This window comes from Anomaloglossus baeobatrachus, chromosome 1, assembly GCF_048569485.1.
Source record: "Anomaloglossus baeobatrachus isolate aAnoBae1 chromosome 1, aAnoBae1.hap1, whole genome shotgun sequence".
Taxonomy (NCBI): Eukaryota; Metazoa; Chordata; class Amphibia; order Anura; family Aromobatidae; genus Anomaloglossus; species Anomaloglossus baeobatrachus.
The window spans coordinates 725,863,341-726,151,698 of record NC_134353.1 but is presented as its reverse complement, the minus strand read 5'-3'; the positions used below and the strand labels follow the sequence as shown (position 1 = coordinate 726,151,698).

At 48.2% G+C, this 288,358-nt stretch overlaps 1 protein-coding gene across 1 annotated transcript; it reads left to right on the top strand.

Annotated features, from left to right (window-relative positions):
* Positions 1-53,566: 53,566 nt before the first annotated feature.
* On the top strand, positions 53,567-285,461 carry PIWIL1 (piwi like RNA-mediated gene silencing 1). The gene is made up of 14 exons (XM_075323064.1): positions 53,567-53,586; positions 53,787-53,898; positions 58,042-58,168; positions 91,343-91,460; positions 117,456-117,570; positions 153,374-153,561; positions 163,673-163,745; positions 195,908-196,108; positions 233,910-234,013; positions 242,026-242,096; positions 248,746-248,899; positions 277,680-277,805; positions 282,816-282,963; positions 284,966-285,461. The coding sequence occupies exons 1-14, from the start codon at positions 53,567-53,569 to the stop codon at positions 285,080-285,082; spliced, it is 1,674 nt and encodes a 557-aa protein (XP_075179179.1). The 3' UTR covers positions 285,083-285,461.
* The last annotated feature ends 2,897 nt before the right edge of the window (positions 285,462-288,358 follow it).

Below are 288,358 nucleotides of genomic sequence, written 5' to 3'. Positions count from 1 at the left end.
GGAAGAACAGAAGCACGGAGCCAGACAGGAGATAAGGAAAGAGGGTTTTATTTTACTTTGGGCAGCAGCCTAGGGGCCATATCTGACACAGGGGGACTTGTGCGATCTATATAGGGGCCATGGGCAGCACTATGGGGGCGATATCTGACACAGGGGGACTTGTGCGATCTATATAGGGGCCATGGGCAGCACTATGGGGGCGATATCTGACACAGGGGGACTTGTGCGATCTATATAGGGGCCATGGGCAGCACTATGGGGGAGATATCTAACACAGGGGGACTTGTGCCCATTATGGGCCCCAGTGAGCTGCTTCTAACCCCCCAGATGTATGCCCTGCCAATCCCCCCCCCCCGCCGATGCCGCGGGTGCTGTACCCGCCGAGCCGCGGGTGCAGGCCCCACAGAGCAGCAGAGTTGTGTGTATTTGTCTGTATGTAGCAGAGTTGTATGTGTTTGTCTGTATGTAGCAGAGTTGTACGTGTTTGTCTGTATGTAGCAGAGTTGTACGTGTTTGTCTGTATATAGCAGAGTTGTATGTGTTTGTCTGTATGTAGCAGAGTTGTATGTGTTTGTCTGTATGTAGCAGAGTTGTATGTGTTTGTCTGTATGTAGCAGAGTTGTGTGTATTTGTCTGTATGTAGCAGAGTTGTACGTGTTTGTATGTAGCAGAGTTGTATGTGTTTGTCTGTATGTAGCAGAGTTGTATGTGTTTGTCTGTATGTAGCAGAGTTGTATGTGTTTGTCTGTATGTAGCAGAGTTGTACGTGTTTGTCTGTATGTAGCAGAGTTGTATGTGTTTGTCTGTATGTAGCAGAGTTGTATGTGTTTGTCTGTATGTAGCAGAGTTGTACGTGTTTGTCTGTATGTAGCAGAGTTGTGTGTATTTGTCTGTATGTAGCAGAGTTGTATGTGTTTGTCTGTATGTAGCAGAGTTGTATGTGTTTGTCTGTATGTAGCAGAGTTGTGTGTGTTTGTCTGTATGTAGCAGAGTTGTGTGTGTTTGTCTGTATGTAGCAGAGTTGTGTGTGTTTGTCTGTATGTAGCAGAGTTGTGTGTGTTTGTCTGTTTGTAGCAGAGTTGTGTGTGTCTGTTTGTAGCAGAGTGTAGTACCATTGTTTCAGTCCAGTTGTGGCTTTATACAGCAGGGAGGAGCATTCCTTGCTGTACTAAGTGAACATTGGAGCGATTGATCTGTCAATGGCCCTTTAAAAACATATTGTACGGCTCTCGCGGAATTAAAATTAACATGTTGCAATCAAAGCAGACTTTTTTTCATTTGGGAGCGGGGTAGTCTTATACAGTGAGTATATCCCAAATTCTATATTTTTAGGGCAGAAGTTGGGGGTCGTCTTATACGCCCAGTCGTCTTATACGCCGGCATATACGGTATATCTGAGACGACGGGTGGTAAAAGTACCATTCTACCACAAAAGCGGTCTGTATGGATCCGGTCCCTCAAGGGACTCTTCCTGGCGTTCCCACTCCAGGCAATCTAAACCCAAGGGACCTCGCCCCGCGAAGGCCCCTTCAGCATGACGCCGGGTACACTTCAGAACCGACTCCTTTCGGGCTATCTGGCTAGACCATACTCACGATGCTTGGGTTCGAGAAATCATCACCTCAGATTACAAGATCGATTTCCATTCCCTGCCGGCCAACAGGTTTCTGCGTTCTCGGCTTCCAAAGTCCACAACACAAAGCCAGGCCTTATGTCAGGCCATAGCCTCTGTGCAAAAAGCAAACGTTATCATTCCAGTGCCCCTGGAACAGCGCGGCAAAGGTTTCTATTCAAACCTCTTTGTCGTCCCCAAAAAGATGGCTCTGTCCGTCCTATCCTGGACCTCCAAAAGGCTAAACAGGTCCGTACGGATTCGGACCTTCCGAATGGAATCATTGCGAGCCGTAGTAGCTGCTATGGAACCGGGAGAATTCCTAGCTTCCATAGACATTCAAGATGCTTATTTACACATTCCCATATGTGTATTGCATCAACGGTTCCTTCGCTTTGCCGTAGGACACCGTCATTTCCAATTCAGGGCCCTTCCATTTGGACTGGCTACTGCGCCTCGGGTCTTCACAAAGTTCATGGCAGCCGTCATGTCCATTTTACACTCCAGAGGCGTCCTGGTCGTTTCCTATTTGGACGATTTACTTATCAAAGGGAGCTCTCTTCAAGTTTGCTCAGAAAGCGTGCAAATTTGCCCAGACACGCTCTCAAGGCTAGGGTGGCTTCTGAACTTCCACAAGTCATCCCTCATTCCTCATCAGCGCATCACCTTTTTAGGTATGCTGATAGACACGGTTCAGGCCCGGGGTTTTTCTTCCAGAAGACAAGAGGTCTTCCCTGATCCGGGCCGCCCAATCCCTCCGCTCCCGCCGTTACACATCCCTCCGGAGTGGGATGAGAGCGTTAGGCAAGATGGTGGCAGTCATGGAAGCCGCGTCGTTTGCCCAATTCCAGAATCCAGCCTCTCTAGACTCGTCACGGACTGTCCTCAGCTCCCTCATCTGGTGGACTCAGGTCTCATCCCTATCTCAGGGGAAGTCCTTCCGCCCTGTCCACTGGCACGTAGTCACGACAGACGCCAGCCTGTTAGGCTGGGGGGCGGTGTTTCTCCACCACACTGCTCACGGACGCTGGTCTCACCCCGAGCGATCCCTTCATATCAACGTTCTGGAGATCAGGGCCATATTTCTGGCCCTTCAGACCTTTCAACCCTTGCTTCTGGGCCTCCCGGTTCGGATCCAGTCAGACAATGCCACGGCTGTGGCTTACGTCATCCGTCTTGGAGGAACTCAGCTGTCCATATTCCGGGGATAGACAACTGGGCCGCAGACTTTCTCCGCAGGCAAGGTCTAGCGGCAGGGGAATGGTCCCTCCACGATGAGGTGTTCCATCAGATCACTCTTCGTTGGGGGCTCCCAGATGTGGACCTCATGGCGTCTCGGCTAAACGCCAAAGTACATCCCTTCGTATCCCGGTCGAGAGACCCGCTAGCGCTCGGCTTCGACGCTCTAGTCCTCCCGTGGTCGCAGTTTCACCTGCCATACCTTTTCCTTCCGTTCCCTCTCCTTCCGAGAGAAATCAAGAAAATCAAAGCGGAGGGAATCCCGGTGATCCTCGTGGCCCCGGACTGGCCCAGAACAGCTTGGTTTCCAGAGCTCCTCCACCTTCTCGGCAATATTCCCTGGCGTCTTCCCGACCGCCCGGATCTTCTGTCGCAAGGTCCAATATTCCACCAAAATACAGCACAGCTGCATTTGACGGCGTGGCGCTTGAATCCTTGATTCTAGCCAAGTCGCGTCTTTCTTCCAGGGTAGTTCATACCATGCATAATGCTCTCAAGCCTTCCTCCGCCAGCATTTATCATAGGACCTGGAAGACCTATCTGTCCTGGTGTGACCGTCATAATCGGTCGCCCCTTACCTTTTCAATCCCTAATGTTCTTGCCTTTTTGCAAGACGGTATGGACTCGAGTCTTGCTCTCAATACCCTTAAAGGACAAGTTTCTGCCTTGTCATTTTTTTTCTAGAAGCAGCTGGCTTCTCGCCCTTAGGTCCGTACCTTTCTTCAAGGGGTGGCGCATTTGGTCCCCCCTTATCGTCACCCCTTAGATCCCTGGGATTTGAATTTGGTTCTCTGAGCTCTTGAGCTTCCTCCTTTCGAACCCTTGAGAGAAATCTCTCTTCAACGGCTGTCCTGGAATGTTGCCTTTTTAGTTGCTATTACCTCTATCATGCGAGTGTCCGAACTGGCAGCTCTGTCCTGTCGCTCACCTTACCTGATATTCCATCATGATAAGGTGGTCCTTCGGCCTTCCCCCGCCTTCCTTCCGAAGGTCGTATCCTCTTTCCACCTGAACGAGGACATTGTGTTGCCGTCATTCTGCCCTGCCCCGGTCCACTCCTTTGAGAAAGCCCTTCACACTCTCGATCTTGTCAGGGCTCTGCGGATCTACATCTCCAGAACAGCGCCGTTGCACAAGTCCGATGCCCTTTTCGCCCTCTCAGAAGGACACAAAAAGGGCGACCGGGCTTCCAAATCCACGATTTCTCGATGGATCAGGACTGACATCTGTGAAACTTACAAAGCATGAGGTGTCGTTCCCCCTCAATCTGTGCAGGCCCACTCTACGCGAGCAGTGGGTGCGTCCTGGGCTATCCGCCATCAGGCTTCGGCGGCCCAACTTTGCAAGGCCGCTACCTGGTCCAGTGTGCACACGTTTACAAAATTCTACAGAGTGCATACGCATGCCTCCGCGGATGCTGCTCTTGGAAGACAAGTCCTTCAGGCGGCAGTGGCCCATTTATAAGTGGCCACTGCTCGTTTTTTTTTACAGTGTTTGTTATGTGTTCCCTGCAGTTGCAGTTGTTAGTCAGCTCGTAGGCTGATGTTATACACTGTTAATAGTTCAGTTCCCACCCAGGGACTGCTGTGGGACGTCCCACTGTCTGTATCCCCCAATGAAAAGGCGAGAAAGGAAAGGACATTTTTGTGTACTCACCGTAAAATGTCTTTCTTGGAGCCTTTCATTGGGGGACACAGCTCCCACCCTTGTGGTTTTGGTTGTCCTTCTCCTACTGCTTTTACAACAAACTGAGCTAGTTCCCGCCTAGCTGGGGTTATATGCTGTGGGAGGAGGAGCTAACACTTTTTTCAAACCTAGTGTCACGCCTCCCCTGGAGACACCATATAACCCACTGTCTGTGTCCCCCAATGAAAGGCTCCAAGAAAGACATTTTACGGTGAGTACACAAAAATGTCCTTTTTTCCTTTCATGCTACATTTTTCCCTCAGTTAGGCTGGTTTCACATCAGCAAATGGATTTTTTTTGCCGCAAAGCCGCTCCCTTTACAAATGCGTTGTCATTTCAATGCATTTGCAATGGAATCACGGCAATATGCGGTCACATGCGGTTGCGTGCGGCACACACTGGATCTGTTGCTTTGCGGTATTTTACTTTTTTCAAACGCTGCTTCCAGCTTTTTGTCCTCGGGCAAAATACCGCATGTCAATGGATCTGTTAGATTGCAGCGGTACTTGCAATGTATTTCAATGGGAGCCAGGTCCTGCTGCATCGGAAGTCGCCGTATCCTGATAGCCAGGATCCTGTTATCTGTACTGAGCATGCCCAGAAAGCAGCCTGGCATGGTCAGTACAGAAATCTCTCTCCCCCTCTCCTCTCTCTCAAGATCAGGATCATGGACAGGTGAGAGGGAGTAATAAAGACGGAGTCCCTTTATTTGTAATAAAACATTTGTTTTTTTTTTCTCAGTGTGATGTCTTTTTCTTTGTCGCTCCATTGGGAGACCCAGACAATTGGGGTGTATAGCTATGCCTCCGGAGGCCACACAAAGTATTACACTAAAAGTGTAAAGCCCCTCCCCTTCTGCCTATACACCCCCCGTGCTCCCACGGGCTCCTCAGTTTTCATGCTTTGTGCGAAGGAGGCAGACATGCACGCATAGCTCCACAGCTTAGTCAGCAGCAGCTGCTGACTATGTCGGATGGAAGAAAAGAGGGCCCATAACAGGGCCCCCAGCATGCTCCCTTCTCACCCCACTCTTGTCGGCGGTGTTGTTAAGGTTGAGGTATCCATTGCGGGTACGGAGGCTGGAGCCCACATGCTGTTTTCCTTCCCCATCCCCTTTAGGGCTCTGGGTGAAGTGGGATCCTAATCGGTCTCCAGGCACTGAGACCGTGCTCCATCCACAGCTCCTGGGGACTCTGCTGGATAAGGAGCCGAGTATCGTCAGGGACAAGGCCCTGCTACTTTAAGGTACTCTGTGTCCCCGTGGGGACCGCGCACAGAAACACTCCAGCATTGCTGGGTGTGTTAGTGCGCCGGGGACCGCAGCGCTGACCGCGCTTGTGCCATCACACACTGCAGCGTGGCTGGGTGTGTTAGTTTATGGGGACTACCGCGCTGACCGCCGCTGCCATTTTTACACTGCGGCGCGGCTGGGACTGTTAGTGCGTCGGGGACTACCGCGCCGACCGGGCTTATACGCCGGCCGCGCTTATAACTTTAGTCCCCGGCTTTTGCGGCCTAGTCTCACTTTTTTCCCGCCCCCAGGCCTGCCAGTCAGGGGAAGGGCGGGACGCTGTACGAGAAGTCAGCACTGAGGGCTGGAACATGCTTTGCATACTCCACCCCCCTCACTGTGCACAGTGGGGCACCAGATTCCCGCACTTTCTAGGGCACGCCCACGGCCCCCTCCTCTCCTCAGGACGCCGGCAGCCATTCCTGTCAGCTCTTCTGACGCTGGAGAGGGGAGACAAGCTCGGGGAGACCCAGGCAGGGATTCTGGTGACCACACAACCGCTTTGAGCGGGCGGTAAGCAGCACCTGAGGTGCTGGCCCCACTTGTGCAGAAGTGTACTTATAGATTATATGATTATAGGCTATACTTTACACTGTATGGTGCACGGTTGATTTTTGGCTATATACCCTCCTGGATTGCTCAGGGGAGACAACAGCATGGCGTCCACAAGAAGCAAGGGTGCCAAAGCACAGGCTTACTATGCTACCTGCGCCGCATGTACGGCTATACTACCGGCAGGTTCCACTGACCCTCATTGTGTGCAATGCTCGGCCCCTGTAGCACTTACTCAGCCGGAGCCTCTGCTAAGGGTGGCCCAGGAGGAACCACCTGCTAACACTGTCCAGGTGACAGGGACGGAGTTTGCAGTTTTTACTGAAAGACTTTCTGAGACTATGGCTAAGATACTAGAAGCTTTGCAGTCCAGACCGGTATCTCAGACCATGGGCACTGTGGAATCATTGCTCCCTGGTTCCCCTCAGTTGGAACAACAATGTCCTCCCGGGGTGTCTCATAGATCCCAGGGTGAGGTCTCTGACACGGACCGCAGCCCCAGACCGCCTAAGCGAGCTCACTGGGAAATTCCCTCGACATCATCACATTGTTCAGGGTCTCAGCGGGAGGACTCTCTGTATGATGAAGCGGAGGTAGCTGATCAGGATTCTGATCCTGAGGCCGCTCTCAATCTTGATACTCCGGATGGGGACGCCATAGTGAATGATCTTATCGCGTCCATCAATCAAATGTTGGATATTTCTCCCTCAGCTCCTCCAGTGGAGGAGATAGCTTCTCAGCAGGAGAAATTCCGTTTCCGGTTTCCCAAGCGTACGAGTATGTTTCTGGACCACTCTGACTTCAGAGAGGCAGTCCAGAAACACCGAGCTTGTCCAGATAAGCGTTTTTCCAAGCGCCTTAAGGATACACGTTATCCCTTCCCCCCCTGACGTGGTCAAGGGCTGGACTCAGTGTCCCAAGGTGGATCCTCCAATCTCCAGACTGGCGGCTAGATCCATAGTTGCAGTTGAAGATGGGGCTTCACTCAAGGATGCCACTGACAGACAGATGGAGCTCTGGTTGAAATCCATCTATGAAGCTATCGGCGCGTCTTTTGCTCCAGCATTCGCAGCCGTATGGGCACTCCAAGCTATCTCAGCGGGTCAAGCGCAAATTGACGCACTCACACGTACGTCTGCGCCGCAAGTGGCGTCCATAACCTCTCAAACGTCGGCATTTGCGTCCTACGCTATTAATGCTGTCCTGGACTCTGCGAGCCGTACGGCGGTTGCAGCCGACAATTCGGTGGCAATACGCAGGGCCTTGTGGCTACGGGAATGGAAGGCAGATTCGGCTTCCAAAAAGTGCTTAACCGGTTTGCCATTTTCTGGCGACCGTTTGTTTGGTGAGAGATTGGATGAAATCATCAAACAATCCAAGGGAAAGGAAACATCCTTACCCCAGGCCAAACCAAACATACCCCAACAGAGGAGGGGACAGTCGAGGTTTCGGTCCTTTCGGGGTGCGGGCAGGTCCCAATTCTCCTCGTCCAAAAGGCCTCAGAAGGATCAGAGGAACTCCGATTCATGGCGGTCTAAGTCACGCCCTAAAAAGACCGCCGGAGGTGCCGCTACCAAGGCGGCTTCCTCATGACTTACGGCCTCCTCACACCGCATCCTCGGTCGGTGGCAGGCTCTCCCGCTTTTGCGACACCTGGCTGCCACAGGTAAAAGACCGTTGGGTGAGAGACATTCTGTCTCACGGTTACAGGATAGAGTTCAGCTCTCGTCCTCCGACTCGATTCTTCAGAACATCTCCGCCTCCCGAGCGAGCCGATGCTCTTCTGCAGGGCACTCTGAAGGCAGAAGGAGTGGTGGTCCCGGTTCCTCTTCAGCAACAGGGTCACGGTTTTTACTCCAACCTGTTTGTGGTTCCAAAGAAGGACGGGTCTTTCCGTCCTGTCCTGGACCTAAAACTGCTCAACAAACACGTAAAGACCAGGCGGTTCCGGATGGAATCCCTCCGCTCCGTCATCGCCTCAATGTCCCAAGGAGATTTCCTTGCATCGATCGATATCAAAGATGCTTATCTCCACGTACCGATTGCTCCAGAGCATCAGCGCTTCCTGCGCTTCGCCATCGGAGACGAACACCTTCAGTTCGCGGCACTGCCGTTCGGCCTGGCGACAGCCCCACGGGTTTTCACCAAGGTCATGGCTACAGTAGTTGCGGTCCTCCACTCTCAGGGTCACTCGGTGATCCCTTACTTAGACGATCTGCTGGTCAAGGCACCCTCTCAAGAGGCATGCCAACACAGCCTCAACGCTACTCTGGAGACTCTCCAGAGTTTCGGGTGGATCATCAATTTTCCAAAGTCAAATCTGACACCGGTCCAATCGCTGACATATCTTGGCATGGAGTTTCATACCCTCTCAGCGATGGTGATGCTTCCGCTGAACAAACAGCGGTCACTGCAGACAGGGTTGCAATCTCTCCTTCAAGGTCAGTCACACCCCTTGAGGCGCCTCATGCACTTCCTGGGGAAGATGGTGGCAGCAATGGAGGCAGTCCCTTTTGCGCAGTTTCACCTGCGTCCTCTTCAATGGGACATCCTACGCAAATGGGACAGGAAGCCGATGTCTCTCGACAGGAACGTCTCCCTCTCTCAGGCAACCAAAGCTTCCCTTCGGTGGTGGCTTCTTCCCACTTCTTTATCGAAGGGGAAATCCTTCCTACCCCCATCCTGGGCGGTGGTCACGACGGACGCGAGTCTGTCAGGGTGGGGAGCAGTCTTTCTCCACCACAGGGCTCAGGGTACGTGGACTCAGCAAGAGTCCTCACTTCAGATCAATGTTCTGGAGATAAGGGCAGTGTATCTTGCCCTAAAAGCGTTCCAGCAGTGACTGGAAGGCAAGCAGATCCGAATTCAGTCGGACAACTCCACAGCGGTGGCTTACATCAACCACCAAGGCGGAACACGCAGTCGGCAAGCCTTCCAGGAAGTCCGGCGGATTTTGATGTGGGTGGAAGCCACGGCCTCCACCATCTCCGCAGTTCACATCCCGGGCGTGGAAAACTGGGAAGCAGACTTTCTCAGTCGCCAGGGCATGGACGCAGGGGAATGGTCCCTTCACCCGGACGTGTTTCAGGAGATCTGTTGCCGCTGGGGGATGCCGGACGTCAACAACAAGGTCACGGCATTCATGGCACGATCTCACGATCACAGAGCTCTGGCGGCAGACGCCTTAGTTCAGGATTGGTCGCAGTTTCAACTCCCTTATGTGTTTCCTCCTCTGGCACTGTTGCCCAGAGTGTTACGCAAGATCAGGGCCGACTGCCGCCGCGCCATCCTCGTCGCTCCAGACTGGCCGAGGAGGTCGTGGTACCCGGATCTTTGGCATCTCACGGTGGGCCAACCGTGGGCACTACCAGACCGACCAGACTTGCTGTCTCAAGGGCCGTTTTTCCATCTGAATTCTGCGGCCCTCAACCTGACTGTGTGGCCATTGAGTCCTGGATCTTAGCGTCTTCGGGATTATCTCAAGAGGTCATTGCCACTATGAGACAGGCTAGGAAACCAACGTCCGCCAAGATCTACCACAGGACGTGGAAAATATTCCTGTCGTGGTGCTCTGCTCAGGGTTTTTCTCCCTGGCCATTTGCCTTGCCCACTTTTCTGTCCTTTCTTCAATCCGGATTGGAAAAGGGTTTGTCGCTCGGCTCCCTTAAGGGACAAGTCTCTGCGCTCTCTGTGTTTTTTCAGAAGCGCCTGACCAGACTTCCACAGGTACGCACGTTCCTGCAGGGGGTTTGTCACATCGTCCCTCCTTACAAGCGTCCGTTAGAACCCTGGGATCTGAACAGGGTGCTGATGGTTCTTCAGAAACCACCGTTCGAGCCAATGAGGGATATTTCTCTCGCACGCCTTTCGCAGAAAGTGGTTTTCCTAGTAGCAGTCACTTCACTTCGGAGAGTGTCTGAGCTAGCAGCGTTGTCATGCAAAGCCCCTTTCCTGGTGTTTCACCAGGACAAGGTGGTTCTGCGTCCGGTTCCGGAATTTCTCCCTAAGGTGGTATCCCCCTTTCATCTCAATCAGGATATCTCCTTACCCTCTTTTTGTCCTCATCCAGTTCACCAATGTGAAAAGGATTTGCACTTGTTAGATCTGGTGAGAGCACTCAGATTCTACATTTCTCGTACGGCGCCCCTGCGCCGCTCGGATGCACTCTTTGTCCTTGTCGCTGGCCAGCGTAAAGGGACACAAGCTTCCAAATCAACCCTGGCTGGGTGGATCAAGGAACCAATTCTCGAAGCTTATCGTTCCTCGGGGCTTCCGGTTCCCTCAGGGCTGAAGGCCCATTCTACCAGGGCCGTGGGAGCGTCCTGGGCCTTGCGGCACCAGGCTACGGCTCAGCAGGTGTGTCAGGCAGCTACCTGGTCGAGCCTGCACACTTTCACGAAACACTATCAGGTGCATACCTATGCTTCGGCAGATGCCAGCCTAGGTAGGCGAGTCCTTCAGGCGGCGGTTGCCCACCTGTAGGACGGAGCCGTTACGGCTCTATTATGAGGTATTATTTACCCACCCAGGGACTGCTTTTGGACGTCCCAATTGTCTGGGTCTCCCAATGGAGCGACAAAGAAGAAGGGAATTTTGTTTACTTACCGTAAATTCCTTTTCTTCTAGCTCCAATTGGGAGACCCAGCACCCGCCCCTGTTTTTTTGTGTACACATGTTGTTCATGTTGAATGGTTTCAGTTCTCCGATATTCCTTCGGATTGAATTTACTTTAAACCAGTTTATAATTTTTTCCTCCTTCTTGCTTTTGCACCAAAACTGAGGAGCCCGTGAGAGCACGGGGGGTGTATAGGCAGAAGGGGAGGGGCTTTACACTTTTAGTGTAATACTTTGTGTGGCCTCCGGAGGCATAGCCTATACACCCAATTGTCTGGGTCTCCGAATTGGAGCTAGAAGAAAAGGAATTTACGGTAAGTAAACAAAATTCCCTTCTTTTCAGTCAATGTGGTCATGTTAGGGCTCATTTTTTGCGGAACAAGCTGTACTTTAAATTAAACCATTAGTTTTACCATATAGTGTACTGGAAAACAGCAAACAAAATTTCAAATGCGAAAAAATAGCAAAAAAGTGCGATAGTTTTTGATATATTTTATTCACTGTGTTCACTATATGGTAAAACTGATGTGTTGGTGAGATGCCTGAGGTCGGTGCAAGTTTTTAGACACCAAAAATTAATAGGTTTACTTTTATCTAAGGGGTTAAAAAAAAAATCAGAAGTTTGTCCGGAAAAAGTGGCGTACGTTTTACGCCATCTTCTGTGACCCGTAGCGTTCTCAATTTTCTTGTTTTTGCACCAAAACTGAGGAGCCCGTGGGAGCACGGGGGGTGTATAGGCAGAAGGGGAGGGGCTTTACACTTTTAGTGTAATACTTTGTGTGGCCTCCGGAGGCATAGCTATACACCCCAATTGTCTGGGTCTCCCAATTGGAGCTAGAAGAAAAGGAATTTACGGTAAGTAAACAAAATTCCCTTCTTTAACCCTTTATTGGAAATTCTTAATGGCCGGTTCAATCTTTACCCGACATTAAAAATCTCGGGCTTTATACCAGCTGGTAAAACAAAGCTGGTATTAACCCCTTACTACCCAGCGTGCCACCTGGCACCAGGGCCGCGGGAAGAGTTAGGTACAGTGCCAGAAGATGGTGCTTCTATGAAAACACCATTTTCCAGGACCACATGACAGCACCATAGGAGTTGCTTCCTCCGCCCTCTACAGGGACAGGAACACAAGAGGTTAAAAACCCCTCCCCTGTCCAACCTCTCCAGTGTCTTTCCTGTCCCTGTGCAGGACAGACGTAGGAACTTACAGGGATGTATGGGGTCCAGGTGGATCGGGGGGGGGGGGGGGCATCGCTCTCTCTCCTTCCAGCCTGTCAAGACGCCCCAGGCCGACACCTCTCAGCAAGAGGTCCCTCAGCCGCGCCGGTCGAGTTGGAGCTCCCGGCGCCTGCCGCTTCCCTCCGAGGAGGGCTCTCGTCCTCCTGCCACAGCCACGCGATACTTCCGGGAGGAGCGGTATGTAGAACGCACGCCGGCGCATGTGCGGATGCCGCACTTCCGGTTTCCGGATAGTATGGACCCAGGAGATTGGCGTGAATTTCAAATTCCAGAATTCGGGAGGCAGGACTGTGATCTGGAGGCACCTTCACTCAGGTAATAAAAACCTGGAAGGGTAGGGGGGTACATTGCTTTCCGTTAGGCTCCTCACACCAGGCGCTGTTCGGATATGGATGAGAGTGAGTGTTCAGACACAAAAAACCCCAAGGATGCCCAGATCTCTGTAAGTGTCAACCCGTCAGGGTCTCCTTGCCCTCTAGATAGAAGACGTGTATTGCTTGTCTGAGCCTTGTTTTTTTTTTTTTTTTTTTTTTTTTTTTAAACCATAAATTTTTTATTAGCAAAATGTGTCAAATATTACATCATATTGACAATAAATTCTCAACAGTCAACACAATAATAAGGGGGTTGGGGAAGGGAGAAGGCAGGGGAAATGGTGACTTTACATTAATTTTCCAATTACATTCTTTATATATGAATCTACAAAGTTAAAAATAATTGCTTCATCTAATAATAACATATCGCAATTTCATAAAAAAATGGAACGATTGGTTGTCTTTCCGTTTAAATACTGTTACTGAGCCTTGTTTTTTTTACAGGGTGGAGGTTCTTCTGTGGGTTCTGGCACCATCCCCAAAAAGAAATGTACCACTAGTTTAAACGCTGTGCGGTGTGTGATACAAAACTCCCAGACGCCTATACTAAAAAGCTCTGTGAGACCTGCCATTACTAAGCTGATCTCTGAGGAACAAACTACCTTCCTGTCGGACATGTGGTCCCTGATACGGGAGGAAGTTCAGGCTGTCATAACTAGCAAGGTTTCTCAGCCGGATCCACCAGCGCCTCCTAAAAAGCGTCATCGCCATATGTTAGATTCCTCGGAGGAAGATGAGATGTCCGGGAACTCCGAGGGGAGCATGAGGTCCTGGGTTCGTTACCGGAGGAGGGGAGGCGTTACTTGTTTTCGGTGGGTGACACGGATGATTTACTCCGAGCCGTACGGAAAACTATGATGGTGGAGGATACGGAGAAACCTAGAGCTGTACAGGACGAGATGTTTGGGGGACTCAGGTCTCAGCGCCACAGGGTCTTTCCAGTCAATCACCATGTGCGTGCGATGATACTGGACGAATGGGAAGAGGCGGAGAAGAGATTGATAATTCCTCGATACTTCAAGGCCCGGCTGCCATTTGAACCTGACGACATCAAAGAATGGGAGGATGTTCCTAAGATTGATGTCCAAGTGGCGAAATTCACACGGAAAATGTCAATCCCATTTGAAGACTCCTCGGGTCTACGGGACCACATGGATAGGAAGGCTGATGGCCTTCTTAAAAAAGCTTGGGAGGCTTCATCAGCCACCATTAAGGCCAACATAGCCGCTACATCTGTGGCCAGGTCTATGTCTCGCTGGTTGTCGGACCTGGAACTTCAGGTTCGGGATAACGTCCCTAGGGACATCATCTTAGACTCCCTTCCTATGCTGAAATTAGCGACTGGATTCATGGCATATGCTTCCACTGAATCAGTGCGGTTTTCTGCCAGGAGTGAGGCCCTTACTAATTCTGCCCGCAGGGCCATATGATTGAAAACTTGGTCAGGTGACGGAGCATCTAAAAATAAGCTGTGCTCCATCCCCTTTTCAGGTGCCCGTGTGTTTGGTCCTGCTCTAGACGAAATTCTAGAAAAGTCTTCCGATAAAAAGGGCGGTTTCCCGGAGGTTAGGCCTCCGCGTTCTCTTTCCTCCCGGAGGTTTCGTCCTGCTAGGCAGGATAATAAAGGCAGGGGTAAAGCAGGAAGATGGGGTTTCCATAAGGGAGGAACGGCTAGGCAGACCCACTTCGACCCCAGAAAGAAGCAGGATAGATCCTGACGCCATTGTCGGGGGGAGACTCGGCAATTTTTTGGAAGATTGGCAACAGATAACCTCCAATCCATGGGTCCTTCAGGTGGTGGGGGAGGGTCTACAGATAGAATTTTCAGGGACCCCCCCAAACAGGTTCATCCTGACGAAACCTCAGTCGCGGTCCCTTACCAACCGCCTGTGGTCGGATGTGGATGCCTTACTGCACACCGGGGCAATCCTCCCGGTTCCAGTCTCAGAACAGTTCCTGGGCCATTATTTTTCCTTATTCTCTGTTGCCAAACCCGGAGAATTACGGACAATAATAAATTTAAAGCCCCTCAATCTGTGGGTCCGGTACAAAAGATTCTGGATGGAGTCAATAAAATCTACCATCCCTCTCCTCAACACGCATACAGTCATGGCCACAGTAGATCTGAAAGACGCATACTACCACATAGCCATTCACCCGTGATATCAGAAGTACCTGAGGTTTGCGTTAGAGAAGGATGGGATATTGTATCATTTCCACTTCCGGTGCCTTCCATTCAGCCTCTCTTCTGCTTCCAGGGTGTTCACGAAGGTAATGACGGAAGTAGTGGCACACCTCAGAAGATCCAACGTTTCCATCATTCCTTACTTGGACGACCTTCTGCTGTGGCAGATTCCCCGGAGGAGCTCTCCCAGACATTCACCACCACCTTGACTTTGTTTATGATCCAGCCGAGGGAATTTAGCAAACGAAAGTCCAATCTCACAGCGGAGACAAGGAAGGTATTTCTGGACATCCTTCTGGACTCCGATGCACGCACATCCTTTTTGCCATTTCAAAAAGTGAAAGACATCAGGTCCAAAATCCAAGCCTTCAGATGGATGAAACAGTGTTCCATCAGAGAGACCATCAGTGTCCTGGGCATGATGACTTCCTGCATCCAATATGTTCTATGGAGTCAATTCCACTCCAGGCCTCTCCAGAAACTTGTCCTGTCTTACACTGTGGGATCCTGCTGGTCCCTCCATTATAAGATCTCCCTGACTCCTCAGGTCCTTCAAGATCTGGGATGGTGGATGTGCAGGAAAAATCTTCGGTTGGGCGTTCTGTGGGACTGTTCGCCTTCTGTCACGCTCACGACCGATGAAAGTCAGACGGGCTGGGGCGCCCATGTGAACTCCTTTTACTTTCAGGGCAGATGGCCTCCAGAAGTGTCGAACAAATCGTCAAATTTCAGAGAGCTGAAAGCAGTCTTGCAGGCTTTAAAGACAGCTCCTCCTTTATTCCTGGGTCAAGATGTCCGGGTACTGTCGGACAATGTTACGACAGTGGCCTTCCTTTGACATCAGGGGGGCTCTCGCCACCCTCCTTTGCAAACCCTGGTATCAAAAATCTTTCAGTGGGCAGAGAAATCGGTTCTCTCCCTGTCGGCGGTTCATCTCAAAGGCTCGGAAAACCATCTTGCAGACTTCCTCAGCAGGTACACGATAGACCCCTCAGAATGGGAACTGAAGGACAGTGTCTTTCGGGATCTGGTCAGATGATGGGGCAGACCCCAGGTAGACTTGTTCGCGTCCAGAACAAATGCAAAGCTGGAGGTTTTCTTCTTCCTGAATCCACGGGATACTACCGATCGACGCCATGACCCAGCCCTGGAATGTTGGTCTAATGTACGCCTTTCCACCCCTGCCGCTAATCCCCAGAGTACTCCGGAAGATTCAACAAGATGATAATCCAATGTGCCAATGTGATCTTCATAGCCCCCTTTTGGCCCAAGAGAAGCTGGTTCTCTTTGCTCAGAAACCTGGCGATTGCAGATCCGGTCCTGCTTCCCCTGACGGGCGATCTCCTCAGCCAGGGTCCGGTTCTTCACCAAGACCTAGATCACCTGCAACTGTCGGCTTGCCTGGATGTTGAAGGGAGGTTCCTGATAAAGAAAGGCTTGTCACTCGATGTCATCTCTACACTCCAGGCAAGTAGAAAGCAGATTACCCGGACAATATATGGGAAAATCTGGAAGAAATTCTGCTTGTTTTTAGGTGAAGAACCTGATGACAGTTCTCATCCTAATATTCCAAAAATCTTGGACTTCCTGCAACTGGGATTCCGCAAGGGTCTAAAGCCTAGCACTTTAAAGGTCCAGATCTCGGCACTCAGCGTCTTCTTTAACATACCACTGGCTTCCAATCCCTGTGTTGCCCGATTCGTGAAGGGCATACAGCGGCTTCAGCCTACCATTTGGTCCACAGTGCCTCCCTGGGATCTAACATTGGTACTCAATGGCTTTTGTGATCCTCCATTTGAGCCCTTGTCTGCCATTTAAATGGAACATTTGTCCTTCAAGACAATGTTTTTAGTGGCCGTCACCACTGCTAAAAGAATCGGTGAATTGCAGGCTTTATCAGGGAGCCATATCTTCAGATTTTGGATGACAGAATTGTTCTGAAGCTCGATCCGACCTTTCGTCCCAAAGTGGTGTCATCTGCTAACCTGGAACAGGAAGTAGTTTTACCATCCTTTTGCCACAACTACACAAACAAGAAGGAAGGAACAGCGTCTGCATTCTTTGGATGTGAAATGAACAGTACTGAGCTATTTGGAGGCAACCCGGAACTGGAGATTGGACTCAACCTTATTCCTTCAGTTCAGGGGTAAAAATCGGGGTAAATCGGCATCTAAGGTTGGCATTTCACGCTGCGACATCGCTAGCCGATGCTAGCAATGGCGAGCGTGATAGCACCCGCCCCTATCGTTATGGCGATATGTGAAGATCGCTGCCGTAGCGAACATTATCGCTACGGCAGCGTCACAGGTACTTAACTGCTCGGCGACGTCGCTGTGACTGTCGAATCGCCTCCTTTCTAAGCGGGCGGTTCGCTTGGCGTCACAGCGACGTCACTAAGTGACCGCCCAATCAAAGTGGAGGGGCGGAGATGAGCGGGACGAACATCCTGCCCACCTTCTTCTTTCCTTATTGCTGGCGTGTGGCAGGTAAGGAGAGGTTCCTCATTCCTGCGGTGTCACACTTAGCGATGTGTGCTGCCGCAGGGACGAGGATCAACTTCGCCCACGCGACAGCAGCGATAATTGAGAATGGACCCCCATGTCAATGAGGAGCGATTTTGGACGTTTTTGCAAAGATCTAAAATCGCTCCTAGGAGTCACACACAACGAGATCGCTACAGCGGCCGGATGTGCGTCACAAATTCCGTGACCCCAACGAGATCGCTGTAGCGAAATCGTAGCGTGTAAAGCCCGCTTAAGGCTATGCTATCTCAATGGGTTAAGTCAGCCATATCCTCGACCTATTAGTTGGCAGGAAAAACCCTTCCTGATCACCTTAGAGCCCACTCCACTAGGTCACTGTCTACCACATGGACGGAAAGGGCAGGGGCCTCTCTAGACCAGATTTGCAAAACAGCCACTTGGTCAGGTCCAAATACTTTTTGTAGGCACTACAAGTTGGATATACTGTCTTCCCATCAGACCTCGTTCGGTAGGAAGGTGCTCCAACTCGTGGTCCCCCCTGTGGATAGATTAATTTGGCACTCATCTATGGTACTGTCATGTCGTCCTGGAAAATAGGAATTACAACCTACCGGTAATGATGTTTCCAGGATCCATCATGACGGCACCCTTATTTCCCTCCCTTTTGTTTTCTACTTCGTGTGCATTAACATTGTATGTAGCTCTCAAGCACAAATAAACTTGGTGTTATACTCATCCTGGTGTGGTACTTGAAAAGCCACTGGAGAGGTTGGGAAGGGGAGGGGTTTTTAACATCTTGTGTTCCTGTCCCCGTAGATGGCGCAGGAAGCGACTCCTATGGTGCTGTCATGATGGATCCTGGAAACATCATTACCGTTAGGTTGTAATTCCTATTTTCTGGGGAGGCTGCGGACTGCAATTCGCAGCAAGGGACCCAGAAAGCTTGGGCCACCCTGCGTTGCGGATTCCAATACCCAGCTGCCTAGATGTACCCGGGTGGACACAAAAATTGTGCGAAGCCCACGTCGTTTTTTTTTTTTGTTTTTTTTTTAAATATTTCATGAAATTCATGAAATAATTAAAAAAAGGGCTTCCCTATATTTGTGGTCCCCAGCCGAGTAAAAATAAGCAGCTGGGGGTTGGGGGCAGCCCGTACCTGCCTGCTGTACCTGGGTAGCATACAAAAATATGGCGAAGCCCACATAATTTTTTTTTTTTTCTAGATTTCCAATTGCCAGTAAAAGTAACACCAAGCATTGGGGGTTAGCAGTAGCTGCTTGGGTTACTCTTAGTAAAAGAAAATGCAGCGTTATCCCACGCATTTTTTTTTTGTTTGAGGTTTTGTTTTTTATTTTTTAATGAATCTTAAAAAAAAAAAAAAGAAATAGACACGGGCTTCGCCCATCGAGCACCCGAGCATTTTAATGCTCATTCATCCCTAATCCTGACCACACAGCCAGCAGAGCAAGTAATCAGATAACTCCAGTGTCGGCCGATTACTTGTTCTGTCTCCCCCTGTCTCTGCATCCATCGCAGCGTGTGCAGGCAGTGATGTCAGCTGAGTTCGGCCGGCATTGGAGTCAGCTGATCTGAACTCAGCTGAACTCCAGCCTGCACACTGCGATGGATGCAGTGGGACACAGAACAAGTAATCGTCTGACACTGGAGTCAGCTGATCTGAACTCAGCTGACCTTACAGACCGCACACACTGATCTGATTACTTGTTCTGCTGGCTTGGAGTTCAGCTGAGTTCAGATCACCTGACTCCAGTGCCAGCCGATCTCAGCTGACCTCACAGTCCGCGCACGCTGCGATGGATGCAGCGGGACACTGGAGTCAGCTGATCTGAACTCACAGCCCGCATACGGTCACACGTGATTGGCAGCAGGCAGTGACTGCTCTTAACCTGCATCCATCGTAGCGTGTGTGGGCTGTGAAATCAGGAGTTCAGCTGACTCCAGTATATTTTTGATTGAAATGTAAATTGTTCTTTTCTCTGACGCCTCATTGGGGGACACAGGACCATGGGGTGTTATGCTGCCTATCCATAGGAGGACCCTAAGTAGATGCAAAGATGTTAGCTCCTCCCCTGCAGTATACACCCCCTGGCCCAGCCAGGCTACTTCAGTTTTAGCTTAGTGTCTATAGGAGGCACATATCTGCAGACTACTGCAGCAAGAATTTTTTGTTTTTAGAGGGTGACGGTTTCCTTCGGGGACCGATTTCCCAAAACCATCAACAGGCGGGAACGCGGAGTGTCGCCTCCCGGTACCCCCTCCTGCAACGATGGATCCTGGGCTGTTACTCACTGGACAACGGGTCTCATGGCATCGATTTTCCAGAGCCGATGACAAACTTCCTCAGTCCGTCTGGCAGGTTCTGAGTTGATACACGCTCTGCACCAGCGTGACCAGGCAGAAAACATCAGACTGCCATCTCCACAGGAGCTGAGGTGAGATCCTCCCTGACTGGATTCACATGGGCTGTTACTCACTGGACGACGGTTCTCACAGGCACTGATTTTCCAGAGCCCAGAGCAGATGAAAAACTTCCTCAGTCCCTCTGGCAGGCTCTGTGTTGATACACGCTCTGCACCAAGTGTGACCAGGCACAGCAGGCGTCAGAATCTCCACAATGGAGCTGAGATCCTCCCTGACAGGAATCCTCCCTGACAGGAATTGGACCTGAGGTAAAATCCTCCCTGACTGGATTCACATGGGCTGTGTTACGGGGGGACCGGCAGATTAGGACCAGGGGGTATATATCCTAATCGCCAGTCGGGGCCCACCGTGCTCCAGATGACAAAGGAGCTGCTGGCACCTGAGGGTTAGGCGGAGACTATAGAGCTGGATGGCTCTGAGATAACCCAGAAACTCTGGGAACCGGTCACGTGTGTTGGGACACGTCAGACCAGACGACAACCCGATTAGCGTTTTGGTGCACCTAGCGCTACACCAACCACGTGTAGGGAAACACGTCAGGCCGGGTGGTAACCAGGTAGCATTGACCGGAAGACCGCCACGAAAGCGCCCTGTCGGCCACGTGTGTAGGACACGTCAGGCCGAGCGGTCCTCCGATTAGCGTTTCTGGCCACCTCTCGCCTGGCCACGTGTGTGTAGGACACGTCAGGCCAGATGAGTACACCAGTAGCGTTGACCGGGAAGCCGAGGAGGATAAGGAACACCCTGTTAACTCCACAGAGGTCCTGGGGTACGCTGTCCGTGCGCGTAGGGGGCACAACCGGACAGGTGGCGCAGCAGGTGCGTTGTCCGTGTGCGTAGGGGGCACAATCGGACAGGTGGCGCAGCAGGTGCGTTGTCCGTGTGCGTAGGGGGCACAATCGGACAGGAAGCACAGCAGGTGCGTTGTCCGTGTGCATAGGGAGCACAATCGGACAGGTGGCGCAGCAGGTGCGTTGTCTGTGTGCGTAGGGGGCACAATCGGACAGGAAGCACAGCAGCCGCAGCCCAGTTAACGCCACTGGGCTGCTATAGCAAGACTGTAACGGCAGGAGGGAAGCACGGCGCCTGACCCTGATGTGCCGAGCCACGAATCTTGGCGTGACAGGCACCGTTCGCCTAACCCTACCTACCGCTTCCCAACATAGGCTTATGCCGCAATGAGGCTCTAACATGGAGGTGTGCTCTGACTGAGCAAAAGTGAAGACTGCGCACCTCCATGTTGTCTCCAGCCCCTTTTATAACCTGGGTCCGCCTCAAACCCAGGGTGGAACCACCAAGGTCCAATAGCAGAGTGCCATGTCATCAGTGACGTCACATGCGACCTATCCGGAACCGCCACGTCATTGATGACCTCATGGCTGCCACGCCCCAAACACTTCACCAGTCATCGTCTGACGACCAATACTGAGGTGCCAGATCATAGGGGCGGGCCTCTGCGAGCCAGTCCGGAGTTGCCACGTCATCAGGACACCTGACACCCTCTGCCCTATCAGGACCTGCCACCTCACGGACATGCTCAGTGAGGTCCTTACCGGACCTAGCCTCTGATGCACTAAGTGCCTGAGAATGCTCAGTAGCCTGAGCAACAGGCTTAGAAAGCAGACTATCAGTTTGAGCATGCTCAGTAGCCTGAACTGAGGACTTAGTCTCAGACATAACACAAACAGGCTGAGCATGCTCACTATGCAAAACACCGGGCTTAAACTCTGGCTGGGGTAAATCGGCGCACGCATGCGCACTAGCCGCCTCTCCACACTTAGACGTGGTGGAAGGAACAGCCAACTGGACGACCCGAGGCACGGCCAAGAATGGCAGCCGGCGCCTCGGCGCAACAGGAACCGCAGCAGGCTGCTTGCGGCTATGGCGGCGCCGGTTCGTAACAGTACCCCCCCCCTCTAGCGGCCCTCCCACTCGAATGGTCTATAGTCGCCACAGATACCACTGAGAGACGGGCGGAAGATGGAGACATGCAGTGGGAGCTACAAGACTCACTCCACCGCGTAATCACCCCAGACGACCAGTCGATATGTGGGGAATGCCGCTTCAACCAAGGAATACCCAGCAGAATATCATCTGCACCCTTAGGGAGAACCAGAAATGAAATGGTCTCCCTATGCCCAGATGACATGGCAAGGGTAATGGGCACTGTCCGCTGGTGAATTACCTTGGGCAACAAGGACCCATCCACCACACGGACTCTCACTGGCCTTGGCATTTGCACCAGCGGGATGGCATGCCGCCGGGCAAAAGAGGAGGAGCTGAAACTATCCCCAGCACCTGTGTCCACACTTGCCCTTGTGGACCATGTTGACCCCTTAAAGGAAATGGACGCGGGAAACGTCACCCTAATTGAAGACGCATAGTCCAGTCTACTTCCAGCTATGGTCACCAATCGTGGTCGCTTATCCTGACGCTTTGGGCAACGGTTGGCATAATGACCATACTGCCCACAAGCGAAACAGGAAATGCCCTTGCGACTCGAAGACCTAGCAACACCAACCCTAGCGATGTCCATAGGGACAGAGATGTCCTCTAAGGGAGGTGCAGTAGGAGAGACCACTACAGTGGCTGAACGACCCTCTGACCTGCGCTCCAGCTGACGTTCGGAGGTCCGCAGGTCAATGCGGGTAGCCAGAGTCATGAGGCCCTCAAGGGTAGTTGGTACCTCACGCGACGCTAATGCGTCCTCCACATGCGAGGCTAATCCCCTCCAGAACAGTGGAATGAGAGTCCTCTCTGACCACCCCAGTTCTGCAGCAAGTATCCTGAAACTCACAGCATATTGACTTGAGGAGGTACGCCCCTGCTCCAAAGTCAGTAGCTGTAGGGCCGAGTCGTGAGTGACCTGAGGCCCCAGGAACACTTGTCGCAAGGACTCCAAAAACTCCTTAGAGTCCTGTACTACGGGGTCATTCCTCTCCCACAATGGTGTAGCCCACTCCAGTGCTCTATCAGAGAGCAAGGAGATGATAAACCCCACCTTCGACCTCTCTGTAGGAAACAGTGCAGCCAACAGCTCTAGATGGACTGAGCACTGGTTCACGAATCCCCTACATGCCTTGCTGTTCCCTGTAAACCTGTTGGGCAGCGAGAGGTGAGGGAGGGTTGGAGTAGGCTTGGTGACTGACACCATTGCAGCCGCTTGAGCCGCCACATCATCCATATCAGCAGCAAGAGCAGACTTCTCCAGAGACCTCACTCTGGCATCAAGCTGCAGCATGAACTGACGTAGCTGCTCCATCTCCGCCATGCCAGCCAGGCCCTGGCGCAGTCTTACTGTCACGGGGGGACCGGCAGATTAGGACCAGGGGGTATATATCCTAATCGCCAGTCGGGGCCCACCGTGCTCCAGATGACAAAGGAGCTGCTGGCACCTGAGGGTTAGGCGGAGACTATAGAGCTGGATGGCTCTGAGATAACCCAGGAACTCTGGGAACCGGTCACGTGTGTTGGGACACGTCAGACCAGACGACAACCCGATTAGCGTTTTGGTGCACCTAGCGCTACACCAACCACGTGTGCAGGAAACACGTCAGGCCGGGTGGTAACCAGGTAGCATTGACCGGAAGACCGCCACGAAAGCGCCCTGTCGGCCACGTGTGTAGGACACGTCAGGCCGAGCGGTCCTCCGATTAGCGTTTCTGGCCACCTCTCGCCTGGCCACGTGTGTGTAGGACACGTCAGGCCAGATGAGTACACCAGTAGCGTTGACCGGGAAGCCGAGGAGGATAAGGAACACCCTGTTAACTCCACAGAGGTCCTGGGGTACGCTGTCCGTGCGCGTAGGGGGCACAACCGGACAGGTGGCGCAGCAGGTGCGTTGTCCGTGTGCGTAGGGGGCACAATCGGACAGGTGGCGCAGCAGGTGCGTTGTCCGTGTGCGTAGGGGGCACAATCGGACAGGAAGCACAGCAGGTGCGTTGTCCGTGTGCATAGGGAGCACAATCGGACAGGTGGCGCAGCAGGTGCGTTGTCTGTGTGCGTAGGGGGCACAATCGGACAGGAAGCACAGCAGCCGCAGCCCAGTTAACGCCACTGGGCTGCTATAGCAAGACTGTAACGGCAGGAGGGAAGCACGGCGCCTGACCCTGATGTGCCGAGCCACGAATCTTGGCGTGACAGGCACCGTTCGCCTAACCCTACCTACCGCTTCCCAACATAGGCTTATGCCGCAATGAGGCTCTAACATGGAGGTGTGCTCTGACTGAGCAAAAGTGAAGACTGCGCACCTCCATGTTGTCTCCAGCCCCTTTTATAACCTGGGTCCGCCTCAAACCCAGGGTGGAACCACCAAGGTCCAATAGCAGAGTGCCATGTCATCAGTGACGTCACATGCGACCTATCCGGAACCGCCACGTCATTGATGACCTCATGGCAGCCACGCCCCAAACACTTCACCAGTCATCGTCTGACGACCAATACTGAGGTGCCAGATCATAGGGGCGGGCCTCTGCGAGCCAGTCCGGAGTTGCCACGTCATCAGGACACCTGACACCCTCTGCCCTATCAGGACCTGCCACCTCACGGACATGCTCAGTGAGGTCCTTACCGGACCTAGCCTCTGATGCACTAAGTGCCTGAGAATGCTCAGTAGCCTGAGCCACAGGCTTAGAAAGCAGACTATCAGTTTGAGCATGCTCAGTAGCCTGAACTGAGGACTTAGTCTCAGACATAACACAAACAGGCTGAGCATGCTCACTATGCAAAACACCGGGCTTAAACTCTGGCTGGGGTAAATCGGCGCACGCATGCGCACTAGCCGCCTCTCCACACTTAGACGTGGTGGAAGGAACAGCCAACTGGACGACCCGAGGCACGGCCAAGAATGGCAGCCGGCGCCTCGGCGCAACAGGAACCGCAGCAGGCTGCTTGCGGCTATGGCGGCGCCGGTTCGTAACAGGCCGATTGCAGACTCCTGCATAGCATTCCAACCGGGGGGAGGGGGGTAGCTCCCAGGACTCAGTGCACCCGCATCTGCAGTACACTTATAGAGTTTTCTTCTGTCCACCATTGTTGTGCAGGGCTGGAGGGGGAAAGGAGAGTCCCTTCCCACCATTTTATTATATTTTCTCATGTCGGCGTTCTTGTGGAGCTAAGCCTCGCCCCCTCCGACACGCGATAAGCCACGCCCCCTCACAAAAGTGCGCGCAGCTTTCCTCACACAGGAGCTCTGCAGAGCATCGCTCCCTCTCGTGATCAGAGCCTGTGGGCGTCTCTCAGAGCTGGCTTCCTCCTTCCCACAGGAACTGGGACACAGGAGGGGGGGAGGGGCCATCATCGTTCTGGGTGAGTTATATCCTCACTTGTTTTCTCACATTAGCTCTGCAGAGCATTGCTTCCTCGTTACAATCAGAGTTTGTGGCTCATCAAACAATTGGTTGTCTTTCCGTTTAAATACTGTTATTAAATAACTTTGTAGATTCATATATAAAGAATGATTGGAAAATTAATGTAAAGTTACCATTTCCCCTACCCTTTCCCTTCCCCAACCCAACCCCCTAAAGCCAGCTTTACACCTTACAATTAGGTCTGCGATCTCGTATGCGATGTGACACGCCCAGGTCGCATATGCGATTGAATGAGATTGCACGTAGGTCGTTCATTTGCTGTCACACGAGCGTTAGTAGTCTATGTTAAATTGATCAATTTTGTGTGCGATCCTTTAGATCACGTGTTCTGTGACGTATGCATTGGGCACCTTTTTTTTTTTATTTATTGACTTGCCAAGCGTGTGTAATGTAGGGATGCGTTTTTACTATGTCATCTGCCATTCAGCTCTGCTACATGGCCGCTGACAGCCGACACAGACAGCCATGCAGTACAGCTGAATGGCAGATGACAGCAGACACAGAGCCGCACTGTCAGAATGAACTAGGGTGAACCTCACCCGACTTCATTGTCATGCTGCGGCTCGGTCTGTGTCTCGTCCTGATTAGCGGTCACCAGTGAAGGACTCACCGGTGACCGCTAATCCCCTGAGTAAGTGAAATGAGCAGCCCTCTCTCATACTCACCGATCCCCGGCGCTGCACGGCATTCACACTGCTCCGGCGGCTTTTACTGTTTTGAAAAAGCCGGCCGCCCATTAAACAATCTCGTATTCCCTGCTTACCCCGCCCACCGGCGCCTATGATTGGTTACAGTGAGACACGCCCCCCACGCTGAGTGACAGGTGTCACACTGCACCCAATCACAGCAGCCGGTGGGCGTGTCTATACTGTGTAGTGAAATAAATAATTAAATAATTTAAAAAAACGGCGTGCGGTCCCCCCAATTTTAAAACCAGCCAGATAAAGCCATACGGCTGAAGGCTGGTATTCTCAGGATGGGGAGCTCCACGGTATGGGGAGCCCCCCAGCCTAACAATATCAGCCAACAGCCGCCCAGAATTGCCGCATACATTATATGCGACAGTTCTGGGACTGTACCCGACTCTTCCCGATTTGCCCTGGTGCGTTGGCAAATCGGGGTAATAAGGAGTTATTGGCAGCCCATAGCTGCCAATAAGTCCTAGATTAATCATGTCAGGCGTCTATGAGACACCTTCCATGATTAATCTGTAAATTACAGTAAATAAACACACACACACACGAAAAAATCCTTTATTAGAAATAAAACACACAAACACATTCCCTGGTTCACCACTTTAATCAGCCCCAAAAAGCCCTCCATGTCCGGCGGAATCCAGGATGGTCCAGCGTCGCATCCAGCGCTGCTGCATGGAGGTGCCCGGAGCTGCAGAATACACAGCCGCTCCGGTCACCTCCACACAGCAAATGAAGACAGCCGCGCTATCGGCTGAGCTGTCAGTGAGGTTAACCGCTGTCACTGGATCCAGCGGTGGATGCAGCGGTGGCCGCGGGTAACCTCAGTGACAGCAGCTGATCGCGCTACTCACCTCAGTTGCTGACTGGAGCTGACCGGAGCAGCGGTGAGTAGCGCGATCAGCTGAGCTGTCACTGAGGTTACCCGCGGCCACCGCTGCATCCACCGCTGGATCCAGTGACAGCGGGTCACCTCAGTGACAGCTCAGCTGATCGCGCGGCTGTCTTCATTTGCTGTATGGAGGTGACCGGAGCGGCGGTGTCTGCTGCAGCTCCGGTCACCTCCATGCAGCAGCGCTGGATGCGACGCTGGATCATCCTGGATTCCGCCGGACATGGAGGGCTTTTTGGGGCTGATTAAAGTGGTTAACCAGGGAATGTGTTTGTGTGTTTTATTTCTAATAAAGGATTTTTTCGGGCGTGTGTTTATTTACTGTAATTTACAGATTAATCATGGAAGGTGTCTCATAGACGCCTGACATGATTAATCTAGGACTTATTGGCAGCTATGGGCTGCCAATAACTCCTTATTACCCCGATTTGCCAACGCACCAGGGCAAATCGGGAAGAGCCGGGTACAGTCCCAGAACTGTCGCATATAATGTATGCGGCAATTCTGGGCGGCTGTTGGCTGATATTGTTAGGCTGGGGGGCTCCCCATACCGTGGAGCTCCCCATCCTGAGAATACCAGCCTTCAGCCGTATGGCTTTATCTGGCTGGTTTTAAAATTAGGGGGGACCGCACGCCGTTTTTTTTAATTATTTAATTATTTATTTCACTACACAGTATAGACACACCCACCGGCTGCTGTGATTGGGTGCAGTGTGACACCTGTCACTCAGCGTGGGGGGCGTGTCTCACTGTAACCAATCATAGGCGCCGGTGGGCGGGGTAAGCAGGGAATATGAGATTGTTTAATGGGCGGCCGGCTTTTTCAAAACAGTAAAAGCCGCCGGAGCAGTGTGAACGCCGTGCAGCGCCGGGGATCGGTGAGTATGAGAGAGGGGGTAAGAAGGATAGACTGACATGTACAGAGAGAGGGACAGAGATAGTGACGGACTGACAGAGATTAGTGCATGACAGACATTGTGAGGCGCTTCAGAACGCAGCTTTTCAGCTGCGCTCTGAAACAGACCTTTTTTAAGCTGCGGTGCAGAGCGCACACCTGCGCACATAGCCTCAGACATCAAAATCGTATGAGGGATGTCACACGTTACAATTCACTAGTTTCGTACTACCAAACGTCCAATGTATGAGGAATAAACGACGTGTATGCGATCACCGTATTTTCATTCAATCTTGATCGCATGTAGGTTTCACACGCAAATACGTCACGAACGATGCCGGATGTGCGTCACTTACAACTTGACCCCGACGACGGATTGAAAGATCTATTGAAGTGTGTAAAGCAGGCTTTATTGTGTTGACTGTTGAGAATTTATTGTCAATATGATGTAATATTTGACACATTTTGCTAATAAAAATGTTATGGTTTAAAAAAAAGAGTTTGCTGGCCAATCAAGCACAGTGATACTGTGGTTATTAAACCAGGTATTTGTAATTTTGACAGTGTAGACAGGTGCAAAGTCCTGCTGGAAAATTAAATTTCCATCTCCAAAAAGCTCTAAAATTTCCTGGCAGACGGCTGCACTGACTTTGGTCTTGATAATACACAGTGGACCTACACCAGCAGATGACATGGCTCCCCAAACCATCATTGATTGTGGAAACCTCACACTAGACCTCAAGCAGCTTGGATTGTGGCCTCTCCACTCTTCCTCCAGACTCTGGGACCTTGATTTCCAAATGAAATTCAAACATTTACTTTCATTTGAAAACAACACCTTGGACCACTGAGCAACAGTCCAGTTCTTTTTCTCCTTGGCCCAGGTAAGATACTTCTGGCGTTGTCTATTGGTCACGAGTGGCTAGACACAAGGAATACGACAGATATAGCCCATGTCCTGGATACGTCTGTGTGTTGTGGCTCTTGAAGCACTGACTCCAGCAGCAGTCTACTTCTTGTGAATCTCCCCCAAATTTTTGAATGGCCTTTTCTTTTTCGCTCCTAATTGGGAGACCCAGACAATTGGGTGTATAGCTACTGCCTCCGGAGGCCGCACAAAGTACTACACTTAAAAGTGTAAGGCCCCTCCCCTTCTGGCTATACACCCCCCCGTGGGAGCACGGGTCCCTCAGTTTTTGCTTTGTGCGAAGGAGGTCAGACACGCACGCATAGCTCCACTATTTAGTCAGCAGCAGCTGCTGACTATGTCGGATGGAAGAAAAGAGGGCCCATACAGGGCCCCCAGCATGCTCCCTTCTCACCCCACTTTCTGTCGGTGGTGCTTGTTAAGGTTGAGGTACCCATGGCGGGTACGGAGGCTGGAGCCCACATGCTGATTCCTTCCCCATCCCCATTAGGGCTCTGGGCGAAGTGGGATTTTACCGGTCTCCAGGCACTGAGACCGTGCTCCATCCACAGCCCCTGGAGAAGCCGCTGGATATGGAGCTGAGTATCGTCAGGGACATGGCCCTGCTCCGTCAAGGTACTCTGTGTCCCCGTGCATACGCGCGCACACCGCAGCATTGCTGGGTGTGTTAGTGCGCCGGGGACAACAGCGCTGCTGCGCTTGTGCCATTTCCTCACTTCAGCTTAGCTGAGTGGGTAGACTCAGGGAGAACGGTCGCGCCGGCCGCTGGGACTGCGACGCGGCTGGGACTTGTGGTGCGCCGGGGACTTCCGCGCTGACCGTGCATATATCACGGCCGCGCTTATTACTACAGTCCCCGGCTTTTGCGGCCTAGTTCGTTCGTTCCCGCCTCCGCACCTGCCAGTCAGGAGGAGGGCGGGACGCTGTACAGAGCATCAGCGCTGAGGGCTGGAGTCTTTTTTACATACTCCAGCCCTCACACCAGGCACAGTAGGACGCAGTTTCCCGCACTTTGTTTGTGGCACGCCCACGGTCCCCCCTCTTCACTGAACGCCGGCAGCCATTCCTGCCTGCACGCTGAGCTGCAGAGGGGAGACGGGGAGACCCAGACACGGGATTCTACGGCCTCATACCCGCTGTTCAGCGGGCGGTAAGCAGCCCTCAAGGGCTCACCCCCACTTGTGCCGTTTGTATACTGAGTATTTTGTGTTTGCAAATACTTTGTACTGTACGGTCGCTGGTGATTCTCGGCTATACTCCCTCCTAGATTACAAGGAGGCAACAGCATGTCGTCCGCAAAACGCAAGGGTGCTAAGGCACAGACATTATATGCTGCCTGTACCGCATGTGGGGCTGCTCTACCGGCAGGTTCCACTGACCCCCATTGTGTGCAGTGCTCGGCCCCTGTGCAACTTGCACAGCCGGGGCCTCTGTTGGACGTGACCCAGAGTGTACCACCTGTGAATGCTGTCCAGGTGACAGGAACGGAGTTTGCAGCTTTTGCTGACAGATTGTCTATGACCATGTCAAAGATTCTTGAAACATTGCAGTCTAGACCAGTAACTCAGACCATGTACACTGTGGCATCATTGCTCCCTGGTCCCCCTCAGCTGGAACACTTCCAAGCTCCGGGGGTGTCACATGCACCCCAGGGTGACGATTCTGACTCAGACAACAGTCCCAGACAACCTAAGCGGGCTCGTTATGAGGGGCCCTCAACTTCGTCTCACTGGTCAGGATCCCAGCGGGACTAATCTATGGGTGATGAGGCGGATGTAACTGATCAAGATTCTGATCCTGGGACCGCTCTCAATCTGGATACACCGGATGGTGACGCCATAGTGAATGATCTTATAGCGTCCATCAATAGGATGTTAGATATTTCCCCGCCAGCTCTTCCTGCGGAGGAGGCAGCTTCACAGCAGGAGAAATTCCATTTCAGATATCCCAAGCGTAAATTAAGCACTTTTCTGGACCACTCTGACTTTAGAGATGCAATCCAGAAACACCACGCTTATCCTGAGAAGCGGTTTTCTAATCGGCTTAAAGATACACGCTATCCTTTTCCCCCTGACGTGGTCAAGGGTTGGACCCAGTGTCCCAAGGTGGACCCTCCAATCTCCAGGCTTGCAGCTAGATCTTTAGTTGCAGTAGAAGATGGAGCGGCACTTAAAGATGCCACTGACAGGCAGATGGAGCTCTGGCTGAAATCCATCTATGAAGCTATTGGAGCGTCGTTGGCGCCAGCTTTTGCAGCCGTATGGGCACTCCAAGCCATTTCAGCTGGGCTTATACAAGTCGACTCGGTCACACGTACATCTGCCCCGCTGGTGGCACCATTGACCTCTCAAATGTCTGCATTCGCGTCTTACGCGATTAATGCTGTCCTGGACTCTACGAGCCGTACGGCGGTGGCGTCAGCCAACTCCGTGGTTTTGCGCAGAGCCCTGTGGTTGAGAGAATGGAAGGCAGATTCTGCTTCCAAGAAGTGCTTAACCAGTTTGCCTTTTTCTCGCGACCGATTGTTTGGGGAGCGTTTGGATGAAATCATTAAACACTCCAAGGGTAAGGACTCATCCTTACCTCAACACAGACAAAACAAGCCCCAACAAAGGAGGGGTCAGTCTGGTTTTCGGTCCTTTCGAGGCTCAGGCAGGTCCCAATTCTCCTCGTCCAAAAGGACTCAAAAGGATCAGAGAGGCTCAGATTCTTGGCGGACTCAGTCACGCCCAAAAAAGACAGCAAGAACCGTTACCAAGACGGCTTCCTCATGACTTTCAGCCTCCTCTCTCCGCATCCTCGGTCGGTGGCAGGCTCTCCCGCTTTGGCGACATTTGGCTGTCACAGGTCAAAGACCGTTGGGTGAAGGACATTCTGTCTCACGAGTACAGGATAGAGTTCAGCTCTCGTCCTCCAACTCGTTTCTTCAGGACTTCCCCACCGCCCGACCGAGCCGATGCTCTGCTGCAGGCGGTGGCCGCTCTAAAGGCGGAAGGAGTGGTGACTTCCGTTCCTCTTCAGGAACAAGGTCACGGTTTTTACTCCAATCTGTTTGTGGTGCCAAAGAAGGACGGGTCCTTTCGGCCCGTCCTGGATCTAAAGTTGCTCAACAAACACGTAAAAACCAGGAGGTTCCGGATGGAATCTCTACGCTCCGTCATAGCCTCAATATCTCAAGGAGATTTCTTAGCATCAATAGACATCAAAGATGCTTATCTTCACGTGCCGATTGCGCCAGAGCATCAGCGTTTTCTACGCTTCGTTATAGAAAGCGAACACCTGCAGTTCGTAGCGTTACCTTTCGGGCTGGCAACAGCCCCTCGGGTCTTCACCAAGGTCATGGCAGCAGTAGTAGCTGTCCTGCACTCGCAGGGTCACTCCGTGATCCCGTATTTGGACGATCTACTTATAAAGGCACCCTCTCAAGGGGCATGCCAACACAGTCTGGACGTGGCACTGAAGACTCTCCAGAGTTTCGGGTGGATTATCAACTTTTCAAAGTCAAATCTAACCCCGACCCAATCACTAACATATCTTGGCATGGAGTTTCATACTCTATCAGCGATAGTGAAGCTTCCACTGGACAAGCAGTGCTCTCTGCAGACAGGGGTGCAATCTCTCCTGCAGAACCAGTCCCACTCCTTGAGGCGCCTCATGCATTTCCTAGGGAAGATGGTGGCAGCAATGGAAGCAGTCCCTTTCGCGCAATTTCATCTGCGCCCTCTACAATGGGACATTCTCCGCCAATGGGACGGGAAGTCGACGTCCCTCGACAGGGATGTCTCCCTCTCTCAGGCAGCCAAGGACTCTCTCCGATGGTGGCTTCTTCCCACCTCATTGTCAAAAGGAAAGTCGTTCCTACCCCCATCCTGGGCGGTGGTCACGACAGATGCGAGCCTATCAGGGTGGGGAGCAGTGTTTCTTCACCACAGGGCTCAGGGTACGTGGACTCAGAGAGAGTCCACCCTTCAGATCAATGTTCTGGAAATCAGAGCAGTCTATCTTGCTCTGCGAGCCTTCCAACAGTGGCTGGAGGGCAAGCAGATCCGGATTCAGTCGGACAATTCCACAGCGGTGGCGTACATCAACCACCAAGGGGGAACACGCAGTCGGCAAGCCTTTCAAGAAGTCCGGCGGATTCTGACGTGGGTGGAAAACACAGCATCCACCATATCCGCAGTTCACATCCCAGGCGTGGAAAACTGGGAAGCAGACTTTCTCAGTCGCCAGGGCATGGACGCAGGGGAATGGTCCCTTCACCCGGACGTGTTTCAGGAGATCTGTCGCCGCTGGGGGATGCCGGACGTCGACCTGATGGCGTCACGGCACAACAACAAGGTCCCGGTTTTCATGGCACGGTCTCACGATCACCGAGCTCTGGCGGCAGACGCCTTAGTTCAGGATTGGTCGCAGTTCCGACTACCTTATGTGTTTCCACCTCTGGCATTGTTGCCCAGAGTGCTCCGCAAAATCAGGTCCGACTGCCGTTGCGCCATTCTCGTCGCTCCAGACTGGCCAAGGAGGTCGTGGTACCCGGATCTGTGGCATCTTACGGTAGGACAACCGTGGGCGCTACCAGGCCGTCCAGACTTGCTGTCTCAAGGGCCGTTTTTCCATCTGAATTCTGCGGCCCTGAACCTGACTGTGTGGCCATTGAGTCCTGGATCCTAGGGACCTCAGGTTTATCTCATGATGTTGTTGCCACCATGAGACAGGCTAGGAAACCATCCTCCGCCAAGATCTACCACAGAACGTGGAAGATATTTTTATCTTGGTGCTCCGCTCAGGGAGTTTCTCCCTGGCCATTTGCATTGCCTATTTTTCTTTCCTTCCTGCAGTCTGGGTTGGAAAAAGGTTTGTCGCTTAGCTCCCTTAAAGGACAAGTCTCTGCGCTATCCGTATTCTTTCAGAAGCGCCTGGCGCGACTTCCTCAGGTACGCACGTTCCTGCAAGGGGTTTGTCATATCGTTCCCCCTTACAAGCGGCCATTGGAACCCTGGGATCTGAACAAGGTTCTAATTGCTCTCCAGAAGCCACCTTTCGAGCCTATGAAGGAGATTTCCTTTTCTCGGCTTTCACAGAAAGTGGCTTTTCTGGTGGCGGTCACGTCTCTTCGGAGAGTGTCAGAGCTGGCGGCGTTATCTTGCAAATCTCCCTTCCTGGTGTTTCACCAAGACAAGGTAGTACTGCGTCCAATTCCAGAGTTTCTTCCCAAGGTGGTATCTTCCTTTCATCTCGATCAGGATATCACTTTACCATCTTTGTGTCCGCATCCAGTTCACCAATTTGAAAAGGGTTTGCATCTGTTGGACCTGGTGAGAGCACTCAGGATCTACATTTCCCACACGGCGCCTCTGCGCCGTTCGGATGCACTCTTTATCCTGGTCGCTGGTCAGCATAAAGGGTCGCAAGCTTCCAAATCCACCCTTGCGCGGTGGATCAAGGAACCAATTCTTCACGCCTACCGTTCTGCTGGGCTTCCGACTCCTTCTGGACTGAAGGCCCATTCTACCAGAGCCGTGGGTGCGTCCTGGGCATTACGGCATCAGGCTACGGCTCAGCAGGTGTGCCAGGCGGCTACCTGGTCGAGTCTGCACACTTTTACCAAGCATTATCAGGTGCATACCTACGCTTCGGCGGATGCCAGCCTAGGTAGACAAGTCCTGCAGGCGGCGGTGGCCCACCTGTAAGAAAGCCCGATCACGAGGTATTCTTTTACCCACCCAGGGACTGCTTTTGGACGTCCCAATTGTCTGGGTCTCCCAATTAGGAGCGAAAAAGAAGAAGGGAATTTTGTTTACTTACCGTAAATTCCTTTTCTTCTAGCTCCAATTGGGAGACCCAGCACCTGCCCTGTTTTTTCTTAGGGTATTTGTTTTTCGGGTGCACATGTTGTTCATGTTGATAAGTTACGTTCTCCGATATTGTTATCGGATTGAATTTGTTTTTGAAACAGTTATTGGCTTTCCTCCTTCTTGCTTTTGCACTAAAACTGAGGGACCCGTGCTCCCACGGGGGGGTGTATAGCCAGAAGGGGAGGGGCCTTACACTTTTAAGTGTAGTACTTTGTGCGGCCTCCGGAGGCAGTAGCTATACACCCAATTGTCTGGGTCTCCCAATTGGAGCTAGAAGAAAAGGAATTTACGGTAAGTAAACAAAATTCCCTTCTTTTTAACAATCCTGTCAAGGCTGCGGTTATCCCAGTTGCTTGTGCACCTTTTTCTACCACACTTTTCTTCGGCGCTCCATTGGGAGACCCAGACGATTGGGTGTATAGCACTGCCTCCGGAGGCCACACAAAGCATTACACTAAAAAGTGTAAGGCCCCTCCCCTTCTGGCTATACACCCCCAGTGGGATCACTGGCTCACCAGTTTTCTGCTTTGTGCGAAGGAGGTCAGACATCCACGCATAGCTCCACTGTTTAGTCAGCAGTAGCTGCTGACTCTATCGGATGGAAGAAAAGAGGGCCCATATAGGGCCCCCAGCATGCTCCCTTCTCACCCCACTTGCGGTTTGTAAGGTTGAGGTACCCATTGCGGGTACGGAGGCTGGAGCCCACATGCTGCTTTCCTTCCCCATCCCCCTGAGGGGCTCTGTGGAAGTGGGATCTTACCGGCCCCCAAACCCTGAGGCCGAGCTCCATCCACAGACCCAGAGACCCTGCTGGAGGAGCTGAGTACAGTCAGGGACAAGGCCCTGCAACGTTCAGGTACTCTGTGTCCCCGCACAGACAGGCCACGCACACTCCAGGCTTGCTGGGTGTGCTAGTGCGCCGGGGGCACTAGCGCTGCGCGCTCGGGTTAGAGTCACTGCAGCTTAGCTGAGTGATTTTATGTCTTGGGAACTACCGCGCCGGCCGCTCCGGGAGCGGCGGCGCGGCTGGGACTTGTAGTGCGCCGGGGACTCGCGCTGCCCGCGCTTTTACGGCGGCAGCGCTCATAAATCTAGTCCCCGGCTTTTGCGGCCTAGCTCTGCTTCGTTCCCGCCCCCACCCTGTCAATCAGGGAAAGGGAGAGACGCTGTTCTATAGTCAGCGCCGAGGGCTGGAGTCTTATTTACATACTCCAGCCCTCTCACTGGGCACAGTGGGGACGCAAGTTTCCCGCTCTTGGTCTCAACACGCCCAGGGCCCGCCCCTCTCCACAGGACGCCGGCAGCCATTCCTGCATGCAGTCTGGCTGGAGAACGGACACAGGCTCTGGGGGACTCAGACAAGGGACTCTGGCGACCACACACCCGCGTTTATGCGGGCGGTAAGCTGCACATAAGTGCTGGCCCCACTAGTGCCACAGTGTTATTTGGTGCATTTTTTCCCTGTACCATATATATTTATACTGTACAGTCGCTTCTTGGCTTATACCCTACATTGCTCTGAGGAGACAACAACATGTCATCCGCAAAACGCAAGGGTGCCAAGGCACAGGCGGTATGCACTGCTTGTGCCGCATGTGGGGCTAATCTACCGGCAGGTTCCAATGACCCCCATTGTGTGCAATGTTCAATCCCTGTGCCACTTCGGCAGCCAGAGTCTATGGTAGTAGTGGCCCAGGCAGAGACGCCTGTGAACCCTGCCCCGGTTACGGGGACAGAATTTGCAGTTTTTGCTGATAAGATGTCTGTGACTATGACAAAAATCCTGGAAACCTTGCAGTCCAGGCCAGTTTCTCAGACCATGGACACTGCTGTGTCTATGCTCCCCGGTCCCCCTCAGTTGGAACTAATCCGTACTTCAAGGGGGTCCCAGGCATCACAGGCTGAAGACTCTGACTCGGATGACAGTCCCAGGCAGCCTAAGCGGGCTCGCTGGGAAAGACCCTCGCCGTCATCACACTGGTCAGGGTCTCAGCGAGACGAGGCTCTGTATGAGGAGACAGAGGTGGGTGATCAGGAATCTAATCCTGACACCGCTCTCAATCTAGATACCCCTGATGGTGACGCTATGGTAAATGACCTTATAGCGGCCATCAATAGACTGTTGGATATTTCTCCCCCAGCCCCTTCAGCAGAGGAGGCAGCTGCACAGCAGGAGAAGTTCCATTTCCGGTATCCTAAGCGTAAATTGAGTACTTTTCTGGACCACTCTGACTTCAGAGAATCAGTCCAGAAACATCATGCTTATCCAGATAAGCGTTTCTCCAAACGTCTTAAGGATACACGTTATCCCTTTCCCCCTGACGTGGTCAAACGCTGGACCCAGTGTCCAAAGGTGGACCCCCCAATCTCCAGGCTAGATCCATAGTTGCAGTGGAAGATGGGGCTTCACTTAACGATGCCAATGACAGACAGATGGACCTTTGGTTAAAGTCTGTCTATGAAGCTATCGGCGCGTCGTTTGCTCCAGCATTCGCAGCCGTGTGGGCACTCCAAGCTATTTCAGCTGGCCTGGCACAGGTGGACTCTATCATACGTCCAGCAGTGCCGCGAGTAGCGTCCCTAACCTCGCAAATGTCTGCGTTTGCGACTTATGCTATCAACGCTGTCCTGGACTCTACGAGCCGTACCTCAATGGCGTCTGCCAACTCTGTGGTTTTGCGCAGAGCCTTGTGGTTAAAGGAATGGAAAGCAGATTCTGCTTCCAAGAAATGTTTAACCAGCTTGCCACTATCTGGAGACAGACTGTTTGGTGAGCAATTGGCTGAGATCATTAAACAGTCCAAGGGTAAGGACTCCTCCTTACCCCAGCCCAGATCGAGCAAACCTCAACAGAGGAAGTGGCAGTCGAGGTTTCGGTCCTTTCGAGGCTCCAGCAAGACCCAATTCTCCTCGTCCAAAGGGACTCAGAAGGAGCAAAGGAGCTCAGATTCCTGGCGGGCTCATTCACGCCCCAAGAAAGCAACCGGAGGAACCGCTTCCAAGGCGGCTGCCTCATGACTTTCGGCCTCATCCCTCCGCATCCTCGGTCGGTGGCATGCTCTCCCGCTTTTGCGACATTTGGCTGCCACAGGTCAAAGACCGGTGGGTAGCAGACATTTTGTCTCACGGGTACAGGATAGAATTCAGTTCTCATCCTCCGCCTCGGTTCTTCAGAACCTCCCCACATCCCGACCGAGCAAATGCCCTTCTGCAGGCGGTGTGCTCACTAAGAGCAGAAGGAGTGGTGATCCCTGTTCCTCTGCAGGAACAAGGACAAGGTTTTTACTCCAATCTCTTCGTGGTTCCAAAAAAGGACGGCTCGTTCCGTCCTGTTCTGGACCTAAAGCTGCTCAACAAGCATGTGAACGCCAGGCGGTTCCGGATGGAATCCCTCCGCTCCGTCATTGCCTCAATGTCTCAAGGAGATTTCCTTGCATCAATAGACATCAAAGATGCTTATCTCCACGTGCCGATTGCTACAGAGCACCAACGTTTTTTACGTTTCGTGATAGGAGACGACCATCTCCAGTTCGTAGCTCTGCCATTTGGTCTGGCGACAGCCCCACGGGTTTTCACCAAGGTCATGGCGGCAGTGGTAGCAGTCCTGCATTCTCAGGGACATTCGGTGATTCCTTACTTAGACGATCTACTTGTCAAAGCACCCTCTGAAGAGGCATGCCAACACAGCCTGAATGTTGCGCTGGAGACTCTCCAGACTTTCGGGTGGATCATCAACTTTTCAAAGTCAAACCTGGCACCGACTCAATCACTAACGTATCTTGGCATGGAGTTTCATACTCTCTCAGCGAGAGTGAAGCTTCCGCTGGACAAGCAGCGGTCACTACAGACAGGGGTGCAGTCTCTCCTTCAGGGTCAGTCGCACCCCTTAAGGCGCCTCATGCACTTCCTAGGGAAGATGGTGGCAGCAATGGAGGCAGTCCCGTTCGCGCAGTTTCATCTGCGCCCACTTCAATGGGACATTCTCCGCCAATGGGACGGGAAGACAACTTCCCTAGACAGGACAGTCTCCCTTTCTCAGATGACCAAGGACTCTCTGCAATGGTGGCTTCTTCCCACCTCATTATCACAGGGAAGATCATTCCTGCCCCCATCCTGGGCAGTGGTCACGACAGACGCGAGTCTGTCAGGGTGGGGAGCAGTTTTTCTCCACCACAGGGCTCAAGGGACGTGGACTCAGCAGGAGTCCACCCTTCAGATCAATGTTCTGGAAATCAGGGCAGTGTATCTTGCCCTATTAGCCTTCCAGCAGTGGCTGGAAGGAAAGCAGATCCGAATTCAGTCGGACAACTCCACAGCGGTGGCATACATCAACCACCAAGGAGGGACACGCAGTCGGCAAGCCTTCCAGGAAGTCAGGCGGATTCTGATGTGGGTGGAGGAAAGAGCATCCACCATATCCGCAGTTCACATCCCGGGCGTAGAAAACTGGGAAGCAGACTTCCTCAGTCGCCAGGGCATGGACGCAGGGGAATGGTCCCTTCACCCGGACGTGTTTCAGGAAATCTGCCGCCGCTGGGGGGTGCCGGACGTCGACCTAATGGCGTCTCGGCACAACAACAAGGTCCCGACCTTCATAGCGCGGTCTCGCGATCAAAGAGCTCTAGCGGCAGACGCCTTAGTGCAAGATTGGTCGCAGTTCCGGCTCCCTTATGTGTTTCCACCTCTGGCACTCTTGCCCAGAGTGTTACGCAAGATCAGATCCGATTGCGGCCGCGTCATACTCGTCGCCCCAGACTGGCCGAGGAGGTCGTGGTACCCGGATCTGTGGCATCTCACGGTCGGCCAACCGTGGGCACTACCAGACCGACCAGACTTACTGTCCCAAGGGCCGTTTTTCCATCGGAATTCTGCGGCCCTGAACCTGACTGTGTGGCCATTGAGTCCTGGATCCTAGCGTCTTCAGGATTATCCCAAGGGGTCGTTGCCACCATGAGACAGGCTAGGAAGCCCACGTCTGCTAAGATCTACCACAGAACGTGGAAGATATTCTTATCCTGGTGCTCTGCACAAGGAGTATCCCCCTAGCCATTCGCGTTACCTGTCTTTCTTTCCTTCCTGCAATCTGGGTTGGAAAAGGGCTACAGGAGGCCGTTAGATCCGTGGGATCTAAACAAGGTCCTTGTTGCTCTCCAGAAGCCGCCTTTCGAGCCCCTGAGGGATGTGTCACTTTCTCGACTCTCACAGAAAGTGGCATTTCTGGTAGCGGTCACGTCTCTTCGGAGAGTGTCTGAACTAGCAGCGCTGTCATCCAAAGCTCCTTTCCTGGTGTTCCACCAGGACAAGGTAGTGCTGCGCCCCATTCAGGAGTTTCTCCCTAAGGTGGTATCCTCTTTTCACCTTAATCAGGATATCTCCTTGCCTTCCTTTTATCCGCATGCAGTTCATCGGTATGAAAAGGATCTACATTTGTTGGATCTGGTGAGAGCACTCAGAATCTACATTTCCCGCACGGCGCCCCTGCGCCGCTCGGATGCACTCTTTGTCCTTGTCGCTGGTAAGCGCAAAGGGTCGCAGGCTTCAAAAGCCACCCTGGCTCGATGGATCAAAGAACCAATTCTTGAAGCCTACCGTTCTGCTGGGCTTCCGGTTCCATCAGGGCTGAAGGCCCATTCTGCCAGAGCCGTGGGTGCGTCCTGGGCATTACGACACCAGGCTACGGCTCAACAGGTGTGCCAGGCAGCTACCTGGTCGAGTCTGCACACTTTCACCAAACATTATCAGGTGCATACCTATGCTTCGGCGGACGCCAGCCTAGGTAGAAGAGTCCTGCAGGCGGCAGTTGCCTCCCCAGAGGGGAGGGCTGTCTTTGCAGCTCTAACATGAGGTATTTCTTTACCCACCCAGGGACAGCTTTTGGACGTCCCAATCGTCTGGGTCTCCCAATGGAGCGCCGAAGAAGAAGGGAATTTTGTTACTTACCGTAAATTCCTTTTCTTCTAGCTCCTATTGGGAGACCCAGCACCCGCCCTGTTGTCCTTCGGGATTTTTGGTTGTTTTTCGGGTACACATGTTGTTCATGTTGAACGGTTTTCAGTTCTCCGACGTTACTTCGGAGTGAATTTGTTTAAACCAGTTATTGGCTTTCCTCCTTCTTGCTTTTGCACTAAAACTGGTGAGCCAGTGATCCCACTGGGGGTGTATAGCCAGAAGGGGAGGGGCCTTACACTTTTTAGTGTAATGCTTTGTGTGGCCTCCGGAGGCAGTGCTATACACCCAATCGTCTGGGTCTCCCAATAGGAGCTAGAAGAAAAGGAATTTACGGTAAGTAACAAAATTCCCTTCTTTCTTTACACCTAACTGTTCATTAATATGCCTGGATACAGCACTCCGTGAACATCCAGCTTCTTTAGCAATGAGCATTTGTGGCTTACCCTCCTTGTGGAGTGTGTCAATAACTGCCTTCTGGACATTTGTCAAGTCAGCACTCTTCCCCATGAAGGTACAATTTTAAGGAAGCCTTTGCAGGAGTTTTGTTGTACTTATTCTAATTTTCTGAGATAATGACTTGGGTTTTCATTGGCTGTAAGCCATAATCATCAACTGAAATAAACACTTGACATAGACCACTCTGTAATGACTCTATAGTATGTGTTTCCCTTTTTGTATTGAATCACTGAAATAAATTAACTTTTTGATGATATTCTAATTTATTGAGCTGCACCTGTATATAAAGCTGAGTGTATGCGTATTTATGTATGTGTGTATGTCCGCTAAAAGGATCTTCACCGTTGCATTTACAATCATAAAATTTTGCACAACCACCTCATTTGGCTCACAGAATGTCAGACTATATTTTGAGGGGAAAATTTAACCCTGCGTTTTATAGTTATTCGCCCAAAAACCTGCTTACATTAAAGTTAATGGAACTGAGAGGTACAGGTCATTAATAGGAGCTCTGATTGGTTGCATTAGGCAACAAAGGACATTCTTAGTATAAGAAGCCTATGTGTCAGTTAATATATCAGTAGAGACAGACACACACAGAGACAGACACACACACAGAGACAGACACACACACAGAGACAGACACACACACACACACAGAGATACAGACACACACAGAGACAGACACACACACAGAGACAGACACACACACACATATACAGACACACACAGAGAGACAGACAGACACACACAGAGACACACACACACACACACACAGGGACATGCAGACACAAACACACACACACACACACAAACACATACAGTCCAGAGAGGGAGGCAGACAGACAGAGGTAGCGTGAGAGTGACATTTACTTACTACCGTGTTTCCCCGATAGTAAGACACCCCCGATAGTAAGACGTAGTGGGGGTTTTGGGGGGGTCGGCTAATGTAAGACGTACCCCGAAAGTAAGACGTAGTAAAAATTTATTTATTTATTTATTTTCTTCTTTACAGTACAGTTACAGCGGCCAAGCGCTCAGCTGAGCGCCCTGACATGCCGCCGGCATGTGACAGCTCTCAGCTGAGCGCCCTGACTTGCCGGCGGCAAAGCGCTCAGCTGAGCGCCCTAACATGCCGGCGGCCGAGCACTCAGCTGAGCGCCCTGACATGCCGCCGGCATGTGACAGCTCTCAGCTGAGCGCCCTGACTTGCTGGCGGTAAAGCGCTCAGCTGAGCGCCCTGACATGCCAGCGGCCGAGCGCTCAGCTGAGCGCCCTGACATGCCGGCGGCAGAGCGCTCAGCTGAGAGCTGACACATGCCGGCGGTCGGGCGCTCAGCTGAGCGCCCTGACATGCCGGCGGCTTAGCGCTCAGCTGAGAGCTGACACATGCCGGCGGTCGGGCGCTCAGCTGAACGCTCGGCTACCGAGAAATGTTGAAATGTTGCAGTAATGTTGTCCGTGGTCCATCAGGACCATGGACAACATACAAAATCACGCAACCTCAGTGCCCTCATGTGCAGCCGCTGGTGGTTAAGTTTCCTTAACTTGCGGTACACTTAGGGCGCAATCGCGGCAAGTCCCCATACGGTACATTGCATGGAGACTTGCTGCGATTGCTGTGGTCTTTTTTCCAATATAAGACATACCCCGAAAGTAAGACATAGTGGCACTTTTGGGGGTAAAAAGAATGTAAGACACTGTCTTACATTCGGGGAAACACGGTATCCCGGGCAACACCTGCTAGGAGAACCGTTGATCTGCAGAATTAATGAAACAGATTAAGCATGTGCAACTCTGCTCCTTTCATTCTCTATGGAACAGCCAGAAATAGCCAAGAATTGTACTTTGCTACTTCTGACATATCTTGTATATAGTTAGGTCCAGAAATATTTGGGCAGTGACTGATTCTTGTGATTTGGGCTCTGCATGCCACTATTTTTTATTTAAAATGAAAACTGAGATGCAGTTGTTGAAATGCAGACGGTCAGGTTTATTTATCCTGTGAAACTTTTCGGAATTGCAACCATAATTATACAATGCCGCCTCATTTTAGGGGCACGAACGTAATTGAAGAAATTAACTTTACCATAAAAATGTTAATTTTTAATATTTTGTAGAGAATTCTTTTCAGGCAATGATTGCCTGGTAGTCCAAACTCTGGGTTTTCTACTTTGTGATGCTTTGCAAGGCCTTTACTGCAGTTGACTTCAGTTGTTGCTCATTTGTGGGTCTTAAGCCCGCTACACACGCTTCAATATATCTCACAATCCGTTGTTGGGGTCAAGTTGTAAGTGACGCACATCCGGCATCGTTTGTGAGGTATCTGCGTGTGACATCTAAGTGCGATCAGGATTGAACGCAAAACCGTTGATCGCAAACACATCGTATCTTTGTCTAGAATTGAGCGTTTTGTTGCACGAACCTAGTCAATTGTAACGTGTGACATCCCTCATACGATTTTGGTGTCTGATGCTATGTGCGCAGGTGTGCGCTCTGCACCGCAGCTTAAAAAAGGTCCGCTTCAGAGCGCAGCTGAAAAGCTGCGTTCTGAAGCGCCTCACAATGTCTGTCAGTCACTAATCTCTGTCAGTCGGTCACTATCTCTGTCCTTCACTCTCTGTCCGTGTCAGTCTATCCCCCTCTCTCATATACTCTCTTATATACTCAGCGCGGCTGTCTTCAGTTGTTGTGTGGAGGTGACCGGAGCGGCGGTGTCTTCTGCTGCTCCGGTCACCTCCATGCATCAGCGCTAGATGCGACGCTGGAGGTCCGTGGATTACCCGGACATGGAGGGCTTTTTGGGGCTGATTAAAGTGGTTAACCAGGGTATATGTTTGTGTTTTTTATTTCTAATAAAGGATTTTTCTTTGTCGCTCCATTGGGAGACCCAGACAATTGGGTGTATAGGCTATGCCTCCGGAGGCCGCACAAAGTATTACACTAAAAGTGTAAAGCCCCTCCCCTTCTGCCTATACACCCCCCGTGCTCCCACGGGCTCCTCAGTTTTTATGCTTTGTGCGAAGGAGGCAGACATGCACGCACAGCTCCATAGATGGGTCAGCAGCAGCTGCTGACTATGTCGGATGGAAGAAAAGTGGGCCCATATAGGGCCCCAGCATGCTCCCTTCTCACCCCACTCTTGTCGGCGGTGTTGTTAAGGTTGAGGTATCCATTGCTGGTACGGAGGCTGGAGCCCACATGCTGTTTTCCTTCCCCATCCCCCTTAGGGCTCTGGGTGAAGTGGGATCCTATCGGTCTCCAGGCACTGAGACCATGCTTCATCCACAACTCCTGGGAGCCTGCTGGATAGGAGCCGGGTATCGTTCAGGGACATGGCCCTGCTACTTGGAGGTACTCTGTGTCCCTGTGGGGACCGCGCACAGCAACACTCCAGCATTGCTGGGTGTGCTAGTGCACCGGGGACCGCGGCGCTGACCGGGTTAAATGTGCCATTACACACTCAGCGTCGCTGAGTGTGTTTATGTAGGGGGAATACCGCACTGACCGCCGCCGCCATGTTTTAACACTGAGGCGCGGCTGGGACTTGTAGTGCGCCGGGGACTTCCGCGCGGCCGCGCTTTTATGGCAGCCGCGCTTATTACTCGAGTCCCCGGCTTGTACGGCCTAGTGTTTCCTCCTCCCGCCCACAGCCCTGACAGGCAGGGGAAGGGCGGGACGCTGTACAGACGAGCATCAGTGAGGGCTGGAGCATGCTTTGCATACTCCACCCCCCTCACTGTGCACTGTGAGGCACCAGTTCCCGCACTTTCTGGGTCACGCCCACGGCTCCCTCCTCTCCTCAGGACGCCGGCAGCCATTCCTGTCAGCTCCTCGGACGCTGCAGAGGGGGACAAATTCTGGGAGACCCAGGCAGGGATTCTGGTGGCCTCACAACCGCTTAAGCGGGTGGTAAGCAGCACCTGTGGTGCTAGCCCCATTGTGCAGAAGTGTAATTATATGTTTATGGTATATATTTTACACTGTATAGTGCACAGTTGATTTCTGGCTATATTCCCTATTGTGTTACTCAGGGAAGACAATAGCATGGCGCCCACAAAAGGCAGGGGTGCCAAAACACAGGCTTACTATGCTGCCTGCGCCGCATGTACGACGCCGCTACCGGCAGGTTCCACTGACCCCCACTGTGTGCACTGCTCGGCCCCTGCTGCACTTACTCAGCCGGAGCCTCTGCTAGGGGGGGCCCAGGGGGCTCCACCTGCTGACACTGTCCAGGTGACAGGGACGGAGTTTGCAGTCTTTAAGGATAAACTCTCTGAGACTTTGGCTAAGATACTAGAAGCCTTGCAGTCCAGACCGGTATCTCAGCACAGGGACTCTGTTGAATCATTGTTCCCTGGCCCCCCTCAGTTGGACCAACAATGTCCCCCCGGGGATTCTCATAGATACCTGGCTGAGGGCTCTGACACAGACCCCAGTCCCAGATCGACTAAGCGAGCTCGCTTGGCAATTCCCTCGACATCATCATATTGTTCAGGGTCTCAGCGGGGGGAATCTCTGGTTGATGATGCGGAGACAGCTGATCAGGATTCTGATCCTGAGGCCGCTCTCAATCTTGATACTCCGGACGGGGACGCCATAGTGAACGACCTTATTGCGTCCATCAATCGTATGTTGGATATTTCTCCCTCAGCTCCTCCGGTGGAGGAGTCAGCTTCTCAGCAGGAGAAATTCCGTTTCAGGTTTCCCAAGCGTACACCGAGTATGTTTCTGGACCACTCTGATTTCAGAGAGGCAGTCCAGAATCACCATGATTGTCCAGATAAGCGTTTTTCTAAGCGCCTTAAGGATACACGTTATCCCTTTCCCCCTGACGTGGTCAAAGGTTGGACTCAGTGTCCCAAGGTGGATCCTCCAATCTCCAGACTGGCGGCTAGATCCATTCTTGCAGTGGAAGATGGGGCTTCACTCAAAGATGCCACTGACAGGCAGATGGGGCTCTGGTTGAAATCCATCTATGAAGCTATCGGCGCTTCTTTTGCCCCAGCATTCGCAGCCGTATGGGCGCTACAGGCTATATCAGCAGGTCAAGCGCAAATTGACGCAGCCACACGCACTTCCGCGCCGCAGGTGGCGTCCATAACCGCTCAGACGTCGGCAATGGCGTCTTACGCTATTAATGCTGTCCTGGACTCTGCGAGCCGTACGGCGGTTGCATCCGCCAATTCGGTGGTACTCCGCAGGGCCTTGTGGCTACGGGAATGGAAGGCAGATTCTGCTTCCAAAAAGCGCTTAACTAGTTTGCCAATTTCTGGCGACCGATTGTTTGGCGAGCGTTTGGATGAAATCATCAAACAATCCAAGGGAAAGGATACATCCTTACCCCAGCCCAAACCGAACATACCCCAACAGAGGAGGGGGCAGTCGAGGTTTCGGTCCTTTCGGGGCGCGGGCAGGTCCCAATTCTCCTCGTCCAAAAGGCCTCAGAAAGGTCAAAGGAACTCTGATTCATGGCGGTCTAAGTCACGTCCTAAAAAGACCACTGGAGGTGCCGCTACCAAAGCGGCTTCCTCATGACTTTCGGCCTCCTCAATCCGCATCCTCGGTCGGTGGCAGGCTCTCCCGCTTTTGCGACACCTGGCTGCCACGGGTAAAAGACCGCTGGGTGAGAGACATTCTGTCTCACGGTTACAAGATAGAGTTCACCTCTCGTCCCCCGACTCGATTCTTCAGGTCATCCCCGCCTCCCGAGCGAGCCGAGGCTCTTCTGCAGGCGCTGGGCACTCTGAAGGCAGAGGGAGTGGTGGTCCCTGTTCCTCTTCAGCAACAGGGTCACGGTTTTTACTCCAACCTGTTTGTGGTCCCAAAGAAGGACGGGTCTTTCCGTCCTGTCCTGGACCTGAAACTTCTCAACAAACACGTAAAGACCAGGCGGTTCCGGATGGAATCCCTCCGCTCCGTCATAGCCTCAATGTCCCAAGGAGATTTCCTTGCATCGATCGATATCAAAGATGCTTATCTCCACGTACCGATTGCTCCAGAGCACCAGCGCTTCTTGCGCTTCGCCATAGAAAACGAACACCTGCAGTTTGTGGCACTGCCGTTCGGCCTGGCAACAGCCCCACGGGTTTTCACCAAGGTTATGGCTACTGTAGTAGCGGTCCTCCACTCTCAGGGTCACTCGGTGATCCCGTACTTGGACGATCTGTTGATCAAGGCACCCTCTCTAGAGGCATGCCAACACAGCCTCGACGCTACCCTGGAGACTCTCCAGAGTTTCGGGTGGATCATCAATTTTCCAAAGTCAAATCTGACACCGGCCCAATCGCTGACATACCTTGGCATGGAGTTTCATACCCTCTCAGCGATAGTGAAGCTTCCGCTGATCAAGCAGCGGTCACTACAGACAGAGGGGTGCAATCTCTCCTTCAAGGCCAGTCACACCCCTTGAGGCGCCTCATGCACTTCCTGGGGAAGATGGTGGCAGCAATGGAGGCAGTTCCTTTCGCGCAGTTTCACCTGCGTCCTCTTCAATGGGACATTCTACGCAAATGGGACAGGAAGCCGACGTCCCTCGACAGGAATGTCTCCCTCTCTCAGGCGACCAAAGCTTCCCTTCGGTGGTGGCTTCTTCCCACTTCATTATCGAAGGTGAAATCCTTCCTACCCCCATCCTGGGAGGTGGTCACGACGGACGCGAGTCTGTCAGGGTGGGGAGCGGTTTTTCTCCACCACAGGGCTCAGGGTACGTGGACCCAGCAAGAGTCCTCGCTTCAGATCAATGTTCTGGAAATTCGGGCAGTGTATCTTGCCCTGAAAGCGTTCCAGCAGTGGCTGGAAGGCAAGCAGATCAGAATTCAGTCGGACAATTCCACAGCGGTGGCATACATCAACCACCAAGGCGGCACACGCAGTCGGCAAGCCTTCCAGGAAGTCCGGCGGATTTTGATGTGGGTGGAAGCCACGGCCTCCACCATCTCTGCAGTTCACATTCCAGGCGTGGAAAACTGGGAAGCAGATTATCTCAGTCGCCAGGGCATGGACGCAGGGGAATGGTCCCTTCACCCGGACGTGTTTCAGGAGATCTGTTGCCGCTGGGGGGTGCCGGACGTCGACCTCATGGCGTCCCGGCACAACAACAAGGTACCGACGTTCATGGCACGGTCTCAAGATCCCAGAGCTCTGGCGGCAGACGCCTTAGTTCAGGATTGGTCGCAGTTTCAGCTCCCTTATGTGTTTCCTCCGCTGGCACTGTTGCCCAGAGTGTTACGCAAGATCAGGGCCGACTGCCGCCGCGTCATCCTCGTCGCTCCAGACTGGCCGAGGCGGTCGTGGTACCCGGATCTGTGGCATCTCACGGTCGGCCAACCGTGGGCACTACCAGACCGACCAGACTTGCTATCTCAAGGGCCGTTTTTCCATCTGAATTCTGCGGCCCTTAACCTGACTGTGTGGCCATTGAGTCCTGGATCCTAGCGTCTTCAGGGTTATCTCAAGACGTCATTGCCACTATGAGACAGGCTAGGAAACCAACGTTCGCCAAGATCTACCACAGGACGTGGAAAATTTTCCTGTCATGGTGCTCGGCTCAAGGTTTTTCTCCCTGGCCTTTTGCCTTGTCCACTTTTCTGTCCTTCCTTCAATCTGGACTGGAAAAGGGTTTGTCACTCGGCTCCCTTAAGGGACAAGTCTCAGCGCTCTCTGTGTTTTTCCAGAAGCGCCTAGCCAGGCTTCCACAGGTACGCACGTTCCTGCAGGGGGTTTGTCACATCGTTCCTCCTTACAAGCGGCCGTTAGAACCCTGGGACCTGAACATGGTGCTGATGGTTCTTCAGAAACCACCATTCGAGCCAATGAGGGATATCTCTCTATCACGCCTTTCGCAGAAAGTGGTTTTCCTAGTAGCAGTCACCTCTCTTCGGAGAGTGTCTGAGCTAGCAGCGTTGTCGTGCAAAGCCCCTTTCCTGGTTTTTCACCAGGACAAGGTGGTTCTGCGTCCGGTTCCGGAATTTCTCCCTAAGGTGGTATCCCCCTTTCATCTCAATCAGGATATCTCCTTACCTTCTTTTTGTCCTCATCCAGTTCACCAATGTGAAAAGGATTTGCACTTGTTAGATCTGGTGAGAGCACTCAGACTCTACATTTCTCGTACGGCGCCCCTGCGCCGCTCGGATGCACTCTTTGTCCTTGTCGCTGGCCAGCGTAAAGGGTCACAGGCTTCCAAATCAACCCTGGCTCGGTGGATCAAGGAGCCAATTCTCGAAGCTTACCGTTCGGCTGGGCTTCCGGTTCCCTCAGGGCTGAAGGCCCATTCTACCAGAGCCGTGGGTGCGTCCTGGGCTTTGAGGCACCAGGCTACGGCTCAGCAGGTGTGTCAGGCGGCTACCTGGTCGAGCCTGCACACTTTCACGAAACACTATCAGGTGCATACCTATGCTTCGGCGGATGCCAGCCTAGGTAGACGAGTCCTTCAGGCGGCGGTTGCCCACCTGTAGGAAGAGGCCGTTTTACGGCTCTCTTACGAGGTATTATTTTACCCACCCAGGGACTGCTTTTGGACGTCCCAATTGTCTGGGTCTCCCAATGGAGCGACAAAGAAGAAGGGAATTTTGTTTACTTACCGTAAATTCCTTTTCTTCTAGCTCCAATTGGGAGACCCAGCACCCGCCCCTGTTTTTTTGTGTACACATGTTGTTCATGTTGAATGGTTTCAGTTCTCCGATATTCCTTCGGATTGAAGTTACTTTAAACCAGTTTATAATTCTTTTTCCTCCTTCTTGCTTTTGCACCAAAACTGAGGAGCCCGTGATGCACGGGGGGTGTATAGGCAGAAGGGGAGGGGCTTAACACTTTTAAGTGTAATACTTTGTGCGGCCTCCGGAGGCATAGCCTATACACCCCAATTGTCTGGGTCTCCCAATTGGAGCTAGAAGAAAAGGAATTTACGGTAAGTAAACAAAATTCCCTTCTTCTCTCCGCCGCCTGTATGGTCAATCTATTAACCATCTTTTGAGCTGCCTTCATCCTAGCGTTTGCAGCCGGTGTGGGGTTTGATATTAAAGCATCTTCCTCCTCCCCCAATTCCTGAAAAGCAAGCTGATTCTGCCTTCTTGCCTCCGACTTTACCTTAGATATACCACTTATATACAATCCCCTCAAGTACGCCTTCATTGCCTCCCAAACCATTCCAATAGACGCCGATCATTCATTGAACCTAAGGTATTCTCTTAATACCACCCCCTTCTTCCACTAATTGTAACCAAAAGGGATTTAATTTCCACAAAGGTCTATTTTGGTATTGTTGTTCCCCCAGGTGTATTTCTACACACAGGGGCGAATGATCTGATACCGTCCTGGGGAAGTATTTAGTACCCACTACCAAACCTTGCATTGCTTCATTGCCAAAGGCCAGATTAATGCGCGAAAGGGATGAGAATGTAGCCAAATAACAGGAATATTGATACACCTCCGGATGCCGAGTCTGCCACAGGTCAATTAGCGCCGTTTCTTTAAGCAAATTACCGAATGGTGTATAGTTACCCCGCATTTTTCGAACATCATGTCTCCCTTTGTCCCAATGTGAATTCGTAATATTATTAAAATCTCCCATTATCATAAAGGGAACCCCCGGAAAGTCTGCCATTAAATTTATCAGACTGTGAAGTAGTTTGCTGCAATATGGCGGAGGTATGTATAGGGATATAATTACTACGGCTCTTCTCCCCAGCCTACATGAAAGACATACATACCGCCCATCTTTATCCACGATGACCTTTAGAAATTCAAACTGTGCGCCTGAGCGTACTGGTATACTGGCCCCACTGGAGTATTCAGAATACGTATAATGATACCCCACCCTGAGCCACCTTCTATCCAGTAGATGCAGCTTCTCCGGTATCATGTGTGTTTCCTGCAAGCAAATTAGGTCAGGTTTTTCTGTGTGTAAAAATTGAAATACTGCTTGCCTTTTGATGCTAGAGGCTAAGCCTCTAACATTCCAACTAATTAAATTAATGCGTCCCGCCATATGATTAACTGAAAAATTCTTGCTTTCCCAGAGCTCTTTAATAGGCCACATGAGACTGTCGACCGGCCCACCCTCCCCCTCCCCCCCAATACAAACACCGCCCCCAACAATAAACATAGTAACACATCGTTGCCACCTTTGTAGCAGAGACGGAGGGCATATGTTTGCCTTGGCAAGTCTGCCAGATACTGTGTCCATCTTTTGTCGCGTTTCCTCTTTTAGGGCTCATGCGCACGTTGCCGTATTTAATGCATTTACGCTGCGTAGTGCACCGCAGTGTAAATGCATGTGACCTGCGTCCCCTGCACAATCTATGAAGATTGTGCATGAGACGTGCGCACGTTGCGTTTGAGAGCGCAGCGATTTGGATGCCAAAATTTGGTTCCAAATCGCTGTGTTCTAAAAAGCAACATGTCAATTCCGTGCGCTTTGGATGCAGGTCCTGCTCTGTCTATGGGAGAGGCTGCATCCAGAGCGCATGAAATCGGCTTTTTTTCTGCAGAAACACTGCATTCATTATGCAGTGTTTCTGCAGCGATTTGACACGCACAGGTGCTGTCAAATCCCTGCAGAAATTTCTGCAGAGACAAGACGCAACATGCGCACATAGCCTTACGACAGACAGGGCCCAATCAACCATCAATAACACCAGAACCAGGACCCCCAGAAGGAGGGGTGGACCCCGCCTCTTTGTCGTGCACGGTATCCGGCTGTCCATGTGATCAGTATTGCAGTCCTGCCATATTCTCGCAATGCCCCTTTTTTTAATATTAAGGGGAAAAGAATGAAAGCAAGCTATGGGAAAGAAAAAAAAAAGGGAAAGAAACGGGGAGGGGAAATGGGTAAACAAGAGAAAAAGAGAAAAGTAGCATAAGAAGAAGAAAGAGGGTGGAATAAGAGGAGAGAGAGGGGAGAAAAACAAAAACGAAAAAATGGGGGGGGAATAAAAATTAATTCAGTATTTATGCATTGCGAGTCCAGTATGAGTTGGAAATTCCCTTTCCATAGCCAGGATTCCATTTCCTCCCATCCTCAGTGGTGTTTGCAGACCCTTTTCCTCTAGAGTCCATTAAATGTAGATTTAAATTTAAATTGCCGGGGTAAACAAAAAAAAAAATATTTTTTTTTTCCCCCTTTTAAAAATTTTCATACAGGAATTCCTACTTGGCAACCATAACATATTAATATTCCTCTAAACCACTACATGCGATGAGGGGTAGGGTGTCCCCAAAAGTCAGTCTCCAGCTTCCCCTTCACGACCTTCCCGCCACAAGCGCTGTTCATTGCCATCCAGCCATCTTAGCGCTTCCTTAGGATCCAGGAAAAAGTGCACTGATCTTCCCGCTACCACTCTTGAGTTTCGCCGGGTACATCATGGAGTATACCAGATTTAGTTGTCTCAGCCTTCTCTTGATGTCAATGAACTTGGCTCTTTGCTTTTGCACTTCTATGGAGTAGTCTGGAAAAATGGATATCTTGGAGCCATTGATGATCAAGTCTGAGTGTCCTCTGGCATGCTTCAGGATATTATCCCTGTCTCTGTAGTGCAGTATTTTGGCCAGGACAGGTCGCTGCGGGTGTCCAGGGGGTGGGTGGGAACCCTATGGGCTGTTTCCACCGCATATAGAGGGGTGAGATGCTCGGATCCAATTTTACTTTTCAGCCATTCCTCAAAAAATTCAGTTGGGGATGTACCTTCCACTTTCTCTGGGACGACAATCTCAGGTTATTAAGTCTCGATCTAGTTTCAAGGTCATCCGTTTTTGCTAGGAGTGCTGCTATTTGCTGTGATGCACGCTGCCCATCTCTGTCAGATCCTCCCATGAGGTCCTCCATGATACTGACTCTCTGCTCAACTTTTCCTGTTCTCTCTTTCACTTCATGAAGCTTGTGCCGCATGGATCCCATGTCTTCTCTGAGACTCCCCAGCTGCTGGGTCACCTCAGTAATAGATGCCCTGCATAGCATTACTGCTGTGAGGATGTCTCTCAGTGTGGGCTCTTCAGGGATATTCTGTGTGCCTGTCAGCTCCCCTAGCTGTGCTGCTTGAGATCTGGGATCTGTCTCTCCCATGCAGGCCTGAGCTCCATCAGCTCCTTCGCTGTTCTCCCCCCTCCCCCCTACTTCACTCAGCACCATGCGGTCTGTAAGTCTCGGATTCATCTCCAGCTCACCTCTCCCTGTCTCTCCGTGATGGCCACCGCTCTCCTGCCTGGCAAAACGCTCCAGCCGTGTTGCAGCCTGTCTTCTGATCTCCTCAGCGTCTGCACCATTATCTTTTCTCTGCTCCATGCTGCCCACGGCGCCATCTTGATTCTGCTTCTCCACCTCTCCCACCGGCTTTTTCGGCCCCCTCCTTGTCATATCGGTGCCAGTAAGCACTGCAATCAGGTCAGGGGGGGTCAGACGGTCGTCCAGCTGCAGCCTGTGACTTCTGAGAGTGTTTTCGGGCTTCTTCCCTAGGGATTTCCTAGATGCTTGGCAAGAGCTACAGGATCACTCACATACCGAGCTAGGCCACACCCCCGTGAACACTCCTTTTTAGATGAAGACTAACGAGCAGATCTTATTTGATGCAGGTGTTAGTTTTGGGAATGAAAATTTACAGGGTGATTCCATATTTTTTTCCTCATAATTGAGTGATTCCATAATTTATCCCCCTGTTTGGTTTTGAAAGTAACCGTTACTGGCTAGTACATTATGTTTTTATGATTTTTGTTAGTGTTTCTTAAAGCTAGAAGTTGACATTTGAAATTACTTTAGTTTTGTGCCATGTCTGTGATCTGCTTTTTTTTTTTTATACAAAAGTAAACAACTGAATGAACATCCTCAGAGCCAGGTAAGTCCATAACTTTTGCCTGGGGTTGTATAATGACACTGGGATCACACTTGCAGAAGAGTTTGAGATGAGTGTCATTAGCATATAATATACACTAGTGTGACACTGGCCTTTTATGAATGTCTTTATTCTGAATATTATGTCTCCTTAATGTCATATAACCATTAAACATGTTTATTTTTTTTTTCTTACTATTTTAGATACAACAATCGCACCTATCGCGTTGATGACATCAACTGGGATTTCACTCCGGAGTCTACTTTCAAGAAATCAGATGGAAGTGAAATCAATTTCATTGATTATTACAAAAATGTATGATTTTACTTTGTATCGTAAATTGTATAGAATACCTATTATTTTTATTGATTTTTAATATTGGGTACTAATGTTCTAATAAACACTGCTCGGTAGGCAAAAGCTTTCAGCTTCTTTTTAGTCACCCGCTTAGTGAGGCATACGTGTACAATAGAACGTCTTTAACCTCTTGGCGACCCCACATAATTCACTGTGCATGTGTAAAAAATTGTTTAAAAGAACTGAGAGTCTTCAGTGGTTGATACTTTTTAATGGCTAACTGAAAAGATGGTAATAATTGCAAGCTTTCGAGACTACTCAGGTCTCTTCATCAGGCATGGTATAACACAAAATCTGAAGAGTCACATATTTATACACAACAGGACATAGAAAAGTGCAGTAAAAAAAAAAAAAGTTATATAAAACAGAACTATCTCTATGGCAGGGGGGCAAACTGTCGTGGCCATAAATTTTGCTGCAGTTCAGTGTGAAAGTTTTATTGTCCTTTGATAAGGGTCTGGTCCAGGCTGTGACACGCTCGGATGGTCAGAGGAGCACATCTTTTAACTGATGTAAAAAGACATGAATCCATGAGACACATTCATTCCTTCTCTGAATGTGTCAAAGGTCATCATAAGTTTGTACTCCCATAGTCTCCTATCTTTCTGGGACTTGAAATTTCCTTTCAATACCAGCAATTTAATGTCCATGATGTTGTGGTCTGAGTTACAAAAGTGTTTGGCCACAGGTAGATCCATCCTTTTTTCTCTAATTGTGTGGCGGTGAGAATTCATCCTTGTCCTGAGCTGTTGTTTTGTCTCCCCTACATACAGACCCCCAGTTGGACATTTGGTGCATATAATTAAGTACACCACATTGGTTGTGGTGCAGCTGAAGGTACCTGGGATCTTGTAGTCCTGATGTGATCTGGGGATCTTTATCTTGTCCGTTGTCAATATTAATGGACAGGTCTTACATTTTTTCTGGTTGCAGGGAAATGTTCCCGTTGGTGTTGGAGAGGACAGGGAGCTTCTGACAATGATGCTTCTTAGATTTGGGGGCTGTCTAAAACACAGAAGTGGGGGGTCTGGAAAAATAGATTTTAACCGGGCATCTTTTTGCAGTAATGGTTGTAGTTTCCGTGCAGCTCCTCTAAACACCTCCAGATGTGGATTGTAGGTGAGGGACCCGGTTGTTTTCTTCTTTAGTTTTATAATGTAGGAGATAGTTTCTTGATATTCTGGTGGCTCTTGTAATCTGGTTTTCAATTGTTCTTGGGTGGTAGCCTTGATTCAGAAAGGTCTTTCTGAGGCCCTCAAGGTGATTGTCTCTATCTGTACTGTTGGAACATATCCGATTGTACCTGATAGCCTGGCTGTATACAATAGAGTTTTTTATGTGTTTTGGATGAAAACTGTCCCATTTCAGGATGTTGGACGGTCAATTGGCTTCTTGTACAGGGATGTCTCTATTTCATTGTTCCGTAGTTTAATGATGGTGTCCAAGAAGTTGATTTCCGTGCAGGAGTAGCTGAATGTTAAGTTGATGGTGGGATGAAACTGATTAAAGTGTTCATGGAAGGTCTTCAGCTGCTCCTCAGACTCGGTCCAGATGATTAAAATATCATCAATGTAACGGTAGTAGGCTAGAGGCCTGATAGGACAAGGGGATAAAAAGTCACTCTCAAGCTTGGCCATGAAAAGATTTGCATATTGTGGTGCCATTTTGCTTCCCATTGCAGTCCCAGTCTCCTGTAGATATATGTCATTGTCAAATGCAAAGTAATTATGGGTGAGGATGAATTTTGTAAGCTTCACCACAGAATTGGCATCAGTTCCTGTATTTTCTAGGAAAATTTTGCAAGCATTTAATCCATCCTGGTGTGGAATATTCGAGTACAAGGATTCCACATCCATGGTAGCAAGAATAGTTCCCTCTGGAAGAGGACCTATTGCTGATAGTTTTTTCAATAGGTCAGTAGTGTCCTGGATGTAGCTGGTTGTATCCCTTACCAAGGGTTCAAGGATACCCTCTACCCATCCAGAGACTTGTTCAGTGAGGGTGCCCACACATGAAATGATGGGTCTTCCTGGGTTTCCAGATTTGTGAATTTTGGGAAGCAGGTAGAATGTGCCTATTCTTGGACTCACCGGTATCAGTTCATCAGTTCTTATGGATATGTCAGGCAGACAAGAGACCAACTTGTTAAGTTCCTTGTAATAGTCCTGTGTAGGGTCAGACTCCAATTTCTTATTGTAGCGTGTGTCCATCAGTTGTCTGTGTGCTTCCTTCATGTAGTCTGATTTGTTCATCATGACTATTGCACCCCCCTTGTCTGCAGGTTTAATGATGATTTCTTTGTTGGTTTTCAAAGATTTTATGGCCCTTCTCTCCTGGGCACTGATGTTGGATGGTTGCCTCCTGTGTGTGTCTAGGAAAGTGGATTTTACCAAATGTCTGAAAGTGTCTATATAGTTATCCAGATGAGGGTTGCGTCCTGGTGGAGGTGTCCAATCTGATCTTTTCCTGGCTGTCAAGATCCGTCTTCCTTCAGTCTGGGTGGATTCTGAAACATCTGCATCGCTAAAATATTCCCTCAGACGTAGTCTCCTGAAGTAATCTTCCATGTCGCTGCAGAGTTCAATTTTGTCTAGAGCTTTAGTAGGACAAAATGAGAGTTCTCTAGAAAGCACATTAAGTTCCACTTTGTTAGGTTTGTAATCCGAGAGATTGATAACACAGTTAGATGCTTTTGTGCCTTGAATGGAGTGGTTGTCCAAGTTGTCAAGTTTTGGCTTTGTTCTCCACCTGTTTGTATTAAGTCCTGAATTGAGGAGCAGTCTATGTAGCTTCTTTTCCTTGTTGTGGATCAGAAGGGTTCGTAGTCTGTAATAGTATTGTTGTTCTTTTTGTTCTGTGCTTTCTGGTAGTGTCTTCCTTTGTGTTTCAAATTCTCTCTGGATTTTACTCTTGATGCTGTAGAAGACATGCAAAAGGTGGTTCCTTAGTCTCTCAGAAGTCCTGTGACAAAGGTTTTGTGCATAATGGGTATTGTAGGTATGTAGAATTGGGTTTGTAATCCAGAGTCCTTTGGGGATCAGATTCTCCTTTTTGCATTTGGATAAGAAAAATATGTCGCTGTCCAGTTGTGCGCGTGTGCATGTGTACTAATTTGATCAACTAACAGGCATGGGTGGATCGCATGGTAACTAGTTAAATCAGTCTGTGAAACTGACAAAAGCGATGCAAGAAGTGTCGCTTTTTTGGTGCAGTTTTTGTTCATAAACTTCATGCAGTCCTTACCCAGCAAAGTCTGAGAAATCTGAAATGATGTGCGCACGTTGCTTCTTTATTCCTTACAGGTTTTGCTGCAGTTTTTCTGCAGCAAAAAGAAGCAGCATGTTACTTCGTTTCTGCAAATCCCTGCATTTTTCCCTGCAATTTGCCATTGATAATGTTAAAAAAAACGCATACTTTTTTGTATGTGTTTTTTTGGTGAGAGGTACCTTTTTCTGCCAGATGGTGCGTTTTTCACTGAAGAAACAAAAGTTGTGTCCACATATGAGATATTGGCATACTAAAGGCCCTGTCACACACAGAGATAAATCTGCGGCAGACCTGTGGTTGCAGTGAAATTGTGGACAATCAGTGCCAGGTTTGTGGCTGTGTACAAATGGAACAATATGTCCATGATTTCACTGCAACCACAGATCTGCCAAAGATTTATCTCTGTGTGTGACGGGGCCTTAAGAACAGTTTTTTCCCAAAATTGTGGTATTCATTTTGTTTTGTCACATTTATGAAATTTGGGGCTTGATTAAGTTTTATGGAAAAAGAAAAATTAAAAATGTTCCTCTTTCCTCTGTTTTAAACTTTTGTAATGAACCTGTGAGTCCAAAATGGTCACTATACACATAGATCATTTCCTTGATATGTGTAGTTTCTAAAGGGGGAGGTAATTTTTGCACCATTAGGGCTCTTCAAATGGGCAAGTTTTCCAGACTCCTTTTTATTTGGCTACAGATAAACAACATAGCTGATGGATATACACCAACTGTACTTACAAAGTCTTCTATTATGTTTGAACGTTTTTGTTTTGCCTAATAAACACCTATAAGGGCTTCTGATAAAATATTTAAAATGTTAATGCTTACTTTGTAGCAATATAACAAAGAGATCACTGATTTGAAGCAGCCTGCTATTATCCACAATCCCAAAAAAACAAAAGGCGCAGAAAAAATGCCAACAGGGCCTGTTATTTTGATTCCAGAATTCTGCAGTTTAACAGGTAACTTACATTTTCATTTTATATAGGTTTTAACCACAAATTTTGTTTAAATAAATTTTCACTTGTTTAAACATAATGAGCTGTTGCAATAACTGCATAAATGTGAATGTATCCATTTCTAATCAATATGTTTATTCATGTCAGTACGATTGCAGTGATACCAAAGATAGTTTGTTGTTGGGTTTTTTTTGTTTTGGTTTTGTTTTTTTTTGGTCACCATTTTCCGACACGTTAATTTCTCACATTTCAATCGATGGAGATCTGTGAGGTCTTGTGTTGTTTTTTTGGGGTTTATTTGCGGTCTAAGCTGACATTTGTTTAAAGAAAAAGGTTTTGGTACCGTGTTAGCCATTTGTTTAGTGACATCATTTTAGGGTAGATATGTTGCAGTGTTTTGGTGGCTTATAAAATGCAATTATAACATGTAGCATTATATGCTCATTACAGTGTTTATCAATCGTTTTAATTATTTGTATATTTAAATATTTTGTACGTTTATACACTTGTAATGCACCTTGATTATATTCTCCTTTGTTGTTATCTTACAACCGTTTCTTTGTATATTCCATATTATTTAATTTACGACTACATGCTGTGCTGTATTAGGCTACTTTCACACTTGCGTCATTTGGCATTCGTCACAATGCGTTGTGTGACGCATGTGACGGATGCGTTGTAAATAGTGTGATAATAAAGGCAACGGATTCCTGTGAAATAACGCATTGCATTTTTCTTAAGCCGAGAGAGAGAGCCCCTATCATCACTGCACACACCGGCACTACAGCCACCATCATCACCGCACACACCCCAGCACTACCGCACCCATCATCACCGCACACACCCCGGCACTTACGCCCCCATCATCACCGCACACACCGGCACTACCGCATCCATCATCACTGCACACACCCTGGCACTACCGGCCCCATCATCACCGCACACACCCCGGCACAACCGCCTCCATCATCACCGCACCCAACATCACCGCACACACCATGGCACTACCGCACCCATCATCACTGCACACACCCAGGCACTACCGCCCCCATTATCACCGCCACCGCACACCCCGGCACTAGCGCCCCCATTATCACCGCACACACCCCGGCACTACCGCACCCGTCATCACTGCACACACACCGGCACTACCGCCCCCATGACTGCACACACCCCGGCACTACCGCACCCCTCACCACTGCACACACACCGGCACTACCGCCCCCATCATCACCGCATACATACTGGCATTACCGCACCTATCATCACCGCACACACCAGCACTACCGCACCCATTATCACCGCTCACACCCCGGCACTACCGCACCCATCATCACCGTACACACGCAGGCACTACCTAAGTGACGTCCCCACTGACAGCGCGACTCACTTCAGTTGCTCTGTGGAGCTCACAGGAGTGACGATGTTCTACTGCTGCTCCTGTCAGCTCCCGATGTAGCAGAGCTGAAAGCATCGTGAGACGTCGTGTGGATTACGTCGGACCTAGAGGGGTATTTGGGGCATAATAAAGTGGTGAAAGAGGGTGTTTTTTTTGTCTTTTATTCCAAATAAAGTATTTTCTTTATTGTTCCTATGGGAGACCCAGACATTGGGTGTATAGCTTCTGCCTCCGGAGGACACACAAAGTACTACACACAAAAGTGTAGCTCCTCCCTCTGAGCTTATACACCCCCTGGAGAACCAGATCTAGCCAGTTTATCGCTTTGTGTTCAGGAGGCATACATCCACACATGCATTCTCATCTGATTTTTGATTTTTGGAAAGAGTTTGAAGAAAAGCGGGTCCAAGCCTGGACCCCCGGCATGTCCCTTCTCACCCCACTGTGTCGGCGGTGCTGTTAAGGTTGATTCCAAGGCTGGAGCCTTACATGCCGTGCTCCTTCACCATCCCTCCTGGGCTCTGGCTTGAAGTGGGAGCCAGCACGGTTCTCCATGCTTGGCAGGAGACCGGTCTCCATCCGCAGCCCTTCAGGATCCTGCTGGACCGGAGCACTCATCCCCAGGGACTTGGAACCCTGCGTCTCAGCAAGCTAAGTACCTGAGACGTTTATATATTGGGGGTCCCTGTACTTTATTGTTATGGGAGAGTGTGCTGAGTGAGTTTTATGACATTTCCGGCGGGTTCTCTGGCTGTCGCCTGAGAACCGCGCCGATGGTGCCTGCGCGCCGGCCGCACCGCTCAAATTTAGGCCCCGGCTTCGCCGGAGGCCTACTTTCGGTTTCACTGCCCTCGCATGTCATTCATGCAGAGGGACAGCGCGGCTCCGCCCAGCGGCCGTTCTGCACAGGGGAGGGACACTCCTCACTGGGTACATGTCTCCTCCCCTGTAAGTCTCTATGACCCTCCAGATCCCGCTCCCAGAGTGAGTCCCGCCCCCTCTCTCCGCTCCGGCGGCCATTTTCTCAGCGTTGTTCCCTGCGATCAGCACTGGTCTGCAGCATCCCTGCTGAGGTGCTTGGGGGTCCGGGCTTCGGGATCTGGAGGGCACACAACACCGCTCCAGCGGTCTGGTAAGCCACAACCTTTGGTTGTGGACCTCTGTATATACTCTCTGGGGGTCATTCTCTGGCAGAGCCCCCACTCCAGCAGCATGTCTCACACGAGGAGCAAGGCTCCAAAGCTGTATTCAGTATGCACAGCATGTAAGCTCCTACTGCCTGAACCGAGCACCTATCCACATTGTGATGCCTGCTCTAACCTGACGATGCCTCAGCCTGGAATCGCACCCCCAGTGGTCTCTCCGGCTGCTCCGGCTCCTGTGGCTGAACCCCCGGCTTGGGTAGAATCCTTATCTAGGTCTATCTCCCAGTCTTTTGCCGACTCCATGGGACATCTGTCCAGGACTTTGCTGAACATGCATCAGCCCCCTTCACAGGGTGCCTCTGCTGCTAGGGCTTTCTCAGGACCGGAGCTCACAGAGGATTCATCATCTGGTCCCAGACCCCGTCCTCCTAAGAGGAGACGCAGGGCTCCCTCTCCTTCCTCGTCCCGCGTCTCTTTTTCAGAAGCTGACTCGCAGGACGAGGAGGATGCCTTTACAGGGGGCTCGGAAGCTAACTCCATGTGCCCCATTGATCTGTCCGAAAGTGACTCAGATGTTAGTGAATTGATTGCCTCCATTAATTCAGTACTGGATCTCAATCCGCCAGTATCAGAGGAGCAACCCTCTCTGGCAGAAAAACACCAGTTTACCTCGCCTAAGAGGACAAAGAGTGTGTTTTTTAACCACTCCAGTTTTCAGGCCGCTGTGACCAAGCCTAGGGCCTGTCCTGACAAACGCTTCCCAAAGCGTGGTTCTGATGACCGTTTTCCCTTTCCACCTGAGGTGGTCAAGGAGTGGGCTCATTCACCAAAGGTAGACCCCCCGGTGTCTAGACTCTCAGCCCGGACCGTTGTATCAGTGGCTGATGGCACCTCTCTTAAGGAGTCCACTGACCGCCAGGTTGACCTTCTGGCCAAATCTGTATATGAGGCGGCAGGGGCTTCGTTCTCCCCAACTTTTGCAGCAGTGTGGGCTCTCAAAGCCATCTCTGCTTCTCTAGAGGAGATGCATTCCCTTACCAGGGAATCTATGCCCGAAATGGTTACCTCAACTTCCCAAGCTTCAGCTTTTTCATCCTATGCCATGTCTGCCATGCTGGAGGCTTCTCACCGCACTGCGGTGGCTTCGGCTAATTTCCTCGCTATCCGCAGGATCTTGTGGCTTCGAGAGTGGAAGGCAGATGCTTCTTTAAAGAAGTACCTTGCTGGACTCCCTTTTGCTGGGTCCAGGCTGTTCGGTGAACAGCTGGATGAAATTATTAAGGAAGCTACTGGCGGGAAGAGTACTTCCATGCCACAAACCAAAACCAGGAAACCTGTCCAGGGTAGGAATCAGTCGAGGTTTTGTTCCTTTCGTTCCTCCAACTGGTCGTCCTCTAAGCCCTCGGCCTCATCCACTAACTCAGCCAAGGACCAAAAATCCAGCTGGCGCACAAAAGCGCGTCCACAGAAGACCGCAGGAGCTGCTGCCACTAAGGCAGCCTCCTCTTGACTATCTGTCCGCGCCAGCAACGTCCTTAGTCGGTGGCAGGCTCTCCCACTTTGGCGACGCGTGGTTTCAACACGTCTCCGATCAGTGGGTGCGGGATATCATCTCCCACGGCTACAGGATGGAATTCTCCGCTGTTGGGACAAGCGGCCTTCCTCCTTGCACAGGTTAGTGGCTCTGTCGCCACAGACCAGGAGCTCTCTTCAGTGGTGGCTTCGGCCCCTCTCTCTGTTTCAGGGCCGCTCCTTCCTGGCTCCGTCCTGGGTGATTCTCACCACGGATGCCAGTCTATCCGGCTGGGGAGCGGTATGTCTCCACCACCGAGCACAGGGCACTTGGACTCCGTCCGAGTCAGCCCTCTCGATCAATGTGCTGGAAACCAGAGCCGTGCTTCTGGCTCTCCTAGCTTTTCACCACCTATTGGCGGGCAAGCACATCCGAGTCCAGTCAGACAACGCGACAGCGGTTGCCTACATCAATCACCAAGGCGGGACACGCAGCCGCCTGGCAATGTTGGAGGTGCAACGCATCCTTCAATGGACGGAGGACTCCAAGTCCACCATATCCGCAGTCCACATCCCAGGCGTGGAAAACTGGGAGGCAGATTATCTTAGCCGTCAAACCGTGGACAGTGGCGAGTGGTCCCTGCATCCGGCAGTGTTTCAGTCAATCTGCCGCAAGTGGGGCACTCCGGACGTGGACCTAATGGCATCCCGTCACAACAACAAGGTTCCGGTTTACGTGGCTCGCTCCCACGATCCTCAGGCATTCGCCGCGGACGCTCTGGTTCAAGACTGGTCCCAGTTTCGTCTGTCCTACGTGTTTTCCCCTCTAGCTCTCTTGCCCAGAGTTCTGCGCAAGATCAGAATGGAGGGCCGTCGAGTCATCCTCATTGCTCCGGACTGGCCCAGGAGAGCTTGGTACCCAGACCTGCTCCATCTGTTCGTAGAGGTGCCGTGGCATCTTACGGACCGTCCAGACCTTCTCTCACAAGGTCCGTTTTTCCGCCAGAATTCTGCGGCTCTCAGATTGACGGCGTGGCTCTTGAGTCCTGGATCTTGACGGCTTCTGGTATCCCCCCTGAAGTCATCTCCACTATGACTGGGGCCCGTAAGTCTTCCTCTGCCAAGATCTATCACAGGGCTTGGAAAATTTTCCTGTCCTGGTGTCGCTCTTCCGGCCATCCTCCTTGGCCTTTTTCCTTGCCGACCCTTCTGTTCTTTCTACAGTCCGGTCTGCAGCTGGGACTGTCCCTCAACTCTCTCAAGGGACAAGTCTCGGCTCTGTCAGTGCTGTTCCAGCGGCGTATCGCCCGGCTGGCTCAGGTCCGCACCTTCATGCAGGGCGCGTCTCACATCATTCCACCTTACCGGCGGCCCTTGGATCCCTGGGACCTCAATTTGGTTCTCACGGTTTTGCAGAAACCCCCCTTTGAGCCTCTTAGGGAGGTTTCTTTGTTTCGTCTTTCACAGAAAGTGGTCTTTCTAGTGGCCATAACTTCCCTCAGGAGAGTCTCTGATTTGGCTGCGCTCTCCTCGGAGTCACCTTTTTTGGTTTTTCATCAAGACAAGGTGGTTCTCCGTCCGACTCCGGATTTTCTCCCTAAGGTGGTTTCTCCTTTCCACCTTAACCAGGACATTACCCTACCTTCCTTTTGTCCGGCTCCTGTTCATCGCTTTGAAAAGCGTTGCATACTCTGGATCTGGTGCGTGCTCTCCGGATCTATGTGTCTCGCACCGCTGCTCTTAGGCGGTGCACCTCTCTTTTTGTGCTAACCACAGGTCGGCGTAAGGGCCTCTCTGCTTCTAAGCCGACCTTAGCCCGTTGGATTAGGTCGACCATTTCGGATGCCTACCAGTGTTCTCAGGTGCCTCCCCCGCCGGGGATCAAAGCACACTCGACCAGAGCTGTCGGTGCCTCTTGGGCTTTCAGGCACCAGGCTACGGCTCAGCAAGTCTGTCAGGCTGCCACTTGGACTAGCCTGCATACCTTTTCAAAGCACTACCAAGTGCATGCTCATGCTTCTGCAGATGCGAGCTTGGGCAGACGCATCCTTCAGGCGGCTGTTGCCCATTTGTGAAGTTAGGCTCCGCCTACTTCTTAGTTTTTCTGTTTATTCCCACCCATGGACTGCTTTGAGAAGTCCCAATGTCTGGGTCTCCCATAGGAACGATAAAGAAAAAGAGAATTTTGTTTACTTACCGTAAATTCTTTTTCTTATAGTTCCGTATTGGGAGACCCAGCACCCTCCCTGTTGCCTGTTGGCAGTTTCTTGTTCCGCGTGTTATCACCGGCTGTTGTCGTGGACAGAGTCTCTGGTTGTTCCGGTTCTTGCTCTGTTTTACTTGTGGGTGGCTATTCTCCTTCAGCTTTTGCACTAAACTGGCTAGATCTGGTTCTCCAGGGGGTGTATAAGCTCAGAGGGAGTAGATACACTTTTGAGTGTAGTACTTTGTGTGTCCTCCGGAGGCAGAAGCTATACACCCAATGTCTGGGTCTCCCAATACGGAACTATAAGAAAAAGAATTTACGGTAAGTGAACAAAATTCTCTTTTTTTCGCTTGTATGTGTTTATTTATTTTCACTTACAGGTTAAGGCTATGTGCACACTAGAAAAAGGAAATTTCTTAAGAAAATTTCTTGAGAGTGAAGGATTAGCGCACCTGAGTTAAAAAACGCACCAAAAATGCACCTGCGTTTTTACTGCGATTTTGTGCGTTTTCGGTGCGTTTTTACCGCTGGTTGCTCCCTGCGTTAGGCTATGTGCGCACGTTGCGCAACAAATACATGCAGTTACGCTGCGCTTTGTAGCGCAGCGTAACTACATGCGTCCTGCGTCCCCTGCACAGTCTATGGAGATTGTGCAGGGGCCGTGCGCACGTGGCGTTTTAGAGCGCAGCGCTTCGGCTACTGCCGAAGCGCTGCGTTCTAAGAAGTGACATGTCACTTCTTCCGTCCGCTTTGCCGGCAGCCCCTGCTCTGTCTATGGCAGGAGCTGCAGGCAGAGCGCTTGGAATCGGCTTCACTACGGACATTTCTGCAGCGATTTAAAGCGCACATGTGCTCTTCAGATCGCTGCAGAAATTTCTGCAGTGAACTGTACGCAACGTGCGCACATAGCCTTATTGTGCCATTATCTATCGTAACTAACGCAGTTAGCTGCAGAAAAGAAGTGACATGCTCATTCTTTTTCTTAAGAAAATCTACTGAAAGAAATTTCTTAAGAAAAAAATGCAGTGTGCGCACAGCTAATTTTTTTTGCCATAGGTTTGGCTGGGGAATGTGGGCAGAAAGGTTACAAGAATTTCTCAAGAAATTTCTGCAGCAAAAAACGCACCAAAAATGCAGGTAAAAAACGCAGTGTGTGAACACAGCCTAATCATCGGGGGTGTCTCATAGACACCTGCCATGATTAACCTAGGAAGGACTTAGTGGCAGCTATGGGCTGCCATTAACTCCTCATTACCCCGATTGCTACCGCACCAGGTCAATTCGGATGAGCCGGGTAAATTCCCGAGACTGTCGCATCTAATGGATGCGGCAATTCTGGGCGGCTGCTGGCTGATATTTTTAGGCTTGGGGGTTCCCCATAACGTGGGGCTCCCCATCCTGAGAATACCTTCAAAACAAAATGAAAAAACAGGGGCACAAAATGAGAAGCACCAGTGGGATTAGTGATATTTTCCTTATTATATTGCTCACCTTAAAGGATTGTGTGCCCCTGCACAACCCCAGTATTAGGCTGGATATTAATAGCGGAGTTCTTCCTTGGACCGCACGTTAGTATTATATCTGTAGTGTGTTAACATCCAGACTCCATGTAACCAAACGCAGTGTGATCCTCTGGTCTCGTAGAATATGTCTGGTGTCCAGCGTGTATAGTGCTGGTTAGATTTACGATCTCCCTTAACCCCTTAACGACCGGCGATCGGCGCACATATCAGCTGTTATCAACAGCTGACATGTGTGCCTGCTAGCCGCGGGTGGAATCGCTTCCACCCGCGGCCATTAACCCCTTACATTTCGCTGCCAAAGTCTTGGCAGCGATATGTATATGGGCGCCACCATGACAGTGACTTACCCCGCCCCCACCGGAAGTCACGTGACATGATCACGTGACTTTCGGCGGTTGCCATGGTAGCACAGGGTCATGTGATGACGCCTGCAGCTAACATGAGTCACTTCCTCTCAATGCCGGAATACAGCCGGCATTGAAAGTGAAGCAGCAAATCTGCAGTTCCCAGCTCTGTAGCTGAGATCTGCAGATAGTGCAAAGCGATCGGATTGCTGATCGCAATAGCCCCCTAGGGGGACTAGTAAAATAAAAAAAAAAAAGTAAAAACAAAAGTTTTAAAAAATTAAAAAAAAATAAAAAAACCTAAAAGTTCAAATCACCCCCCTTTCACCCCATTGAAAATTAAAGGGTTAAAAAAATAAAAAATACACACTTATTTGGTATCGCCACGTTCAGAAATGCCCGATCTATCAAAATATAAAATCAATGAATCTGATCAGTAAACGGCGTAGCGGCAAAAAAATTCCAAACGCCAAAATTACGTTTTTTGGTCGCCGCAAATTTTGCGCAAAATGCAATAACAGGCGATCAAAACGTAGCATGTGCGCAAAAATGGTACCGTTAAGAACGTCAGGTCGAGACGCAAAAATAAGCCATCACTGAGCCTCAGATCCTGAAAAATGAGAACGCTACGGGTTTTGGAAAATGGCGCAAAACGTGCGCCACGTTTTTTGGACAAGCTTGTGAATTTTTTTTAACCCCTTAGATACAAGTAAACCTATACATGTTTGGTGTCTACAAACTCGCACCGACCTGAGGCATCATACCCACACATCAGTTTTACCATATAGTGAACACGGTGAATAAAATATCCCAAAAACTATTGTACAATCCCACTTTTTTTGCAATTTTTCTGCACTTGGAATCTTTTTGCCGTTTTCCAGTACACTATATGGTAAAACTTATGGTTTCATTTAAAAGTACAACTCGTCCCGCAAAAAACAAGCCCTCATATGGCAAGATTGATGGAAAAATAAAAAAGTTACGCCTCTCGGAAGAAGGGGAGCAAAAAAACAAAAACGCAAAAACGGAAAGTGCCCGGGGGCTGAAGGGGTTAATCGAAGCTGCTCCTGCCAGGCTTCCCACATGGGAATAGTTATATGCAAGGAAAAAAGACGCCGGTCTGATGGAGCACTATTTCTGATTAAAGGAAACCAGGGAATGTTTTTTTTAGAGATATATTAAAAAATAATCATTTTATTAGTAGTCCCTTATAGTCACAATGCGTTTTAACAACAATGTTGTCTTCCTCAGGTGAATAAGGAGACTTTAAAGTAACAATATATATATATATATATATATATATATATATATATATATAGTTATATATAAAAAAACTTTAAAACAATTGGGTGTAGTAATGATTAATACTTAATTGTTTAAATTCAGTCTTAAATTAACCCTATATTATCCTGATTACTAAGAAGTAATGATAAATATGTGTACACATGTGTATTTATCATTACTTATTAATCAGGATAGTATAGGGTTAATTTTAGACTGAATTTAAACAATTAAGTATTAATCATTAACACGCAATTGTTTTAAAGTTTTTTTATATATACTAGAAGGTGGCCCGATTCTACGCATCGGGTATTCTAGAATTTACGTATTGTGTAGTTCATGTATGATTTTTGTTATATATATATATATATAGATGTTGTTGTGTGTAGTTACCAAGTGTTTGTGTAGGGCGCTGTACATGTTCTGGGTGTTGTCTGGGTGTGGCGGGGGGTGAGCGGTGTTGTATGTGTGTTATGTGTGTTGCGTTGTTTGTGGAGCGCTGTGTGTCTGTAGCGTTGTGTGTGTGTGTGTTGCGCGGTTTGTGTGGGTGTGGTGTGTTTTGGGGGAGGTATGTTTTGTGCAATGTGTGTGTTGTGCAGTATGTGCGTATATTTATGTATGCCGCGGTGTTTGTGTGTTGGGTGTTGTGTGTGTGCAGTGTTGTCTGTGTGTGTGGGTGTCTGTGTAGGGTGGTGTTTGTGGTTCCCAGTGTGTGTGTGGTGAGTTGTGCAGTGCGCGTGTGTGTGTGTGTGTTGGGGGGAGGTGTGCACCTCCCATCGTGCTCCGTCCCCCAGGCTGCGCACTCCCAAACGTGCTCCATCCGTCATGCTGCGCATTCCCCATCGTGCTCCATCTCCCATGCTGCGCACTCCCAAACGTGCTCCATCCGTCATGCTGCGCACTCCCAAACGTGCTCCATCCGCCATGCTGCGTACTCCCAAACGTGGTCCATCCGCCATGCTGCGCACTCCCAAACGTGCTCCATCCGCCATACTGCGCACTCCCCATCGTGCTGCATCCCCCATGCTGCGCACTCCCAAACGTGCTCCATCCGCCATGCTGCGCACTCCCAAACGTGCTCCATCCGCCATGCTGCGCACTCCCAAACGTGCTCCATCCGCCATGCTGCGCACTCCCAAACGTGGTCCATCCGCCATGCTGCGCACTCCCAAACGTGCTCCATCCGCCATGCTGCGCACTCCAAAACGTGCTCCATCCGCCATGCTGCGCACTCCCAAACGTGCTCCATCCGCCATGCTGCGCACTCCCAAACGTGCTCCATCCGCCATGCTGCGCACTCCCAAACGTGCTCCATCCGCCATGCTGCGCACTTCCAAACGTGGTCCATCCGCCATGCTGCGCACTCTCAAACGTGCTCCATCCGCCATGCTGCGCACTCCAAAACGTGCTCCATCCGCCATGCTGCGCACTCCCAAACGTGCTCCATCCGCCATGCTGCGCACTCCCAAACGTGCTCCATCCGCCATGCTGCGCACTCCCAAACGTGCTCCATCCGCCATACTGCGCACTCCCAAACGTGCTCCATCCGCCATACTGCGCACTCCCCATCGTGCTGCGCACTCCCAAACGGGCTCCATCCGTCATGCTGCGCACTCCCAAACGTGCTCCATCCGCCATGCTGCGCACTCCCAAACGTGCTCCATCCGCCATGCTGCGCACTCCCAAACGTGCTCCATCCGCCATGCTGCGCACTTCCAAACGTGGTCCATCCGCCATGCTGCGCACTCTCAAACGTGCTCCATCCGCCATGCTGCGCACTCCCAAACGTGCTCCATCCGCCATGCTGCACACTCCCAAACGTGCTCCATCCGCCATGCTGCGCACTCCCAAACGTGGTCCATCCGCCATGCTGCACACTCCCAAACGTGGTCCATCCGCCATGCTGCGCACTCCCAAACGTGGTCCATCGGCCATGCTGCGCACTCCCAAACGTGCTCCATCCCCCATGCTGCGCACTCCCCATCGTGCTCCACCCCCCATGCTGCGCACCCCCCATCGTGCTCCATCCCCCATGCTGCACCAGCATCAGCCTCTCTGCCCCCAGCATCAGCCTCTCTCCTCCCAGCATCAGCCTCTCTCCTCCCAGCATCAGCCATTTCTGTCCCCAGCATCAGTCTCTCTCCTCCCAGCATCAGCCTCTGCCTCCCCCAGTATCAGCCTCTCTTCTCTCAGCCTCCCCCTCCCAGCCTTCCCCAGGATCAGCCTCTCTCCTCCCAGCCTCCTCCAGCACGCCGTGCTCCTCTGCCGACACACACCCGATCGTATACACTCACACACACCCGATCGCATACACTCACACACACCCGATCGCATACACTCACACACACCCGATCGCATACACTCACGCAGACACACATTGACGATATTACACATATGCACTCACACGCACAACATCCGGAGATACCACATGCTTCTGGCCATGTGATCCTCCAGCAGGTCCTTGAAGGTCACTCCACAGTATCGCCGCCGAGAAGCAAGCGATATCCCAGGATGTTGTGAGTGTGTGGATGCGATGTGATGTGTGTGTGAGAGTGAGCGTGATCTGATGTGTGTGTGCGTGTGTGTCTGTTGTTATGTGTGTGCGTGTGTGTATATTCCGCCGCTGCAGGACCTTGATGCGCTGGTAACTATGCTACCATGGTTACCAGCGTATCCCGCTCGCACGGGAGCCCACACCAGCATACGCCGGCAGCCCCAGCAATGCAAGGGTATTATGTGTCGGCTGGGTTGGCGGCGCACGTTGATGTGGGCTCCCGGGAGTACAGTACTCACCTGGGAGTCGTGGCTCCATGTCGGTTCGGGGAATGCGTGTGGGGCCAGAGCGAGCGTGCATTGCGTGAGGGGGGGGGGGGGGGGCGTGGCGTGGCCGAGTTGCCAATGCCTGTAGGGTGCCGGGGCGTGAGGCCAATCCGTGTGGGGGGCGGAGCCTGGGTGAGCGGCCGGCCAATCCGTGTGGGGGCAGAGCCTGGGCGAGCGGCCAATCCGGGCGGGGGGGCGAGGCCATGGCGAGCCCAGCGGCCAATCAGCTTTGTGTCACCGTAAGGACACAATTTTGGAGCAAGACAGACAGACAGACAGACAGAATAAGGGAATTATATATATAGATGTTGTTACTTTAAAGTCTCCTTATCACCTGAGGAAGACATCATTTTTGTTGAAACGCGTTGTGACTATAAGGGACTACTATAAAAACGATTGTTTTTTAAAATATCTATTAAAAAAACATTCCCTGGTTTTCTTTAATCAGAAATAGCGCTCCATCAGACCGGCGTCTTTTTTCCTTGCATCCTGAGAATACCAGCCTTCAGCCATGTGGCTTTACCTTGGTTGGTATCAAAATTGGGGGGGACCGCATGCCATTTTTTTAAAAATTATTATTTATTTTACTGCACTACATAGACCCGCCCACCGGCGGTTGGGATTAGTTGCAATGAGACAGCTGTCACTCAGCATGGGGGCACGTCTAACTGCAACCAATCATAGGCGCCGGTGGGCGGAGGAAGCAGGGAATACGAGATGGAATAATGAGCGGTTGGCGTTTTCTAAAGAGGAGAAGCAGCCAGAGCAGTGTAACAGCCGCGCCGGTGATCGGTGAGTATGAGAGAGGGGGGGGGAGGGAGAGACCGACCGACAGAGAGAGAGAGAGACCGACAGAGAGAGAGAGACCAGGAGTGATTTTAAACGATTCAGAACGTTCTGCTGGACATCCTGAGCATGCTCAGTAGAACGTGATGGAATCCTGCACTGGAATCCGTTGCCAAATGCATGGCGACAGAATCCAGCACCATAGAAATTCATTATGCCTCTTAACGGATTCCGACGGAATCTTGCGGAGTGCTTTTTTTTTTACAATAACAGAAAACGCTACATTCAGAGTCCTTCCGCCCGACGGGCACTGACAGTCACCGACAAAAGAACTGATGCGCTGCGGGGCGGATGCAACGCAAGACCATCCGTTGCAATCTGCCCTTAATAGAAGCCTATTAGGAATAAACGGCTTCCTGCAACGGTTACCGTAAATTCCTCAAGGCGGCGGATTGCAACGGATGCCGCACAACGCAAGTGTGAAAGTACCCTTTGGCTATTACCGCACTTTGCGTTGTGCCACTTGCAGTTCTAAACGCACGTTTTTGCCTTAATTGATTTTGCCAAATTTGTCTTTTCCAGAAATTTAGCGCTAAAAACGCATGCGTATTTACCGCGTTTTAGATGCGTTTTCAGCGCTATTTACATGCTTTTTCCCTTGCGTTTTGACAGATGCGTTTTGAACATCAAGACACTGCTAAATAAAGATTAAATAGTCAAACAGAATGAAAAAATTGAAAAAGAAAACAACATATAATTTTTGAATTATTGAAAATAATACATACATATATACAGTGCCTACAAGTAGTATTCAACCCCCTGCAGATTTAGCAGGTTTGATAAGAGGCAAATAAGTTAGAGCCTGCAAACTTCAAACAAGAGCAGGATTTATTAACAGATGCATAAATCTTACAAACCAACAAGTTATGTTGCTCAGTTAAATTTTAATAAATTTTCAACATAAAAGTGTGGGTCAATTATTATTCAACCCCTAGGTTTAATATTTTGTGGAATAACCCTTGTTTGCAATTACAGCTAATAATCGTCTTTTATGAGACCTGATCAGGCCGACACAGGTCTTTGGAGTTATCTTGGCCCACTCCTCCATGCAGATCTCCAAGTTATCTAGGTTCTTTGGGTGTCTCATGTGGACTTTAATCTTGAGCTCCTTCCACAAGTTTTCAATTGGGTTAAGGTCAGGAGACTGACTAGGCTACTGCAACACCTTGATTTTTTCCCTCTTGAACCAGGCCTTGGTTTTCTTGGCTGTGTGCTTTGGGTCGTTGTCTTGTTGGAAGATGAAATGATGACCCATCTTAAGATCCTTGATGGAGGAGCGGAGGTTCTTGGCCAAAATCTCCAGGTAAGCCGTGCTATTCATCTTCCCATGGATGCGGACCAGATGGCCAGGCCCCTTGGCTGAGAAACAGCCCCACAGCATGATGCTGCCACCACCATGCTTGACTGTAGGGATGGTATTCTTGGGGTCGTATGCAGTGCCATCCAGTCTCCAAACGTCACGTGTGTGGTTGGCACCAAAGATCTCGATCTTGGTCTCATCAGACCAGAGACCCTTGAACCAGTCTGTCTCAGAGTCCTCCAAGTGATCATGAGCAAACTGTAGACGAGCCTTGACATGATGCTTTGAAAGTAAAGGTACCTTACGGGCTCGTCTGGAACGGAGACCATTGCGGTAGAGTACGTTACTTATGGTATTGACTGAAACCAATGTCCCCACTGCCATGAGATCTTCCCGGAGCTCCTTCCTTGTTGTCCTTGGGTTAGCCTTGACTCTTCGGACAAGCCTGGCCTCGGCACGGGTGGAAACTTTCAAAGGCTGTCCAGGCCGTGGAAGGCTAACAGTAGTTCCATAAGCCTTCCACTTCCGGATGATACTCCCAACAGTGGAGACAGGTAGGCCCAACTCCTTGGAAAGGGTTTTGTACCCCTTGCCAGCCTTGTGACCCTCCACGATCTTGTCTCTGATGGCCTTGGAATGCTCCTTTGTCTTTCCCATGTTGACCAAGTATGAGTGCTGTTCACAAGTTTGGGGAGGGTCTTAATTAGTCAGAAAAGGCTGGAAAAAGAGCTAATTAATCCAAACATGTGAAGCTCATTGTTCTTTTGTGCCTGAAATACTTCTTAATACTTTAGGGGAACCAAACAGAATTCTTGTTGTTTGAGGGGTTGAATAATAAATGACCCTCTGAATAAACTTTTCACAATTTAAAAAAAAAAAAGAAAAAAAGAAATAACATTCTTTTTTGCTGCAGTGCATTTCACTCTTCCAGGCTGATCTAATTCCGAATGTGTAAACCTGCTAAATCTGCAGGGGGTTGAATACTACTTGTAGGCACTGTGTATACATACATACATACATACACACACATACATACACACACATATATACAGAAAGTATTCAGCCCCTTTAAGTATATATTTATCTCTGGCAAAAATTAAGGGAGGGGCGTGAAGTATCTAAGTCTACGTCTAGGGGTTAATGGAGCCTGACCCTTGTATGATTAATGTTAATGGGGGGACTGATATACCTTGTGGGTTGGAGGATGTCCCATTTATGGGTATTTTAGCAGCCAAATGAAAATATCAAAAATATCAAAAATATCAAAAATTATCTTTAATTGCATTATATTGTTCGAAAGGCCACCTGCATCGGTATGGACATCTAGGGGCCGCTATTTATTATTTATTTTTTTTTGGCTGATTAGTTGGGGACAGACCCCTTACTGATATACCTGTTCCCCCCACACATAATCAAATAGTCCCTGCTATAAAATGGAGAGATCTATAATTGATACATCAATGCATAATCATACCAGGAATAATCTGAGGGTATACTGCGTTTATTCATATAGGGGTTAATGGGTGGCGTTTTGCACCCTGTTTAACATGTCCCCTTTTTCCACCAGGCATCTTTAGGGGCACTGTTTTACTATCAGGAACGCTATGCCCAGATAGGAGCGATTTTCATCATGGATTGATTGCTGCTGCACATGTGGGATATTCCCTATGGCTTGATTTGTCATTTTGCCTATGAGCAGGCGCATAAGTCCAACCAGGGGTGGAGGATTTCATCTCCTTGGTTGTGATGATGCTGTTCCATGGTTGGACGCTGAGCAAGCCCTCCCTGTGCTGGAATGTATGGCCTTTAACCTGTTATGTGAGGCATTCAGTCCTATGTGAGGGCGATGCATTTCTGATAGGTTACTAGGGAGGAGCGTCATGACCATGGGCGTTCCTTAGCAACGGCGATGCAGTGGGCTGATTGGCTGACAGAGCTGTAGTGTCAGAGACTGTCTCCGTGCTAGAATGTATGGCCTTGTATCAGTAACATGAGGCATTCTGTCCCATGTGACGGAGATGCCTCACAGTGATTGGATGTTAGAGATTCCTTGATGAATCACTTCCTTAATATCGATGATACAGATGGCTGATAGGAGACCAGAGCTGCAGCGTCAGAGACATGCGCAGTAGCGCTCCTCAGGAGATTTATGTGCTCTAGTGTCTGGTGGAAACGGACATGCGCAGTGATGACCTGAGGACAGTAGTCTGGTATGTTGATTCTCCATAGTGGACCTCTAGTGTCAAGGTCTGGCTTATTTAAACCAATGATTCAATGGCGCCGGCCACTACCACACATGATGCTGGGATTTATATTCTCTTATCATTACCCTTGGGCTTCCTGATGATCCGATGACGGGCGGGGAAACGCGTTGAGGCCATGTAAACAGCATCAAACTGAGGGAAGTACATTTTTGTCCCCATTATATATTGATAGACATGCTGTAAGCCGATTGAGGCAGCAGATGTCCTTTGTTTGTGTTCTGTACCTAGAAGTTTGTCTATTGAGGTATTAATCCCTTAATTGGACTCTAAATGGAGTATTATACTACATGTTGATAACTGAGATTATCGGGCACAGGCACTATCCTTGTATTGGCAGGGTCAACTAGGGAGAGTGAGGGTCAGCCGTCGAGGAACGGGGGCGCCCAGTAACGTTAGGGCGTCATACCCTCCGTTGGTAGGCAGAGCCAGATATAGTGATATATTAGGGGCACTTTAGCTCAAATAAGCTTGGGACTGCCTTGTTCATTATATCTGCCTCTGTAATGTTATTATTGCTGTACCCGTTTTTACAGTAGCTCCCCTGGTTCCCTGCTCTGTGCCTGCAAAATTGTTATTGGAGATATTTATCCTCTTACTGAGTTTAATATGGAGTATTGCACCATATGTTATTGAAAGTTTTGGGTACAGAAACTATCATCATATTGGTAGGGTTTTAGTAGGGAGAGTGAGGGTCAGCCGTCGAGGAACGGGGGCGTCCAGCTAAGTTAGGGCGTCACACCCTCCGTTGTTAGGCAGGGCCAGATATAGTGACATATTAGGGTCACAATAGCATAAATAAATTCTGGTCTGACATTTTATTGCCTATGAAACCTGAGGGTATATGGCTGTACCTGATCCATAGTAGCTCCCTTTTTATTGGTTGAGTTTTTGGGATTTTTTCACCTGGGCGATTTTTTTTATATGAAATAATAAAATTGATTTTTTAAAGGGAATTGTATTGCACACTGGTTAAACATATTTTGAACATTCCCATCAGTATCTATAATTGTTAAACTACTCACATATGGCGGGCTTTCTTTCTGGTCCTGTTAATTCCAATAATTGGCTGGAGGACGCAGAGGAGGTCTTTGCAATCGATGGTGTACAAGTAGGGAATACTACCAATACCTCTCTTAAAACTATATTCAAGGACCTACAGGACGAATATTATGAGAATCAAAGGGCATGGTGGGAAGTGAAGACCATTGAAAATTATATCAAACATAACATAGTGCCTAGAGGCCTACGTATTTATATTCCCCCAGCCCCGAGATTGAGAGACCCTGACTTTTTGTTGGAGTGGGAAAAAGAGTCTGTAGCTTCGTCTATCCGCTTGATGACTCTAGTGCTAGAAAAGGAGAGGAAAAATCTCAGTGAGTCTACTAATAAGTTGGACATCCTGAGACAGAAGGCCCTAGAACATAAAATAGAATCGGATTTTGCAAAAAAAGAGGCAACCCTGCAGAATAATATTGAAAAACACCAGATTACCCTAAAGAGAAGAAAACAAAAACAATTCTCTAGGGACTTTGGTGATTTTAGGGATAAAAGGGCCTATAATTTCAACTCTGTGTATACGGCACCTGAGTACACTGACGTCTCCTCTTCTGAACAAGAAACTTCTGACTCAGAGAGAACTGAGTCAAGAAATAGACAGAGAGGAAGAGGCAGGGGGAGCGGTAATAGGAGATCACAGAGGGGAAGATGGATGAACTGGTGGGGGAACCGTTATCAACCCACAAACATGGGGGGTCCAGGAGAACATGGGACCACAGGAGGTCAGGAACCGGGACATACTTTGGTGCCCGCTTCTTCTGGTCCACCTGGATCCTCAGCCTCATCATCCTCGTCCTCTTTTTTAGAGAAAGGAGTACTCGACCGTTACGAATTGCGGAAACGGCCGTAAGGGAAAAGAATCTCGAGTCAGGCCAGATTATAAACTTGTCATCTTGTCAACTTACAGCAGACATGACATCCTTATTACAGAAAGGTCTCTCTTATGTACCACGGGTTACATTTGATAAGTTTAGTTGGACAAAGGACATCCATCTGTTCGGCCGAAAATTGAAATGGCACAAATTTTTTAAGAATAACGATCGCGAGAAATGTCATGAGCTCGGTATAGACATGGAAGATCTGGGAGTGGTTAACACTTTGACGGAGTTGCTAGAAGAAGGGGAGACTGCTAGAGGCCTAGGTCCCTTTACCGACCTTAAGAAAAAGAGTCGAAGACAACCACCAACCGGTGATCTGAGTAGCATAGACATTTTCATCAGGGTGGTGGAGGAGGATTTGAGCAGGGTTCGGTATATTGAGGGCCCAGATAACTTGACTGAGGGGGAAAGGGAGGCGTTACAGCAATTGGGAAAAGATCAAAGTATCATACTGAAACCATCTGACAAAGGTGGGAACCTGGTCCTTATGGACCATGGACCATATAGGGAGATGTGTTACTATATGCTAAGAGATAAAAATACCTACAGGGTTCTCGAGAAGGATCCAACGGAGGCCTTTTGTCAGGAATTAACATGGAGCCTGGATGTGGCCCTTGATAGGTTATTAATTTCTAAAAATGAGTATGAATTTATGATACCGGGGAACCCTATGATACCCACCTTTTATGCGATCCCCAAGGTCCACAAGGGCTTGACCCCCCTCAGAGGTCGTCCGATAGTTTCGGGAGTGGGGTCAGTGACTCAGAACACAAGTATCTACCTGGATAGGGTGTTGAGACCCTTTGTGACGTCCCTCCCATCCTATATCAGGGATACTTCTGACCTACTCCTAAAGATCCAGGATATCGCCTTTGAGGGGGACTTCTACCTGGCATCAATAGATGTCGAGTCTTTATATAGCTCAATTCCTCACTCGGAGGGTCTCAAGGCGGTGCATTACTTTCTCCGTTCGAGAGCAACTTTTTTGCAAGATCATAACAAGCTGATTTTGGAACTGCTAGACTTTGTGTTAACACACAACTATTTTTTGTTTGATGGTAAGTACTTCCACCAGCTTAGGGGCACAGCAATGGGGAGCTCTTGTGCTCCCTCGTATGCTAACTTGTTCCTAGGCTGGTGGGAGGAAACAACCATTTTTAACGTCGATACCCCATGGTGGGCTCCCCTGATACTATACTGGGGGAGATTTATAGACGATGTTTTTATTATTTGGGCAGGTACCACACAAGAGTTCCATCAGTTTGTTGAATGCATTAACCATAATGAAATCAATCTCAAATTTACCTGTGAGATCCATGAATCACAACTTCCATTCCTAGATGTTTTTATCACAAAAAATGAGGAAGGCCTCTTATCGACTAAAACCTATCGTAAGCCCACTTCAACCAACAATTTATTACGCTGGGATAGTTTCCACCCTTTGCCTTTGAAGAAAGGCATACCAAAAGGCCAATATCTCAGGGCACGGAGAAACTGTTCGGGGAGTCCTGAGTTCTTCGAGCAGACCAATGACCTGAGGAGGAGGTTTAGGGATAGAGGTTATCCCCAACATGTCCTACATGGGGCTTTTCAACATGCATTAGGCAGGGACCGTAGCTCCTTGTTACAGACTGGTAAGAAAAAGGAGGAGGAGGGTGGCCCATTTAGGGTCATTGGAACCTTTGATAACCAGTCTGAAAGGGTTTCCCAGATCTTACGTAAGCACTGGGGGATCCTTAGAGCTGATCCAGACCTTGTTGATGTGATACCACCTTACCCCATGATAACGTATAGGAAAGGGGGTTCGATAGGTGATCAATTGGTGCATAGTCACTATAGTCGACCGTTATCGGGGGGGGACATGGTTGGATAGGAGACCCCTGGGCACCTTTCGGTGTGGGGGATGTAAATATTGTGATTGGATTGTACAGGGCAAATTCTGTACTAGTGCTAGCACAGGTCGACGGTACTATATGAGGGACTTTGCCAATTGTAAGAGTGAGGGCCTGGTTTATTTGGCAAGTTGCAGCTGTCCCCGTAATTACGTGGGAAAGACAACTAGGGAATTGAGGAGGCGAATAGGGGAACACGTGGGAGACATCAGGCATAAAAGAGACACCCCTATTGCCAGGCACGTCTGGGAGCACCATCAGGGTGACCCTAAATCGATTCGCTTTTGTGTCCTTGAGGTTGTTAGACGGAATTTGAGGGGTGGGGATTGGGATAACAGAATTTTACGGAAGGAGTGTCAATGGATCTTTCGTCTCAAGTCCCAGACCCCTATTGGCCTGAATGAGAGGTTGAATTATACACCATTCATTGCTTAGGGGGCCTTACCTCTGTAGTTCAGAGTATTGGATATTTAGGTTCTGGTTAGTTAGGACCCTTTATCGGCCCGAAAATGGGGCCCCCTTTTTTTCACGCAGGGGCGTGAAGTATCTAAGTCTACGTCTAGGGGTTAATGGAGCCTGACCCTTGTATGATTAATGTTAATGGGGGGACTGATATACCTTGTGGGTTGGAGGATGTCCCATTTATGGGTATTTTAGCAGCCAAATGAAAATATCAAAAATATCAAAAATATCAAAAATTATCTTTAATTGCATTATATTGTTCGAAAGGCCACCTGCATCGGTATGGACATCTAGGGGCCGCTATTTATTATTTATTTTTTTTTGGCTGATTAGTTGGGGACAGACCCCTTACTGATATACCTGTTCCCCCCACACATAATCAAATAGTCCCTGCTATAAAATGGAGAGATCTATAATTGATACATCAATGCATAATCATACCAGGAATAATCTGAGGGTATACTGCGTTTATTCATATAGGGGTTAATGGGTGGCGTTTTGCACCCTGTTTAACATGTCCCCTTTTTCCACCAGGCATCTTTAGGGGCACTGTTTTACTATCAGGAACGCTATGCCCAGATAGGAGCGATTTTCATCATGGATTGATTGCTGCTGCACATGTGGGATATTCCCTATGGCTTGATTTGTCATTTTGCCTATGAGCAGGCGCATAAGTCCAACCAGGGGTGGAGGATTTCATCTCCTTGGTTGTGATGATGCTGTTCCATGGTTGGACGCTGAGCAAGCCCTCCCTGTGCTGGAATGTATGGCCTTTAACCTGTTATGTGAGGCATTCAGTCCTATGTGAGGGCGATGCATTTCTGATAGGTTACTAGGGAGGAGCGTCATGACCATGGGCGTTCCTTAGCAACGGCGATGTAGTCGGCTGATAGGCTGACAGAGCTGTAGCGTCAGAGACTGTCTCTGTGCTAGAATGTATGGCCTTGTATCAGTAACATACTTTTCTGTTAGGTTACTAGGGAGGAGCGTCATGACTATGGGCGTTCCTTAGCAACGGCGATGCAGTGGGCTGATTGGCTGACAGAGCTGTAGTGTCAGAGACTGTCTCCGTGCTAGAATGTATGGCCTTGTATCAGTAACATGAGGCATTCTGTCCCATGTGACGGAGATGCCTCACAGTGATTGGATGTTAGAGATTCCTTGATGAATCACTTCCTTAATATCGATGATACAGATGGCTGATAGGAGACCAGAGCTGCAGCGTCAGAGACATGCGCAGTAGCGCTCCTCAGGAGATTTATGTGCTCTAGTGTCTGGTGGAAACGGACATGCGCAGTGATGACCTGAGGACAGTAGTCTGGTATGTTGATTCTCCATAGTGGACCTCTAGTGTCAAGGTCTGGCTTATTTAAACCAATGATTCAATGGCGCCGGCCACTACCACACATGATGCTGGGATTTATATTCTCTTATCATTACCCTTGGGCTTCCTGATGATCCGATGACGGGCGGGGAAACGCGTTGAGGCCATGTAAACAGCATCAAACTGAGGGAAGTACATTTTTGTCCCCATTATATATTGATAGACATGCTGTAAGCCGATTGAGGCAGCAGATGTCCTTTGTTTGTGTTCTGTACCTAGAAGTTTGTCTATTGAGGTATTAATCCCTTAATTGGACTCTAAATGGAGTATTATACTACATGTTGATAACTGAGATTATCGGGCACAGGCACTATCCTTGTATTGGCAGGGTCAACTAGGGAGAGTGAGGGTCAGCCGTCGAGGAACGGGGGCGCCCAGTAACGTTAGGGCGTCATACCCTCCGTTGGTAGGCAGAGCCAGATATAGTGATATATTAGGGGCACTTTAGCTCAAATAAGCTTGGGACTGCCTTGTTCATTATATCTGCCTCTGTAATGTTATTATTGCTGTACCCGTTTTTACAGTAGCTCCCCTGGTTCCCTGCTCTGTGCCTGCAAAATTGTTATTGGAGATATTTATCCTCTTACTGAGTTTAATATGGAGTATTGCACCATATGTTATTGAAAGTTTTGGGTACAGAAACTATCATCATATTGGTAGGGTTTTAGTAGGGAGAGTGAGGGTCAGCCGTCGAGGAACGGGGGCGTCCAGCTAAGTTAGGGCGTCACACCCTCCGTTGTTAGGCAGGGCCAGATATAGTGACATATTAGGGTCACAATAGCATAAATAAATTCTGGTCTGACATTTTATTGCCTATGAAACCTGAGGGTATATGGCTGTACCTGATCCATAGTAGCTCCCTTTTTATTGGTTGAGTTTTTGGGATTTTTTCACCTGGGCGATTTTTTTTATATGAAATAATAAAATTGATTTTTTAAAGGGAATTGTATTGCACACTGGTTAAACATATTTTGAACATTCCCATCAGTATCTATAATTGTTAAACTATATATTTATCTCTGGCAAAAATTAAGGGACCACTGCAACATTTTCAGTTTTCTGATTTTTCTCTTTATAGGTATATTTTTTGAGTAAAATGTAAATTGTTCTTTTATTCTATAAACTACTGACAACATGTCTCCGGATTTCCAAGCAATAAATTTACTATTTTCTAAAAATAAGAAATGGTCAAAATAAAAAAAATGCATTGCTTTCAGATCTAAAATAATGGAAAGAAAACAAGTTCGTATTCATTTAGAAACAGCCATACTAATGTTTTAACTCAGGAATAGTTCAGAAAGCAATGTTTTGTGGAATAACCATGATTTTTAATCACAGCTTTCATGCGTCTTAGCATGTTTTCCACCAGTCTTTCACACTGCTTTTGGGTGTATGCCACTCTTGGTGCAAAAATATAAGCAGTTTTTCTTTGATGGCTTGTGACTATCCATTTTCCTCTTGATTACATTCCAGAGGTTTTCAATGGGGTTCAGGTCTGGAGATTGGGATGGCCATGACAGGGTTTTGATGTGGTGGTCCTTCATCCACACATTGATTGACCTAGCTGTGTGGCATGGCGCATTGTCCTGCTGAAACAGCAGTCCTCAGAGTTGGGGAACATTGTTTGAGCAGAAGGAAGCAACTGCTTTTCCAGGATAACCTTGTATGCGGATTGATTCATGCATCCTTTGCAAAGTTTAATCTGCCCCATTGGACCATAGAAGACTGGAGTGAGGAAATCTTCTCTGGTGAGTCTAATTTTCAGCTTTGCCCAACACTTGGTCATCTAATGGTTAGACGGAGACCTGGAGAGGCGTACAAGCCAGAGTGTCTTGCACCCACTGTGATATTTGGTGGAGAATCGGTGATGATCTCGGGATGCTTCAGCAAGGCTGAAAGTGGGCAAATTAAACTTTGCGAAGGACAAAATTCAAATGGCGCTTTTTGCCTTGCAAACCCGCTTTGCACCTAAACAGTGGTTTCCCCCCACATATGGGGTATCAGAATACTCAGAAGAAATGTTCCAACGCATTTTGAGGTCCATTTTATCCTGTTGCCCTTGTGAAAATGAAAAAATAGAAACTAAGAGAACATTTTTGTGAAATAATTTTTTTTATTTTCGCGGTGCAACTTTATAAAATTCACTGAAGCACCTGGAAGTTCTCAGTGCTCAGTACACGTAGGTTCCTTGGGGGGATCTAGTTTCCAAATTGGGGTCACTTGTGGGAGATTTCCACTGTTTAGATACCTCAGGGGGTCTCCAAACGCGACATGGCAGCTGCTAATGATTGCAACTAATTTTGCTTTCAAAAATTTAAATGGCACTCCTTCCCTTCTGAGCCCTGTTGTGTGCCCATACATTTGATTTCCACCACATATGAGTTATCTGCATACTCATGAGAGATGCTCAGTGAATTTTATGGTGCGTTTTTTTCCTGATACCCTTGTGTAAAAAAGAAAAGCTACCTGGTTGAAGTAAGTTTTCTGGTAAATAATGTTATATTTTATTTTCACGGCTCAAGGTTATAAATTTACTGTGAAGCTCCCGGGGGTCCAAGATGCTCAACAAACATCTAGATAAATTCCTTGAGGGGTCTAGTTTCCAAAATGAGGTCATTTGTGGGGAGCTTCACCGTTTAGGCACCTCAGGGGGTCTCCAAACGCAACATAATACCTCAATTTTGCAGTCAAGTGGCGCTCCTTCTCTTATGGGCCCTGCCGTGTGCCCAAACAATTGATTTCCACCACATGTGAGGTATCTACGTACTAAGGAGAAATTGCACAATAAGTTTTATGCTGCATTTTTTCCTGATATCCTTGTAAAAAAAAAAAGCTACCTGGTTGAAGTAACATTTTTGTGGTCATTCTTTTTTTTTTTTTTTTTTTTTTTTTTTATTTTCACGCCTCAATTTTTTAAACTACTGTGATACCCCCGGGGGTCCAATCGGCTCACCAAACATCTAGATAAATTCCTTGAGGGATCTAGTTTCCAAAATGGGGTCACCTGTGGGGGAGCTCCATTGTTTAGGCACCTCAGGATGTCTCCAAACCTGGCATGGCATCCACTAATGAGTCCAGTTAATTTTGCTTTCAAATATTCGAATGCCGCTCTTTCCTTTCTGAGGCCTGCCTTGCATCCAAACAATTGCTTTCCACCACACATGAGGTATCAGCGTACTCAGGAGAAATTGGACAATAAATGTTATGGTGCAGTTTTTCCAGATACCCTTGTGAAAATGTAAACTTTTATGGCTAAAGTAACATTTTTGTGTAAAAAAAAAAAAAGGAAAATTTTCATTTTTTTTTACGTCTATATTGCTTTGGTTTCTGTGAAGCACCGAAAGGATTAATAAACCTCCTGGATGTGGATTTGAACAGTTTGAGGTCTGCAGTTTTTACAATGGTGTCACTTTTGGATATTTTCTGTTACCTAGGCCTCTCAAAGTCACTTCAAATGTGATGTGGTCCCTAATAAAATGGTTTTGTAAATTTCTTTGTCGCTCCATTGGGAGACCCAGACAATTGGGTGTATAGCTTCTGCCTCCGGAGGCCACACAAAGTATTACACTTAAAAGTGTAAAGCCCCTCCCCTTCTGCCTATACACCCCCCGTGCATCACGGGTTCCTCAGTTTACATGCTTTGTGCGAAGGAGGCTGACATCCACGCATAGCTCCACATCTTAGTCAGCAGCAGCTGCTGACTATGTCGGATGGAAGAAAAGAGGGCCCATAACAGGGCCCCCAGCATGCTCCCTTCTCACCCCACTCTTGTCGGCGGTGTTGTTAAGGTTGAGGTATCCATTGCGGGTACGGAGGCTGGAGCCCACATGCTGTTTTCCTTCCCCATCCCTTTAGGGCTCTGGGTGAAGTGGGATCCTAATCGGTCTCCAGGCACTGAGACCGTGCTCCATCCACAGCTCCTGGGGACTCTGCTGGACAAGGAGCCGAGTATCGTCAGGGACAAGGCCCTGCTACTTTGAGGTACTCTGTGTCCCCGTGGGGACCGCGCACAGAAACACTGCAGCATTGCTGGGTTTGTTAGTGCGCCGGGGACCGCAGCGCTGACCGCGCTTGTGCCATCACACACTGCAGCGTGGCTGGGTGTGTTAGTTTACTGGGGACTACCGCGCTGACCGCGCGCTGCCATTTCACACTGCAGCGTGGCTGGGAGTGTTAGTGCGCCGGGGACTACCGCACCGACCGCGCTTATACGCCGGCCGCGCGTATAACTTTAGTCCCCGGCTTTTGCGGCCTAGTCTCACTTTTTTCCCGCCCCCAGGCCTGCCAGTCAGGGGAAGGGCGGGACGCTGCACAGGATGTCAGCGCTGAGGGCTGGAACATGCTTTGCATACTCCACCCCCCTCACTGAGCACAGTGGGACGCCAGATTCCCGCACTTTCTAGGGCACGCCCACGGCCCCCTCCTCTCCACAGGACGCCGGCAGCCATTCCTGTCAGCTCTTCTGACGCTGGAGAGGGGAGACAAGCTCTGGGAGACCCAGGCAGGGATTCTGGTGATCACACAACCGCTTTGAGCGGGCGGTAAGCAGCACCTGAGGTGCTGGCCCCACTAGTGCAGTAGTGTACATATAGATTTATATGCTTATAGGCTATACTTTACACTGTATGGTCGCACGGTTGATTTTTGGCTATATACCCTCCTGGATTGCTCAGAGGAGACAACATGTCGTCCGCAAAAAGCAAGGGTGCCAAAGCACAGGCTTACTATGCTGCCTGCGCCGCATGTACGGCTATACTACCGGCAGGTTCCACCGACCCTCATTGTGTGCAATGCTCGGCCCCTGTGGCACTTTCTCAGCCGGAGCCTCTGCTAAGGGTGGCCCAGGGGGAACCACCTGTTAACACTGTCCAGGTGACGGGGACGGAGTTTGCAGTTTTTACTGATAAACTTTCTGAGACTATGGCTAGGATACTAGAAGCCTTGCAGTCCAGACCGGTATCTCAGACCATGGGCACTGTTGAATCATTGCACCCTGGTCCCCTTCAGTTGGAACAACAATGTGCTCCCGGGGTGTCTCATAGATCCCAGGGTGAGGTCTCTGACACGGACCGCAGCCCCAGACCGCCTAAGCGAGCTCGCTGGGAAATTCCCTCGACATCATCACATTGTTCAGGGTCTCAGCGGGAGGACTCTCTGTATGATGAAGCGGAGGTAGCTGATCAGGATTCTGATCCTGAGGCCGCTCTCAACCTAGATACTCCTGATGGGGACGCCATAGTGAATGATCTTATCGCGTCCATCAATCAAATATTGGATATTTCTCCCTCAGCTCCTCCAGGGGAGGAGTCAGCTTCTCAGCAGGAGAAATTCCGTTTCAGGTTCCCCAAGCGTACAACGAGTATGTTTCTGGACCACTCTGACTTCAGAGAGGCAGTCCAGAAACACCGAGCTTGTCCAGATAAGCGTTTTTCCAAGCGCCTTAAGGATACACGTTATCCCTTCCCCCCTGACGTGGTCAAGGGCTGGGCTCAGTGTCCCAAGGTGGATCCTCCAATCTCCAGACTGGCGGCTAGATCCATAGTTGCAGTGGAAGATGGGGCTTCACTCAAAGATGCCACTGACAGACAGATGGAGCTCTGGTTGAAATCCATCTATGAAGCTATCGGCGCGTCTTTTGCTCCAGCATTCGCAGCCGTATGGGCACTCCAAGCTATCTCAGCGGGTCAAACGCAAATTGACGCAGTCACACGTACGTCTGCGCCGCAAGTGGCGTCCTTAACCTCTCAGACGTCGGCATTTGCGTCCTACGCTATTAATGCTGTCCTGGACTCTGCGAGCCGTACGGCGGTTGCATCCGCCAATTCGGTGGCAATACGCAGGGCCTTGTGGCTACGGGAATGGAAGGCAGATTCGGCTTCCAAAAAGTGCTTAACCAGTTTGCCATTTTCTGGCGACCGCTTGTTTGGTGAGCGATTGGATGAAATCATCAAACAATCCAAGGGTAAGGATACATCCTTACCCCAGGCCAAACCAAACATACCCCAACAGAGGGGGGGTCAGTCGAGGTTTCGGTCCTTTCGGGGCGCGGGCAGGTCCCAATTCTCCTCGTCCAAAAGGCCTCAGAAGGATCAGAGGAACTCCGATTCATGGCGGTCTAAGTCACGTCCTAAAAAGACCGCCGGAGGTACCGCTACCAAGGCGGCTTCCTCATGACTCTCGGCCTCCTCACACCGCATCCTCGGTCGGTGGCAGGCTCTCCCGCTTTGGCGACACCTGGCTGCCACAGGTAAAAGACCGTTGGGTGAGAGACATTCTGTCTCACGGTTACAGGATAGAGTTCAGCTCTCGTCCTCCGACTCGATTCTTCAGAACATCTCCGCCTCCCGAGCGAGCCGATGCTCTTCTGCAGGCGGTAGGCACTCTGAAGGCAGAAGGAGTGGTGGTCCCGGTTCCTCTTCAGCAACAGGGTCACGGTTTTTACTCCAACTTGTTTGTGGTTCCAAAGAAGGACGGGTCTTTCCGTCCTGTCCTGGACCTAAAACTGCTCAACAAACACGTAAAGACCAGGCGGTTCCGGATGGAATCCCTCCGCTCCGTCATCGCCTCAATGTCCCAAGGAGATTTCCTTGCATCGATCGATATCAAAGATGCTTATCTCCACGTACCGATTGCTCCAGAGCATCAGTGCTTCCTGCGCTTCGCCATAGGAGACGAACACCTTCAGTTCGTGGCACTGCCTTTCGGCCTGGCGACAGCCCCACGGGTTTTCACCAAGGTCATGGCTACAGTAGTAGCGGTCCTCCACTCTCAGGGACACTCGGTGATCCCTTACTTAGACGATCTGCTTGTCAAGGCACCCTCTCAAGAGGCATGCCAACACAGCCTCAACGCTACTCTGGAGACTCTCCAGAGTTTCGGGTGGATCATCAATTTTCCAAAGTCAAATCTGACACCGGCCCAATCGCTGACATATCTTGGCATGGAGTTTCATACCCTCTCAGCGATGGTGATGCTTCCGCTGAACAAACAGCGGTCACTGCAGACAGGGTTGCAATCTCTCCTTCAAGGTCAGTCACACCCCTTGAGGCGCCTCATGCACTTCCTAGGGAAGATGGTCGCAGCAATGGAGGCAGTCCCTTTCGCGCAGTTTCACCTGCGTCCTCTTCAATGGGACATCCTACGCAAATGGGACAGGAAGTCGACGTCCCTCGACAGGAACGTCTCCCTCTCTCAGGCAGCCAAAGCTTCCCTTCGGTGGTGGCTTCTTCCCACTTCATTGTCGAAGGGGAAATCCTTCCTACCCCCATCCTGGGCGGTGGTCACGACGGACGCGAGTCTGTCAGGGTGGGGAGCAGTCTTTCTCCACCACAGGGCTCAGGGTACGTGGACTCAGCAAGAGTCCTCCCTTCAGATCAATGTTCTGGAGATCAGGGCAGTGTATCTTGCCCTAAAAGCGTTCCAGCAGTGGCTGGAAGGCAAGCAGATCCGAATTCAGTCGGACAACTCCACAGCGGTGGCTTACATCAACCACCAAGGCGGAACACGCAGTCGGCAAGCCTTCCAGGAAGTCCGGCGGATTTTGATGTGGGTGGAAGCCACGGCCTCCACCATATCCGCAGTTCACATCCCGGGCGTAGAAAACTGGGAAGCAGACTTTCTCAGTCGCCAGGGCATGGACGCAGGGGAATGGTCCCTTCACCCGGACGTGTTTCAGGAGATCTGTTGCCGCTGGGGGATGCCGGACGTCGACCTAATGGCGTCCCGGCACAACAACAAGGTCCCGGCATTCATGGCACGATCTCACGATCACAGAGCTCTGGCGGCAGACGCCTTAGTTCAGGATTGGTCGCAGTTTCATCTCCCTTATGTGTTTCCACCTCTGGCACTGTTGCCCAGAGTGTTACGCCAAATCAGGTCAGACTGCCGCCGCGCCATTCTCGTCGCTCCAGACTGGCCGAGGAGGTCGTGGTACCCGGATCTGTGGCATCTCACGGTGGGCCAACCGTGGGCACTACCAGACCGACCAGACTTGTTGTCTCAAGGGCCGTTTTTCCATCTGAATTCTGCGGCCCTCAACCTGACTGTGTGGCCATTGAGTCCTGGATCCTAGCGTCTTCAGGGTTATCTCAAGAGGTCATTGCCACTATGAGACAGGCCAGGAAACCAACGTCTGCCAAGATCTACCACAGGACGTGGAAGATATTCTTATCTTGGTGCTCTGATCAGGGGTTTTCTCCCTGGCCATTTGCCTTGCCCACTTTTCTTTCCTTTCTTCAATCAGGATTGGAAAAAGGTTTGTCGCTCGGCTCCCTTAAGGGACAAGTCTCAGCGCTCTCTGTGTTCTTTCAGAAGCGTCTTGCCAGGCTTTCTCAGGTACGCACGTTCCTGCAGGGGGTTTGTCACATAGTCCCTCCTTACAGGCGGCCGTTAGAACCCTGGGATCTGAACAAGGTTCTGATGGCCCTTCAGAAGCCACCTTTCGAGCCTTTGAAGGATATTTCTCTTTCTCACCTTTCGCAGAAGGTGGTCTTCCTAGTAGCAGTCACATCACTTCGGAGAGTGTCTGAGCTAGCAGCGCTGTCATGCAAGGCTCCTTTTCTGGTGTTTCACCAGGACAAGGTGGTGCTGCGCCCGGTTCCGGAATTTCTTCCTAAGGTGGTATCCACCTTTCATCTCAATCAGGATATCTCCTTACCCTCTTTTTGTCCTCATCCAGTTCATCAATGTGAAAGGGATTTGCATTTGTTAGATCTGGTGAGAGCGCTCAGAATCTACATTTCCTGTACGGCGCCCCTGCGCCGCTCGGAGGCACTCTTTGTCCTTGTCGCTGGTCAGCGTAAGGTGTCACAGGCTTCCAAATCAACCCTGGCTCGGTGGATCAAGGAACCAATTCTCGAAGCCTACCGTTCTTCTGGACTTCCGGTTCCCTCAGTGCTGAAGACCCATTCTACCAGAGCCGTGGGTGCGTCCTGGGCTTTGCGGCACCAGGCTACGGCTCAGCAGGTGTGCCAGGCGGCTACCTGGTCGAGCCTGCACACTTTCACCAAACACTATCAGGTGCATACCTATGCTTCGGCGGATGCCAGCCTAGGTAGACGAGTCCTTCAGGCGGCGGTTGTCCACCTGTAGGAAAGGGCCGTTTTACGGCTCTATTACGAGGTATTATTTTACCCACCCAGGGACAGCTTTTGGACGTCCCAATTGTCTGGGTCTCCCAATGGAGCGACAAAGAAGAAGGGAATTTTGTTTACTTACCGTAAATTCCTTTTCTTCTAGCTCCAATTGGGAGACCCAGCACCCGCCCTGTTCCCTTCGGGCTGTTGTTTTTTCGTGTACACATGTTGTTCATTTTGAATGGTTTCAGTTCTCCGAAATTTATTCGGATTGAAGTTTCTTTAAACCACTTTATTAGCTTTCCTCCTTCTTGCTTTTGCACTAAAACTGAGGAACCCGTGATGCACGGGGGGTGTATAGGCAGAGGGGAGGGGTTTACACTTTTAAGTGTAATACTTTGTGTGGCCTCCGGAGGCAGAAGCTATACACCCAATTGTCTGGGTCTCCCAATTGGAGCTAGAAGAAAAGGAATTTACGGTAAGTAAACAAAATTCCCTTCTTTGTTGAATAAATTAGAAATTTATCCAACAATAAAATTTTGTTTTGACAATTTCTCTGGTGTAAAGTAGAGATGTGGGAAATGTTATTTACTAACTATTTTGTGTGCCATCTCTTGGATTTACGGGCATAAAATTTCAAAGGTGAAAAAGGTGAAATTCAAAATTTATGCCAATTTTTTTACAAATAAACGCAAAAAAATATTGGCTCTGAAAACGCAACATGGAGTCCGCTATCTGTTCCCACTAATTTTGCATTCCAAAATTTAAATGGTGCTGCTTCCTGGCCCTGCTATGCCCACAAACAGTGGTTTTCCACTACATATCGAGTATCCCTGTACTCAGTAGAATTTGCACAACAAATTGTATGGTCTATTTTCTCCTGTTACCCTTGTAAAAATGAAAACTTTTGTGCTAAAGCAATATTTTTTTGTTGGGAAAAAGTTAAATTTTTATATTTTTTCCTTCCACATTGCTTTAGTTCCTGTGAAGCACCTAAAAAGTTAAAAAACATCCTGGATGTGGTGTTGAGCACTATGAGGGGTGCACTTTTTAGAATGGTGTCACTTTTGGGTATTTTCTGTATCATACAACCTATAAAGTCACTTCAAATGTGATTTGGTCTCTAAAAAAAAAAAATTATTTTGTGGGGAAAAATAAATTGCTGATAAACTTTTAATTCTTTTAACTTTTTAAAGTTAAAAAATGGTGTTTCTGTAAAGTAGACATGTGCCAAATGTTATTTGAAAATGATTATGTGTGATTTAACTATCTGGTTTGAAGACACAAAAATTCAACATTTAAAAATTGTGATATGGTCCCTTTTTTTTTTTTTTTTGGAGGGGGGCACATTTTCATTTTCCTAAATTAGTGCAAGCACGCACTTTGCTTTTTACCTGCTTTTTTTCTGCTTGTCAGTTGTTTTTGCCATTTGAGTTTTGAACTGCAAAGCTGAGTTTTTGCCCAAATTTCTGCCACAAAAAGGCACCTTTTTGAACTGCAAAGTGCGTTCAAGAAAACCAAATTCCCATAGACTTTGCTTGAAAAGCAGAACACATCCATTTTGACATTAAACCCCGCAGTCGAAAAAGCAGGTACAAAGTAAGTGCGTGCTTGCCCTAAAGGTAAGTGATATCCACCATTTACCGCTAACATAAAGTATAATGTTGAAGCGTTCCTGAGATATTACCACATAAAATGACACTTGTCAGAATTGTATTGGCCTACTTAGGGAGGTGAAAACAGACATGGGGTAAAAGTAATGTTGCTTTGTTTTTTTTTGTTTTGTTTTAGGTTTAACTGATAGAATGAGAAATGATTTCACTGTAATGAGGGATCTATCTAGTCACACAAGACTAGTACCAGAAGAGAGAGAAAGAGAGGTGGGAAAATTTTTGGAGCGTATTCACAAGTAAGTCTTTGTTTTAACCTGCTAAATAACTTAAAAGCATATAATGAATATACCAGAAAGCTTTTTCACAATTTCAATTTATGATAATTATACATTATTACAGATTTTTGGCACATTTAATAATAACACAGTTATCAAAACTCTCAGTTTTTACAATTAGTGTACTGCTTATTAACCCCATAACAACATATGATATATTGGTACATCCTATGCTCGCTCCCCAACTTTGATGCCTCTCGCATGCTGATCTCGCATCTTTCCCTGCACATGACTACTGATTTAATTAACTATTATGTGTCTCTAATAGCCATTGGTGGAGCGGAGCTCGACCTGCGGCTTTTCACTTGGTAAATCCCTCTGTTAATCTCTGACAGCGGTATTTAACACACACCAGCAGGGGGAGTATCATTATGCATGCTCGTCTAACTGCAGAATTGTAGGGGTTTATGGCCGAAATGCAACATTCATTTTTTTTTTCCCCTTACAAATTTCTGAACTATTTTCCACCACGTGAATAAAAATATATTTGGTATCTGCGTACTGACCTGGCGAATTACATGGTCAAGTTTACTGTATTGTGAACAAAGGTAAATAAAATCGTTAAATTGCACTTTTTTTTTGCAAGTTCAACACTTGGAATATTTTTCCCATTCTCCGATACACTATGTAATAGAATGAATGGTGTCATTCAAAAGTTCAACTTGTCTATCGAAAATCAAGCCCTCATACATTTATATTGATATTATTTATTCTTCACTGCCCGATAGCATAACATTTTTGACACACCTGTGATGTCAATATTATGAATGCACCCCTGGATGAATTCATTGAGGGATGCAGTTTGTAAAATGGGGTCACTTGGGGGGAGAGGTTTCTGCTGTTCTGCCACCTCAAGTGCTCTGCCAATGTGACATGGCACCCGCAAACCATTCCAACTAAACCTGAACTCAGATATGGCGCTCCTTCACAACAAACTGCATGGTCCATTTTGTCGTGTTCCCCTTGTGAAAAGGAAACATTTTGAGTTAAGCAACATTTTTGTGTTTGAAAATGTATGTTTTGATTTTCATGGCTCACCTTTATAAAATTCTGTGACGCACCTGAGGGTTCATGGTGCTCTCCAAACATCTAGATAAAGTCCTTAAGGGGTGTAGTTTCCAAAATGGGGTCACTTATTGGAGAGTTCCACTATTTAGGCACTTCAGGGGGTCTCCAAACGGGACATGGCGTCCACTTATGATTCCAACTAATTTTGCAGTCAAAAATTCTAATATGGGATGCATGTAGGGCAGACGTGCTGAGGGAGAGTTCCCACTTTAGATCCTGCTATTATCCGGATTTACCAGCTGTTTTTGCAGTTACACTGATCCTGGTGGAGTACAAAATTTCCCAGGAGAGCTCTGAGCCCTGACACCAGCATGACCCGCTTTAAAAAGAGTGAGAAAGCTTCCCAGGACTGTGACTGCTGTTTCCAAGATGGCACCGGCCCTGGAAACCCTGCCTGCAGCAGAGTATCGGAGGTGGCAAGCAAACTGGAGTACTCCGCTAGGAGCATGCCAGGGACAGCCCTACCCCTGGAGACACTTCCGATAACAAATCTACTTACAGCGTGGAGCAGGAGGAGAGGTCGGAGGGACTGTGATTAACCTGATACTTGCCTTTCCAGCACCCAAGAAACCGCACGCTGTGCAGCTTATGGAAGAGAGTGGGGGAGGGGGAGACACGGAGGAGCTGAGCCCTGTTATCTCTGAACCCATGCTGCGAGATGTCCTGACAGCAATTTATGTGTGTAACAGCACACTAGCAACCCTGAACATACAGATGGGGACTGTCACATCAGATGTCGCCTGCATTGAGCTGCGGCGGGTGATGGCTAGAGCGGAGGAAGTAGAGACACGTTTGAGCACATCAGAAGACAAATTACCACCAATAGCCCGGGATATGGGGAGAGCCACACAGAATGTCACCATGCTATTAAATAAAGTGGATGATTTGGAAAATCGTTCCTGCAGGACCAACCTGCAGCTGGAGGGAGTCCCAGAGAAACCAGAAGGCAGTGACCCCTTGACATATTTTGAAAGATGGCTGATGGAAACCATAGGCAAGTAGGCACTTTCCCCCTTCTTTACTATTGAAAGGACACACAGAGTACCTGCTAAGGACAGGGACTCCATCTTGTGCAGAACCAGGGACATTAAAGATCTTGAGATCAATGGGAGCAGGGTCTCGATCTTTCCATATTTCTCCATGGAGGTGCAACGCAAAAGGGCACAATTCATTGATGTTAAAAAACGTCTACGTAACCTGCAAGTGCCATACTCTATGATGTACCCCGCTAACTTTCTCATTGCTTTAAATGGAGAGACTCACTTTTTGGATACAGTACGCTCCAGCCGTGTCGCTTTATCCACTAACAATAGGCAAAGGCAGAACCCACCTTTCTACCACAGTCAGGGCCGTATTTACCATTAGGCACCGGAGGTCCAGTGCCTGGGGTGGTGGATTGCGGGGGGGCGGTGCCAAACGCGAGAGTAAAAAACAATATATTTATTTTAAATTTCCCCAGATTTATTACTGAAACCGGAGTCTTTGCGGGAGGGGGGGGGGGGGAGAGATAGTCGGTACCGTGATTAATTTGTATTAGCGTCTTATACGCTAATACAAACAATCCTCCATACCTGCTCCCTGCGCGTCGGCACTTCCGGTATCAGGAGCTGCAATCAGCTCCCTGACCTGGCGCGCTCACTGATGACGTCACGGGCAGCGCGTGAGTCACCGCTGCCGGCGTCTCTGCAGACTGAGTGCCGCTGAGGTGAAGTCACCGGAGCCGGGAGGTAGGCGCTGTAGAGCTGAAGATAGTGGCGGTAGCCGGCGGGGTGTAATCTGCATGGGACAGGGGCAGCCATAGGGAGCGCTCACTATGGGAAAAGGAGTTGCATGGGGTGTAATCTCTGTGGGGCAGAGTGCAGCAGCCATAGGGGACGCTCGCTATGGGAAAAGGAGGTGCATGGAGTGTAATCTGAATGGGACAGGGGCCGCCATAGGGGGCGCTCACTATGGGAAAAGGAGGTGCAAGGGGTGTAAACTGCATGGGACAGGGGCCGCCATAGGGGGCGCTCACTATGGGAAAAGGAGGTGCAAGGGGTGTAAACTCTGGGGCAGGGGGCAGCAGCCATAGGGGGTGCGCTGTATAGGAAAGGGGGTGCATGGATGGGGATCTCTATGGGGCAGGGGACAGCAGCCATAGGGGGCGCGCTGTATAGGAAAGGGGGTGCATGGAGGAGGATCGCTATGGGGCAGGAGCAGCAGCCATAGGGATTACGCTGTTTAGGAAAGGGGGTGCATGGAGGGGGATCTCTATGGGGCAAGAGCAGCAGCCATAGGGGGTGCGCTGTATAGGAAAGGGGGTGCATGGAGGGGGATCTCTATGGGGCAGGGGCAGCAGCCATAGGTGGCGCGCTGTATAGGAAAGGGGGTGCATGGAGGAGGATCTCTATGGGGCAGGGGACAGCAGCCATAGGGGGTGCGCTGTATAGGAAAGGAGGTGCATGGAGGGGGATCTCTATGGGGCAGAGGCAGCAGCCATAGGGGGTATGCTGTATAGGAAAGGGGGTTCATGGAGGGGGATCTCTATGGGGGCAGGGGGCAGCAGCTATAGGGGCGCTCGCTATGGGAAAAGGAGGTGAATGGGGTGTAATCTGCATGGGACAGGGGCCGCCATAGGGGGCGCTCACTATGGGAAAAGGAGGTGCAAGGGGTGTAATCTGCATGGGACAGGGGCCGCCATAGGGGGCGCTCACTATGGGAAAAGGATGTGCAAGGGGTGTAAACTCTGTGGGGCAGGGGGCAGCGACCATAGGGGGTGCACTGTATAGGAAAGGGGGTGCATGGAGGGGGATCTCTATGGGGCAGGAGCAGCAGCCATAGGGGGTATGCTGTATAGGAAAGGGGGTTCATGGAGGAGGATCTCTATGGGGCAGGAGCAGCAGCCATAGGGGGCACGCTGTATAGGAAAGGGGGTGCATGGAGGGGGATCTCTATGGCGCAGGGGCAGCAGCCATAGGGGGCGCGCTGTATAGGAAAGGGGGTGCATGGAGGGGGATCTCTATGGGGCAGGGGACAGCAGCCATAGGGGGTGCGCTGTATAGGAAAGGGGGTGCATGGAGGGGGATCTCTATGGGGCAGAGGCAGCAGCCATAGGGGGGTATGCTGTATAGGAAAGGGGGTTCATGGAAGGGGATCTCTATGGGGCAGGGGGCAGCAGCCATAGGAGGCGCGCTGTATAGGGAAGGGGGTGCATGGAGGGGGACCTCTATGGGGCAGCAGCCATAGGGGGTGCGCTGTATAGGAAAGGGAAAGAAGCGTTATCGTGGGGCGGAGGCTGCAGTCACTACCACAGCCTCTGCCCCTCCCTGAAATATAGCGTCATCAAGGGATAGGATAGCAAATTATTAATGCAAGTATATTAAAAAAATATATATTTTGGCACTAGATAGGGATTTAGAATGAAAATTACTTTGCCTTCGGACTAAACCTTTAAGTTACTCTTTAAATGTTTACTAGTGCAGCTACTAGCAACTAATCAGTACTGTAGTGCCTAGTTTGATGATAGTTGGTAACAAGAATTTCAATCATCTCCTTTCCATTGTTAAGGTATACAAGTTTATAATGATAGGGGCTAACCTGACATTGAAAGTGATCGCTGTATAACGTTGGTGATGTGTCATGCATTGATGGTTGTTCTCAGGCTGTATTTCTGTACTGGCAATTGTTCTGGTGATGCAGTCATGTACTGACAGTGGTTCTGGGGCTGTATTTCTGTACTGATGATTGTTCTGGTGATGTAGGCATGTACTGACTGTGGTTCTGGTGATGTATTCATGTACTGATGGTTGTTCTTGTGATGTAGTTATGTACGAACGTAGGAGTGCAGCATGTAGCGTTTTTTGAGCGTCGGAATCTTTTTTTCTCTATCGCCTTCATTGGGGGACACAGGACCATGGGTGTATGCTGCTGTGACTAGGAGGCTGACACTAAGTGAACATAAAAAGAGTTAGCTCCTCCCTGGCAGTGTACACCCTGAGCCGGAAGCGGTACTATGCCAGTTTTTTGCTTAGTGTCGTAGGAGGCTGATGTGGTCCCATATCTCTGTGGGCCAACCTCAGCCTAGGCTATTTCTTTTTTTCCGTTTTTTTCAACTATACGGCGCCGCTCAGCGTTCTCATCCTTTTTACGTTTTTTTATCTCTTCTGCAGGATTAAAGATCCCGCATCAGATAGTATCCTCGCCTGCTTTTTCCATACAGAGCCAGGAATGCCAGGGTATCGTTCCCAGCCCTTATCCCCCTCCGGCCCCATGGTACCACCCCAGGGGCTGATTGGGGTCCCACGCATCTACGTTTTTTATGGGCTCACTCCCCGTCGACCCCTATGGTACCGTCCCAAGGGGTGTTTCGGATGGAGACAGCGAGGAAACATCGCAAGTGCAGGAGCGCTTACAGCACCAGGCCTCCCCCAGCGTTCTCCCCTGTTTTCACTGGGCCCAGGCAAAGGAGCACACACTGCAGCGCAGGAGCGCTCTGCAGTCTCCCACACAGCCCCCCAGCAGCCTCCCCTGGCACTTGCCAGCACAAGTCTGCACTCACCGGGGGCCTCCAGCAGCCAGAATAAGACCTGCTCCGCGCGCAGCGCTGCGCTCCCGGCGGCCGCCGCTCTCAAATTGAGTCCCCGGCTTCGGGCCTACATTAGGTCGGAGCTCTCCGCCCCCCCGCGTCTTCCGGGCCCGCCCCTCGCTTTTTCTGCCCAGCAATAGCAGATATCATCCCTAGCACGCCCCCTCAGTAAAAAAAAAAAAAGAGGCAAAAGCCCGCGTTTTCTAGCAAACGGCCCACCACAGCACAGGCAGACCACTGAGCAGCAGCATCTCTTGTCCGGTGGCTGCCCCCAGCTACTCTGAGCCTACTGCTGACCCGGGGAGGACACAGGCCCGGGTGAGTGCTGGTTCTGATTAGGACCAGCAACGTTTCTTACATTTTTTTCTCCTCATTTTTTTCCTCCTATCTCCTGTCTCCTGCCTAGTGTCTCTAGTAGGAGCCCTGAGCAGCCATGCCTAACTCTTAAGTCCTCCCGTTCCAAACAGGTCCCGTTCATAATGCATTTTGCGTGCTCGTCCTGCAACGAAAAGTTCTCCCAAGGCCAGGCTACCCCCCTCTGCGCAGCTTGCGTCCCTGACCCACAGCCCACGCAGATTGCCCCAGACGCCGCCGACACCCCCATCCCACTCGCTACTGCAGCAGTACAGGATGCACCGAGCCCCAATGCGCTCCCTCCCCCGGAGTGGCTGACTTCTCTCTCCCAGTCGGTGGATTCCCTGTCGAGGGCGTCTCAGACCATCGCGCAGGCTTTGCAGTCACTCCCTACGCTCAGCCATGCCCCGCAGGTCCAGCCGTCGCAGGATGACAGCCGGTCTGACCCAGAACCGACTACGGGAGCGCGGAAGCGGACCCGCACGGTCTCGTCTTCCGATTCCTCCCAGAGGTCTCTCCCCTCCAAGGCCCGAGAGCCACTCATCTCCGAGACCGTGTGATGATTCAGGGGAAGAGTCGGATGCAGCCTCCCTTATGGACTCGGATCAGGCAGCCGACGTCAGGCGTATGGTGGACAGCCTGGTCGACGCGGTGAATACGACGCTGAAGCTACAGCCTGACTCTGCCACCACCCAGAGCTCACAGGTATCTTTCAAACGACTTAAGCGTGTTCACAGGTATTTCTGCGATCATCCGGAGTTCGCTGAGATCTTACGCAAGCACAGACAGCAACCGGACAAGACGTTCAACAACGGTAAGTCGATTGATTTACACTATCCCTTCCCCGAAGATCTCAGGAAGGAATGGGCGGGCTCACCGGTGGTCGACCCTCCGGTCTCCCGTCTGGCCTCGCATACAGTTCTATTTCTGCCGCAGGGAACATCGCTCCGTGACGCCACGGACCGTAACATCGAGAGATTCGCCCATTCGGCTTTTGAGGCGGCAGGCGCGGCACTGTCTCCGGCCTTCGCCGCCGTCTGGGTAGCTAAGGCCATGGTGACCTGGGCCGACACCCTCCGCAGAGGGCTTCGCTCGCAGTCGGGCGATCCCGAGCTTGTCAACATGGCTGCACAGATTGCCCTGGCGGGTGAGTACATCATTAACGCATCTCTGTCTACAGCCAATTGCGCAGCACAAGCGGCCAGCAACACGGTGGCAATCCGCCGGGCAGTCTGGCTCAGAGCCTGGAATGCAGACGCGGCTTCAAAAAAAATCACTTACCGCCCTCCCGTTTGCAGGAGGCCGACTGTTTGGGGACAGGCTCGATCAGATTATCGCCAAGGCTACGGGAGGAAAGAGCACCTCCCTTCCACAGCTGAGACCAAGGCGTTTCCAACGCCGCCAGCCGACCTCGGGTGTTCGCCCTTTTCGCAGCTTCAGTTCCCCGGCACAGCCTAGGAGGAACAGATCCCCGCAGAGAAGCAGGAAGAACCCGTCTTTCAAAACAAATCCCTCCTGGCGTTCCAGACCACGCCAGCCTGCCAAACCAGCATCTAGATCTCAGCGATACTCCTCCAAATGACTCCTGGTCTTCGTGCGTCAGCGGAGACCAGGTGGGGGGGCGCCTTTCTCTGTTCCAACACGTCTGGCTCCCTTTGATCACAGACGCTTGGGTCAGAGAAATCCTAGTCTCGGGTTACAAGATAGAATTTACGTCAATTCCTCCAAGCCGCTTCTTTCTTTCCCATCCTCCCGAGTCGGACGCGCGAGCTCGCCCCTTTTTTCGCGCCATCAAATCTCTGCACCTCTCAGGGGTCGTGATTCCGGTTCCAGATTCGGAGTGGTTCAGAGGAGTTTACTCCAACCTCTTCGTTGTCCCCAAGAAGGATGGCACTGTGCGCCCTGTTCTCGACCTCAAGATCCTCAACAGGTACGTCAGAACCAGAAGATTTCGCATGGAGTCCCTCCGATCGGTGATTGCCTCCATGGAGGTCGGCGAATTCCTCGCCTCTCTGGACATACAGGACGCATATCTGCATATCCCAATTGCACACCAGCACCAAAGATTCCTACGCTTTGCCGTTGCACATGATCATTATCAGTTCACTGCCCTACCGTTTGGTCTTGCTTCCGCGCCTCGAGTGTTCACGAAAGTCATGGCCGCTGCCATGTCGATCCTGCACTCCAGAGGTGTTTTGGTAATTCCATACCTGGACGACTTACTGATCAAAGGGTCCTCTTTCAACGACTGTCGTCTAAGTGTACAGATCACCATCGACACTCTATCCCGTCTCGGTTGGCTCATCAATCGGAAGAAGTCCTCGTTGACCCCGGCTCGCCGGATTACCTTCCTAGGCATGGAGTTTAATACCATCCAAGGACGCATGTTCCTTCCACAGGAAAAGATTGTCTCCCTCCGGAAAGACGTCCAGACCCTCCTCCACTCCAGGGCGGTGTCCATACGATTTGGTTTGAGGGCCCTAGGTCGGATGATGGCGGCAATAGAGACGGTTCCGTTTGCCCGCTTCCACCTTCGCCCTCTTCAGCTATTCCTGCTGCACAATTGGGATAAGTCTCTATTCACCTTGGATCGCAAGATACGTTTGTCCCCGAAAGTCCCTCGCTGCGCTGGTGGACCAACAGGCAGAATCTCGTCAAAGGAACGTCGTTCTTACCAGTGCACTGGAAGACGGTCACCACCGATGCCAGCCTTCTGGGCTGGGGAGCGGTCTTCCAGCACCACACGGCTCACGGTCAGTGGTCCTACCAGGAAAGCCGGCTCCCGATCAATGTTTTGGAGATCAGAGCAGTCATACGAGCCCTGCAAGCTTTTCAACACCTTCTCCAAGGGTCTCTAATCAGGATACAATCGGACAACGCCACGGCGGTGGCATACATCAATCATCAGGGCGGCACGAGGAGCGTCATGGCGATGAGAGAGGTGAAGAGGATCATACAGTGGACAGAGTCTCACAATGCCAGGATCTCCGCGGTACATATCCCCGGCGCGGAAAATTGGGCGGCCGACTACCTCAGCAGACAGGGTCTGGCGTCGGGCGAATGGTCTCTAAACAGAGAAGTTTTCGAGCAGATTTGCCACAGGTGGGGGACTCCGGATGTGGACCTGATGGCCTCGCGGTTCAACAATCAAGTTCCACAGTTCATATCCCGCTACCACGACCAGCAGGCGCTAGGAGTCGACGCCCTCATTCTTCCGTGGAAACAGTTCAGACTACCGTTCATTTTTCCGCCGCTGCCACTGATCCCAAGAGTCCTCAAGAAAATCAAGGCAGAGGGCATTCCGGTGATTCTCATTGCTCCAGAATGGCCCAGGCGAGCATGGTTCGCAGAACTCGCACAGCTCGTCGCAGACACCCCATGGCGGCTTCCAGATCGGCCGGACCTGCTGTCTCAGGGTCCGCTCTTCCATCAAAGTTCAGGGGTTCTCAATTTGACGGCATGGCTCTTGAATCCTGGCTGTTAGCCCAGTCAGGGTTTGCCCCAGAAGTGATTCAGACTATGATTAGGGCTCGAAAGCCCTCATCGTCAAAGATCTACTACCGCACCTGGAAGGCATTTTTTCAGTGGTGCGAGGTCAACGGCAATCTCTCCCCGCTAGTTCTTTCACTACCGACGCTTCTAGCGTTCCTTCAGGCAGGGTTGCAAGCGGGTCTCTCGCTGGCAACCATCAAGGGGCAGGTTTCGGCTTTGTCTGTTCCTTTCCAAAGAAACCTAGCATCACGTCCGCAGGTCAAGACGTTCATCCAAGGAGTCGCTCATCTGAATCCGCCTGAATCGGGCTCCACTAGAACCATGGGATCTTAATCTGGTTTTAGGATCCCTCCAACTGGCTCCATTTGAACCACTCAGAGAATCTTCATTCTCACACTTATCCTGGAAAGTGTTTTTTTTGGTGGCGGTCACTTCAATCAGGAGAACGTCCGAACTGGCAGCTCTGTCGTGCCGCTCACCTTTTATGGTTTTTCACCAGGACAAGGTTGTCCTGCGCCCGTCTCCGGAGTTTCTGCCGAAGGTGGTGTCTCCTTTTCACCTGAATGAGGAGATCGTGCTTCCATCTTTTTGCCCGGCTCCCAGTCACTCCTTGGAAAGGTCACTACACACTCTGGACTTAGTACGAGCGCTCAGGACTTACGTCTCGAGAACTGCGCCTTTCCGCAAATCAGACAATCTGTTCGTCCTGCCTGCTGGTTCCAAGAAGGGTATGCCGGCGTCCAAGGCTACCATTGCCAGATGGATCAGATCAGCCATTGCGGAGTCCTACCGAATCAGGGACAAGTCCCCTCCGAGGGGAGTAAGAGCCCATTCCACCTGGGCAGTTGGGGCGTCTTGGGCAATCAGACACCAGGCTTCAGCCGAGCAAGTCTGCAAAGCCGCAACGTGGTCCAGTCTTCATACCTTCACCAGGTTTTACAGGGTCCACACCCAGGCATCAGCAGATGCCTGCCTTGGGAGAAAGGTGTTGCAGACGGCCGTCGCACACTTCTAAAAAGGTAGTAAACATTTGTACAGAGCGTTCCCACAGAATTTGTTGTTTGCTTTGGTTCTGTAGGACGGCATATGTACCCACCCAGGGACTGCTTTTCGACATCCCATGGTCCTGTGTTCCCCAATGAAGGCGATAGAGAAAGAAGGATTTTTGTGTACTCACCGTAAAATCTCTTTCTCTGAGTCTTCATTGGGGGACACAGCACCCACCCTGTTTGGATTGTGAGGTCTTCCTTTACCGGATGTTTCCCGATGTTGTTTACGGGTCACCTTTGTTTCCATCCGGCTACTGTATATTTACGTGCCCATAAGGCACTGTGTTTGTTTCAACACACATTTTTTCTCTTGTATTACATTGTTTAGTTATGGTTGTTCAAGGCTCTCCTACTACTGCTTTTACACAAAACTGGCATAGTACCGCCTCCGGCTCAGGGTGTACACTGTCAGGGAGGAGCTAACTCTTTTTAGGTTCACTTAGTGTCAGCCTCCTAGTCACAGCAGCATACACCCATGGTCCTGTGTCCTCCAATTAAGACTCAGAGAAAGAGATTTTACGGTGAGTACACAAAAATCCTTCTTTTTTTCTACTGCACATGCTCAGCTCTTGTGTTTAATAATTGAAATCAATGTTTCTCTCGGCAGCCGAACAATCAGCTGATTGCCCGGCGGTTGGATTTTGAGAGGGATCAGCTGGCTTTTGAGAACGATCATTTGATCGCTCGGCAACTATGAACAATCAGGTGATCGCCCAGTGGCCGGCCGCCTGGTGATCAGCTGATCGTTCACAATAGCCAGCTGCTGGTAAAACAGTTAAAAAAAACAAACAATCAACGGATCGTTGTTTTGCAGCATCAGTCACATCAGTTGTGCCACTATCTGCAACACATCCGTTGTATCAGTCACACAACTGATTGTGACGGATGCAAAACAACGCAAGTGTGAAAGCAGCCTTACCAGTAGGGGGCGTTACAACGTAAAGTGCCTAGGGCAGCATGAATGCCAAATACGGCTCTGACCACAGTAGATAGCGATATCTTTTCGGTAGATTTTATAGTTCACACTTATGGCGATACTAATAAACAGTGTGGCATGGAATGTTAGGGGGTTTGGGGATGCAAATAAGAGATGCGCGTTTTTTACCCATTATCAAAAATGTATTCCGGCTATTTTGTGTCTGTCTGAGACCCCACATAGTGAAAGATAACATTCATTAGCTGAGAAGAAGATGAATTGTGCACAAATATCATTCCACGTATTCGACCCACGCAAGGGGTGTGAGTATATTGGTGCACGAATCCATTCCATTCTCCTGTATCAAATCAGTATTTGACCCGGGGGGGTAGATTTGTTTGTCTATTTTGTACAGTATATAATATACAGCTCATCCTGGTAGCAGTATATGTCCCTCCGCCATACTCGGGAGAGCCAATAAAAAAGATACTTAATGTCCTTGACTCTCTCCACACTGTACCAACCCTTTTGATAGGGGATTTCAACACCTATCTGCCTCCCAATCTAGACAAGCTCCACGCAGGAAATATATTGGAGAACGCTGCCCCAACTTCCATTGCTAGGACATTGGAGGAGCTAGGTATGGTAGATCTTTGGCCTATGAAGAACCCCACAACTAAGCAATTTTCCTGTTATTCTAGCTCACATCACACTATGTCACGGATAGACCTGGCTATTGGTAACTCACTCATGACCTCCTGCACACAGACAGTGGTTTATTTACCTAGGAGCTTGTCAGATCACTCTCTACTACATGTTAGGCCTGCGACACACATCCGTGCGGAGACACGTATACCAATGCTACCCTGTGGTAGCAGGCACACACACGTAAAACCGCACGGAACGTGTGTCCGTGTGCGTTTGTACGTGTGTGCGTTTTTCTACACGCTAACACGTCAGTGTTTTCTCCGGCAGCACGGGTGTCACACGGCCCGCACCCGTACCACACGGGTGTAGTGTGGATGCGGTCCTGTGTGACACGCGCCGGAGAAAACACGTGTCAGAGAAAAAAAAACAAAACATTTACTCACCTTCTCCAGCCCTTCTGCCTCTGCCGCTGCTGCCACTTGCTGCCGACCGCCGCTCATTATTCTCATTTAATATTCACTTCACTGCCTGGCAGCAGCAGCAGCGGGGAGACGGGAGGGCTGGAGACCGAAGATCAGCACCAATGACAGCAGCGCGGACAGCAGGAAGGACCACCTAAGTATGTAAATTACCGGTTCTACGTGTGCTATCGCGGATAGCACACGTAGAACACACGTGGCCCGCACGTACCAGAGACACGTACTAACCTGCACGCAACGCGCAGGGAAATACGTGTCTCTTGGCACGTGCGTGATTTTCACGTGAGTGTGGTGAGATTGCTATATGACTCACCAGTGGTTAGAGTCAGGGTGAATGGTCAGGTCTCTGGGTCTTTTCCTCTGAAAAGAGGCAGTAGACAGGAGTGCCCGCTCTCCCCCCTGTTGTTCGCTACTGCAATTGAGCCATTTTCAGTCGCAATACGGATGTCCAGGAAGTTTGTGGGATGTAAATGTGGAGCTATAGAACAGAAGATATCTCTATATGCGGATGATTTGCTTTTATACCTAGATAAAGTGCATACCTCAATTTTGCCGGCAATAGGTCTCATTCTGGAATTTGGGCGGAGGTCCAGTCTTAGGATTAATTGGTCCACGTCAGCCCTGATGCCGGTACACCCTGTCCCGGAGGGCTTCTATGAACTGCAAATTCTAGTCCCCAGAGTTAAAATAATTGGGAATAAAGGCTGCTTTACACGCAGCGACATAGCTAGCGATGTCGCTGGTGAAAGCACCCGCCCCCGTCGGTTGTGCGTCACGGGCAAATCGCTGCCCGTGGCACATAATATCGCTAGGCCCCGTCACACGGACTTACCTTCCCTGCGACGTCGCTGTGACCGGCGAACCGCCTCCTTTCTAAGGGGGCGGTTTGTGCGGCGTCAAAGTGACGTCACACGGCAGGCGGCCAATAGAAGCGGAGGGGCGGAGAGCAGCCGAAGGAAAGACACGCCCTCCTCGTTGCTGGCTGGACGCAGGTACGGTGCTTTTCGTCGTTCCTGCGGTGTCACGCGTAGCAATATGTGCTGCCGCAGGAACAACGAACAACCTGCAACAACAACGATATTTGAGATTAGAACGACGTGTCAACGATATGGTGAGTAATTTTGATTGTTAGTGGTCGTTCGTGCATTCCACACGCAACGACGTCGCTAACGAGGCTGGATGTGCGTCACGAATTCTGTGACCCCAACGACATCTCGTTAGCGATGTCGTTGCGTGTAAAGCCCCCTTTACTGTTAGCCCGAACCCGAATGAGTTTCGAGCTCTTACTCTTGATCCCCTGCTGGCACAATTTAGGGTAAAGGTCAATGCCTGGTGCCGGCTCCCCTTATCAAACATTGGTAGAGCTAACCTAACTAAAATGGTATTGATGCCACAACTGTTATATCTTATACATAGCTCCCAAGTATGGGTATGGAATTCTTTACTAAAATTGATATCTTGTTCCGGGAACTTGTATGGAAGAAAAAATATGCTAGTGTTGCAAGGAGGAAGGGGGACTGGCGGTACCGAACCCGTACTTACATTTTATTGCTTCTCAGATGCAACACTTCAGGGGTTGGGGAAAGGAGGGGGCATACGACGTAAGCAGCGATCTGTTGAGAGAGTGATCAAATCGGAAATACCCGCTATGTCGGCTAGAGGTGGGACGGAGGGAGGTGAACAGGCTACGTCATCCCACGTTAGCCATGATCTTTAAGGTATGGGATAGGGGCAAGTTTCTTTTGAAGGTAATGGGTCTGCGGAGTATTGGCCACTATGGCAGAACCCGGATCTGCATGAAATCCAGAAACTCTTAGGATTTAGAGGGTGGGAAGATAGAGGGATATGCCTGGTGTCACATTTTCTGCAAAATAACGTTCTTAAGAGCTTTCAGCAATTATGGACTGAATTTCACCTCCCATATGTATTTTTCTACTAATTCTAACAGCTGCAGCATCCATCGGAGAGACGGGAGGTTAAGCCCTGTGACTATGACACATAATCCTACGTTGTATACTTTGGCCATGTCTTGAGTCCTCTAGAGGTCTTATCTCTGAAATATATAGGAGGTTATTGCCCGCCTATCTAGATAGATACCCACTGACTGTCAAAAATAAATGGGAACGGGACCTAGGCCCCTTAACTCAAGACCAATGGTGTGACATATTGGAGCAGATTGCTAAAATGGTGGTGTCAGAGGCTCTTTCAGCTGTTTCTCATTTATAGGGTGTACAGGACACCTAGCCTCCTGTTCAAGATAGGACTAAAGCAGGCTTTACACGCTGCGATATCGGTACTGATATCGCTAGCGTGGGTACCCGCCTGTTACACGTCGTGGCTCTCTTATTGCAAGGAATGAGGTGGTCCCCCATTCCTTGTCTGCCACGAGCCCTCCTGCTCAGCAGCGCCAAAGGTCTGGGAGACTGCAGGAGTTGCCTTCTCAGAGACACAGCAGAAGGGTGACACCTAGTGGTTCTCCCCTTGCAAGGAATGGAGCGATCTCCCATCCCTTGCCTGCCACAAGCTCTCCTGCTCAGCATCACGGAGGCTCTGGGAGGTTGCGCAGTGTGCAAAGAATAGATGCTCAGGGAAGCAGCAAGACTTCCCATGTCTCTGCACATTGTGAAACCGGGGATCCCGCCTTTATGACCCAGAGGCAGGAAGATGAGCATGTGCTCCACGTGACGTCTTCTGATTCGCTCACTGATATCACACGGCCCGATGACGAGGCTGGTGATGTGCTGAATCCTGACTGGCTGGGCCAGGACGTCACGAATCCTGATTGGGTCACGCCCGTCTCGCGCCCCGCCCTTGGGTGGAGCTACACCTCCTTAAAAGCTCCCCCTGCCATCATGGCGGCGCGCGACCGTCCTTCTATGTTTGGATGTCTGGCAGTGTGCTGCCATGCCACTGCTTAGGCATTATTGTCTTTTGTGAGCTTTGCCCTTGCTGCTCAGGCAGCACCTAGTTTGCAGGTCTTGCCCCTGCCTTGCTGCTCCGGCAGTATCCCGCTTAGCAGGCTATGTTTTTGTCCCAGGTGAGCTCCTCGAGTCTCTGTCGGACTCACTTGGTTTCTGAAGCACACGTGCGTGGGCACCTCTGTGCTACCCCCGTGCCATATTCCTGTGACTCCCGCTGGCACACGTGTGTAGGCACCTCTGTGCGTCCCCGTGCAACAGGTACACCGTACGAGAAGCCCCGAGCCATACAACCCTCATGGGTTAGGGCGGACCGGTGTACATAGATCGTCTGTGACGTTCCAGACGATCACTAGCAGCAACCCGCTCACTCTTTCCTGACCATAGCAGCGGTCCCTTACACCGCACAGTGGACCTTGACCGGCGGAAGCTGTCCATTTCCCATCTTGGCACGCTTCCCCGGGTCCCCCTCGTAACACCCGCCCCCCCATCGGTTGTGCGACACGCGCAAATCGCTGCCCGTGGCACACAACATCGCCCAAACCTGTCACACTACTTACCTGCCTAATGACATTGCTGTGACCGGCGAACCGCCTCCTTTCTAAGGGGGCGGTCCGTGCGGCGTCACAGCGACGTCACTAAGCGGCCCGCCCAACAGAAGCGGAGGGGCGGAGATGAGCGGGACATAACATCCCGCCCACCTTCCTTCCTCATTGCGGGTGGGACGCAGGTAAGGAGAGGTTCCTCGTTCCTGCGGTGTCACACAGAGCGATGTGTGCTTCCGCAGGAACGACGAACATCGTACCTGCAGCAGCAACGATATTCGAGAACGGACCCCCATGTCACCGATGAGCACGTTTTTGCGACGATGCAAAAGCGACCGGATGTGCGTCACAAATTCCGTGACCACAACGAGATCGCTTTAACGATGTCGTAGCGTGTAAAGCGGCCTTTAGACCAAATGCACAATGTGCCAGATGTGGGCAGGATGATGCCCATCTAATGAATGTCATGTGGGAATAGACATAAACCATTTTTTCCGGCGTAAAAGACGACTGGGCGTATAAGACGACCCCCAACTTTTCAAGTTAAAATAAAGAGTTTGGGATATACCATATATACTCGAGTATAAGCCAAGGCCCCTATTTTACCACAAAAAACTGAAACCTTATTGACTCGAGTATAAGCCTAGGGTGGGAAATGCAACAGCTACTGGAAAATTTCAAAAATAAAAATAGATCCCAATAAAATGAAATGTGCTCATCCTTGGGCCCTCTCGTAATGTGCCCATTGTTTAGTAATGTCCTCCTACTGGTCCCCTTCTTGTCCCCTATTATGCCATTATTTACACACAATAAAAATTATTCTCACCAGTCCTCCATTCTCTTGGTTCCCTCAGCTGCTTCTTGCAGACTGCAGGCACATAGACCTCTCAGTGATCTTGTGTGGTGCACGGAGCCGCCGCTGCAGGCTATCATCATGGCTTTACTTCAGTTGAATGCTTTATGGCGACGCTGCCGCAAAGCATTCAACTGCTGTAAAGTGTTGACAGCAGCGGCGTCTCTGTGCACCGGACGTTATCCGCAAGTGGTGCTTCGTGCGGAATGCAGGCACATAGACCCCCTCCATGAATACGTCCATTACACAGAGCCGCCGCTGTGTAGTGGACACAGCGCTGTCAGCGCTTTACTGCAGTTGACTGCTTTGCGCCTCCACAGAAAAGCATTCAACTGCAGTAAAGCCATGATGGCAGATAGCAGCCCCTGTGCACCGGATGCATTAAAAAAGCGGTGTATATGCCTCAGATGCCGAGAAGGAGGTAATAGGATACAAGGGCGAGCCAGAGAGATGCGTTACCGCTCTGATAGTCTTGGATACAGGGAGATCTAATTATATGCCCTATAAGACGACACCCGGCGTATAAGATGACCCCCGACTTTCAAGAAGATTTTCTTCGTCGCTCCATTGGGAGACCCAGACGATTGGGTGTATAGCTACTGCCTCCGGAGGCCACACAAAGCATTACACTAAAAAGTGTAAGGCCCCTCCCCTTCTGGCTATACACCCCCAGTGGGATCACTGGCTCACCAGTTTTCTGCTTTGTGCGAAGGAGGTCAGACATCCACGCATAGCTCCACTGTTTTTAGTCAGCAGCAGCTGCTGACTATGTCGGTTGGAAGAAAAGTGGGCCCATATGGGGCCCCCAGCATGCTCCCTTCTCACCCCACTTGTGGTTTGTAAGGTTGAGGTACCCATTGCGGGTACGGAGGCTGGAGCCCACATGCTGCTTTCCTTCCCCATCCCCCTGAGGGCTCTGGTGAAGTGGGATCTTACAGGTCTCCAGGCACTGAGACCGGGCTCCATCCACAGACCCAGAGAACCTGCTGGATATGGAGCTGAGTATCTTCAGGGACAGGGCCCTGCTACATTAAGGTACTCTGTGTCCCCGGGCAAGCGCGCACACACACACCAGCATTGCTGGGAGTGTTAGTGCGCCGGGGGTAACAGCGCGGTGCGCTCGTGCTATTATTCACTGCAGCTTAGCTGAGTGAATTTATGTATTGGGAACTGCCGCGCCGGCCGCTGCTGGGTGTTTTTTACATTGTGGCGCGGCTGGGACTTGTGGTGCGCCGGGGACTTCCGCGCGGGCCGTGCACATGGACGGCCGCGCTTATTACTTGAGTCCCCGGCTTTGCGGCCTAGTTTTCGTTTCGTTCCCGCCTCCAGCCCTGCCAGTCAGGGGAGAGGCGGGACGCTGTACAGACAGTCAGCACAGAGGGCTGGAGTCTGCTTTGCATTCTCCAGCCCACTTCACTGGACACAGTGGGACGCCAGTTTCCCGCTCTTGTCTGGGGCACGCCCACGGCCAGCCCCTCGTCACACGAGCTGCAGAAGGACGCCGGCAGCCATTCCTGCACGCAGTCCGAGCTGGGGAACGGAGACATGCTCTGGGCAACCAACACAGGGCTCTGGCGACCACACACCCGCGTTATAGGCGGGCGGTAAGCAGCACCTGAAGTGCTGACCCCACAAAATACCGCAGTGTCCATTGGTTTTTGATGCTTGTATATACACTGCACTGTAGGTCGCTATCTTTGGCTATATGCCCTCCTAGATAGCGAGATAACAGCAGCAGAAAAGCAAGAGTGCTAAGGCACAGGCTTTCTAGGCTGCTTGTATTGCATGTGCTGAAGTGTTCATTTGTACTTATGCTTGTATGTTATACATTGCACTGTACTGTCGCTCCTCTTGGCTATATGCCCTCCTAGATGGCGAGATAACAGCAGCAAAAAAGCAAGGGTGCTAAGGCACAGGCTTTCTATGCTGCTTGTATTGCATGGGCTGAAGTGTTTATTTGTATATTTGCTTGTATGCTATACATTGCACTGTACGGTCGCTACTCTGGGCTATATTCTCCTAGATGGCTGGACAACAGCAGCTAAAAAGCAAGGGTGCCAAGGCACAGGCTTTCTATGCTGCTTGTATTGCATGTGCTGAAGTGTTTATGCTTGTATGCTATACATTGCATAGATGACTAGAATACAGCAGCAAAAAAGCAACACAGGCCTTCTATGCTGCTTTTCCTGCATGTGATACTGTTCCACCGGCAGGTTCCACTGACCCCCATTGTGTGCAATGCTCCCCTGTAGCACTTGGTCAGCCGGGGTCTCTACTAGAGGTGGCCAAAGGAACCACCTGTGAACCCTGTCCAGGGACAGGGACGGAGATTCTCATGGGATGGAGACTTTGCAGTCCAGACAGGCCATGGGCAATCTTGATTAATTCTCCCTGGCCACCCTCATTTGGAACGCACTCAGTGCTCCGGGGGGGTCCCAGGCATTCCAGGGTGAAGGCTCTGACACGGACGGCAGTCCCAGACGGCCTAAGCTAGCTCGCTGGGTGCGGCACTCGGCTTCATCACTGGTCAAGGTCCCAGCAGGAGGACTCTCTGTATGATGAGGCAGACGTAGCTGATCAGGGCTTTGGTCCTGACACCGCTCTCAATCCGGATACGCCGGATGGTGACGCCATAGTGAATGATCTTATAGCGTCCATCAATGGAATGTTGCATATTTCTCCCTCAGCTCCCCCAGTGGAGGAGTCAGCTTCACAGCAGGAGAAATCCTTTTTCAGTACTCATGCATAGATTGAGTATTTTTTCTGGCCACGCTGACTTCAGAGACGCAGTTCAGAAACACCACGCCTCCAGATAAACGTTTTCTCCAAACGTATTAAGGATGCACGTTATCCCTTTACCCTGACGTGGTAAAGCACTGGACCCAGGGTCCAAAGGTGGATCCCCCAATCTCCAGGCTTGCGGCTAGATCCATAGTTGCAGTGAGATGGGAATTCACTTAAAGATGCCATTGACAGACAGATGGACCTCTGGTTGAAATCTGTCTGTGAAGCTATCAGCGTGTCGGTTGCTCCGGCATCCGCAGCCGTATGGGCACTCTAACCTATTTCAGCTGGTCTTGCGCAGCTGGTCTTGAGCACATGTACATCTGTGCCGCAGGTGGTGTCCTTAACCTCGCAATGTCTGCATTGCGACTTACCCTAGTAATGCTGTCCTGGAGGGACAGTCGAGGTTGGTCCTTCCCAGGCTCGGGCAAGTCCCAATGGTCCTCGTCTAAAGGGGCTCAAAAGGCTCAGAGGGGCTCAGATTCCGGCCGGGCTCATTCACGCCCAGGGAAGGCAGCAGGAGGAACCGCTACCAAGGCGATCTCCTCATGTATTTCAGCTCTCTCTCTCCGCATCCGCGGTTGGTGGCAGAATCTCCCGCTTCTGGGTACATTTAGCTGCCACAGGTCACAGACCGGTGGGTGAGAGACATTGTGTCTCACGTGTACAGGATAGAGCTCTGTTCTCGTCCTCCGGCTCGACTCTTCAGAACTTCCCCCCCCCCCCACCGAGCCGATGCTCTTCTGCAGGCAGAAGGAGTGGTAATCCCTGTTCCTCTTCAGGGACAAGACACGGTTTTTTCCTCCAATCTTATTGGGGTGCCAAAAGAGGGTGGCTCTTTCCGTTCCGTTCGGGACCTAAAACTGCTCACAAGCACGTGAAGGCCAGGCGGTTCCGGATGTAACCCTCCTCTCCGTCATTGCCTCAATGTCTCAAGGAGATTTCCTAGCATCAATAGACATCAGGATGCTTATCTCCACGTGCCGATTGCTCCAGAGCACCAGCGTTTGCTACGTTTCGTTATTGAAGACGAGCATCTTCAGTGCGTACCACTGCCCTTCGGTCTGGCGACAGCCCTACGGGTTTTCACCAAGTTCAGGGCAGCAGTGGGAGCAGTCCTGCACTCTCAGGGTCACTCTGTGATCCTTACTGGACGATCCACTAGTCAAGACACCCTCTCAAGAGGCATGCCGACACAGCCTGAACGTGGCGCTGGAGACTCTCCTGAGTTTCGGGTGGATCATCAACTTTTCAAGGTTACATCGGGCACCGACCCAATCGCTGACATATCTGGGCACGGAGTTTCACACTCCCTCAGCGATAGTGAAGCTTCCGCTGGACAAGCAGCGTTCACTACAATCGGGGGTGCAGTCTCTCCTTCAAGGCCAGTCACACCCCTTAAGACGCCTCATGCAGAGGCAGTCACTTTCGCGCAGTTTCATCTGCGTCCACTTCAATGGGACATGCTTTGCCTATGGGTTGGGGAGTCGACGTCCCTAGAAAGGAACGTTTCCCTTCTCAGACGATCAAGGACTCTCTTCAGAGGAGTCCATCCTTCAGATCAATGTTCTGGAAATCTGGGCAGTGCAGCTTGCCCTGCAAGCCTTTCAGCAGTGGCTGGAAGGAAATCAGATCCGAATTCAGTCGGACAATTCCACAGCGGTGGCAGACATCGCCCACCAAGGCGGAACACGCATCGCCAAGCCTACCAGGCAATCCGGCGGATTCGGATGTGGGTGGGGGACAGAGCATCCACCATATCCGCAGTTCACATCCCGGGCGTAGAAAATTGGGAAGCAGACTTCCTCAGTCGCCTGGGCATGGACGCAGGGGAATGGCCTCTGCACCCAGTATGGTGTCAGGAAATCTGTAGCCGCTGGGAGATGCCGGACGTCGACCTAATGGCGTCTCGGCACAACAACAAGGTCCCGATTTTCATGGCACGGTCTCACGAGCAAAGAGCACTGGCGGCAGGCGCCCTAGTTCAGGATTGGTCGCAGTTCCAGCTACCCTATGTGTTTTTCTACTCTGGCACTGTTGCCCAGAGTGCTACGCAAGCTCAGCTCCGCTTGCCGCCGCGCCATCCTCGTCGTCCCAGACTGACCGAGGAGGTCGTGGTCCCGGATCTTTGGCATCTCACGGTCGGCCAACCATGGGCACTCTCAGACTGGCCAGACTTACCGTCCCAAGGGCCGTTCTTTCCACTGAATTCTACGGCCCTGATCCGGCCTGTGCGGCCATCGAGTCCGAGATCCTAGCGTCTTCAGGATTATCTCAAGACGTCATTGTCACCATGAGACGGGCTAGGAAGCCGACGTCTGCCAAAATCTACCACAAGACGTGGAAGTTATTCTTATCTTGGTGCTCTGCTTAGGGAGTGTCTCCCTGGCCATTTGCATTGTCTCCTTTTTCCCCCCTTCCTGCATCTGGATTAGGAAAAGGTTTGTCGCTCGGCTCCCTTAAAGGACAAGTCGCAGCGCTGTCAGTTTTCTTTCAGAAGCGCCTAGTACGACTTCCTCAGGTACGCACGTTCCTGCAGGGGGGTTGTCACATCTTCCCTCCGTACAAGAGGCCGTCAGACCCATGGGATCTGCACAGGGTATTATTTGCTCTCTAGGAGCCGCCCTTCGAGCCTCTAAGGGATGTTTTCAGTTTCGCGACTTTCACAGAAAGTGGTCTTTCTGGTAGCGGTCACGTCTTTTCGGAGAGTGTCCGAACTAGCAGCGCGGTCATCCAAAAGCTCCCTTCCTGGTGTTCACCAAGATAAGGTAGAGCTGCGTCCGATCCCAGAGTTTCTCCCTAAGGTGGTATCCCCTTTTTATCACAATCAGGATATCTCCTTACCTTCCTTTTATCCATTTCATCGATATGTAATGGCTTTGCATTGTTGGATCTGGTGTAGAGCACCCAGAATCTACATTTCCGCACGGCGCTCCTGCGCCGCTCGGATGCACTCTTTGTCCTTGTCACTGGTCAGCGCAAGGGATCGCAGGCTGCAACATCCACCCTGGCTCAATGGATCAAGGAACCAATCCTTGAAGCCTACCGTTCTCCTGGGCTTCCGGTTCCATCAGGGCTGAAGGCCCATTCTACCAGAGCCGTGGATGCGTCCTGGGCATTACGGCACCAGGCTACGGCTCTACAGGTGTGCCAGGCAGCTACCTGGTCGAGTCTGCACACTTTCACCAAACATTATCAGGTGCATACCTATGCTTCGGCGGACGCCAGCCTAGGTAGAAGAGTCCTGCAGGCGGCAGTTGCCTCCCCGTAGGGGAAGGCTGTCTTGCAGCTCTAACATGAGGTATTTCTTTACCCACCCAGGGACAGCTTTTGGACGTCCCAATCGTCTGGGTCTCCCAATGGAGCGACGAAGAAGAAGGGAATTTTGTTACTTACCGTAAATTCCTTTTCTTCTAGCTCCTATTGGGAGACCCAGCACCCGCCCTGTCGTCCTTCGGGATTTTTGGTTGTTTTCGGGTACACATGTTGTTCATGTTGAATGGTTTTCAGTTCTCCGATGTTACTTCGGAGTGAATTTGTTTAAACCAGTTATTGGCTTTCCTCCTTCTTGCTTTTGCACTAAAACTGGTGAGCCAGTGATCCCACTGGGGGTGTATAGCCAGAAGGGGAGGGGCCTTACACTTTTTAGTGTAATGCTTTGTGTGGCCTCCGGAGGCAGTAGCTATACACCCAATCGTCTGGGTCTCCCAATAGGAGCTAGAAGAAAAGGAATTTACGGTAAGTAACAAAATTCCCTTCTTTAGGGGTTAATAAGTCGTCTTTTATGCTGGAAAATACGGTAGGTGAATTTTGGGAACAAGCCATGGGACTGATAGAGCATATTAAAATACAGCCCTCTGCTTGGTGAATTTATGGGAGTAAGGAGTGGACCCATATTCTCCAACAGCCCTGGGTATATCATGTATTCCTTACTAAACAAGAAAGCTTTTAGCATAGCATTGGCTAGATCCTTCACCCCCGACTATAGCGGAGCTTAAAAATAAGATGAACAACATCCTTAGACTCCTCTTTCCAGTCTATCTAAAGAGAAAAATGCTGAGAAAATTTTATAAGATTTGGCAGCCGTGGATGGAGGTACTAGGTCTTGCCTCTGGTGCGTTGGTTCAGGACGCTATGCTAGATCGTCTGTTGTTATGCCTGTAGTAGAGGGAATTATTCTGGAAATAAGAGTCTGGCAGCTCAATAAGTTGTCACGACACCTTGGAGAGGGTTGAGGGGAGGGGATCGATCCAATGATCAGTCGAGAGAAAGAAGGGTGGAGATATGCTATGAAGTGACGTGACTGTCATATAATTTCAGCTAGACAGATGTACTTTTGTAAACTTTAATTTTCGTTCATTTGTAAAGTTTGTTTCTTTTATGAAAATCAGAATGTGACACCAATTTACTCGTATATAGAGGATGGATTCGTACTGCTGAATAATATTGTGCTATTAAGTGCAATATGATGTATATTATTGTTAACTCTCTACGGACTGTTTTATGGTAAAAAAATTCACATGGCGCTTCTTCCCTTACAAGTCATGCTGTGCGCCGAAACAGTAGATTTCCACAACATATCAGGCATTCCTGTACTGAGGAGAAATTGCACAACATATGCTTCATTTCTCCAGTTACCCTTCTGAAAGTGAAAGTTCTGAGGTTAAAGCAACATTTTTGTGGTAAAAATGTATTTTTTCATTTTCGCGGCTCAATGTTGCAAAATTCTGTGGAATACCTGGGGGTTCAAGGTGCTCATCAAACATCTAGATAAATTATTCGATGGATCTAGTTACCAAAATAGGGTCACTTGTCGGCGAGCTCCACTGTTTAGGCACATCGACTCTCAAAATGCGACTTGCCGTGCGTCCTGGGAAGCATCTAAAGGGTTAATAAACTACTTGGGTGTGGTTTTGAGCAGTTTGAGGGGTGAGGGACAGTCATGGCGAACCTTTTACAGGCAGAGTGCCCAAACTGTAGCCCTAAACCCAATTTTTTTTCCGAAGTGCCAACCAATCCTATTATGTAAATAATTGATTTTTAACCTTACCTTTGCAGTTTTCTCTTCAGCAGGGGGCATCACTCTCATGCATGCTTACCACACATTGAAGCTGAGCCCCTGCCCTTTCCAGACACAGTAGTTGGATTGATCTTTCTGGAAAAAATTGCAGAATATTAGAGATTTTAGCATGGAATGCAATCAGATGTCACCCTGTAATCCACATCTACATTTTAAAGTGTGTTCTCCCCCCATGCTGGCATGTGTGTTCTCCCCCCATGCTGGCATGTGTGTTCTCCCCCATGCTGGCATGTATGTTTCCCCCCCATGCTAGCATGTATGTTTCCCCCCCCCATGCTGGCATTTATGTTTCTCCCCCCCCATGCTGGCATGTATGTTTTCCCCCCCATGCTGGCATGCATGCCCCCCCATGCTGACATGTATGTTCTCCCCCCCATGCTGACATGTATGTTCTCCCCCCATGCTGACATGTGTGTTCTCCCCCCCATGCTGGCATGTATGTTCTTCCCCCCCCCATGCTGGCATGTGTGTTCTCCCCCTCCATGCTGGCATGTGGGTCCCCCCCCCCCCGCTGGCATGTATGCCCCCCCCCTTGATGTCGCTGCCCCTCCCACCTTGGCACAGCCGCACACAAGTCATAAAAAAAAACACCCAAAAAAGCCCCAAAACACACAACTCACCTTCCAGCACCTGCTCCGCCGCTGCGCGCCGCTGGGTCCTCAGTTCCCACGTGGCCAGAAGATGTCATTATGCCAGCGCCGCTTACTGACCCTCCTCCATCTCCTAGGCAACAGACTTGCAGCCTGGGAGAGGAGGAGTGTCAGCGAGGAGAAATGTCTCCTCCGGTCCAACACAGCTTTGAACTGCTGGCACAACCGCACCAGCAGTTCAAAGCGGCAGGATGAGGACACCGCGCGCGTGCCAGCAGAATGGACATCCTAGTGTCCAATTGTTTTGATATTTTTTAAATTTTGTGAAATTTTTATGCAAATATAGATGTGTTATGTATGTGCATGCATCGTTACATCACATTTTTTCAGCCCAATTGTTAAATTGAGTTATGAAAATTATTTTTTGTCTTTTTATACCCCTTAAAATTTTAAAAGAATAATTTTGTTAAAGAATACTTATTGTGATTTTTTTTTTTTTTTTTTTGTGGGATTTATTTTCAACAGCTTAACACTAATAATAAGTTTACTTGGCAAAGACAAATGAATATTCTTATTTGGTATTAACTGCAAATGTATTTATTTTATTGCCTTCCAGAGATGACGGTGTCCAAAAAGAACTTCGTGATTGGGGACTAAATTTTGACACTAAACTTCTGTCTTTCACTGGAAGAGTTCTACCTTCAGAGATAATTTTACTATCAAAAAAAGCTGTAAGTATTAAAAACAGATTGTCCGACAAGGAAACAGTACATTTCTCGTCAGATCCGGAAAATATAACGCGTTAAAGGAGTAATTCCATCTCCAAGATCTTATCCCAGTGTGTAGAAGGTATAATAATACAGTGGAACCTTGGTTTACGAGAACAATCCGTTCTGGCAGTGTGCTTCTAAAGCAAGTTACTGGTCTAGCAAAGCAAAATTTCCCATAGGAAATAATGCAAGCTCAAACAATTCGTTCCACAACTTGTGCAATGTCCCATCCTGGTCCCCTATTGTGCCATTCCACACACGCACGCGCACATACACATATGCTCATCTTACCTTCCGTTCCCTCGCCGGCCTCCTGGTTCTTGTAGTTCGCCAGTACAGGATGTGTATCGGGTAACCATTGCGACTGATGCCGGAGCTTCCGCTACCAGCGGCTTCCGGCATCAGCGCGCTGACGTCAAAGGCAGGAGCCGCTTGCCTCTGATTGGTCAGTGCGCTGCCTTTGAGAAGTGCTGACAGCGGAAGTTCCTCCATCGTCGAGATGGTTACCCGATGCACATCCTGTACTGGCGAACTACAAGAACCAGAAGGCTGGAGATGGAACGAAGGTAAGGTGAGCATAATGTGTGTGTGTTTGTGCATGTTTGTTTGTGTTTGTGCGGACTGCTAGAGCAGGTCGGAGCGCGGTGAAAGTACGGAGCTAGAATTGTATGCGGTGAGTATTTGCTCGTACAACAAAGCTTGCTCGTAAACTGAGTTACAAATTTACAGCAAGCTTTGCTCGTATAGCGAAATACTCGCACACCAAGTTACTCGTAAACTGAGGTTCCACTGTAATGGCAAATTCCTCCAAATTGAAATGCAGTATAGTTATCCAGAGTAGCTATATCGTTTACCTCAGGACATTGCAGCTCAGTTATCCATGGTTATGACCACTAGCAACTACCTGTCACTATATGAGTGGTTGTAACCATGGATAGCTAAGATACTGCAATGCCCTACATGTGGGGTAAACAACATAACTAATCAGGGGAACTATACTACATTTCTAATTGGAGGTGTTTCTAATATTATTATTATTATTATTATTATTATTACTACATCAACTACATATTGAGCTGAATCTGGAAATACCCCTTTATTAGTTTTGTGGGATACAGGAGCATTACTCCCTGCGGCTAGAAGGCTTAACACTAGAGGAAAAAATATGTTGGCTTCACGTGGTGGGCTGTAGTCTCACTTCAGATACTATGCAACTTAAAGGGAACCTGTCAGCAGAAATTTCGCAATAAACCTAAAAGATTCCCCCTTCTGCAACTCCAGGGCTGCATTCTAGAAAGGTTCCTGTTACTATTGTGCCCCCTTTGAGACCTAAATAAATGCTTTATAAAGTCTTTACCTTTTTGTATGCAAATGTTTTTTTATGGTCACAGGGATGGGCTGTCTTGCGTCCGTTTTCGCCTCCTGCCGCTTTACGCCGTCCCCCATTGCTCATTTCCATACATGAGGACGCCGCCCAGTGCTCCCGAGGTCTCGCGCATGCCCAGTGGCACTATCGTGGGACAGCACTGAATGCAGCCCAGGAGCTGCAGAAGGGGAATCTTTTAGGTTTATTGCGAAATTTCTGCTGACAGGTTCCCTTTAATTTCTTCCTAGTTGTCTGTAGGAGGCAAACAGGATCTGTATCAGATCTGCTGCATATTTATTTTTTTTTCAGAGGTGACATGAATGTCCATCACCTTTTTTCTTTCTTTTTTTATTATTCAAACCTTAAAGTCATTACAAAGGGTAAAGGAATTGGTAAACCCACCTTAGCCAATAAGGTTCATAGTATGTGACATTAATATAGTTTGTGGGCATACCACGGTCTGACAAATCTAATGGTATATGCAGCTTATTTATCTGCACCCAAACTAAACAAAAAAAACCTCAACGCTTAACATACATGTGTGAGATGAGTAGTTAATACGTTTTTGATTTTGATATTTTCCCATTTATTGGAATTGGGGAAATATGTGTAAAGAATTGACATGGTCCAGATTTGAAAAAAGGCTTCTAAGGCCATGTTCACACATTTTACCTCAGTATTTGTTAGCTAAAACCAAGAGTTGGCAAAAAAAAATGCACAATTATACGTGTTTCTATTATATTTTCCTGATTATTCTACTTTTGGACTTGGCTTACAAATACTAAAGTAAAAAATAAAATCACCTCACCAAAAAGTCAACATGTGCACACAGCCTTACGTTTCAAATCCACAAAGAAGAAATAAACCGTATGAGATGTCAGAAATCTCATTCACTTGTCTTTGTACCATAAAGTGCAGCCTTTTTTCGCACGTAAAAGTGGTTAAAAAAATGTAACCTCTTCACAACACATGACATAATGGGTACGTCATGGATCGTGTTAGATTAATCCCCGCTGGCTTCTGCGGGCAGCGATGTCTGCACATGTCAGCTGATGTGAACAGCTGACGTGTGCGGCTATCAGGCACAAGTGGATCCACATTCCACTCGCGCCTGTTAACCCCTTACATTTCGCTGTCAAAATGTGACAGTGAGTTGAAACCGCGCACTACGGTAAGCATTCACTTACCCGGCGCCATCGGAAGTCACGTAACATGATCACGTGGATCCGATGGTTGTCATGGTAGCACAGGTTCATGTGATCACTCCTGTAGCTATCATGAATCGCTTCCTCTTACACCCAGCAGACCACCGTGTTTGAGAGTAAGGCCACATGCGCACGTTGCGGGGTTTTTTTTTTGCGTTTCCGCAACGTTTTAAGCTGCAGCGTCACATTGTCAAAATGCATGCGTTCTCCTTCCCCAGCAAAGTCTATGAGAATCATGCAAAATCCGTGCGCACGATGCTTTTTTTGAACGCAACGTTTTGAAAGTCACAAATTTGACAAAATCTCTGCTTTTAAAAATGCAGCATGTCAATTCTTTTGAGCGTTTTGGCAGCGTTCTACATTCATTGAAATCAATGAGTTGTTGAAAAACGCTACCAAAATGCTAAGCAGTGCGTTTGCACTGCATTTTTGTAGCGATCCGCATGTTTATTTGACATAACAAACGCAAGTCTTTCGGTCTCTCTCTCTGTCAATGTCAGTCTCTCTCTCCCACCCCCTCTCTCATACTCAGCGATCCCCAATCACTGGCGCGGCGCTGCACAGCGTTCACACTGGTGGCTTCTCTTCTTTTGAAAATGCCAGCCGCTCATTATTCGATCTCGTATTCCCTGCTTCCCCCGCCGCCTATGATTGGTTGCAGTCAGACACGCCCCCAAGCTGAGTGACAGCTGTCTCACTGCAACCAATCACAGCCGTCGATGGCCGTGTCTATATTGTGCAGTAAAATAAATAAATAATTTAAAAAAAAAAAAAACAAACAACGTGCGGTCCCCCCAAATGATACCCAGTCAAGATAAAGCCACACAGCTGTGGGCTGGTATTGTCAGGATGGGGAGCGCCACGTTATGGGGAGCCCACCACCCAAATAATATCAGCCAGCAGCCGCCCGGAATTGCCGCATCCATTAGATGCGACAGTCCCGGGACTGTACCCAACTCTCTCCGTTACCCTGGTGCGGTGGCAATCTGGGTAATAAGGAGTCACTAAGTCCTAGCTTAGTGATGGCAGGCGTCACTGAGACACCCCCATCAGTAAAGTGTAGAGAAAGTAAATAAACAGAAACACAGAAAAATCCTTTATTTGAAATAAAAGACAAAAAACACCCTCTCCCACCAGTTTATTAACCCCTCAAAAACACCTACAGGTCCGATGTAATCCACACAAGGTCTCATGACGCTTTCAGCTCTGCTACATCGGAAGCTGACAGCGAGTGGCCATAGAGAAGGACCGCTAGCTGTGAGCTCCACTCAGCAACTGAAGTGAGTCGCGTGATCAGCTGTGCTGTCACTGAGGTTACCCACGATAACCGCTCTCAGGTGGAGGACTGCAGCTGTGGCCGCGGGTAACCTCAGTGACAGCACCGCTGATTGTGCGGCTCACTTCAGTCACTCGGGATTTGCGGTCACAGGTGAGTCCTTCACGTGTGACCGCAAATCAGACTGCGACACAGAGAGAGACGCGCGATGTCAGTGAACTCGGGTGAAGCTCTGATGTCACTGCTGCGGACTCCTGTGTCCTGGCACTGACCTCGGAGGTTCATCTGAGTTCATGACAGCACATAGATACAGAGCTGCGGGATGACAATGAAGTCGGGTGAAGTTCATCTGAGTTCATTTTCATCGCCCGGCTGTGTCTGCTGTCGGTGGGCATGTAGCAGAGCTGAATTTCCGGGGGACCACACTGACAAAAATGCATGCAAAATGCATCCAAAATACATGCATTTTGGATGTGTTGAGGATGAGGAGACTCAAGCGGTCTCTCGGGATCTGACTGCTGTTTCAAATTATATTGTCATGAGTGCACACGAGACTAAAATAACGGACTACGAGTCAGTTATAACTATCTCCATGACAGATGCCAAAGATTCTGGCTCCCTTTATTGTTTGAAACTTTTTATAGCTCTTGTGAAGTGAAGGGTGTAGACAAAATACAGTCCAATCAAGTATCGCAGGCTGAACTTAGGACGTATAGGAATTTGCATATTCTCCGCTGGATTGGTCAGTCCAAACTTTAGGAATTCTCCTTTGTTCATCATCTTGGGCGTAGACAGGATGTGGCAGCCATCTTTAAGTTACATGTGCAACATGTGCATATATATATATATATATATATATATATATATATAATTTCTTTGTCGCTCCATTGGGAGACCCAGACACTTGGGTGTATAGCTATGCCTCCGGAGGCCACACAAAGTATTACACTAAAAGTGTAAAGCCCCTCCCCTTCTGCCTATACACCCCCCGTGCATCACGGGCTCCTCAGTTTTTATGCTTTGTGCGAAGGAGGCTGACATCCACGCATAGCTCCACAGCTTAGTCAGCAGCAGCTGCTGACTAGGTCGGATGGAAGAAAAGAGGGCCCATAACAGGGCCCCCAGCATGCTCCCTTCTCACCCCACTTTGTCGGCAGTGTTGTTAAGGTTGAGGTACCCATTGCGGGTACACAGGCAGGAGCCACATGCTGTTTTCCTTCCCCATCCCTTATGGGCTCTGGGCGAAGTGGGGTCCGGATCGGTCTCCAGGCACTGCGACCGTGCTCCCTCCGCAGCCCCTGGGAATCTGCTGGAAGGAGCTGGGTATCGTCAGGGACAAGGCCCTGCTACTGTGAGGTACTCTGTGTCCCCGTGGGGACCGCGCATGGAGCGCTTGTGCCATACACATTGCAGCACTGCTGGGTGTGTTAGTGCGCCGGGGACTACCGCGCGGCCGCGCTTATTGCCGGCCGCGCTTATAACTTTAGTCCCCGGCTTCTGCGGCCTAGATCGCATATTCCCGCCCACAGGCCTGGCAGTCAGGGGAAGGGCGGGACGCTGCACACATCGTCAGCGCTGAGGGCAGGAGCATACATAGTATCCTCCTCCCCCCTCACTCAGTACACTGGGGCACTAGATTCCCGCACTTTCTTGGGCACGCCCACGGTCCCCTCCTCCCCACAGAACGCCGGCAGCCATTCCTGTCAGCGATTCAGACGCTGGAGAGGAGAGACATCACAGGGAGACCCAGGCAGGGAATCTGGTGATCACACAACTGCTCTGAGCGGTCGGTAAGCAGCACCTGTGGTGCTGGCCCCACTGAGTGCCGAAGTGTATATAAATATATAGGCTTTTAGGCTATACATTTGCACTGTACGGTCGCACTGTTGATTTTTGGCTATATACCCTCCTGGATTGTTCTCAGAGGAGACAACAGCATGTCGTCCGCAAAAAGCAAGGGTGCCAAAGCACAGGCGTACTTTGCAACCTGTACCTCATGTGCAGCTAGACTACCGGCAGGTTCCACTGACCCTCATTGTGTGCAATGCTCGGCCCCTGTGGCACTTACTCAGCCGGAGCCTCTGCTACTGGTGGCCCAGGTGGAACCACCTGCTACCACTGTCCAGGTGACAGGGACGGAGTTTGCAGCTTTCTTCAGCGCTCTATTGGGAGACCCAGACGATTGGGGTATAGCTACTGCCTCCGGAGGCCACACAAAGCACTACACTAAAAAGTGCAAGGCCCCTCCCCTTCTGGCTATACCCCCCCGTGGTATCACGGGTTCTCCAGTTTTCAAGCTTTGTGCGAAGGAGGTCAGACATCCATGCATAGCTCCACAGATTTTAGTCAGCAGTAGCTGCTGACTATTTCGGAAGGCTTCGGCTCAACAAGTGTACCAGGCAGCTACCTGGTCCAGTCTGCACACTTTCACCAAGCATTATCAGGTGCATACCTATGCTTCGGCGGATGCCAGCTTAGGTAGAAGAGTCCTGCAGGCGGCAGTGACACCCCCGTAGGGGAGGGCTGTTTTGCAGCCCTAACATGAGGTATTTCTTTACCCACCCAGGGACAGCTTTTGGACGTCCCAATCGTCTGGGTCTCCCAATAGAGCGCTGAAGAAGAAGGGAATTTTGTTACTTACCGTAAATTCCTTTTCTTCTAGCTCTTATTGGGAGACCCAGCACCCGCCCTGTTGTCCTTCGGGATGTTTTTGTTGTTTGCGGGTACACATGTTGTTCATGTTGAACGGTTTTTCAGTTCTCCGATGTTACTCGGAGTTAATTTGTTTAAACCAGTTATTGGCTTTCCTCCTTCTTGCTTTGGCACTAAAACTGGAGAACCCGTGATACCACGGGGGGGTATAGCCAGAAGGGGAGGGGCCTTGCACTTTTTAGTGTAGTGCTTTGTGTGGCCTCCGGAGGCAGTAGCTATACCCCAATCGTCTGGGTCTCCCAATAAGAGCTAGAAGAAAAGGAATTTACGGTAAGTAACAAAATTCCCTTCTTTGCTGACAAACTGTCTGAGAGTATGGATAAATGGTCTGCTAAAATACTAGAAGCCTTACAGTCCAGACCGGTGATTCAGGCCCCGGGCACTGTTCAATCTTTGACCCCTGGTCCCCCTCAGTTGGAACAGCAAAGTGCCCCTGGGGTGACCCATAGGTCCCAGGGTGAGGTCTCTGACACGGACCGCAGTCCCAGGCCGCCCAAGCGGGGTCGCTGGGAAATCCCCTCCACCTCATCACACTGTTCAGGGTCTCAGCAGGACTCTCTGGAGGATGAAGCGGAGGTAACAGATCAGGATTCTGATCCTGAAGCCGCCCTCAACCTTGATACACCTGAAGGTGACGCTGTAGTGAATGACCTTATAGCGACCATCAATCAGGTGTTGGATATTTCTCCCCCAGCTCCTACAATTGAGGAGTCAGCTTCTCAGGAGAAATTTCGTTTCAGATTTCCCAAGCGTACATTGAGTACGTTTCTGGATCACTCGGATTTCAGAGAGGCAGTCCAGAAAAACCGAGACTGTCCAGACAAGCGTTTTTCCAAGCGCCTTAAGGATACACGTTATCCCTTCCCCCCTGATGTTGTCAAGGGCTGGACTCAGTGTCCTAAGGTGGATCCTCCAATCTCCAGACTGGCGGCTAGATCCATCGTTGCAGTGGAAGATGGGGCTTCGCTCAAAGATGCCACTGACAGACAGATGGAACTATGGTTGAAATCCATCTATGAGGCTATCGGCGCGTCTTTTGCTCCAGCATTCGCAGCCGTATGGGCACTACAAGCTATCTCAGCTTGTCAGGCGCAGATTAATACAGTCACACGTACATCTGCCCCGCAAGTGGTGTCCTTAACCTCTCAGGCGTCGGCGTTTGCGTCCTACGCCATTAATGCTATACTGGACTCTGCGAGCCGTACGGCGGTAGCATCCGCCAATTCGGTGGTAGTCCGCAGGGCCATGTGGCTACGTGAATGGAAGGCAGACTCTGCTTCCAAAAAATTCTTAACCGGTTTGCCATAGTCTGGCGACCGCTTGTTTGGTGAGCGATTGGATGAAATCATTAAACAATCCAAGGGAAAGGACTCATCCTTACCCCAGTCCAAACCAAACAGACCTCAACCACGGAAGGTACAATCGAGGTTTCGGTCCTTTCGGACCGCGGGCAGGTCTCAATTCTCCTCGTCCAAAAGGCCTCAGAAAGATCAGAGGAACTCCGATTCATGGCGGTCTAAGTCACGTCCTAAAAAGACCGCCGGAGGAACCGCTCCCAAAGCGGCCTCCTCATGACTTTCGGCCTCCTCACACCGCATCCTCGGTCGGTGGCAGGCTCTCCCGCTTTTGCGACGCCTGGCTGCCACAGGTAAAAGACCGATGGGTGAGAGACATTCTATCTCAAGGTTACAGGATAGAGTTCAGCTCTCGTCCTCCGACTCGTTTCTTCAGAACATCTCCGCCCCCCGAGCGAGCCAATGCTCTTCTTCAGGCGGTGTGCACTCTGAAGGCAGAAGGAGTGGTGATCCCTGTTCCTCTTCAGCAACAGGGTCACGGTTTTTACTCCAACTTGTTCGTGGTGCCAAAAAAGGACGGATCCTTCCGTCCTGTTCTGGACCTAAAACTGCTCAACAAGCATGTGAAAACCAGGCGGTTCCGGATGGAATCGCTCCGCTCCGTCATCGCCTCAATGTCCCAAGGAGACTTCCTAGCATCAATCGACACTTGGACTCAGACAGAGTCCTCCCTTCAGATCAATGTTCTGGAGATAAGGGCAGTGTATCTTGCCCTAAAGGCGTTCCAGCCGTGGCTGGAAGGCAAACAGATCCGAATTCAGTCGGACAACTCCACAGCGGTGGCATACATCAACCACCAAGGCGGGACACGCAGTCGGCAAGCCTTTCAGGAAGTCCGGCGGATTCTGCTGTGGGTGGAAGCCACAGCCTCCACCATATCCGCAGTTCACATCCCGGGCGTAGAAAACTGGGAAGCAGACTTTCTCAGTCGCCAGGGCATGGACGCAGGGGAATGGTCCCTTCACCCGGACGTGTTTCAGGAGATCTGTTGCCGCTGGGGCATGCCGGATGTCGACCTAATGGCGTCCCGGCACAACAACAAGGTCCCGACATTCATGGCACGGTCTCAAGATCACAGAGCTCTGGCGGCAGACGCCTTAGTTCAGGATTGGTCGCAGTTTCAACTCCCTTATGTGTTTCCTCCTCTGGCACTGTTGCCCAGAGTGATACGCAAGATCAGGGCCGACTGCCGCCGCGCCATCCTCGTCGCTCCAGACTGGCCGAGGAGGTCGTGGTACCCGGATCTGTGGCATCTCACGGTCGGCCAACCGTGGGCACTTCCAGACCGACCAGACTTGCTGTCTCAAGGGCCGTTTTTCCATCTGAATTCTGCGGCCCTCAACCTGACTGTGTGGCCATTGAGTCCTGGATCCTAGCATCTTCAGGGTTATCCCAAGAGGTCATTGCCACTATGAGACAGGCTAGGAAACCAACGTCCGCCAAGATCTACCACAGGACGTGGAAGATTTTCCTGTCGTGGTGCTCTGCTCAGGGTTTTTCTCCCTGGCCATTTGCCTTGCCCACTTTTCTGTCCTTCCTTCAATCCGGATTGGAAAAGGGTTTGTCGCTCGGCTCCCTTAAGGGACAAGTCTCTGCGCTCTCTGTGTTTTTTCAGAAGCGCCTAGCCAGACTTCCACAGGTACGCACGTTCCTGCAGGGGGTTTGTCACATCGTCCCTCCTTACAAGCGTCCGTTAGAACCCTGGGATCTGAACAGGGTGCTGATGGCTCTTCAGAAACCGCCATTCGAGCCAATGAGGGATATTTCTCTCTCACGCCTTTCGCAGAAAGTGGTCTTCCTAGTAGCAGTCACTTCACTTTGGAGAGTGTCTGAGCTAGCAGCGCTGTCATGCAAAGCCCCTTTCCTGGTGTTTCACCAGGACAAGGTGGTTCTGCGTCCGGTTCCGGAATTTCTCCCTAAGGTGGTATCCCCCTTTCATCTCAATCAGGATATCCCCTTACCCTCTTTTTGTCCTCATCCAGTTCACCAATGTGAAAAGGATTTGCACTTGTTAGATCTGGTGAGAGCACTCAGACTCTACATTTCCCGTACGGCGCCCCTGCGCCGCTCGGATGCACTCTTTGTCCTTGTCGCTGGCCAGCGTAAAGGGTCACAAGCTTCAAAATCAACCCTGGCTCGGTGGATCAAGGAACCAATTCTCGAAGCTTATCGTTCCTCGGGGCTTCCGGTTCCCTCAGGGCTGAAGGCCCATTCTACCAGGGCCGTGGGGGCGTCCTGGGCCTTGCGGCACCAGGCTACGGCTCAGCAGGTGTGTCAGGCGGCTACCTGGTCGAGCCTGCACACTTTCACGAAACACTATCAGGTGCATACCTATGCTTCGGCAGATGCCAGCCTAGGTAGGCGAGTCCTTCAGGCGGCGGTTGCCCACCTGTAGGACGGAGCCGTTTACGGCTCTATTATGAGGTATTATTTACCCACCCAGGGACTGCTTTTGGACGTCCCAATTGTCTGGGTCTCCCAATGGAGCGACAAAGAAGAAGGGAATTTTGTTTACTTACCGTAAATTCCTTTTCTTCTAGCTCCAATTGGGAGACCCAGCACCCGCCCCTGTTCCCTTCGGGCTGTTGTTCTTTGTGTACACATGTTGTTCATGTTGAATGGTTTCAGTTCTCCGATATTCCTTCGGATTGAATTTACTTTAAACCAATTTATAATTTTTTCCTCCTTCTTGCTTTTGCACCAAAACTGAGGAGCCCGTGATGCACGGGGGGTGTATAGGCAGAAGGGGAGGGGCTTTACACTTTTAGTGTAATACTTTGTGTGGCCTCCGGAGGCATAGCTATACACCCAAGTGTCTGGGTCTCCCAATTGGAGCTAGAAGAAAAGGAATTTACGGTAAGTAAACAAAATTCCCTTCTTTCTTCATCGTTCCTATGGGAGACCCAGACCATGGGTGTATAGCTTCTGCCTCCGGAGGACACACAAAGTACTACACTAAAAAGTGTAGCTCCTCCCTCCGAGCATATACACCCCCTGGATAACCAAATATAGCCAGTTCAATGCTTTGTGTTCAGGAGGCATAATCTGTCTGGGGGTCCGAGCTGTGGGATCCGGAGGGCACACAAACGGTCTGGTAAGCCACAACCTCCGGTTGTGGACCTTCTTATACACTCTCTGGGGGTCATTCTGGCTTGGAAGGCAGACGCTTCTCAGAGCCCCCACCTCAGCAGCATGTCTCACACTAGGAGCAAGTCTGCAAGGCTGTACTCAATATGCACTGCATGTAAGCTCGTACTGCCTGAACCGAGCACATATCCACATTGTGATGCCTGCTCTAACATGGTGGTGCCTCAGCCTGGAGTCTCCCCAGTGGTCCCTCCGGCTGCTCCGGCCCCGGTGGCACATCCACACATGCATTCTCATCTGATTTTTGATTTTAAAGAGTTGGAAGAAAAGCGGGTCCAAGCCTGGACCCCCGGCATGTCCCTTCTCACCCCACTGTGTCGGCGGTGTTGTTAAGGTTGATTCCAAGGCTGGAGCCTTACATGCCGCTCTCCTTCACCATCCCTCGGGCTCTGGCTTGAAGTGGGAGCCAGCACGGTTCTCACTGCCTTGCAGGAGACCGGTCTCCATCCGCAGCCCTTTCAGGTTCCTGCCGGACGGAGCACTCATCCCTCAGGGACCTGGCCCTGCGTCTCACAAGCTATTCACCAAGGTCATGGCAGCAGTGGTTGCGGTTCTGCACCTCCAGGGGTTGGCAGTGATTCCTTACCTGGACGACCTTCTAGTCAAGGCTTCATCCAGTGCAGACTGTCAGCGCAGTGTCTCGCTCACTCTCGCCACTCTTGTTCAATTCGGGTGGCTTGTCAATCTGCCCAAGTCCACTCTGACTCCGACCCAGAAACTCACGTACCTAGGGATGCAGTTCGAGACTCTGCCGGCACTTGTCAAGCTGCTCTTAGTCAAACAGCAGTCCCTCCATCTGGCGGTGCGCTCTCTGCTGAGGCCCCGCCGTCATTCCATCAGGCACCTAATGTAGGTGCTGGGTCAGATGGTGGCGTCAATGGAAGCGGTTCCCTTTGCCCAGTTCCATCTGCGTCCTCTGCAGCTGGACATTCCCCGCTGTTGGGACAAGCGGACTTCTTCCTTGCACAGGTTGGTGGCTCTGTCGCCACAAACCAGGGGCTCCCTTCAGAGGTGGCTTCGGCCCTTCTCTCTGTCTCAGGGACGCTCCTTCCTGGCCCCGTCCTGGGTGATTCTCACCACGGATGCCAGTCTATCCGGCTGGGGAGCAGTATACCTCCACCACCGAGCACAGGGCACTTGGACTCCGTCCGAATCAGCCCTCTCGATCAACGTGCTGGAAATCAGAACTGTGCTCATAGCTCTCGTAGCCTTTCACCACCTGTTGGCGGGCAAGCACATTAGAGTCCAGTCAGACAACGCGACAGCGGTTGCCTACATCAATCACCAGGGCGGGACTCGCAGCCACCTGGCAATGTTGGAGGTTCAACGCATCCTTCAGTGGACGGAGGACTCCAAGTCCACCATATCCGCAGTCCACATCCCAGGCGTAGAAAACTGGGAGGCAGATTATCTCAGCCGTCAGGCCGTGGACAGCGGCGAGTGGGCTCTGCATCCGGCAGTGTTTTGGTCAATCTGCCGCAAGTGGGGCACTCCGGAAGTGGATCTAATGGCATCCCGGCACAACAACAAGGTCCCGGTTTACGTGGCTCGCTCCCACGATCCTCAAGCCTTTGCAGCGGACGCGCTGGTTCAAGATTGGTCCCAGTTTCGTCTGTCTTACGTGTTTCCCCCTCTAGCTCTCTTGCCCAGAGTCCTGCGCAAGATCAGAATGGAGGGCCGTCGGGTCATCCTCATTGCTCCAGACTGGACCAGGCGAGCTTGGTACCCAGACCTGCTCCATCTGTCCGTAGAGGTGCCGTGGCATCTCCCGGACCGCCCAGACCTTCTCTCACAAGGTCCGTTTTTCCGCCAGAATTCTGCGGCTCTCAGATTGACGGCGTGGCTCTTGAGTCCTGGATCTTGACGACTTCTGGCATTCCTCCTGAAGTCATCTCCACTATGACTCGGGCTCGGAAGTCTTCCTCGGCCAAAATTTATCACAGGACTTGGAGAATTTTCCTGTCCTGGTGTCGTTCTTCCGGCCATGCCCCTTGGCCTTTTTCCTTGCCGACCATCCTGTCCTTTCTACAGTCCGGTCTGCAGCTAGGACTTTCCCTCAATTCCCTCAAGGGACAGGTCTCGGCTCTGTCAGTGTTGTTCCAGCGGCGTATCGCCCGGCTGGCTCAGGTGCGCACCTTTATGCAGGGCGCATCTCACATCATTCCGCCTTACCGGCGGCCTTTGGATCCCTGGGACCTTAATCTGGTCCTCACGGCCTTACAGAAACCCCCCTTTGAGCCTCTTAGGGAGGTTTCTTTGTTTCGTCTTTCACAGAAAGTCGTCTTTCTAGTGGCCATAACTTCCCTCAGGAGAGTCTCTGATTTAGCTGCGCTCTCTTCGGAGTCACCTTTTTCTTTGTCGCTCCTAATTGGGAGACCCAGACAATTGGGTGTATAGCTACTGCCTCCGGAGGCCACACAAAGCATTACACTAAAAAGTGTAAGGCCCCTCCCCTTCTGGCTATACACCCCCCGTGGGATCACGGGCTGCTCAGTTTTCAAGCTTTGTGCGAAGGAGGCACACATCCATGCAATAGCTCCACTGTTTAGTCAGCAGTAGCTGCTGACTATGTCGGATGGAAGAAAAGTGGGCCCATATAGGGCCCCCAGCATGCTCCCTTCTCACCCCACTTGCGGTTTGTAAGGTTGAGGTACCTATTGCTGGTACGGAGGCTGGAGCCCACATGCTGTTTTCCTTCCCCATCCCCCCTCAGGGCTCTGGGTGAAGTGGGATCTTACCGGTCTCCAGGCACTGAGACCGGGCTCCATCCACAGACCCAGAGAACCTGCTGGATTTGGAGCTGGGTATCCTCAGGGACAGGGCCCTGCGACATTAAGGTACTCTGTGTCCCCGTACACATCGCGCACACACGCACCAGCATTGCTGGGAGTGTTAGTGCGCCGGGGACAACAGCGCGGAGCGCTTGTGCTATTATTCACTGCAGCTTTGCTGAGTGAATTTATGTATTGGGAACTGCCGCGCCGGCCGCTGCTGGGTGTTTTACACTGTGGCGCGGCTGGGACTTGTGGTGCGCCGGGGACTTCCGCGCCGGCCGTGCACATAGGACGGCCGCGCTTATTACTCGAGTCCCCGGCTTTGCGGCCTAGTTTTCCTTTCGTTCCCGCCCCCAGCCCTGCCAGTCAGGGAAGGGGCGGGACGCTGTACAGTAAGTCAGCGCAGGGAGCTGGAGTCTGCTTTGCATTCTCCAGCCCCCTTCACTAGACTCAGTGGGACGCCGGGTTCCCGCTCTTGTCTCGGGCACGCCCTCGGCCCGCCCCTCTTCTCTGGACGCCGGCAGCCATTCCGGCACGCAGAGCGGGAAAACGGAGACAAGCGCTGAGCTAGCAGTCACAGGAGGCGCCACACACCTGCTTTTGTGCGGGCGGTAAGCGGCAGCTGCAGTGCTGACCCACTAATGCCGAAGTCTCCTGCTGTACTTTTGTAAAGTCGCTATTCAGGATGCAGGCCTAGAAACAGCAGCTAAAAAGCAGCGGTGCTAAAGCACAGACTTTCTATGCTTCTTGTCTTGCATGTGCTGAAGTGTCATGTGTCCTTTGGGCTTGTATGCTATACATGGCACTGTAATGGCTATTCTTGGCTGTCTACCCGCCTAGATGGCTAGCCAGCGGCAGCAAACAGCAAGGGTGCTAAGACACAAGCTTTCAATGCTGCTTGAATTGCATGTGCTGCAGTGTTTATTTTCATGTTTGTATGCTATACATTCACTGTATGTCGCTATTCTTGGCTAATGCTCCTAGATAACTTGACAACAGCAGCAGAAAAGCAAGGGTGCCTAGGCACAAGCTTTCAATGCTGCTTGGATTGCATGTGCTGCAGTGTTTATTTTCATGCGTGTATGCTATACATTCACTGTATGTAGCTATTCTTCGCTAATGCTCCTGAATAACTAGACAATAGCAGCAGAAAAGCAAAGGTGCCAAGGCACAAGCTTTCTAAGCTGCTTATACTACATGTGCTGAAGTGTTTATTTGTACTTCATGCTTGTATGCTTTCACTGTAAGGTCGCTATTCTTAGCTAATGCTCCTAGATGGCTAGACAACAACAGCAAAAAAGCAGGGGTGCCAAGGCACAGGCTTTCTATGCTGCTTGTACTGCACGTGATACGGTTCCAGGGCCCCCAGTATGTGCAATTGCTCAACCGGGGTCTCCGCTACAGGTAGCCAAAAGACCACCTGTGATTCCTGTCCATGGACAGGGATGGAGTTGCAGTTTCCGCTGCTATATTGTCTGTGATTATGACTAATAGCTTACAGACTTTGCAGTCCAGATAGACCTTGGCCAAGGTTGATTCAATGCCCCTGGCCACCCTGACTTGGAATAAATCAGGGTTCCAGGGGGGGTCCCATACATCCCAGGGTGCAGGCTCTGACACGGACGACAGTCCCAGACGGCCTCAGCGAGCTCCATGGAAACGGCCCTCGACTTCATCACTGGTCAGGGTCACCACAGGAGTACTCTCTGTATCAGGGGACAGACGTAGCTGTTCAGGACTCTGATCTTGAGACCGCTCTCAATCCGGATGCACCGGATGGTGACGCTATAGTGAATAATCTTATAGCGTCCATCAATGGAAAGTTGGGTATTTCCCTCTCAACTCCTCCAGTGGAGGAGTCAGCTTCACAGCAGGATAAATCCCTCTTTCAGTATCTCAAGTGTATATTGAGTATTTTTCTGGTCACTCTGACTCCAGAGAAGCAGTCCAGAATCTCCACGCTTATCCCGATAACAGTTTCTCCAACCGTATTTAGGATACGCGGTGTCTCTTCCCCCCTGACGTGGTCAAGCGCTAGACCCAGTGTCCAAAGGTGGATCCCCCAATCTCCAGGCTTGCGGCTAGATCTATAGTTGCAGTGGAAGATGGGACTTCACTTAAACATGCCATTGACAGACAGATAGACCTCTCGTTGCAATCTGTCTATGAAGCTATCGGCGGATCGGTTGCTCCGGCATTCGCAGCCGTAGAGGCACTCCAAGCTATTTCAGCTAGTATTGCGCAGGGGGACGCTGTCACATGTACATCTTGGCCGCAGTAGCGTCCTTAACCTCGCAATGTCGGCATTGCGACTCAAGCTGTTAATGCTGTCCTGGACGCTACGAGCCGTACGTCAGTGGCGTCCGCCAACTCCGTGTTTTTACGCAGAGCCTAGTGGTTAAGGGATTGGAGCAGATGCTGCTTCCAAAAAAGTGCTTAACCAGGTTGCCGTTATCTGGTGACAGACTGTTTAGTGAGTGGTTGGATGTAATCATTCAACTGTACAAGGGTACGGATTCTTCCTTACCCCGGCCCACATCAAACAAAACCCAACAGGAGAATGGACAGTCGAGGTTTCGGTCCTTCCCAGGCTCGGGCAGGTCCCAGTGGTCCTCGTCCAAAAGGACGCAAAAGGCTCAGAGGGGCGCAGATTCCTGGCAAGCTCCATCACGCCTGGGGAAAGCAGCAGGAGGAACCGCTACCACGGCGTTTTCCTCATGACTTTCAGCCCTCTCACTCCGCGTCCCCGATCGGTCGCAGACTCCCCCGCTTTAGCGACACTTACCTGCCACAGGTCAAAGGCCGGTGGATGAGAGACAGTTTGTCCCAAAACTTCCTCACCGGCCGAGCCGAGGCCCTTCTGAAGGCAGAAAGAGTAGTAATCCCTGTTCCTCCTCAGGAACAAGATACGCTTTTTACTCCGATCTGGTCGTAGTGCCAACATAAAACGGCTCACCTAGCACGTGAAAACCAGGCGGTTCCGGATGGAATCCCTCCGCTCCGTCATTGCCTCAATGTCTCAAAGAGATTTCCTAGCATCAATAGACATCAGGATGCTTATCTCAACGTGCCGATTGCTCCAGGACACCGGCGTTTGCTACCATTCGTTATTGAAGACGAGCATCTTCAGTTCGTAGCCCTACCCTTCGGTCTGGCGACAGCCCCACGGGTTGTCACCGACTTCACGGCAGCAGTGTGAGCAGTCCCGCACTCTCAGGGTCACTCTGTGATCCCTTATTTAGGCGACCTACTTGTCAAGGCACTCTCTTAAGAGGCATGCCAACACAGCCTGAACATGGCGCTGGAGACTTTCCAGGGTTTCGGGTGGGTCTTCAACTTTTCAAAGTTAAACCCAATCGCTGGCATATCTTGGCAAGGAGTTTTCACACTCTCTCAGCGATAGTGAAGCGTCCGCTGGACAAACAGCGTTCACTACAGACGGGGGTGCAGTCTCTCTTTCAAGGAGACGCCTCATCCAGAGGCAGTCCCTTTCACGCAGTTTCATCTGCGTCCACTTCAATGGAACATTCTTCGCTAATGGGAGGAGTAGTCGACGTCCCTACACAGGAACGTCCCTCTTTCTCAGACGATCAAGAACTCTTTTCAGAGGAGTCCACTCTTCAGATCAATTGTCTGGAGCTCTGGGCAGTGTATATTGCTCTACAAGCCTTCCTGCAGTGGCTGGAAAGCAAACAGATCCGAATTCAGTCGGACAATCCACAGCGGTGGCATACATCAACCACCAAGGCGGACTACGCAGTCGGCGAGACTTCCAGGAAGTTCGCCGGATTCTGCTGTGGGTGGCAGACAGAGCATACACCATATCCGCAGTTACCAGGGCGTGGACGCAGCAGAATGGTCTCTGCACCCGGACGGGTGTCAAGAATCGGCACAATAGCAAGGTCCCGATTTTCATTGCGATCAAAGAGCTCTGGCGACAGGCATCTCACGGTCGGTCAACCGTGGGCACTACCAGACCGGCCAGACTTACTGTCCCAAGGGCCGTTTTTTTTCCATCTGAATTCTACGGCCCTGAACCTACTGTGTGGCCATTGAGTCCTAGATCCTAGTGTCCTCAGGATTATCCCAAGGGGTCGTTGCCACTATGAGTCAGGCTAGGAAGCCCACGTCTGCTAAGATCTACCACGGACGTGGAAGATTTTCTTATACTGGTGCTCTGTACAAGGAGTGTCCCCCGGGCCATTGGCATTGCCTACTCTTCTTTCCTTCCTGCAATTTCGGTTGGAAAAGGGCTTGTCGCTCGGCTCCCTTAAAGGGCAAGGCTTGGCGCTATTGGTGTTTTCTTCAGCGCTCTATTGGGAGACCCAGACGATTGGGGTATAGCTACTGCCCTCTGGAGGCCACACAAAGCACTACATCAAAAGTGCAAGGCCCCTCCCCCTCTGGCTATACCCCCCCCGTGATATCACGGGTTCTCCAGTTTTAGCTTTGTGTGCGAAGGAGGTCAGACATTCCATGCATAGCTCCACAGATTTTAGTCAGCAGTAGCTGCTGACTATTTCGGATGGAAGAAAAGAGGACACATATAGTGTCCCCAGCATGCTCCCTTCTCACCCCTGGATGGTGTTGTAAGGTTGAGGTACCTATTGCTGGTACAGGGCTGGAGCCTGACATGCTGTTTTTCCTTCCACATCCCCTTGTAGGGCTCTGTGGAAGTGGGATCCTGCCGGCCTCTCAGCTCTGACGCCGGGCTCCATCCACAGACCCATTAGAACCTGATGGAGACGGAGCAGGAGTACGATCAGGGACAGGCCCTGCATCATACAGGTACTCTGTGTCCCCGGCAGGCACAGACACACTCCGGGCTGGCTGGGTGTTGTAGTGCGCCGGGGACCGCAACGTTGGAGTTGGTGTCCCTACAGATTACTGGGGGATTTTTTGTGTATGGGAACGCAGCGCCGACCCCCTCTGGACCGGGCGGCGCTGCTGTGACTTGTGGTGCGCCGGGGATCCGCCGTCCGCGCTTTTACGGCGGCGGCGGTTATAAATTGAGTCCCCGGCTTTTTGGGCCTAGGACGCCGGCAGCTCCGATTCGTTCCCGCCCCCACCCTGTCATTCAGGGTAGGGGAGAGACGCTGTTCGCTAGCAGCGACGAGGGCTGGAGCCTGATTTACATGCTCCAGCCCTCACACTAGGCACAGAGGGAAGCAGGCTTCCCGCTCTTAGCCAGGAACGCCCAGGGCCCGCCCCCCTTCCTCTCAGACGCCGGCAGCCATTACATGCAGTCGGGCTGGAGGAAGGACGCAAGGCTCTGGGAGACCTGGACTGGGGGCTATCTGGCGACCACACACCCGCTTTTTAAGCGGGCGGTAAGCGGTTTTTCTGTGCTGGTCCCTCTAGTGCCTCACGGTGTATTGGTGTACTGTGTACAGATATATAGATATTGTTTTTCTTGCACTGTGAGGTCGCTTCTGGCTGCTCTCCCAGATCACTCTGTGGAAGCAGCAACATGCCATCCTCAAAACGCAAGGCTGCCAAGGCCAGGGCTGTGTGTACTGCGTGTGCTGCATGTGGGGCTGATCTACCAGCAGGCTCCCATTGTGTGCAATGCTCCGACCCGGTGCTGCTTCGCCAGCCGGAGTCAGGAGAGGTTGTGACCCAGGCTGAGACGCTTGTAAGTTCAGCCCCGGTGACAGGGACAGACTTTGCAGTTTTTGCTGATAATATGTCTCTGTCTATGGCAAAAATCCTTGAAACCTTGCAATCTATGCATGGGGCTCAGTCTTTGGGCACGGCGAGGCCTCTGTCCTCAGGTCCCCCTCACTTGGAATTAATCCAGCCCACAGGGGGGTCCCCGGCTTCACAGGCCGAGGATTATGACTCAGATGATAGCCCCAGCCACCCTAAGCGAGCTCGCTGGGAAAGACCCTCGACGTCATCACACTGCTCAGGGTCTCAGCGCAATCAGTCTCCCTGTGATGTGTCTGATGAGAGTGATCAGGAATCCATTCCTGGAACCCCTCTCAACCTGGATACCCCTGATGGGGATGCCATGGTAAACGACCTTATCTCAGCCATCAATAGGCTGTTGGATATTTCTCCCCCAGCCCCTTCAGCAGAAGAGGCAGCGGCAGAGCAGGAGAAGTTTCGTTTCCTTTATCCCAAGCGTAAATTGAGTGCTTTCTTGGATCACTCTGACTTCAGAGAATCAATCCAGAAGCACGACGCGCACCCAGAAAGGCGTTTCTCTAAACGATCTAAAGATACGCGTTTCCCTTTCCCCCCTGAGGTGGTCAAGCGCTGGACACAGTGTCCAAAAGTAGACCCCCCGATTTCCAAACTCGCAGCTAGGTCCATAGTTGCAGTGGAGGATGGCGCTTCACTTAAAGATGCCAATGACAGACAGATGGACCTTTGGTTAAAATCTGTCTATGAAGCTATCGGCGCGTCGTTTGCTCCGGCATTCGCAGCCGTATGGGCACTCCAGGCTATTTCAGCTGGCCTAGCAAAAGTGGATGCTATCATACATCCAGCAGTGCCGCAAGTGGCGCATCTTACCACGCAGATGTCGGCGTTTGCGTCTTACGCTATCAATGCGGTCCTAGAATCTACCAGTCGCACCTCAATGGCGTCCGCCAATTCGGTAGTTTTGCGCAGAGCCTTGTGGTTAAAGGACTGGAAAGCAGATGCTGGTTCCAAAAAATGTTTAACCAGTTTGCCTTTATCTAGAGATAGACTGTTTGGCGAGCCATTGGCTGATATCATTAAGCAGTCCAAGGGTAAAGACTCCTCTTTACCACAACCCAGAACAACCAAACCTCAGCAGAAAAAGTGGCAGCAGAGGTTTCAGTCCTTTCGAGGTTCGGGCAAGACACCATTTACCTCGTCCAAAGGGACTCAGAGGACGCAAAGAAACTCAGATTCGTGGCGGGCTCACACGCGCCCCAAGAAAGCAAATGGAGGTACCGCTTCCAAAGCGGCTACCTCATGACTTCCAGCCCCCTCCCTCCGCATCGCCGGTCGGGGGCAGGCTCTCCCGCTTTTCCGGCATTTGGATGTCACAGGTCAAAGACCGGTGGGTGACGGACATTTTGTCTCGCGGGTACAGAATCGAGTTCAATTCTCGTCCTCCAGCTCGGTTCTTCAGAACCTCCCCACATCCAGACCGAGCAGATGCTCTGCTGCAGGCGGTGGACTCCCTAAGAGCGGAAGGAGTGGTGATCCCAGTCCCTCCTCAGGAACAAGGGCAAGGGTTTTACTCCAATCTCTTTGTGGTTCCAAAAAAGGACGGCTCGTTCCGTCCTGTTCTGGACCTAAAACGGCTCAACAAACATGTGCACGCCAGGAAGTTCCGGATGGAAACCCTGCGTTCTGTCATTGCCTCAATGTCCAGAGGAGACTTCCTTGCCTCAATAGACATCAAAGATGCTTATCTCCACGTGCCAATTGCTAGAGAACATCAACGTTTTCTACGTTTTGTGATAGGAGACGACCATTTTCAGTTCGTAGCTCTGCCATTTGGTCTGGCGACAGCCCCACGGGTCTTCACCAAGGTCATGGCGGCGGTGGTAGCAGTCTTGCACTCTCAGGGACACTCGGTGATCCCTTACCTAGACGATTTATTGGTCAAAGCTCCCTCTCAAGAGGCATGTCAGCACAGCCTGAATGCTACGCTGGAGACCCTACAGTCTTTCGGATGGATCATCAACTTTCCAAAGTCGATCCTATCACCGACTCAATCACTAACGTATCTTGGCATGGAGTTTCATACTCTAGCAGCGATAGTGAAGCTTCCGCTGAACAAGCAGCGGTCACTACAGACAGGGGTGCAATCTCTTCTGCAGGGCCAGTTGCATCCCTTGCGGCGCCTCATGCATTTCCTAGGGAAGATGGTGGCAGCCATGGAAGCAGTTCCCTTTGCGCAATTTCATCTGCGCCCACTTCAATGGGACATTCTCCGCCAATGGGACGGGAAGTCAACGTCACTGGACAGGAAAGTCTCGCTTTCCCAGACGGCCAAGGACTCCCTACAATGGTGGCTCCTTCCCACCTCATTGTCTCAGGGAAGATCCTTCCTGCCCACATCCTGGGCAGTAGTCACGACAGATGCGAGTCTGTCAGGGTGGGGAGCGGTATTTCTCCACCACAGGGCTCAGGGGACGTGGACTCCGCAGGAGTCCACCCTTCAGATCAATGTTCTGGAGATCAGAGCAGTGTATCTTGCTCTACTGGCCTTCCAACAGTGGCTGGAAGGGAAGCAGATCCGAATCCAATCGGACAACTCCACAGCGGTGGCATACATCAACCACCAAGGAGGGACGCGCAGTCGGCAAGCCTTCCAAGAAGTCCGGCGCATTCTAATGTGGGTGGAGGACACAGCATCCACCATATCCGCGGTTCACATCCCAGGCGTAGAAAACTGGGAAGCAGACTTCCTCAGTCGCCAGGGCATGGACGCAGGGGAATGGTCCCTTCACCCGGACGTGTTTCAGGAAATCTGTCGCCGCTGGGGAGTGCCGGACGTCGACCTAATGGCATCCCGGCACAACAACAAGGTCCCGGCATTCATGGCGAGGTCGCGCGATCAAAGAGCTCTGGCGGCAGACGCCTTGGTTCAAGATTGGTCGCAGTTTCAGCTCCCATACGTGTTTCCGCCTCTGGCGCTCTTGCCCAGAGTGCTACGCAAGATCAGATCCGAGTGCAGCCGCATCATACTCGTCGCTCCAGACTGGCCGAGGAGGTCGTGGTATCCGGATCTGTGGCATCTCACGATCGGTCGACCGTGGTCGCTGCCAGACCGACCAGACTTACTGTCCCAAGGGCCGTTTTTCCATCAGAATTCTGCGGCCCTGAACCTGACTGTGTGGCCATTGAGTCCTGGATCCTAGCATCTGCAGGATTATCTCAAGGAGTCGTTGCCACAATGAGACAAGCTAGAAAGTCGAATTCGGCTAAGATCTACCACAGAACGTGGAAGATTTTCTTATCCTGGTGCTCTGCTCAGGGAGTGTCTCCCTGGCCATTTGCATTGCCCAAGTTTCTTTCCTTCCTGCAATCGGGGTTAGAAAAGGGCTTGTCGCTCAGCTCCCTTAAAGGGCAAGTTTCGGCACTATCCGTGTTTTTTCAGAAGCGTCTAGCACGTCTTTCTAAGGTGCGCACGTTCCTGCAGGGGGTCTGTCATATTGTGCCCCCGTACAAGCGGCCGTTAGATCCATGGGATCTGAACAGGGTACTAGTTGCTCTCCAGAAGCCGCCCTTCGAGCCTCTGAAGGAAGTTTCCTTTTCTCGGCTGTCACAGAAAGTGGCGTTTCTTGTTGCGATCACATCGCTTCGGCGAGTGTCTGAGCTGGCAGCTCTGTCATCCAAGGCTCCCTTCCTGGTGTTCCACCAGGACAAGGTAGTGCTGCGCCCTATTCCGGAGTTTCTCCCTAAGGTCGTATCCTCTTTTCATCTTAATCAGGATATATCCTTGCCTTCTTTTTGTCCTCATCCGGTTCACCGGTATGAAAAGGACTTACGTTTGCTAGATCTGGTGAGAGCACTCAGAATCTACATTTCCCGCACGGCGCCCATGCGCCGTGCCGATGCACTTTTTGTCCTTGTCGCTGGTCCGCGCAAGGGGTTGCAGGCTTCTAAAGCCACCCTGGCTCGATGGATCAAAGAACCAATTCTAGAGGCCTACCGTTCTGCGGGGCTTCCGGTTCCTTCAGGGCTAAAAGCCCACTCAACCAGAGCCGTGGGTGCGTCCTGGGCATTTCGTCACCAGGCTTCGGCTCAACAGGTGTGCCAGGCAGCTACCTGGTCCAGTCTGCACACTTTCACCAAGCATTATCAGGTGCATACCTATGCTTCGGCGGATGCCAGCTTAGGTAGAAGAGTCCTGCAGGCGGCAGTGACACCCCCGTAGGGGAGGGCTGTTTTGCAGCTCTAACATGAGGTATTTCTTTACCCACCCAGGGACAGCTTTTGGACGTCCCAATCGTCTGGGTCTCCCAATAGAGCGCTGAAGAAGAAGGGAATTTTGTTACTTACCGTAAATTCCTTTTCTTCTAGCTCTTATTGGGAGACCCAGCACCCGCCCTGTTGTCCTTCGGGATGTTTTTTTGTTGTTTGCGGGTACACATGTTGTTCATGTTGAACGGTTTTTCAGTTCTCCGATGTTATTCGGAGTTAATTTGTTTAAACCAGTTATTGGCTTCCTCCTTCTTGCTTTGGCACTAAAACTGGAGAACCCGTGATATCACGGGGGGGGTATAGCCAGAGGGGGAGGGGCCTTGCACTTTTGATGTAGTGCTTTGTGTGGCCTCCAGAGGGCAGTAGCTATACCCCAATCGTCTGGGTCTCCCAATAAGAGCTAGGAGAAAAGGAATTTACGGTAAGTAACAAAATTCCCTTCTTTTTCAGAGGCGTCTAGCACGACTTCCTCAGGTACGCACGTTCCTGCAGGGGGTTTGTCATATCGTCCCCCCGTACAAGCGGCCGTTAGATCCATGGGATCTGAACAGGGTACTACTTGCTCTCCAGAAGCCGCCTTTCGAGCCTCTGACGAATGTTTCACCTTCTCGACTATCTCAGAAAGTGGCCTTTCTGGTAGCGATCACGTCTCTTCGGACAGTGTCTGAGCTAGCAGCACTGTCATCCAAGGCTCCCTTCCTGGTGTTCCACCAGGACAAGGTAGTGTTGCGCCTCATTCAGGAGTTTCTCCCTAAGGTAGTATCCTCGTTTCATATTAATCAGGATATCTCCTTACCTTCCTTTTGTCCTCATCCGGTTCATCGGTATGAAAAGGACTTACATTTGTTAGATCTAGTGAGACCACTCAGAATCTACATTTCCCGCACGGCGCCTTTGCGCCGCTCGGATACACTCTTTGTCCTTGTCGCTGGTAAGCGCAAAGGGTCGCAGGCTTCCAAATCCACCCTGGCTCGATAGATCAAAGAACCAATTCTTGAAGCCTACCGTTCTGCTAGGCTTCCGGTTCCATCACGGCTGAACGCCCATTCAACCAGAGCCGTGGGTACGTCCTGGGCATTACGTCACCAGGCTACGGCTCAACAGATGTGCCAGGCAGCTACCTGGTAGAGTCTGCACACTTTCACCATACATTATCAGGTGCATGCCTACGCTTCGGCGAACGCCGGCCTAGGTAGAGGAGTCCTGCAGACGGCAGTTGCCTCCTCGTAAGGGAGAGCTGTTTTGCAGCTCTAACATGAGGTATTAAGTTACCCACCCAGGGACAGCTTTTGGACGTCCCAATTGTCTGGGTCTCCCAATTAGGAGCGACAAAGAAGAAGGGAATTTTGTTACTTACCGTAAATTCCTTTTCTTCTAGCTCCAATTGGGAGACCCAGCACCCGCCCTGTTGTCCTTCGGGATTTTTGGTTTTTTTGCGGGTATACATGTTGTTCATGTTGAACGGTTTTCAGTTCTCCGATGTTATTCGGAGTGAATTTGTTTAAACCAGTTATTGGCTTTCCTCCTTCTTGCTTTAGCACTAAAACTGAGCAGCCCGTGATCCCACGGGGGGTGTATAGCCAGAAGGGGAGGGGCCTTACACTTTTTAGTGTAATGCTTTGTGTGGCCTCCGGAGGCAGTAGCTATACACCCAATTGTCTGGGTCTCCCAATTGGAGCTAGAAGAAAAGGAATTTACGGTAAGTAACAAAATTCCCTTCTTTGGTTTTTCATCAAGACAAGGTGGTTCTCCGTCCGACTCCGGACTTTCTCCCTAAGGTGGTATCTCCTTTCCACCTTAACCAGGACATTTCATTGCCTTCCTTTTGTCCGGCTCCTGTTCATCACTTTGAGAAAGCGTTGCATACTTTAGATCTGGTGCGGGCGCTCCGGATCTATGTGTCACGCACCGCTGTTCTTAGGCGGTGCACCTCTCTTTTTGTGCTGACCACAGGTCGGTGTAAGGGCCTCTCGGCTTCTAAACCGACCCTGGCTCGTTGGATTAGGTCAGCCATTTCTGATGCCTACCAGTGTACTCAAGTGCCTCCCCCGCCGGGGATCAAGGCACACTCGACCAGAGCTATCAGTGCCTCTTGGGCTTTCAGGCACCAGGCTACGGCTCAGCAGGTCTGTCAGGCTGCCACTTGGTCTAGCCTGCATACCTTTTCGAAGCACTACCAAGTGCATGCTCATGCTTCGGCAGATGCGAGCTTGGGCAGACGCATCCTTCAGGCGGCTGTCGCCCATTTGTGAAGTTAGGTTTCGCCTACTTCTCAGTTTCTGTTTACTTCCCACCCATGGACTGCTTTGAGACGTCCCGTGGTCTGGGTCTCCCATAGGAACGATGAAGAAAAAGAAAATTTTGTTTACTTACCGTAAATTCTTTTTCTTATAGTTCCGTAATGGGAGACCCAGCACCCTCCCTGTTGCCTGTTGGCAGTTTCTTGTTCCGCGTGTTATCACCGGCTGTTGTTGTAGACAGAGGTTCCGGTTGTTCCGGTTTTTGCTCTATCTCTACTGGTGGGTGGCTATTCTCCTTCAGCTTTTGCACTAAACTGGCTATATTTGGTTATCCAGGGGGTGTATATGCTCGGAGGGAGGAGCTACACTTTTTAGTGTAGTACTTTGTGTGTCCTCCGGAGGCAGAAGCTATACACCCATGGTCTGGGTCTCCCATTATGGAACTATAAGAAAAAGAATTTACGGTAAGTAAACTATTCTCTTTATTGTATTAAGGAAAAAACACTGACTATGCAATTAGTAAGAAACAAAAGCATGCATAAATATGTGTGTTAGTTTACATCTACTAAACTATATACCTGAGTCTATGAAATGGCTGAATTAAGTATTTTGTTTATTTAATTCTTATCCTCAACACATGCATTCTTTTTGTCAAAATGCGGTGTCAAGTCTTCCAGAGGGTGTGCTTTTTTCTGCACTGGTCAGGACGCAGTGTGCACATGACCCCTAAAGCAGCTTTTCTGCAAATTTCAGCTGTGATCTACAGAAAGGAACAAGCGATCAGACTGCTGATCCTTATCGCCCCCTAGGGGGACTAGTAAAATAAAAAGAAAAGTTTTAAAAAATAAAAAAACCTAAAAGTTCAAATCACCCCCCATTTACTGTATAGGGCAATGGGGGGGGGGGTTAAAAAAAACAAAGCACAAAAAACCCCCATACACACATTTGGTATCGCCGCATTCAGACATGCCCGATCAATCAAAGTATAAAATCAATTAATCGGATCAGTAAATGGAGTACCGGGAAAAAAAAAATTCTTTACGCCAAAATTACGTTTTTTGGTTGCCGCATATTTTGCACAGGGAGCGATAACAAGTGATCAAAATGTAGCATATGCACAAAAATGGTACCGTTAAAAACGTCAGCTCGAGACCCAAACAATGAGCCGTCACTGAGCCATAGATCCCGAAAAATAGCGCCACAGATCGCATAAAATGGCGCAGAAAGTGCATCCTTTTTTGGACAAATTTGTTTTAACCCCTTAGATAATAAGTAAATTTATACATGTTTGGTGTCTACGAACTCGTACCGACCTGAGGCATCACACTGACACATCAGTTTTACCATATAGTGAACATGGTGTGTAAAATATCCCAAAAACAATCGGGCAGTCACACTTTTTTTGCAATTTTTTTCATACTTGGCATTTGTTTTACAGTTTTTCAGTACATTTTACGGTAAAACAGTACAATAGTTTCATTCAAAAGTACAATTCGTCCCGCAAAAATAAGCCCTTATATGGCAAGATTGACAGGAAAATGAAAAAGTTAACGGCTCTCATAAGAAGGGGAGGGAAGAAAAGAGAAAAAAAAAACGGAAAATGGCCTGGGGGTGTAGCAGTTAAGTAGTGTGTGATCAAGCCTTTTCTGTAAAGAACCCTTTTCTTTTAAAGAACTGATGGTATAACATTTCCTTCTCACCTAATAATTTTCCCTTAGTACTCTTTTAGGTTTTTGCAAGGAATAAATGATGTGCCAGTCTTTTCTATTAAGCACATGTATTTATGAATGTCAATGAGGTCATCTCAGAAGCTAAACAAAGCCAACTTTTATAACCTCTAATTATAGAAGAAGACTATCAAAGAGAGTCCAGTACAGATGAGTCACCAAGCTTTAGGCCTCTTTCACACGTCCGTGAAAATCATGCACGTTTTTCACGGACGTGTCAAAGGTGCGTATTGCCCTTGGTGTGCCGTGTATATGGCACACGTGTGTTATCCGTGATAACACATGGAGAACGGGAACTTTCTACTCACCTGTCGCTGTCCGTTGTGCTGATCATCGGTCTCCGGTCCTGCCGACTCCCCGCTGCTGCTGCTGCTTCCGCAGTGAAGTGAATATTCAATGACCATAATGAGCGGTGGTCGGCAGCAAGTGACAGCAGCGGCAGAGACAGGAGGGCAGGAGAAGGTGAGTAAAGATTTGGTTTTTTTTCTCAGACACGTGATTTCTCCGGTGCGTGTCACACGGAGCACATCCGTGTGGGCCGTTTGCATTACGTGTGACACGTTTGCGTTCCATGTGACACCCGTGATGCCAGAGAGAAAACAGACATGTTGGCGTGAGAAACCACGGACACACGTAAGTATGGAACGGACACACGTTCCGTGCGAAAATACTTAACGTGTATCCAAAACCATAGAAATACATAGGTCTACGTGTGTACGTGTCTCCTGTAAATTAGAAAACTGCCAAACACGTTCCAGAGGCACGTACGTGTGAAACAGCCAATACATAGATAACCAAATAATATCCGTCATAGAACTTAGTTGTGCACATACATATAAAAGTTTGTATTTATATTACAATGGTGGCACTAAACACAAATTTAAAATCATTTAAAATAGACAGTAACAAATCACTCTCATCCAAAATGACCCAGTACAAATAACAGTGAATAGTTTCATATATACGGTCTCTGTGTAAACAAATAAGACGCTGGACGGCTACATATGAAAAACATATGGTATGTAATAGGTATCCTATGTGTCTAATAAAGACTATAATATGCCTTCCAGCATGCAAGTCACACCCTAGAGTTTGCAGGGAAAACACCACAATATTACATCACCCATATACTGATCCCTGTTGCTGGATGATGATACTACCCAGACTGCCTTGCATAATCTGAATGCATGTACTCTGCAATGAAAAACTGCAATGACTTCCTTCCCTTATACAGTGGAACCTTGGATTACAAACATAATTGGTTCCGGGAGTGAGCTCTTAAACCAAGTTACTCTTATATCAAAGCAAATTTTCCCATAGGAAATAATTGAAACGCAGACAATTTGTTCCAAAGCCCAAAAATATTTACTGTATTAATACAAATTTATTACAGTAATACAAAATGTACAGTATTCATATAAAATTATTATAGTACACATACAAAATATTGTACAGTACAATAAAAGCATATAAAACAAATTAAACTGTACTTTAGCTTACAATTGTTGTTGTGCAGGAGGTACAGTATAAGCAATGTGCTGTACTGGTTATGAATAAGTACAATACTGTATCCACAAATGCAAATTGATAGACATGCTGTATAGTATATACTGTACTGTACAATGGTATATAGTATACAGTACATATGGACAGAAAGTTATCTCCAGAGCGGCTCAGAACGCAGTAAAAAAACAGAACCAGAAGTGTGCTTGGTGAGTATTTGCTCTTATTGCAAAGCATTGCTCTCTTAAACCAAGTTACAATTTTTTAGAAAGCTTTGCTTGTCTTGCAATACGCTCTCAAACTAAGTTACTCTTAAACCAAGGTTCCACTGTAATAATCTAGTGGTCCACCTATGAATCAATTTAACTTCCCATATGTTTATATAAAATGTATAGCCCAAAACTGGATCCCATGGTCAATATACGGCATTATAAGTGATATATAAAGGGGTAATGGAATCTTATGAGTATAGGATTTTCTTTCTTTTTCCTACACCCTAAAATCCTCTTGCATAATCCTGTAGAAACAGACATTCATGTCTCGGATGTCTACACACCCTATGAGTAGACATGAGTTACCAACTTTCCCTGCTGAAAATAGATTGACACAACAGAATGGGTTGATCTCGAAGTATTGAGAGAGAGATCTACTGTAAATGTGAACACCTGGATGTTGACCTCATTTTAGTCAAACACCTTGTTTATGTGCTGAAATTGAGATCCTCACTGTACCTGGTTGAGCAGATAGGAAACCTCAAGGGAGACCGGTTGTCATCGCCCTGCTTTTCACCACTCTGGAGACGAAAATAAAATCTTCCAAGTCTTTATTATGAAAGCTGATGTAAGTCAACGCGTTTCTGGGGTCACAGCCCCCTTCTTCTGGACAAAATGGCACTGACAAGGATAGTGGATACTGAAGAAGGGGGCTGTGACCCCAGAAACTCATTGACTTACATCAGCTTTCATAATAAAGACTTGGATGATTTAATTTTCGTCTCCGGAGTGGTGAAAAGCGCGCGATGACAACCGGTCTTTCTTTATGGTTCCTGTCGGCTTGAATCTCCAGTGCTGCAGCTATCTCCGCCATTACCTGTCCATCCAGGTGTTGTGACCTCTCACAACCCCTATAGGTGAGTACATCCTTCACCTCCTCTCCTCTTGCCTACCTAGTAAGACCCTATTGTGCCCTTTCTTCCACAGGCTCTTTCTCTTTGTACCTGGATGAGAACATGGCTAACATTGCAGAGGCTTCAGTCTTGTAATGTATGTAGGTAGCTGAATGATAAAACGAAGTGCAAGGGCACCACAGGTTCTGTTACCCACCATCTTAAGGACCCTCCGCCGCTTATGATATGCCCAGTCTTGATCTCATGCAAGTGTCTTCAGATATTTAAAAAAAAATCCCTCAAAAGTCTGTACATTTAACTGCATATTACAGATGAAGCTGTAGTTTTAAGGAATAATTTTTTCCAAGTTTTTCATTCAACCCATGCAGAAGGCCAGGTGCCCCTGCTATAGATCTTTGCCAGCCCTGAATTGTCTTGAGAAAGCTCTGAATTATCTGTTTCTTGCAGTCATCCATTAACTTCCAAGTCTGCTGGCATCTACACCTCTATGGAGCATAAATTGGGTCCTGAAAGCTCTGTAATCTGCTTCTTTGAAAGCTACACGAAAGATCCGTCTCTATTTTCTAATTAAGGTGGTCTCCTTTGTAGTGATAACCTTCATTTGGGGACCTCTGAACTAGAATTTTATGCATATCTCCAGATCTTTGCCTAGTTACCTTCATTTTCCGGTGTTTTACATTTACCACCTAAATGAGAATGTCAGGTTTTCCTCTTTCTGCTCATTCACATCTCATCTTAGGGAACACTGGATGGTTTGGGGCCTTATACATTTCTCTCACCTCTTCATTTTTTTATCGTTAAGAACACTGCCCAGCAATATAGAATACATTATTACATTTTCACAAATTGCGATATTGCATATATAACAGTTTCAATTGTGAACCAGGACTATATCAAAAAAGGGGGCATAAATCGTACAATATATTATGAAAACGAAAGGGAGAACAGACGATCAAAGCCCAATAAAGATAAAGATCAAAATTGTCCAAATAGTAAGTTTTTATTGTCAAGTGTTATCACAAGTGATTCAGTGGAAACAAATTATGCATCATATATATCATATATATAACATATTTATACAGCGGGATTGTATGGTTGTAACCACCAATTACAAAGCCTGTTACGAAATACAGCCTCTACTCATACATATAGTCTCCCAAAAAGACACACATTTAGCCATGTATACACGCCCATAACAGCGCACTATATATACACCTTTATTAAAGGAGGCTATATGTATAAGGTTATGTCTATATTAATGTGGTAGAGGATATATTACTCAATAATATCCAGCATATGTGTCTACAAGAGAAACTTAACAAACAGGTACATCTTATAATGGCTCATTGCACATAATTAGATGCCGTATATCCTTAACATAAGGAGAGCCAAGGACTCGTATATGTTAGGATCCTAAACGAAAATAGATCCAATCGTATAGATGTAATTTTTACAAATAGACAGCAGAGGTCACTATATTACAGATTTTTCCTAAGGCCAATATGTAGCCAAAGAAACCTCTGCATCATATGCTAGACATCCAGATTATGAGCATAAGACCTCTGATCGGCAATACCACATTGAGGCCAAAGCCGACTAAGACTACCGCATGTTACGGCATGCTACAGGCACCAAGCCACAGTGGTTAACAAAGCATACAAAGTGTATTTACCGCTGTATACTGGAACTCCCGACACGTGTTTCGGCTTCTCAACCTTCGTCAGGGGGCGTGTCTAATCACCCGGGAGTGCAGACTTTAAGTACTGCCTGTCTCCAATCACCATCAACCCCTTAGATGACGCGCGCGTTGTCATGACGCCTTGCCGACGCTGATCCAGCTACCGCGTCACCAGTCATCAGCCCCAGGATGTTATAGCCCGGGAGTGAAGAACCAGTATAAACACAGCAAGCTGGTCAGTGCCGGCCGCCAGTGACAGCCGTGCGTGCAGGTATCAGATGAATTATATATGTGCAAAAACATGATAATAGTGCTATACACATAAACTAGTTATGTGAAAAACATCATCTCATGAAAAAAGGCAAATATGGGATATATATATATATATATACCCATATCCAATTTATGGCACATAGATGTCGACAAAGGAGGTAGATGAAAATTATATTACCGTACCACCACTGATTAGAGATATAAACCATATATATGACAAAACATACAATTTATGGAAAATCGTATATAGGCTAACATATTTATACATTTATTCATATATTATAAGGCAAGGGGATAGGTATAGTCCCCCATCACTACAGCAGCCATGATGGTTGCTGTTTAGCATTTTCCATGTATCCACCGAACAATGTCATTAGGCAATATCCATTGTGTCTGCCAATACATAAAGTATGAAATGTCACATCCTCAGTATTTCCACTTATTCTCTTCCATCAACAGGTATATCACCATTCATGAGAAGGTATTCACAATTAACTAGAAATAATAAAACAAGGGGGTTAATTAGACAAAAATTAATTAACACCATAAAAATAGATGCATATACGGCACAAGAAATATATATATATAAGGCGTTACAGGCCATGCATGCCAAAAACGGCATAATACTCTATAAAAATGACGCAAAACTAATATTTTCATTGAGGCCAGATGGACACACAGTACCCAGTGTGTATATCCATCTGGCCTCAAGTTTGGCCAATATCCTGCTGATCTCACCACCCCTTATCCCCAAGTCAATTTGATCGATACCTTCCACCTTTAGTAGACCACTATTGCAAGAATGGAATTTAAAAAAATGTCTTGGAAGGGTTTTTAGGCCTTCAATGTCAGTCGCATTACGCGCAGCTTCAATCCCCAATATATGCTCACGAGTACGTACCTTCAACTGACGCGTCGTGAGTCCAATATAGATCTTAGGACAAGGACATGTCGCATAATATATAACTGCCCTAGAGTTGCCTGTTATATATTTCCGTATTTGATAGGTTTTAAGATTATTAGCGTCAGTGAAGGTACTCTCTCGGCATATATTGGGGCATGCGACACACCCTCCACAAGGGAAGCATCCCAATTTCACATTGGGTTTAAAATTTCCCAAAAATGTTGGATCTCTCCTATTACTCACGTAGTGGCTACGGATCAAATGATCCCGAAGGTTTTTATTTCTGCGCATGGTAATCGATATCTTCTCGGGGATAATTTTGTTAAGGGTGGGGTCAGCTTGGAGTATGGGCCATGCCTTCTCCAGGCAATCACGTATAGATGGAATCTGTGCACAATAATTAGTCACAAAGCGAATTTTGTCACTCGATTCAGATTTCGGTTGGGAATATAATAGTGAATTCCTAGATGAATATTTGGCTGTGTGGTATGCTTTTTTTACAACTCTCCCACTGTACCCTCGCTCTCTAAATCTTGCCATGAGATTATGAGCCTGTTGTTCAAAATCCACATCAGTCGAGCAGATCCTCCTAAGCCGGAGAAACTGCCTGACCGGTACCGATCTGATCATGAATTGGGGATGAGCAGAAGATGCATGGAGGAGCATATTAGTTGAAGTTGGTTTACGATATAAATTGGACTGTAGGAAACCGTCATCATCCTTCTTTATCAATACATCCAGGAACTCAATCTGTTCAAAAGACCACTTGAACGTGATGTTGATGTTGCGTCCCCCCGAATCTATTCCCTGCATAAATAAATTAAGTTCCTCAACCGACCCCTGCCAGATCATGAAGATATCGTCGATGTACCGCTCCCAAAAGAGGACGCGGTCCATCAACGGCTGTCGATCTAACAGGAGGAGGTCCCTCTCCCACAGCCCCAGGAATAAATTATCATATGAGGGGGCAAAAGCCGCCCCCATTGCAGTACCCTGGAGCTGTAGATAGAAGGAACCCATAAAAATAAAAAAATTATGTGTAAGGGAGAATTCGAGGAGACGCAACACCAACACACGAAAATCCTGGGGCATATCAGCCATATCCAAATAGAATTTGGTAGCTTCAATGCCATCCTTATGGATGATACTGGTGTATAGTGACTCGACGTCTCCTGTCACCAGTATCGTGTCATTACCTACATATAAGCCGTCAATCTTCCTAAGGAAGTCACCGGTATCCTTGATGTATGATGGTAAACTTTCAACCATCGGCTGAAGAATGGAATCAATCCAACGGTTCACTTTTTCAAGGAAGTTGCCACACCCCGATATAATAGGTCTTCCTGGGGGTATGGAGGCATTTTTGTGCACTTTAGGCAGTAGGTAAAAAGTGGCAATTGTTGGTTCTGCCACCAGTAGCGCCGACGCCAGCCCCCTGTCGACAACACCGCCATCTGCTGCCTCACCAATGATTTTTTTAAGTTGTAATGCAAATGAAGAGAGGGGATTGAAAGTCATTTTTTTGTAACATATTTCATTTTTCAATTGTTTAAATGCCTCTCTCTCATACATTTTGGTGGGCCAGATGACGATGTTGCCGCCCTTGTCTGCTGGCTTCAGCACCACTCCTGGAAGTTCCTTAAGTTCCTGGAGTCTCGGACATTCAGCTCTTGATAGATTATCCTTCCTTATTGTAGGAGAGATTTTCTCCAATTCCTTAGTAACTACTTTAACAAAGAGTTCTACATTGGCACATGTTGCCAACGGAAGGAATTTTTTGGAACGAGGTTTGATGGAGGAAGGGATCTTACCGCTAATCTCAGTGTCATGTTCTTCAGCCAGTTCCTGAAGTATATTTATCGCGGTTTGTTCCTCTGCTGTGGGAAATAAAGAATGTAATGTGTCATCAAAAAAATGTTTTTTAAAAATAATTGACCTTGCGAATATATGCAGGTCTTTGATGACAGAGAACAAATCAATATTTGCAGCAGGAGAAAAGGATAATCCTCTTTCCAACAATTGCAAATCAGTACTGGATAGTTGGTACGAACTTAAATTGATTACCTTATTATCTGCTTTACGATATCCGGATCTATTTTTATAATTAAAGAATTTGCGGTTTGATCGATTTCCTCCGTCCAATTTCGCCCCAGAGCGTGTAGTGACTCCAGACATAGAATTATCGGAAATGTCACTTGTTGTTGTCAAAGAGGATTGTGACGATGTCCTACTAGGTCCCGAGATACCATCATTGGGTCTCCTCCATGCATATACCAATTTCTTTTGAAAATTGCCTTGGTCTCTATTCAATTTAGAGGCCTGAGTGGAATGTATCTTTTTAACCACCTGCTCAAGTTTTTTTATCGTTGTAGGGAATTTGGTGAGTGGTCATGTAGGGAAATGTGCTGCAGCGAATTATATTTCAATTTATGCATCGAAAATATATTTATTTAATTTAAAAAATCATTAACCTTTCTGTGCATACATAATCAGCATTGTATAAGTATGGATTTTCATGTTTAGTTTCTGCAGTAATATATTCACATGCCCTCTTCCTATGTAGGTGAACACCGATGCTCAGCTTGCAGACTGGTCAAAAGAAATAAAAGGACCTACTCTACTTCATACAAAGACGCTGGAAAACTGGTTGTTGCTTTACAGTAGAAGAAACTATGATGCTGCCAATGCTCTTACACAAAACCTTTTCAAGGTGTCTCAACAACTAGGAATAAGAATGAACAAGGCAGTTTTGTAAGTGATAGCAATTTAATGTTTTAAGAGTTCTGAAATTATTTTTTAATTAAAATATAGTAAATTATGTACTGTATATGACAGCTAATGAGGAAAAAGTGAAATGAAGTCTACATAATTCATGTATCCAATTTTTTCCTAACATGTCATGAATAGTACTGGGTGAAGCTGTATAATGTGACATCAAAGTAATAATAATGAGTTAAAAGTGCTAAAGATTTAACATGAGGAATGTACCAAATACTTGCTGGGAAGAAGTCTTCCTCTAAATAATTACAAATTAGAGTATACACCTGCACCTTCTCATATCACAGTTGTAAAAAAAAAAACCACAGCTGATGCAGCAAGTGGTTGTGCAAACACCTGGCAAATACTGGAAAACCAAAAGAGGATGCTTAGCTTAAACACTGTGCTTTATGACTATTTAATATAAACAATGATGTCGTAAATAATATATGAATCATGTGAAAGATTGCTGCGTAAGCTAAGTTGGAGAAGTGCATGGCGGCTAAATATCAATTATCGATAATAAATAAAATAAAATTTATTAAAAAGTAACTACATATAAATAGCTGTGAGCTGTTCTTCATTACCAATTGCAGATAGCGGCAGGAATATAACAATTACAGATCTATTCAGAAAACTGCTTGTTAAGGCAAGCGGTCTAAGGCTACTTTCACACATCAGTTTTTTGCCATCAGGTTCAATCCGGAAAAAAACGGGTAAAACGGATCCGGTACCGCATCCGTTTTTTCCCCATAGACTTGCATTGTTACCGGATTGTACCGGATGGCTTTGCGTTGCATCCGTTTTTTTCCGGATGCGGCAAAATTAGTTAATGCGGCGGCCGGAGGCAACGTAGCTTGCAACGTTTTTTTGTCCGGCAAAAAAAACGCATCGCGCCGGATCCGGCGCGATACGGCGTGTTTTACAATAGAAGCCTATGGACGCCGGATCCGGCGTAATGCGGTAAAAAACGGATGCGGCCGCCGGATCCGTTTTTCTAAACTGAGCATGCTCCAATGTAATTAACAAAACGGATCCAGCCAAAAAACGGATGAAAAGGATGCAAAAAACGGATGCAAACCGTATCCACCGGATCCGTTTTTTAACGGATCCGGCATAACGGATCCGTTAAAAAACGGATCCGGTGGATACGGTTTTCACTTTTTTTTCAGGATCCGTTGGATCAGGAAAAAAAAGGACTGTGCCTGAATACAGAAAACTGATGTGTGAAAGTAGCCTAACAGGAATTGAATCCTCCAAGTTAATGGGATCTCCGGGAATATAAAAAAATGATTCTACTGGCCCTTCCGTTACAAACTATAAGCTAAGATGCGTATGGCTGTTCCCTATCCTCTCACTACCTGTAATTCAGTGTGACACTGAAGCTGCTCCCACTCACCCCTGAGACGTTACATCACACATCAGAGGGTGTGGTGCTCAATACTGTTGGTAACTGCCAGCCCCTTATAAAAATTGCTTCGATGCAGTTCGAGATCAGGGGATGTGGCCTGCTACATGCTGTTAGTAACAGCCAACGCCTTTTAATAGAAGAAGAAAAATATCCAGCTTCCGGAGTTGTAGTAAAACTATTGCAAAATTTTATTGAAGGGCGTCAAAATTAATGTGATGACAAGGACAAAAATAGGAAGCCCATATACGGCAAAAGGCTACGCGTTTCGAACGCTGCCTGCGTTCTTTGTCAAGCCTCAGTATATAAATATTAATATTAATTAATAATAAGCAATGTGTTGTACTGGTTAGCCGAAAGAGAGTATAATACTGTATCCACAAATGCAAATTGATAGAAATGCTATATAGTATGTACTGTACTATGCAATGGTATACTATATACAGTACATATGGACAGAAAATTACCTCCAGATCGAGTGCGGTGAAAGTATGGAACAGGAAATGTGCACGGTGGGAATTTGCTCTTATTGCAAAGCATTGCTCTTAAACCAAGTTACAAATTTGTAAAAAGCTTTGCTTGTCTTGCAAAACGCTTTCAAACCAAGTTACTCTTAATACAAGGTTCCACTGTAGTTGTGTACACTTTATGCATGTGTATTATTATTCTAATTGGTATATATAGCTGTGAACATGTACACAATATACAGTGGGAAAAATAAGTGTTTGATACACTGGCAATTATGAAAGTTTTCCCATCTACAACAAATGGAGAGGTTTGTAATTTTTATCGTAGATACCCTTCAACTGTGACAGACAGAATCCCCCCCCAAAATCCAGAAAATCACCATGTATAATTTTTAAATAATTAATTTGCATTACATTGATCACTTAGGCTGCTTTCACACCTCCGGTTTCTGCAATGCGGCACAATACGGCACTTTGCAGGAAAATCGCAACCGTTTTTTTTTTGCTGCCGGTTGCGGTTTTTTCTGCATAGACTTTAATTAGTGCCGCATTGTGCCGCATGGGCTCGCGTTCGGTCCGGTTTTTGCCGCATGCAGCAGATTTAGCCGATGCGCCGGCCGGATGGAACGTTGCCTGGCACGTTTTTTCGTGCGGCAAAAAAAAAAAACCGCATCGCGCCGCATTCGGCCGATGCGGCGCATTTTTCAATGCATGCCTATGGCGGCCGGATGCGGCGCGATGCGGCAATAACCGCATCCGGACGCCGCATGCGGTTTTTGCCACTGCGCATGCTCAGTAGCATGCCGCAAGCGGCAAAAACCGGACTGGCCGCAAAGGAAAAACTTATGCAAAGGATGCGGTGTGTTCACCGCATCCGTTGCATAGCTTGCACAGCCGGATTGAGCCACAGAGCTCAAGCCGGATGTGTGAAAGCAGCCTTATCAACCAGCAAGAATTCTGGCTCTCACACACTGGTTTGTTTATTTATTTTAAATTAAAAAGTCCTTCTACTCTGCACTCATTAGTTGTATTATTGCACCTGTTTGAACTCATTAACTGTATTAAATGACACCTGTCCACACACTTGATCAATCACACTCTAACCTTTCCACCACGACCAAGACCAAAGAGCTGTCTAAGGACACCAGAGACAAAATTGTAGACCTACAGAAGGATGGGATGGGTTTCAGGATAATAGTTAAACAGCTTTGTGAGCTGTTGGTGCAAATGGAAGAATCACAAGATGATTATCAGGCTTACTTTTGTTTGGGTCTCCATGTAAGTTCTCGCCTAGTGAGTTAATGATTATTCTGAGAAATGTTAGGAATCAGCCCAGAACTACACTGGAGGACCTGGTCAGTAACCTGCAGAGAGCTGGGACCGCAGTCTCAAAGATTACAGTTAGTAACATGAGACCCCCTGTTGACGGTAGCACATTTCCAGGCCCATTAGAAGTTCACCATTGACCATCTGGATGATCCAGAGGAGGCATTGGAGAAGGTCATGTGGTCAGATGAGAAACTGCACCATATTGAAGGGAGGATAGATGGCGTCATGCATCGTGAGACTTTGGCCAACAACCTCCTTCCCTCAGTAAAAGCATTGAACATGGACCGTGGCTGTGTCTTCCAGAGTGTGACAATGACCAGAAACACACAGCGAGGGCAAATAAGGAGTGGCTCTGTAAGAAGCATTTCAAGGTCCCAATAAAAAATCTTTGCAGGGAGCTAAAACTCAATGTTGCCTGACAGCCCCAAAACCTGAAATATCTGGTGAAGATCCATATGGAGGAATGGGCCAAAATTCCTGTTGCAGTGTGTGCAAACTTGGTCATGACCTACAAGAAACGTCTGACCTCTACAATTGCAAGCAAAGGTTTCTGTACCAAATATTAAGTTGTGTTTTTCTATTGTATCAAATACTTATTTCATGCAAAAAAAAAGTGCAAAATAATTATTTAATAGTCATGCAAAGTGATTTTCTTCATCGTTCCTTATGGGAGACCCAGACCATGGGTGTATAGCTTCTGCCTCCGGAGGACACACAAAGTACTACACTAAAAAGTGTAGCTCCTCCCTCCTAGCATATACACCCCTGGATAACCAAATATAGCCAGTTCAATGCTTTGTGTTCAGGAGGCACACATCCACATTCATGCATTCTCATCTGATTTTCATTTTAAAGAGTTTGAAGAAAAGCGGGTCCAAGCCTGGACTCCCGGCATGTCCCTTCTCACCCCACTGTGTCGGCGGTGTTGTTAAGGTTGATTTCAAGGCTGGAGCCTTACATGCCGCGCTCCTTCACCATCCCTCGGGCTCTGGCTTGAAGTGGGAGCCAGCACGGTTCTCACTGCTTTTGCAGGAGACCGGTCTCCATCCGCAGCCCTTTTCAGGACCCTGCCGGACGGAGCACTCATCCCTCAGGGAACTGGCCCTGCGTCTCACAAGCTAAGTATTGAGACGTTATTGTCAGGGGGGTCCCTTGTACTTTAATGTTGGGGAGAGTGTGTTTTGTACTATTTGTGACATTTCCGGCCGGTTCTCCGGTTTTCACCAGAGAACCTCGCCGAGGGTGCCTGAGCGCCGGCCGCATTGTAAAATTTAGGCCCCGGCTTCAGCTGCGGCCTAGTTTCGTTTTCACTGCCCCTGCATGTCAGTCATGCAGAGGGACAGTGCGGTGCCGCCCACCGGCCGTTCAGCTCAGGGGAGGACACTCCTCTCTGAGGAGATATTTCCCTCCCCTGTATATCCCCTTGGCCCTCCGGTTCCCGCTCTTGGGCTAGGTCCCGCCCCCCCTCCTCACTCCGGCGCCATTTTATCAGCGTTCTCACACTGATCGGCGCTGGCTGCTGCATCTCTGCAATCTGTCTGGGGGTCCGAGCTGTGGAATCCGGAGGGCACACAAAACGGTCTGGTAAGCCACAACCTCTGGTTGTGGACTTTCTTATACACTCTCTGGGGGTCATTCTGAAGGAGTGTATTCTTTACTGCAGAGCCTCCACCTCAGCAGCATGTCTCACACTAGGAGCAAGGCTGCAAGGCTGTACTCAATATGCACTGCATGTAAGCTCGTACTGCCTGAACCGAGCACATATCCTCATTGTGATGCCTGCTCTAACATGGTGGTGCCTCAGCCTGGAGTCTCCCCAGTGGTCCCTCCGGCTGCTCCGGCCCCGGTGGCTGAACCCCCGGCTTGGGTAGAAGTGTTTTCTAAATCTATCTCCCAGTCCTTCGCCGACTCCATGGGACAGCTGTCCCGGACTCTGCTGAGCATGCATCAGCCCCCTTCTCAGGGTGCCTCTGCTGCTTCGGCTCGCTCTGCAGAGCTCACAGAGGATTCTTCATCTGCTCCCAGACCCCGTCCTCCTAAGAGGAGATGCAGGGACCCCTCTCCTTCCTCGTCCCGCGACTCCGATTCACGAGCCGACCCGCAGAACGAGGAGGATATCTTTACTGGGGGCTCGGACGCTACCTCCATGTGCCCCATTGATCTGACCGAGGGTGACGCAGATGTGAGTGACTTGATTGCGTCCATTAATTCTGTACTGGACCTCAATCCGCCAGCATCAGAGGAGCAACCCTCTCTGGCAGAAAAGCACCAGTTTACCTTGCCTAAGAGAACAAGGAGTGTTTTCTTTAACCACTCCAGTTTTCAAGCCACTGTGTCCAAGCCCAGAGCCTGTCCTGACAAACCCTTTCCAAAGCGTGGTTCTGACGACCGTTATCCTTTTCCACCAGAGGTGGTCAAGGAGTGGGCTCACTCACCAAAGGTAGACCCTCTGGTGTCTAGACTCTCAGCCCGGACAGTTGTATCTGTGGCTGATGGCACCTCACTTAAGGATCCCACTTACCGCCAGGTTGACCTCCTGGCCAAGTCTGTCTATGAGGCGGCAGGGGCCAGGCTTCAGCCTTTTCAGCCTACGCCATGTCTGCCATGCTGGAGGCCTCTCACCGCACTGCGGTGGCCTCCGCTAATTCCCTCGCTATCCGCAGGATCTTGTGGCTTCGACAGTGGAGGGCAGATGCTTCCTCAAAGAAGTACCTTGCTGGGCTCCCATTTGCTGGGTCCAGGCTGTTCGGTGAACAACTGGATGAAATAATTAAGGAGGCTACTGGCGGGAAGAGTACTTCCTTGCCACAGACTAAAACCAGGAAACCTGTCCAGGGCAGGAACCAGTCGAGGTTTCGTTCCTTTTGTTCCTCTAACTGGTCGTCCTCTAAGCCCTCGGCCTCGTCCACTAACTCAGCCAAGGACCAGAAGCCCACCTGGCGCAAGAAGCCGCGTCCACAAAAGTCCGCAGGAGCTGCTGCCACCAAGGCAGCCTCCTCTTGACTATCTGGCCGAGCCAGCAACGTCCTTGGTCGGTGGCAGGCTCTCCCACTTTGGCGACGTGTGGTTTCAACACGTCTCCGATCAGTGGGTGCGGGATATCATCTCCCATGGCTACAGGATAGAGTTCTCTTCCAGCCCGCCAAACAGATTTTTTCTGTCAACTCCCCCCTGCTCCAAGGCCGCCGCCTTCTCTCAGGCCGTGGCATCCTTGCAGGCCAGCGGAGTGATTGTTCCGGTTCCCGCCAGGGAACGGTTCAGAGGTTTTTACTCATCTCTTCCTAGTCCCCAAAAAGGACGGTTCCTTCTGGCCCATCCTGGATCTCAAGCTTCTCAACAAGCATGTTCAGGTGCGGCATTTTCGCATGGAGTCTCTGTGATCAGTCATTGCCTCAATGACCCAAGGAGATTTCCTGGCATCCATCGACATCAGAGATGCCTATCTGCATGTGCCAATTGCAGTTTCACACCAGTGTTGGCTACATTTTGCAATCGGAGAGGAACATTTCCAATTCGTGGCTCTCCCCTTCGGGTTAGCCACGGCCCCTCGAGTATTTACCAAGGTCATGGCAGCAGTGGTTGCGGTTCTGCACCTCCAGGGGTTGGCAGTGACTCCTTACCTGGACGACCTTCTTGTCAAGACTTCATCCAGCGCAGACTGTCAGCGGAGTGTCTCGCTCACTCTCGCCACTCTTGTTCAATTTGGGTGGCTTGTCAATCTGCCCAAGTCCACTTTGACCCCGACCCAAGAACTCACGTACCTAGGGATGCAATTCGAGACTCTTCCAGCACTTGTCAAGCTGCCCTTAGTCAAACAGCAGTCCCTCCATCTGGCGGTGCGCTCTCTGTTGAGGCCCCGCCGTCATTCCATCAGGCACCTCATGCAGGTGCTGGGTCAGATGGTGGCGTCAATGGAAGCGGTTCCCTTTGCCCAGTTCCATCTGCGTCCTCTGCAGCTGGACATTCTCCGCTGTTGGGACAAGCGGACTTCTTCCTTGCACAGGTTGGTGGCTCTGTCGCCACAGACCAGGAGCTCTCTTCAGTGGTGGCTTCGGCCCCTCTCTCCGTCTCAGGGACGCTCCTTCCTGGCCCCGTCCTGGGTGATCCTCACCACGGATGCCAGTCTATCCGGCTGGGGAGCAGTATTTCTCCACCACCGAGCACAGGGCACTTGGACTCCGTCCGAATCAGCCCTCTCGATCAATGTGCTGGAAATCAGAGCTGTGCTCTTAGCTCTCGTAGCCTTTCACCACCTGTTGGCGGGCAAGCACATTCGAGTCCAGTCAGACAACGCGACAGCAGTTGCCTACATCAATCACCAGGGCGGGACTCGCAGCCGCCTGGCAATGTTGGAGGTTCAACGCATCCTTCAGTGGACAGAGGACTCCAAGTCCACCATATCCACAGTCCACATCCCAGGCGTAGAAAACTGGGAGGCAGATTATCTCAGCCGTCAAACCGTGGACAACGGCGAGTGGGCTCTGCATCCGGCAGTGTTCCGGTCGATCTGCCGCAAGTGGGGAACTCCGGAAGTGGATCTAATGGCATCCCGGCACAACAACAAGGTCCCGGTTTACGTGGCTCGCTCCCACGATCCTCAGGCCTTTGCAGCGGACGCGCTGGTTCAGGATTGGTCCCAGTTCCGTCTGTCTTACGTGTTTCCCCCTCTAGCTCTCTTGCCCAGAGTCCTGCGCAAGATCAGAATGGAGGGCCGTCGGGTCATACTCATTGCTCCAGACTGGCCCAGGCGAGCTTGGTACCCAGACCTGCTCCGTCTGTCCGTAGAGGTGCCGTGGCATATCCCGGACCGTCCAGACCTTCTCTCACAAGGTCTGTTTTTCCGCCAGAATTCTGCAGCTCTCAGATTGACGGCGTGGCTCTTGAGTCCTGGATCCTGACGGCTTCCGGCATTCCTCCCGAAGTCATCTCCACTATGACTCAGGCTCGGAAGTCTTCCTCGGCAAAAATTTACCACAGGACTTGGAGAATTTTCCTGTCCTGGTGTCGTTCTTCCGGCCATGCCCCTTGGCCTTTTGCCCTGCCGACCCTTCTGTCCTTCCTGCAGTCTGGTCTGCAGCTAGGACTATCCCTCAATTCCCTCAAGGGACAGGTCTCGGCTCTGTCAGTGTTGTTCCAGCGGCGTATCGCCCGGCTGCCTCAGGTGCGCACCTTCATTCAGGGCGCATCTCACATCATTCCGCCTTACCGGCGACCTCTGGATCCCTGGGACCTTAATCTGGTCCTCACGGCCTTGCAGAAACCCCCTTTTGAGCCACTTAGGGAGGTTTCTTTGTCTCTTCTTTCACAGAAAGTGGTCTTTCTAGTGGCCATAACTTCCCTCAGGAGAGTCTCTGATTTGGCTGCGCTCTCCTCGGAGTCACCTTTTTTGGTTTTTCACCAAGACAAGGTGGTTCTTCGTCCGTCTCCGGACTTTCTTCCTAAGGTGGTTCCACCTTAACCAGGATATTTCCCTGCCTTCCTTTTGTCCGGCTCCTGTTCATCGCTTTGAAAAAGCGTTGCATACTCTGGATCTGGTGCGGGCGCTCCGGATCTATGTGTCTGGCACCGCTGCTCTTAGGCGGTGCACCTCTCTTTTTGTGCTGACCACTGGTCGGCGTAAGGGCCTCTCGGCTTCTAAGCCGACCCTAGCTCGCTTGATTAGGTCGGCCATTTCCGATGCCTACCAGTGTTCTCAAGTGCCTTCCCCGCCGGGGATCAAGGCACACTCGACCAGAGCTGTCGGTGCCTCTTGGGATTTCAGGCACCAGGCTACGGCTCAGCAGGTCTGTCAGGCTGCCACTTGGTCCAATCTGCATAGCTTTTCGAAGCACTACCAAGTGCATGCTCATGCTTCGGCAGATGCGAGCTTGGGCAGGCGCATCCTTCAGGCGGCTGTCGCCCATTTGTGAAGTTAGGTTTCGCCTACTTCTCAGTTTTCTGTTTATTCCGACCCATGGACTGCTTTGGAACGTCCCATGGTCTGGGTCTCCCATAAGGAACGATGAAGAAAAAGAGAATTTTGCTTACTTACCGTAAATTCTTTTTCTTCTAGTTCCGACATGGGAGACCCAGCACCCTCCCTGATACAAATTACAGATCTCTCAATTCTTTATAGGTAGGAGAACTTTCAAAGTTGGCAGTGTATCAAATACTTATTTTTCCCACTGTATGTGTTAGTTAATATACTGTATAGATGTTAGATATTAATATGTTATAGCAGAAGCAAGTTAAAGAATTCCAGTCACAATTGAAATAATTATAGAATATAGCCACAGAAACCTAGATTCAGGCTGTGTTCAATCAAGTAATTTTTGCAGTATTTTTTTTTTCTATAGCCAAAACCTTCACTATTGGTGCTAAAAGCACTGCAGCAAAAATTCGGGCAAAAGCTGGGATTTAGCGCCATTTTTGGGTTCACTTTTCAGGCGTATTACATGTCTGATCTGTGTACAATACTTGTTCATAGTTTTATTTCACCAAAAACTTAGCATAGTTAATATGCTGCAAGTTTGCAGTTTCTCATTGTTTTCTAAGTCAGAAAAAAATGCTGAAAGAATTGACATGCTGCAGAATTTCAACAACACTGCAATCCTCAAATTCAGCTAAAAGAAAGCTGTGTGCATGAGATGTTTGAAATCTCATTGCTTTTATGGGTATTTTTAAACTCCGCTTTTTTTCTGTAGGAAAAAAAAAGATGCAAAAATGCAATTTGTGAACATAGCCTAAAAACATATATTGTGTGCATTGCTAGCTGAGCAAGATTAGGAAAAGAATGATGAAAAGAAGTTAAGTTTATGTTAGAAATTTCCAACGAAGCCAGTGGTGACACTAGAGAACTTCTGCTATTCAATTTTGTTGTTCTTTGTAATGAATTGTTGTAAATTACTTTATATTTTAATAGGATTGAAGTTGATGACAACACCGATGCGTATGTAAAAGTTTTGCATCAGAAGGTTCGACCTGACACGCAGATGGTAAGTTTATAATGTGGGTGTCACAATATAACAAGCAAATGATATTAAAAATTGCAGCATCTTTCAGATAATTGAACGTCTCATAATGTAAACATGCAGTTTATTATCTGATAAAAAAAACTGTCCATCTTTTCTATAGCAACCAGTAGATGGGATTATTTTTTTCAAGCCGTTACGGACTTTTCTCCCATTAACTGTTTCATGATCAGCATTACGTATTTTTTTTTTTTCAATCTTGTTATGATACACACAACTTATAGCGTTCTTACAGCACCTGTTCAGTGGATGTTTTCCGATGTGCCACCTTTTAAGGCCAAGTTCGCAGGATCTTATTAGAAATAGTCAGCTTCATCCAGAAAACAAGAACAATATTTTTTCTCACTTGTCATCCAAATAACATCCGTTTTTATACACCTGAATCTACTAATATCAGTCCATTTAAAGTTTTCTATGTTACAGAATTGCAATGAATGCTTAAAAAGATGAATGCTGTACTAGGATATCCAATTTTTTGGGACACCCATACACTTGAATGGGGAAGTTTCATCTGACACAGAAAAAACATGCTGCAATTTTCTTTCACACGCAAATTTAGCCTGTGAAGAAAAAAAAACAACTCATCTCCATTGTCTCATTGAATACCATTGGTCTGTGCCCCGTCAGTTTATTTCATGAACATCACTCGGAATTAAAATATGGTCGTGTGAACCTCCCATAACAGTGGTGCTTCAGAAAAAGATTACAGTATACAACCCTGACAGTCAAGTTGTTGCTAAAGGCATTGGTCATCAATCATTGATCGTAAAAGTTGCCCTCCGATCATTTAGCAACATACATCTTGGAAACGAACGTGTTTAGCTAGTTAGATTGCTTCCATCTCATCTGATTAGCTGATCAAAAAGCGATCAGAGGCATTATGCTTTACTATGGCTGATCAGTTTTGAAACCGTGAGGCACTGCAGTGTCGTGGGGGAATATTGTGAAAGTACCTTTTGTTTACATGTTTACACTTGGGTATGAGCAATTGAATACTGATTACACCAAAACTATTTAGGCTATGTACACACGCCGAGTATTTGGTTACAGAAATTTCTGCACCAAATCTGCATTTCCATGCATTTTCTATCCATTCTGGGGTGGAAAAATGCTGAAAGAATGGACTTGCTGCAGATTTATTTCTGCACCAAATTTGTAAGGGAAAAAAGCAACGTGTACTAAAAACTTCAAGAATCTCATTGACTTTGCTGGCATAAGGAGTTGCATGCAGTTTTGTGACAAAACAGAACTAACGCATCAAAAAACTCAGTGTGCACATAGCCTAATATGGAAAATAGAGAATTTTTTGTTGCTTCTTTTATGATCAGTTTTTTTAGTTTAGTCGAAGGCAGATACTTCAGTTATTTGGAAATAAGGATAAAGTTACCAGCAAGTCCTTTTATTATCTTATATGTACCTAAGCATCCCTAAGCTGTTCCTTTCTAACCACTCCACTCTAAAAGCAGCACCATTGATGGCTTCCACATGTTTTTCTGACTTAGGCTACTTTCACACATCAGTTTTTTCCCATCAGGTACAATCCGGAAAAAAACGGGTAAACCGGATCCGGTATCGCATCCGGTTTATCCCCATAGACTTGCATTGTAACCGGATTGTACCTGATGGCTTTGCGGTGCATCCGTTTTTTTCCGGATGCGGCAAAATTAATAAATGCGGCGGCCGGATAGAACGTTCCCTGCAACGTTTTTTGCTCCGGCAAAAAAAAAAAAAACGCATCGCGCCGCATCCGGCCGCTGCGGCGCATTTTCAATGGATGCCGGATGCGGCGCGATGCAGAAAAAACGCATCCGGCCGCCGCATGCGGTTTTTTTCCACTGCGCATGCTCAGTAGCCTGCCGCAACCGGAAAAAACCGGACCGGCCGCATGTAAAAACTTATGCAAAGGATGCGGTGTTTTCACCGCATCCGTTGCATAGGTTTCACAGCCGGATTGAGCCGCACGGCTCAAACCGGATGTGTGAAAGTAGCCTTACCCTCATCTTTCAGTTGTTGGCATGCTGCCTGTCCAGGCTCCTCTATTCTTAAGGGGGAGATATGTTGGCCCCAATATGAGCTGTTGAACACTTCCGACCAGGGGTGGGATTCACATTTTTAACAGGTTCTCTGTAAACCCCGCTCAGCTGAAAACCACACCCATTCTGTAACCACACCCATTTCTTTGTCGCTCCATTGGGAGACCCAGACAATTGGGTGTATAGCTACTGCCTCCGGAGGCCACACAAAGTATTACACTCAAAAGTGTAAACCCCTCCCCTCTGCTATACACCCTCCCGTGCATCACGGGCTCCTCAATTTTTATGCTTTGTGCGAAGGAGGCTGACATCCACGCATAGCTCCACATCTTAGTCAGCAGCAGCTGCTGACTAGGTCGGATGGAAGAAAAGAGGGCCCATATCAGGGCCCCCAGCATGCTCCCTTCTCACCCCACTCTTGTCGGCGGTGTTGTTAAGGTTGAGGTACCCATTGCGGGTACATAGGCAGGAGCCACATGCTGTTTTCCTTCCCCATCCCTTGATGGGCTCTGGGTGAAGTGGGATCCTAATCGGTCTCCAGGCACTGGGACCGTGCTCCCTCCGCAGCCCCTGGGGAATTTGCTGGACAGGAGCCGGGTATTATCAGGGACATGGCCCTGCTACTGTGAGGTACTCTGTGTCCCCGTGGGGACCGCGCATGGAGCGCTTGTGCCATACACACTGCAGCACTGCTGGGTGTGTTAGTGCGCCGGGGACTACCGCGCCGGCCGTGCTTATTTGCCGGCCGCGCTTATAACTTTAGTCCCCGGCTTTTGCGGCCTAGTTTCGCTTATTCCCGGCCACAGGCCTGCCAGTCAGGGGAAGGGCGGGACGCTGCACAGGACGGCAGCACTGAGGGCTGGAGCATACTCTGTATCCTCCTCCCCCCTCACTCAGCACAGTGGGGCACTAGATTCCCGCACTTTCTAGGGCACGCCCACGGCCCCCTCCTCCCCACAGAACGCCGGCAGCCATTACTGTCAGCACTTCTGACGCTGGAGAGGAGAGACAACATCAGGGGGGCCCGGGCACGGATTCTGGTGATCACACAACCGCTGTGAGCGGTCGGTAAGCAGCACCTGTGGTGCTGGCCCCACTGAGTGCCGAAGTGTACATATATGTATATATATATGCTTGTTGTATGGTCGCACTGTTGATTTTTGGCTACTCCTAGAGAAGCATTACAGTCCAGCCCCGGGCACTGTTCAATCATTATACCACCCCCGGACCTGCCAGTCAGGAGGAAGGGCGGGACAGTCGGGCTGACGCCGACAGTGAGGGCCGGAGCACACTTCGCTGTCCTCCGCCCCCTCACTAATCACGCTACGGAACTGATCCCCTCAAGGACTCAGTGTCCCCTAGGGGACGGTGCAGAGAGCAACTTCACCTCAGACCTGGCGACTACCGCGCCGACCGCGCCTGCTTGCCGGCCGCGGTCTGTAACTTTAGTTCCCGGCTTTTGCGGCCTAGCGCCTTAAACTCCCGTCCCTGGCCCTGCCAGTCAGGGGGAAGGGCGGGACGGTCAGTCGGAGGCTAGCAGAGACGGCTGGAGCACACTTGGCTGTCCTCCGCCTCCCTCACGTTTCGCTCAGGGCACCAGATTCCCGCACTTTTGGGGTTACGCCAACGGCTCCCCCCTCCACTGTACACGCCGACAGCCATGTTTTCAGCAGCACATACTGCTTCAGGGTCGGTACACCAGGGGGCTTCTTCTCGATGCTGGGCCCCCTAGAGTGATGAACTGTATATGTGATACACTGTATATATGGCTATATAATGTTTGAATGCAGTTTCACTGGTTGAGCTTCGCCGGCGTTCCCAGTCCAGGCGGCAGGGACAGATTTACAGCTTTGCTGAGAAACTCTCTGGGTCATTTTCACTATCCATGTCTCAGACTATGGACAAATGGTCGGCTAAGAGACTAGGAGTTTGCAGTCCAGACCGGCCCCTTACACAGGCCCCGGGCACTGCGGGATCGCCCCAGGCCTCCCTCGGTCGGCGACGAAGCGTGTTCCTGGGGTGGCCTCTAGTTATTACGTGATAAACTCCAGCACGAACCGCAGTCCCAGTCCGGCTAAGCAGCCTTGCTTGGAATCTTCCCCGACTTCTAGGGTCTCAGCTTGAGGACCCTCTAGAGGATGGGGCGGAGGTCGCAACCCAGGACTCTGTCCGGACGTGGCTCTCAAGGCTCACAGATTCTGTCCAGAAGCACACCTTCCCGGACAAGCGTTTTACTGAACGCCTTATAACACACGTTGTCCCTTCCCCTCTGACGTTGTTAAGGTTTCGGCTCAGTGTCATAAGGTGCCCGCCAGTCTCGGACTGGCGGCTAGATCAGTAGTAGCAGTGGCTGGCGGGTCCACGCTCAAGAATGCCACGGACAGACAGATAGAACTCCTAATGGGATCCATCTATGAAGCCATAGGTGCGTCCGTTACCCCAGCCTTTGCAGGGGTGGGCACTCCAGGCTATCTCAGCTGCTCTGTCTCAGATCAATGCGGTCATCCTGTGCTCCGCAATTAGCGTCTTTGACGTCTCAGGCGGTGGTATTTTCATCCTCCACCGTGCACAGAGAACCTTTTCTGCATGGCGGTCCAGGTCAGGGGCGTGGTCCCCACATGTCCAAGACCGATGTAGGAGACATTCTGTCTTACGGTCACAGGATAGAGCTCAGTTCTCGTCCTCCGACTCGTTGCTTCACAGCATCTCCGTCCCCCGAGCGAGCCGATGCACGTTTCCAGTTGGGGAACACTCCGAAGGCAGGAGGAGTTGCGATCCTCGTTCCCCTTCAAGAACGTAGTCGCGGCTTTTTACTCCAGCTTGTTCGTGGTACCAGATAGGATGGATCACTCCGCCCCGTTCTGGACTTCACACGGCTCAACGGACTGAGAACCTGACGGTTCCGGATGGAATCTCTCCGCTTGCCATCACCTTTGATGGCCCAAGGAGGTTTCCTAACATCAATCGACATCAGGGATGCTTATTTCCACGTGCTGATTGTACCAGAATATCAGCGCTTCCTGCGCTTCGCCATAGGGAACGAACACCTTCAGTTCGTGGCACTAACTTTCGGCCTGGTGACAGCCCTACGGGCCTTCACCAAGGTCATGACAACGGTGGTAGCGGTCCTACTCTCTCAGGCAATCTGCTGGTCAAGGCCCCCTCTCGGATGGCATGCCAACACAGACTGAACATTGCTCTAGAGACTCTCCAGAGATTCGGGTGGTTCATCAATTTTTCCTAAAGTCAAAATTGACACCGTCCCAATCACTGCCATATCTCGGCATGGAGTTTTCATACTCTCTCAGCGATAGTGAAGCTTCCGCTGGACAAACAGCGTTCACTACAGACAGGGGTGCAATCGTTCCTTCGAGCCCAGTCACACCCTTGAGGCGCCTCATGCACTTCCTAGAAAAGTTGGTGGCAGCAATAGAGGCAGCTCCGTTTGCGCAGATTCATCTGCGCCCACTTTAATGGGACTTTCTCCGCAAATGGGACAGCAAATCGACGTCCCTCGACAAGAACGTTGCTCCTTCTCGGGCAGCCATGGCCTCCCTTCAGTGGTGGCTTCTTCCCACTCTTGTCGAAGAAAAAATCCTTCCTGCCCACATCCTGGGCTGTGGTCACGGCGGACGCGAGTCTGTCAGGGAGTCTTCCTCCACCACAGGGCTCAGGGTACATGGACTCAGCAGAGTCCTCCCTCCAGATCAATGTTCTGGAGATAAGGGCAGTGTTCTAGCCCTAATAGCGTTCCAGCCATGGCTGGAAGGCAGGCAGATCCGAATTCAGTCGGACAACGCCACGGCGGTGGCATACATCAACCACCAAGGCGGCACAAGCAGTCGGCAAGCCTTCCAGCAAGTCCGGCGGATTCTGCTGTGGTTGAAACCACAGCCTCCACCATCTCCACAGTTCACATCCCGGGCGTAGAAAACTGGGAAGCAGACTTTCTCAGTCGCCAGGGCATAGACGCAGGGGAATGGGCTCTTCGACCGGACGTGTTTCAAGAGATTGTTGCCGCTGGGGGAAGCCGGACGTCGACCTATTGGCGTCCCGGCACAACAACAAGGTCCCGGCATGCAGGGCACGTACTCAAGATCACAGAGCTCTGGCGGCAGACGCATTCTGAATTCTGCGGCCCTCAACCTGACTGCGTAGCCATTGAGTACTGGATCCTAGTGTCTTCAGGGTTATCTCAAGAGGTCATTGCCACTATGAGACAGGCCAAGAAACCAACGTCCGCCAAGATCTACCACAGAACGTGGAAGATCTTCTTATCCTGGTGCTCTGATCAGAGTTTTACTCTCTGGCCATTCGCCTTGCCCACTTTCTGTCCTTCCTTCAATCCGGAATGGAAAAGGGGTTGTCTCTCGGTTCCCTTAAGGGACAAGTTTCGGCGCTTTCTGTGTTTGTGTTTCAAAAGCGTCTAGCCAAACTCCCTCAGGTACGCACGTTCCTGCAGGGGGTTTGCCACATAGTCCCGCCTTACAAGCGTCGGCTAGAACCCTGGGATCGGAACAGGGTGATACCGGCTCTTCAGAATCCACCCTTCGAGCCAATGAGGGATATTCTCTTTCACGCCTTTCGCAGAGGGTGGTCTTCCTAGTGGCAGTCACGTCACTCCGCAGAGTGTCTGACATAGCAGCGCTGTCATGTAAAGTCCCCCTTCCTGGTGTTTCACCAGGACAAGCTGGTTCTGCATTCGGTTCTGGAATTTCTCCCGAAGGTGGTATCCTCTGTTCATCTCAATCAGGATATCTTCTTACCTCCTTTTTGTCTCATCCGGTTCACCAACGTGAAAAGGATTTGCACTTGTTAGGTCTGGTGAGAGCACTCAGACTCTACATTTCTTGTACGGCGCCCCGGCGCCGCTCGGATGCGCTCTTGTCCTTGTCACTGACCAGCGTAAAGGGTCGCAAGCTCCCAAGTCAACTTGGCTCGGTGGATCAAGGAACCAATTCTTGAAGCCTACCGTTCTGCTGGGCTTCCGGTTCCTTCAAGGCTGAAGGCCCATTCTCCCAGAGCCGTGGGTGCGTCCTGGGCGTTGCTGCACCAGGCTACGGCTCAGCAGGTGTGTCAGGCGACTACCTGGTTGAGTCTGCACGCTTTCACGGAGCACTATCTAGTGCATACCTACGCTCGGCAGATGCCAGCTTAGGTAGGCGAGTCCTTCAGGCGGCGGTTGCCCACCTGTAGGAAGGGGCCGTTTTACAGCTCTATTACGAGGTATTCTTTTACCCACCCAGGGACTGCTTTTGGACGTCCCAATTGTCTGGGTCTCCCAATGGAGCGACAAAGAAGAAGGGAATTTTGTTTACTTACCGTAAATTCCTTTTCTTCTAGCTCCAATTGGGAGACCCAGCACCCGCCCCTGTTCCCTTCGGGCTGTTATTCTTTGCATGTTGTTCAGATTGAATTGTTCTTGGTCATGGTTTCAGTTCTCCGAACATCCTTCGGATTGAATTTACCTTAGACCAATTTATAAGTTTCCTCCTTCCCGCTTTTGCACCAAAACTGAGGAGCCCGTGATGCACGGGAGGGTGTATAGCAGAGGGGAGGGGTTTACACTTTTGAGTGTAATACTTTGTGTGGCCTCCGGAGGCAGTAGCTATACACCCAATTGTATGGGTCTCCCAATTGGAGCTAGAAGAAAAGGAATTTACGGTAAGTAAACAAAATTCCCTTCTTTGTTAGTAACACCAACTTTCACACACTTTCCCTAACAAAAAATATAAGTAATTTAAAGTAAAATCTCTATCCCCTTCTTACCTTCCTATACCTTCACTCTCCTGTCCAGTACCAGTTGTTCCAGTCACTATCAGTCATATTGTATTAAACGGTTTTTCTACAATTTAAAAATTATTACTAAAGGAGCCCTGCTAAAATTGGAACGGACGACCTTACCCATACAGATATCATCCCATGTGGCTGCTTTTCCAGTGTAGATCCCATCCCATGTGGCTCCCTTCCCCCTACAGATCCCATCCCATGTGGTCTCTTTCCCCTGCAGAATTAATCCCATGTGGCTCCTTTCCCGCTACAGATTCCATCCCATTATGGCCTCTTTCCCTTGCAGATCCCATCCCATTATGGCCTCTTCCCCCTGCAGATCCCATCATGGCTTCTTTCCCCTGCAGATCACATCATGGCCTCTTTCCCCAGCAGATCTCATCCCATGTGCTCTTTTTTCCCTGCAGATCCTGTCCCATATGGCTCATTTTCCCATATAGTTCCCATCTTATGCGGCTCCTCTCCCCTGCAGATCTCATCCCAAGTGGCTCCTTTTCCCATATAGTTTCCGTCTTATTTGGTCTTCTCTCCCCTGCAGATCTCGTCCCATGTGGCTCCTTTTCTTATATAGTTCCCATCTTATGCGGTCTTCTCTCCCCTGCAGATCTCGTCCCATGTGGCTCCTTTTCTTATATAGTTCCCATCTTATGCGGCTCCTCTCCCCTGCAGATTCTTGTCTCCCTGCATCTTCGGCTCACTGAGCGCTTACCTGCTCCAAGCACCGGCGGCCTCTCCTCTGTCTTCCATCCTCCTCTGCGCGACACTCTGCAGGAACACTGACGCTGCCAGGGAGCAGCAACCTCCCCACGCTGCCAGGTCAGGGAGCAGACAGGTCGGGGATTACTTTGTGTTAGTGTCTTAAAGACACTAACACAAGTGAATACAGAGAACTGGAGCTGTTTCTTGCCAGTTTGGGGAATCGGCTGTTATTTTAACAACCAGTTCGCCCGTACCGGCTGAATCCCACCCCTACTTCCGACCAAATAATGTTTCATGGCTGTACCAACTAATTTATTCTCTCCAGATCGTCTCCGAGGGAAACATGATTTGACATCTGTCTGAGGACGATGTACGTTACTTGAGCTTCATGAATCTGCTCTATCCTGATGTTATCCTGAGCTATTAAAGGAATTGTCCACTAGTAGGGCAACCTCATCTAATTCCACATGTTTGACTCTATGAAACTAAAAAAAGCTAAAACTCACCTCCAGTTTCAGTGGCGTTGCAGTTGTGTCATCACTCGCTCTCCCAGGGCTCGTATGAGGTTGCTGTCATAATTCAGCTAGGGTACTTTGCACGCTGCGACATCGCTAGCGATCTCATTAGCGATGTGAAATTTTAGATCGCAAGTGCGATCCTTCGAGATCGCACATGCCTAAAATGACCTATGTGCGATCCCGAAAGATCGCACTTGCGATCTAGAATTTCACATCGCTAACGAGACCGCTAGCGATGTTGCAACGTGCAAAGTAGCCGTAAGAGTTGCTGGTGGCCATTCAATTCCTCTTCACTACTTACAAGCAAAAGGGTAACACTATTTAGAACTTTTGACTTTCAGGTTCCATATCTCACCATCTTTGAGCATGAGACTACCTTTATTGTATACACTATCATGTTGGTTATCTCATACATAAATTGTACTTGCAACTATTTAGCATATGATTAGTTATGCAGATTCTTGTAATGTTACTGTTTTTCTTCCTGTATACTATAAATTACAACCTGTTCTCACATTCCCTAGTAGCTCAGTGTTTTATCAGGTTGGTTCCCAAGGAAAGGGTTACTGGTTTAAATCTAGGAGCAGCAAGGAAGATTACCTAGAAAAGAGAAACAGCATCATCTAGCTCTTCCACAGCGGTCTCTCGGCCAAGAAAATTGCCAAACTGCATCATGTGAGTGCCATGACAGTTGGAAGAATACGAAATAAAGTCCATCCATTCAAAAAGTGGACATCAAGGCAAAATATCAGTCAACAAGTCAGCTAATCACAAGGTCAGTCCATTCTGGCGCGGCAAACACGGCGGTGGAGGTGGCTTGTATGCTTCGTTATAGTGAAATCACAGGCGTCCATGCAAGCACCATGGGTACGTATGTTACCCAAGTCTGGAATGGTGGCCTGATAAGAAGTGAAGAAGCCTCAACTTCAATATCATCATAAGAAGCCATCGGCTCATATTTGCAATGAAGTGTGAAAACTGAACAGTAGATTGGAAACAGGAGATTTGAAATGATGAGATGAAAGTCTATATATATATACATATATATATATATATATATATATATATATATATATATATATATATAATCTATCTATCTATCTCTATATATATATATATATATATATATATATATATATATATATATATATATACTATATATATATAATATACTAGGCTCTCATGGGTGCAAATGGGTCTGTAAGAAACAATGGAAATAGGGGCTAAATGGATCAAGAATTTGCATGAACTGTCAAGTTCGGTAGAGGAAGCCTGATGCTATGTGGTTTTTTCATAGCCAAATGCATTGGATACTTGACAAGGCTTGATTGTATCCAAGACGAGTTGCTTCATACCCTCAAGTACTAGGAGTATGAAAAGGACGACATAGTGCATGCATTCAAATTGATGGAGAAATCATTCAGTGACAATGAATTAGAGGTGCTGGATTGGCACCCACAGTCCTCAGACTTAAACTCAAACATTTGTTTGCAGAGTTGAAGAAAAATCTGTGCACATACCCAAGTAATAACAAAGAAAGAAAAACACAAAATAGGTCAGTTGCAAATATACTATTTTACTGGTTAAAATTGGTGACAAAAAAGAGTTGTAGAACAAACCAGGTGTCACAACACATTAAAAAAAAAAACAGTTGCAGGACGTCCTGTTCCTGCGCTGAGATGTGAGGAGGGAGAAGGAGCAGCTCCATACAGCCCCTGCAATATACAGCGACTTACAGAAACAAATAGCACCCTAGACCAACATAGAGAGACTGCACTGAATTACCAGCTGTCAGTGCATGGATCGCTATCTCCTCAGAAGTGGAGGAACACCATTCAAGCCCAGAGCAGAGCAGAGGGAGGAGGGGGTGAGTGCAGATAACATGGCACCCACAGTGAGGAGGAAGGAGGGGGTGGAGGGAGAGTAACCACAAGGGCAGCTGCAGAAATGTGCAGGAGGCCAAGATAACAGTAGAATTCAGAGTATGCAGAGTGGTACAGAGACATTGCGCTTAGGGTAAAGATATGAGATGGATTACAAAAGGCTGGCAAAAGAAGTGGCAGATCATCTGACAGCAGAAATCAGGGAGGCAATAGCAACCTCGGTGAAGGAGGCTTTGGCTGCGCTGCAGGAGGATGTGGAGCACCATGATATGAGACTGACAGAGGTAGAGCAAAGAGTTTCTGATGCTGAAGAGAATCTGACAAGATTGGAGGGCAGGGGGGGCGTGGCCTGCACGCTGATGGCGACGGCTGCTTGAAGGAGAGCTCTGTGCTGACAGCAGGATAAACCGGCTCTTATCAGCTCACAGATAACAGGATTACCAGCTACAGGAGGTGTGAGTAACCCCAGCCCCCAGCTATGCCTAAGGGGAGACCTAAAAAAACTGGCACTCCAGCCAAACTGACAGACTTCTACCCCCTGGATAGGGATCTCACCTCACCAAGCAAGATGGCGCTGGCTTCCCACTCAGCTTCTTCCCACTCCTCACAAGGAGATACAGGCTGCTTGAGAGGCTGCACAGCCATTCCTCTGACAGAGGAAACAATGCAAGCTCTGCTGAAAACGCTGAGGGCTTCTCTGCAGGCTGATCTCAGAGAAATAGTAAGAGAGCTGAAGGAAGAGATCAGGTCTCTAGGTGATCGCACAGAGCATGTAGAAACTAAAATGGCTGAATTTGCAACATCACATAACAATCTGATAGATGCTAACACAGCTTTGGAAAAGGAGGTGGAGGCACTAAAACTTAAAATCAGTGATATAGAGGACAGATCCCGAAGAAATAACCTAAAAATCAGAGGGATTCCCTCATCAGTAGCAGATAAAGACCTCCAGGAATACTTCCACAAGTTTCTGCAGCTTATATTCCCTGGATGGGACACCAGAGACCTGATAGTGGACAGGATTCATAGAGTCCCTAAAGCCAAAGGCATAGATCCAGCTCTGCCTAAAGATGTCCTGGCTAGACTTCATTTCTATAAAACAAAAGAAGCTGTGCTGCACACACTGAGGAGAAATCCAGCCCTGCCAGACACTTTCATGAGACTAAAAATCTTCCCAGATCTTTCTGCTGCAACTCTTAATAAAAGAAGAGAATTTGCCCACCTTTCTAAACTCCTTAGAGATCAAGACATCAAGTACAAGTGGGGTTTTCCGGTGAAGATGATAATTTTCAAAGATGGAGGCACTCACATATGTCATACTCCTTCTCAGCTGGGCAAATTGCTGGATGACTGGGGAATAGCCCACCCACCAAACCCTGGTGGGCAGGAGAATCATAGAGGCCCTCCAGACAGGATTAACCCTGAATGGTCAGTAGCTTAGCTGGGACTCCTTCCTGCTTATGGCACCTGCTGTCCCTGCTCCTGTGACACGGGATGTCACGTAGCCCCCCTGATGTTCTCGCCTATGACGAGCGGTTATACACCGGGCACCCTACTCGGGGCAAACTGGTGTTGTTGGAATTTTTTTGTTTTTGTTCCTCTTCTCACAAATGTTCCTTAATTTTTTCTGGAAATTTCTCTCAATTCCTTGCTGGTCTAGCCCCTCTCATCCCTGATGGCGTTCCTAGGAATTCAAACCCCCCTGCGGCTCCAATATGAGAATTAAGATATTGTCTATTAATGTGAACGGACTCAACTCCCCAGCAAAAAGGTCAATGATGTGGAGAGAGGTGAAGGCATCTAACTGTGATATAGCGTGCATTCAGGAGACCCACCTTCTTTCCACAGATAATAAACGGCTACTTCATCCAAGGTTCCAACACACCTTTTTTGCTAATGACTCAAAAAAAAGAGGAGTGGCCATTTTAATAAAGAACTCAGTGGCCTTTGAATTGATAAATGTCAGTTATGGAGCGGATGGAAGATATATTATTTTGTCTTGTTATATCAACAGCGTCCCTTATACCTTGGCAACGGTCTACTCCCCAAATTCATCACAATTGACCTTTGCTAGAAAATTTTTCCAAGCATTCAAAGATACTGCCACAGGGGCAGAAATCATCTGTGGAGACTTTAATATACCTGTAATACGCTCCATGGATTGCTCCAACACCAGCATCCCACATGCTAAGGAACTTAAGCATCTCATCAATGAATTCCATTTTCATGACATCTGGAGATATTTGCACCCATCAGAAAGAGACTATACATTCTTCTCTTCCAGGCATCGCTCATACAGTAGAATTTATTTTTTTTTGGTCGACAGCAAATCTATAAGTAATTGTGTGGCAGCTGATATTGGTTTAATTACTTGGACAGATCATGCGCCGATCTCTTTGTCTGTTCAGGGTAGCTTTAATGTTTAAAATTCCCCTAGGTGGAGACTGAATACCAGCTTGCTTGGTAGGCAGAAGGTACATGATGAAGTAGAGTCAGTGTTAACAGAATATTTTAAACTTAATAATAATGGGGAAATTTCTGACGAGACCCTGTGGGCTGCTCATAAAGCAGTAGTCAGAGGGCAGCTCATAAAAATAGCCTCCATCCAAAAAAGGAAAAAAGACACAGATATTAAATATATATTAACCCGTATTCATCACCTTGAATCCCTGAATAAAGCCAAAGCATCCCCTAACTTGACTAAAGAAATTGTAACCCATAGATTCCAATTAAGATCCCTACTCCTGCAAAAATACGAACATAATCTTAAAAAAAATAGATCGACATTTTATGCTATGGGGGATAGAGCGGGGTCCTTATTGGCAAGAAGGACGAAAAAACGTGAGATCCAATCTAAAATAGAATTCCTGAGGGACCCAAACGGAACAATCACTAGACATCCCATTGAAATAGCAGAAGCATTTGCGAAATACTATGAGGCCCTGTATAATCTAAAATATGATTCCAATACGTCACAGCCGACTCAAGTGGATATACAGGGTTTCCTAGACACCCTGGATCTTCCCCAGGTCTCAGATGAGCAATTAGAGGAACTTAATCTTCCCTTTACTACACAGGAAATCCTAGGTGCCATCAAAATGACTAAGTCTAACTCTGCCCCGGGCCCCGATGGGCTGCCATACGAATATTACAAACAATTTACATCCACTCTGTCCCCCTTTATGTCAAAAACCTTAAATTTTTGGCAAAATAAAGGGTCAATTTCCCCAGACAACTTAGAAGCGATAATTATCACGCTACCCAAGCCAGGGAAACCTGCAGACACCCCGGGTAATTTTAGGCCCATTTAGCTCCTAAATTGTGATGTTAAAATTTATGCCAAACTAGTGGCAGATAGACTTCATAAAGTGATCCCGACCTTAGTGGCTCCAGACCAAGTTGGGTTTGTGACAGGCAGGCAATCTAAGGATGGCACCAGACGGATGCTTGACTTGATTGGACTGGTGGAGATATCGGGTGAACCCAGTGCATTCCTGTCTCTTGATGCTGAAAAAGCCTTTGACAGGGTGCACTGGGGATACCTGGAGAGAGTTCTAACAAAATTCGGGTTCTTGGGGAAAATCAAGTCATCCATTCTAGCCCTCTACTCTTACCCAAATGCGTCAGTGTTGGCATCGGGGTTTCTGTCATCTAAATTTCAAATAAGTAATGGCACCCGCCAGGGGTGTCCATTGTCTCCCGCTATTTTTGCTTTAGTGGTAGAACCTCTGGCGGAAGCTATACGAAAAAACATAGCCATTTCTGGTATAAGAGTTGGGGAATTTGAACATAAACTTGGTTTATACGCAGACGATGTGATAATTTCCCGTTCTAACCTTGCAGTGTCGATTCCAGCAGTGGTGAACACATTATCAAACTTTTCTAAAGTGTCGTATTATAAGCTTAATGCGGCAAAGTCTTTGATACTGCCGTTTAATGTACCGGTGGAGGCCAGGAGTGCGCTGGAGGGGGCCTTTCAATTCAAATGGTGCGACAGGGGGATACCTTATTTGGGTATTAAGCTGACACCATCGCAGATGTTAATTAAAGAAAATTTGGAACCTCTGATACAAAATTTAGAAAAGGAATTGGGAAGGTATGAAAAAATATCATTATCCTGGATGGCCAGGATACAGTCCTTTTAAAATGGTTTTCTTACCCAAAATATTGTATGTGCTCAGATGCCTTCCCATCAAAATTTCTCACAAAACCCTGATGAAACTTCAATCGTTGACTAACAAATTTGTCTGGGGAAATAAAAGGGCTAGGGTCGCAGGTAAAGTGTTATACCCCCCATATGACTTAGGGGGATTGGGCACCCCAAACATAACGGCATATTATAAAGCCTTACTAATTGAATCACTAAAGGAATGGTGGCGTCCAGGTAATTCACATAGATGGGCTCAGATTGAAAATTTCCTGTCCCGCCAGGGCTCGGTCAGAAGAATGATGGAAGCAGAATATTTGAGCCGTTCACGGTTCTCCCCGTGTGTTCCCACCATGTCAGCCTCCCTGGAGGTCTGGCGAAATGACTTGATTCATAAGATTCAGATTCCTCTTTCAGAGATTTCCCTCAAGTCGTTGGAATCTCAAATCCCCTTTTTGAATCTGGCCAGGTGGGAGGGATCGGGCATTACAGTGCTGGCGGATCTATACTCTGATATGGGTGTTAACCCCTTTAATGAAATAGTACGGGAACACCGCTCTTTAAAGGGCTGTTTCTATCAACACATCCAAATTAGTCATTTTCTGGCCTCTAAATTTCCTCCAAAGTCGAATCCTCTGTTATCTACAACAAAGGCTTTGGTATTTAAAAAGATAATTAAATCCAAAGGTATCTCCTCGACATACAAATGGCTCAATAACCCCCCCGAAGAGCAAAAATCTCCTTATATGAATAAATGGGATGTGGAGTTGAGTGTCTCTACCTCTCCTTCAAACTGGCACTCGGCATCAGCAAATATCCAAAAATATTCCAAGTGTATAAATCATCTGGAGCAACTGAAAAAAGTACACCTGCGATGGTATCGGACTCCAACCAACTTAGCACAGTTCCTCCCAAATTATTCGCCACATTGTTGGAAGGGCTGCCTCCAAAGGTGTACTCTTGGTCACTGCTGGTGGGCTTGTCCCAAGGTTTTCTCGTTCTGGTTGGAGGTGTTTGGCCTGATGGGTGAGCTGACAGGCAATCCTATTAATCCGAATCCAGGTCTGGCAGTGCTAAACGTGGGTATAGAGGAGTTGTCTTGGGAATCCAGGGGTTTATTAGTTCACATTCTAGTAGCTGCCAGATATTGCATAAGTTTGCACTGGAAATCCCCAAAGATGCCTACATTAGTTGAACTATATAACCGAATTAATCTCTAATGCCAATACGAGTTCTGTCTGGCTCACTCCATCCGCGCCAAAAACAAAATACTTCAGATTTGGTACACGTGGCTAAACTCTGTATATGCATCCCCTGTCAGGCATCTGTTTCCAGGGCAAACTGTTGATAATTAAAAATGGGTCAAATAGGGTCAAAGAGAGTGTTAAGTAGGGAGTTCACCCATACCACATGTCAATATTCAAGGTGTTTAAATCTCTGTTGTTGTTACTCGCTCGGACTACCCCGAAACGCCATCCAATTCCCTCCCTCCCCCCTCCCCCTCCCTGGTTGCTTCCTTGCAACCATCCATGGTTCTCCCCCTCTCCCCCACCTCTCTCTCCCCTCCCCTTTCTTATCTTCCTTTCTTACTCTCTGGTTCTGGTTGGTTGTTTGGATCCCTCGTTTTGAGGATTAAAGAGTAAATTGGTAGGTTGACTCTATACGTATTGGGTATTGATTAACCTAAAAAAGTGGCAACTTGCATCAGACATGATTGGTGGTGGTGTGACAGGAAATGTGAATCATAATCAAAGGTGATACTACCACGTGTTACAGCGTTGTCCTCTTTGTGTATTATTGCCAATGATACCTGAATTTCTCCTTTTTGTAATGTAACTTCCTACAATAAAATTGATTGGATTTAAGATTGGAGGGCAGATTTAAGGAGCTAAACACTAATGCTCAGCTTATGAAGGATAAAATAGAAGATCTCAAACAGATCTAGGAGGAATAATTTAAGGCTGGTGGGTCTGCCTGAGACAGTGACAACAAAATATTTGGACTCAATCTGTGAAAAAGAATTACCCCAGGCTTTAGGCTTACCACATAACTGCCGTGTAGAAAGAGCGCACAGAGTGGGACCCATAAGGGAGCAAAGAGATGATCACAGTAACAATGATAATACCTCCAGGCAAGGTGAAATGTCCAGAGCAAGACAGGATATTATAAAATACCTGGAATACAAAGATAAAGAAGAAATTCTACGGGCCTTCAGGAATAGGAAACAGGCACTATGCATTCAGGGACACAAGATTCTATTATTTGGCGACTATTCGGCAGAAGTCACACGTAAAAGAAATGCATTTAGCCAGATCTGCACTGCCCTGTATCACAAAAACATTAAATTTCAGCTTTTATACCCAGCAATACTAAGAGTAAGAAGAGCAGATGGGGTCACAAAGACTTTTCGGGATCCTTCAGAGGTGGAGCGAGAGATACTACAGGACGGGAAAACACAACGACAGGAGAGGAATGGAAAAGAAGGGACATGATCCGAAACATGCAGATCCTGCAATCATAACATCTGCCGTTAGACCCGACAACGAGCCAGAGTGGAGTCAATCGAGATCCAGACCAGCCAGTCCGAAGGAAAAGCGACAGATGGCGACTTCAGCTGGGAAAAGAGGAGGAAGAGGCAGCAGCTCATGAAGAAACAGGCAAGACAAGGACTTAATTTGAGACTGCTGAATGGAGCCGTATGGTGACAAATGTGCCTTAACTCTCTAAAGTCTCGCCTACCACCTCTCTTTCTTCTCCATCTTTTTCTTTCGCTCCCTTTTTCTCTCTCTCTTTTTGTTGGGGATGGGAGGGGTTATATACAGTTGGGGGAGGGGAGGGGAAGAGAGTTGGGGAATCCATGCGACACGGCCTGAAAAAGGAACTGTTGATTTTGGGGATTATTGTTAAGCTCATGACGTGGAATGTTAAGGGACTCAGATCGCCGCACAAACGAAACATGATCTACGTCATCTCAAGAAGCTTAAGGTTCATATTGCTTTATTACAGGAGGCGCACTTGCAAAAGGATGAGTTCTTCCGTATGAACAAGATGTGGGTGGGAAGGGTATATGGGTCGGCCTCAAAAGGTAGGAAAGCAGGGGTTCTTATTTTGATCAATAAAAACTTTGCACACGAGGTGGAAACACAAGATTCAGATGAAGAAGGAAGATACATACATATAAAGATTTAAGGTACTCAAGGCACTTTTAGTATCCATAATATATATGCACCCAATACGGAACAAACGTTTTTTTTTAAAATATAGCTTGTAAGATTTTGCTGGATGGGGATTTATGTAAATTGGTGGGGGGAGACTTCAATACAGTGGTTTCTCAGGAAGAAGACAGGAGGAGTCAGGGGAAGCAGGGGAGGAACACGGAGGGGTCGCTGAGAGCATTGTTAAATACAACTACATTACAGGATTGCTGGAGATTATATCACCCGCAAGAGAGAGAATTTACACACTATTCCCACCCACACGACTCTTGGTCAAGGATTCACCTTTGGCTGACAAGGGAGAATTTATTGCAGAGGGTAGAAGAGATAGTTATAGAAACTATGGTAATATCGGATCATAGCCCAGTGGTAGTCAGTATAGCTGACAAAGTTCAGAGAGGACAGGATTATATATGGCGCTTCCCCTCATTCTTGACTTTGGATGAGAACTTCCATAGAATACTGAGAGAATGGTGGGTGGATTATACATTGACGAATCAGGAGCACAGTGGGGAAACACTATTGTATTGGGAGACGGCTAAGGCAGTTTTGAGAGGAAAAGTGATAGGATATACGACAAAGGCGAAACGACAGGTACAAGTAAAGTTTCAGGAGGCTAGCCGGGCAGTCAGGGAAGCATATACTGACTTCTTAGAAAAACCATCAAGGGTGACAAAAGCAAAGTGGATGGAGGCGAAGGGCAATTTTGAGAACTGGGTAGAAAGGAAAGAAGGTATGTACAGGACACAACAAGAGGCAGAGTTGAATCGTTTCGGGAACAAGGCAGGGAAGTTATTGGCAAATCTGGCAAGGGGACGACGACCGATGACTAGTGATGAGCGAGTACCAAAAAGCTCGGGTGCTCGAGGCTCGGGCCGAGCATCCCAAGATACTCGTGTACTCGGCCCGAGCACCGAGCCCAATGTTATCCTATGGGAGACCCGAGTATTTTTGTGAAATCACTCCCGGCAGCATGTAGAAACCAGAAAACTGTAAATTAAAAAAAAAAACGTGCGTGTGTGTGTAAGCGTGCATATATATATACACGCGGAGTGGAGTGCGGGAGGGGCCGTAGCCGAGCGGGGAAGTGTCGGGCTAAAGGCACGGTCACGCTGTGCGGGCTGGCCAATCACTGCAATTCCACAACAGGGCTGTGGCATTGCAGTGGTCTGCCAGCCAATCCCTGCATAAGGGATGGCTGTAAAAAGAGCGCCAACATGAAGACCACGAGTACAGCACGAGTATCACGAGATTACTCGGTCCCCGCCGAGTAGCCCGAGTACATTGATACTCGTGCGAGTACCGAGTAGTAACAAGCATACTCGCTCATCACTACCGATGACACATATTATGACACTGAGAAACGCTGTGGGGAGTAAAACGACAGATCCCAAAGAGATAAACGACATGCTTGGAGACTTCTATGCAGGTTTATATAAAGAGGATGGGTTAGATGATAGGAGAGAAGGAAATGAGTGGTTAAAAGGAACAAAAATGCCTACCCTCACGGAGGAAAATTTACAGGCTCTGAATAAAGAGGTGACGGAGGAGGAGGTGCTACAGGTTATAGGAGAGTTAAAAACGACAAAGGCCCCGGGACCAGATGGCTTTAGCGGCAGTTTTTTCAAAATTATGAAGGATCAAATCTCACCTATACTGACAGTTATTCAATAAGATAATGGACGGGGAAAGAATATCGGGTACACTTAATACAACCTATATAAAACTCATTCCTAAAGGAGGAAAGAATTTAGAAGACCCATCTAGTTATAGGCCCATCTCGCTGATTAATCATTACCTAAAAATTTTAGCGAAGTTAATGGCAAATAGGTTAGCGGCAGTATTGCCAGAGATTATAGATCTCCCCCAGGCTGGCTTTGTTAAAGGACGTTCAGTGGTGACAAACATTAGAAAAGTAATGCTAGCAATTGATGTAGTAAAGCAGACGAGAGGAGGGGGGGAGGGGAATCCAGTCTTGATCACCTTGGACGCGGAGAAAGCCTTTGACAATGTGAGGTGGTCATGGCTGGAGCAGGTGTTAGATCACCTGGGCTTACACGGAGATTTTAGGAATTTTGTGAGGGTCCTTTATGCAAATCCTCAGGCAAGAGTGAGTACCCCGGGATTTCTGTCAAAAACATTTCCTTTGATGAAGGGAACCAGGCAAGGATGCCCGATGTCACCACTATTGTTTAACTTGGCTATTGAACCACTGGCTAGAAGTTTGAATGAGGGGGGGTGGTTTGAAGGGATCAAGGTAGGGAGGAAGTCATTGCACTCAGCCTTATTTGCTGATGATATAATCCTGTTCATGAGCAAACCTAAAACACAATTGAGTAGAGTCATAGAACAAATTGAGGAGTTTGGGAGGTTAGCAGGGTTTAGACTTAACAAAAACAAATGTGAAATTCTCTTCTTGGATGGAAAGAGAACGGAGGGGGAGAGGGGTGCATTATGTGACATTCCAATAGCTAGAAATACAATTAAATACTTGGGAGTACAGGTTGGGAGGGATACAAAAACCATATATTCATTAAATTATTCCCCTTTGATCGAGAAAATTGAACGTGAACTGCAAGGTTGGGCAAATTTGCCGTTGACTCTTCTGGGAAGAAATCATCTAATAAAAATGATGAGCTTTTCCAAGCTTCTCTATCCAATGCAGACAATCCCATTGCTTCTTAAACACTCGGATGTGAACAGATTGACAAAAGCGTTCTCACGTTTTTGTGGAAGGGATATAGGCCAAGGATTAGTGCCAAAAAGCTAATGTTATCAACAGAAAATGGAGTGATGAGACTACCTAACATCAGGGGATACAATTTGGCCTGTATCTTAAGACATGTAGTCGATTGGATTAGACCATGGGTGGGGAACCTCCGGCCCGCGGGCCGTATACGGCCCGTGACGACTTTTTATGCGGCCCCCGGGCACATTCCCGGGGACCATTGTGCTTTGGTGGCAGCCGCGCTTTTCCCGGCTGCCGGCCCTTTAAATCCCACTGCCTGATGCCCTGTGGGTAGATGCTAGAATGTACGGGCTCTCTCCAGATCCTGACTTCCAGGACCTGACTGCAGCCCATACATTCTAGGCTTATCACCGGCCTGTGTGCTCTGGTGGGCGGGTAAGCAGCACGCTGCGATAAAGTCACACAGAAGAGCTGCAGCAGGTTTACCAGCCTCCCGAAACTGTGCTGTGTGTGTGTGACTCTCCCTCCCCCTCACTGCGAGTACTCAACCCATCGCTGCCCCCCCCGCTCAGTGCTGTGTACCCCCTTGTACTGTGTGTACTCCCCAATGCTGTATGTACCCCCCAATGCTGTGTGTACCCCCACATGCTGTATGTACCCCCTCGTGCTGTATGTACCCCCTCGTGCTGTATGTACCCCTTAGTACAGTGTGTACCCCCTAGTACAGTGTGTACCCCCTAGTACAGTGTGTACCCCTAGTACAGTGAGTACCCCCTAGTACAGTGAGTACCCCCTAATGCTGTGTGTACCCCTTAATGCTGTGTGTACCCCTTAATGCTGTGTGTACCCCCTAATGTGTGTACCCCCTCGTGCTGTGTGTACCCCCCAGTGCTGTGTACCCCCTCGTGCTGTGTGTACCCCCTCATGCTGTGTGTACCCCCTCATGCTGTGTACCTCCTAGTACAGTGTGTACCCCCCAGTGCTCTGTGTACCCCCTAATGCTGTGTGTACCCCCTAATGCTGTGTACACCCCAGTGCTGTGTACCCCCTCAGCTCGGTGTAACCCCTCACTGCTGTCCGTGCCCCCCCTAGTGCTGTCTGTACCCCCTGGGTGATGTCTATGCCCCCTCACCAGTCCTGTCCGCACCACCTAATGCTGTCCATGCTGCCATCAGTGCTGTCCATGCCACGGTGAGTGCTGTCTGTGCCCCCCTTATGCTGTCCATGCTCCCCAGTGCTGTGTGCCACCCCTCAGTGCTCTTAACTCGCTACTGCTGTCTGTACCCTCCCACTGCTTTCTATGCTCCCCAGTCCGTGCCCTCCTGTTGATGTCTATGTTCCCCCAGACCTGTCTGTCTCCCTAGTGCTGCCACCCAGTGCAGTGCGTGCTGCCACTCAGTGCAGTGCGTGCTGCCACTCAGTGCAGTGCGTGCTGCCACCCAGTGCTGTGCGTGCTGCCACCCAGTGCTGTGCGTGTCCCCAGTCATGTCTGTGCCACTGCCAGGGCTGTCCATGCCCCCTACTGATGTATATGCCCCAGCCCCTCCTGTGATGTGTACTCCCAGTGTCTCCTGTAATTTATGCGCCCCAGCCCCTCCTGTGATGTATATGCCCCCAGCATCTCCAGACAGACAAACCTGGAAAAGCAGCTGTGAGAAACAAGATGATCAATATCACCGAACATCACAATCGCACCAACGAGAAGCAGCTCCAGCCTCCACAGTAGGGGTGAGTTAATTAATCGTTTGACCAAATATAGCAGGGTTATTTTTCAGGTTGATAATGTTGTGCGGCCCCCAAAGGTTAGTAGGAAATTCCAAATGGCCCCCGGCAGTAAAAAGGTTCCCCACCCCTGGATTAGACGAACAAGTAGGTATTCTGACTGGGATATAGAGGCTGAATTTTGTATACCTTGGGACCTGAGTTCAATCCTACATCCCTCCATTCCAAATTTGCCGCCCAACATTAAACACTCACCGATTTGTAGAGACACAGTGATGACTTGGAAGGCGGTTAGGAAAAAGTTCGGGTTAGCCTGGAACATCTCCAAATTCCTTAATATATGGGCTTGTCCTGACTTTCCACAGGGAAGGGAAAATTATCTCTTTAAAGAATGGAGGGAAAAAGGGATTGGAACTCTAAAAAACCTGATGCATGATACAGAACAGAGATGGATGACGTGTGAGGAGTTGAGCGCAAAGTATGACTTGCGCCCATTCCAGACTCTCCAGTTTGAACAGGTGAAACAAGGGATAATGAAGAAACTATACAACATAAATAACGAATATGAGGCAAATCAGATGGATGCGATCATATTAAGGGACATCCATGGCACAAATATATCAAGTCTTTATGGAAATATGAGAGAAGTGTTAGTCCCTAACATATCAGGAAGAATGTTGGAAGGGTGGGCAAAGCAATTGGGAGATCAAGAGGTGAAGGACAAGATTTTGAATGGTTGGATGGTGATGAGAAAGAAGATTGTGAATGAGAACTTAAGAGATACCCAATTCAGGATCATACATAGAGCTATCTATGGATTTAATATACTGAATGCAAGACATCCAGATAAGATGATGAGTTGTCCAAATTGTGGTACGGAAAAAACAGATCTATATCATGGGATATGGCAGTGCGAAAGGATTGAAAGATTTTGGAAACAAGTCCAAGGGGTAGTGAGGAAAATCTGGAATGGAAATGTAGAGTTAGATCCAATGGTCTGGTTATTTCACTATCAGCATCGGGAGGAGGGAGAGAAAGGGGGAGACAAGTTACCGAATCGTTTCCATGATATAGTAATGATAAGTAAAAGGGCTATTCTTCAGAAGTGGCTGAAGGAAATACCAACAAAAGAAGAACTTGTTAATCAATTGAAAAAAACACTCATGTTGGAGAAGGTGATGGTGGAGAGGTGTAAAGAAAGGATGACAGCAACATTTTTCAGTAAATGGAGAAAGTTCATAAGCGTTATATGTTCTAGAGAAGAAACAATACAAATAATGTCCACATTTGTGTCTACGGAATGGTACATGAAGGTAGACCTGTCGGGGTCCCTGTACGAGCTGAAAGTATAGTTGGCCAAATTCTGGGTTGTGCCGCATGGAGAGGGGAGGGGGGGGGTGGGAGGGATAGTGTTTATAAGTAATGTTTGTAACAAGTTATCAAGGAATGCTGAAGGGGGGTAGCGGAGACTGAATAATGGAAATATACATTGACGAAGAAGGGGAAGGAGCAAATTTGATGACCGTGACAAATATTTGATCGATAAATTGTAGAGACTATGTTATTTGATATTTTGATTTGTTGACCCTTATTTTCTTCATTCTGTACCCTTTTTTACCATTACAAGAAAAGAAATAAAAATTTGGTTAAAAAAAAAAAACAGTTGCTAGTGTAATGATGTCCAAGTCTCCTACTCAAAAAGTGCAGTGCATGTAGGTTGTGTGTCAAGGGTTTATCATGCAATATGTGTGACAGCAAGAGTATAACTAAAGTGCTATATGTAGATAACAATGTTTACACTTTTGTAAGCATTTAGGGGACTATATGAGAACCATATATCACTGGATGTTAATCATGCAATAAAGATGCTAAAGCATACACAGATATAGTAAGTAATATTGCCTGGACTTAGGGCCAAGACGTGTAATACCCACCGCGACGTGCGTTTTGGCTTCTCCTCCATCAAGGGGTTTTCCAGTGAGTTAACCAGTATGCACCAACATTGGGAATGTGTAGAAGAAAATTTGGGATCGCATTTCCGTTGAGACTTGTTTGATTCTGATCGATAGCATGCCCTGAAGGATTCAGACAGTGTTGAAAAACAAAGGTGGATTTACAAAATAATAAAAATTAATCTTGGAGTTTTAGGAGCAAAAAAAGAGTAACAATCCAATGACAGGACAAGAATCTGCATATCTAATCATATGTTAAATAGTTGCAAGTCAAAATAATGTATGTGATAGCCAAGATGATTGTTTATAAAATTAAGGTAGTCTCGCTCAAAGCTATAGTGGATGATGAGAGATGGAGCCTGAAAGTCAACATTTCAAAACATTGTTACCCTTTTGCTTTTTACTGTATTTGTCTACAGGTGGGGGACAATGAAGCCAATGCAGATTGGGTACAGGGTTCGTGTGATGTTACAACCTCGCAAAGGCCGACACTACTGGGAAGTGAATATAAGATGTTTTATTTTAACAGGCATATGTAGAATGAAAAGAGATTGTCCAAGTAGTGGACATCTCTTTTAACCTCTTATCTACATTGGACGTACTGGGTAAGTCATTACTCATGTCGGTATAACCACTGCCGGTGAGCCAGCAGTGAGTCGCGTACATGTCTGCTGATTTGTACAGCAGACATGTGTGGCTATCAGGCGCAGGTGGATCCGCGATCTACACGGGCCTGTTAACCCCTAAGATCGCGCTGTCAAAATGTGACTGCACAATGTAAATGGCCGCAGAGGGTAACATTCACTTACCCGCCGCCATCGGAAGCCCCGTGACGTGATCACAGGGAGCCGATCGTTGCCATGGTAGCACCAGGTCATGTGATGACTTCTATTGCTATCATGACTCACTTCCTTTTACAGCCGACAGAGCACAAGCTGTAATAGAAGACGAGCATTTTTGCTGATCTGTGCTGTGCAGCTATGATCAACAGGAATGAACAAGTGACTGCTGATCCTTAGACTATATGCACAGGCTGCAGTTTTTCTGCACACAAACTGCAACCAAAACTGCACCTTGTCACAGAGAGAATGGAAGTGTAAGAAAAAAAAAAATGCTTGTAATGAAGGTGCATTTTTTGGTGCGTTTTGTCATTTCTGATTTCATGTGTTTGTCAGTATAGAAAGTGTGACAAAAAACCAAGAAGAATGAGCATGCTGCATTTTTTTTTTGTCAAAAGTTTGTGACAAATATCATATTTTTCGGATTATAATACACACTTTTGCTCCCAAACATTTGGGAGGAAAATGACGGGTGCGTCTTAAAATCCGAATTTTGCTTACCGAGTGGAGAATTGGCGCGGGTGCCTGTTGGTGCGGGCAGGCTGCCTCTCGGTGCAGGCAGGCTGCATTGGCTGTATGGAGGAGGCCGGTGCGGTGGGTATCCCAGATGCTCTTGGTTCAAATGATGGCTTCCGTAGTCAGCGTGTGTGCGGATGGAGCTCTCGGCCGAGAGCTCCATCTGCGCACGTGCCGCTCTGGGCGCCTTTTCTTTGAAACCAGGTCCGCCTACAGAGCATCTGGGATACCTGCCGCATGGGCATGCTCTACACAGACACGGCAGCTTCGGCTGCCAGGACCGACCCCACCAGCACTGCCCCCCATCCGTTGTAATCCCCTGCCTTGAGGAATTACGGTAACCGTTGCAGGAAGCCGTTTATTCCTCATAGGCTTCTATTAAGGGTGGATTGCAACGGATGTTCTTGCGTTGCATCCGCCCCACGGCGCATCAATTGTTTTGTCGGTGACCGTCAGTGCCCGTCGGGTGGAAGGAACGCTGAATGTAGCGTTTTCTGTTGCTTTAAAAAAAACCGCACTCCTCAGAATTCCATCGGAATCCGTTAAGGGGCATAATGAATGTCTATGGTGCTTGATTCCGTCGCCATGCATTTGGCGATGGATTCCAGTGCAGGATTCCGTCACGTTCTACTGAGCATGCTCAGCATGTCCAGCAGAACGTTCTAAATCCTTTAAAATCACTCCTGGTCTCTCGGTCGGTCGGTCGGTCTCTCCCTCTCACTCCCTCTCTCATAATCACCGGCGTGGCGCTACACAGCTGTCAAACTTCTGGTGGCTTCTCCTCTTTTAAAAATGCCGGCCGCTCATTATTCCATCTCGTATTCCCTGCTTCCCCCGCCCACCGGCGCCTATGATTGGTTGCAGTCAGACACGCCCCCACGCTGTGTCAGCTATCTCACTGCAACCAATCACAACCGCCGGTGGGCGGATCTATGTAGTGCAATAAAATAAGTAAATAATTAAAAACAAACGACGTGCGGTCCCCCCAAATTTTGATACCAGCCAAGGTAAAGCCACATGGCTGAAGGCTGGTATTCTCAGGATGAGGAGCCCCATGTTATGGGGAGCCCCCAGCCTAAAAATATCAGACAGCAGCCGCTCGGAATTGCCGCATCCATTAGATGCGACAGTCCCGGGACTCTAGCCGGTTCATCCCGAATTGCCCTGGTGCGGTGACAATCGGGGTAATAAGGAGTTAATGGCAGCCCATAGCTGCCACTAAAGGGGATTTTACACGCTAGGATATCGTTAATGTTTTATCGTCGGGGTCACGTCGTTAGTGACGCACATCCGGCATCATTAACGGTATTGCAGCGTGTAACACTTACCAGCGACCTTAAATGTCCTCCAGAGTGGTGAAAATCGTTCACCATGGAGAGTTCGTCCTAAAACCAAAAATTGTTAATGGTTGTTTATAGATGTTGTTCCTCGTTCCTGCGGCAGCACACATTGCTGTGTGTGACACCGCAAGAGCGAGGAACCTCATCGTACCTGTGTCCCGCCCGCAATGAGGAAGGAAGGAGGTGGGCGGGATGTTCGTCCCGCTCATCTCCGCTCCTCCGCTTTGATTGGTCGGCCGCGTAGTGACGTCGCCGTGACGCCGAACGCACCTCTTCCTTGAGGGAGGGATTGTTCGGCAGTCACAGCGACGACGACGACCAAGTAAGTGCATGTGACGCTGCCGTAGCGATAATGTTCGCTGCGGCAGCGATCACACGATACCGCATGCACGACGGGGGCGGGTGCTTTTGCGTACGATATCGCTAGCAATTGCTAGAAATATCGTAGCGTGTAAAGCCCGCTTAAGTCCTAGGTTAATCATGGCGGGCGTCTATGAGACACCCCCAATGATTGACCTGTAAGTGAAAGTAAATAAACACATACACCCGAAAAAATACTTTATTTGGAATAAAAGACAAAAACACTCTCTTTCACCACTTTATTAATCCCCGAATACCCCTCCAGGTCCGACGTATTCCACAGAGGTCCCACGACGCTTTCAGCTCTGCTACATTAGAAGCTGACAGGAGCGGCAGTAGAACACCGCCGCTCGCTGTGAGCTCCACGCAGCAACTGAAGTGTCACGCTGTCAGCGGGGACGTCACTGAGGTACTGCCTTCGTGTGTATGGTGATGATGGGGGCGTTAGTGCCGGGGTGTGTGCGGTGATGATGGGGGCGGTAGTGTCGGGGTATGTGCAGTAATGATGGGGGCAGTAGTGCCTGGGTGTGCAGTGATGATGGGGGCGGTAGTGCTGGTGTGTGCAGTGATGATGGGGGTGGTTGTGCCAGTGTGTGCAGTGATGATGGGGGCGGTAGTGCCAGTGTGTGCAGTGATGATGGGAGCGGTAGTGCCAGTGTGTGTGGTGATGATGGGGGCGATAGTGCTGGGGTGTGTGCGATGATCATGGGACGGTAGTGCAGGGGTGTGTGCGATGATGATGGGGCGGTAGTGCCGGGATGTGTGCGATGATGATGGGGTGGTATTGCCGGGGTGTGTGCGATTATGATGGGGGCGATAGTGCCGGGGTGTGTGCGATGATGATGGGGGCAGTAGTGCCTGGGTGTGTGCGATGATGATGGGAGCGGTAGTGCCGGGGTGTGTGCGATGATGATGGGGGCGGTAGTGTCGATGTGTGTGCGGTGATGATGGGGCGGTAGTGCCGGGGTGTGTGCGATGATGATGGGGGCGGTAGTGCCGGGATCTGTGCGGTGATGATGGGGGCTGTAGTGCCTGGGTGTGCAGTGATGATGGGGCGGTAGTGACGGTGTGTGCGGTGATGATGGGGGCGGTAGTGACGGTGTGTGGGGTGATGATGGGGGCTGTAGTGCCGGGGTGTGCGGTGATAATGGGGGCGGTAGTGCCGGTGTGTGCGGTGATGATGGGGGCTGTAGTGCCTGGGTCTGCAGTGATGATGGGGGCGGTAGTGCTGATGTGTGCAGTGATGATGGAGGCGGTAGTGTCGATGTGTGTGCGGTGATGATGGGGGCTGTAGTGCCGGTGTGTGCGTTGATGATGGGGGCTGTAGTGCCGGTGTGTGCGGTGATAATGCGGGCTCGCTCTCTCTCTCTCTCTTGGCTAAAGAAAACTAACACAATGCGTTATTTCACAGGAATCCATTGCCTTTATTATCAATATTTACAACGCATCCGTCACATGCATCACACAACACATTGTGACGGATGCCAAACGTCGCAAGTGTGAAAGTACACTAAGACGGACCCCATTTTTTTTTTTTACCTTTTTTTTCTACCTTATTTTTTTCTCTCTAAATTTGGGGTACGGCTAATAAAATGAAAAATACGGTAAACTGCAGACAAAAAATGCAACGTGCGCATAACAAATCTGAATTCTCATAGACTTTGCTGGGAAACTGCACCAAAAAAAGCAACAGAAACTGCAGCGGGCACATATATATATATAGAGAAAGAAACCTAAAAGTTCAAATCACCCCATTGAAAATTATTTCATTGTTGTGAGTGGTAGCACTGTTAGCATGACAGGATATGCCTAGACCTTTTTAGGAGTCTGTGTCAGAATATTTTATATCCATGATTAAGATGTAGCGACTGTTTGTTTGTTAACGCGTTGGATGGAAACATTTTTTCTTGTTCTTTGTGCGAGCCTGTACCGTGAGGATTTTAAATTTTGCTAGATAAAAGGCTCGTTACATATTTCCCTGCCTTTGGTCCGCCGGATTCTATATTTGCTAATTGAAAATGAAAGGGTTACAAAAATAAAAAAATATATACACATATGTAGTATTTCGCGTTCAGAAATGCCCGATCTAGCAAAATACAAAATCAATTAACCGTATCGGTAAACTGTGTAGCCGCAAAAAAATTCCAAATGCCAAAATTACGTTTTTTGGTTATCGCAAAATGCAATAACAGGCGATAAAAATGTAGCATCTGCGCAAAAATGCTACCTTTAAAAAAACGTCAGCTCAAGACCCAAAAAATAAGCCAACACTGAGCTCTATATACCCAAAAAATTAGAACGCTACGGGTTGTGGAAAATGGTTAGATAAAAGTAAACATATACATGTTTGGTGACTTCGAACTTGTAATGAGCTGAGCCATCACAATGACACATCAGTTGTTACCATATAGTGAATATGGTGAATAAAATATCCGAAAAACAATCGTGCAATCACACTTATTTTACAATTTTTCCGCACTTAGGATTTTTTTTTCCATTTTCCAGTACACTATATGGGAAAACTCGTGGCTTAATTTAAAAGTACAACTTGTCCCGCAAAAAACAAGCCCTCATATGACAAGATTGAAAAATAAGATGGAAAAATAAAAAAAGTTACAGCTCTCCAGGGCCCCGGCGTGTGCCGGGTGCTGACGCCGGCCCTGTCCTGCTATATACCCTCATCCTGCTCATATACCCCCATCCTGCAATATACCCCCATCCTGGTATATGGCCTGTATCCTATGGCACAGGAAAAAAAATAACCGTTTATACTCACCCTTCCTCACTCTCTGCAGCATCGATCATCTTCCTCTGTGTGTCAGCAACAGCGCCGCTGACCTGTGTGGAGCACCGCGATGTCCTCCTGTCTGCGGCCGCTGCTGTGTGTGGAGAGCGAGCACAGGAATAACGTCATCCCTGTGCTCACCGTCTCTACACAGATCAGCGGGCCGACAGACAGTATGACATTGCGGTGCTGCAGGGAACGACCGGTGAGTATACCGTACTTATTCACTGCTCCCTGCGCTGATGATGATACGCGGGGGGCAGTGAATACAGCCACACATGATCACTCCAGGCTGTAGTTGCCAGGGGTGATCATGCGGGTCGGCTTTTTACTATGCGCGCACCCCCCGCCCATCATACCGCCCACCTGTCAGCGCCGGCTTCAGCGCTGAGAGAGGATGAGAGGCTGATGCATGCATATGAAAAGAGCGGGCCCACATGGTCATGGTAGGCGCTGCACAGCCTGCTCGTGCCGCCAATGACCCGCTCCACCTCAGCACCCTCATTCCTTGCAGCCCTACTTTCAGACTATAAGACGCACCCCCCACTTACCCCCAACATTTGGGGGGGGGGGAAAGTGCGTCTTATAGTCCGAAAAATACAGTAAGTCTCCTACCCGGGGGGCTCTCAGACACTGAGCAAAAGCTACGCATTTCCTGAACATATTTCTTTCCTCCTTTTTCTTTCACTACTTTATCAGAAGTCATCTTCTGTCTTTTTCAACAGGGACACATAACTAGAGAGATAAAACCAGCGGGGACTCTCTCTTTCACTATGGTCTTTACCTCTTTCTTTCCTTGCCTGACTATATTATCAGAAAAAAATATCTTCGGCCCCTACGTTTTAGGGGTCGGAACCATAAGTACTATTGGCTTCTGCCAGTAATCGTCAACATCAATGCAATCGACTAATGTTACACTCCATCTCCCATCACCAATGACCAGGAAAAATGCTGAATCCACATTTTCCATACAACATACTGTACAACCTCAATACAGGAATTCAACACAATACACAAGGTCTCTTTAGAGTTCTTTGTCTAACAATAATGGACCCACTTGCTGTGTTCAGATCAAGTGATCTGGCACACACTTACACAACACAGACCTAAACCAGGACAAAAGGACAAATTCAGGTAATTGTAAGAATAAAGCTTCTTACCTTTTTCTGCAGCTGTCCTGAGTTGTCTGTCTGTGGGTGACATGGTGGTTGGATCAGCGGTCCTTTGGATTAGCGGGTCCCTGTTCAAAGCACCAGGTTTTGTCTTCGCAACACTGTGTGCGACTGTTTCAGATGTTGTGCTTGCTCCAGGTTAAATCACAGGGTCTAGGTAGTGTACAGTATGTATGTAGAAATCCACGCTGAGACAGTCATGTATCAATACAGGTTCTTTTTTTGTCTCAAAAAAGAGTGCCTTTATTACAGCATAAGTGACTTTTACATCATCATCATCATTGGGAGATTTTAAATTTCCCCTGTGGGGAAGAGTGTTTTCTCCAGTAGTCTCAATTTTTTTTTCAACTTCTCACAAGTAAACCTCGCGTTTTGAGACTTCACTGCTAACCACATCTATGCCTCCTAAATGGATAATAAATGTACCTTATTGATTACTAGATTGTGATGTCTTTTTTTTTTACAGGTTGTTTGCATATTATCTAGTAACAGAAAGGATCGATATGATGCAATCAAGAAATATCTATGTGCTGAGTGCCCTGTTCCAAGTCAGTGTGTCCTTGCAAAAACCCTGAGCAAACCGCAAACTATTTTTTCAGTTGCTTTAAAAATTGCTTTACAAATGAATTGTAAAATGGGTGGAGAACTCTGGACTTTAGAAATCCCAGTAAGTATAACCATTAAATATACATCATCTAATTCAAAGCTTGCATTTGGATACTGAAAGGCAATGTCACAATTTTATTTTTTTTTATACTTATTATTATTTTTTTTTTTTTTAAATCATTTTTTTCAGCTATTGGGGCGTCTCAAATTTTAATTGCTAGCGTGTAAGGGTCTGTTCGCACGTGTGCTTATTTCTTGATTTTAGGTTGCATTTTAAACTGCACTGTGTCAATGACAAAATGCATGTGTTTTGCTTCCCCAGCAAAGTCTATGAGAAGTCAGAATTTCCAGCCACACGTTGCTTTGTTTAGGCAGCACTATGTTTGCCAAATACAGTCATATGAAAAAGTTTGGGCACCCCTATTAATGTTAACCTTTTTTCTTTATAACAATTTGGGTTTTTGCAACAGCTATTTTAGTTTCATATATCTAATAACTGATGGACTGAGTAATATTTCTGGATTGAAATGAGGTTTATTGTACTAACAGAAAATGTGCAATCCGCATTTAAACAAAATTTGCAAAAGTATGGCCACCTCAACATAAAAGTGACATTAATATTTTGTAGATCCTCCTTTTATAAAAATAACAGCCTCTAGTCGCTTCCTGTAGTTTTAATTGAGTTCCTGGATCCTGGATGAAGATATATTTGACCATTCCTGCTTACAAAACAATTCCAGTTCAGTTAAGTTTGATGGTCGCAGAGCATGGACAGCACGCTTCAAATCATCCCACAGATTTTCAATGATATTCAGGTCTGGGAACTGGGATGGCCATTCCAGAACAATGCAATTGTTCCTCTGCATGAATGCCTGAGTAGATTTGGAGCGGTGTTTTGGATTATTGTCTTGCTGAAATATCCATCCCCTGTGTAACTTCAACTTCATCACTGATTCTTGCACATTATTGTCAAGAATCTGCTGATACTGAGTTGAATCCATGCGACCCTCAACTTTAACAAGATTCCCGGTGCTGGCATTGGCCACACAGCCCCAAAGCATGATGGAACCTCCACCAAATTTTACTGTGGGTAGCAAGTGCTTTTCTTGGAATGCCATGTTTTTTTTGCCTCCATGCATAACGCCTTTTTGTATGACCAAACAGCTCAATCTTTGTTTCATCGGTCCACAGAACCTTCTTCCAAAATGTAACTGGCTTGTCCAAATGTGCTTTTGCATACCTCAGGTGACTCTGTTTGTGGCGTGCTTGCAGAAACGGCTTCTTTCGCATCACTCTCCCATACAGCTTCTCCTTTTGCAACGTGCACTGTATTGTTGACCGATGCACATTGACACCATCTGCAGCAAGATGATGCTGCAGGTCTTTGGAGGTGGTCTGTGGATTGTCCTTGACTGTTCTCACCATTCTTCTTCTCTGCCCTTCTGATATTTTTCTTGGCCTGCCACTTCTGGGCTTAACAAGAATTGTACCTGTGTTCTTCCATTTCCTTACTATGTTCCTCACAGTGGAAACTGACAGTTTAAATCTCTGAGACAATTTTTTGTATCCTTCCCCTGAACAACTATGTTGAATAATCTTTCTTTTCAGATCATTTGAGAGTTGTTTTGAGGAGCCCATGTTGCCACTCTTCACAGGAGATACCAATAGTAGAACAACTTGCAAGTGGCCACCTTAAATACCTTTTCTCATGATTGGATACACCTGCCTATGAAGTTCAAAGCTCAATGAGGTTATAAAACCAATTTAGTGCTTTAGTAAGTCAGTAGAAAGTAGTTAGGAGTGTTCAAATCAAGAAATTGATAAGGGTGCCCATACTTTTGCACCGGTCAAATTTTGTTTAAATGCGGATTGCACATTTCTTCGGCGCTCTATTGGGAGACCCAGACGATTGGGTGTATAGCACTGCCTCCGGAGGCCACACAAAGCAATTACACTAAAAAGTGTAAGGCCCCTCCCCTTCTGGCTATACACCCCCAGTGGGATCACTGGCTCACCAGTTTTCTGCTTTGTGCGAAGGAGGTCAGACATCCACGCATAGCTCCACTGTTTGTAGTCAGCAGTAGCTGCTGGCTATATCGGATGGAAGAAAAGAGGGCCCATATGGGGCCCCCAGCATGCTCCCTTCTCACCCGCGGTGGTGCTTGTAAGGTTGAGGTACCTATTGCTGGTACAGAGGCTGGAGCCCACATGCTGTTTTCCTTCCACATTCCCTGGAGGGCTCTGTGGAAGTGGGATCCTGCCGGCCCCCAAGCCCTGGGGCCGGGCTCCATCCACAGACCCATAGAACCTGCTGGATTTGGAGCGGGAGTGCCGTTCAGGGACAAGGCCCTGCAACTTTCAGGTACTCTGTGTCCCCGGCAGGCACGGACACTCTCAGGCTTGCTGAGCGTTATAGTGCGCCGGGGACAGTAGCGCTGTGCGCCGGGGTTAGGTCACTGCAGCTTTGCTGAGTGACGTTTCATGTTGGGAACTACTGCGCCGACCGCTCCTGGAGCGGCGGCGCAGCTGCGACTTGTAGTGCGCCGGGGACTTTGCGCCGACCGCGCTTTTACGGCGGCGGCGCTTCTAACTTTAGCCCCCGGCTTCTGCGGCCTAGCGCCGCTTCGTTCCCGCCCCCACCCTGTCAATCAGGGTAGGGGAGAGACGCTGCTCAATTAACAGCGCCGAGGGCTGGAGCTTTATTTACATGCTCCAGCCCTCTCACTAGGCACAGGGGGAAGCAGACTTCCCGCTCTTCGTCGGTGTACGCCCAGGGCCCGCCCCCCCTCTCCACAAGGACGCCGGCAGCCATTACACATGCGGTCTGGCTGGGGAAAGGCAGCAGGCTCTGGGAGACCCAGACTAGAGGGATTTCTGGCGTCCACACACCGCTCCTAAGCGGGCGGTAAGCAGCACAGTAGTGCTGGCCCCTCTAGTGCCTCAGTGTTATATTAGTGTACTTTTTTCTTGGTACCATATATATATATATATTTATATAGTGCACTGTAAGGTCGCTTCTTGGCTGGACACCCTGTACTGCTCTGAGGAGGCAGCAACATGTCATCCGCAAAACGCAAGGCTGCCAAGGCACGGGCTGTGTACACTGTTTGTACTGCATGTGGGGCTGATCTACCGGCAGGCTCCAATGACTCACATTGTGTGCAATGTTCAGTCCCAGTGGCACTTCGTCAGCCAGAGCCTATTGTGGTGGTAGCCCAGGCAGAGACGCCTGTGAACCCTGCCCCGGTGACGGGGACAGACTTTGCAGTGTTTGCTGATAAAATGTCTGTGACTATGACAAAAATCCTGGAGACCTTGCAGGCCAGGCCAGCTCCTCAGACCATGGACACTGCTGTGTCTATGCTCTCCGGTCCCCCTCAGTTGGAACTAATCCGTACTTCAAGGGGGTCTCAAGCATCACAAGCTGAAGTCTCTGACTCAGATGACAGTCCCAGGCAGCCTAAGCGAGCTCGCTGGGAAAGGCCCTCGACGTCATCACACTGCTCAGGGTCTCAGCGAGAAGAGTCTCTCTGTGATGAGACTGAGGACGGTGATCAGGATTCTAATCCTGAGGCCCCTCTCAATCTGGATGCCCCTGATGGTGACGCCATGGTTAATGACCTTATATCGGCGATTAATAGACTGTTGGATATTTCTCCACCAGCTCCTTCAGCAGAGGAGGCAGCTGCACAGCAGGAGAAGTTCCATTTCCTGTATCCCAAGCGTAAATTAAGTGCTTTTTTGGACCACTCTGACTTCAGAGAATCAATCCAGAAGCACGACGCTCATCCAGACAAGCGTTTCTCTAAACGTTCTAAGGATACCCGTTATCCTTTTCCCTCTGAAGTGGCCAAACGCTGGACCCAGTGTCCAAAGGTGGATCCCCCAATTTCCAAGCTTGCGGCTAGATCTATAGTCGCAGTAGAGGATGGCGCTTCACTTAAAGATGCCAACGACAGACAGATGGACCTTTGGTTGAAATCTGTCTATGAATCTATCGGCGCGTCGTTTGCTCCAGCATTCGCGGCCGTGTGGGCACTCCAAGCTATTTCAGCTGGTCTGGCACAGGTGGATGCTATCATGCATCCAGCAGTACCGCAGGTGGCGTCCCTAACTTCGCAAATGTCTGCGTTTGCGACCTATGCTATCAATGCTGTCCTAGAATCTACGAGCCGTACCTCTATGGCGGCCGCCAATTCTGTGGTTTTGCGCAGAGCCTTATGGTTAAAGGACTGGAAAGCAGATGCTGGTTCCAAAAAATGCTTAACCAGCTTGCCATTATCTAGAGACAGACTGTTTGGTGAGCCATTGGCTGAAATCATAAAACAGTCCAAGGGTAAGGACTCTTCCTTGCCACAGCCCAGAGCAAGTAAACCTCAACAGAAAAAGTGGCAGTCGAGGTTTCGGTCCTTTCGAGGCTCGGGCAAGGCCCAATTCTCCTCGTCCAAAACGACCCAGAAAGGACAAGGGAGCTCAGATTCCTGGCGGGCTCACTCACGCCCCAGGAAAGCAAATGGAGGAACCGCTTCCAAGGCGGCTACCTCATGACTTTCGGCCTCCTCCCTCCGCATCCTCGGTCGGTGGCAGGCTCTCCCGCTTTTGCGACATTTGGCTGTCACAGGTCAAAGACCGGTGGGTAACAGACATTTTGTCTCGCGGGTACAGAATCGAGTTCAGTTCTCGGCCTCCACTTCGGTTCTTCAGAACCTCCCCACACCCCAACCGAGCAGATGCCCTGCTGCAGGCGGTGGACTCTCTAAGAGCAGAAGGAGTCGTGATCCCTGTCCCCCCTCAGGAACGGGGAAGAGGATTTTACTCCAATCTCTTTGTGGTTCCAAAAAAGGACGGCTCCTTCCGTCCTGTTCTGGACCTAAAACTGCTCAACAAGCATGTGAACGCCAGGCGGTTCCGGATGGAATCCCTCCGCTCAGTCATTGCCTCAATGTCCCAAGGAGATTTCCTAGCATCAATAGACATCAAAGATGCTTATCTCCACGTGCCGATTGCTACGGAGCACCAACGCTTTCTACGCTTCGTGATAGGAGACGACCATCTTCAGTTCGTGGCTCTGCCATTTGGTCTGGCGACAGCCCCTCGGGTGTTCACCAAGATCATGGCAGCAGTGGTAGCAGTCTTGCACTCTCACGGACACTCTGTGATCCCTTACTTGGACGATCTACTGGTCAAGGCACCCTCTCAGGAGGCATGCCAACTCAGCCTGAATTTTGCACTGGAGACTCTCCAGGCGTTCGGGTGGATCATCAACTTCCCAAAGTCAAATCTGTCACCGACCCAATCACTAACGTATCTTGGCATGGAGTTTCATACTCTCTCAGCGATAGTGAAGCTTCCGCTGGACAAGCAGCGGTCTCTACAGACTGGGGTGCAGGCTCTCCTTCAAAGTCAGTCGCACTCCTTAAGACGCCTCATGCACTTCCTCGGGAAGATGGTGGCGGCAATAGAGGCGGTTCCGTTTGCGCAGTTTCATCTGCGTCCACTTCAATGGGACATTCTCCGCCAATGGGACGGGAAGTCAACATCCCTGGACAGGAAAGTCTCCCTTTCCCAGACGGCCAAGGACTCTCTGCAGTGGTGGCTCCTTTCCACCTCATTATCACAGGGAAGATCCTTCCTACCACCGTCCTGGGCGGTGGTCACGACAGACGCGAGTCTGTCAGGGTGGGGAGCAGTGTTTCTCCACCACAGGGCTCAGGGTACGTGGACTCAGCAGGAGTCCATCCTTCAGATCAATGTTCTGGAAATCAGAGCAGTGTTTCTTGCCCTACTAGCCTTCCAGCAGTGGCTGGAAGGGAAGCAGATCCGAATTCAATCGGACAACTCCACAGCGGTGGCATACATCAATCACCAAGGGGGGACACGCAGTCGGCAAGCCTTCCAGGAAGTCCGGCGCATTATGATGTGGGTGGAAGCCACGGCCTCCACCATATCCGCAGTTCACATCCCCGGCGTAGAAAACTGGGAAGCAGACTTCCTCAGTCGCCAGGGCATGGACGCAGGGGAATGGTCCCTTCACCCGGACGTGTTTCAGGAAATCTGTCGCCGATGGGGAAGGCCGGACGTCGACCTAATGGCGTCCCGGCACAACAACAAGGTCCCAACCTTCATGGCACGGTCTCGCGATCAAAGAGCTCTAGCAGCAGACGCCCTAGTGCAAGATTGGTCGCAGTTCCGGCTCCCTTATGTGTTTCCACCTCTGGCACTCTTGCCCAGAGTGCTACGCAAGATCAGATCTGACTGCAGCCGCGTCATACTCGTCGCTCCAGACTGGCCGAGGAGGGCGTGGTATCCGGATCTGTGGCATCTCACGGTCGGCCAACCGTGGGCACTACCAGACCGACCAGACTTACTGTCCCAAGGGCCGTTTTTCCATCGGAATTCTGCGGCCCTGAACCTGACTGTGTGGCCATTGAGTCCTGGATCCTAGCGTCTTCAGGCTTATCCCAAGGGGTCGTTGCCACCATGAGACAGGCTAGGAAGCCCACGTCTGCTAAGATCTACCACAGAACGGGGAGGATATTCTTATCCTGGTGCTCTGCTCAGGGAGTGTCTCCCTGGCCATTTGCATTACCTACCCTTCTTTCTTTCCTGCAATCTGGGTTAGAAAAAGGTTTGTCGCTCGGCTCCCTTAAAGGACAAGTCTCGGCGCTATCCGTCTTTTTTCAGAGGCGTTTGGCACGCCTTCCTAAGGTGCGCACGTTCCTGCAGGGGGTTTGCCATATTGTACCCCCGTACAAGCGGCCGTTGGATCCATGGGATCTGAACAGGGTACTAGTTGCCCTCCAGAAGCCGCCCTTCGAGCCTCTGAGGGAGGTTTCACTCTCTAGACTATCACAGAAAGTGACTTTTCTAGTAGCGATCACATCTCTTCGGAGAGTGTCTGAGCTAGCAGCGCTGTCTTCCAAGGCTCCCTTCCTGGTCTTCCACCAGGACAAGGTAGTGCTGCGCCCCATTCAGGAGTTTCTCCCGAAGGTGGTATCCTCTTTTCATCTTAATCAGGATATCTCTTTGCCTTCGTTTTGTCCTCATGCAGTTCATCGGTATGAGAAGGATTTACATTTGTTAGATCTGGTGAGAGCACTCAGAATCTACATTTCCCGCACGGCGCCCCTGCGCCGTTCGGATGCACTCTTTGTCCTTGTCGCTGGTAAGCGCAAAGGGTCGCAGGCTTCTAAGGCCACCCTGGCTCGATGGATCAAAGAACCAATTCTTGAAGCCTACCGTTCTGCTGGGCTTCCGGTTCCATCAGGGCTGAAGGCCCATTCTACCAGAGCCGTGGGTGCGTCCTGGGCATTGCGACACCAGGCTACGGCTCAACAGGTGTGCCAGGCAGCTACCTGGTCGAGTCTGCACACTTTCACCAAACATTATCAGGTGCATACCTATGCTTCGACGGACGCCAGCCTAGGTAGAAGAGTCCTGCAGGCGGCAGTTGCCTCCCCGTAGGGGAGGACTGTCTTGCAGCTCTAACATGAGGTATTTCTTTACCCACCCAGGGACAGCTTTTGGACGTCCCAATCGTCTGGGTCTCCCAATAGAGCGCCGAAGAAGAAGGGAATTTTGTTACTTACCGTAAATTCCTTTTCTTCTAGCTCTTATTGGGAGACCCAGCACCCGCCCTGTTGTCCTTCGGGATTTTTGGTTTGTTTGCGGGTACACATGTTGTTCATGTTGAACGGTTTTCAGTTCTCCGATGTTACTCGGAGTGAATTTGTTTAAACCAGTTATTGGCTTTCCTCCTTCTTGCTTTTGCACTAAAACTGGTGAGCCAGTGATCCCACTGGGGGTGTATAGCCAGAAGGGGAGGGGCCTTACACTTTTTAGTGTAATTGCTTTGTGTGGCCTCCGGAGGCAGTGCTATACACCCAATCGTCTGGGTCTCCCAATAAGAGCTAGAAGAAAAGGAATTTACGGTAAGTAACAAAATTCCCTTCTTTCTGTTAGTACAATAAACCTCATTTCAATCCAGAAATATTACTCAGTCCATCAGTTATTAGATATATGAAACTGAAATAGCTGTTGCAAAAACCCAAATTGTTATAAAGAAAAAAGGTTAACATTAATAGGGGTTCCCAAACTTTTTCATATGACTGTATGTGTCAAAATCGTTGCTTAAAAAAAAGCAGCATGCCACTTCTTCATTGTGTTTTGGTTGCTTTTTCCACTTATTGACTTATCAATCTCAAAACGGACTGTTTAAAACGCGGCAAAAACGCATGCGTTTTTACAGCTTTTTTTTGTCAAACGCAGTGTTTACATTTGTCAAAACACTGCAGTTTAGTTGTCAAGCCAGAGCGCAGATGTGCGGACATAGCCTAAAGGGTACTTACACGCTGCGATCTCGCTAGCGAGCGTACCCGCCCCCGTCGGTTGTGCATCACGGGCAAATCGCTGCCCGTGGCGCACAACATCGCTAGGAACAGTCACACATACTTACCTGCCTAGCGACGTCGCTGTGACCGGCGAACCGCCTCCTTTCTAAGGGGGCGGTTCGTTCGGCCGAACATCCCACCCACCTCCTTCCTTCCTCATTGCCGGCGGTCGCAGGCAAGGAGATGTTCCTCGTTCCTGTGGTGTCACACATAGTGATGTGTGCTGCCACGGGAACGACGACCAACCTCACTACTGACCAGACAACGATTTTTGATATATGAACGACGTCTCATAGACGAACAATTTTTAACTCTTTTGCGATCGTTTAAGATCGCTCCTAGGTGTCACACGCTGCGATGTCGCTAACGATGCCAGATGTGCGTCACAAACACCGTGACCCCGACGACATATCGTTAGTGATGTCGCAGCGTGTAAATGGCCCTCTAGTGTCCTAGCACAGCTAGGCTCCTGGGCTCGAACACCAAACATATCTCCTATGTTGGTTGCTGCCTCAGCTGGGAACTGTGAATGCCACCAGGTCTGGCCAACTCACAGCTATGATGAATTTCAGCCAAGTGTCATCTTTTTGCAGCGCAGTGCTATGTGCTGAGTTACAGTTTCCCAGTCTGGTATTATACTATAACTGCCAGGCTATTGACGTGTTCTCATGGCTGGAAGAGTCATGGCGGCATCAGACTTTGTTCACACGATAGACTGTAAGGCTATGTGCACACACAGTGTTTTTTTGACGCTGCGTTTTTGGCTCAAAAAGACGCACCCGCGGCAAAAACACATGCGTTTTGGTGCGTTTTTGATCACTGTGTGTTGCTGCGTTTTTCCAATTCATTGCATGGGTGTAAAACGCAGGAAAGAATTGACTTGTCCATATTTTCTTTAATTTTTTTAGCTCAAAAACGCAGCTAAAAAAAAAATTGCGTGCGGACAGCAAAAATGAAAAGTCATAGACTTTGCTGGGGAAGCAAAGTCATGCAGTTTTGAGCCGAAAAACACTCAGTGCCCTCATAGCCTAACATTCCACACTGTAGTTTCTCTGGTGCTTCTGAGTTAGGCTGGTTTCAGACTTCCGTGTTTAATCAGGTACCAGTCACACGCATGGTTATGGTCACACATGTGACATCCGTGTTTGCAAACATGTGACACGTACCGGGTAAAACACGTGTCTGCAATGAAAAGATGTTCTATATTTATCTGTATCCAGCGATGCTGTCTTCTGCTCTGCTACCTCCCGCTCCTAACCCCCGCTCAATATTTTCATTGATTATTCACTGCCCGAGGATTTGGAAGCCGGTGCATCACGGGGACAGCACAGCCGAGGACAGCATCGCCGATGACAGGTGAGTATACAGCAGTTTCTGCAGTGACATCCAGGTTGTCATCGGATTTCCCAATGAACTCTCATGAACTCCTGGAAGTCACCATCGTGACACTCGCAGGGGTGTCATCTGGAGGTCATTAGAGTTCATTAGGAAATCCGATGACCTCCTGGACGTCCCTGCACACACACTGCTGGCAGGATACTCACCTGTCACTAGCGATTTCTCCAGCGCTGTCACCGCGTAGCCCCTGCTTCCAGCTGCTCACTGCAGTGAATAATCAATGAAAATAATGAGCAGGGGTCAGGAGCGGGAGGCAGCAGAGCCAGAGACAGCATCGCTGGGGAGAGGTAAATATAGAAAATCTTTTTATTTAAAAACCCGTGTTTTCTCCGGTCCGTGTCACAATGATGTCACACGGATCACATTAGTGTGCGGTCCGTGTGACACCCGTGCTGCCGGAGAAAAAACGGACACATCCGTGTGTAACAGCGGGGCCACACGGTCCGTGTGAAAACACGGCCGTGTGAGTACACAATAGGATAACATTTGTACATGTGACATCCGTGTTAAAAATGGATGTCACACGTACCTAAAACACGGACGTCTGAAACCAGCCTTAAACAAGCAGGCTTGGACATCGACTAACTTGTGTGTTCATTTGTGATCAGGCTTGCAAGAGTTAATTGCTACTGGCCTGCTGTTTACCTCTGGGATCAAAATTCAAAAATATAAGTATGTTTTTAATAAGCTATAGCCTTTAATAATATGATAAAATAGGAATATGAACAATATACACTTAGACATAAAACTAAATACAAAAACACAGTAGAATAGAAAAGAAGCAAACCACCCTGGGCCAGCACCATGGCCAAAAGTGCCCTAGATACTGTCCCCCACATACCAACGGAAGTTTAACACCCTATATAGCACCAGTGGTGCCACTGTTCCACGGCAGCTAGCCTTTGATATCCCTGTTCCTGGTACAGCCAAGGTAAGTGGTCTAGGCCTCAAGGTACAACAAAAAGCTCAATAATTACACATGTGAAAAAAAAAAATTATTACATAAGTATTACAGAGCTGTACAGGAGCAGGGCTAGGATGGCAGCGAAGATATTGTCACTATCACACGTATCTCTGGGATCAGAGACAGCCAGGGCCCCCTTGAACTGAGGGTCATTTTAGGAGCCCATGTCCCTGGTTATCCCATCACACCCCGTGACAAATTCTCTCTGCAGCCCTGCTCTGACCTGTGAGAGCAGTGCTGCAGCTTTGACTTTTTTCAGTGGTCAGTACAGGTCAGTAGCCAAGTTTAAATTAATAGTGCTATATCATAAAAGTCCAGCTGTCCGCCACCTGACATTCAAAAACTAGAGGCAGTTGGAATCACAGAGAGGGAGGAGAAGACCCAGTGTAGCGTTCAGCCCCTGTATGCCGAAATCTAATTAGCATAAAACTAAATGATGATTAAAGAAGAACTAGAAAGCGGATTTTTTCACCAGGACTGAGTGGCAAGGTGTATCCCAAAGACGGTTGACACCAAGTGGGAAAAAAAAATAAATAATTGGGTTCTGTTGCTTGGTTGGCTGTACCTTCTCTATAGACACTAGGAAGTTCAATTTTAAGCCAGGTTTCTGTAGGATCCAGACACGACCTGTATCAAGTCAGATCATGATTATTTATATTTTTGCCAGTTGCTGAGGATGTTTCCCATCGTATTTTCGCCATTGCAAATGTCAACCCATGCACTTCCCACATTAGTATACCGCCCTAAATTTGCTATTTTATCACCAGTCACCCATCCTCCATGACTGCTGCCACAGTGGAGTGCAGGTATTCCTATAATCCACTCGTGCCCTCTGAAGGGGTGACCCTAAAGGCATCTGAATACATGATATAGTTGAGCATAATCTATAAAAAAAATCCCCCTCTTCAGTCTTTATAGACTTGCTAGAGTCTTTCTCTTGTGGATCTTTACTGTATTTTCCAGAGTATAAGACGACTGGGCGTAGAAGACGACCCCCAACTTTTCCAGTTAAAATACAGAGTTTGAGATATACTAGCCGTATAAGACTACCCCTCTGTATGTGGTGCCCAGTATACAACAACCAGTCAATTACGGCAAGCGATATACGGTACCTTACGAACAATTGGCTGGTTGTTTTCAAATTACCAGAGAGGTTGGGCTGGCAGCGGAGTGGGGGTCACAGGAGGCAGGGACAGTACTGGAGTACAACGATGCTACAAGTGTTACATAGTGGGGCCCAGATATATTCACTGCGGGCGCTGCTTTGTGCCAGTGCTGTGAACGCGGAGCTGCTCTGGGCAGCACAGCTCTTCTCCGTGCGATGGGCGGTGAGTCACGACCATTTTTAAGATGTCGGTGGGTAGGGGTTCTTAAAGGAAAACAAAAACACAGCCAGAGTCAGCGCATGCACAGATGAGAGCTCCATCTACGCATGCGCCGACTCCAGGCCCCTATGAAGCCCTCACCGCCGACATCTTCAGAATGGCCGTGACTCACCTCCCGCTGCACAGAGTAGCCCCGAGCAGAGCAGCCACACAGAGTGAGCCACACAAAGCAGCGCCCGCAGCACACCACATAGTATTGCCCCTGCCTTCTTTGACCCCTCTTCACCACCCCCTGGTAAGCTATATTAGGATTTTAAGATGCAACCCTCATTTTCCTTCCAAATTTTTGGGAGGAAAAGTGCATCTAATAACCCGAAAAATACGCTACCTAATTATACGCCCTATAAGACGACACCTGGCATACAAGATGAGCCCCGACTTTTGAGAAGATTTGCAGGGGTTAAAACGTCGTCTTATACCCCGGAAAATACGGTATATGCTCTTGCCCATTCATTTTCCCCTCTCCAGTTCTCTGCTTAACTGTGTGTATTATGTACTTTCATGCAGTTTCAGTTTTTTTCTAGGGCTCTGGCTCCCTTTTTGCTCCTTTCACAGGATAATTGTCTCTATTTTTCGGCCTTTGGCCTGCTACTGACAACTGTGGCCAGGTAGCCCCAGCTTTTCTTGGAACAGAACTGTAAACTTTGTTGTGCCTTTAGGGTGGCCTGGTATTCTCCCTATTCTGATTCAGTTGGGAGTCAGGGAGCAGGCTTTTTCCCTTCCGCCCATGACAGCACCACCTGAGAGAGTTTCCGCCCACATCAGGACAGAAAACCCACTGAATAAAAAGGCATCAGTTTGGTTTCCTGTCCTGTTTGCTGTTCCAGGTCGGACGAGGTGTGGAAGCCTGGTACTCACCAGAAGCCGGTGTTCGGGCCTGGATGCACCCACCCCTCCCACGGTCTCAGGCCTCTGCGATGGTGAGACGCGGAGCTGGAGCTTGACCCAGCGTTGTTCTGGAACTGTGCGCACTCAAGGCGGCCGCTGGAAGGCTTGTCCCTGCTGTGCAGCACTCCGGAGTGAAGACCGGATGTGACGCGGGGACCCTGGTGACGTGCGCAGAGCGACCAGGAATTGACTAGGGGACGCATGCGCACACGGATCCAAGATGAAGATGCCCATGGAGACCGGAGCTTATTCCTTAAAAGCCGTGGCCGACAAGCGGGACATGTATTCCTTCTACCATTTAAGAATGGCAGGAAATTCACCCCGCAGCAAGGAGTTGCCGCAACGTGGCTCAAGACGGGGCTCGGCTGAGCAGTCCAAGACCACCGGTTCCTGTCCGGGGAGCTGTCAGTAAGTTGGTTCTAGGAGGAACAGTTCGGGGGAAAACGTTCCGCCTCCAGATCCGGTATTGATACAGGAGTCAAGGGTGGTGAGTGAGCCTCATGGTCAGACATGATTATTAAGACCCCATTCCATGTCCCTCTTTCTTGTTAGGTGCAGCCCAAGAAATGTACCTCCAAGCAGCGTCATAAGGAATGCGCAATATGCCACTCCACTCTGTCACCTGACTACACCAAAGTCCTCTGTGTGGACTGTATTCAGCAGACCCTGATCAAAGAAGGCCCAGGTTTTTCCTCGGAATTAGGAACATTATCCGAGCAGAAGTGCAGGACTCCTTGAAATCCTTCAAGGGTAGCAAAAGACACAAAAAGTCTCATAACCTAAAACCATCCACTCCTGATACCTCGGCGGGTTCTGCACACGACTCTAGATCGTCAGTCTAATTGGACTCCTCCTCGTCCAACTCAGACTCCTCTTCTTCTATGGACGAAGGAGGTAGACCCTGTTTCCCTACTGCTGATGTGGGGCCCTTCGTAAAGGCTGTGAGATCAACTATGGGAATGGTGGACCCCAAGAGATCTGAATCGACACAGGATGTTATGTTTGGTAAAGAAAGAAAGGTTAACAGCTCACCTGTCATCCACTGCTATATTAATCAGTCGGGTGGTCAGAGTCCCCCGGCCAGTCCACCCCGGTATAGTGCAGGAGAAAAGAGGAGTAGTGTGGACTCTGCACAATTTCCTTAAAAATGTCTTAAGTCCTTTATTAATGATCTTTAAAAATCAGCCAAAACGCATGTACAAGGGTATCATACAAAAAAAAAACTTAACGCGTTTCGGACATAGTAATAAAAACAAGTGAATCCTTAATCATAAGGCTGATTAAGGACTCACTTGTTTTTATTACCATGTCATTTTCTCCTGTTATGTTTGGTGCATTGGATTAAAAAAAAACGTAAATTTTTCCGATTCCCCAGAAAGTACAAGGTCTAATTGATGATCAATGGGGAAAGGTGGATAGGAGGATTAATCTTTCCTCATCCCTTCAAAGGAAATACCCAGTGGATGGAGATGCATCAACGTCTTGGGATAGAACCACAAAGATTGATGCCGCTATTGCTAAGGCCTCACGCGCCACTACGTTGCTGTTTGAAGATATGGGATCCCTTAAAACCAGCTGGACAGAAAAGCAGATGGTTTTCTGAGAGGGACTTGGGAGTCAGCAGCGGGTGGATTACGACCTGCAGTGACAAGCGCCTGCGTGGACCTGTCACTGATGGTATGGCTTTAACAATTGGAAGACCAGTTGACAACTGACACACCGAGGAAGGATATTATCTCGTCACTGCCATTGCTACAGGGCGCTGCAGCCTTTATGGCGGATGCCTCAGTAGGTTCCTTGAGACTCTTTGCAAGATCAGCAGCACTATCCAATTCCGCAAGGAGGGCTCTCTGGCTGAAGAATTGGAAGGAAGATGTCCAGTCCAAAGGATGGCTCTGTAGCATGCCATGTGAGGGTACATATCTCTTTGGATCCAGCCTAGATGACCTCCTCACTAAGGCGTCGGACAAGAAGAAAGGGTTTCCGTTTTTCCCTGTGGCATCCTCTTGAAGCCTGCCCTTTCGGAGACGTCAGTTTTTCAGTAGAAAGCCCATAAAACACAGGACCATTGGAAAGACCGTAGAAAGGGTACCTCAGGTTTTCTCTTTTGCAAACACTCCGATAATAAGACCAAACCAGCACAATGACGCCAGGCATCAGGTGGGGGGCAGGCTATCCCACTTCCTAAAGGCCTGGAAAACAATTTCATCCAACAAATGGCTCCTTCAGATAGTGGCGGAAGGTTTAAAGTTAGAGTTTAATTCCCCCCTCAGGGGTCACTAATTGTAACATCTTTATGGTCAACGGTGAGGTAGCAAGCCTTGGAAACAGAAATGATGACTCTTCTCTCAAAAAAGGTCATCCAAGAAGTCCCCATGGGAAAGGAGGGGGAAGGATTTTACTCCCCTTTGTTCCTTATTCAGAAACCAGACTCCTCATTCCGCACAATCATAAACTTAAAGAAGTTGAATTGCCATCTGGTGCTGCGAGCCTTCAAAATGGAGACCATGAAGTCGACTATCCGGCTCTTATATCCAAAGTGTTTTATGGTAGTTCTCGACCTAAAGGACGTCTACTATCATCCCTATTTACCCGACTGACCGGAAGTTTCTAAGATTCATACTGCCCATGTCAGGGAAGTTAAGATACTTCCAGTTCAGAGCTCTACCATTCGGGCTTTCTATGTCCCCGAGAATCATCACCAAGGTAATCGCAGAGGTCATGACGCATGTCAGGGAACAGGATGTTTTAATAATCCCGTACCTAGACTACTTCCTTATAGTGGGTCAGTCGGAGAAGCAATGTACAGATCAGGTGTCCAGGGTCATCTCAATCCTGGAGAGCCTGGAATGGATTGTGAATTGGGAGAAGTCCAGACTTCAACCTCTCCACTGTCAAGTCTTCCTAGGTCTGACCCTGGATTCAACCAGTCAGTTATGCCACCTACCCGATGAATAAAATCACCAGGATACTGTCTTTAATCTCTTCAGTAAGGAGTCACCCATGCATGACCTTGCGACAAGCTATGTCCCTAGTCGGAACTTTAAACTCTTGCATTCCGGGAGTATGGTGGGCCCAACTACATTCAAGAGTCCTACAGATGGAAGTCCTGAGGTATCAAAGGCAGTTCGGAAGCTGTTTGGGTCGGAAAATGACCCTGTCAAAAGACACTTTGCACTCCCTCGGCTGGTTGCAGGACACTTCTCATCTGCAGACAGGGGTTCCTTGGCTCTCCCAAGTCACAGACACAATAGTCACAGATGCCAGTCGTTGGGGATGGGAGGGCCCCATCAGCGACAACAGGTGCTCCAGGGACCCTGGTATGATTAGATAATCACCCAGTCCTCCAACTACAGAGAACTTATGTCAGTACTAAAAGCACTAGAAGCGTTTTTACCATCCTTAAGGGGACGCCATGTACGGATCTTTTCGGACAACAAGGTGACAGTTGCACATATCAATCATCAGGGAGGCAACAGGTCCCAGACGCTTCTCACACTGTCTCTTTGGATTTTTCAGCTGGCTGAACAACATCTCCTCCTTAACAGCTCTTCATATCAGAGGAGCAGACAACGAGGAAGCAGACTTTCTCAGCAGACACTGTCTCAGCCAGGGGGAATGGTCTCTGAACCCAGAAATCTTTCACCAGATCACGCTTCTGTGGGATGTACCTGTGCTGGACCTGTCGCAACCAAAGCGAATCGGAAGATGGACAAGTTCTGCTCACTCCACCCCAGAGACAGTCCATTTGCAATCAATGCCTTCCAGATATCCTGGTCGACAGGTCTCCTTTATGCATTTCCTCCCCTGATACGGGTGCCTTCGGTACTCAGGAAAATAAGGGACGACCGAGCCAATGTCATTCTCATTGCCCCCTTTAGGTTGAAAAGAGCATGATTTTTCTGGGTTCGGAGGATGTCTCCGGTGGATCCTTGTATTCTCCTAGACGACCAACATCTCCTCAACCAGGGACCAGTTCATCACCCCCACGATCCAGCCCTCCATTTGATGGGATGGCGTTTGAACGGCAACTATTAACCATACGAGGCTTTTCACCGGGTTTGGTAAATACCCTGCTTAGAAGTAGGAAGCCGTTCACCACGGCCACTTATGGGAGGGTCTGGAAGCGTTTTCTCCTTCAGTCAGGGGCTTGAGCTGAGACCCATCTCGGCCATATTGGAATTTCTCCAAAGGGGGTTGGAGTTGGGGCTCTCAACCAGCACACTCAAGGTGCAGGTCTCAGCCTTGGGGGCACTATTTAATTGTGGTCTTGTGCAGAATGAATGGGTTAGCCGGTTTATTAGATCAAAGTCTAGGTTCGTGCCGGTTTATACTCCCAGGGTTCCCCCGTGGGACCTCAATCTACTGTTGGAAGCCCTTACAGAGCCACCATTTGAACCCATGGGAGATGTTCCACTTAAATTGTTGTCCCTTAAGGTTTTACTTCTTGTCGCACTTACCTCGGCCAGGCATTGTCCATAGTGCAGCCTTACACCCAAATCATGGAGGATAGGGTAGTGTTGAGGACGGATCCCTTCAATCTCCCGATAGTAGTTAAAACCTATCATCGCTCACAAGAAATCGTGCTTCCTTACTTCTGTGATCCCCCTCATAATGAGAAAGAGGCTAAGTTACACACGTTAGATGTCAGGAGGGCCCTGCTAACATACCTAGATAGAACAAAGGAATGGAGAAAGTCTCAGGTCCTGTTTGTCACATTTCAAGGGAAATCTAAGGGTAGTGGGGCTACTACAGCGACCTTGGCCAGATGGATCAGGGACGCTATAAATCTGGCATACTCAGCTAAAGGCACCACAGCTCCCCAGCACACTCCACTATTAAAGCACACTCCACTAGAGCGATATCTACATCATGGGCAGAAAGGGCAGATGCCTCTATTAACCAGGTCTGCCGGGCGGCTACTTGGTTGTCTCCTTGTACCTTATTTCTCCACTATAAGCTGGGCTTAGCCTCCACAACTGACCTATCCTTTGGGGGACGGGTATTACAAGCGGTGGTAGTTCTCTAAAAATCTCTCAGGTGGTGCTGTCATGGGCGGAAGGAAAAAATCTTAATTACTTACCGGTAATAGGATTTTCAGAAGCCCATGAAAGCACACTTATTCCCCCCCCCCTATTCACTGGTTGTGGGCACCATTCGGGGAGTGTTAGAGTTAATGGTGTATTCTTTTGGTGGTGGTGTGATTAACATTTTGTTTTGTTTTTGTTGGTCCTCTCTGGCTCTGTAAACCTACTGATGCGGAGGAGAGGTACCGCCTTTTTATTCAGTGGGTTTCCTGTCCTGATGTGGGCGGAACCTCTCTCAGGTGGTGCTGTCATGGGCTTCTGAAAATCCCATTACCAGTAAGTAATTGAGATTTTTCTCCTATTAAGCGCTTTTTGCACTTTTTTTACTTGAGGTCTGGCTTTATTTTCTCAGGTTTACTTTCCAAAGTGCCATGTTGTTTCTGCACTTTGGTTGCCCTGGCACTCTTCTTTTCCATTTACCAGATGGAAGACCCAGCTGCCTTCTTTTGCCAGTGTCTTTTGAGGATCCATACCATGATTTCACAGTTCATGCTCCTCTCCCAGTACTGGTAGTTGGCGGCAGCCTTATGGGCATTTTTCCAACATGTCCCCTTCCCTGAAATGCCCTCAGGATCCACATCACGCTGATTTCTTATTTTTTTGTTTTATTTTTTTTTTTTATTCTGAAGAAACATCTGCTGTGCAATCAGTCAGGTACCCTCTGTGGTCAATGCCTTAACCCCTGGACCACGCGGATCGCGACAAAAATTCAGCCCTCCTAAATTGGTTAAGGCTACTTTCACACATCCAGTTTTTGTCGTCAGGCACAATCCGGTTTGTGCCTGAGGCAACGGATTCGTCGCAGATTGTATAAAAACTGATACAACAGATCCGTTTTTTTTTTTTCTTTTTTTCATGCCAAAGAGCGAGAGACCCCATTATCACCGCACACACCGGCACTACCACCCCCATCATTACCGCACACACGCAGACACTACCGCCACCATCATTACCGCACATACGCAGGCACTACCGCCCCCATCATCACCACACACACGCAGGCACTACGGCCCCCATCATCAACGCGCACATGCAGGCACTACCGCCCACATCATCACCATGCACACACTCTCACTACCACCCCCTTCATCACCGGGCACACGAAGGTTCTATACCGCCCCCATCATCACCGCACACACGCAGGCACTACCTGAGTGACGTCACCGCTGACAGCGCGACTCACTTCAGTTGCTCCGTGTAGCTCACAGCGATGTAGCAGAGCTGAAAGCGTCATGGGACCTCGTGTGGATTACCTGGAGGGCTATTTGGGGATTAATAAAGTGGTGAAAGAGCGTGTTTTTTGTCTTTTATTTCAAATAAAGGTTTTTTCAGTGTTTGTGTTTATTTACTTTCACTACAGTTTAGTGATGGGGGGGTGTCTCATAGACGCCTGCCATCACTAAGGTAGGACTTACTGGCAGCTATGGGCCGCAATCGGGATGAACCAGCTAGAGTCCCCAGACCGTCGCATCTAATTGATGCAGCATTTCCGGGCGACTGCTGCCTGATATTGTTAGGCTGGGGGGCTCCCCATAATGTGGGGTTCCCAATCCTGAGAATACCAGCCATCAGCCGTGTGGCTTTACCTTGGCTGGTATCCAAATTGGGGGGGGCACCGTTTTTTTTTTTAATTATTTATTTTACTGCAAGATATAGACCCGCCCACCGGCGGCTGTGATTGGCTGCAGTGAGACAGCTGTCACTCAACGTGGGGGCGCGTCTGAATGCAACCAATCATAGGCGCTACTGGGTGGGGGAAGCAGTGAATACGAGATGGAATAATGAGCAGCCAGCATTTTCAAAAGCAGGAGAAGCCGCCTGAGCAGTGTGACAGCTGTGCAGCGATGCGCCGGTGATCGGGTGAGTATGACGGAGGGAGAGACAGACAGAGAGAGAGAGACCAACCGACAGAGAGAGAGAGACTTTTTCTGTGACCAGAAGTGAATTTACACAATGTCTGGGCATGCACAGAAACAAAAAACGGATCCATCGTTGGTTTTCAGCATATGCCGGATGAGGCTTCCATCATACAACAGATTCAGCGTGGTCCGTTTTTTTGCCGTTGTCAAAAAACGTTCCATGCTGCGTCCTTTCCGGCAGCCAGACTAAGGAATTTCGCCGGATCCGGCGGACGCCACATGCAACGCAACGCCATCAGGGTGCAAATACAAGTCAATGGGTAATAAAAACGGATCCGGCGCCAGATCTGTTTTATCCGCATTTTGACGGCAAAACCGGATGTGTGAAAGCAGCTTATGTCTTTGTCAAAGGCCATTCTTTCTGAGTCTGTGGGTAATTCTCTTGAACACTTAGCAGGCCAGCTTACCCAGTTGGTACCCTCTGGTGTGTATCTTGAGGACCCTCCCCTTGCTGCCCACAGGAACTTTTCACATTATACGTAGAACATTTTCAATCACATCCTCTTTGGCCTCAGAATCCTGGAATAGTGCCATAACGGATGACTGGTCACATAATCCCTTGCCCGATTCCTTTTGAGATACCTCAGACATAGACCCTTATTTGAGCAATGAGGCAGACTCTGTACGTCAAGAATGAATCAACCATTCCTGTACTGGAAGCAGTTTCCTATTACCGAAACTGCTACAGATAGTTCGCTTTTCCGAACCATGAAAACATTGATGCTCTTCTTGCTAAGAAATGGAAAAGTATGTGAAGGAATACAATCTAATATATAAAGCTGAATGTATGTGTGTGTGTATGTCCGGGATTGGCATCCGCACCGTCGCAGCTACAGCCACAAAATGTTGCACACTCACACTTCTGGACCCCGAGAGCGTCATAGGCTATGTTTTGAGGGGAAATTTTAACCCCACTCTTTCCAGTTATTCGCCAAAAAACCTGCCTCCATTAAAGCGAATGGAGCTGGGAACCACAGTGCAGCCAGAACTTCAGAAGAATATGCAGCCACGCCCTTATATGGAATGTTCGCGTGTCACAATGCAGCCAGGGAAAGAGACAGACATAGACAGGGAAAGAGGCAGACACAGACAGGGAAAGAAACAGACAGACAGGGTAAGAGACAGACACAAAGAGACACACAGACAGGGAAAGAGGCAGACACAGACAGGGTAAGAAACAGACATAGACAAGGTAAGAGACAGACACAAAGAGACAGACTGACAGGGAAAGAGACAGACAGGGAAAGAGAGCGAGAGAGAGACAGGTTAAGAGACAGACACAGACAAAAAGACAGAGACAGACACAGGGAAACAGACAGACAGGGAAAGAAAGGGAAAGAGACAGACAGGGTAAGAGACAGACACGGGGAAAGTGACAGACAGGGAGAGAGATAGACAGGGAAAGAGATTGAGACAGATGGAGAAAGAGACAGACAGTCAGAGACAGACAGGGAAAGAGACAGACAGACAAAGAGAGAGACAGAGATATATACAGACGGGGAGACAGACATAATTACATTTATATCTATTTGTTTTGTGGTTTTTGTGTGCAGAATACATTTTTGTTAATACAATCTATTTTGTTAACAGCAGTTATTAACCCGGGCGAAGCCGGGTAGTACAGCTAGTAATTTTTATATATATATATATATAGATACCACAATGTGGAATAATAGATGTAAAGTTTGGGATATAGGACACTTATTGACAGAAGACTTAACTGGAAACGAAGAAGGAGAATTAATAGAAAAACTGACATGAATTCATGTGGATATTCAGATAAAATTATACTTTATTACAATAAATAATATACATTCTCTCCTCCGTCCTCCGGCACCACCTCCCTCTCCTCTCATCTCAGCTGAAGACTTTGCCTCTTTCTTCAAGCGGAAGATTGACAACATCAGAGCAAGCTTTGGCCCACAATCACCACAGCCCCTCATCATAGCTACTCATCCCTCTTCCTCCAAATCCAGCTTCTCCACTATGACAGAAAACAATCTCTCCACTCTACTCTCAAGATCACATCTAACCACCTGTGCACTGGACCCGCTCCCATCGCACCTCATCCCCAACATCACCGCAGTCCTCATCCCAGCCCTAACCCATCTCTTCAACCTATCACTAGCAAGTGGTGTATTCCCTTCATGCTTTAAACATGCCTCTATTACACCCATCCTCAAAAAGCCCTCCCTTGACCCATCCTCTGTGTCAAACTATCGCCCCATATCCCTTCTCCCCTATGCCTCAAAACTACTGGAACAGCATGTCCATCTTGAATTGTCCTCATACCTCTCCTCCTGCTCCCTCTTTGACCGGCTTCAATCTGGCTTCCGACCACATCATTCTACCGAAACTGCCCTAACCAAAGTCACCAATGATCTACTAACCGCCAAAGCCAAGCGACACTACTCTATCCTCCTCCTCCTGGACCTGTCCTCTGCCTTCGACACAGTAGACCATTCCCTCCTACTACAGATTCTCTCATCTCTGGGCATCACAGACTTGGCCCTATCTTGGATCTCCTCATACCTAACCGACCGAACTTTCAGCGTCTCCCATTCTCACACCACTTCCTCAGCTCGCCCCCTATCTGTCGGTGTCCCTCAAGGCTCAGTTCTTGGACCCCTGCTGTTCTCCATCTATACCTTCGGCTTGGGACAGCTCATAGAGTCCCACGGCTTCCAGTATCATCTCTATGCCGATGACACACAGATCTACCTCTCTGGACCTGACATTACCTCTCTACTAACCAAAATACCACAATGTCTGTCTGCTATTTCATCCTTCTTCTCTGCACGATTCCTAAAACTTAACATGGACAAAACAGAGTTTATTGTCTTTCCTCCTCCTCACTCACCTCCTCCAACAAGCCTTTCCATCAAACTTGATGGTTGCTCACTCACCCCAGTCTCACAAGCTCGTTGCCTTGGAGTAACCCTCGACTCTGCTCTATCCTTCAAGCCACACATCCAAGCCCTCTTCAACTCATGCCGATTACAACTCAAAAATATCTCCCGGATCCGTGCTTTCCTTAACCAAGAATCTTCAAAAACATTAGTGCATGCCCTCATCATCTCCCGCCTCGACTACTGCAACCTCCTGCTCTCTGGCCTCCCTTCCAACACTCTTGCACCCCTCCAATCTATCCTAAACTCTGCAGCCCGCTTAATCCACCTCTCCCCTCGCTACTCCCCAGCCTCGCCACTCTGCCAATCCCTTCACTGGCTTCCCATCGCCCAACGACTACAGTTCAAAACATTAACCATGACATACAAAGCCATGCACAACCTGTCTCCTCCCTACATCTGTGACCTAGTCTCCCAGTACCTACCTGCACGCAACCTTAGATCCTCACAAGATCTCCTTCTCTGCTCCTCTCTTATCTCCTCTTCCCACAATCGTGTACAAGATTTCTCCCGTGCATCCCCCATACTCTGGAACGCTCTACCTCAGCACATCAGACTCTCCACTACCGTGGAAAGCTTCAAGAGGAACCTCAAGACCCACCTCTTCCAACAAGCCTACAACCTACAATAGCCCTCAGCCCAGTAGACCACTGCGCAACCAGCTCTGTCCTCACCTATTGTACCATCACCCATTCCCTGTAGACTGTGAGCCCTCGCGGGCAGGGTCCTCTCTCCTCCTATACCAGTCTGTCTTGTACTGTTAATGATTGTTGTACGTATACCCTCTTTCACTTGTAAAGCGCCATGGAATAAATGGCGCTATAATAATAAATAATAATAATAATAATAATACATGGTGTGCTAACAGAAGAAAGTGGGCATGGCACGCATAAGGGTTATGGAAACCCCACAGGTGATGCTATAATGAGAAAATGGTATGCATAGGCATGCAACACATTAAATGTGACAGCAAAATACATGTAGCTACATAATATACTGACAATGCAAGAGTAAGGGGTACTTTGCACGCTGCAACATCACTAGCCAATTGTAGCGATGCCAAGCACGATAGTCCCCGTCGCAGATGCGATATCTTGTGATAGCTGCCGTAGCGAACATTATCGCTACGGCAGCTTCACACGCACTTACCTGCCCTGCGACGTCGCTCTGGCCGGCGACCCGCCTCCTTCCTAAGGGGGCGGGTCGTGCGGCGTTACAGCGACGTCACACCGTCAGGCGGCCAATAGAAGCGGAGATGAGCGGGACGTAAACATCCCGCCCACCTTCTTCCTTCCTCATTGCAGGCGGGACGCAGGTAAGATGTTCCTCGCTCCTGCAGCTTCATACACAGCGATGTGTGCTGCCGCAGGAACGAGGAACAATATCGTACCTGTCGCTGCAGCGAAATTATGGAAATGACCGACACTACACAGATCACCGATTTTCGACGCTTTTGCGATTGTTTATTGGTGCTTCTAGGCTTTACACGTTGCGACGTCGTTACCGGCGCCGGATGTGCGTCACTTTCGATTTGACCCCCGACAAAATCGCAGTAGCGATGTCGCAACGTGCAAAGTACCCCTAATTCTTTAGTAAGCCAATGATATTAAAAAAAGTTTGCAAACAAAAGACAACATAATTAATATCATGGGTGCATTGCATTATTGATATTCTATTGAAGACAATATTGTACCAGTGTGAACTAGCGACAAGTAGAGGAGCAATCTAGTAATAATCGTAATAAAAAGATGGCAGTATGTTAGGGAGTTAGGAGTTGTATTACAAGAAAGATAGTGCAGCTCAAGGATAAAACATGCCACATGTATTAATAGGTGTCAGAAGTTAGGCCTAAGCCACACGGCGAGAAAATCGGTGCGAGTGCAGTGCGATAAAACATCGCATTCCACTGGGACCAATATTAGCCTGTGTGTCAGCACACATGAGCGATTATTTTCTCAGCCCTAATCGGACCGAGAAAACAATCGCAGCATGCTACGATTGTAATGCGAGACTTTTTTCTCTCGCACCCATTTAAGTGAATGGGGCGAGAGAAAAATCGCACTGTACTCACAGTACACCAGTGTACCGCGCGTGCAGAGCGAAAATCGCAATATCTGGCTACGGAGGAGAGAGGGAGAGAAATCCCTCCCGCCCCTCCTCCGTGCCGGCCCGCCCCTCCTGAGAGCAGGGCCATCACGCTGCCAGCACGAGCCGAGTGTCATGCGAGCATCACAGTAGTGTCCCGTGTGGCCCCCGCCTTAGAGAGATAGGAGTTGATTCACAAGAAAGGTGGTGCAGCTCATGAATAAAACATGCCACGTGAATGGATAGGGAAAACTACCTAATCACTATGAGGACTGGAAGCATGTGATGCCCACCAACAAGCGTTTCTGTGAACCTTCATCTCGGATGAAGGTACTGTTAACATACTGACATCTATTTATTACCATTATTACTAGATCACTCATTCCACTTGTCATTATTTTGCCACTGATACAATACTGTCTTCAATAGAAAACCAATATTACAATACATCTATGATCTTAGGGATCTTGGCATTTGTATACTGCATTTTTAAATATCGGTATATTATGTAACTACTTTTGTTGTCACATTTATTGTGTTGTATGACTATGTATACCTTTTTATTATTATCCAAACAAGGAGCCTCATGGTTATACCTTAGGGTCTCAAATAGGTCATACTGGTGAAGGGTATAAACTGACCCTCCAGAATGGCCAAGAGACAGCACACTCCAAATGCATATTATAAAGACAAAGAAAAAAGGAGCTATAACGTGCAAATAGAATTAATTTATTATTAATAGTAAAAAAGTAGAAAGGACATTAGAGCATAAGATAGGAAACATACACAAAGGTCCCGTAAACCACAATTTCAATCACAGTACAGTTATTGTAATGAGATGTTAAAACCCCAATTATAAATGATATAGGTAAGGCATAATACAAAGCTTGTAATATAAAACTAATTTAGGGATGGAAATGGGCTGTAAGTCCTATAATAAGATCCATGAAATGGTAACACAAGTCACATTAGCCCTATCCAACACCTATAAATAAGCAAGAATGTGATGTTTACCTAAATCAAAGGTGGTTCAGGAGAGCCAGACCAGAGTATCACTCTGGGGTCTCCATAACCCTTATGCGTGCCATGCCCTTTTATTCTACTGTTAGCAGACCATGTATATTATTTATTCTAATAAAGTTTAATTTTATCTGAATTTCAACATGACTGTCGTTTTTTCCTTGCTAAAAAATGGGAACACCCCATAGGCTCATGCCTTCCTAAAAGTAGTTTGAGGCTCTCTATCCCTTTTTTGTAGCGTACTCAGTTACCATGGGGTTCATATTTCCCTCAGTTGATCTACAGGTAGCCTGTCATTCTAGAGCCACTTCCTTGCCCCCTTTCTGATTCGGTCTCCCTTAGTCAACCATTGTATATGAGATTTAACTCCCTCTCAAAGGCCATATGATCGATATCAAGCTCTGTTTACATCCTGCCTTTTCAGCACCCTGGGTCAGCAAGGTCTGTACGACCAAGCTAAGCAACTCCACCAGGATTGTTCTTCGATAGTCCCTCAAAATATCTGACCCAGGAATATCAGACCTAGCATTCAAAAGGGCCTTTGCTAGGATCCCCTTTACAGGCTATAAGGTTTTTGGAAAGTGCCTAGAGGAGATAATCAACAATTCTACTCCTGCTAATAGTGCTCTGTTAACCCAAAACCATAGACACTCTCTGCCATCTAGGATGTCCCAGAGATTTTGCTACTCTCCAACGGTGGCTACATAAAGTCATCCAAACTGTCCAACTCAAAGCAGCCCTCATTCCTAGGAATCTTTTCTTTCTTCACTCCAGTATGGACTTAGTCTGTTCTTTATGAAGGGCCTGGTTTCTGCTATTCCCATATTCTCTTAGTGAATGCTCGCTTTTCCCAAACGTGTTAATACTTCAGTGGATTGTTCAAGGTGCCTCACCTTAAAAGGATGTGGTAGGACCTAACCCTCACTCTTTCTGTGTTCCTAGAATTTCCCTTAGGGTGCGCGAGAAAATCGGACGAGTACAATGCGAAAATATCTCGTATTGCACTCTGACCAATGTTAGTGAATGAGGGAGAGCAGTTGGTCAGCTTTTCTCGCATCCAGAATCTGGATGCGAGAAAAGTAGCAGCATGCTGGGATTTTCTGCTACAGCTGTATCACTCGCACCCATTCAAGTGAATGGGTGCGAGAGATACATCGGACTGCACTCGGATGTTAACCCAGAGCAGTGTGATATACGCACAGGCTGACAATGGAGGAGAAGGGGGGATTATCCCCTCCCTCTCCTCCGCAGCGCCCGCCCTCAGCTTCGCAGCTGTGACCTGATTGCAAGATCGGGTCACAGTCGCATGACACTCGGCTTACGCTCGCAACAGAGCCTGAGCCGGGGGTCATTAGCATATCGCATCCGATGCCATACGCTAGTGTGACTCCAGCCTTAGAACTGCTTTGCAGCATCTCACCAAAATTCCTTAAACCCCTTCCCCACCCAGCCTGTTTTTTACCTTTCTAACTAGGCCATTTTTTCAAATATGATCAGTGTCAAGTTATGAGATAAAAACTGGAATACTTAAACAGATCCCAGTAATTCAGAGATTGTTTATTCGTGATGTATTGTACTTCATGTTAAGTGGTAAATTTAGGACTGTATTTTTTGCATTTATTTGTGAAAATATTGTAATTTTAGCTAACATTTTGCAATTTTATGCCCTTAAACCAGAGCGTTGTCACACAAAATAGTTAATAAATAACATTTAACACATGTCTACTTTACATCAGCACCATTTCTTCAGCGCTCTATTGGGAGACCCAGACGATTGGGGTATAGCTACTGCCCTCCGGAGGCCACACAAAGCACTACACTAAAAAGTGCAAGGCCCCTCCCCTTCTGGCTATACCCCCCCGTGGTATCACGGGTTCTCCAGTTTTCAAGCTTTGTGCGAAGGAGGTCAGACATCCACGCATAGCTCCACAGATTTTAGTCAGCAGTAGCTGCTGACTATTTCGGATGGAAGAAAAGAGGGCCCATATAGGGCCCCCAGCATGCTCCCTTCTCACCCGTGGATGGTGTTGTAAGGTTGAGGTGCCTATTGCTGGTACAGGGGCTGGAGCCCCACATGCTGTTTTCCTTCCACATCCCCTTGTAGGGCTCTGTGGAAGTGGGATCCTGCCGGCCTCTAAGCTCTGACGCCGGGCTCCATCCACAGACCCAGTTGAACCTGATGGATATGGAGCAGGAGTACAATCAGGGACATGGCCCTGCATCATACAGGTACTCTGTGTCCCCGGCAGGCACAGACACACTCCGGGCTGGCTGGGTGTTGTAGTGCGCCGGGGACCGTAACGTTGGAGTTAGTGTTCCTACAGTTTACTGGGGGACTTTGTGTTGTGGGAACGCAGCGCCGACCCCCACTGGACCGGGCGGCGCTGCTGTGACTTGTGGTGCGCCGGGGACACGCCGACCGCGCTTTTACGGCGGCGGCGTTTATAAATCCAGTCCCCGGCTTTTGCGGCCTAGCTCCGCTTCGTTCCCGCCCCCACCCTGTCAATCAGGGTAGGGGAGAGACGCTGTTTCGCAGCAGCGACGAGGGCTGGAGCCTGATTTACATGCTCCAGCCCTCTCACTAGGCACAGAGGGAAGCAGGCTTCCCGCTCTTAGTCAGGAACGCCCAGGGCCCGCCCCCCCTCCTCTCCCAGGACGCCGGCAGCCATTACATGCAGTCTGGCTAGAGGAAGGACGCAAGGCTCTGGGAGACCTGGACTAGGGGGCTTTTGGCGACCACACACCCGCTCTTAAGCGGGCGGTAAGCGGCATTTCAGCTGGCCCCTCTAGTGCCTCAGTGTGTATTGGTGTACTGTGTCACCAGATATATATATTTATTTATTTCTTGCACTGTGAGGTCGCTTCCTGGCTGGATACCCCAGATCGCTCTGAGGAGGCAGCAACATGTCATCCACAAAACGCAAGGCTGCCAAGGCTAGGGCTGTGTACACTGCGTGTGCTGCATGTGGGGCTGCTCTACCAGCAGGTTCCAAAGACCCCCATTGTGTGCAATGCTCAGATCCGGTGCTGCTTCGCCAGCCGGAGTCCGGAGGGGTAGTGACCCAGGCTGAGACGCTTGTAAGTCCTGCCCCGGTGTCAGGGACAGACTTTGCAGTTTTTGCTGATGGAATGTCTGTGACTATGGCAAAGGTCCTTGAAACTTTGCAATCCATGACTGGGGCTCAGTCTATGGACACGGCGAGGTCTCTGTCCTCTAATCCCCCTCAGTTGGAATTAGTCCAGACTGCAAGGGGGTCCCCGGCTTCCCAGGCTGAGTATTATGACTCAGATGATAGCCCCAGCCACCCTAAGCGAGCTCGCTGGGAAAGACCCTCAACGTCATCACACTGCTCAGGGTCTCAGCGCAATCAGTCGCCCTGTGATGCGTCTGAAGAGAGTGATCAGGAGTCTTATCCTGGAACCCCTCTCAATCTGGATACCCCGGATGGGGACGCCATGGTAAACGATCTTATCTCAGCCATCAATAGGCTGTTAGATATTTCTCCCCCAGCCCCTTCAGCAGAGGAGGCAGCTGCAGAGCAGGAGAAGTTTCGTTTCCTCTATCCCAAGCGTAAATTGAGTGCTTTCTTGGATCACTCTGACTTCAGAGAATCAATCCAGAAACACGACGCTCATCCAGAAAGGCGTTTCTCTAAACGTTCTAAGGATACACGTTTTCCTTTCCCCCCTGATGTGGTCAAGCGCTGGACCCAGTGTCCAAAAGTAGACCCCCCGATTTCCAAACTTGCAGCTAGATCCATAGTTGCAGTGGAGGATGGCGCTTCACTTAAGGATGCCAATGACAGACAGATGGACCTTTGGTTAAAATCTGTCTATGAAGCTATCGGCGCGTCGTTTGCTCCAGCATTCGCAGCCGTATGGGCACTCCAAGCTATTTCAGCTGGTTTAGCAAAAGTGGATGCTATCATACATCCAGCGGCGCCGCAAGTGGCGTCCCTTACCTCGCAGATGTCTGCGTTTGCGTCTTACGCTATCAATGCGGTCCTAGAATCTACCAGCCGCACCTCAATGGCGTCCGCCAATTCGGTAGTTTTGCGCAGAGCCTTGTGGTTAAAGGACTGGAAAGCAGATGCTGGTTCCAAAAAATGTTTAACCAGCTTGCCTTTATCTAGAGATAGACTGTTTGGCGAGCCATTGGCTGACATCATTAAACAGTCCAAGGGTAAAGACTCTTCCTTACCCCAGCCCAGATCAAGCAAACCTCAGCAGAAAAAATGGCAGCAGAGGTTTCAGTCCTTTCGAGGTTCGGGCAAGACACAATTCTCCTCGTCCAAAGGGACTCAGAGGACGCAAAGAGTCTCAGATTCCTGGCGGGCTCACGCACGCCCCAAGAAAGCAAATGGAGGAACCGCTTCCAAAGCGGCTACCTCATGACTTCCAGCCCCCCCCCTCCGCATCTCCGGTCGGGGGCAGGCTCTCCTGCTTTTCCGACATTTGGATGTCACAGGTCAAAGACCGGTGGGTGACAAACATTTTGTCTCGCGGGTACAGAATCGAGTTCAGTTCTCGTCCTCCAGCTCGGTTCTTCAGAACCTCCCCACATCCAGACCGAGCAGATGCCCTGCTGCTGGCGGTGGACTCCCTAAGAGCGGAAGGAGTAGTGGTTCCTGTACCGCCTCAGGAACAAGGGCGAGGGTTTTACTCCAATCTCTTTGTGGTTCCAAAAAAGGACGGCTCGTTCCGTCCTGTTCTGGATCTAAAGCTGCTCAACAAACATGTGCACGCCAGACGGTTCCGGATGGAAACCCTCCGCTCTGTCGTTGCCTCAATGTCTCAAGGAGATTTCCTTGCCTCAATAGACATCAAAGATGCTTATCTCCACGTGCCAATTGCTACAGAACATCAACGTTTTCTACGTTTTGTGATAGGAAACGACCATCTTCAGTTCGTAGCTCTGCCATTCGGTCTGGCGACAGCCCCCCGGGTCTTCACCAAGGTCATGGCGGCGGTGGTAGCAGTCTTGCACTCTCAGGGACACTCGGTGATCCCTTACCTAGACGATCTACTTGTCAAGGCACCCTCTCAAGAGGCATGCCAACTCAGTCTACATGCTACGCTGGAGACTCTGCAGACGTTCGGATGGATCATCAACTTTCCAAAGTCGAATCTGTCACCGTCACAGTCGCTAACGTATCTTGGCATGGAGTTTCATACTCGAGCAGCGATAGTGAAGCTTCCGCTGAACAAGCAGCGGTCCCTACAGTCAGGGGTGCAATCCCTCCTTCAAGGCCAGTCGCACCCCTTACGGCGCCTCATGCACTTCCTCGGGAAGATGGTGGCAGCCATGGAAGCAGTTCCCTTTGCGCAGTTTCATCTGCGCCCACTTCAATGGGACATTCTCCGCCAATGGGACGGGAAGTCAACGTCCCTGGACAGGAAAGTCTCTCTTTCCCAGACGGCCAAGGACTCTCTACAATGGTGGCTCCTTCCCACCTCATTGTCTCAGGGAAGATCCTTCCTGCCCCCATCCTGGGCAGTGGTCACGACAGATGCGAATCTGTCAGGGTGGGGAGCAGTGTTTCTCCACCACAGGGCCCAGGGGACGTGGACTCCGCAGGAGTCCACCCTTCAGATCAATGTTCTGGAAATCAGGGCAGTGTATCTTGCCCTACTGGCCTTCCAACAGTGGCTGGAAGGAAAGCAGATCCGAATCCAGTCGGACAACTCCACAGCGGTGGCATACATCAACCACCAAGGAGGGACGCGCAGTCGGCAAGCATTCCAAGAAGTCCGGCGCATTCTAATGTGGGTGGAGGACACAGCCTCCACCATATCCGCGGTTCACATCCCAGGCGTAGAAAATTGGGAAGCAGACTTCCTCAGTCGCCAGGGCATGGACGCAGGGGAGTGGTCCCTTCACCCGGACGTGTTTCAGGAAATCTGTCGCCGATGGGGAGTGCCGGACGTCGACCTAATGGCGTCCCGGCACAACAACAAGGTCTCGGCATTCATGGCGAGGTCGCGCGATCAAAGAGCTCTGGCGGCAGACGCATTAGTTCAAGATTGGTCGCAGTTCCGGCTCCCATACGTCTTCCCACCTCTGGCACTCTTGCCCAGAGTGTTACGCAAGATCAGATCCGATTGCAGCCGCGTCATACTCGTCGCCCCAGACTGGCCGAGGAGATCGTGGTATCCGGATCTGTGGCATCTCACGGTCGGTCGGCCGTGGTCACTGCCAGACCGACCAGACTTACTGTCCCAAGGGCCGTTTTTCCATCAGAATTCTGCGGCCCTGAACCTGACTGTGTGGCCATTGAGTCCTGGATCCTAGCGTCCGCAGGATTATCTCAAGGAGTCGTAGCCACAATGAGACAAGCTAGGAAGTCAACGTCTGCTAAGATCTACCACAGAACGTGGAAGATTTTCTTATCCTGGTGCTCTGCACAGAGAGTATCCCCTTGGCCATTTGCATTGCCTACCTTTCTTTCCTTCCTGCAATCGGGGTTGGAAAAGGGCTTGTCGCTCAGCTCCCTTAAAGGGCAAGTCTCGGCACTATCTGTGTTTTTTCAGAAGCGTCTAGCACGTCTTCCTAAGGTGCGCACGTTTCTGCAGGGGGTCTGTCATATTGTGCCCCCGTACAGGCGGCCGTTAGATCCATGGGATCTGAACAGGGTACTAGTTGCTCTCCAGAAGCCGCCTTTCGAGCCTCTGAAGGAAGTTTCCTTTTCTCGCCTGTCACAGAAAGTGGCGTTTCTTGTTGCGATCACATCGCTTCGGCGAGTGTCGGAGCTGGCAGCTCTGTCATCCAAGGCTCCCTTCCTGGTGTTCCACCAGGACAAGGTAGTGCTGCGCCCCATTCCGGAGTTTCTCCCTAAGGTCGTATCCTCGTTTCATCTTAATCAGGATATATCCTTGCCTTCCTTTTGTCCTCATCCGGTTCACCGGTATGAAAAGGACTTACGTTTGCTAGATCTGGTGAGAGCACTCAGAATCTACATTTCCCGCACGGCGCCCATGCGCCGTTCCGATGCACTTTTTGTCCTTGTCGCTGGTCCGCGCAAGGGGTTGCAGGCTTCTAAAGCCACCCTGGCTCGATGGATCAAAGAACCAATTCTAGAGGCCTACCGTTCTGCGGGGCTTCCGGTTCCTTCAGGGCTAAAAGCCCACTCAACCAGAGCCGTGGGTGCGTCCTGGGCATTACGACACCAGGCTTCGGCTCAACAAGTGTGCCAGGCAGCTACCTGGTCGAGTCTGCACACTTTCACCAAGCATTATCAGGTGCATACCTATGCTTCGGCGGATGCCAGCTTAGGTAGAAGAGTCCTGCAGGCGGCAGTGACATCCCCGTAGGGGAGGGCTGTTTTGCAGCTCTAACATGAGGTATCTCTTTACCCACCCAGGGACAGCTTTTGGACGTCCCAATCGTCTGGGTCTCCCAATAGAGCGCTGAAGAAGAAGGGAATTTTGTTACTTACCGTAAATTCCTTTTCTTCTAGCTCTTATTGGGAGACCCAGCACCCGCCCTGTTGTCCTTCGGGATTTTTTTGTTGTTTGCGGGTACACATGTTGTTCATGTTGAACGGTTTTTCAGTTCTCCGACGTTATTCAGAGTTAATTTGTTTAAACCAGTTATTGGCTTCCTCCTTCTTGCTTTGGCACTAAAACTGGAGAACCCGTGATACCACGGGGGGGTATAGCCAGAAGGGGAGGGGCCTTGCACTTTTTAGTGTAGTGCTTTGTGTGGCCTCCGGAGGGCAGTAGCTATACCCCAATCGTCTGGGTCTCCCAATAAGAGCTAGAAGAAAAGGAATTTACGGTAAGTAACAAAATTCCCTTCTTTTGAAACGTTACATTTTTTTTGTTATGAAGTTAGAAGGGTTAAATGTTTATCAGCAATTTCTAACGTTTCCAACAAAATTTACAAAACCATTTACTTTTAGGGACCACATCACATTTGAAATTACTTTAAGAGGCCTATGTGACAGAAAATACCGAAAAGTTATACCATTCTTAAAACTGCACCACTCAAAGAACTAAAAGCAATATGAAAGGAAAAAATTAAAATTTATTTTTTTACCCCACATAAAATGTTATTTATTGTGCAATTTCTCCTGAGTACGCCAATATGTGGTAGAAAACTAATGTTTAGGTGCATGGCAGGGCTTGGGATGAGCACTGTTTGAATTTTGGAGCCCCCATTTGGCTGGATTAGATAGAGGATGCCATGTCACATTTGACATGGTAAAACAGCAAAACTGTCCCCCCACAAGTGACCCCATTATACAAACTGCACCCCTCAATGAATTAATCTAGGGTTGCAGTGAGCATATTGGCACCACATCTTTGTCATATCAATTTTATACTATTGGGCCATGAAGAAAAAAAAAATATATATTTTTACCACTAAAATGTTTTAACTCCAGCTTTCCAATTTTCACAAGGGGAATAGGTATAAAAAAGCCCCATAAAGTGTTAAACAATTTTTCCTGAATGTGGTAATACCCCACATTTGACAGTAGAGTACTATTTGCCAACACCGCAAGGCTCGGGAGGGAAGGAGTGCCATTTGATTTTTTGCAGCACAAATTTTCCTAAAATACTTTTCAGACTTATGGGTTCCGCAAATTAAGTGCCAGAACATCAGAAACCCCTTCAAGTGACCACATTTTGACAATGACACTTCTCTGGGAATTCATCTATGGGTGTAGTGTTTTGTCTCTGGAAAAGAGACATGAAGTCAAATGCAAAAAATGGCAAATAAGCCCTTGTAGGATATGTAGCTACTTGTATTCCTATATATAGGTCCTGTGGCCTGTTGTTTGTAATATGATTTCTTTTCCTAGGGAAGGAGACGGAGATGTCTCTGAAACGCATAGAACTGTGAAATAAAGGAAATCTCTTTATCTACAGCATCTGTGGTTTTCAGCGCGGCATTTAAAACCGGTTTTCTATTTGATTTATATGAGAACACATTTTGACAATGACACTTCTCTGGGAATTCATCTATGGGTGTAGTGTTTTGTCTCTGGAAAAGAGACATGAAGTCAAATGCAAAAAATGGCAAATAAGCCCTTGTAGTGCCCAGTACATTGTAGTGCCTGTACATTGTGCCCATGAGGGACGAGGGCATTTGGATTATTTTGCTGGATTTCTTTTCTGGGGGAGTCACATTGGTTTTCCAGAGCCTTTGTGCTGCTACTAATTTGGAAGCTACCTCTATATTTTTATTAACAGATGATGGACCTGAGTGGGGGCTTGCTTTATGTGGTTTGAATTGTTTAGTAGCAATGTGGGGTGCAGACATTTTTGGATTGGTTCACATTTATCCTATCCTCTATGCTGAGCACTTACATTAAAATTTTCATCTACATCTCCGAAATACAGTGGGGAAAATAAGTACCGTATTTTTCGCTTTATAAGACGCACTTTTGTTTCCCTAAATTTTGGGGTAAAGTAGGGGGTGCGTCTTATAATCCGAATATATGGATTATATACTGCAGGGCCCAGGGGAGGTGGGCGCAGCTCTGTAGGCTGAGCCAGGCTTGTGGAGGCTGGTGAAGGCTGCAGGAGGCAGTGGGAGATCTCCTGCTCCCGCTCATATAATATGAACTGCCGCTGTCCATCACCGTGGTTCTGAAACCTCACCGCGGTGATGGGCTGGGGGAGCGGTGCATATTATATGTGCTTGCAACCCCCCTTTGATGGCACATGCTCACCCCTGTGTTAGATATGGCCCCCATGCTGCTGCCCATAGTAAAATAAAAACCTCTTTACTTACCTCCTCCAGCGTGTCTCCCCGGTCTCCCTGCTGCCGCTGTGATCAGGCTTGCAGAGATGTCACTTTGCTGTGCTGATCACATGACCGGCACCGAGAATCAGGAAGTGCAGGAGCTCAGCAGCATGGAGGGAGACACGAGGGAGGACAGCACTGGAGAAGGTAAGGAAAACGTTTTTTATTTTACTATGGGCAGCAGCATAGGGGCCATATCAAACAGGGAAACGTGTGCCATCCATAGGGGGACGTGTGTCATCCATAGGGGGCCATGGGCAGCACAGGGGGACGTGTGCCATCCATGGGGGGCCATGGGCAGCACAGGGGTATGTGTGCCATCCATGGGCAGCACAGGGGGACGTGTGCCATCCATTGGGGGCCATGGGCAGCACAGTGGGACGTCTGCCATCCATATGAGAGCTGTGCCAGCTGTAGGAGACGTGTGCCAGCTGTAGGGGACGTGTGCCAGCAATGGGGGACATGCATCACTGGGGGACGTGTGCCAGCACAAGGGGGCTATATTCAATATAAGGGGCCATATCCAAATTAAGGGGGATAATTTTACGATGGGGGGGCTATGAGGGACATATACCCTATATGATTTGTTAGACGCACACTGGCATTATAAGACGGACCCCATTTAACATTTTAAAAAAAGAAAATTCTCTTTTCCTTCACCAAATTTGGGGGTGCGTCTTATAATCAGGTGCGTCTTATAAAGGGAAAAATATGGTAAGTATTTGATACACTGCCAATTTGCAAGTTTGCCCACCTAAAGAGAATGGAGAGTTCTGTATTTTTTATCATAGGTACACTTCAACTGTGACAGACAGAATCCACACAGAAAAAAACAAAACAGAAAATCACGTTGTGTAACATTAATTTGTATTTTATTGCATGACATAAGTTTTTGATACAATAGAAAAACAGAACTTAAAGGGAACCTGTCAGGTGCCAAGCGCACCCAGAGCCACTAACAGTTCTGGGTGTATATCTAGAATCCCTGCCTAATAGTCTCAGCATTCACTAGCATACATAAACAGATCTTTAAAAAAGCTAAAAACCGTTTATGCTAATGAGTGCTGTGACTAGTCGCAGGGGCCTTCGTTTCCTGACTAATCAGCTGACTTAGCATGTTATCATGCCCCTGTGGGCATGATAACATGCTTTACAATAGCATGTGTCATGGCAGCGCGATACAAAGCTGCGCATTTGTGCGACTTTGCACCCGTCAGCTTCTTTGACGCCGGGTGTATGCGTCCCAGCTTTAAAGAGGCTCACTGCCCATGATCGGAGGTCACCCACACTTCCGGTCATGCACACTACTCAGAAGCCAGGTTTATGTGTCCCACCTTTAGAGATGAGTAGTGTGTGCGACTTGGAAGTGCGGACGGCTTCCCATCATGGGGAGTGAACGACTTTGAAGCTGGGCCACATACACCTGGTGTCAAGGGAGCTCAATGCTAACGGGTACAAAGCCACACGCTTGTATCGTGTTGCCATAATGCTGGGCATTGTAAAGCAAACCCTTTATTCCGTAAAGGAGTTCCTTACTAATGGACAACCTCGGCTTAATCACTTTAAGACCCCATCTAAAATAAGAACTATAAATACTACTGTCCCGCAGCACCATAGTACCTGTAATGTCAAATATATGAAACTTGGACAACAAAATATAAGTCAGACTAGAAAATAATGCTCTAGTGTATTTAATGATTCCGATACATGAAATTCAGATTGTGAAGAACGTCTCAACTAATAGTCTTTTTCAAGGTTATCTGAAGTTAGCGCCATCAATGTAAGTGGAGCTTTTCGTGCTGCGTAGTCACCTGTGATTATTCAGAATACAAAGTCTTTCTTTCTTTTCACGGGAAGGTTAACATACCTGTATGTATTTTATGTGTTTTAGCAATGTTTGCTGTGATATTCTTGTTACAGGTCAGCTGTAGCCAGTCACCTTTTTTTCCTACCTTTATTGTTTTGTGGGAGCGGACAGGAGCTGGTTATCCATTGCTTTTATTTTTATTGGTGCCATGCAGGGGTTGTGATAATGCAGTTAATAATTGTCTTATTTTATTATTCAGCTAAAAGAAATGATGATTGTTGGAATTGATTGTTATCATGACACATTGGCTGGAAAAAGATCTGTTGCGGCATTTGTTGCGAGTTTGAATCAAGGAATGACACGGTAAGGAAAACTTAAATTCAAAGGGATGACATTTTTACCATAGAAGGTATAAGCAGGTTTAGTATTACATTAAGGATTAAAAACATAAAATTCGAATTGCAGCTAAATGAACCAAGTGTCTGCAGAAAAAAAACAGACTTAATCATTTTCTGATTTTGGTCAAACTCAGAAATTCAAATCAATGAGTTAGTAAGACAAAACCAACAATACATGGATGGCATCTGGTTTTCACTGTTTAATAGGTAATTGAAACTTAAAAAAAATGTATTTTAGACAACGGGTGCCACACAGGATGAGATATTCAAAACTGCAATGAAAAACACAAATTGCAAATATAGCTGCGTTTCTATGACTAAAAACGCAGCTATAAACGCAAGGGGTGGGTAGTACAGTCACGTGTACAGGAAGAGGATTGTACTCACCCAGCATTTCTTGTGTTGGTAAACACAGAAGAGTGAAACCTCACGGTACCGCCACCCCTGCTTCCACCTCCCGTCCGGCGCCATGTACGTACGGGTGGTGGAATCAGTTGCGAAATCAAAAGTGAACAGTAGAAAAAAAATCATACTCACCTGTCTGCAGACTCCCGGGAGACGTCCGATCGCTGCCAGACCTGCCGTGATCAGCTGATGCAGTCACTTGACTGCATCAGCGGACAGTATAAGTCCAGTGGTGAGGCCGGCTTATTACCGCCCGGCCGTCTTAAACTATCAGCTGATGCTGTCAGGTGACCACATCAGCTGATTACCGCCCGTTTCTAGAGCGATCAGACGGGAGTCTGCACAGAAGTGTGTAGTTTTTTTTTTCCACTGATGCATCAGCTGATTGTATAAACGGCTTTTATACAATCAACTGATGTTGTCATGTGATTCAGGTCCTTGACCCTGACACATCATCTGATCCCTTTGCCTTCCTTCCGGTAAACCGATCAGATGACATTGGATCCGGATTAACATCGCTGTGCTCACCTCTCCACAAACATCAGCAGGCCGACAGACAGGACGACACTGCGATGCTGCAGGGGAACAGTGAGTATACCATACTTATTCACTGCCCCCTCCGCTGATGACGGTGCATGGGGGGCAGTGAATGCAGCCGCACGTGATCACTCCAGGCTGTAGTTGGCAGAGGTGATCACGCAGGTCGAATCTTTACTATGCGTGCACCCCCCCGCCCATCATCCCGCCCACTTTTCAGTGCCGGCTTCAGCGCTGAGAAATGATGGGCGTGCATATGAAATGAGCGGGCCCACGTGGTCACAGTAGGCGCTGCTACAGCCTGCTCTTTCCGCCGCTCCACCGCATCACCCGCAGCCCTACATTCAAACTATAAGACGCACCCCCCATTTTCCCCCAACATCTGGGGAGGGGAAGTGCGTCTTATAGTCTGAAAAATATGGTAACTGAAAAGTGGGGCGTGCAATATTATTCATCCCCTTTACTTTCAGTGCTGCAAACTCACTCCAGAAGTTCATTGAGGATCTCTGAATGATCCAATGTTGTCCTAAATGACTGATGATGATAATTATAAGCCAGCTGTGTGTAATCAAGTCTCCGTATAAATGCACCTACTCTGTGATAGTTTCAGTGTTCTGTTTAAAGCGCAGATAGCATCATGTACACCAAGGAACACAACAGGCAGGTCTGTGATACTGTTGTGAAGTAGTTTAAAGCCGGATTTGGTTACAAAAAGATTTTCAAAACTTAAAACATCCCAAGAAGAACTGTACAAGTGATCATATTGAAATGGAAGTTGTATCATACCACTGGAAATCTACCAAGACCCAAGCCTTCCAACCAAACTTTCATCTCAAACAAGGAAGAGACTGATCAGAGATGCAGCCAAGAGGCCCATGATCACTCTGGATGAACTGCAGAGATCTACAGCTGAGGTGGGAGAGTCTGTCCATAGGACAAAAATCAATCGTACACTACACAAATCTGGCCTTTATGGAAGAGTGGCAAGAAGAAAGCCATTTCTAAAAGTTATCCATAAAAAGTGTCGTTTAAAGTTTGCCACAAGCCACCTGGGAGACACCAAACATGTGGAAGAAGATGCTCTGGTCAGATGAAACCAAAATCAAACTATTTGGGCACAATGCCAAACGATATGTTTGGTGTAAAAGCAAAACAGCTCATCGCCCTGAACACACCATCCCCACTGTCAAACATGGTGGTGGCAGCATCATGGTTTGGGCCTGCTTTTCTTCAGCAGGGACAGGGAAGATTAAAATTGATGGGAAGATGGATGGAGCCAAATACAGGACCATTCTTGAAGAAAACCTGTTGGAGTCTGCAATGCAAAAGACCTGAGACTGGGACGGAGATTTGTCTTCCAACAAGACAATGATCCCAAACATAAAGCAAAATCTATAATGGAATGGTTCCCAAATAAACGTATCTAGGTGTTAGAATGGCCAAGTCAAAGTCCAGACCTGAATCCAATCAAGAATCTGTGGAAAGAGCTGAAAACTGCTGTTCACAAATGCTCTCCATCCAACCTCACTCAGCTCGAGCTGTTTGCAAAGGAAGAATGGGCTATAATTTCAGTTTCTCAATGTGCAAAACTGATAAGACACATAACCAAAGCGTCTTGCAGCTGTAACCGCAGCAAACGGTGGCGCTACAAATATTAACATAAAGGGGACGAATAATATTGCATGCCCCACTTTTCAGTAATTTTTTTAGTTATGTATTCTTTTTAAAGTTTAAACAAGCAATACATTTCGTTCAACTTCACAATTGTGTCCCACTTGTTGTTGATTCTTCACCATAAGATTAAAATTTTTATCTTTATGTCGGAAGCCTGAAATATGGGAAAAGGTTGAAAAATTCAAGCGAGCCGAATACTTTCGGAAGGCACTGTAGATCAGTGTCAGCAGCTAAACTCAGCACAATGGGCCTTGAGAACTAGCAACGTTGGAAACTTGTTGCCCAGGGACCTCCCTTAAGGGGAAGGTGTCTTTTAAATACCTGAAACCTTTCAGTTGACCTGACCCTTTTAAAAAAGGGGTGTGGTCGCCAACACATCCTTCAGGCAGTACCAGGAAGCCTGTGAGGTGTACACAGGTTCTGGGAGACAGCAGCATGGACTGGGGTCAGGGCAGCCAGGCGGGCAGGTGAGAGTACAGACATCCCTGCCAGGGCAGGGGGGCATGACAGTGTGGGGACGCCGGTATGGGCTTTACAAAAACGGAGTAATATGTGGGGGTTGATGTCAACTGTGAATTGCCAGTTGGCATCCAACTTGGTGAGCGTCTATGAGATACCTCCATTAAATGTCCAACGTAATCCAGGGACGTCACTCGATGTTCCCCAAAAGCAAACATGAAAGACATAAAAAGAGAAAAATTTAAAGAAAGAAATAGAGGAGACACTCTCATTCACCAATTTATTCCACTGGCAAATCCCTAATCCGGGTCTGGTGTAATCCAATAAGGGGGTCCCATGACTGTCCCATACATATTTGCTGTCCCAATCAATGAAGAACAGAACATTCCCCATTGGCTGGGAGAGCAGTCTCTGCAGCCTCACACACTGCTGGGAGAAGCCCTGCAGTGATGTGAGATGCCCTCATGAGGCTGTGACACTCTCGCGATACTTAGCGTGAGAATGGCCGCGGTCATGGAACTCAGTGACAAACACTGACGTCATGAGTTCAGCCTCAGGCAATGAACTGAGCTAACCTCATGGCGTCACCGCTTGTCACGTCCACCGCTTGTCACGTCCACAGCTTCTGTGTGAGCCCCTGAGGTGACCTCATGAGGTCCTCTCAGGTCACTGAAGTGCTTCTTCCAGCAGTGTGTGAGGCTGCAGGCACTGCTCTCGCAGCCAATGGGGAATGTTCTGTTCTTTATTGACTGAGACAGCAAGTATAGGATCGTCGTGCGACCCCTTAAATGCAATACCAAAAATAATAATTGGTGAATGAGGGTGTCTCTTGTCTTTATTTCTTTAATATTTGTTTCTTTTTATGTGTTCTAGGTTTGCTTTTGGGGGACATTGACATGGATTACATTGAACTTTTTTTTTTTTTTTTTTCAAATGAAATAAATTGGTGAACGAGGGTGTAGTTGGGTGTTTGTTCAAATAAAATGTATTTTTCAACTACTGGATTAGTAAAGGGGCTATCTGATAGACGCCCACACATTACTAATGCCAGGGCTTGATTCGCAGCTGACATCAACGCCATATATTACCCTGTCTGCCACTGCACCAGGGCAACAGGAAGAGCCAAGTGCAGTGCTAGATTTGACGCATCAAATAGATGCGCCATCTCTAGGGCAACTGTGGACTACTATTTTTAGGCTAAGGCCATGTACACACTAGAAAATGGCTTTTTCTTAAGGAAAAACTGGACCCTCTGAAAGAATCACGCACTTGCGTTAAAAAAACGCAACGAAATCTGCATGCAGTTTTGCCGCGTTTTTTCCGCAGGTTGGTCCCTGCGGATTTTTACCATTATCTATGGCAAAAACCTCAGGTACCTGCAGAAAAGAAGTGACATTCCCATTAATTCTGCAGCGGAAAATCCGCAGGTATAAAAAACGCAGTGTGCACACAGCATTTTTTTTATACCCATAGGTTTTGCTGGGGAATGACTGCAGAAATGTTAGACACATTTTCTTCAGCAAATCCACAGTAAAATCCACGGTAAATCCACAGCGTGCACACGTGGCCTTAGAAGGGCAAAAAATATGGTCCTTCCCACCCTAAAAATATCCTCCAGTTGTCTGCTGTCCCTTGGCTTTTTTTGGAAAATGGAGGTTGACCCTACTCTGTTTTTTTTTTTAATTATTTGTTCAAATAATTACAAAAATCAGCGTGGGATCCCCTCTATCTCTCTATCTACCGTATTTTTCGCTTTATAAGACGCACCTGATTATAAGACGCACCCCCCATATTTGGTGAAGGAATAGAGAATTTTTTAATAAATGGGGTCCGTCTTATAATGCCAGTGTCCGTCTAACAAATAATATAGGGTATATGTCCCTTATAGCCCCCTCATCCTAAAATTAGCCCCCTTAATCTGGACATGGCCAACCTTATATTGAACACGTCCCCCAGTGATGCCACATTTCCCTTATGGCTGGCACACGGCCCCTGTGGCTGGCACACAGGCCCACTCTGGCTGGCACACAGGCCCACTCTGGCTGGCATACAGGTCCACTGTGGCTGGCACACAGGCGCACTGTGGCAGGCAGACAGGCCCACTGTGGCAGGCAGACATGGCACACTGTGGCAGGCAGACATGGCCCACTGTGGCAGGCAGACATGGCCCACTGTGGCAGGCAGACATGGCCCACTGTGGCAGGCAGACATGGCCCACTGTGGCAGGCAGACATGGCCCACTGTGGCAGGCAGACATGGCCCACTGTGGCAGGCAGACATGGCCCACTGTGGCAGGCAGACATGGCCCACTGTGGCAGGCAGACATGGCCCACTGTGGCAGGCAGACATGGCCCACTGTGGCAGGCAGACATGGCCCTCTGTGGCAGGCAGACATGGCCCTCTGTGGCAGGCAGACATGGCCCTCTGTGGCAGGCAGACATGGCCCTCTGTGGCAGGCAGACATGGCCCTCTGTGGCAGGCAGACATGGCCCTCTGTGGCAGGCAGACATGGCCCTCTGTGGCAGGCAGACATGGCCCTCTGTGGCAGGCAGACATGGCACTCTGTGGCAGGCAGACATGGCCCTCTGTGGCAGGCAGACATTGTCCTCTGTGGCAGGCAGACATGGTCCTCTGTGGCAGGCAGACATGGCCCTCTGTGGCAGGCAGACATGGCCCTCTGTGGCAGGCAGACATGGCCCTCTGTGGCAGGCAGACATGGCCCTCTGTGGCAGGCAGACATGGCCCTCTGTGGCAGGCAGACATGGCCCTCTGTGGCAGGCACACATCGCCCTCTGTGGCAGGCACACATCACCCCCCTGTTGCTGCTTTTAGTAAAATAAACTCTTTCCTTACCTTCTGCAGCAGTGTCTTGTCTTGTGTCTCCCTCCTCGGGGTTGAGCTCCTCCTGTCTCCTGCACTTCCTACTTCCTAGTTCTAGTGCAGGTCATGTGATCGGGACAGCAGAGAGATATCTCTACGTTCGGAGGAGGTGACTAAAGAGTTTATTATTTTACTATGGGCAGCAGCATGGGGGCCATATCTAACACAGGGGGAGGAGGGATCCTGTGCAATCAAAGGTAAGCACAGGCAGATAATATGCACAGCTCCCCCAGCCCATCAGCGCGATGCAGTTTCAGCACCACGGTTCTGATGGACAGCGGCTGTGCATATTATATGAGCGGGAGCAGGAGATCAAACGCTGCCGCTCCCAGCTCTCCCTGCCCCCAGCAGCCCCCAGCACCGCTCCAGAGCTGCCTGCACCTCCACTGGACTCTGTATATATATATACACACCCCCCCCTCCCGTATATTCGGATTATAAGACGCACCCCCTACTTTCCCCCAAACCAAAATTTGGGGGAACAAAAGTGCGTCTTATAAAGCGAAAAATACGGTATGTGTCTATCGGTGTATTATCTGTCTGCTATTTCTATCTAGCATTTTCCTATCACTTTTCTGTCTTTGCACATCTTTTACACATTAAAAAAAATATTCATTTCAGTATTAAGCATTTTCCGGTACCGATCACACGGATAGAACACAGAAACAGATACAGCACATGGGTGGTGACAAGGATGTACAAAACGACCATGCAACACATGCATTTTAAACTCAGACATGTGAAAGAGGCCTAAGGCTTCCGACACACGTGAAAATCACGCACGTGCCGCGAGACACGTATTTAACTTGTGTGTTGCGTGTAGGTAAGTACGTGTCTCTGGTACGTGCGGGCCACGTGTGTTCTCCGTTTGCTATCCGCGATAACACACGGAGAACCGGTAATTTGCATACTCACGTGGTCCTTGCTGCTGTCCGTGGTGCTGATCTTCGGCTCCAGCCCTGCCGTCTCCCCCGCTGCTGCCGGCCGCAGTGAAGTGAATATTAAATGAGTATAATGAGCAGCGGTCGGCAGCAAGTGACAGCAGCGGCAGAGACAGGAGGGCAGGAGAAGGTAACGATTTATTTTTTTTTTTTACTCTGACGTGTGTTTTCCCCGGGGCGTGTCACACGGGACCGCATCCACACTACATCCGTGTGGTACGGGTGTGGGCCGTGTGATACCCGTGCTGCCAGAGCAACACGGCCATGTCAGCGTTTTTAACACACGGAGACACGTAAGTATGGAACGGACACACGTTCTGTTCCAAAATACTTAACGTGTCTCCTAACCATAGGGATTACCTAGGTCCCTTTGTGCACGTGTCTCCGGTCCGTGTAAAAAATGGCCCACACAGACCGGCGACACGTGAGTGTGTCGGAGGCCTAAGGTAATACATTTTCTTGCCTCTTGTTTTACCACAGCAGCTAGTGTTTGTCATGCCTCCAGTCCTATGAGCTTATAAATCAAGTCAGTTGATGTAGAAGCTGCAATAGCCACTGAGCTTACATGTCACTGGCTTGATTTATGACAAGCTTAGGTGGCTGGAGACATGGCACCACACACACATTGCTCCTGAGATAAAAAAAAATCCAGGCAGAGAAATGTGTTACCTCACGGAAAGTAGCAACTACAAGCACCTGCTGTATAATGTGTATAGTCATTTATCATATGTGGCTTTTGTTCCGCCCCTGGCCAGAGGCTGTGATATGTGGATAACATGAACTTGAGCAGCTCTGCATGAACAGGCACAGCAATTAACAGTATATAGCAGGGAACCTTTTTAAGATCTCAGCACAGCAACATTTTATTTTTACATATCCAATTATAAAATTTATTATTATTCCAAGATCTATTTATAAAAATGTACATGTTTTTGGGAAAACCGCTTTAATGTACAAACTGGTGCATTGGTTTGGGCAATGCAGCAAGGAATGTTGAACACTGAACATCATTTTAAAGTTCTCTTATGATTCAAAAGCAGCTTTATATTTTTTCTCTTAAATAATTATTTTTATTGTTAAGGTGGTTTTCGCGTTGCATTCTGCAAGACCAAAAGCAAGAGGTCGTGGATGGACTTAAAGCTTGTATGCAAGGTATGGTAATAAAAAGGTGATGCATTGGCTATGATAGTCTTGTGACAAACATTGCATGGAAATAAGTACAGGGAAACACATTACACCTGCAGGAGCTTTTATAATCTCCCATTCTAAATCAAGCTAACAAGGAGTTGTTACCCCCTTAATATAGATTCCACTGGTTTTGGAAGACTTTCTACAAGATTTTATAGTTTGTACAATGGAATTGTTCAAAATTCACCTAGAAAAGCATTTGTGATGTCAGATACTGAAGATGTTGGATGAGAGGGCTTGGCTTGTAATATTGTTCAGTTTTTTTCCAGTGGAGTCGAGTTCAAGGCAGTGTGGCTTTGTCAAGTTCTTCCACACCAAACTAGCCCAACCATTTTTTTTATGGACCTTGTTGCTCTGTGCAAAAAAGTTAAGCAGGTAACATTATTTGGCATGTAACATTTCCCAAACAAAGAATGGTCCATCGGAATGCAACATAGAGAAGCTCATCATTCCATAGAATGTTTCCAGTGCTCATCTTGTTAGAAAGAAAAGTTACTTTTCTCCCAAATGCCGCACCTGCAGTATAGCATCATAGCACCTTAATTACAAAAATTCCAAACGCCAAAACGACGTTTTTTGTCGCCACAACTTTTGCGCAAAATGCAATAAGAGGCGATCAAAACGTAGCATCTGCGCAAAAATGGTACCGTTAAAAACGTCAGCTCGAGACGCAAAAAATAAGCCGTCATTGAGCCATAGATCCCGAAAAATGAGAACGCTACGGGTCACGGAATATGGCGTAAAACGTGTGCCACTTTTTCGGACAAACTTCCGATTTTTTTTAACCCCTTATATAAAAGTAAACCTATACAGGTTTGGTGTCTACGAACTCGCACTCACCTGAGGCATCACACCCACACATCAGTTTTACCATATAGTGAACACAGTGAATAAAATATCTCAAAAACCATAGTGCTATCGCACTTTTTTTGCAATTTTTCTGCATTTGGAATTTTTTGCCGTTTTCTAGTACACTATATGGTAAAACTGATGGTTTCATTTAAAAGTACAGCTCGTTCCGCAAAAAATGAGCCCTCACATGACCATATTGACTGAAAACTAAAAAAGTTACGTCTATCAGAAAAAGAATGGCGAAAAAAACCCCGGAAAGCGAAGAATCGGCCGGTCGTGAAGGGGTTAACAGGTTTTGTAAAGTGCCTAGTACAGTGACCAGATGGTAAAAGTTATGTATATCCTCAATATGATTAAAGGTCATCCCCAAGCTAAAACAAGTGCCAAAAATATATGGATAAGTCCAATGATATAAATCTTTGTAGGGGCTCAATACCTTAGGATGGTTAAAAGTCCTGAATACCTCTGTACCCCGACATGCATTTGAAGCGTTGTTTTCCTCATTAGCCTGCAGTTTTGTGGGGGGGGGGTTTCGCATTATTATTATTATTGGCAAAACGCAGGGACCTGCACAAAAGAAGTGACATGCTGCTTCTTTTTGCTTCAGAAAATCTGCAGCAAAACCTGTAAGGAAAAAAGAAGCAACGTGCGCACATCATTTCGGATTTCTCATAGACTTTGCTGGGGAAAGACTGCATGAAGTTTATAAACAAAAACTGCACCAATTCTGCACCCAAAACAGCAGCAAATCTGCAGCAAAAACACAGTGTGCGCACAAAGGGCCTTACAGTCTGCTAGCTATATAGTGATCTGTTCAGATGTTAGCAACATTTAGGTAGTAAATATAGTATTATTCTTTCCTGTCATGCCACTTTGCATTTCTTAAAAGCAGGTGAAGGTTAAATAAACTGACAGCAGTTTTGAATATGTTGAAGGGTGATTTTTTTAAAAATAGCATCACTTGTGGGAGTTTTCCAATGTATAGGTCCCCGAAGACACTTCAAAACTGAATAGGTCCCTACAAATATAAGTTTTGTAAATTTGCTTGAAAAGTTACTACTACTATTTTAAAGTTTCTTACATCCTCAGAAAATAAAAGAACATTTTACAGATGGTGCTGATCTAAATCAGACATGAGCTATACGTTATTTATTAACTTTTTTGTTTGGTATGACTATCTGAATTAAAAAGATAATCATTCAGAGTTTGAAAATTTCTCATTTTTAGCACTTTTTGTCAAATTTCTGATATTTTTATAAAGTAAGGCCATGTTCACACAAGGCATTTTTGTCACTTTTTTGCATGGATTCCTGTCAGTGTGCATAAATACAGTGGCGGTTAACAGCCGCGGGTGGATCTCGGATACATCTGCAGCTCTCAGAGGCAGTTGATGTCTGATTACATCATTATCAAGTAAAGGGAAAGATGTGGGATCAGCATGTGAGCTCGCATCAAAGGCAGGAATACAGCCAATGATGTAAATATACGTCTTCGGTCATGAAGGATTTGAAGTTTTGTTTTAGTTTGTAATAGCAGCCAAACATCTCACAACTGCTTTTCCGGGTTTGTCTCTGTCTAGAACGCAGTTAATTCTATGTGATAATATTTGTAAATTATATACATCAATAGGAGACTCTGGGACTGCTGTAAATACATCACAGGAGACATGGGGGCTGCAGTATATACATCACATACTAGACGCTGGGACTGCTCTATATACATCATTGGAGGTGCTGGGGGCATATACATCACTGGAGAGGCTGTGGGGCTTATACATCACAGGAGGCGCTGGGGCATCTATACTTCACTGGAGAGGCTGGGGGCATATATACATCGTAGGAGATGCTGAGGGCATATATACATCACAGGAAACGCTGAGGTTACTGTATACAAATCACAGGAGATGCTGGTTCATATACAGTACATCACTTGAGGAACTGAGGGTATATACATAACAGGAGACATGGGGGCTACAGTATATACATCACAGGAGAGCCTGGGGCAAACATCACAGATATGGCTGGGTGCATACACCTCACAGAAATGGCTAGGGACATTTACGTCATAGGAGATGCTGAGGGCATATACAGCACAGGAGGGGAGCATACATCACAGGAGACGCTAGGGGCATATACCTTACAGGAGACGCTGGGGGCATACTAGGGGCTGCTGATAAGTCTTTGGTTTTACCCAGCAAGAAACGAGATAGGATGATGAAACTTTACATTTATTTCACATACTGTATATACTCGAGTTTAAGCCGAGTTTTTCAGCTCATTTTTTTAAGCTAAAAATGCCCCCTCGGCTTATACACGAGTCAGGTTCCCACAAAAAATTATTCTCATATTCTCACCTGTCCACCGTTCCCGCGGTGACCTCAGCTGCTTCTTGTAGGCCGCAAGGCAGGTAGACCCCACCGTGATAGCGTCTGATGCACGGGGCTGCTGTCTGCCGTCATGTCTTTACTGCAGTTGAATGTTTTACAGCGGCGGTGCAGCAAAGCAATAAACTGAGGGGTCTATGCCTGCGGTCTGCAAGAGGCACCCCTTGATGATCACATCCCGTGCACAGAGCCGCTCTGCTGTCTGCGCTATACAGCAGTTGAATGCTTTGCACACCGCTACCGCCGTAAAGCATTCAACTGCTGTAAAGCCACGATGGTATCCTGCAGCGTCGGCTCTGTGTACGGGACGTGTTCATCATGGGGTGCCTCTTGCAGACCGCAGGCTCATAGATTCTTCCGTGATCGCGTCCTGTACACGGGGCCGCTGCTGTCAGCGCTTTACTGCAGTTAAACGCTTTACTGCACCACTGCCGCTGTAAAGCATTCAACTACAGTACAGCCACGATGGGAGCCTGCAGCTCCGTGCATTGGACGCAATCACGGAGGGGTCTACAAGAAGCAGCGGAGGTCACCGCAGGAACGGAGGACAGGTGAGAATAATTTTTAGTTCATAAAAGAGGACAAGAAGGGGACCAGTAGGAGGACATTAATTCAGGGCACATTACTGTAGGGCAAAATACTAGAGGGCCCAAGCAAGGGGCACAAGGATGGGCACCTTACAATAAGGGGGGACCTGGCATATTACTTCAAGGAGGGACAAGGATGGGCACATTACTACAAGGATGGGCACAGTACATTTTATTGGGATCTATTTTTATTTTTGAAACTTCCAAGTAGCTGCTGCATTTCCTACCCTAGGCTTATAATGGACTCAATACGGTTTCCCAGTTTTTTGTGGTAGAATTGGGTGCCTTGACTTATACTTGGGTCGGCTTAATCTCGAGTATATACAGTTACCTCCACTGATGTCAACACATTTCTTACATCGGTATTCCAAGTTATGTAAGCTTAGCAAAAAGAAGGATTCGGTGGTGCCTATAACCAGGCATCTGTACACTTATACTTGGGTCGGCTAATACTCGAGTATATACAGTAATCTCCACTGATGTCAACACATTTCTTACATCGGTATTCCAAGTTCTGTAAGCTTAGCAAAAATGATTTCGGTTGTGCCTATAACCAGGCATCCGTACCAGCCATGGCATCAGAAATGATGTGAAATTTGGTACCCTTGAAGTATTTCTTAAGGTTTGGAAACAGATGATAGTCGGAGGGAGCTAGATCTGATGAATAAGGTGGGGGGTCAACCAGCTGGAAGTCCAGCTCTGCCAGTTTTGACATGGTGGCTTGTGCAGTGTGAGCGGAAGCATTGTCTTGCAGGAGCAAGATTTCTTTGGACAGGTTGCTGCACCTTTTGGCCTTCATAGCTGCCTTCAGTTGGTCCAAAAGTTCAATGTAATACCTTGCATTGGTGGTGGAACCCTATTGAAGGTAGTCCGCTTGCAGTACGCCCTCCTTATGCCAGAACACAGACGCCATCACCTTAGTTGCTGATTTATGCACCCTGAACTTCCTAGGACGAGGAGAACCACTGTGGCTCCATTCTTTTAGCTGCTCCTTGTTTTCAGGGTCATACAAATAAATCCAGGTCTCATCCGTGGTGACCAGTCAATCTAGGAAGTTCTTATCAGTCCGGAAATGCTGACATATGGACCGGGAAGTTTTCACTCGCATGCTTCTCTGATCTGTTGTCAAACTTTTGGGGACCCAAAAGTTGCAGATAGCTTCCTCATGTCCAAATGTTGAAACCTCATGATGTCTGCTGTTGCTTTAGATGTCGGTTCTCCAGTATGAGGTTGTGCACAGCATCGACGATCTCCGAACAACAACCACTCTTGGTCGTCCAGGACATTCCTCATCATTGGTGCTGAAGTGGCCCGTTTTAAATTTGGTAACCCAGTTCTTAACTGTGGAATATGAAGTGCCTTGATCCCCCAATGTGTGACATATCACCATGAATATCCTTCGTGGACTTTCCTTGCAGAAACAAGAATTTTATCACTCCTCTGCTCTCAGTTGCTGTGAATATCGCATTAGACTCTGCTATTTTGTTTTCCCGCATGCGTAGAACACTTGCCATAAGCAACAAACACAAAATTTTGAAAGCATATATTAGACACATAAGACTTTCATGCGATGTAACATTCGTTACCATAGAAACAAAAAAAGATCACAAAGACTTATCAGCAGCCCCTAGTATACATCACAAGAGAGGCTGGGGGCATAAGCATCTCATTCGAGACCCTGGGGGCATATACACATTGGAGAAGCTGGGGCATATACAGAACATCACGGTAGGGGCTGGGGCACATACATCACAGGAGACGCTGGAGTCATATACATCACAGGAGGGCTGGAACATATACTCCACATGGGGCTGAGACATAGATCATAGGAGACACTGGGACATATACATCACAGGAGACGCTGGGAGCATATACATCTCTGGAGATGCTGGAGGCACAGATATCATAGGAACGGCTGTGCTGGTGTTTTGATGTTTTTCATATTTTTTTAAACTTTTTGTGCTGAGTCATATACATCACAGAAGACGCTGGAGCATATACATCCCTGGAGGGATCGAGACATATACATCACAGGAGACGCTGGAGGCATATGCATCAGAGGAGGGGCTGGGACTTATACATCACGGGAGACGCTAGGGGCATATGCATCTCGGGAGACGCTGGGGGCATATACATCACTGGAGATGCTGGAGGCACAGACATCTCAGCAAGGGCTGTGGTGTTTTTTTTTATATTTTTTATGTTTTTTTTAAACCTTTTGTTTTACATTCTATTGTATTTACTAGTCTCCTTAGGGTACTTGAACTGCGATCTTCTGATTACTTCTCTGTATAGCAGAAAGAATGATATCATATGATCGCTGGCCACGGGCTGATTCAGAGGAGGAACATATTACCAGGCATAGAGGTCACTAGCAGACGCATGGGTGTCATGACGGAAACGCCGATGGGCATGAGGAATGACATGCCCTCTGCCGACGCGTCTTAAATACCGCTGTCAGAGATTGACAGTGGCTTTTTACTAAGTAACATCTCGGAGATCCACCCTCGGATGTTAGAGGTGCATGATGGCTGATTTAAAATCAGCCATCATATGTGAGGAATGATGTGGGCCCCGCAAGCAAGCCTGCATCAAAGGCTGGGACATGACTTTTGACATACATGTACGTCAAAAGTTGTGAAGAGGTTAATTCCTCTGTGCGGCACATGAAAAATATGGATACGTAATGGTACATAATAATTAATACATTGTGTAAGGGAGAACAAGATAGTGAGAGTAGAAGCTGCTGATTTGCCAGAGATTCTCATTTAAATGTTTGTTTTTTTTTCAGCTGCGTTAAATGCTTGGTATACCTCCAATAAAACACTTCCAGGACGCATCATAATTTACAGAGATGGAGTTGGAGATGGCCAGCTGAATACAATTATCAGCTATGAAATTGAACAACTTGTGGACTGCATAAAAGCTACTGGCAAGGACTACAAGTATGATTTAACACTTACAGTTGAAACTAGAAGATTACATACACGCTCTAATAAGACACATATGCATGTTTTTCTCACTATCTGACATAAAATAATAAAAAACCTTTCCGTTTTAGGTCCATTTGGATTTCCAAAATTATTATTTGCCAAATGCCAGAATAATGAGAGAGAATGTTTTAAGGCATTTTTATTACTTTCTGCAAAGTCAAAACTTAACATACTCTAAAGGCCCAGTCACACACAGAGATAGATCTGTGGCAGATCTGTGGTTGCAGTGAAATTGTGGACAATCAGTGCCAGGTTTGTGGCTTTGTGTAAATGGAACAATATGTCCATGATTTCACTGCAACCACAGATCTGCCAAAGATCTATCTCTGTGTGTGACAGGGCCTGAAGAGTGCGATGCCTTTAACCCCTTAATGATCAGGCGCTTTCTTTTGTTTTCGTTTTTGTTTCCCTTCTTCTGAGAGACGTAACTTTTTAATTTTTCCATCAATCTTGCCATATGAGGGCTTGTTTTTTGAGAAACGAGTTGTACTTTTAAATAAAGCCATAATTTTTACCATATAGGGTACTGGAAAACGTGGAAAAAAATACAAAGTGCGCAAAAATTAAAAAAAAAAAGTGTGCGATTATTTTGGGGGTGTTTTATTCACCATGTTCATACGGTAAAACTGATATGTAAGTGTGATGCCTCATGTCTACTAGTTCGTGGATACCAAACACATGTATAGGGTTACTTTTATCTAAGGGGTGAAAAAAAAATTCAGACAATTGTCAAAAAAAAAGTGGTGCACCTTTTGCGCTATTTTGTGCAACCAGTAGCTTCTCATTTTTTGGGATATGGGGCCCAGTGACTGCTTATTTTTTGTGTCTTAAGCTGATGTTTTTAACAGTAACATTTTTGCGCAGATGCACCGTTTTGATCCTGTTATTGCATTTTGCGCAAAATTTGTCACAACCAAAAAAATGTTAATTTTGGCATTTGGATTTTTTTTTTTGCTACTACGCCGTTTACCGATCAGGTTAATAAACTTTATATGTTGATAGAGCGGGCATTTCTGAACACGGTGATACCAAATATATGTATATTTTTTTAACTGTTTTATTTTCAGTGGGGCAAATGGGAGGTGATTAGAACCTTTTTTTTTTTTTTTTAATATATATTTTTAAAAGTTTTTCTTTACTTTTTTCTTTTACTAGTCCCCCTAGGGGACTTTATCACTGCACAGGCTGATCAACAGAAATAAAGTGGGTTTTCAGCTCACCTGATCCATGTATTCCAGGACTTGTGGGGTGCACGCGGTCCGTGATACAGACCAGTCCGATGTAGAGAACAGCAGAAGAGGAAAAAATGGGCCCAGCACCAGTATCCAATTAGTAATGTAAAAAAATCTTTAATTCAACATATTTAAAAAATAGTAGGGATGAGAATCCATGACATACAAAAAATGGGCATGAAACTTGACATATTAAAAACAAGAGTCCTTTATCATAACTTATGATTAAGGTAAGGACTCTTGTTTTTAATATGTAAAGTCCAAAACGTGTCAGTTTCATGCCCATTTTTTGTATGTCATGGATTCTCATCCCTACTATTTTTTAAATATGTTGAATTAAAGATTTTTTTACATTACTAATTGGATACTGGTGCTGGGCTCATTTTTTTTTTCCCTTCTGCTGATCAACAGAAATGCTTCTTTCCTGTCAGTGCCAGCACTCTGTTGGCTCTGACAGGAAATTCATCATGATAGTGACAGGGGACATCACATGACCCGTTGCTACCATGACAACCATTGGCTCCCAGTGATCACATCATGGGACCTCCGATGGCGGCGGAGAACGACTTTTTCCCCGCTACGGCCAATTAAATTGCCCTGTCACATTTTGACAGTGCGATCTAATGGGTAACCAGGCGTGGGTAGATCGTGGATACTCCTGCGCCTGTAAGCCACACATGTCTGCTGTTCAAATTAGCAGACGTGCAGAGATCGTTGCCAGCTCACAACAGCAGCCACGATGATTACCCCGACATGACCAGTACGTCCTTGGTCGTTAAGGGGTTAAACCATATGGATCAGCTTATATAATGATGTCTTTGAAAGCTTCTAATAAGTTTATTGGCAGCATCTGAGTTAATTAGAGACACACCTGATACCTGAAGGTGCCTCGATCGCAAGTACAAACAAGATGGGACTGTCTAGCCATCATACCGACAGGAAGGAGATGTGTTCTGTGTACCAGAGATGAACGTGCTTTGGTCAGACATGTGCATATCAACCCAAGAACAAAAGCAAAAGACCTTGTGAAGATGCTGGCGGAAGCTGGTAAGATTATGTCATTATCCACAGTGAAATGAGTACTGTATCAACATGGGCTGAAAGGACACTCTGTCAGGAAGAAGCCATTACTCCAAAAGAAACATAAAAAGCCAGATTTATGTTTGCAAATGCTCAGTGGAACAAAGACCTTCATTTTTGGAGACATGTCCTGTGGGCTGAGAAAATGAAAATTTAACTGTTTGGCCATAATGACCATAGTTATGTTTGGAGGGAAAAGCTTTGAAGGCTAAGAACATCATGGCAGCATCATGTTGTGGGGATGTTTTGCTGCAGGAGGGACTGATGCACTTCACAAAATACAGTGGAACCTCGGTTTATGAGTAACTTGATGTGCGAGTATTTTGCTATATAAGCAAAGCTTGCTGTAAATTTGTAACTCGGTTTACGAGCAATCTTTGCTGTATGAGCAAATACTCACCGCACACACTTCCGGTTCCGTACTTTCACCGTACTCTGACCCGCTCTTGCAGTCCGCACAAGCAAACACACATATTATGCTCAACTTACCCTCCATTCCCTCAGCGGCCTCCTGGTTCTTGTAGTCTGCAGGTATGTGTATCCGGTAACCATCGCGACAATGCAGGAGCTTCCTCTGTCAGCGCTTCTCAAAGGCAACGCGCTGACCAATCAGAAGCAAGCGGTTCATGCCTTTGACGTCTCCTGCATATAACGCTGACAGCGGAAGCTCCTGCATCGTCACGATGGTTACCGGATACACAACGTACCTGCCGACTACAAAAACCAGGAGGCCGCCGAGGGAATGGAGGGTAAGATGAGCATTTGTGCGTGTGTGGAATGGCACAATAGGGGTCCAGGATGGGACATTGCACAAGTTGTGGAACGAATCGTCTGAGCTTCAATTATTTCCTATGTAAAATTTTGCTTTGCTAGACGAGTAACTTGGTTTATGAGCAGACTCCCAGAACGGATTGTTCTCGTAAACCAAGGTTCCACTTTAAATGGCATCTTAAGCAAAGAAGAATATGTGGCAATACTAATGCAACATCTCAAGACATCAGCCAGGAACTATGGGTTTTCCAAATGAACATTAACCCAAAGCATACTGCCAAACTGGTTACAAAGTGGCTTAAGGATAACAAAGTCCATGTTTTGAAGTGGCCATCACAAAACCCTGATCTCAATCCTATTGAAAATTTATGAGCAAAGCTGAAAAAGTACAGAAGGTGCAATCAAGGCAGCCTACAAACATGGCTCAGTTACACCAATTATGTCAGTAGGAATGGGTCGAAATTCCTACCAACTATTGTGAGAAGCTTGTGGAAGAATATCCAAAACATTTTACCCAAGTCATACAGTTTAAATGCAATGGTAACAAATACTAATGAAATGTATGTAAACTTTTCACTTTGCTGAAAGTTCTAAAAATGCCTTAAAACATTCTCTCTCTCTCTCTCTCTCTCTCTCTCTCTCTCTCTCTCTCTCTCTCTCTATTCTGGCATTTGACAAATATAAATAATTTTGACAATCCAAATTGACCTAAAATGGGAAAGGTTTATTCTGATTTTTTTGTCAGATAGTGAGAAAAACATGCATATGTGTCTTTTTAGAAACCCAACCTTTGACGTTGAATTTGTTTATAAAATTATTTCTTATATATAGACGTTTATTTGCATATGTACACCATACTTTTTAGACTGTATGACGCACATCCTATGAATGAGACACATCCCAAGGTTTTAGGTAGCAGTTGATTAAAACTTTCCCAACGATGTAGATTGGAAGGGTCAATATCACTAATTTTCATTCACATCAGTAGAATTGGGAGACAATAGTTCTATTATAAGGGCTCTTGCATACGAATGTATAAATTGGACAAGTGCAATGCCAGAAAAAGATCACATTGCATCTGGACCATTGTTATTCTATGGGGTAATTCAAATGTTTTCTCAGCTCAAATCGAACTGAAGAAAAAATTGGAGCATGCTGCCGTTTGGCTATGTATTTTGGACCCCCTTCCTTTACCATACAAGTCTATGGATGCGAATAAAACATCAGACTTCACTAGAATGTCATCCAAGTATAGTCCGATATACGCAGAGACAGACAAGTTCCGATTCTCTTATGCGAGAGAATCGGAGCACAGTGAATGACAGCCTGCTCACGCTCTCAGCAGAGTTTGAAGCGAATGTCATTGGAATATCGCATCGGATGCTATACGCTCATGTGACCAAGGCTTTAGTGTTTCTCTGGGCATGTGTATTATATTGCTTTATACTATGTTCATTATGTTTCTTTATATATACAGTACTGTGCAGATTTCTTTTTCACATCTGCTTAAAATATTTGCAAAGAATGCTTTCAAAAATGGTCACTTAAAGGGGTTGTGCCACCATAAAACATATTTTAATGCAGCAAATAAAAAAAAAAAAACTTGTTCAGCATAAATGTATTAACACAGTTGCTCTACTCAAAAGCTACGTTCCTTTGAAGTTTGGTTTAGCTTTCCCTAGAAGTAATATTGCTATGTCCATCCTGTCTCCTATAGGCCGAGTATCTCTAAGGGCTCGTGCGCACGTTGCGTAATTGCATGCATTTACGCTGCGTTTTGCACTGCAGCGTAAATGTATGCGTCCTGCGTCCTCTGCACAATCTATGAAGATTGTGCATGACACGTGTGCACGATGCTTTTATGAACGCAGCGATTTAGGTGCTAAAATTTTGACCCAAATCCGTGCGTTCATAAAAGCAGCATGTCAATTATTCCGTGCGCTATGGATGCAGCTCCCACTCTGTCTATGGTGGGGGCAGCAGCCATAGCGCATAAAATCGGCTTTTTTTGTACAGAAAAACTGCATTCATTATGCAGTGTTTCTGCAGCGATTTGACGCGCACATGTGCTGTCAAATCGCTGCAGAATATTCAGCAGTTACGTGCGCATGAGCCCTAAAGTGCCTGCTTCACCCTACAGACTTGGATCCACTCGCTAAAGTTGAGCGAGAACCTTTTGGGGGTTCGGTTCGCTGGCAGCAAACGAACCGAACCTTGCCCGAGAAGGTTCAGAAACACTGATTAGCAGTTTGAGTCTCCGCCTACATACAGCCAGCCTAATATATTCAAAATGGTCTGGCTCACTAGTATGGTGCTCAGGAGAAAAAAAGTCCATATATATAGAGAAAACTCCGGCACACTATGATGTATCAATTATATTTTATTTTCATAAATTGATAATTCAGCTATAAATAACGTTTCGGCTCTTGCCTTCTTCACAACTGAAATTTACATAACAAGACATAATAGAAAAATCAGTACCAATATTCATTCATTTTCCATATTGATATCAATCAAGTAACATACAGCATTACAAAAAATCATTTTACCTAATTGATGTATTTGAATAATATCTGAGAAGAACATCAGACGCATGAAATCATTTGTATCTGGGAAAATAGTAATAATAATGCCTAAATTTTAGGAATCATAAGCATCAAAAGGAATATCTTAATACATATATTAGAAAAAAGTTCATATATATTATATATCTCAAAGAGCGTATCACCAATGTCAATCTGTGAACCCCACAGGAACATTGTTTGTAAACCAATGAGTAATCAGAATAGAAAAATTAAAGAGGCGTCATTACCTTCATTATGACAAATAATACATGCTTATAGTTCTCGAAGGGGAAATGGTGAACCGCTATGGAGCTGAAGAAGTAAAGTGAAAAAGATACTATCAGTGTAAAAGAATCAATTGATTACAAAGAAAAAGAAAACCGCAGCAAATCTCATAAGAATAGGATCCAGAGTGACAGAGTGCCGCTCAACAAGGGGTTAACAGAGAGAGTAAACGTGACATACCTGTTTAGCTGGGGATCAGCGGTGAAGTGCGAGGTGAAGTGCCGCGCTGGGGTTTAAATGTGCTGAAAGGGCGGGCATAATTAATTAATTTCCTATGTGTGGAACGCTTGTGAGTGAGTGGCACGCAAGCCGCGCGTGCGCAGTGTACCCGGAAGTGCGCGCATGCGCAAATGTGCAAAACAAATGAAAGTGAATCACGGCTCCCGGAATCTCATTATAAAGCGAAATTTATCAAGTACGCATCTGAAAAAGAGAAAAGAAGATGGACAGGACCATTTATAATCGCAATTAATCCTATGTGTATATGCTTATATAGTAGTTTGCATAATCATTAGGAATGTGACTGAATACATTTAGCCGATATACATGCATACATTATAATGTGATACAAATAATACATGATATGCATAATACTGGGGGAATATAACTTTATAACCCCAACAAATGTTATATATAGGGATTCTAACTATAATATGTGCACATATGAGTGTGCAGGCACTATGTGCGATGTACATGCATACATTATAATGTGATATAAATAATACATGATATACATGATAATGGGGGAATATAACTTTATAACCCCAACAAATATTATATATAGGAATTCTAACCATAAGTATGTGCACATATGAGTGTACAGGCACTATGTGCGTCGCACGCCCATATGTGCACCCATAATTCTTATCACATATCAACAATTACAGGATTCCACAATATACATTACAAAAACCTCTCATATTTATGAGAAAATCTCAACCAAAAAAGGGGAGGATAGAGAACAGATAGGACGGACCCCTCATCAATAATTCTCATACTCCCTATTGAGACCAGACGGGTAAAGGGTATTCAGAGTGTGGATCCAATAAGACTCTCTTTCTTTTAATTTCTTAATCCTATCACCCCCACGTCTCAAAGGTGGAATATGCTCCAAAACCTGAAATCTCATCTGAGAAATTGAATGTCCATGCTGGATAAAATGGTGTGGTATGGGCAACATGACTAATTTGCAACGAATAGTGGACTTATGTTTCCCAATGCGGTCTCGGACATGCTGGGTAGTCTCCCCAACATATCCGAGACCGCACGGGCACTTTATCAAATATACTACGTATGAAGTGTCACAGGTGAAAAAGTCCTTCAGATAGAAAACCCTACCAGTACGAGGGTGTGTACATTGGTTACCTTTAATAATATTGGAGCAATGCGGACAATGTAGACAGGGGTAATTACCCTGTTTGGGTGTAGCTAAGAAAGTTTGTCTGGATTTGACAACTTTAGATCCTATGTCCGCCCTTACCAATATGTCTCTAAGATTAGGAGAGCGTTTATAGCTAAAAAGAGGGGAAGAGGAGAATTCTGTTATCTGTGGATAAGAATTACGTAGTATCTGCCAATGTCGGAGAATGATACCTTTAATAATAGGATGAAAAGGATGAAATGTGTTAACACAAGTTACAAATGGTCCTATCCTTTTTGGTCTAATGATTGAACTATAACTTGAATGGTATGCAGAATCTACTATAGGCAAAGGATAGCCACGTTGTAGGAATTTATTGGACATTTCCTTATGTCGTTCAAGTCGTTGATCCTGGGAAGAGACAATCCTGGCCACTCTTTTATGCTGAGATATTGGTAGTGCATTCTTCAAATGTCGTGGGTGACTACTGGTATAATGTAAAAGGCTATTGCGGTCTGTTGGTTTCACATAAATATCCGATGTAATAATACCCTGTGAGTTCAAATGTACACGTGTATCAAGAAAATTGATAGTAGATGAATCAACGTGTTTGGTAAAGGATAAGCCATCAACTCTAGTGTTTAGATGACATAAAAACTCATCAAAGAGTAATTGGGAACTAGAGAAGACAATAAATATATCGTCAATGTACCTTTTGTACATTAAAATATGATTTTGAAATATGGGATGATTATATACAAATTGGGATTCAAAATGCGTCATATAAATGTTCGCATAAGGTGGTGCAACATTTGAACCCATAGCTGTTCCTTTGGTCTGGAAATAAAATTGATCTTGAAATAGAAAAATTTTTTTATGTAAAACAATATCCAGCAAGTCAAGACAAAATTGTGTTTGTAATAGAGAAAAGTCACTGTGATGTTCCAAAAACCACGACATTGCTTGTATACCAAGATCATGTTGTATACTAGTATACAAGGAATTAACATCAAGAGTGGCGAGGAGTGTATCCGGGGGAAGTGGGCCCAAGGATTTCAATTGCTGTAGAAAATCATCTGTATCTCTTAGATATGAAGGAGTCTTAGATACTAATGGGGTCAAGATACGATCTAGTGTAATGGCTAATGGGGACAATATTGAATCTATTGAAGCCACTATCGGCCGTCCAGGTGGTTGCCATAAATTTTTGTGCACCTTTGGCAGGGTGTAAAACACTGGTATAACTGGATTCACTTTATTCAAATAGCTAGCCAATTTCGTATCAATAACCCCATGAGTAGAATAAAAATGAATTCTATCCAATATCAATTTTTTAATATCACTAGATGGATCACGCTGTATAGGTAAGTAAGTGGACGTATCAGCCAGCTGAGTCAAGATCTCGGAGGTATAATAACTTTTATCCATCACAACTAAGGCTCCGCCTTTATCGGCTGGTTTGATAACTATTGTAGTATTGTTTTTAAGAGACTGTAAAGCCTGTGATTCCCCTGGAGTTAAATTGTTTTTAATATGGAATTCTCCATTTTTAACTCTATCGGTAAATTTATCAATATCAGATTTAACCAACGAGATAAAGGTCTCAGCCGGATGGTAAGTCCGTGGTGGCATAAAACTACTAGGAATTGTGATATTCAAATCACGAAAAGAAAACTGTGATTCTTGTATATCTGAGACTACAGGACTAGAATCATGAGATAATTGGTTAAAGTGTACTTTTAGTCTAACTGATCTGTAGAATTTGTTCAATTCTTGTTCTAACCGGAAAGTATCAAAATTTGGTGTGGGACAGAAACTTAAGCCTTTTTGTAATACAGTGGATTCGAGGGGGGATAAGGTATAGGAGGAAATATTGAGAATGAGGTCCGTCCTACCTGAGATCTCGTGGTCATCCTTTCTCCGGGATGTGTGTCCCCTCTTCCCCCTCCTCGTCTTTTTTGGAAAGTACGTCGTGGTCCTAAAAAAGACGTACTTTGTGATTCCATCTCACTGCCTGAACTGGCTGAAGATGAATAATCCGTCCTCATTGGAAACCGTCTCCGTAGTGGTATTTCGCCACAGCGCCATCTATAAACTTGACCACGCTTATAATCCTCTTCATCTCTGGTGAATTTATTCCGTTTACGTTCTTGTAAAGATTTTTTATACTCCGAAATGGTGGAATCCATTTTGGATTTCATATTATTTAAATCAGCAGGAGAAAAAGTATTAGCAAGTTGTCCTTCAATGGTAGAGATCTGTTTGGAAATGCTATCCAATTCTTTATGTAGATAATCGATGGTTAAAGTCATAAGATCATATGAACATTTGTTTAATATTTGTTCAAAAATGGTACAAAAATCAGCATTATCCGAGAAAAGTGTTGGACGTAATGACACACGCAAGCCTCGTGGTATACGTTTGACCTTATAGTATTCTGCCAAGGTAATAAGATGTAATTCCAGGGCCGTTTGTCGTTTAAGTTCGCGTTCGTAATCTTTGGTCCTAGTTTCTTCACTCGGAGTAAAAAGAAATTGACCTGTAGTCGTCACACTTGAATGTATAGATGAAGTTTGCTCATCATTATATGAGAAAGTAATGGAAGACATCTTTCACTGGAAAAATAGGTACTGTAGGAGCCCAGATCCAAAATATCAATCGTAATATATTCAAAATGGTCTGGCTCACTAGTATGGTGCTCAGGAGAAAAAAAGTCCATATATATAGAGAAAACTCCGGCACACTATGATGTATCAATTATATTTTATTTTCATAAATTGATAATTCAGCTATAAATAACGTTTCGGCTCTTGCCTTCTTCACAACTGAAATTTACATAACAAGACATAATAGAAAAATCAGTACCAATATTCATTCATTTTCCATATTGATATCAATCAAGTAACATACAGCATTACAAAAAATCATTTTACCTAATTGATGTATTTGAATAATATCTGAGAAGAACATCAGACGCATGAAATCATTTGTATCTGGGAAAATAGTAATAATAATGCCCAAATTTTAGGAATCATAAGCATCAAAAGGAATATCTTAATACATATATTAGAAAAAAGTTCATATATATTATATATCTCAAAGAGCGTATCACCAATGTCAATCTGTGAACCCCACAGGAACATTGTTTGTAAACCAATGAGTAATCAGAATAGAAAAATTAAAGAGGCGTCATTACCTTCATTATGACAAATAATACATGCTTATAGTTCTCGAAGGGGAAATGGTGAACCGCTATGGAGCTGAAGAAGTAAAGTGAAAAAGATACTATCAGTGTAAAAGAATCAATTGATTACAAAGAAAAAGAAAACCGCAGCAAATCTCATAAGAATAGGATCCAGAGTGACAGAGTGCCGCTCAACAAGGGGTTAACAGAGAGAGTAAACGTGACATACCTGTTTAGCTGGGGATCAGCGGTGAAGTGCGAGGTGAAGTGCCGCGCTGGGGTTTAAATGTGCTGAAGGGGCGGGCATAATTAATTAATTTCCTATGTGTGGAACGCTTGTGAGTGAGTGGCACGCAAGCCGCGCGTGCGCAGTGTACCCGGAAGTGCGCGCATGCGCAAATGTGCAAAACAAATGAAAGTGAATCACGGCTCCCGGAATCTCATTATAAAGCGAAATTTATCAAGTACGCATCTGAAAAAGATGATTATGCAAACTACTATATAAGCATATACACATAGGATTAATTGTGGTTATAAATGGTCCTGTCCATCTTCTTTTCTCTTTTTCAGATGCGTACTTGATAAATTTCGCTTTATAATGAGATTCCGGGAGCCGTGATTCACTTTCATTTGTTTTGCACATTTGCGCATGCGCGCACTTCCGGGTACACTGCGCACGCGCGGCTTGCGTGCCACTCACTCACAAGCGTTCCACACATAGGAAATTAATTAATTATGCCCGCCCCTTCAGCACATTTAAACCCCAGCGCGGCACTTCACCTCGCACTTCACCGCTGATCCCCAGCTAAACAGGTATGTCACGTTTACTCTCTCTGTTAACCCCTTGTTGAGCGGCACTCTGTCACTCTGGATCCTATTCTTATGAGATTTGCTGCGGTTTTCTTTTTCTTTGTAATCAATTGATTCTTTTACACTGATAGTATCTTTTTCACTTTACTTCTTCAGCTCCATAGCGGTTCACCATTTCCCCTTCGAGAACTATAAGCATGTATTATTTGTCATAATGAAGGTAATGACGCCTCTTTAATTTTTCTATTCTGATTACTCATTGGTTTACAAACAATGTTCCTGTGGGGTTCACAGATTGACATTGGTGATACGCTCTTTGAGATATATAATATATATGAACTTTTTTCTAATATATGTATTAAGATATTCCTTTTGATGCTTATGATTCCTAAAATTTGGGCATTATTATTACTATTTTCCCAGATACAAATGATTTCATGCGTCTGATGTTCTTCTCAGATATTATTCAAATACATCAATTAGGTAAAATGATTTTTTGTAATGCTGTATGTTACTTGATTGATATCAATATGGAAAATGAATGAATATTGGTACTGATTTTTCTATTATGTCTTGCTATGTAAATTTCAGTTGTGAAGAAGGCAAGAGCCGAAACGTTATTTATAGCTGAATTATCAATTTATGAAAATAAAATATAATTGATACATCATAGTGTGCCGGAGTTTTCTCTATATACATACAGCCAGCCATCAGCAGATCACTTCCAGGGGAGGGTGGGCAGGCATTTTCAAATTTTTTTTTATTTTTCTTTTATGGGGGGGTGTTACCCCAAATGTAAGCCGTGCAAACACTGCAAGTGGCTTGCATAGGGGGCTGAGCACCAAGCGTACCTAAGCACAGCATTGCTCATGCGAGTTAAGTTTGCTTGTAAAGCATTTGAACTCCAAACAAGAGCCCTGTTTTTTTTAGTTGGTATTCAGTTCGAAAACCAAACCTCGGGTTCGCTCATTTCTGCCATCCGCCTCAGCCGTCCGGATCCATACTTTCCAACCATCCCAGATTCAGCGGGACTGTCCTGATTTGAGGACTCGCTCCCGCAGTCCCGTTGTTCACTGATTTTTTTCCCGACTCCTCTTGTCAGTTCAATGAATAAATTAACTCAAGAAGAGCAGTACATAAATTAAATTCTTATCTGCTCTGGTTTCCCACAATGGGACTAGAACTCATGAGTTTGTGAGCTCTTTGTTCATAGGCAGCAGCTCTACCATTGACCACTGCCTATACTGAGGGTATAGGAGGATTTGGTACTCTTGACCTGTATTGCAGGCAGAAAAGCCAGAAGCAAATTATACAGTTACATAGAGATATAGATAGATATATACTGTATCTCTATGTAGCTGAAGGAAGAAGTCAGATTATTTTGTTCCTATAAAACTACTATAAAGAAATGAGAGAAAAAAAAAATCAAAAATATATTTTGTTTTTGTTTTCACCCCACCCTTGAAATCAATCAGCAACTTTCAAACACATTACAGCAGTCCTAGCTATTGAGTCACAGGCTCTGCTGACATCAAAGAGAGGATTTTCTGTAGTTGAACCTGCATTGCAGCCTCTGACTCAACAGCACAGATTACACTGGACATAGAGCTCCATTGTACAGAGCAGCATCTCTGTATTCTAGAGGGAGAGTATTTTTTTTTTCTTCTAATAAAATTGCTAAAAATAAGAATAATGTAATTTTGATTACACTTTTTAAAAAAATAATAAATATCACAACTCAGCAAATAACAAACATATTTGGTGTCCCTGTAATCTTAATGACCCAAACACAGCGATCAGTTTATTTATGGGGATCGGTAAATGGTGAAAAAAAAAATGGTGCAATTGAATAGTTTTCTCTATTAAAACCTATAAAAAATGTAACGCTGAGGCAGTGTTCACATGTAGTGTAAATGTCAGGGCTGTGGAGTCGGAGTCGTGGAGTCGGAGTCGGAGCTCATTTTGGTGGAGTCGGAGTCGGTATAAAATGCACCGACTCCGACTCTTAAAATATATAATAAATTGGGGACAGTAGTGCAATGCAGAATGTGCTGAATATTTTACTAAATAATAACATTTAGTATAATGCTTATATTTAAGTGAAAAATTTATTGTAGTACAATGTGAACATCAGACATTTAATTGTTTTTATGATACAATAATCAAGATATTTGGATAGAACATAAAATATTTATTGGAATACAACTTTAGAACACAAAAAACTAATAAATTGTAAATATGTAATATATATATATATATATATATACACACAGTGTATATACACACACAAGATATATATGTAATCTACTGTATATTACATAGTGTATTACATATTTACAATTTATTACAGTTTTTTGTGTTCTAAAGTTGTATTCCAATAAATATATTTTATGTTCTATCCAAATATCTTGATTATCGTATCATAAAAATTATTAAATGTCTGATGTTCACATACACATATTCATGTACTACAATACATTTTTCACCTAACTAAGCAATATATGTAGGAGTCGGAGCCGGAGTCGGAGCCGGAGTCGGAGTCGGTGCAAGAGAATTTGAGGAGTCGGAGTCGAAGGTTTGGCTTACCGACTCCACAGCCCTGGTAAATGTTGCGTTTTTTTCTTCAGGTGTCCGCACAATGGCACACAATAACAATCTACTCTGATTATTGCGTGTTTGCTGTGTTATGTATGCATTTTTCCCCGATATTTGGTAAATGTTTTTTTGCAGAAGTGAATCTGGGGTTTTTATGCATTTTAATACTACAGAAAAGCTTTGATTCTGCGTTAAAAAATGCATGAGCAATTTTGCTTGCGTTTTTTTTCAAGCTCGACAAAGAAACCTGTAGAGAGAAAAAAAAACACCAAAACTGTACAGGTCAGCAGCTTTTTGATGCATCGGGGGCAGAGATTTCATGACATCCCATCCACTTTGCTTGGACATTTAGCCCGTGTTCATATGTAGCATAAATGCCGAGTTTTTCTACTTCTTTTTATTGCACATAAATTCTGCTGTTTAAATATCCAAGCAAAGTGGATGTGATTTTATGAAAAGATGCCGCTGAACTTTGCGGTTTTGGTACTTTATTTTTCTCTAGAGGCTTCTAAAAGTAACCACTTTTTTTAAATGCTTTTTTGAAGTGCAGAATGAAAGCTTTTCTGTGCTATAAAAATGCAGATTCACATCTGCACCTAAATCACATGAAATAATGGGGAAAAGGCATAAGAAATGCAGCAACACTTCAATAATCCGAGAGGATTGTTATTGTATAATTTAGTGCGGACATTGACAGAAAACAAAAAACATGACATTTCTACAACATGTGAACACGGCCTTACAGGCACAAAAAGCAACATGTAATATAGTGAAGTTTATACACTGGAGATCAAAATTAGAGAACAGCACACACATTTCTTAGGCTATGTTCACACGTTGCGTTTTTTCCCGCGTTTCTGCAGCGTTTTTAGCAGCAGCGTTTTTGCGCTAAAACGCATGCGTTTTTGATTGCCAGCAAAGTCTATGGGAAAAGCAGAAATCCTGTCTGCACTTTGCTTTTTTTTCTGCAGCGTTTAATTTGCATATTTGTGGTCAAAAACCATGCTGAAAAAGAAGCAGCATGTCAGTTGTTTTTGCCATTTCTGCAGCGTTTCCTTAACATTGGAGTCAATGAGAAATGGCAAAACGCAACCAAAATCACATTTCCTGCGTTTTTCATGCTTTTTACCTGCTTTTCCACTGCGTTTTTGGCTTCAAAAACGCATGCTTTTCTAGACAAAATTTAATGGGTTCTAATGTTCCTTTACACACACACAATAACCGAAAATTTAAATGTTAAAAAATTAGAAACTTCACCTATTTTTCTGATAAAATGTGCATAACCACTATTTTCTCATTAAAAATGATAATTTCCCATATAGTTTTATTAAAAGTTAATTTTATACTTTTTTTTCTCTTTTTTCATTCTTTTTGACTAATTCAACTTTATTTCTCAGTGTCTTGATCTCAAAAACGCATCTGCAAAAACGCGGTAAAAACGCATGCGTTTTTAGCGCTAAATAATGGTCAAAAGCCATTTGGTCAAAAACCAAGGGAAGGAAAACGTGCAGAATAAACTGCAGGTACTCCGACGCAACGTGCGCACATAGCCTTAAGGTCATTGTGTATTCCTATGTGATTATATCCTAACATGAGAAACCTAGCAGTATTTTAAGCTTATTTAATACATTTTATTTTTTTTCAAAAGCACATAATAAATGAGATAAATGAAAAAGAACACTGATCAAAATTTTAGATACCTGCAAGTTTTTGGGGTTACACTGCCATCTGGTGCTAATTTCCTTTATTATCAGATAAACCTTATTTGACTGGCAGCCTAACTTTCCAGTTTGCACGGACTTTGGAATGGCACACCATTTTTGCAAAGTGACTGAAACCCACCGGACAGGTTGTCCAGCTAAAGGTCAAAGGGGTGATCTTATGAGCCATATTAAGAGAAGTTGGTCGTTCCAAGTCTGTGATTTTTAGAATATTGCATCGTTACAACATAACAAACTCTTTCAAGTCACCCAAGAAGGCTGGCCTGGCCACCTTTGAAAGAGAAATGCAAGAAAGGACAGGATAATGCGGAGAATCTCCATTCAACACTGCAGCTGGAATTGTTCAGCTGTTCAGCACTGAACAGGGTAAGGATCTGTCTCGTCATACAGTGTCGTTTAAGAGCATTTGGACTGAAAGCCCACTCTGCACTGACCAAACCTCTCATTAACAGAAAGAATCAAAAGGGTACACTCACCTTTGATGAGAAGCATTTTGTGTGGACAGAGGAAAAGTGGACCACAGTTCATTTTAGTGATGAAAGAAAGTTTAGTTTATTTGGGTCTTATGGGAAACATGTTTGTCGACAAACTGGGGAAAGACTGAACCCAAAGTGTGTTAAGGAGTCAGTGAAAGGTGGTGGAGGAAGTGTCATGGTTTGAAGAATGTTTTCTGCAGCAGGAGCTGGACCTCTCATACAGCTATATGGCAAAGTGAATGCAACAAGTGTGTATCAGAACCTTCTTCAACAACACGTGGTTCCCTTACTTGTGTTCATCACTCAATCAGCCAGCAATTGTCATGCAGTACTATGCCCCCTGTCACACAGCAAAATGAACAAAGCAGTTCCTTGAAACAGAAAACATTGAAACAATGAAATGCCCAGCCCAGAGTCCTAATCTAAACACAATAGAAAACCTCTGAAAAATCCTTGGTGACAAATTTAGGGATAAGCCACCCACAACAGTCAAACAACTGTGTAAGAGACTGAAAGGAGAGTGAACCAAAATCACACCAAAGCAGTGTGAGAGACTAGTGATGTCCTGTGGCCGCAGATGTGCTGAAGTCATTCAAAGCAAAATCCTGCACATTTCCGTTGATGACTGTTGTTGCCTTCAGAAAATTTACATATCTTTCTCTGTGCTACAGTAATTGTTGTTCTCCAATTATGATCATAACATTTTGGGCAAAATAAAGGTTTTTTTTAAGTTGATAAATGTTGGATATTTTGTAAAGGGTACTTTACACGCTGCGATATCAATATTGATACCCGCCCCCGTTGGTTGTGCGACACGGGCAAATCGCTGCTCGTGTCGTACAACATCGCTAGGCCACGTCACACGCACTTACCTTCCCTGCGACGTCGTTCTAGCCGGCGAACCGCCTCCTTTCTAAGGGGGCGGTTCGTGCGGTGTCACAGCGACGTCACACGGCAGCCGACCAATAGAAGCGGAGGGGCGGAGATGAGCGGGTGGAAGATCCCGCCCACCTCCTTCCTTCCGCATTGCCGGTGGACGCAGGTAAGGAGATGCCTTGTATCAGGGCACGATGGAACCTCTATTTCAGGACAATCTTTCTTGAATGATGTTTGGCCTCTCACTAAGGCTAGGTTCACATTTCCATTGTTTTTCATCAGTCACATGCGTTGCTTGACGCTTGTGACTGATGCGTTGTACAGCGGATGACAAGAATAAGAATTCATTGTCGGACTCCGTTGTAAAACGTGAGAGAGAGCAATCAGCTGATCGCTCTCATTAGCCGGCCGCCGGCTTTTGAGAGCGAATAGATGATCTCCCGGCGGCCGGCTAATGAGAGCAATCAGCTGACCGCTCTCATTAGCCGGCCGCCCGGTGAACAGCTGATCGCTCACAGCAGGCGTCCGCCGGGTGATCAGCTGATCGCTCACAGTAGCCGGCCGCCTGTTGATCAGCTGATCGCTCACAGCAGCCGACCACCGGGTGATCAGCTGATCGCTCACAGAAGGCGGCCTGTCGGGCGATCAGCTGATCGCTCTCATTAGCCAGGTGATAACCTGATCGCTCACAGCAGCCGGCCGCCGGGTGATCAGCTGATTGCTCACAGAAGCCGTCAGCTGGGCGATCAGCTGATCGTTCAGCCACCGAGAGAGCGCATGCGCAGCGAAATCAAAAGGATTCCGCTGCTCAAAAAAAAAGCTACATGCTGGGTTCCTGTGTGGCGCCCCTGAGGCTTCCGTCGCCACAGAGATATTGCACCTCAGCCAGAGGTGTGATATCCCATCCTTGGTAAGAATGGGGTCACATACCGGTCCATAGACTAAAACTTGCACACACCAATTGGTAGGCATACACTGGGTCAGGGATAGTAGCAGCAACCCCCATAGATGTACTCATGGAGCCGTAAGTCCCATTTCTGGTTCCCAATAGTGTGGGTGGGGCCTAGCCAGTGGGTGTGTGGGAGGAGTCAGAAAGTGTGAGTAGATAAGGGAACCAGGAAGTTCAAGTTTAGTCTAGCAGTAGTGAGAGAAGTGAAGTGGAGTCAAGCTCTAGTCAGTCAAAAGCAGAGAGTGAAGAAGAGAAAGTGACAGAACGAAGTTCCTGGTGGAGATACTGGGGTCTAGTTAGGCCCAGGTGACACCTCGAGAGAGAGAGGATTCCAGGGCCACGGAAGGGCATTTTGGCTCGTGGCCTGTTCCACAGGAAGATCGGGTGGAGGGATCTGGCTGCATTCGGGGACAGTCCCCAGACAGAGGGAAGAAAGACATTTCCTCATAAAGTAACACCGAAGGCCCGGGGTGGCTGCAAGCGCCCAGGGCCACAACCTGCCACAGTTCCCCTGGGAAGAGGGCAAGAAACCAGTGAGTCAAGCCCCTTGGTCATGCCCTGTGGTGGTGGTCAAGACCAGTTCATCTAATAGAGTCAAGGCTGAGAAGACAGTCAGGGAAAGAAACACAAGAGGGGTGCACCGGTATCGACCTCTGAACTACCCGGGATCGGCGGAGGCACCTGACAGTGGATCCTGGCACACCGTGGGCAACCGGTCCGCGGCCGAATTGAACTGAACAGTGAGTAAACCATCTGAACTGCAAGCCCTGTGTTGTCTGATTCATTTTGCACCGCACACCAACCCCATAGACTTGAACAAGCACCAAAGGTTGCCCCGGGGTATCTGCGCTACCTGTGGAGAGCAAGAAACACCTCAGCTGCTGCCATAATATCAGCCCCGGAGGTCCCTTCCAGCAGCTGCGGCCCTAAAGCTGCAATATACCACAGGTGGCGTCACGAATATATATTATCAACTTTAACATCACCATCTCCCCCATCAATACCGCCACTTTAACTGACCCCACCAGGGCCACGGAATCGGGCCCCGCCACCGCTGACTACCCTGGACTAGTCCGGCCCGACACCGAGTCACCTAAGGCCCTGGGGTGGGCGGGTCACTTGCTGCCCGACGGTCAGTCGTTCCATGACTGATCAGTCGGGCAGAGGATGCAACGCAGCGTCATCAGTCACAATCCGCCGCTCATACAAGTATATGGGAACAACGGAATCTGCCAAACGGATTCCGTTGTTTACCAGAGCCACGGATTGTGACTGATACAAATTGACGGACATGTGAACCTAGCCTAATACATACATGCCTGGCTTTAAGAGCAGCTGTTGATTAAGTTTTTGTTTTTTGGGGGGGGGTGAGGGGTGGTATGAGTTCTATGTAGCCCCTGCTGCGGTCTACATATGCAGTTCAGAAGATAAAGCACAGCTGTTTTGTCTTCTCAGGTACAGTGCTGGCCAAAAGTATTGGCACCCCTTCAATTCTGTCAGATAATACTCAGTTTCTTCTTGAAAATGATTGCAATCACAAATTCTTTGGTCTTATTATCTTCATTTATTTTGCTTGCAATGAAAAAACACAAAAGAGAATGAAACAAAAATCAAATCATTGATCATTTCACACAAAACTCCAAAAATGGGCCAGACAAAAGTATTGGCACCCTTAACCCCTTCAGCCCCCAGCCTGTTTTCACCTTAAAGACCCGGCCATTTTTTGCAATTTTGACCAGTGTGACTTTGACAGGTTATAACTCTGGAACACTTCAACGGATCCTGGCGATTCTGAGATTGTTTTTTCGTGACATATTGTACTTCATGTCAGTGGTAAATTTAGGCCGATATGTTTTGCGTTTATTTGTGAAAATTTCGGAAATTTGGCGAAAATTTTGCAATTTTCAAAATTTGAAATTTTATGCCCATAAATCTAAAAGATATGTCACACAAAATAGTTACTAAATAACATTTCCCACTTGTCTGCTTTACACCAGCGCAATTTTTGAAAAAAAAAAAATTTCCGTTAGGAAGTTAGAAGGGGTCAAAGTTCATCAGCAATTTCTCATTTTTCCAACAAAATTTACAAAAAAATAATTTTTAGGTACCACATCACATTTAGAGTGATTTGAGAAACCTAGGCGACAGAAAATACCCAAAAGGGACCCCATTCTAAAATCTGTACCCCTCACTCTGCTCAAAACCACATCCAAGAAGTTTATTAACCCTTTAGGAGCTTCACAGCAACCAAAGCAATGTAGACGAAAAAATGAAAATGTTACTTTTTTAACACAAAAATGTTACTTTAGCCATAAAAAATAGTATTTTCACAAGGGTATCAGGAAAAATGCATCATAAAATGTATCGTGCATTTTCTCCTGAGTACGCAGATACCCCATATGTGGTGGAAATCAAATGTTTGGGCACACGGCAGGACGCGGAAGGCAAGGAGCGCCATTTGAATTTTTGAGTGTAAGATTAGCTGCACTCATTAGCGGACGCCATGACGGGTTTGAAGACTCCCTGAGGTGCCTAAACAATGGAGCTCCCCCATAAGTGACCCCATTTTGGAAACTAGAGCCCTCAACTATTTTTTCTAGATGTTTGATGTGCACTTTGAACCCCTGGGGGCTTCACAGAAGTTTATAACGTTGAGCCGTGAAAAGAAAAAAAATTTTTTTTTACCACAAAACTGTTACTTCAACCAGGTAGCTTTTTTTATCACAAGGGTATCAGGAAAAAATGCACCATAAAATGTATTGTGCATTTTCTCCTGAGTACGCAGATACCCCATATGTGGTGGAAATGAAATGTTTGGGCATACGGCAGGACGCGGAAGGCAAGGAGCGCCATTTCACAGCAAAATTGGTTGGAATTATTAGCGGACGCCATGTTGCGTTTGGAGACCCCCCTGAAGTGCCTAAACAATGGAGCTCCCCCACAATTGACCCCATTTTGGAAACTAGATCCCTCATGGAATTTATCTAGCTGTTTAGTGAGCACTTTGAACCCCTGGAGGCTTCACAAACGTTTGTAATGTTCAGCCGTGAAAATATTTTATTCTTTTTTTTTACCACAAAATTGTTTTTTCAAACAGGTAGCTTTTTTTTCCACAAGGGTATGAGGAAAAAATGCACCATAAAATGTATTGTGAAATTTCTCCTGAGTACACAGATACCTCATATGTGGTGGAAATCAATTGTTTGGGCGTACAGCATGGCTCAGAAGAGAAGGAGCGCCATTTCACAGTAAAATTGATTGAAATTATTAGCAGACGCCATGTTTCATTTGGAGACCCCCTGAGGTGCCTAAAGAATGGAGCTCCCCCACATGTGATCCCATTTTGGAAACTAGACCCCCCCCCCCCATAAAAAAAAAATAGTTTGGCGAAATAAAAAATACAGACATCAGTAAAAAAAAAAAATGAATAAAAAAAAAGAGCACCTGCCACTAAGACCAGTGCCAAACGTGAGAGCAATGCACGAGTCTCGCATCGCATCATCCACTCCAGTCTGGAAGCGAGCAACTGCGCTGGATAATGCGATGCGAGAGGGCGGGGCGGCAGATGAGAAAGGGTGCAGCGGATGGAAGATGGGAAAGTGCGCAGCGGATGGAGGAGCGGCAGAGGATGGGAAAGGGCGCAGTGGATGGATGATGGGAAATGGCGCAGCGGATGGAGGAGCGGCAGAGGATGGGAAATGGCGCAGCGGATGGTGGAGCGGCAGAGGATGGGAAAGGGCGCAGCGGATGGAAGATGGGAAATGGCGCAGCGGATGGAGGAGCGGCAGAGGATGGGGGGGGAGGGAGGTGAGATGAGGATACCTACCTTACAGGATGGATCTAGGCAGCAGGATCACAGCAGACAGAAGAGGCAGCAGATGAAGGAGGCAACAGATTGAGGAGGGTGAGAGGGGGCAGTAGATGAAGAGGATGGGAGAGAGCAGGCAGCAGATCGGGGAGGGGGGCAGAGTCTGATGGGAGAGAGAGATGGCACATGGAGGAGGGGGGGCCCCGGGGGGAGGGTGGCTTGCAGCACATGTGGGGGGAGGGTGGCTTGCAGCAGTACATGCGGGGGGAGGGTGGCTTGCAGCACATATGGGGGGAGGGTGGCTTGCAGCACATGTGCTGCAAGCCAGCCTCCCCCCACGTGCTGCAAGCCACCCTCCCCCCACATGTGCTGCAAGCCACCCTCCCCCCACATGTGCTGCAAGCCACCCTCCCCCCCACATGTGCTGCAAGCCACCCGCCCCCACATGTGCTGCAAGCCACCCTCCCCCAACATGTGCTGCAAGCCACCCTCCCCCCACATGTGGGGGGAGGGTGGCTTGCAAGCACATGGAGGGATAGGAGGTGTAGTGGCGATGGAGAAGGGGCAGCCGATGAAGGAGGCGGCGGCCGCCGATCGGGAACAGTGGGGGCCGATTCGGGGGCATCAGCGGCTGAAAAAGGTGGGTGCGGCGGGGACATTGGCGAGCGTGGCGGCGGGGACAGCGGTGGATCCGGAGCAGCGGCGGGGACAGTGGTGAGCGTGGCGACGGGGACAGCGGTGGATCCGGAGCGGCGGCGGGGACAGTGGCGGCGGGGACAGTGGTGGATCCGGAGCAGCGGCGGGGACAGTGGCGACGGGGACAGAGGTGGATCCGGAGCGGTGGCGAGCGTGGCGACGGGGACAGCGGTGGATCCGGAGCAGCGGTGGGGACAGTGGCGGCGGGGACAGCGGTGGATCCGGAGCGGCGGTGGGGACAGTGGCGACGGGGACAGCGGTGGATCCGGAGCGGCGGCGGGGACAGTGGCGAGCGTGGCGGCGGGGACAGTGGCGAGCGTGGCGGCGGGGACAGCGGTGGATCGGGAGCCGCGGCGGGGCTGGCGGTGGCGGGCGGGGCAATCTGAGAGCGGCGGGTGGCGGGCGGGGCGATCGGAGACAGCGGCGGGGGCGGGCGGGGCGATCGGAGACAGCGGCGGGGCTGGCAGGGCGATCGGGGACAGGGGGGGGACAGGGGCGTGCGATCGGGGGCGGGGGGCGGGCGGGGCGATCGGAGACAGCGGCGGGGCTGGCAGGGCGATCGGGGACAGGGGGGGACAGGGGCGGGCGATCGGGGGACAGGGGGTGGGCGGCAACTTACCGATGGGCACCCGCAGAGACCGCTCTCCTCGGCTTCCAGGGACGGTCACAGGCCGCAGATCCACATTGATTGGAGAGAGCGGTCACAAGACCGGTCTCTCCAATCAGAGCTGGGGGCAGGTGAAGCACCGATCACCCAGCTCCAGCCAATGGCCAGTGCTACAGCAGCACTGATCAGGGCTGGATTTAAATGTTCCAGCCATTTTCAATGGCTGGAACATTACAGTGACTGTAATTAACTGAGCGGCGTTTGTCAGCCAATCACAGCCTCTGTAGGTTCGGGGAGGAGGCACCACCCCTCCTGAGGTCAGGCAGAGGTCCCCTCCTTCCCGAATCTAACGTTTAATCAAAGAAATTGGACTCCCTGGGGCTCCAGGACTGCGATTTCGCCATGACGTACTGGGTACGTCATGGGTCGTTTAGCACCATGTCACCGTGACGTAACCAGTACGTCAAAGGTCGTTAAGGGGGCTTTACACGCTACCGCGAACTCGTTGGGGTCACGGAATTGGTGACGCACATCCGGCCGCATTAGCGATGCCGTTGCGTGTGACACCGATGAGCGATTTTGCATCGTTGCAAAAACGTGCAAAATCGCTCATCGGTGACATGGGGGTCCATTCTCAAAAATCGTTACTGCAGCAGTAACGAGGTTGTTCCTCGTTCCTGCGGCAGCACACATCGCTCCGTGTGACGCCGCAGGAACGAGGAAGCTCTCCTTACCTGCCTCCCGGCCGCTATGCGGAAGGAAGGAGGTGGGCGGGATGTTACGTCCCGCTCAGCTCCGCCCCTCCGCTGCTATTGGGCGGCCGCTCAGTGACGTCGCTGTGACGCCGCACGGACCGCCCCCTTAGAAAGGAGGCGGTTCGCCGGTCACAGCGACGTCGCCGGGCAGGTAAGTATGTGTGACGGGTCTGCACGATGTTGTGCGGCACGGGCAGCGATTTGCCCGTGTCGCACAACAGATGGGGGCGGGTACCCACGCTAGCGATATCGGGACCGATATCGCAGCGTGTAAAGTAGCCTTTAGCCTAATACTTGGTTGCACAACCTTTAGCCAAAATAACTGCGAACAACCGCTTCCGGTGAACATCAATGAGTTTCTTACAATGCTCTCCTGGAATTTTAGACCATTCTTCTTTGGTAAACTGCTCCAGGTCCCTGAGATTTGAAGGGTGCCTTCTCCAAACTGCCATTTTGAGATCTCTCCACAGGTGTTCTATGGGATTCAGATCTAGACTCATTGCTGGCCACTTTAGTAGTCTCCAGTGATTTCTATCAAACCATTTTCTAGTGCTTTTTGAAGTGTGTGTTTGGGTCATTGTCCTGCTGGAAGACCCATGACCCCTGAGGAAGACCCAGCTTTTCACACTAAGCCCTACATTATGCTGCAAAATTTGTTGGCAATCTTCAGACTTCATAATGCCATGCACACGGTCAAGCAGTCCAATGCCAGAGGCAGCAAAGCAACCTCAAAACATCAGGGAACTTCCGCCATGACTGTAGGGACCGTGTTCTTTTCTTTGAATGCCTCTTTTTTTTTTTCCTGTAAACTCTATGTTGATGGCTTTTCCCAAAAAGCTCTACTTTTGTCTCATCTGACCAGAGAACATTCTTCCAAAACGTTTTAGGCTTTCTCAGGTACGTTTTGGCAAACTCCAGCCTGGCTTTTTTAAGTCTCGGGGTAAGAAGTGGGGTCTTCCTGGGTATCCTGCTATACAGTCCCTTTTCATTCAGACGCCGACGGATAGTACAGGTTGACACTGTTGTACCCTCGGACTGCAGGGCAGCTTGAACTTGTTTGGATGTTAGTCGAGGTTCTTTATCCACCATCCGCACAATCCTGCGTTGAAATCTGTCGTCAATTTTTCTTTTCCTTCCACATCTAGGGAGGTTAGCCACAGTGCCATGGGCTTTAAACTTCTTGATGACACTGCGTACCGTAGACACAGGAACTTTCAGGTCTTTGGAGATGGACTTGTAGCCTTAAGATTGCTCATGCTTCCTCACAATTTGGATTCTCAAGTCCTCAGACCGTTCTTTGGTCTTCTTTCTTTTCTCCATGCTCAATGTGGTATACACAAGGACACAGGACAGAGGTTGAGTCAACTTTAATCCATGTAAACTGGCTGCAAGTGTGATTTAGTTTTTGCCAACACCTGTTAGGTGCCACAGGTAAGTATCAGGTGCTGTTAATTACACAAGTTAGAGAAGCATCACATGATTTTTCAAACAGTGCCAATACTTTTGTCCACCCGCTTTTTTTATGTTTGGTGAGGAATTATATCCAATTTAGCGTTATGACATTTTTTGAGTATTATCTGACAGAATTGCAGGGGTGCCAATACTTTTGGCCAGCACTAGCTGCATATGTAGAATTTAGTAGTCAGGAGTTTTATATGCCTGCCCTCACCATAGGGTGCTACTGAGAAGACAAAATAGTTCTGCTTTATCTTCTGAACTGTTGCATATAGTTTGTCTGGTGTGCCTGCACTCAGCATGGGCTGTGGCAGATATAAACAGCTTTTCATCTCTGTCGCAGCCTATGCTGCGTAGGTACACAAGACAAACTCCCCCAAACTACTCCGGTCTACATATTAAGTGGTTCAGCAGACATAGCAGCACATGATTGCTTTACTAAAACAGGCCACAGTCTCTCCTTTCATAAATGCCACACTCCCAAACGTTTTATACACAGCTCCACAACTCCCAGTTTGTCTCCTCATTATTCCTCTGCTGGCGACCACCTTTTTCTATTGGTACCTGGCTACCCGTCTCTTCTCCCATCAGTCTCTTGCTTTGATGTGAATTAATTATCCTGGCAAATTTTCAAATTCTATTCTCGGGAGATCCTAGAGAGTGTGTGTGCGTGTGTGCTCGTGACCTTTAGGCTAAAAACACACTTATGCGTGTAAAATCGGTCCGAGTTGCATGATAAAAAGTCGGACGATTTCACTTCACTTTATGATCAGTGTTCAATGCACTGTGATCCTGGGATTTTTCTCATGATTGCAGTGCGTGTGCAATGCGTGTTTGATGCGTATGGGATCCGTTTTTACTATGTCATCTGCCATTCAGCTATGCTACATGGCCGCTGACAGCAGACACAGACAGCCATGTAGCAGAGCTGAATGGCCGTTGACAGCAGACACAGACAGAGCCGCACGATCAGAATGAAGTCGGATGAACTTCACCCGACTTCATTGTCATCCTGCGGCTCTGTCTGTGTGGCATGGCCCCTGATTTTCGGTCACCGGTGAAGATATCACCGGTGACCGCAAATCCCCTAAGTGACCGCAGTGAGCCGCGCGATCAGCGGTGCCGTCACTGAGGTTACCTGCGGCCACAGTAGAAGTCATCCTGCTGAGATCTGTGGCCGCGGGTAACCTCAGTGACGTCATCACTGATAGCGCTACTCACTTCAGTCGCTGCTGGGAGCTCACAGAGAGCGGTCGTGGTCTGTGACTGCTCTCTGTCACCTTCCAATGTAGCAGAGCTGACAGCGTCGAGGGACCTTTGTGGAGAAAGTGGTGAAAGAGGGTTGGTTTTTTTTGTTATTTATTTCAAATAAAGGATTTTTTGGTGTATGTCTTCATTTTCTTAACCTTACAGGTTAATCATGGAAGGTATCTTGGGGAGACGTCTGCCATGATTAATCTAGGACTTAGTGGCAGCTATGGGCTGCTGCCATTAACTCCTTATTGCCTCGATTGCCACCGCACCAGGGCAAGTCGGGATGGCCGGGTACAGTCCCGGGACTGTCGCATCTAATGGATGCGGCTATTCCGGGCAGCTGCTGGCTGATATTGTTAGGGTGGTTGGCTCCCCATAACGTGGGGCTCCCCATCCTGACAATACTAGCCTTCAGCCGTGTGGCTTTACCCTGGCTGGTATTAAAATTGGGGGGAACCGCACGCCATTTTTTTTTAATTATTTATTTTACTGCATATTATAGACACGCCCATCGGCAGCTGTGATTGGTTGCAGTGACAGCTGTCACTCATTATGGGGCGTGTCTGACTGCAACCAATCATAGGCGCCGGTGGGCGGGTAAAGCAGGGAATACAAGATTGAATAATGAGCGGCCGGCTTTTTCAAAAGAGGAGAAGCCGCCGGAGCAGTGTGAACGCCGTGCAGCGCCGCGCTGGTGATCGGGGATCGGTGAGTATGAGAGAGGGGGGGAAAGGAATAGACCGACATGGACAGAGAGAGAGAGAGACCGACAGAGAGAGACTGACCGACAGACAGAGAAAGAATAGAGACCGAGAGGGAGAGACCGACTGACAGAGGTAGAGATTGACCGACATTGTGAGACCTCACTCATTTCCAGTGCTTTGTGAAACATGCGATAAATGTATTTAGAAAAACGAATGTCACTAGGATGGTGTGAGTGCCGGTCCGTGTGACATCGGTTTTTTTTTTTTTTACCCGCTCCCATAGAGTTGCATTGGAGAGACTCGCGCGAGAAACTCTCCAAAATGCAGCATGCTGCGATTTTTTTCTCAGTCCAATTTGGACTGAGAAAAAAATAGCAGATGGGAACTGCCTCATTGACATGTGTGCGAGTGCAATGTGAGAATTTCTCGCATTGCACTACCACGAGAAAAACGCAAGTGAGAAGCCGGCCTTAGAGTGTTTTGTGAGTAAGGCCCCTTTCACACATCAGTTTTTTGCTAACAGTCACAATCCATTTTCTCGACAGATTTGTAGCAGATTGTGGCTAAACTGATGCGACGGATCCGTTTTTCGACGGATCCGACTAGTTGCGGGCTAAATAAATTGGAGCATGCTCAGTTAAAAAAAACGGAATCCGTCGCCGGATTCCGTCATTTGACGGATCATGTGCCCATAGGCTTTCATTCTACTAAATAACGGACGGCGACGTACACAAAAACCGTTACTTTGGCTGTAGTCTCCATCTGACGGACAAACATTTTTCAACGGATCTGTCGTAACGACGGATGAAACGTGAGGGCATCCGTCGCTAATACAAGTCGATGAGAAAAAAACTGATCATTTTTTTTTTAAAATTCGACGGATTCTGACTGATGGCAAAAAACTGATGTGTGAAAGGGGCCTGAGGAAAATGAGAACAAGTGTTCCATTAGTACAGAGCAATTCCCGTGAAGCTGAAATGTAGTAAGGGACTATTTCAACACTGCAGGGGGGCCGGAGACTACTGTAGTTTTGCGACAGTTGAGCCAATGAAAAAAAAAGGCAGCTGGTGTCACATGGGCCTAATTTGAATCCCTCACAGAATCTTTGCTGTTCAGTGTGATGTGATGGGGTTACACGTGAACAATAAATCATATAAAAAGTAATTTTTTGTTCAAGTTATTCACTGTATTTCCCGAAAACATTTATAACTGTTTTGGAGCACAACCCCTTTAATGAGCATACTGACTGGTCTAAATGTTGATTTTCAACAAATTGCTGCGTGGTCGGAATATTGTAAAACCCATTAATCCAGAGCAATAGTTTAAAGTCGTTTTCTGTTTGACTTCATTAAATAACTGTTTAGGTTTTCAAAATTCAATAAGTAATAAAAAAAAAAAGTGTTTCGGAACAAAAAAAAAATTGTATATTTACATAAAATTATTAGTATTCTGCTAATTGCATAATATTACTACTGTGGCTATTGAAATAATAGTTTATTTATAATAATGGTGGAAAAATTCACCTATATGTGCTATTTAATTTTTGTTAGTCCCAAGCTATCGGTTGTTATCGTGAAGAAGAGGATTAGCGCAAGATTTTTTGCTCGTATGGGTGGAAGACTTCAGAATCCACCTCCTGGAACCATTGTTGATGTAGAAGTAACCCGACCTGAATGGTATGGCTTGTTTTTTTATGCGCTGTTTTATATTTTCCTTTATTTAGTTCCTTCACCTCCAAGCCTGTTTTCACCTTCTTGACCAGGCCAAATTTTACAATTCTGATGATAACTGGAGTGCTTCATTATACATTGTACTCGTGTTAGTGGTTAATTAGGGTTTATGAAAATATCGAAAATTTTCCCACTTTTATGTCTTAAATCACATAGTTAATCACATAACCTTTACCACATGTAAACTCTACATAAGGATCATTTTTGAAACATAATTTTTTAAGTGTCTTTGAGGGGCCTATGTGACAGAAAATACCTAGTAACACTATTTTTAAAACTGCATCCCTCAAACTGCTCAAAATCACATTTAAGAAGTTAATTAACCCTTTAGGTATTTAAAAGGTATTGAAGTAATGTGGAAGGAAAAAATGAAGAATTTAATTTTTCCTACAAATTCAGCCCCAATGTTGTTAATTTTCACAAGGGTAGCAGGAGAAAATGGACCATAAAATTTCCTATGGAATTTCTGTTCAGTACAGAGATATACTGTACTCCATTTGTGGTGGAAAACTACTGTTTGAGTGCCCGCCAGGGCTCGGAAGAGGAGCGCCATTTGACTATTGGAGCGCTTGCAGAGCCCTTGATGTGAACGTCCCACAAAAGACCTCATTTTGAAAATTATGCTCCTCATTGAATTTATATAGATGTGTGATGAGCACCTTGAAACCCACAGGTGCCTCACAGAGCGTTATAACAACATTGAGCCGTGAAAATGAAGAAAAAAAAAAATATGTTTCACATTTGAAGAGACCCTGACATGCTAAAATGACAAAACCCACATAAGTTACCCTTTTTTGGAAACTACATGAGTACAAAGTGATATTTTTAACCCTTAGGCAATTCAATGAATTATATAACATTTAGTAAATGTAAAGTTATCATTTTTTTCCCAATAAATCGTTGCTTTGCCCCAAGTTTTTTATTTTAAAACGGAGTAATTGGAGAAAATGAAGGGTAAAATTTGTTATATACTTTCTCCTGAGTACACCAATACCCCATATGTGTCACGCAGTAACTACTAGGGTTCTGCCAGGTAGAAGGGTACACCCCAGCAAACGCTACAACACATAGGGTATACTGAGAACTCGATACAACAATGGACCCTGGCGCTAGAGAGGAGCAGGGTCACCTACTGCACTCCCTGGAGGTTCTTCCCTGCACTCCCTAATGACCCTATATAGACGAGTCCTTCCCCTAATCACCGATCAAGTGCCTAAGCCCTGGCTTGTCATGAGCTCAGTTTGGCTAGTGAGAAGGCCAGCAAGAAAGAGCACCAGCTTCACCACTAAAATAATACAAGGGAAGGGAGAAAGACAGGGGAAAAATAGACACAATATGGAAAATGCATCAATCTCCTTCAATGCAGCTAAGCACCACGGCTGTAATTGTCACAACACCTCAGCCTCTTCAAGAGACTGGCTGTGTGGGAGGTGGGGGGGGGAGCGGCAGAGTGGGGAGCAGCACGCCAGGATCAGTTTCGGTGTAATCACCGCTGCCCGGCACCGGTACTCACCCAATCTATCCCAGCAGGTGTGGAGCACACAGCATACGCTGTGAGCTCCACAAAGATGACGGTGATCTCCTCCCTCTGCTGTGATCTGGACAGGGTGCGCGTCCAGGTGACAGCAGGCGCTGTTTCTGTGTTAAAGGAGTTGTTCGACATAAACTCCAAAATTGTAGTTGCCCCCAAAGATGCAGTGTGCACACATAGCCTAAGGGACAAGTAAAATGAAGAAAAAAAAGTTTTCAAAAATATGAAAAAAAACCCCTATAAGTTCAACTCAACCCCCATTCGCCCCATTGAAAATAAAACCGTTAAAAATACACATATTTGGTATCACTGCTTTCAGAAATGCCCGATTTATCTTACAGCACCAAAGTTCGGGTCCCCATCGACTTATATGGGGTCCAGGGTCAAGTTCAGGTACCAAACCAAACGTTTAACTAAAGTCTGGCCAAACCCGTGAAGCCCGAAATCCATGGGTCTACTCATCTCTAATTATAGATTACATTTTCCAAGATAAAAGTAAAAAAATGTATGAAAAAACTGTCTCTGAGAAGAGTTTATTTGTTGATTTGTATATATTTTTATTAAAGCGAACCTGTTAGGTGCAATATGCTGCACCTTGAACCACGAGCAGTTCTTGGTGCATATTGCTAATCCCTGTCTAGCAGTTCTAGGGTATAGTAGCATCTTTAGAAAAAGTATTTCTAAAGATCTTTTATCATATGCTAATGAGCGCAGGGACTAGTCCCAAGGGCGTTATATCCCCCGACTAGCCGCCCACTTAGCATGGTAGCACACCCACAGGGACGTACTAACATGCTATTCAATGAGCATCACCAGCGTTCGCTGTGACCACGCTTCTGAATGCCCCGGCACTTCCAGTCATGCGCAGTAGACCTCTCTGAAGCCAGGACATGTACACCCGGCTTCATACTGCGCATGACCGGACGTGCCCGGCATTCAGAAGCGAGGTCACAGCAAACACAGGTACGCGCGAAACCGCTGGTGATGCTGCATTGGATTAGAATGTTAATGATGTGCTACCATATTAAGAGGACGGCTAGTCGGGATATAACACCCTCTTACATTTTCTAAAGATCTCTTTATCTATGCTACCAGATGCATGGACGGGTAGGCAGGGATTAGCAATATACACCCAGAACTGCTCGTGGTTCTGGGTGCATATTGCACCTGACAGGTTCCCTTTAACCTTTTTTTTTTTTAATTTCTCTCCACACTATGTTGTACACATAATGTGCAGCAGGTTTGGTAAAACTACTGCAACATGTAGAATGCTTTCCAAAAATACAAGTTCTAATTATTTATTTTCATCAGTTAGCCAAATGCAAAGTGAATGCGTTAAATAGAAATCTAAATGAGATTGTATATTTAGAATGATCACCGTTTGTATTCAAAACAGCATCAATCCTTCTAGGTACTTGGATACTTAAGTACAGATCTTTTTTAGGCTTTGCACAAATCCTTCTGTGTCTTTATTTAAAGGGAACCTGTCAGGTGCAATATGCACCCAGAACCACGAGCAGTTCTGGGTGCATATTGCAAATCCCTGCCTAACCGTCCCTGCATCTGGTAGCATAGATAAAGAGATCTTTAGAAAAAGTATTTCCAAAAATCTTTTATTATATGCAAATGAGCACGGGAACTAATCCTGAGGGCGTTGCTTCCCTTGCTTGTCAGCCCCATTAGCATGTGCCTGTGGGCGTACTATCATGCTAATGAATGCGCAGCGTCAGAGGATGATCTCACTCCTCCACAGCCATCGCCACCCGACGCTGGATTTCGGCTCAGTGCAAATGATCTGAAATCCAGCGTCGGACAGCAATGGCTGCGGAAAGGTGAGTGAGATTATCCTCTGATGCTGCGAATTCATTAGCATGCTAATGGCGCCAACTAACAAGGGAAGCAAGGCCCTTGGGACTTGTCCCTATGCTCATTAGCATACAATAAAAGATCTTTACAAATACTCTTTCTAAAAATCCCTTTATCTATGCTAGTAGTGTATATAGAGGTGGTTAGGCAGAGATTAGCAATATGCACACAGAACTGCTCATGGTTCTAGGTGCACATTGGACCTGACAGGTTCCCTTTAATCACAAACAGACTCGATTATGAGATCAGAGCTCTGTCCTGGCATATAAATTACTTACAGGACTCCTTGTTCTTTTTTTCACTAAAGATAGTTCTTAACGGCATTGGCTTATGTTTGAGGTTGTCCTGCTGTTGAACAAATTTGGAGCCTTTAAGATGCCTCAATGATGTTTGATGGATAAATACCTGCCTGTATTTTTAGTAACAAGGACACTATTAACAGAGTTATCCAGTCTAGAATGAAAAGTCTGCAGTCTCTCTGTGTGACTGTAGATTGTTAGTTCCTGCCAGCTCATGCACTGTGTGCTGTGAAGGATTCACCAGTTTCTGAACCAGGAACGGTAGTCATGTGACCACAGTTCCCAGCCAGAACCTGACTATTGGGTGACTGCAGCCTTGATATACTAAACCGAACAACCCCTTTACTCTTAACCACATCCCCAACTCCATTTGGTGAAATGCTGCCCCAAACTTGTAAGGAACCTCCACCAGGCTTCACTGTTGCCTGCTGACACGCATTATTGTACCAATGTGCAACCTTTTGGCAAACAAACTGCCTTCTATTAGCAAAATACTCAGTATTAGTCCAGTAAGCAGGTAAATATTATGTGTCGTTTATCTGCTTCACTAAATTTTCAGTCTCCAGTCTTCAATGTCTTCAATGTTGCCCATTTATTAGTGTCCTCAAGGCTGAGAAATACAGGCAGATCCATTAAGCAATCCCATCAGGGAGGCGTTTGATTGGCTTTAAATTTATTCTGCAGCAGAATGACCCCAAACATAATCATTAAGAACTATCTGCAGCACAATTAGAACAAGGAGTCCTGGATGTAATGATGTGGCCTCCACTGAGTTCTGATGTCAACATTATAAAGTCTCGCTGAGATTACATGACTATATAGGAGGATTTGTGCAGCTTCAGTAGATCTGTGCTAAGTTCTCCAAAATGTTTGGAAGTACCTTCCTTCATTAATTGAGTTTAAAGTGTGCCTAGAAAGAATTGATGCTTTGAAGTTGTTTTAGTGATCACTTAATATTGATTTAATTTAAATTTTTCTTTTGTTCATTTACTTTGCATTTTGTTGGTTGATAGAAATATTTGATCAACATTTATATTTTTCAGAGCTTTCTTACTGTGCAGCATTTTTCTACATCTGTCTAAAAAAATTAGACAGTACCGTATATGTAATTAATTGTTCTTTTTATTTTATTTATTTATTTGATCTGTACATTTTTAAATTGGAGTATCAGAAGTTTATGTTGTTATACCTAAATGTTTGAAGTCTAAATTTATGCAAAGGAATAGCTTTTTAAATTGATTTTATGCCTTCCTTCTATAGGTATGATTTCTTCATAATCAGCCAATCAGTGAGACAAGGCACGGTTTCACCTACTCACTACAATGTTGTGTTCGACACTGGTGCCTTGAAACCAGATTATATGCAGAGACTTACATACAAACTGTGCCATCTTTACTACAACTGGCCTGTGAGTATATCATTATTCTAGTACAGGGGTGGGGAACCTCCGGCCCGCGGGCCGCATGCGGCCCGCCATGACCTTTTATGTGGCCCCCGGGCAGATTCCCGGGGGAGGCAGTGCTGGTGCTGTCACCGCGGTCTTGCTGCCGCCGGCCCTTTAAATCCACACATTGCTGTTTGTGCTGCAATGTGTTCTCCCGTTGGCCAGTGCCAATTGTGGGCGGGTCTACAGCAGCCTCAGCTTCCAGCCTTGTGTGTCTGCCCTCCGGAGATCAGTGCCTGCCTTCTCCTTCTGATGCAGTGTGTCCGGCTCCTGCACTCCGGTGATGTGAGTGCAATGCTGCTGTGAGTCCAGCGCCGACCCTCTGCTGCTATGTGCCCTGCCCAATGCTTTGTGCCTCCCCACACCAGTTCTGTAAACCCTCTCCCCCAGAGTTGCATGAAACTCTCAGCGCAGTGTGGCCCCCAATATCCTGTGTGCACCCCTCCCCTAGTCCTGTGTGCAGCCCCCCAATGTCCTGTGTGCAGCCCATCACCCAGTAGTCCTGTTTGCACCCCCCAATCCAGTGTGCACCCCTCCCCCAGTCCTGTGTGCAGCCCCCCAATGTCCTGTGTGCACCCCCACACAATCCTATGTGCAGCCCATCACCCAGTCCTGTGTGCACCCCCCAGTCCTGTGTGCACCCCCCAGTCCTGTGTGCACCCCCCCCAGTCCTGTGTGCAGCCTCCCCCAGTCCTGTGTGCAGCCCCCCCCAGTCCTGTGTGCTGCCCCCCCAGTCCTGTGTGCTTCCCCCCCCAGTCCTGTGTGCTGCCCCCCCCAGTCCTGTGTGCTGCCCCCCCCAGTCCTGTGTGCTGCCCCCCCCCAGTCCTGTGTGCTGCCCCCCCCAGTCCCGTGTGCTGCCCCCCCAGTCCCGTGTGCTGCCCCCCCAGTCCTGTGTGCTGCCCCCCCAGTCCTGTGTGCTGCCCCCCCAGTCCTGTGTGCTGCCCCCCCAGTCCTGTGTGCTGCCCCCCCCCAGTCCTGTGTGCTGCCCCCCCAGTCCTGTGTGCTGCCCCCCCAGTCCTGTTTGCTGCACCCCCAGTCCTGTGTGCTGCCCCCTCCAGTCTTGTGTGCTGCCCCCCCAGTCCTGTGTGCTGCCCCCCCCCCGTCCTGTGTGCTGCCCCTCCAGTCTTGTGTGCTGCCCCCCCAGTCCTGTGTGCTGCCCCCCCCAGTCCTGTGTGCTGCCCCCCCAGTCCTGTGTGCTGCCCCCCCCAGTCCTGTGTGCAGCCCCCCCCAGTCCTGTGTGCAGCCCCCCCCAGTCCTGTGTGCAGCCCCCCCCAGTCGTGTGTACAGCCCCCCCCAGTGATGTCTGTGCCTCCCCCCCAGTGATGTCTGTGCCTCCCCCCCAGTGATGTCTGTGCCTCCCCCCAGTGATGTCTGTGCCTCCCCCCCAGTGATGTCTGTGCCTCCCCCCCAGTGATGTCTGTGCCTCCCCCCCAGTGATGTCTGTGCCTCCCCCCCTGTGATGTCTGTGCCTCCCCCCCAGTGATGTCTGTGCCTCCCCCCCAGTGATGTCTGTGCCCCCAGCCCCGCGTGTGGTGTCTGTGCCCCCAGCCCCGCGTGTGGTGTCTGTGCCCCCAGCCCCGCGTGTGGTGTCTGTGCCCCCAGCCCCGCGTGTGGTGTCTGTGCTCCCAGCCCCGCGTGTGGTGTCTGTGCCCCCAGCCCCGCGTGTGGTGTCTGTGCCCCCAGCCCCGCGTGTGGTGTCTGTGCCCCCAGCCCCGCGTGTGGTGTCTGTGCCCCCAGCCCCGCGTGTGGTGTCTGTGCCCCCAGCCCCATGCCCCCAGTTAATTAATTGCTTCACCCAATATAGCAGGGTCATTTAAACATTGATAATTTTGTGCGGCCCCCGAAGGTTGGTAGAAATTTCCAAATGGGCCCCGACAGAAAAAAGGTTCCCCACCCCTGTTCTAGTAAGATAATATGTAGTAAACGTTCTAACATCTGAAGTCCATTCTTTTCTTTCTTTCCTCAGGGTGTTATCCGAGTTCCTGCGCCTTGTCAGTATGCCCATAAGTTAGCCTTTTTGGTGGGACAGAGTGTACACAAAGAACCACATTTATCTCTTTCTGATCGTCTCTTCTACTTGTAACTTAACACAGCTTATATTTGTTTTTTGAGCTAAAGTGATATTTCTGTTTTTATTTATCATAACAAGCTCAAAAGGTTTTTGAAAAAAAATTGCTACTGCTTGTAGCTAAAACAAGCCAGGTTTTTAGGCGTTAGCTATTGTAGATTAAAAAAAAAAGCATTGTCTAGACTGAGAAATTTGTATTGAGTTAATTTAGGATTACTAAAGAATGCTATGGAAAAGTAGCATAAACTTGATGTTTAAAAGGATTTCTTCTCAAAAGTTTGAAATTAACAGTTATTGTCTTATGTTAATGTTTAAAACTCTAAAATGTTTTATTTTGTTCTCAAAATAATAGGATTCCTTGCATACATTTGATGAACACTACTTTTTGCACATTGCTATGTGAAGAATAAAGTTTGATTCATTGAAATATTCTGCTTGGAATAGTTTCTTTTGTTTATTTTTTATTCTTTTATGAAAAATTTAGGGTTTTCGTTTTGTTTCTTTGTTCTTTAACCCCTTAGTGATGGAGCCAGTTTTGACCTTCAGGGCTCATGCGCACGTTGCGGGGTTTTTTTTGCGTTTCTGCAGCGTTTTAAGCTCCAGCGTCACATTGTCAAAATTCATGCGCTCTGCTTCCCCAGCAAAGTCTATGAGAATCATGCAAAATCCGTGCGCACGATGCTTTTTTAAACGCAGCGTTTTGATTGTCAAAAAATTGATAAATTTTCTACGTTTTAAAATAGCAACATTTCAATTCTTTTGTCCGTTTTAGCAACGTTCTACACCCATTGAAATCAATGAGTTGTAGAAAAACGCTACCAAAATGCTAAGCAGTGCACTGCATTTTTGTTGCGATCCGCATGTTTTTTTTTTTTTTTACATAACGAATGCAGGTCTTCCGATCTCTGTCTCTTTGTCTCTCTCTATCTCTCTCTGTTGGTCGGTCGGTCTCTCCCTCTCTCTTTCATACCCACCGATCCATGATCACAGGCGCGGCGCTGCACGGCGTTCACACTGTGGCGACTTCTGTTTTGAAAATGCTGGCCGCTCATTATTCCATCTCATATTCCCTGCTTCCCCCGCCCACCGGCGCCTATGATTGGTTGCAGTCAGACACGCCCCCACGCTGAGTGACAGCTGTCTCACTGCAACCAATCACAGCCCCTGGTGGGCGTGTCTATATCGTGCAGTAAAAAAATAAGTAATTAATAAAAACATTGTGCGGTCCTCCCCAATTTTGATACCAGCCAGGGTAAAGCCACACGGCTGAAGGCTGGTATTTCCAGGATGGGGAGGATTACGTTATGGGGAGCCCCTCAGCCTAACAATATCAGCCAGCGACAGTCCCCGAACTCTACCCGGCTCATCCCGAATTGCCCTGGTGCGGTGGCAATCGAGGTAATAAGGAGTTAATAGCAGCAGCCCATAGCTGCCACTATGTCCTAGGTTAATCATTGCAGGTGTCTCCCCGAGATACCTTCCATGATTAACCAGGGCGGCACGATGGCTCAGTGGTTAGCACTGCAGTCTTGCAGCGCTGGGGTCCTGGGTTCAAATCCCACCAAGGACACTATCTGCAAGGAGTTTGTATGTTCTCCCCGTATTTGCGTGGGTTTCCTCCGGGTTCTCCGGTTTCCTCCCACACTCCAAAGACATATAGATAGGGACTCTAGATTGTGAGCCCCAATGGGGACAGTGTTTCCAATGTATGTAAAGCGCTGTGGAATTAATAGCGCTATATAAAGGAATAAAATTATTAATTATTATAAAGTTAAAGAAAATAAACACACACATCCAAAAAAATCCTTTGTTTGAATTGAAAGACAAAAAAAACACCCTCTTTCACCATTTTATTAATCCCCAAATACCCCTCCAGGTCCGACGTAATCCACATGAGATCCCACGTCGCTTTCAGCTCTGCTACATCAGAAGCTGACAGCGAGCGGCCACAGACCACGACCGCTCTCTCAGCTCCACACAACAACTGAAGTGAGCCGCGCGATCAGCGATGATGTCACTCAGGTTACTCGCAGCCACCGCTCTTAGGTGGAGGACTCCAGCTGTGTCCGCGGGTCACCTGAGTGACGGCACCGCTAATCGCGCTACTCACTTGAGTAACTCAGGGGATTTGCGGTCACAGGTGAGTCCTTCACATGTGACCGCAAATCAGGCTGCGACACAGAGAGAGCCGCGCGATGTCAGTGAACTTGGGTGAAGCTCTGACGTCACTGCTGCAGACTCCTGTGTCCTGGCACTGACCTCAGAGGTGCATCTGAGTTCATGATAGCACACAGAGACAGAGCCGCGGGATGACAATGAAGTCGGGTGAAGTTCATCTGAGTTCATTCTCATCGCCCGGCTCTGTCTGTGTCTGCTGTCAGCGGGCATGTTGCAGAGCTGAATTGCTTGGGACCGCACTGACAAAAATGCATTTAAAACGCATGTAAAATGTATCCAAAATACATGCGTTTTGGATGCATTCTTTTTGTCAAAACGCAGCGTTACGTCTGCCAGAGGGTGCATTTATTTCTGCACTAGTCAGGACGCAGTGCGCGCATGAGCCCTAATACCCAGGCTAAATTTTACAATTCTGACCAGTGTCAATTTAGGATGTTATAACTAATGAACAGATCCCAGTGATTGTGAGATTGTTTTTTGTGACAAATTGTACTTCATGATAGTGGTAGATTTAGCACTATATCTTTTGCGTTTATTTGGGAAACAATTTTTTTGCAAAATGCGCAATTTTCAAACTTTGATTTCATTTTATTTTTTTTATTTTTATGCCCTTAAACACTTCAGAACCAAGGAGACCAAGGAGATGTGTGTGTGTGTGTGTGTGTATAAATATATATAAATATATATATATATATATATATATTTTGTAAAGGTTGCACCCCGCCCCCTTTTGGGCAACAAAGTCTAGAGGGGGTACATTCCCTAGCTTCCCAAGGGAATTGTCAAGTGCCAGCCTACCCAGTTCCTCAGTGTACCAGGCAGCTCCCTGGGCACCCCGGGACAGTACTGGTCCCAGAAGGGACTGCATCAACTTATCCGGTGCCACCAGGTCCAGTCGCTCTGCCAGCGACTCCTGTTGCTGCGGTCGCTCCTGCTGCTGTAACTCTTGGCTGCCGGTCTCCTGCAGTCACTGCTCACCGATCTGCACCAGGTACTTTAACAGTATCTCATCCACATAAGATGCTCCAGTCATGGCCGCTCAGCTCCCATGGACCTTCGTGGACCCGCCGATCCACCGCAAGCCGCTTGAGTGCGCCGTCAACTTTCGTGGAC

Excerpts from the sequence above, each read along its gene's own strand:
- PIWIL1 (XM_075323064.1), top strand. The coding sequence starts at position 53,567 with ATGAACATCCTCAGAGCCAG. Across the intron at positions 53,587-53,786 it reads ATGAACATCCTCAGAGCCAG|ATACAACAATCGCACCTATC; the intron begins GTAAGTCCATAA and ends TTACTATTTTAG. Across the intron at positions 91,461-117,455 it reads TTTTTGGAGCGTATTCACAA|AGATGACGGTGTCCAAAAAG; the intron begins GTAAGTCTTTGT and ends ATTGCCTTCCAG.